Below are 288,358 nucleotides of genomic sequence, written 5' to 3' on the forward strand. Positions count from 1 at the left end.
TTCCCTAATTGACGAAGGGTTTCCCAGATCTCTTGGAGCTCCTTGTAATTTGAGGACTGGCTTCTGAACTGTGGGGCCCAGGTCGCCTAAAGAAACAAGTCCCCAATATGGGCCTCCCAGCCATGGGCACTTGCGTCTGTTGTGATGCATACGGCTGGGTCCTGAGTCCAATAGACTTCTCTTGATGGATTTGGTATTGCCAGCCACCAATGCAGGGATATCCTGACTGAATTCCCTATATACATCCTTCTTTTGAGTGAGCATTGTCTTTTGTCCCGGGGCCCCAGAACTGCACTCTGTAAGACCCTGGTGTGCACTTGAGCCCATGCCCCTCCCCCCATGTGACATGGCTTCCCATATTGAGCATGTTTTGTTTTTCAGAAAAGCGCCGACTTGGTGCTGAATCCCCTGAATCGGGGGGAAATGAGCACTGATTTTTCGAGTCTAGCATGATGCCTAGAAACAGCTTCCCTTGGCTGGGAACTACATCCGACTTTTCCCAGTTTATTATCCACCCTAAGTACTGGAGAAAGTAAATAGTCGTCGCCAGATGTTCTTTTAATAGCTCCTTGGTTTCTGCTATGACTAGGATATCGTCCACGTTTGGCACTATTAGAACAGATTTCTGTCTGAGTTATGCCACTACTTCTGCCATGATCTTGGTGAAGATGCGTGGGGCCGACGATATCCCGAAAGGGAGGCAGGAGAACTCAAAATGCCTTGTTCTTTCTTCCATGTGGAGCACAAATCTGAGGAGTCCTCATGAATCGGTACATGGAAGTATACATCCTTTAAATCTATCAACGCCATAAAGGCCCCTTGCTTTATTAGCCTTATCGCTGAGTTCACTGACTCCATCTTGAACCTTCAATATTTTATGTGTGCGTTCAGCGGTTTTAGATTTAGGATCATTCAGGATTTTCCACATGATATCTTTATTAGAAACAGTCTGGAATAATGGTCCGTAGCTCTTTCTATTTGAGGGACCAGGGCCATTGCCAACTTTAGCAGGTCCTGAATCCCTTGCTGAAAGAGATGTAGTTGGTGGCCTGAGCCTCCTGTTGTTATAAATGTTCTCTGGGGGCGAGGTATAAAATTTACTTGGTACCCCTGGTGTAGAATTTGGGGAATCCAGGGGCTTTCACAGAATGAGGCCCATTTGTCTACGAACACCTTTAGTCTCGGCCTGACCGGGATGGCGTCATGGTCTTGATTTGGGGAAATCCCCCTGGTGAATGTGAAGGAGGAATCCCCTGCCTCTACCCTCTTCCTCCTTTGCTGTCTTTTTTCTGGAAACCCCTTTTTCCTATCCGCTGCCTTTTCAAGAACTTTGTCCAAGTCCGGACTGAATAAAAATTGCCCGTGAAAGGGGAATGAACATAATTTATTTTTGAAGGCTAAATCGCCTGCCCAAGATTTTAGCCACAGCACCCTTCTAGTGGAGTTTAATAGTGCTGTGGTGCGAGCGATAACTTAACCGTTGCGGCTGATACGTTGGCCAAGAAATTTATGGCCATTTTCAAGGCCGGGAGGGAATCCAGAATTTGCTCTCTCGGGGTCTTATTAGATATGTGGATTTCCAACAGTTCTAACCACACGCTTAAGCTTCGGGCCACGCAGGTGTCTGCTACGCCAGGTTTTAATAAACTGGCTGCTGCCTCCCAGGTTTTTCTCAATAGGCCCTCTGCTTTTCTATCCATGGGATCCCTCAGTTCGAAAGGTAAAGTTGTTCGCTTGGCCACTTTAGCCACGAGAACGCCCACCTTGGGTATTTCCTCCCAATCCGCTCTTACCTCCTCCGGAAATGGGTAGCGCCTGTTACTTGTAAAAAATCCCGTATCGGGTTTACTCCATTCTTTTTTGATAATTTTCTGGATATTCCTATGGCCTGGAAAGGTGTGTCTACGCCTTTCCCCCAGCCCCCCAAAATTTCATCCTGGATGATGTGGGGTTGCATGGGTTCTTCCATCTTGGGGGTAGCTCTAACTGCCTTAATAAGTTCAGAGAGGTCTTCTTGATTAAATGGGAATTTCTTATCGTACTCGTCCAAGTATTCCTCTGGAGCTGGCTGCGTCTCTATATCTGAGAGCATGGTACTCTTTTCGGAGTCAGAGTACTCAGCTGAGCTACAGGGCTTCCTTAAGCGCTTTGATGTGGATTGAGATACCAGGGCAGAGCGCACTTCTTCCCTGATTAACTGCCTAATATCTTCCATAAATCCACTTGACTTTTCTTTAAAGGGGTTCTGACATGAATAATTTTTTTATGCTTTAGCAGCCATTGTTCCCTGGTCTGCCTAATGGACCCAGGGAACCCATGGGTTAATGGCTGCTAAAGCATAAAAATCTTATACTTACCTGTTCTCCTGTTGTTGTTGACATCCGGGGGTCATCTCCCGGCAGCATATTAGCACTTTCTGCTTAGGTTAAGCAGCCTGACTAGAGCCACCTGATTGGTGCACGCTGTGCAGTCACGTGGTGCCGAAGAGCCAATCAGGTGGCTCTAATCAGCAGCGCTGCTTAACCTAAGCAGAAAGTGCTAGTATGCCTCCCGGCAGGCAGTCTTCTTCCTCCAGCAGCCGCGCCGCTCCGGGATCGCACGCATGCGCAGTAGAGAGGTGCCCTCTGACAGGAGTCAGGACGGGCTGCGTCTCCACTGCGCATGCGCAGCACTCCGGAGTTCAGCCGGACGGACGGGCCGCCCACAGCAAGCACTGCTTGTGACGTGCTTGCTGTGGCGGTCCGTCCGTTGACCTCGGAAGTGCCTGACGGACGGACCAGAGCAGGAAGCGGTCTTTTTGATCGCTCCTGCTCTGCTTAAAAGGCACAGAAGAAGATGCCGGCTGGAGGGGACATGCCTGGCGATCGGGCCAGGCCAGGCAAGGTGAGTACAATTTTTTTTTTTTCATGTCAGAACCCCTTTAATTACTTCGGCTATACAAAGTTTGCATAGCGGTTTGCTGTATGCGGAGAGCAATCTTTTTGCACACTCCACGCACTTTTTTGGTCTCGCTTTTGGTGGGTCTATTTTCTTGTCCCACTAATAAACAACATGAAAAATGCAAGCAACGTATGAATAATATGCTAGATATAACATACAATTTTTAGGCATCTTTTTTACCCAACGGGCTACATACACTTCCCATGGTAGTAGCAGGTTCGGGAATGTCCAGTGCTGGAGTAGTCATTTTTCTGCAGTACTGCAGCCACCTATGGACGGAAAGTCTGTTTGTCTTCTCTCAGATTCCTTATATCCTCTTTTTTTTTTTTTTTTTTAATGTTGGCACCCTCTGCGCCTAGCCATGCCCCCAGCTCCACCCCCCACCAGTACTGTTACTTAAGGGAGCTTTAGAGCGCCCAGCTGGCCCGCAGCATCCACGTGGACCAGCAGCGCCGGGAGACCGAGAGGAGGACATGGCCCCCACGTAAAACCCCCCAATGGATCGCGGTGGGAGGAATCTGGCCTGGGTTTACCACGCGATGCAGCATCCCATGAGATGATCTTTGGGAAGGGAGGACCAACTTCCTAACCTCCAATCCCAGTAAGTGTCCTGCTGGAAAAATCCCAGCACCTTTCTGCGATCCTGCCTTGTGGCAGGACAGGAAAAACACTGAGGAAGATGGGAGAGGGGGGCAGCTTTTAAACCTCTCTGTGTGTTCCTGTCCTTTCAGGAGGAGGCAATGTCAGCTGGTGCTGTCGTGGAGATTATTACAGATCGTGTGCACAAGATCGTGTCAATATGCCAAGGTGTTGGGTAAATATTCCAGATACCTTCTGTTACATCTGTGGGGAATGAACTTTCAAAGTTGAAAGGTGAATCTTGACACCGCTCATCAAAAAGTGCTATGAACTTTACTTTGTATGTCAAGTGGGTGATACAAGTTGTGCTACTTGTGTTCGGCTTCTTACAGGGTGGATTAAAGGTGAACATTATATGCCTTTTGCAGTTTCAATGGTATGGAGGGAACCAAAAGAGAGAGACAGAGAGATCCTCTGATATGCAGAGCATGGGCAACCTTGAAAAATGCTTGAGTCTCCCATTGACTTCAATGGGGTTCGTTACTCGAACCGAGCTCTCGAGTATTAGAAAAAGTTCAACTTGAGTAACGAGCACCCGAGCATTTTGGTGCTCGCTTATCTCTAGTTCTAAGTCTTCTACGAAGACACAAAAGTATGCTTTATTTCGCAAATGGCAAGATGAATTTAAAGACTTCTTTTCGCAAGAAAATGATTAATTGTACTGCAATGATGTTGTTGGTGTAATGTAAACGCTTGGTCATGAACATATTACAGCAGAGTGGCGCTTATTCATTGATTCCTCAAAAGTTAGTTTGAAAGCAGTTCTCCTTCACAACAGAAATAGGTTCCCATCAGGACTGGGGACAATAACTTACTTAAACTGCTCGCTTACCTAATTACAAAAATAACCATCTACCACTTCTTGCTGTAAAACGTGGGGTAGGCCACAGCTTTATTGAATAACTTGTAAATAACATTAATGTTCATAACTTTTTCTGAAAAACCCTATCCATGCTGCAAAGCTGGTATATTACAGTCCATAAACCGTCTGCCAAGGACGTTCGTAAGCCCCGGTCCTTGGGCTTGCGAACCTTCCTCTCTAACCCTAACCCAGCATGGACTACTTCCGGGCCAACCACTAGCTGTGACGACTTCCTACCTAACTACCTACTCTGCACCCTCCACCTCTCTACCCTACTTACCGGGCGGGCGGGCGGGCGTCTTCTCCGTTCACCGATCACCTCTTCTCCTCGTGTCTTTCTTCTTCTGCTTCCCTTCTTCCGCTCCCTCCTTTCCACATCCTGTCCTAAGCTCCGCCCCCCCCTTGGCTCGCTCACCTACTTTCCCTCCCACTCTCCTATCTCCTGTCCCCAGTCACCTGCTGTTTTCTTAAACAGCTCACAGCATACGAGACTGGGGACAATAACTTACTTAAACTGCTCGCTTACCTAATTACAAAAATAACCATCTACCACTTCTTGCTGTAAAACGTGGGGTAGGCCACAGCTTTATTGAATAACTTGTAAATAACATTAATGTTCATAACTTTTTCTGAAAAACCCTATCCATGCTGCAAAGCTGGTATATTACAGTCCATAAACCGTCTGCCAAGGACGTTCGTAAGCCCCGGTCCTTGGGCTTGCGAACCTTCCTCTCTAACCCTAACCCAGCATGGACTACTTCCGGGCCACACGGGATGTGGCGAATTACTTCGGCTCATTCCGTCCCACCCCACCGACCTTGGCCAGTGCGACTTCCACTCCGTCCTGTATCCCTGATAGAAATGTGTCTAAGCCTAGCTCATTGAGGTGGACGCCGTCCTCCCTCAATGCACCTTTTTCCTGATCCTCCAATTCCCAATGCCGCACGGCCACCCCCCCAAGGGAATGCACAAACTGAGACATTTTCATGTTGATAAATCTCCTGCTTTTTTCTATCGCCTCCATGTTCTTTGCTCCTCTCCAATGCCTGCGGGCTACGATGTCCGACCAAACAATAGTCACCATGTGGAAGCATTCCTGGAAACGCAAAATGTCCTGCTTCATTAAGACCAGAAGGTCCCTGGTCTTCAAACTGCCGAGGTCGTTACCCCCCGCGTGGACGACCAAAACCACTCTCCCGGGGTTACGCCTCCCAATGTCCGCTACGAGTCTTAGCATGTCCGGCCATTTTAGCCCCCGGACGCCGTGCCAGGTTACGGACGTTCCGGTAAGGCCCAAGTCCAATCCCATTGGCCGTACCGCCGCCCTCTTCTGGGCCCAATATATATATGAGTGGCCCACGATGTGCACCTTCCATGGCTCCATAACTGAGAAAACAAAAACACAGTTCCAAGGGCAACGATCTCTTCTTGAGCACAACAAAAAAAAAATTATTTTTAAAAATTGCTAACACGACTAACCATGAACGTTCCCAACCATTAGATCGGGCCTAACGTAGGACTTATACGCCTGAGACTTCCACCTCCCCAGTCTCTTTAACCCTTCTTCGCTCATGCCGCCCGCATCGGCCGATGTGGCTGCGCCAATTCTAAACGAGTGAGTACCGAAATCAAACGCGTCGAAACCTGCTGCCCGTAGGGACCTGCGCAAGACAGCCGAAACCTGAAAACGTGTAAGGGGGGAACCCGACGCGTGGACCAAAAACCGCTCGCCCGAAGGCCTGGACGCCATATAACGTGTTACTGTCGCGACTGGGCACCAACGCGCGCCCAGCGGGCTGATGGATACCCACTCACCTCTGCCGTACACGTCCGTTTTCGACTTTCTTATCCGTACTCGTAGCGCCCCTTCTACTATCATCACGTCGTTGTCGCGTAGCCCTCCCGCCTTGAATCTACTGGCGGGAACGAGCTCGCCTATTCTCAAGGCTGCAAAAAACGCAAGCAAAAATGCAGATCTGAATAGTAACGCTTCCGCCGAGTCCGTGCAAATGCCTTCCAACACCTCCAATAACCTACACAAAACTGGGTAAGTTATTGGACGGCGGGTGTCCACCTGGGCCTTTTCTTTTTTCCACCCCCGAACAATCTGCCGGAAGACGAATTCCTTTGTAACGTCTACCAGGCTGTGGAGTTTTAATAAAAAGGCAACACCAGCAAGATGTTTCTTGACCACGTCGACTGACGCCTTGCTTTTCCGCAACGCCGCTAACATGTCCAGCGTCACCGCGCGCGCCCTTTCACCCTGTACCATGCGGCCCCCCGCACAATTCAACCACTTCTGCCAAACCGCATTGTGCTGCTTCCACGTTCCCGCCGCTACGGATGTCTCAACTAGCTTCAGCAACTCTGCTCGGCCAGCTTCCACAAGAAAGGCGGGCAGCGTATGCCCTCGGTGTCCGCCTGTGGATGCCGCTCCCTGAAACGCTCCATCTGCGAACGAGAGAGTGCGTCAGCTGCCATGTTCTTGTAACCCGGTACATGCTTTGCGCGTAGATATATGTTCCGCTGCAAACATCTCAAAACCACGTGTCTCAACAGTACCAGTACCGGCAGGGAAGCCGCGGACTGCCTGTTAATTATCTCCACCACCGCCGCATTGTCGGACCAAAAACACAACTTATGATCCTGGAGCTCTTCGCCCCATAATTCCAACGCTACCACCAGCGGAAAAAACTCCAAGAGCGTAATGTTTCTGTTCCAACTTTTTTTCAGCCAGGATACTGGCCAGGGTTCCCTGCACCAGTGGTTCCGGAAAATCACCCCAAAACCCACCGATCCTGCTGCATCCGCAAACAAGCAGAGGTCGGGGCCCAACCACTCCTCCTTAGGGCACACCACTTGCCCGTTAAAGGATTCCAGGAAAACTCTCCAAATATGGAGATCCCTTTTGATTCCTTGCGATATCCTTATGAAGTGATGGGGCTCTTTAATGCCTACCGTCGCAAGGGAAAGACGCCTGGAAAAAACGCGGCCCATGGGAATCACTTTGCAAGCAAAGTTTAATAAACCCAATAAGACCTGCACTTGGCGTAACGTGGCTTTCTTACAGCTCGCAATCTCGTTTACCGTCTGCCGAAGCCGCGCGATTTTTTCCAGTGGTAACCTGAAAACCATTTCCTCGGTATCGATCTCGATCCCCAGGAAAATCAATCTGTTGACTGGGCCCATTGTCTTCTCTTCAGACAACGGGACCCCCGCGAGCGACATCAATTTTCGGAACGTGTTTAACAACAAGGAGCACGCGCCGGATGTTTCCGTACCTATGAATAAAAAATCGTCAAGGTAATGCGTCACCGATGAGATGCCCGTTTCATACTTAAGCATCCACTCCAGGAAGGAGCTGAACAGCTCGAAGTAGTAACATGAAATTGAGCAGCCCATCGGCAAACACATGTCAAAGAAAAATTGATTGTCCACTTTGCATCCGAGTAAATGAAAACAATCTGGATGTATCGGGAGGAGGCGGAAGGCGGATTCGATATCCGCTTTTGCTAATTGCGCCCGCCTTCCCGCTTTTCTTACCAGCGCTACTGCTTGGTCAAAAGAAGCGTAAACTACCGACGCTTCCTCCTTCGATATCCCATCATTTACCGACTCCCCTTTTGGGAAGGATAAATGATGTATCAAACGAAATTTTCCGGGCTCCTTCTTGGGGACAAGCCCCAATGGGGAGACCCGCAAATTGGGGAAAGGCGGTTCAGCAAAGGGGCCTGCCATGCGGCCCGCTGCTACTTCTTTCAGTACTTTTTCTTTGACTAGTTCTAAATTATCCGTCGCTGATTTTAGGTTCGGACACCACGTGGACGCGGGCTGAAACGTAAACGGTATACCGAAGCCTTCTGCAAAACCCTGTCTAAGGATTCTTGCTTCCTCCTTCCTGTGATATTTGTCTAGCCACAGGGAGAGGTACTGGCTTTTCACCGGTGTTCGGAGCTCCGCTGGCGCCAGCTCCGGCACCTGCTGCTCTTTGCTTCCTAAAGCATCGCACCGCCGCGTGTTGGCCCCCGCAGACAGAACACTCGTGTCTGAACTTGCAGGTGGCATAGAACCTGCAATGGCCCTCATTGTAGAGCCAACAAGTGCCATTGGGTCTTGAGGAGGCCGCAGGAGGCTGTTGCCCGCCCCCCACGGCTCCTCCCTGAAATGTCATTTTTTGCGGGCGCTGTGCTAGGATGAGTTGTATCCATACATCCGTCGCTTTTGACGCCCAACTTATGTGACTAATGCCCGATATCCTCCGATGAAAATCCTCGTCGTAACGCCACCACGCAGCGCCGCCATGTAGCTTATATGCACTAAAAATTGTGTTTAGGTACACCCACATCTCAGGGCCTTTTTTAGGCTGTTGTTGGCATACTACGTACGCCAACACTGTATAAGCTTGTAACCAGTTGGCGAACGTTTTAGCCACTCTCGGCTTCCTGTCCGCACCACGCTCCGTAACCCTTTCCTTGTCAACCATCACGTGGTCCGCCGACAGCAAGGACCATATATCCACGTATATACCTTTCCGTATTTTTTCCACCACATCCTCGGACAAACCGACCCCCAAAGGGGCGACACCACAAAACAGCGAGTCCGCATATCTCAAACCCTCCATAGGGTCCACATCACCACCGGCTGTTGAGCTACCACCTTCCTGCCCCACCGGCGGGCCCGCGCCCCCTGGGGAACCACAGGACTCTGATACACCATCCTTATTATCCACTCTGCTCAACAGCGATCTCAATACCGTGACTAAATCACATTTCTCCGCCACCCTGGCGGGATCCAACACATTATTCCAAGCATTTAAGCAGTTGGACTCACCGGCATGCCTGTCCTCCGGCGTCGCCAAGGGGGTGGACCTTGCCGGGCTTCCTCCTGGGCTTCTGCCCCCGAGGGCTGCTGATTGCCGCGAATTCACGTGCGGAGCCCTGCGAGCCCTCGTTTCCTGTGTTGTACCAAGGTGGCCCAGCTCCGGCCGCTCCTGCGTAACATCCCGCCTCCTGTGGCGTATGCAATCCCTGGTGTTCTGAGTCTCTGGCAAGATGTCTGCCTGGCGGTAAGTTCCCGTCTGGTGCCGCTGCCCAGGACCGCGGAACCCTTCGCCTACGGTCTCTCTACCTGTTCTTGCCCTGATGCCGCTGGCCTCCGCAGCTAGCCTGGCCTGCTCACTATCGCGCCTGCGCTGATACCTCTCCCTTCTAGCTCTCTCCCTCTGCCTCCGCTTAGCGCCCTGGCCTTGCCTGTTCTTGCTAGCGCGACTAACGTAGCTATATGATGACTCTCCTCCACCTGAAGAGAGAGCCTCCACGAAACGTGGGTTAACGTAGCAGAACCTCTGCGACGTTGAGCGTGCGCCATCGTGCTGCTGCTGTGGGGGAGGGTTACTAAGCGCGCCGTAACTGTCACGACTGCACGCCGCGGCACCGCGTGGGAACGCAGTGGCCGCAACTTGATGCCGCGAGAGTTGTCTGCCGTAGCCTTGTGAGGGTGGGATATATGTGTAGCCCCCAGGCGTAGGGCCCAGTGGTGGGCTGTCCGAAAACAAACTAGCGCTACCATCCGTTTCACCACCCCTGCCCCCGCTACCCTGCCTGCTACCTCTCCTGCTATCCGCGCTGCTAGCTACACTAGAAGACGTGCTATAACTCTCCCTCCCCCTCCCCTCTACTCTGATCCTGCTGTGGCCTGCTACCTCGTTGCCTCCCCCCCCTCGTTCCCTTGCACCTCTCATACCCGTCCCTGTCTGTCCTACCTGCGCCTGCTGAACGCTCGCGCCGCCATCTTGTCTTCTCCTGTGCTCCTGCGGGGCGCCGCCGCGCGCCGCTCTCCTTCCTTGCTGACTCTGTCCCGTGTTATGCTCCACTGCCGTGCGCCCTGCCACGCGCTGGTCCCTCGGGCCGTGGCACCCCGACGATGCCGCCGTTTGTAATCCCGATCCCAGCGGACTGCCACTCGGCAGTGACCGCTGGTCGGCGACGGGCGCTCCTCCCGCCGCGCGATTTGACTTTGGCGCCTTTTTCTGGTTGGCGCGAACTGTCCCCGCTGTCTTCTCGCCGCCTCGGCTGCTCCTCCGGCCGCTCCTCTTTGCCGCGGGGCTCGGACTGAGCCTCGCGGGAGGGTTCTTCCTTCTCTTCGGGCGTCCTCGCCCGGCATCCCCCTCTTGCGCTGCTTTTTCTCCTGCTGCCGGCTCCTGAACTGCTGGCTCCCCCCGTCTTCCGGATTCCGATCCCGACCTGCGGCTGCTTAGGAGTTCCTCCAGCCACCCGTCTCCCTCACGGTCGATGGCCTCCCGGATCATCCTCTGCAAATCTTCCATCTGTCTTGGGATTTCTCGCTCTTTTGCTAGCTCACAGCCCTCCGATCGCCTTTCTTTCTTCTTCCCCGCTGCACGTCCGATGCTGCAACCGCTTGACTTCTGCTGTGCTGCTTGTCTCTCCACCTGGACTCTTCCCCGCTCTCGTTCAGCTGCTCTGCTTTTAAACTTTCTTTATCTTCTTTCACTGCCGTCTTCTCCGTTCACCGATCACCTCTTCTCCTCGTGTCTTTCTTCTTCTGCTTCCCTTCTTCCGCTCCCTCCTTTCCACATCCTGTCCTAAGCTCCGCCCCCCCCTTGGCTCGCTCACCTACTTTCCCTCCCACTCTCCTATCTCCTGTCCCCAGTCACCTGCTGTTTTCTTAAACAGCTCACAGCATACGATGCCAGTAGCACATGCAGCCAACATAAAAGAGACTTACAAAAACATGAAAGTGCTTTTAAAAAAGATAGAGTACGAGAGATACAGTTGGAAAATCTGTGGTGACTTGAAAGTCATTGCTCTCTTGCCTGGTTTACAGCTTAGATATACAAAATGTTGTTGTTTTCTGTGTGGGATAGTAGAGACAGGGAAAGGCATTACATCAAAAAGAAATGGCCAAACCGTGAAACCCTTACTCCAGGACTTAAAAATATTACACATCCTCCACTGGTCAAGTCTGAAAATATTTACTTACCACCATTACACATTAAACTGGGATTAAAGGGGTTGTCCCGCGCCGAAACGTTTTTGTTTTTTTTCAATAGCCTCCCCGTTCGGCGCGAGACAAACCCGATGCAGGGCTTTAAAAAAAAACAAAAAAAAAACGGATAGTACTTACCCGAATCCCCGCGCTCCGGTGACTTCTTACTTACCTTGCGAAGATGGCCGACGGGATCTTCACCCACGGTGGACCGCAGGTCTTCTCCCATGGTGCACCGTGGGCTCTGTGCGTTCCATTGCCAATTCCAGCCTCTTGATTGGCTGGAATCGGCACACGTGACGGGGCGGAGCTACGAGGAGCAGCTCTCCGGCACGAGCGGCCCCATTCAGAAGGGAGAAGACCAGACTGCGCAAGCGCGTCTAATCGGGAAATTAGACGCTGAAATTAGACGGCACCATGGAGACGGGGACGCCAGCAACGGAGCAGGTAAGTGAATAACTTCTGTTTGGCTCATATTTAATGCACGATGTATATTACAAAGTGCATTAATATGGCCATACAGAAGTGTATACCCCCACTTGCTTTCGCGGGACAACCCCTTTAATGAAGAACTTTGTCAAGGCAATGGATGGAAATGCTGCTGGATTTACCTATTTAAAGCAAAACTTTTCCAGCATAAGTGATGCGAAAACTAAAGAAGGCATTTTCGTTGGACCATAGATTTGAGAATTGCTGCAGGATGGAAATTTTAAGATCGCTTAAATGAAGTTGAAGCAGCAGCATGGAATTCTTGTAGAAACGTTTGCAAGAACTTCTTTGGAAATGTCAAGGCCGAAAACTACAGTGACTTAGGTAATGAGCTCTTGCTTTCCTACAAAGCACTGGGATGTAACATGTCTTTCAAGATCCATTTCCTCCATTCACATCTGGATTTCTTTCCGGACAATCTTGGTGCAGTTAGCGATGAGCATGGTGAGAGGTTTCATCGAGATACCCCTAGCATTGAGAGAAGCCGTACCAAGGCAAATGGAGTCCCAGTATGCTTGCTGATTACTGCTGGACACTCAAGAGGGGTGTACCACAAGCAAAATATAGCAGAAAATCCTCTGTCGCTACATTTTAAGAAAAGAAATATATTTTTTTCATGTTGGTTTATGTATCAGGGAGGAGAACACAGGATGACACCGGGCCTACAGTCCTAGTTATCTGTATGACTCCACTTCTTGAAACACACACTGCGGGACACAGGATGACACCGGGCCTACAGTCCTAGTTATCTGTATGACTCTGCTCCTGGACACGCACACTGGAGGAGGACACACCACTCCACTGACACTGTCTGAACACTGCACGACGGGCTCCTTCCCTCACCCTCACCCTCACCCTCTCCCTCGATAGGGGTCGTGGGGTTAAGTCATCTAGGAACCTCTCCTCCTCTTCCATCTTTCACCACGAGTGTTGAAGTTACCCCCATGCGACCAGCACTCTCCCTCGACACACTGCCGTTGAAGATAATGGACCTTTTCACTCTCACCTTATACTCCTATTTATATCTTGCATACCCACATGACATGACAATTTGTTACAATTTCCAGACATATCCCAGACATTAACCTCTTACTGTCAGGTAGAGCAGCTCTGGGGGTCTCTGTGCCCGCACTACCGGTCCCATTACCCGGGCTGTGGCGCAGGGGAGCCCCAGTTCTGGTGACTTGCCCTGGCCGCCGTAGTCCTGGACACCGGCTCCAGGCACGCACTCCCATGCGCCTAATTAGCCGGGTTGCTGGAGATGCGGTGGGTTACTGCCCCGCGCTGCGTCCCCATTACCATGACACCCGGATGCACTTATTCTGCACTCGCTGCTTGAGGTCTGGGTCTCTTCTCTGCACTCGCTGCCTGATGTCTGAGTCTCTGCCTGTCCTTAGCAGACACTGGGGGCTGTTCTCCCAGGGTCCGGTGATTGGGTCCTGCTGCTGTCAGGCTCCCCGCCACAATAAACTGCTGGGGCGGGAGTTCTGACAGCATTTAAACCGCTCAGTTTCTGTCTTATGTTGCCAGTGTATGTTTGGTCTCCAGCTCCACCCGCGTTACTTGTATTGGATTTCCTGTGTTGACTTTCTTGCTCGGACCAGACTTTGCCTTCGCCTGCCCCTTGTACCTCGCCTTCTCCTGTTGCTGACCCGGATCGCCTGACCTGCCTTTGTGTTTGTTTGTCTCCCATATTTGTCTGCGAGTCTGAATCCTGCCTAGCATCCCTAGTAAGTCTAGGGGCTGTTGCCCAGTTGTCGCCCTAGGGCCTAGCCTAGGGGGGCAAGTAGGTAGTGACAGGGGTTGTGGATAGTTCAGGGACTCTCAGTTACCCGGACCCCAGTTCCCTGACACTTACATACTGCATCTGTGCAATACACATAACTAGAGACAAGACAAATTGCACAGAGCATCTACATAAAAGACAGTTATGGAGGGGCCAGATATATAGACTTTGGGTTACTACACACACATTAGTAACACACATACCCTGGTCCACTGCTCACACCTACCAAAACATGCGATTCCCTCTCCCCCTTCTGTCTCCTTCCTTCCCTAACACATAACATATTACTAACCACCCACAAAAACACATAATATACAGTAAGACATAACATATGACTTCCATAACCCACAGCCTAAACACATAGAACAAATCGCAAAAATATAGCCAATACCTTTGACCTCCAGCCCTGGTTTGGGTCCCATAAGCCTTTCACTTAAGTTTTAACCAAAAACAAAAAGCTAGGGTGAAATACCCCATTCCTTTCCCACCAGGAAAAAGTTTTTCAGGCTAGGAAACCCCAAAGATAAAAAACCTCCAAAAGGAAGATCACCTGAGGGTCACCCAACCTCTCAAACTTCAGAGAATGCACCTTCACCAGGTAACCAAGGATGTTCCTACTTACCTCGTCCTCGAGGAGGATTTTATGCTGTGGCAATGCTATGCACCTCTCGTTCCACGCGTAATATCTATACTTAATAAAAATAAAGTGCAGGGGTCCCGACCACCCAGATCTCTGCATGTGCCATAACATCTCTCAGCATAGGTAAGGTTAGCTAGCTGAGGCCAAGTGATAGAAGCCCCTACCCTCTTGTATACATTAAAGGGACAATGAAGCAGGAAGTGATCCATGCTCTCCAGAGTGTTCCCACACACCTTCCAGGGACAACCCCTTTCCTCAATGTTCCTGTGCTTCTAGTTGTCCTCTACATATAGCTTACCATGGAAGAAGTGTCAGGTCAAGTCCCAATATTTCAAGGGGAGTCTTACCAAATTAAAAAGAAACAAACCTACCCTCAAATCTCCACCTGGGCAGTCTCTGGCCAATGGACTATGAAAGCAGGTTGCCAAAACCCACTGGTCAAGCACATGCCTAGCTAGTGCCCTGACTTGCCACATAGTCAAGCCCCATTGGCATAAAACCTTCAGAAGCAGTTCAACATAAGCTAGATGTCCTTGTGGTGTACAAAAATCACTCATACGTCCTCCTGTCTCCCATTCTTGAAAGAAAGGCTGAAACCATCCCTTACAGGAGAGTACCAACAGAGGAGCCCTCTCTGTCCAGAGGTTTGTGGTATTAATTTTCAAATAGGTATTCATGAGGAATACCACTGGGTTGACGATACCCAACCCACCTAGTCTCCTCATATGGTAAGTAACCTCCCTCTTTCCCCATAACAGCTGGAAGAACAGGCTGTAGCCCCACGACTAAAGAGGGTCTGGCAAAATGCATACAATTCTCAAGTGTATTAACAAAGGGAGCAGGTAGGTTTTGATCAATCAAACCCTTTCTCTTACAGTCAAAGACCACCCTTCCATTGATCCACCTTTTAAGCGGCATTCCTCAAACTGCCTTCCCACTTTTTCTCTGTATAATTCCCTTGATACAATTTAATGCATAAAATCTTAGCAGAATCTTGGGGTTTTGGGAGAGTGTCCGTAAGATCAAAAACAGGATTTGCTCTTCCAGCCAAAGACTCTGAATGCTACCTAGAGGTTTCCACTTCCAACACCACCTACCTTTCTTCCTCTCCAGTGGAGAAAAGGATAGTAACATCATCAGCATATGCCACTGCTCCCAAGGCCGAGCCTGCCACTCCACAGCTTCCAGACACTCAGCGCGGCGCTAAACTTGTGCTGAGCCCCAGAAAGGCGTTGTGGTGCAAATTTCACCAACCTACTGAAAACCACTTACACCACAATCTGTCCGCATTGAGGAGGCGCTATGGGACACCAATTTTCAATACAGGACAAATCTGTACCCTTTGAACAATCAGGACTGACCCCCTCACATAGTATCTCGCACATTAGGCTCTCCATGAATAGGAGTTCTGCATTTTGTTGTGTGAAGCATTTGCGCTCTGATCCTGAGCAGGGTCACCATATCTCTCTTGACTGACTGCTTATCTTCGCTCAGGTGACAGCCAGAGGTGTTTGAAGGTGACCGATAAAGGGACAAAGGAATAGAGGAACAGCGTGCAGGTGACGGGGAGTGTGGAGATCAAATTTCCTTCACAAACCAAACATTTGTTCTGCAGCGTATCAGATTGTTCTGGAGAAACAAGACAGGAGGTGGCACCACGCCCGGATCACCTCTCAATGGCTTGAAGCCAAAATGGTCTTCAAGAAAGGTATCAAAAACACCCCCAACCTTACCGTCTGCAGGAGTTCACTATATGCACACAAGGCCACTCAACACGTTCATTTATGTCCAGACATGGTGACAAATTTCTGCTGCAGATTTGGCCATGAAAATTCAGACTTGGCATACAGCAGGTGCAGATTTTGACGCAGCCTTCAGCGGGCTGCACTAGAGATTTTGGTTCCACCCCCACCCCCCCCTTATGGTTGATGGTACCCATATGCCACTATGTAGAAACCATCTCGTAAGAGTGGCATTCCCTACCTAGGGAATGAATACACACAGGAGAGGGGGCGCCATTTACAGTGGGTTCCTATAACATAGGACATCCTTCAGCGCTGAACACCATCTGGGTTATCCCTGGTTGTTTGCATTGCTTATCAGAGTTGTGATGTGCTGCCATTAACAGTGGCAATAAACATTAACCCCTTCTAGGCACCAGGATATTTAAACCAGAAGAATAATTCTACATTCTGCCCGTTTCAGAATTATCCTGTCTTCCTCACATGGTGGAAATGCTGCGTAATTTCTGCTTGCAGAACCATATTTTTAGTGTAAGCCATATGGAGGGGATTTTTAAAACCTTAAAAGGAGAGCTGTCACTAGGTGTAATGCTGACACCGTGGTCTGGCGGTGGTATGTCACCCAGTGTAGAGCTGACAATGGGGTCTGGCCGTGGAATGTCACCAGGTGTAGAGCTGACGACGGGGTCTGGTGATGGGATGTCACCAACCAATCAGTACGGCCATCACAGCTTCTGGACCTTCCAGAGTCCACTGTTGGCCAGGTTTTTTGGAGATGGAGACCATCCAGTGTGTGCAGTGCGGCCACATCCGGGGAGACCTTGTAAACCGACAGAACATGGACAGTGAAGCCTTGTATCAACTGTGAAGACATCACACACATCATCTGCCCTCGCTTAGGAGGTCTTACAGGCTGTGGGGACATCCATTAGCACCAGAACCATCTGTGTGAAGGGTTACCATGGACGAGCAACTGCACACATCACAGCAGTGACTGCACAGCAGCGCCTCCATTGGAGTGCTGAGCGACTGACTGTAGGTGAGTGGAAGCAAGTGTTGTGGATGAATCACAGTACACCATCTTCTGATCGAATGGTGGCACTTGGATGTGGCGGTTGGCTGCAGAGCTGTTTCTACGTGACTGCATCATCCCAACAGTGAAGTTTGAAGGTGGTTCTGGTATGGTGTGGGGGTGTTTTGACTGTAAAAGACAAGGGCCATTGATTATAGTGAAGCCCAACTTGAACACCAATGGGTACAAACACATTCCACACAATGTGGCATCACATACCTGTGGTAATACTCTAGTACAGCTCCGTGTCTCTAACAATATGACAGAGCACCATATACTACGGCACGCAGTGTTGAGGAGCAGAACATCTGCAAGCTTCATTGGCCAACCCAAAGTCTGGATCTCAATCCCATGGAGCATCTTTGGGTCGAACTAGAACACTGTATTTGTATCACTATCTGAAGTTCTCTTCCAGGAATGGAGAAAAATCCCTCGAATTTGGTGGAAAGCAGCCGGGGGAGAGTTACTGCAACCATTGAAGTCAAACAGTGGATGGGAAAAATGGGAATAAAAATCAATTTTCATCCCATTTTATGGGCATCCCAATACTCCTGTCAACACAGTAGATAAGCCAGAGGTGATATCCGTCGTTTATAGGAAGCAGTTATTGCTGGCTGTAGCAGTTATTACTTACAGGTAGGGCTGCGTGGGGACTTTGGCTATGTGACCAAAAAAATAAATAAGAAATTGTGCAAATGGAGTTAGTATTGCATCAAAAATCTCAGGCAAGGCAGTTACGTGGGACTTGTGATCAAAAAGCTAACAGTTTGGCTAGCGCTACACAGTTCAATTAGCCATAAGAGGTCCCACGGCCTTGGATGGCAATCTCAGACAACATAGGCACACTGAAGCTTCCAAGTAGCCACAACTCTGCACCTCAGATTACAAATAAGGGAGATGTAATAATAACTCTGCAGCACCACCTAGTGGAAGGCAGCATTCCTGCAAGCCAATGTTGGACTCTTTATACAAGTCCTATAACAATGACTGGGAATTAAAAACCATTTGCCTCATGCTAGCCAAGCCAGGATCCTACTGAACACTGATGAAGGGCAAAACCCAGAAACAGATGTCTGTGCATGGATTCTGGCTTGGTTTTCAATTCCCAGTCAACCTGTATAAAGGGTCTGATGTTGACTTGCAGGAATGCTGCCTTCCAATAAGTGGTGCTGCAGAGGTATTGTTCCATCTCCCTTATTTACATAGTTTGCACAGAGGTAGTCTCCTTCTAGGTGCTCTCTTTAAGCAGAAACAATACCTTTCCTGACCTTCAGATCACAAGTATTCCAAACACCATGGACGTCTTGTGGCCTGCGGGTTATTGCTACTTGCCATATGAGGCCTTTTTGTTGTGTGGCGAACTGTAGTTTTCATTGGCACCAATTTTTTTTTTTTTGTCCACAGACACGCATTTCACATTTCCCTGTAGGGGGCTTGAACCTGCTAGGATTGCTTTGATAATACACTGCATACTGTAGTATCACTACTGTTAGTGATCATAGGTCATTGTCTGGCGTCCAGTTGCCATGGCAACCCATCAACTCTTCAAGATTACATCGCAGTATATCGATGACGTCACAGATGGCGCACTCTCCCTTTGTGGACACTTCACACCCTGCCAGGAACATTGATCACGACATGTAAGGGGTCAGCAGAAGGATTGGTGTTCTCACCGATTCCCACCATTAGTCACAGAGCGCTCCCGCTGCTCAGCTTCTGCACGCACACTTAAATCCTGTACCGGGAAAGGGTTTATTGCGGCAATACATCGCCTGCATATTAGAAATCCGCAACAACTGCGTTTTAAAGACAACATAAAGTTCCACCGCGGCAGTAAAAAAAAACCCTTTAACATATACGAAATTCAAGCCTCATAGAACAACACTGACACAGAAACGTCTGTGTGAATGCGGCCGACTTGTCAATCCCACCAACAATCATGACACGCAATATCCAAATACAACGCTACGACCTTCATGTTGGACAACCAAGATAGCCATATAGCACAGCACGTGAGTCACCGCCCACCATTTAAAGGGGAAGCGCTCCTTTAAAATAAATCATTAACACACTCGTCCACCATCTTGTTCCAATGTAAAGTTTATTGCAGAATACAAATTACTACAAATTCTCGTTACTTATCGGAGGATTAACGAACCAGACAAATATACAAAGTGACGAAAAAGAAATACGGTGACCGCTTCTCTGCGAGTGGAGTCGGACGCTACAGGTCCTCTTGCTGTCTAAAACACAGCAAATTTCTGCTCCGATCGGCACCAAATCCTTAAAATCTGAAATATTTTACCTAAATTAAACTTCTAAACAACAACAAGAAGCTGTAAGCGAAGGGGGAAAAAAAACAAATAAAAAAAACTGAAGTTTAGCTCTGCCTCCAACCGTCACTGTAGGGGGTGGAAACCTATTAAGTTACACATCTTTCTAAATTTTGTTCCCTGCACTCCAGTCATAACCAAAGCTGCCCCTGCTGTTCTTGCTTCTACATCCTATACTCTAGTCACATCCAGAGCCGACTCGAATCCACCAATGCAACACTGCAGCCCGTCAGCTAAGGAACAGGACAATGCCTTGTAGGAGACCATCAGACACAGTCACCCAGAATACCACACAGGCTGTACAGGCTTGGAACCAGTAGAGGGCAGCATTGAGATCCTAAAGCCTGAGGGGCAGGAATGCAGCTTGGAATGCAGCTCTGGAGGGGATTGGAGTAGAAGACCCGATGGAACTTCATCCAGCAGACAACTACATGTTATGTGGAGGAGTCTAAAAATCAACCAAAGCATTTCATTCGAATGTTACAGAACACTCATCTTGCGTGGAGTTTGGCGCAGTCCAAACCCCCCACCCCCTGACAATATAGTGGTCCCTACAAAGATGTGAGGTTTACATGCAAACACATCTGCGTATCCCTTGATTGAGATCCCATTTTATACTCCAGTCACATCCAGAGCTGCATCCACAGTTCTGCCTCCTAGTACTCAGTCCCAGCTGTGCTGCATTGTGTGGCGTGTGGTCCTATTGCGAACACTGCACCTCCCACAATGCAATGCATCAAAGCACAGACCCTTATCAGACCCAAGAGAAGCTGCATCTGCTAGAAAGTGCAGCTCTGGAGGTGACTGGAGTATAAAACATATTATACAAAATCAGTTAGGTTACTCTATAAACTTCACCTACAAAACAAGTCAGCGGTTAAACATGGCGGAAAACAGAATAAATGGCGACTAAGAACCATAAATGTGGGCGCGGGGGAGAATGCTGGAGAAACATCTACATAAATAGGTCGGCCTTCAAACCTAGCATTTTAACCCTTCATCTCCCTAACTAAGAGCCGTGACTGGTTAGTTCTACATATAAACCTGTTTACCAGAGGAGCGTCTCCTTGTGATTGTCGCACGCAGCAGTCGACAGCGTATATACTATATACACACAGGGCCGATCTCACCGTATACCTGAGGAGCGTTTACCTTTGGTCTATGCAGTCCCATTACAACCCATTATAATCCCCCAATCCAGCGTAAAACTTTAAATATACAGGAAAAGTCCCTTAATCCGGCATCCTGTGGTCCAGACATTCTGGTAATCTGGAACCTCATCAGATTATGACCTGTTAGATGGATTAGGATAGTAGTTTTGACCAGGGACAAACAAATCCCATCTAAAACTTTCCAATAATCCGGCACCTAAAGATAGACTGAAGAAAACCTCCTTTTGTAAATTTCTATATATTTATATGCAGTATAATTCCTTTAATCCGACATCTGATAATCCGGAAAATGCATTGGGAGAACTGAATGTTAGTGTTTTATTTTTTTCTTGGACATTTTCAACTTCATTTAATAGTTAGTTATTCTACAGACGTCTGTTAATCCAGAAGGATAAATAATGCCGTATTAAAGGAATTTTTAGCTTTTCCCTATATGCCTTTTGTTGCATTTACACAGTTCCCCCAATTCTCAGCCCGGTGCCATCTTCTTTGCAGCTGCGTGTACCCCAACAGTTCAGCACAACGACGGCCACGCATGCCAAGTCATCAGGACTAGTTAGAAAAAAAAGTGCGCAAGAGTAAAAATACAGCGTAGACTTTCCCACAATGCACTGCATCCCATTATTTAAAGGCACAATGAAAGTGTACAGGGTTTCCCTTCCTCCCACGCAGGGACACTGCGATGTGGTCCATTTCCTTCACGCCTTTTTAGAGAAGTGTGCGCGGTAATTGTGTCCCTGGTTAGGCTTTAAATATGGCATCTAGGCGGGGTTAAGATCCGTAACGATCCTGCAAGAAAACGAAATAAATATTACTTGAGTACTACAAGTCTCAGCATTACAGTCCAGAGGATACACAATCTGATGTAGAGAAGAAAAAAAAAAATAAAAAAAACACTGCGCAGTCAATCTATATCCACCAGTCAAAGCAAACGGCCGCAAATGGAGTCAAGTCTGATCGAGTCTGTTGCCGGCAGCAGACTTGGCTCTCCAGCTGCTCCACACACCCTTCACGACTGCATGATGCTGTGGGGGTCCGACTATGGGGATACCCCAGCTGATCCCAAGAGCAGGGGTCTTGGAAGTCTCTGCATGAAAGAAGTGGGGGTCGTGCGTGTTTACCGCTATTACATCAAGGAGAGCGCCGGAAACTGCTGATTACAAGCGCTTGACAATTTCCAGCGCTCACACATACACAACCCAAGCTCCACTCACGTGGAGGGAGACCATCAGGACTGACAAGAGATTGGCCCCACAGGATCATAAAGTTATCCCCTATCCCACTGGTCCTAACACCCCCCAACGATCTGGTCAAAAGGGCCCAACTGTGATAAGATCACAAGGTGCTATTCGATTGCCATAGCAGCCTGGGGGCATGGCTTAAAGGGGTTGTCCCGCGGCAGCAAGTGGGTCTATACACTTCTGTATGGCCATATTAATGCACTTTGTAATGTACATTGTGCATTAATTATGAGCCATACAGAAGTTATTCACTTACCTGTTCCGTTGCTGGCGTCCTCGTCTCCATGGTGCCGACTAATTTTCGGCCTCCGATGGCCAAATTAGCCGCGCTTGCGCAGTCCGGGTCTTCTGCTGTCTTCTATGGGGCCGCTCGTGCAGAATGCCGGCTCCGTGTAGCTCCGCCCCGTCACGTGCCGATTCCAGCCAATCAGGAGGCTGGAATCGGCAATGGACCGCACAGAAGAGCTGCCCCCGGCGGCCATCTTCAGCAGGTGAGTATGAAGACGCCGGACCGCCGGGATTCAGGTAAGCGCTGTGCGGTTTGTTTTTTTAAAACCCCGGCATCGGGGTTGTCTTGCGCCGAACCGGGGGGGGGTAAAAAAAAAAACAAAAACCCATTTCGGCGCGGGACAACCCCTTTAATATACTACTGCCTTTCAGAACATGGTATAATGCAGTACTGTGGTATTGCATTATATTCTATGAGTGATCAAACAAGCAACTTTAAGTGCCCAATGCAAATATATTTAAAAAAAAAAAAAAAAAGAAAAACAAAACCCAAAAGACATTCGTCACCGCTGCATCGGCAGCCAAGTCGATAGATACATTTAAAAAAATAAGGCAGGCCATCAGAGGGTGCTCTTTGTTCATAAAGCCACCTCTGTGTAGATAGCAAGGAGACCGGGTGTAGTCAGACACATTCACCATCTCCCAGCTCCAACAAAACTACAACTCCCAGCAGCCATCAGGTTGGGACTGACCTGAATAGTCGTCATGACACCATTGGCCAATACGGAAAGCCTCCCCGCTACGGATTTCACCCCTTGCTTGAAGTTGGCCATGTCTGGGGCTGAAGGCAGGACGTTGGACAGGTTGTAACTTGCTGTAAAAGCAGACAAGAAAGAGTTAATGGTTATTACGGGTCCTGCGTTATCTGATAATATCTATTGTCCATCAAGCACAGTGCCCCCATCTGTTCTCTCCACCCTGCACAGTGTGGGAGTCCTGTGGCTCCTCCATTCTAGGTATTGCCGGGGAGGGGGTGTGGGGGGGATTTTGGATACCTGAAGCCTGCTTCTTCTGGTCATCAAACAGGTCAGCGGAGCTGATGGACGCGTTTCCTGAGAGTCTCTCCAGCCGAGCACGCGCTTCGTACTGTGGGAGGGAAGCACAGACGTAATCGGCGGCATAAAGCTGACTAGTCGTCTGCAGACACGCCAGAGAACTCTCACCTGTCATAAAGCGACAGGTGTCTAGCAAACCATAAACAGCGGATATAAAGATACGGGCGGCATCACTGACTACAGGATGGAAAGAAGTGGCTGAAAAGCCCTCCCGATATACGATAGAGGGGTCATGGAGCCAAACGGCCAAAGCCTCTTTGACACTATGCGCTTTGGAAATGGTCAGATGATCCCTCTGGCCCAGTCAGACGAGCTCTTCCAACCAGTTTGCATTACTTATGGCACAGAGCTCCAAATCCCCTGTATACAGTGTTACCTGATAAACCCGCCTGCATCCACCACTAGAGGGTGCTCACTGCAGACAGGGTATACATAAAGTTTAATAACAGCTCTGTATACAGCCAACTTCCTCTAGTGGCAGCTGCAGGTGGAGCTTTATCATGTTTATCTGAGGCTGGGCAAGGGGGCTTGGAGCTCTGTATCAGAAAGGTAGAGCAATGGCTACTGTAAAAGGCTTATTAACCCTTCACTTCCAAGCAGTTTTCTCCCAGGTTTGTCTAATAAGAGCCAAAAATAACTTATTTTCCCCCATAAACATAGCTGTAGGAGGGTTTGGGTTACATAGAGCTATTTGACAGCAGAACTCTGGCTTTCCACTTTTTTTTTTTTTAAGGTGTTTACTGTGCAGAATAAATAATGCAATGTTAATAGTTCAAGCTTTTGGAGACGGCAATAACCGTTTTTATTCTTTTTTTTTTTAGTGGGAAAGGGATTTTTGAATTTGCGATCGCTTCAATATACTGCAATACTCATGTATTTCACCTATGAAGCTCTACCACAGGCGATAGGCATCAATCCATGGCGGACCCAGGAATCTTCACTAGACCTCGGCTGTTATGGCAATCCACAGGCACTCCGCAAACACTGAATAAAAGGCTGCAGCATCTAAGCAGTTAAGTCACCCGACAGCCGATTCTAGCGGGATAAACTAATCCTACAATAGGAACAACGGAACTTTATATTGTTCACCCGCAACTTCCATCCAAAAGGGATTTTCCGCATGGTATGCAAATTGCTGGCAAACTGTCTGCTGGGCGGTTCCTCTCCAGAACTTATCCGGGCGCCACCGGTCGTTCACTAAACACGCCTATTCTAAGGCTGGCTGATGTCACCAACTCGTAGAGCTGGAGATGCTGCATGTGTAAGTTAGACTCTGCATTGGCTACAACTGAGGAATAGCGCAGTCTGTCTGGAAGCATGGTGTATCCGGCTTCCTGCAACCCTAATGAGGTTGTCCAGGGGTCCCATCCAATCAGCTGATTATACGCCTGCTGGTAGCACCACAATACACAGGGGTCAAAGTGGAGGAGGCTGCTCCAACCTCAGTGTAGTGGCTGGCACTTATCAGTGACAGCTGCGCCTGCAATTAGGTCAGTGAGACCCCAGCCCAAAGTCACAAGTGTTGTCCACTAATGTAATGTTAAAGCAGCAGCCTCCACTCTGACCCCTGTGTATTGTGGTGCTACCAGCGGGCGCCTGATGAGTTCAGATCCCAAGCGGTTGACCCCAACTGATCAACTATTGATGACTGATCCTGAGAGTAGATTATTAATAGTACTGTGTGCCAATCAACAAACTTTTTGCCGACCAATGAAGTCATCGTCCGAAAAGAAGACTGTTGCGTCTGAAATTTTTGCCCAATAGCCGGATAAAAGCTCTATTATGTAAAAAAAGATCGTCCGTCACTAAACAGGCTGCTTGAGCGGCTGCCATGGCCAAGACTACAATGTCTATAGTGTGCTCCCCCTAGTGGTGGCTGCAGGCTGACAGGATGTTAGCATAGAGAGGAATTAATAGCCAATCTGACTTTAAAGGGGTTGTCTCAAAATTTTACATTAGCCCATTCCTCCTGTCACCCTCCTGGCATAAAATAGCATTTTAAAGCGGTTTTTAAACCGCTTGCTACTCACCGATGTGATGAAAGATGAACTTATAAATTTCTTCTCCCAAGATGGCCGCCAGTCCTTTCCCAGGGATGCCCTGCGGTTTTCTCCCACGGTGCACCGCGGGTCTTCTCCCATGGTGCACCATGGGCTCTGTGCGTTCCATTGCCGATTCCAGCCTCCTGATTGGCTGGAATCGGCACACGTGACGGGCGGAGCTACGCGATGACGCGTAGAAGGGGGCAGAGCCAGAACGCCGCTCGTGCCCGGACCGAAGAGAAGGAGAAGACCCTTCTGCGCAAGCGCGTCTAAAAAAGCAAGACGACCCCGAAATTAGACGGAGCCATGGAGACGGGGACGCCAGCACCGGAGGGGGTAAGTGAATAACTTCTGTATGGCTCATATTTAATGCACGATGTATATTACAAAGTGCATTAATATGGCCATACAGAAGTGTATAACCCCACTTGCTTTCGTGAGACAACCCCTTTAAGCAAGGCGGTGTTCATGGGTACCAAATGCTCACCCAAATTGTGGGGTCCTGTTTGGTTGCCATGGTAACCTGGGACCTTTTGAAGTCAATGCCAAAGATGACATGCCTGTGGCACATCGTAATATATTGTCAAAATGCTCTAAGATAATTGATTTAAAAAAAAAAAAAAAGGAAGGTCATATGTGCATGCAGCGCTTTTTTGCAGCATTTTCAGACGGATCTGCAATGGAAATCCCAACGCAGATGTGAAACCGGCCATAGGCTAATTTCACACAGGCAAGTGTGATATCGGGCCATGAAACTCAGTCGAATATCACGCGCGCCAACATGCAATGTCCCCGCAGATGCGAGGCATGTGTGTTAAAACCGCCTTGCATCACTTCAGGAAAGTAGCGATCGCCAATGGGAAAACCTCACAACGCATTTGTGTGCACCTTGCAAGCTGTGTCGGTCCCATTGAGAACAATGGGCGATGCGTTTGAGGGAACGCCCAAGAAAGGACATGCCGTGATTTTTTCCCGCGATATGAAAAAAAAAAAAATTCAGAAGAATTGGGCTCATATTCATATGTCTCGCAACGCACAAATATCGCCCGATTTTCTCGCCTGTGTGAAAACGGCCTTCGTTTTCCCCATTTGCAGGACAAGGAACTGGAACACCCCTTTTATCATATCATACTCACGTCTGCACTGTCTTGTTTTCCAAAGTACATATCTGAAGAAATCGCTTTTGCGTTTCCAAATTTTTTCTGGGCATCATCCGTTACCGGAGTCGGATCCAAGTCAGGCTTACGGCGAGTGGCCGGTCTAAAGGGAAGAAGGACCAAGAAAAAAGGTGTTTTCTTAAACAGTTCTTGGGCTAACTACCAGTTTAGATGTAATGAGAATTCGCTTTTCGTTCATTTTATGCAGCATAAAAACCATCGTTGCCTCATTCACTAATCGCTCGGTTTAAACGGCGGTCGTTTAGTCATTCTTAGTCACTTATACAGCGAATAAGAATGGCTGAACAATTTCTCGTTTGAACACGCCAACAATATATCTGCTGTATAAACAGGCGCCCCGAACAGGCGAGCAAACTACGTTGCCATTTGCTTGTTTAAACAATAATCGTTTGGACCCTGAAGCAGAATATATGATTAAATGTGGGACGTTACATCCTGAATTATACTCCAGAGCTGCACTCACTATTCTGCTGGTGGAGTCACGGTGTACATACATTACTCATCTTGCACTGATCCTGAGTTACATCTAGTATTATACTCCAGAGCTGCACACACTATTCTGCTGGGAGAGTCACTGTGTACATACATTACTGTGGAATGTTATCTGTCCCCCTTGTATCTCCACTCTCCAGATTTTGCTCCTTACATCTGTTCTGCATCATATGCAAATTACCAGGTAACCATCTGATGGGTGGTCATTCCTCTCCCTGCAGCCGAGCTCTCTCCTTGCCCATTACTGCAAAACCACCCATTCCGTGCTTAGCGACGTCTCCAGTGGAGACATCATGTATTCCACCCTCAGATGAATATTCTGCGACTCCTCTTTGGTCCGGACGAACGTCACATGCATGCGCCATTAGAGTGGCCCAAGTGTCGTTACAGTGGAATGCATGACATCTCCAGGGGGCCCAGCTAGAGATATCACTAAGCACGGAATGAGGTGGCTTTTTGCAACAGAGGTAAGGAGAGATGACATAACATTGCGCATTTTCTAGCTCGGGCGAGCGCTGCTGCCTCCTCACAGGACTGCAACATCATCTTAATTGCTCACACAGCCCAACAGCAGCTCCGTCCCATTCAAGTGAATGTACAGCACGGTGCCTAGTGTGGACTGAAGCGACCACGGTGCTCACCCGAGCGCTGCGGTCACTTCAATCAGCGGGGATCACGAGCGGCATCCCCCAAATCAATTTTTCCCGATTGTGTATCTTTAGCTCCGGTCTTAATGTATAGTTGGTGGAAATTTGACCTGTGCAAACGAAAGGGGGTGCTAACAGCAGCATCAAGGTCTCTTCATAAGTCATTCAGGCACAGTGCCATTGATACTAGTACGGGCCTTGTACTGCAGCTGAACCTCGTTTATTTTGAATTATATTACATTTTCTCCAATCGCATTCAAAGCCACGTTCAGAATTCTATTGGCTGCTCTTGGAATTTTCTTCTTTTTTAAGCTACACCCTGCTGTCATATATGTGACCAACCCAACCCGCAAAGCTCAAACAGTCAACATCTGAATTCCTACAATGCACAGGAATCATAAATCCACTTTTATACATGGAGAAGAGACCATGGTGGCCGTGGCTTGAATCAGCCATTTTATTCCCATCCTGCACTGTAGAAGTCCGTACCGGTCATCGTAGCTGCTGATCTTGGAACTTAGTGTTGTGTCAAAGTCATTGTTGGAGGTTTCCTTCTTCCAGAAATCATCAGATCGTTCGTCCCAGCTCAGGAATGAGCTGCTGACCAGCTCCGGGGGGTCGTCACGGTAACTGCGTGGAGGAAGCGAAAGTCAAAAGGGCGGAAAGACCATCTGTCACTCACATAACCATCAAAGTGATGCTGTGAGGCGGCAATGCAGAACAGAGCAGCGACAGTTCTGACAGGCAGCACCCAAGGCAGTCTGGTTGCTAAGGACAAACTCCCTGTGGTTGTTACAATGTATCCCTAGCAACCAGTCAGGCCTCCGGTGGCTAAGACCACCGATTCTTGTCATACCGAACCAGACAAATGAGATCTCACCGAGACCGGGAGCTGCTGCTGCCACCGAAGAAGAAGTCGTCTTGGTCATCTTCATGATAAATCTTCTTGGGTTTGATGGACTTCGGAGCTTCTTGCTCAATAGTTTGCATTTCAGAAAGAACAGAATGCGAGATCCCACTGAGAAAAGAGAGAAGGACGCAGGTCAGTGGTGTAATTATAGCGCCCCCTACATAAAACCCCCTGCAATGAGACAATTCCCCCCCTCTCATAGGCATCACTAAGTACAAGGAATGTGATGCAGAACTCCTCGCTTAAGAGAAGCGACCACCACTAACAACCTCACAGGTCATCACCTTTCAGCCCCCCTGCGTGAGCATATAAAAAGACACAGCTGTAGTAGAGGGGCAATCATGGCCCCCCCCCCCCCCCCCCTGTATTACCCAAAGCAACTTGTAATATGGAAGACTTGATGCTTTACACATTGGCCAAAACCCCTTCCTTAATTTGACTTACCTTCGATTTCCAAAACCCATCCCAAGTCGCTCGGCTTCAGCCTTCTTCTTCGCAGGCAGATTTTTCATCTTCTCATCATCTTTCTGCTTTTGTATTTCCAAATCCTTGTAAGCCAGGCGGAGGGAGGAGACTCTGGATAGGCCAGGGCACAAATAGTGAACGTTACATCTATTATACTCCAGAGCTGCACTCACTAGTCTGCTGGTGGAGTCACTGTCTACATACATTACTTATCCTGTACTGATCCTGAGTTACATTCTATATTATACTCCAGAGCTGCACTCACTATTCTGCTGGTGGAGTCACTGTGTACATGCATTACTTATCCTGTACTGATCCTGAGTTACATCCTGTATTATACCCCAGAGCTGCACTCACAATTCTGCTGGTGGAGTCACTGTGTACATACATTACTTGGCTGCCATACTCACATGGGCTCCTCTGCTTTCCTGCTGAGGTTCGCCATCTCCTGCTCTTTGATCTTGTCTACAGCCTGGGCCTGTTTCTCAATCTCGTTGAAGCTTTTGCCGCTGACTTTCTGGGCCCCCAGACCTGCCTTCTTGGCCCCAAGCTGCAAAACAGAGTGTATTAAGAGGAGCAGTTGATATCGGTCACACATGATGTAAATGTCTCTAGAGATTGCACTGGAGATATGTGGGCAAGAAAGTTTGGGGACTTCCTGTTATTCATCCTCTCTCCAGTCTGAATGGCTGATAACAGGGAACAGTAGATTATATGGAGAGAAAGCCGATTTGGATGTAGAGGGTCCCTTTCAGCAGCATATTTCTTTGGAGCTACTGAATGACCCACCATCTATAGGTTTCCAGAACAGCTGCATTCACAATTTTTCAGTCTTCAGAGCTGAAATCTCCCAGCATACTCTGCTTGTTCATTGTCTACAGGGTGATGGATTTGCATTTTGAGAAGTCTTCTTTACACCAGTAAGAAAAACTGCCCCCTGCATACAGGTAAGTGTCTGACAGACCCACTGTTTTCAATAAGGACCAGTAGAACTATGAATGCATATAATTAGGCAAAGTGTCCCTCCTCCTCCCAGACATCCTCCTTACCCCTTTCTTAGCGGGTCCTGGCTTCTTCTTGATGATTGAGCCGACGTCTGTAAGCGAAAACATTGCAATTACCAATATACACAGACATAGGCAGGAGAGAGTCAACAAGCAGGAATTACACAGGGGGTCAGCAGGATTTCAGAGCAGCACATTGAACAAGCACAGCCAAAGAAACCGGAAATTACAGCTGCATTAACTTACCAATCTGCCTAACCCAAGACCCTGCAGGGTCACTGAGACAGAAGTTACATGAGTCAGAGGAGGGCCGGGGTATCTACATGTGGTATAAAGCTCAACCTAACACTACAATGTTTCCTTACCATCCAGCTTGCTCTAGGGGGCGCCTTTAGCTCATTATTTCAATATACAATATATTGCAGCAATAGCACCACCTTCTGGTGACACAAGGAAATGCATTAAAAGGCAGCCCTAGAGCAAAACTGAAGGCATTGTCAAGAGCAATTTGTTCCGACTGCGGATCCCTGCACCCGGGAATACGTAGAGTTTGCAATGACCGACTACCCCACCTGATGATCTGCAATGAAAGAGTGAAAACGGTGTTTACGGAGATCATGTTTGTCAGTCCCGCACGTGTGGCAACCAAATCTGTCCAAACAAAGCTGAAATATGTTTCAGGAAAAAAAAAAATCTAAACGGCGCAAGCACGGCATAAAATGTTCTGCAATTTTCTAGTATACACGGCATATCCTTTTCAAGAGCCCTGCTTGCTGTCAGTGGACAGGAGTATTTTTCTATTACACTATCAAAAACCAATCCGCCCCGAGAAAAAGTTATGGTTTTGCTGCAGAACCCATCCTGTAGTTCCATCTCAGGTAAATGAGAGTTGTGGTGATTAGATGAATGGTCTTGTCACCAGAGGCCCCAAAAGTGGTTCCCCCCTTGGCCCATAAAAGGCTCTCGGAGGCTCCTTGTGTAGTGACCTCTTCTTCCACTTGTGTAGAGCTTGTTGACCACTAGACGCCTCTACGACGCAGAGAAGAGATTTCGCCCCATTACCAGAGTCTGAGTGGGGGCACATTATTGGGATGTGAGAAGCTGGATGGTCGTAGCGATGAATTGTCCCCTACTGGGCCGTTCTGACCAGACTGTTAGGGGGCGAAACACTTCGAAAATTCTGCAAGCGGATTCTGTGAATTGACGGATCTAAACCTGTGAACAGATCCGTGGCAGAACAGCTGCAGCTTTGCAGCAAGTTACTCACAGGATTTTGCTGCGGTATTTGATGCAACAATGTTACAGACTTTGTATCAGAGAATCTGCAGCATTTCTACTGGTGTAAACGTGTACCCGGGGTTCCTTCACATTTAGCCGATTTGGGGTGGATTTCCACAGGCGGGGGTAAAGTTCACTATGGATCGGCACCAGTGATGTAGATTATCCGCACCATGTCTACATACCCTAAATGAGTTCTTGCACTAGCTGTCCGGTACGTCAGACCTCCAGTTATCAAAGACCAACACATCCAAATGCCCAATGTGCATGCATAACTGATGCTCCATTCACTTCTATGGTACAAACGCAGATTGCCAAGAGCACCGATCTCCGCTGCTCCAGTCACATGGGGCATTCGGGTGTGCGGACCTCGGGATCACTGGGGGTCCCCAACATACACTAATAGGAAAGCATGCTGACCCCCAAACACATTAGTTGGTCAGTGGCTACGGCTGATGTGCCTCGTCCAGAAGGAGACGGGTGCCAGAAAGAACAGCCAAATTTAATCTGCCCATCCCTCGTTCCTATGACTGTATGGAGACCCTGTAACCCGACCACCACTGTTCTAACCCTTACAAGAAAACAGACACCAATCATTCAAAAACTCTTTAATTGCAGGAGTTTTGTGTTCAGCAGCGGCACCCTGCGAACATTTTACTGTAAAATCCTTTAACCCCTTAAGGACATGGCCTATTTTGGCGTTGAGGACCAACCGATTTTTGGTATTTTTCCATCTCCATTTTTCAAAAGCCATAACTTTTATTTTTCCGTCAACGCGGCCGTATAAGGGCTTGTTTCTTGCGTGGCGAACTGTAGTTTTTATCGGTGCCATTTTTGGGTACATAGGCTATATCGTAAAACTTTTATTATTTTTTTTATGATAACAGGGAGAGAAAACGCATCAATTCTGACATACATTATTTTTTTTTTTTTTTTACAGCGTTAATCATGCAGCATAAATGACACTAAATTTTTTCTGTGGGTCGGTACGGTTACAACGATACCAAAATTCTTATATATGTTTTAGGTTTTTATACTTTTTTGCAATAAAAACCCTTTTTTTGGAAATCTTTTTTTTTTTTCTCTATAGTTGCATTCAAAGTCCTGTAACTTTTTTATTTTTCTATGTACGGAGGCGTATTTTTTGCGAGACGAGCTGTAGTTTTTATTAGTACCATTTTGGAGAATGTACGGCTTTTTTGATCACTTATTGCATTTTTTGTGAGGCAAATTTGCCTCTTTTTTAGCGGTTTTTTTTACGCTTTTTGTTCAAAATAAAAAGCGTGTTCAACTTTTTGTACACGTCGTTACGGACGCGTCAATACCAAATATGTGGGGTTTTTAATTTTTTTACCTTTTTTATGCTAATATTAGAAAAAGCATAAAAAAGGGGTTTTTTCCATTTTTATTTTCTTTTTTTTTTACACTATTTGAATCCCTGAGGGACTTGCAGCACTATGCCTATGATCGCTGTCATAAGGCATGGCAAAGCTACTGCTCTGCCATGCCTTATCGCTTATACAGCGATCATAGGCATAGGCAATACAGGATGCCAGTGTCTGGCGTCATGTTGCCATGGTGACAGGCCGGGCTCTCGCGATAACATCGCGAGAGCCGGCTGGAGACACAGAGGGAGCGCGGTCCCTCTGTGAACTCTTTCCCTGCCGCGATCTACTTAGATCGCGGCAGGGAAGGGGTTAACAGCAGGGGGGGGGGGGCGCATCTCCGATGTCCCCCCGCTGTTGCAGCGGGACGACGGCTGTGACTGACAGCTGACTCCCGCTGCGGGATAGCGCGAGGTCAGCCATGATCTCACGCTATCCCGATGACGTACCGGTACGTCATTTTGCGCGAAGTACCAGGCTCCCATGACATACCAGTACGTCATGGAGGGGGAAGGGGTTAATCTGACATAAACGTGCAGCAGGTGTCGGATTACCAGATATCAGCCATAAGAATTACCAGGAGCCCAAAATAATTGTCACGATACAATCATCTCCTCCTCCGCTGTCTGCTTTTAGTCTAAGGTCATATCGCATGACAGTTCTATGGCGGATTATCAGATGCTCTGGATTTATTGGATGCCGGATAAAAGAAATTTCACAATCAAGTTATATCTCCTCTGTGATTGGTGCTCGTATAAAGGGCCAGGGCATCTGAATAATATAGGTCACTGGCCCTTTAAGGGGCTTGAGAGATATATTACATATATGCATCGAATACGTGCGGGGGAGGGGAGGACAGACTACCAGAGGAAGAGGCTGAAGCAGTGACTAACGGGAGATTCACCTTTGGCAGGTGCGGCGCTTCCTGTGGACGCTAAAGTCCCTGAATCGGCTGCAACATGGAAGATAAAAGGAGACAGACAAAAACAGGTTTACACGGGCACCACACAAGCACGCAACACAGCCAACTCCACAAGCAGGCGACACAGGCCCCTTACAGCCAGCGTGTCGCCCCCTTTAAGAGATGGCTTGGTGGGATTTCAAGGGGAAATCTGTTGGAAAGATCTCCCAAGAGGTCACAGCTAACGTCGGGGGATCTAGGACCACCACTGCTCTCTAGGGGTTGGACCCCTTAGGCACGACTCAGTCATCTCTGTAAGGGAGAGACAGTGCAGAGGTCGAGATCACAGAACCCTCCGCATTTGTGACCCATCAGGAGATCACACTGACAGGACTTCCCCTTTAAGTATGACTGTGAGGACGGTGTATCGGGGTTACCTAGTGCCGCCTTGGGGGACATGCTGAGGCAGTCGACGCTTGGCCCCACTTCCGGTTCACCTACAATTGAAGACATGATAGTCAGTTCCATTACTAAAGCTCCTGTACACACCTTTATAGCCATCATTCCTCCGCTTGCTGTCAGTGAATGTTAACCTTTATGCCCATGAAGATTGTGTTAAATGAAGTTGGTCATCAGTATTGACCCCCAAAACCAGTTTTTACCATCCATTGGAATAAAAACAATAAGCTAATCGCGTGTCAAAGGGGAATAAAAGGAAAAAAAACAAATGGCGGTTCAGGAGGCGCAGCGAAACGCTGAACAGAAGAGGAGAAATGTTAATACAGGAGCCATTATAGCTTACCAGAGGTCACCCTGCCCCGGTGTCAGACAGATACGAGCTGATCGCATTCTGAGCTTTCAGTTCCCAGATATTGCAGGACTAGTGTTAAGCCCCAGTTACACACAAAGATGATCGCTCAAAATTAGTATAAAAGATGGGGGAATGACAGTTTAAGCGATCATTTTGCATAAGCTACCAATGGGCACTAATGCCCATTAGCAGCGTATTGCCTTCATTTGCATGTAAATGAGTCTCCCTTTCGCTGTGTGCAGATAACAGCAGGTGGTCTGTTATCTGCATACAGCCCCTTTGTTCTGCCCTGGGACTGCAGCTGAATACAAGGTTACCAGCTCTTCCATGGAGAAGCACAGCATGCGGTCCCTGCTATTAGCTCTCCGACCGAATGATGGCTTTTAAACTCAGAGAATCACCGTTTGGCCGAAAAGCAAACGATGGTAGCATTTACACGCAATGATTATCGCTCAAAACACTGAGAGATAATCATCCCGTGTAAATGGGGTTTTAGAATAGCACCCACTGCTGTTTGTACCCCCCAGAAATCCCAGGACTAGTGTTAGAATAGCGCCCCGGCTGTTTATATCCCATGGTACCTTCTTTACTGTCAGAGACAGACTGTGGTCCACTGAGGGTCATCAATCCGTCCGCCGATGGCTCCTCCCAGTCCAGATTACTGACCTGCTGAAAGAGAAGGATGCCAATTTCTGTAACTACAGAAATCCCGTAGCCCCTTTAAAACAAAAACAGCAATTCTGTACTTTCATTTTTTCAGCCTTGCATTTCAAGAGCTACCACTCTTTTATTCCCATTGACGTAAGCATGGAAGGGCTTGTTTTTGTGGGACGAGTGGCCGGACTATTTAGTGTAATGTTGATTATACTTAAAAAGGTAAGTGGGTTGAAAAAAGGAGAGAAAAAAAAAAGAAAGCCACCACACAATTGTGCCAGGAGATCACAGCTCAGCTACTGGCTGTCACCTCTAGGCCTGTAGCTTATTTAGGTGAATACAGACAGTGTCCTTCCTGCAGGCAGAGATGGTACCGACCATAGTCGATGATCATGTGATGTCATGCTGATGCATCACGGGATTGACAGCACAGAATAGTGAAAGTAGGGATAAGTCTCAGCATCAGCTTGGTACCCGATAAGGAAAATACAGAAGGCTACAGTGATTGGAAGTAATTGCAATATACACAGTAGACATCCAGAGTGCAGGGAAGTAGAAGGGAGAGGGGCGGAGGGATGGAAAAATTTTCTTTTGCTGAAGCGTCCCTTTAATAGAAATCATTAATATAAATGCCAATTGCTTGTCTGAAAATGTTATAACATCTCACCTTATACCCCTTAACGCTCCACGGCGTGCAGTTATGTTATGGAGGTTCGGGTTTATTTAAAGCAGGATCAGGGGATGAGGAGGGGGGGGGATAGAAAAATCAACCTTGCGTTCATAAAAGTCTGCACTTTTTTTTGTTGCCCCATCTCCAAGAAAAAAAAAGCAAAAAAGCAATCAAAAAGTCGCAGGTACTCCAAAAATGGTACCAATAGAAACTATAAGAGGTCCTGCAAAAAGAGCCCCTCTCACACAACCATATTGACAGAAAAATAAAGTTATGGCTGTCATAATATGCCAGCAGAAAAATCGGAAAATGATTTTACTTTATTTTTTTTCCCCAAGTAGTACAGCAGAAAAAAAAAAAAAAAAAGACATGGCATTGTTGCGATCGCAATGACCCATAGAATAAAATTCTGTCATTCTTGCTGCAGTGTGCACACTGTAGAAACAAGACCCCAGATTTCTTTAAGGGGTCTTGATCACTTGATCGCTTCTACAATATACTGCAATACAGTACTTCTGTGTAGTGGTATACTGTGCATTTCCATGTTTGTCCCGCTACAGACTGAGGGCTCAGTCACAAAGGAGGATTTAGTTTCTGTCCAAGAATATACAGTGCATTCCCTGCATAGTTGGGGCCTCCTTTCAGCTTAGTTGTTTAGATGAGTGGTCAACTTTGATAGCGGCATCTAAACAGTTAACCACAATCGGCGCCAGTTCCGATATCACAAACAGCCAGATACGGTGCTGATTTCACTCTCGAACCTGCTCTACACACCACCTACGACCGCCCGCCAGGCTTTGTGACGAATGCCCATTATGGGGTTAATGCTGCACTTTATAGTCCAGAAATCCTGATAATTTGGCGTATGACACAAATGTTCCCACGCTGGATTAGCAGGAAGTTATGCGACAGTGCGGCACTTGAAGCTACACACGGCTGCACTTTACCGTCATCGTGCTGCCTGTATACAAACAGTCTTATAATTTGGTAAAGAATTGCTCCAGATTATCAGAATTTAATCGCTCCTCCTCGTTTCTAGATATAAAACATCCCTGCAACAAATATTCTGTGTTACCTCAACGTGAGACGCAAAGAAGTCTTCTTCCTTCTCCTTGGGTGACAACGGGGGAGCTCCGCAGCCGTCAATCCAGAGCTGGCATTAATAAAGGACAAATATGAGATGTGGAATCTAAGGTCTCACGAATTTTCTAGATCTCTGCTTGTTGTGACATTCTTTATAACTAGAGACTGTGAGCTGAAGTGACCCACCCAACAGCGTGATAGTGTAGTCAGCTAGGGCAGATCAGGAATCTGCACCGCCCTCTGGTGGCAGACAAGGGCATTACATGATATACTTACATCAGTGCCATGCTTCCTAGTCGCCTGCGTTGCAAGGGTCTTAATCTTCTCTCTATACAGACTGGAGGCACGGCTGTTGTACTTGGCATTTGCATCATTTGTGGTACAGCCGTGTTGTCGGAAGAAGATAGTCTGCAGGAAAGAAAACAGTGGCCATGAAACGCAGCACGCTGCTAGCCGATGCTATCACATACCACATCCTGCATGGGCTCAACCCTCTATATGATGCGGGGAAACAGCAGATGATCTGATGCTGCCATCAATCCCGCAAACAGCTGCTCATATCTCAGCTACCAGCATTGAGAGATGCTTTGCAGCAGCATGAGCCACAGACACTATAGATAGGAGTAAACCTATTGACTTCTATGGGACAGCATTGTGAGCATGCTTTATATCCTGTGCAGAGAAGAGGCGAGCTGTAACATTCCCTGTTGATTTATATGCTTTAGAGCAGCTTCAAGACTAACATGTTGTGCGCATGCTGTGTGCAGGTAGGAAGATAAGGTGTGCTGTGCCCATTACCTGTAGACTTCTATGGGATAGTGTTCTAGACAAGGTTTGTGATCAGTGCAGGGAGGAGGTGTGCTGTGTCCATTTCCTATAGACTTCTATTGAAGAGTGTTGTGGGCCTACTCTGTGACCTGTGCTGTGAGGGAGAGGAGATCAGCTGTCTATTACCTATTGATGTCTATGGGAAAGTGTTTTAGATATACAATGTGACCTTTTCAGGCTGAGGAAGGAGGTAAGATGTGACCATCACCTGTCGACTTCTATGGAAAAGCATTGTGGTCATGATCTATAACCTGTGTGGAGAGAGGAGCAGCCACTACCTATAGACTTATATGGGAGAGTGTTGCAAGCATGCTCTTATTCCCTATCTACAGGACCTGATCAGTGGTGGTCCTAATGGTCAGATCTCCACAGATCACAAGAACGGAGTCCTCCAAGGTGTTTGAATGAATGGCCCTGCGGTTGAGCATGCGCGCCATCACTGCATTGAGACTGGCAGACAGCTGAGCGCTTGTACTCGCCCATCTCCAGCAGTCACGCAAATAAAGGCTGCGACCTTCGGGACCACCGTTCCCATGATTGATGAGGTACACAAGGCCCGATGAAGGAACCCCTACCGGGACTTGCAAACACAGTTTTCACCAAAGTGTCGCCACTATAACACGCGTGCCATTCCAGTCACGCAGCCTTGAGGCGCAGCAGGTCTCGCCCTGAGATATGATGGGTGTCTGCCATTTAGAAACAGAGGAAACTGCGAGAGACTCACGGCGTTGGAGTTTCCTCCGACCTGCATGCACCGCAGCTGGAACCACGACCAGTTGGAATCCAGTTCAGTCGATCTGCAGAAGAAAAGAAAGAAGTGTTACATACAACTTGAACGCAATCCAGGAAGTCCGATAATCCGGCACTCGTGTTCAGCCCAGTACTGAAGACCACTTAATGTCTGCTCTACATAAAGATCGGTTTCAGGATTCTCGGCCGTGGCAAGAGACCCATATAGACGTCCGATAATCCAGACATTTATGGCAAGTTTATAGAGAAACGTATATTACTGCTTTTAGACAGACGTACCATTCATTCGCCCCACCAATTCAGCAATAAAATTCCTTTAATCCAGCAATACGCAGACCAGAAAGGTGCTGGATTATCGAGTATTCTGGATCACCAGACAAATACAACACAACTGCCTTATCTGTCACGGGTTGCAAGGTGAGGAAGGGAGGAGCTTGCTTCATACCTGGTTGCCGTCAGCCATTTCTGTCGGACCTAGTTCGGTTGTGGCCAATGGTGACAATGGAGTTTAACCCCTTAAGCCTAAAGGGTCACATAGATCAGGAGCCAACCCTACTCCAAATAGAGTGGGTGCCAGCTGTCTATGACCTTCACAACAGCTGATGGCGCTGTTAACCTTTTAAATACCCCAACTGTTGTTGAGGGGTCCCAACACAGCCCCCTCACGATGAGATTGCAAGGTGCCATTCTGTTATCATAGCAGCAGGGGTCTTCTGAAGGCCCCCAGTACTACCATGTCAGACTGCAGTATATAACGCAATACTACAGTACTGCATTACACTCTGAGCGATCAAACAGCCAGAAATTCAGGTCCCCTTAGGGGTATAAAGAAAAAAAAGTAACTTTCTTTAAAACCCCTTTTTCCATACGTAGAATTAAAAAAAAAAAAAAAAAAAAGACACACACACACACGTCTGATAAAAATAACACAATTTATCCCAAATGGCGAATGTCAGCAGTAAAAAACACACAAAGCCAGAACTGCACTTTTTCTGGTGAAAAAAAGAAGGAAAATAAAAGGGAGGGGAAAGGGGGTCCATCCTTAAGGAGTTAAGCAGCTGACCGGAGGGGCCTCCTATGGCATCCCCATCATGTGATAAGCCTGCAGTCTGGCTATAGCTCGGGGTGAACGCACAATAATGAGGATTCCATAATGTGCAAACAATCACACAAGTTCCAAATCCCCTTTGGGGAAGGAGGGGGGGGGGGGGAGAAAAGAAAAACTCGAGCAAAAACGCATGATAATCTACTTTTTGGTACATTTACACAGCAAAGGTCTCCATAGAAGTCTATAGGGAGCGCGCAAATTCACATTCAATATGCAAAGCAATGAGTAACACGCTGCGCAATTCCATGGAAACACATCTGGACCTCAGGCTAAATAGCCATTTAAATCGGGTTCGTGTGGTTAAGTCCTGCACGTAAAAAACGACAGAAAAATACACTCGCAGAAGGACTCGTTCAGGTCCAAACACGTTACGCCGAGTTGCGTGCCGCTGTGCATACGCTCATGTGAAGGATCCCTTAGGAGGGGGTAAAAAAAAAAAAAAGAGCACAAAACGTGTTTGGTCTTTAAGGAGTTAAAGGGAGCTGCCAGTTCATCAGCCATTTAACCCTTCACTGGTGGCTCGAGAACTTCTCCTCTGACCCGCTCCTCCAGGACATAGAGATGAACCTGAACAGCCGGAGGATGATGATGGCGGCGGCTGCTGTTTTCCACGAGACTACTGCTGCCCGCACAGTGATATTACATGGAGCGGCCTGCATGCGCTCTAATGGGCGACGGGGGAGAATTTGTCACTTTGTTTCCGCTCACCTAAAAATAGTCGTTGGTTGATTAAATAAAGAGGTAATTTTTGCTTTTCAAAGACTAATCAACCAGACGGCGAGGAGGTGGGCGCACCGAACCCGCTCTTTCGATTGGTGTACGTTCCAGCAGTTGGACCCCCACTGATCAGCAAGTTACCCCTGTCCTGTGCAGAACTTCACGGGACAACTCCAAGTATAAACAGACAGAAGGGAACCTGCCAGCACCTACCTGATGAAGCTGACGTGAACGCCAAGAGATCTGTGCGTCCCTGAGCAATCGATGCACAGAAAGACGCCATATGTGATACTGGCCCAGCTCGGGTTCTTCGCCCCACAGTCAAAGCAAGCCTGAAATATACAACAGAGAGCGAGTCAGGAGACACCAAACAAGCCGAATCGTCTACAGATATTGCCTCAAATACTCCAGAGCTGCACTCACTATTCTGCTGATCGAGTCACTGTGTGCATACATTACTTATCCTGAGTTACATCCTATATTATCCTCCAGAGCCGCACTCACTATTCTGCTGGTAGAGTCATTGTGTACATATATTACTTATCCTGTACTGCTCCTGAGTTACATCCTGCATTATACTCCAGAGCTGCACTCACTATTCTGCTGGTGGAGTCACTGTGTACATACATTACTTATCCTGTACTGAACCTGAGTTACATCCTGATTATACTCCAGAGCTGCACTCACAATTGTGCTAGTGGAGTCACTGTGTACATACATTACTTATCCTGTACTGATCCTGAGTTACATCCTGTATTATACTCCAGAGCCGCACTCACTATTCTGCTGGTGGAGTCACTGTGTACATACATTACTTATCCTGTGCTGATCCGCAGTTACATCCTGTATTATACTCCAGAGCTGCACTCACTATTCTGCTGGTGGAGTCACTGTGTACATACATTACTTATCCTGTACTGAACCTGAGTTACATCCTGATTATACTCCAGAGCTGCACTCACTATTCTACTGCTGGAGTCACTGTGTACATACATTACTTATCCTGTACTGATCCTGAGTTACATCCTGTATTATACTCCAGAGCTGCACTCACTATTCTGCTGGTGGAGTCACTGTGTACATACATTACCTATCCTGTACTGCTCCCATCCCCCCATATTACATAGGCTCATGTAGTGGTGGCTGTACACCCGCTGTTGCTCCCCCAGTACCGCAGCCCGCTGGGTGGGCTCCAGCACCGCTGATGACACGTCTTCTCCAGTAGCTATAAATAAAGTTCTGTGCAATTCACAGCGCGCCAGAAAGTGAGGTGGCCCTCCAGACCTAAGTAGACAACAGAAGAGTGACTGCTGGTTATAGGAGGCATCACCAGGGATCCCCCGGATCTGCAGTGATCCTATAATCCGGCATCTATGGGATCTCACAGTCCGGATTACCAGACTGTTCCAGAAGAGACGGATAAAGTTTACTTTAGGTTCAAAGTGCGCACAATTCTCTTCTCTCTCCGTTCGGCGTCATCTCTGGGGGCAAAGTCCCCAGGCCCCGTCACCGGCAGACCTTCACCCCCCCCAGGCCCCGTCACCGGCAGACCTTCACCCCCCCCCCAGGCCCCGTCACCGGCAGGCCTTTACCTCCGGCCCCGTCACCCGCAGGCCTTCGCCCCGCTGCCATCACTTTCTGGACATCTCTGTCGTTCTGTCTCCGCTTGCTGGCAGTGAATAGCGACGGTCTGTATAGAGACAGAAGCATCCCAGCCTCTCACTGACACACTGTAGCAAACCTGCAGCTGGAAACAAGGTGCAGCAGAGGCCCCGCTGATCTCGGAGGTAAACAGCGGTGACTCAGGACAGGAGATAGCTGACAGCGCAGTACCATGTGACCACAGAGGGGCATAACCCAGAACCCCAACCATGACACACCAGCAGGGGGCACCCACATATGACACCGCGGTTATACCCCCTCCGGGCGCTGGGAGGGGGCGACAGCTGTTACCCCTATGGGGCGAGTGACAGCTGTTCCCCCCTACAACTATGTCAGCCGAGCATCCCCCCGGACACAGGTGGCGCGTTGTGCCCGCCGCTCCCCACCACTACTACTGCTGGCACAGGTGACACCGCCGCCCCCCGGGCACAGCTGGCACTCCTCTCCACGCCACCCGCTTGTCGCCCCTTACCTTGTTGGTGGGCAGGGAGCGGAGCCGCTTGAAGATGGCGGCGATATCCTGCTTGTGGAGCTCTGTCATCTTCCGCCGCTTCCGCCGCTCACACCGGCAACCTCCGAACCACCGAGCGGCAGCGCCGGACACTGAAGGCCACGTCAGCAACCGCTAGAGACGTCACCCCGTAGCCCCGCCCCTGACCCCCCACGCGTCATCGCAGAAAGCACCGCCCCTCTACTGGTAACGTGCCCGGGAAGCCCCGCCCAATATCGGGCAGATCACTGCCGGAGCTCCGCCCCCAACTATCCGTGACTTCTTCGCCAGGAAATCAAAAACTCAGTGAGAAATATAGAACAGATGACGTCACGTCCTAACAGCAACACTGCGATGGGCATTTCTGACCCCAAAGATGGTGATAGGTGACTACAAAGATGGAGATTGCGGACCACAATCATGAGGATTACTGACCCCAATGATGGGGGTAACTGACCTCAATGATGGGGATTACTGACCCCCATGATGGGGATTACTGACCCCCATGATGGGGATTACTGATCACAATGATGGGGATTACTGATCACAATGATGGGGATTACTGATCACAATGATGGGGATTACTGATCACAATGATGGGGATTACCGACCACAATGATGGGGATAACTGACCACAATGATGGGGATTACTGACCACAATGATGGGGATTATTGATCACAATGATGGGGATTATTGATCACAATGATGGGGATTATTGATCACAATGATGGGGATTACTGATCACAATGATGGGGATTACTGTCCACAATGATGGGGATTACTGACCTCAATGATGGGGATTACTGACCCCCATGATGGGGATTACTGACCACAATGATGGGGATTACTGACCACAATGATGGGGATCACTGATCACAATGATGGGGATTACCGTCCACAATCATGGGGATTACCGTCCACAATGATGGGGATTACCGACCACAATGATGGGGATAACTGACCACAATGATGGGGATTACTGACCACAATGATGGGGATTACTGACCACAATGATGGGGATTATTAATCACAATGATGGGGATTATTGATCACAAGGATGGGGATTACTGTCAACAATGATGAGGATTATTGATCACAATGATGGGGATTACTGATCACAATGATGGAGATTACTGTTCACAATGATGGAGATTACTGACCTCAATGATGGGGATTACTGACCTCAATGATGGGGATTACTGATCACAATGATGGGGATTACTGATCACAATGATAGGGATTACTGTCAACAATGATGAGGATTATTGATCACAATGATGGGGATTACTGATCACAATGATGAGGATTACTGACCCCAATGATGGGGATTACTGTCCACAATGATGGGGATTACTGTTCACAATGATGGAGATTACTGACCTCAATGATGGGGATTACTGATTACAATGATGGGGATTACTGACCTCAATGATGGGGATTACTGACCCCAATGATGGGGATAACTGACCACAATGATGGGTATTACTAACCACAATGATGGGGATTATTAATCACAATGATGGGGATTATTGATCACAATGATGGGGATTATTGACCACAATGATGGGGATTACTGTCAACAATGATGAGGATTATTGATCACAATGATGGGGATTACTGACCCCAATGATGCGGATTACTGTCCACAATGATGGGGATTACTGTTCACAATGATGAGGATTACTGACCACAATGACGAGGATTACTGTCCACAATGATGGGGATTATTAATCACAATGATGGGGATTATTGATCACAATGATGGGGATTATTGATCACAATGATGGGGATTATTAATCACAATGATGGGGATTATTGATCACAATGATGGGGATTATTGATCACAATGATGGGGATTACTGTCAACAATGATGGGGATTACAGTCCACAATGATGAGGATTATTGATCACAATGATGGGGATTACTGATCACAATGATGAGGATTACTGACCCCAATGATGGGGATTACTGACCACAATGATGGGGATTACTGTCCACAATGATGGGGATTACTGTCCACAATGATGGGGATTATTGATCACAATGATGGGGATTATTGATCACAATGTTGGTGATTACTGCCCCAATGATGGTTCCCTCCCTACATGAGGTACTTACTATCCCGGCTTTTGTCTGGGATAGCAGGCATTTTTTTCTGGTGTGATTTAGTCTGGTGAGTCGCCATTAAGCCACGCGTTTCAGATCCATAGTGGGCTAAGTGGTGCATTGTATCACTGCCGGAGCTCCGCCCCCAACTATCCGTGACTTCTTCGCCAGGAAATCAAAAACTCAGTGAGAAATATAGAACAGATGACGTCACGTCCTAACAGCAACACTGCGATGGGCATTACTGACCCCAAAGATGGTGATAGGTGACTACAAAGATGGAGATTGCGGACCACAATCATGAGGATTACTGACCCCAATGATGGGGGTAACTGACCTCAATGATGGGGATTACTGACCCCCATGATGGGGATTACTGATCACAATGATGGGGATTACTGTCCACAATGATGGGGATTACCGACCACAATGATGGGGATAACTGACCACAATGATGGGGATAACTGACCACAATGATGGGGATTATTAATCACAATGATGGGGATTATTGATCACAATGATGGGGATTATTGATCACAATGATGGGGATTATTGATCACAATGATGGGGATTACTGTCAACAATGATGAGGATTATTGATCACAATGATGGGGATTACTGATCACAATGATGGGGATTACTGTCCACAATGATGGAGATTACTGACCTCAATGATGGGGATTACTGACCTCAATGATGGGGATTACTGACCCCCATGATGGGGATTACTGACCACAATGATGGGGATTACTGACCACAATGATGGGGATTACTGATCACAATGATGGGGATTACTGTCCACAATGATGGGGATTACCGTCCACAATGATGGGGATTACCGACCACAATGATGGGGATAACCGACCACAATGATGGGGATTACTGACCACAATGATGGGGATTACTGACCACAATGATGGGGATTACTGACCACAATGATGGGGATTATTAATCACAATGATGGGGATTATTGATCACAATGATGGGGATTACTGTCAACAATGATGAGGATTATTGATCACAATGATGGGGATTACTGATCACAATGATGGGGATTACTGTTCACAATGATGGAGATTACTGACCTCAATGATGGGGATTACTGACCTCAATGATGGGGATTACTGACCTCAATGATGGGGATTACTGACCCCAATGATGGGGATTACTGATCACAATGATGGGGATTACTGATCACAATGATAGGGATTACTGTCAACAATGATGAGGATTATTGATCACAATGATCGGGATTACTGATCACAATGATGAGGATTACTGACCCCAATGATGGGGATTACTGTCCACAATGATGGGGATTACTGTTCACAATGATGGAGATTACTGTTCACAATGATGGAGATTACTGACCTCAATGATGGGGATTACTGATTACAATGATGGGGATTACTGACCTCAATGATGGGGATTACTGACCCCAATGATGGGGATTATTAATCACAATGATGGGGATTACTGTCCACAATGATGGGGATAACTGATCACAATGATGGGTATTACTAACCACAATGATGGGGATTATTAATCACAATGATGGGGATTATTGATCACAATGATGGGGATTATTGACCACAATGATGGGGATTACTGACCCCAATGATGCGGATTACTGTCCACAATGATGGGGATTACTGTTCACAATGATGAGGATTACTGACCACAATGACGAGGATTACTGTCCACAATGATGGGGATTATTGATCACAATGATGGGGATTATTGATCACAATGATGGGGATTATTGATCACAATGATGGAGATTATTGATCACAATGATGGGGATTACTGTCAACAATGATGGGGATTACAGTCCACAATGATGAGGATTATTGATCACAATGATGGGGATTACTGATCACAATGATGAGGATTACTGACCCCAATGATGGGGATTACTGACCACAATGATGGGGATTACTGTCCACAATGATGGGGATTACTGTCCACAATGATGGGGATTATTGATCACAATGATGGGGATTATTGATCACAATGTTGGTGATTACTGCCCCAATGATGGTTCCCTCCCTACATGAGGTACTTACTATCCCGGCTTTTGTCTGGGATAGCAGGCATTTTTTTCTGGTGTGATTTAGTCTGGTGAGTCGCCATTAAGCCACGCGTTTCAGATCCATAGTGGGCTAAGTGGTGCATTGTATCACTGCCGGAGCTCCGCCCCCAACTATCCGTGACTTCTTCGCCAGGAAATCAAAAACTCAGTGAGAAATATAGAACAGATGACGTCACGTCCTAACAGCAGCACTGCGATGGGCATTACTGACCCCAAAGATGGTGATAGGTGACTACAAAGATGGAGATTGCGGACCACAATCATGAGGATTACTGACCCCAATGATGGGGGTAACTGACCTCAATGATGGGGATTACTGACCCCCATGATGGGGATTACTGATCACAATGATGGGGATTACTGATCACAATGATGGGGATTACTGTCCACAATGATGGGGATTACCGACCACAATGATGGGGATAACTGACCACAATGATGGGGATTACTGACCACAATGATGGGGATTATTAATCACAATGATGGGGATTATTGATCACAATGATGGGGATTATTGATCACAATGATGGGGATTATTGATCACAATGATGGGGATTATTGATCACAATGATGGGGATTATTGATCACAATGATGGGGATTACTGTCAACAATGATGAGGATTATTGATCACAATGATGGGGATTACTGATCACAATGATGGGGATTACTGATCACAATGATGGGGATTACTGTCCACAATGATGGGGATTACTGTTCACAATGATGGAGATTACTGACCTCAATGATGGGGATTACTGACCTCAATGATGGGGATTACTGACCCCCATGATGGGGATTACTGACCACAATGATGGGGATTACTGATCACAATGATGGGGATTACTGTCCACAATGATGGGGATTACCGTCCACAATGATGGGGATTACCGTCCACAATGATGGGGATTACCGACCACAATGATGGGGATAACTGACCACAATGATGGGGATTACTGACCACAATGATGGGGATTACTGACCACAATGATGGGGATTATTAATCACAATGATGGGGATTATTGATCACAATGATGGGGATTACTGTCAACAATGATGAGGATTATTGATCACAATGATGGGGATTACTGATCACAATGATGGGGATTACTGTTCACAATGATGGATATTACTGACCTCAATGATGGGGATTACTGACCTCAATGATGGGGATTACTGACCCCAATGATGGGGATTACTGATCACAATGATGGGGATTACTGATCACAATGATAGGGATTACTGTCAACAATGATGAGGATTATTGATCACAATGATGGGGATTACTGATCACAATGATGAGGATTACTGACCCCAATGATGGGGATTACTGTCCACAATGATGAGGATTACTGTTCACAATGATGGAGATTACTGACCTCAATGATGGGGATTACTGATTACAATGATGGGGATTACTGACCTCAATGATGGGGATTACTGACCCCAATGATGGGGATTATTAATCACAATGATGGGGATTACTGTCCACAATGATGGGGATAACTGACCACAATGATGGGTATTACTAACCACAATGATGGGGATTATTAATCACAATGATGGGGATTATTGATCACAATGATGGGGATTATTGACCACAATGATGGGGATTACTGTCAACAATGATGAGGATTATTGATCACAATGATGGGGATTACTGACCCCAATGATGCGGATTACTGTCCACAATGATGGGGATTACTGTTCACAATGATGAGGATTACTGACCACAATGACGAGGATTACTGTCCACAATGATGGAGATTATTGATCACAATGATGGGGATTACTGTCAACAATGATGGGGATTACAGTCCAAAATGATGAGGATTATTGATCACAATGATGGGGATTACTGATCACAATGATGAGGATTACTGACCCCAATGATGGGGATTACTGACCACAATGATGGGGATTACTGTCCACAATGATGGGGATTATTGATCACAATGATGGGGATTATTGATCACAATGTTGGTGATTACTGCCCCAATGATGGTTCCCTCCCTACATGAGGTACTTACTATCCCGGCTTTTGTCTGGGATAGCAGGCATTTTTTTCTGGTGTGATTTAGTCTGGTGAGTCGCCATTAAGCCACGCGTTTCAGATCCATAGTGGGCTAAGTGGTGCATTGTATAACATCCGCCCTTATTTAACATATCCGGGGGTTCTGGACAGAATCAGTGTCCCTCCCATGTCCGCGCTTAGATTGAAGAAGTGCTTCTTGTCCCTGAGGCCAGTTGTCCCTTCAGATGTTAGATGGGAAGTCAATCGTCCTGCCTTGCTGGATCCTGTTGACCCGTGTCACTCTGTTCTGGAACAATGGCCACTAAATCCAGAGATTATTACCGTACTCAGATCCCATTTACATGGGGAACGCCAGGCACCGATCTTATGGCACTCGACTCGTTCCATTGAGGTTCAGACATATTAACTCCGGTTTTCTTGATACCGTGGGTATTGCTGAAAATCAGGCAAGACCAAGCCACGGTAGTAGCCATCGTAGTCTTCTAGTCAAGGAGGTCATGGTTTTCCCAACTGATTCAGATGAGTTGATAATGTCATTGGAGACCTAACCCTGTGTAGAACTCCATTGTGCCCAGATCAGAAGACATTCAACCTGACAGCCTGAAGATTAACCAGTCCATGAATGGTGATTGAATGCAGGTGGTCACATATCACATGTAGGTCCCAAAAGTCCCTGCAGGAATAAAATGGAGGTCACCATGCATACCACAACTCCATTCATGTCAGTAGGAGTACTGAAAATTGCTTGTACTCAGCAATTTCTGGAATATTAAAAAAATAACTTTATTAGGAATTAGGTTAAAAAAGTCAAGGCCAACAAAAAGAAACACACAATTACGTAAAACATATAGTGACAGGACAGACCTACAGACAAAGGGAAGGATCGAGGAGAGGTGGGGGAAGGAAATTGTATATCTCAATCTTCCTCCCAACCGTATCTAGGATCCCCAGGAGTCTCTTATGTTTCGAGGAGTTATTATAGAGAGGAGATGGTACCCCTCTTGAGGTGAGTATTCGGTATCACCTTAGATGTAACTTGATTCGTATGTCCTTCAAATAGAAGTTTGATTTCAGGGGAGATAATAGTTTACATACGAATCGATCAACACATTCCTCATTAAGGGACTCTTATAGTTTTTAGCATTACACTCTCAATGTAGTATGGTGTTTCCTTTTTCTACTGTTTTCAGATTTTTCATTTTTGTGTTCACTCTTAGAATACAATATGATATAGTGTTTTTATACACGATTTCGTGTTTTTGTGCTCAACGCGTTTCCCTATCGGAGTGACCGATAGTTCTTCAGGAGCAGGGCCTTGATAGAGCCCCCGAGTGATGAAAACAAATTGTAAGGATAAATGGCTGAAATACGCCTGTCACTGTTAGGTATATGAGGGTCACTCAGATTGCCTAATTTGTATATATCGCTGGGACCCTACTAATCGTTAGAGTCCCAAGGTGATACCGAATACTCACCTCAAGAGGGGTACCATCTCCTCTCTATAATAACTCCTCGAAACATAAGAGACTCCTGGGGATCCTAGATACGGTTGGGAGGAAGATTGAGATATACAATTTCCTTCCCCCACCTCTCCTCGATCCTTCCCTTTGTCTGTAGGTCTGTCCTGTCACTATATGTTTTACGTAATTGTGTGTTTCTTTTTGTTGGCCTTGACTTTTTTAACCTAATTCCTAAGAAAGTTATTTTTTTAATATTCTATATCTGTGACGGCCCTAACTTTGAATATATAGATTTCTCATACCACTGTGATTTGTTACTCAGCAATTTCTGGCGCACCCATTTTTCATGGTTTATTGTCCCTGTCCGACCGGGACTAGCATGACGTCAGCCCCGGGCCCATAAGATCCACACTCTGGCGCATGCTCAGTGTCATTTCAGTATTGGACACTGATCTCGGCAGGTGTGTGTACAGATTGGGAGCCAGTTGTCCTAGCCGGTCAGTCAGCACCTTTCATTTTATTTAGCCTCCTCCTCATTGAGGATACTGGTTATACTTCTTGTCTGAAGGTCTTTCTGGTCAAGTCGGTGGCTCCAGTCCTGTTCCACTGTCAGATAAGTCTGTTTGGTTATAAGGATATTTAGGGGTGTTATAACATTTGTCTCCTGATTTATTGCTGTTGCTGCATTGGAATTACATCTGCAATATATAGATAGAGAGTGAGAGTGTTGTATACAATACCCCTATTATCCAACAAGGGAGAGACAGGGTCGCCCCAGGTTCTTGATGTGGGGTCACTCTCATCAGTGCGAGTGCTCTGCTTTTATGTGTCCTCCACGTTAGTATATTTTGTCTATATCCATCCTTCTTGGATATCATATTACATCCAATTCATACTAGGTATTTTGTGTCCAGCTCTGTTGTAACATCTTTGAAATGAATAGAGCAGTGGAGAGCAGGCACAAACTCCAACCTATTCAAGCAAGAAACTTCAGGACTCCAGCTCTTGGGAGAAAAAAATGTTGAAAAAAAGTGGCAAAAACTAATTTTTTTGCCAGCCTCCCCTATTTTTAAAAAACAAAACAAAATGCACATATTTGGTATTGCCACATCTGTAATCACCTGTATGATAAATTGAACACACTACTTATCCTGTACAGCAAAAAACTTAAACTCGAGCCGAAAAACAATGGCAGAATTGGTGTTTTCTCTCCCTGCCCATGTTTAATAAAAGATATATAATACATTATCTGTACCCAGAAAATGGTACCAGTAAAAACTACAGCTCGTCACGCAAAAAACAAGCCCTCATACGGCCATGTCAGTGGAAAAATAATGGCTTTTGAAAACTGAAGATGAAAATGTTGTGAAAATCATCGTATCCTTACACCCAAAATAGGCGATGTCCTTAAGGGGTTAGAAAATTTTTCCCATCATAGTAGGTGATGGCATAACAATAGGATGCATCCCCGCCTACTAAGTTATTCTCATTCTGTCCTTATTATGGGAAAAAAACTGACTGTTAAGTGCCTCCCCCATTATTTATAATGGACCGCCCCGCTCCCTCTATTTATAGCCTATACCAAGTATGATCTGGGGAGACCCTGCGAGGAAATAGAGGACTGTGCATTATGTAAGTAATAACAGTAATAAACTTTCATCTCTTCTGCTATTTTTGCATGTGACCGGGGACAGAAAGGTGTTTTCCTGGTTCCCATTTCTTACTAAAAATCTGAGAGAAGTGAAATCAGAAATGTTCAATATATATATATATAAGGGTCCGATTTTCCCACTGCTCTCCATAAGACAGGCACCTGCGACAAGTTACCTCTACCCACAGCGAATACGATGCAAGACTTTATCAGAACCTTCCTCTGTCTTCTGATCCTGACAGGTAGGAATATGTACAATTGCAAGAAAATGTAAGTGAACCCTTTGGCTAACTCCCTGGATTTCTATATTGATTGTTAATACATTGTGATAATAATTACATTAACAATAACCCTAACATGAAGGCGGACTATTGCATCACAGCTCTATCCGCGCGTATTAATACACAGCAAGGGAAAAAGAATGATTTTAGACTAATTAAAAAGGTTGTCCGAGTTAAGGACATATCTGTTAGCGGGTCCGCCATGTTGTAAAATAACAAATCAGCAGTTACACCCCCCCCCCCCCCCCCCCGCTCGTCCTCCACCGCTGGCTCCGGTTTCCGTTCTAACGTCACTTTAAATGCTAAGCCTGTCTACAAACAAGCTGCAGTAGCCAATAGCAGCGCAAAGCGATCATGGCTGAATGCTGTCATTGGCTACTGCATCAGGTTTACAGGACGCCCCAGCTATCTGTACGCTTCACTTAATGTGACTTTTATATATTGGACTTCTATGGGTGCACTACTACGAAATATGCTTTTATTTATTTTTTTATTATTATTTTTATAGGAGAAGGAATGGGGGAGGGTTCTTGAACTTGTGACCGTTTGATTGCTCATACAGTATAATGTAATAACACAGTATTACATTAGGGCTGAATTCACACGGGCACACACGGAATCTACACAGGGAATCCAGCACTGAATCCGTGGCTGGCGACCAAGCGTACCTGTCAGTGTCTTCTTTTACTGTGCCTATGCATGGACCACATGGCTCGCCGTCGGACATGCGTAGTACAGATTTTTTTCTTTTGAAACTCCCGCTTTTCCCGCGGATTGCGGACGGGTTGCGGATCGGATGGCTTCCATTGACTTTAATGGAAGCCATCCGTTCGGGAATCGCAGGAAAATGGGGCACACTGCGATTTTTCATCCGCGAGTGGAAACCACAATTGGTTTCTGCTTGTGTACAAGCATTGCATGCTGTGGAGGATTATTGCTGTGGAACCCGGAGGCGGACGCCAGCTCCAGATTCCGCAGCAGAAATCTGCCCATGTGCATTGGGCCTCAACCATATTTTGACAGGCACGCCTTCATAGGCATTTAGTCATGGCACCCGTGGGGACCTTCAGAAGGCCCTCCGCTACTGTGGCAACCAAACAGCAATCCACCATTGTATTGCAATGACAGTGGCATTTAAGTAGTTAACAGCTGCCTGGTCGCCACATTTATCACCAATAGAACATGTAAGGGACCATCTGGGACGCCAACTTACACGGCATACAAGTTTGTACAACCTAGAGGCTCAGTTACAGCAAATGTGGAGCGATATGCTGCAGGATACCATACAGAACCTGTATGTCTCCATGCTGGTCTGTATCAAATCTTATATCCAAGCTAGAGGCAGTACAACAGGGTACTAGAGCCTCCATGGCTGTCCGTATCACATCTAGTATCCAAGTTGGAGGTGGTACAACAGGGTACTAGAGCCTCCATGCCTGCCCGTATCACATCTTGTATCCAAGCTAGAGGCGGTACAACAGGATTCTAGAGGCTCCATGCCCACCTGTATCACATCTTGTATCCAAGCTAGAGGTGGTGTAGTGGCACAGAGTTATCGGCGTCCCTCCATAATGTTAAGTGTTTGTCTTGTGCCTTTGCATTATCAGTGTCTTCTATGTGGTATGCATTTGATGTGTATTGCACCTCTGCAGCACTTAGTGGGTTAACCGTAGACTCACCGTGGAGAATCGCGGCATACCGCGATTTTAATCACGCGAGCGGAGAATCGCAATGATTTTCCGCTCGTGGACGTCTGGCTGCGCTTTCCATAGTGTCATGCGAGCTCCGTAGGCGATTTATCGCCGCAGATCTCGCTATGACATCTTTCCCCGTGGACAGGCAGCCTAAGTCGGTAGAGGGAGGGAGTTCAGGGAGCCTATGCAAGTCTGCAAAAGTGCAAGTAGTTGAGTCGTTCTTGGGGAGTGAGGAACTTTTAGGGAATCGGAGAAATCGGAGTGCCTCATGTTAGGAGGACCCCAAGATGGAAGAGGCTGAATGATGGCCTTATGTCTGCCCTGGGCCCATATCACCCAGGCCCCCTGGGTGCTAATATGGAGTACTAAGAGTGAAAGGAGCCACCCTGCAACACGGAGTGCAACTTCAAATGTGAGTGTGTACTGGTAGAGAGCTATCCTGTATTGCACCTGTGTTTTGCTGGCGGATGTAATGTTGATGGACTACTAACGTTTTACTGAGGTAAACGAGCTCTACCGACCGTTCCCCGCTTTGTTCAGAAAGTTACCCCTGTGTGTGTGTATTATTTATTACAACTTCGGGGCAGAACGGTGGCATCACCTATGACAACAGAGAACCGTAAAGTAAATCGCGGATTGGGTTTTCTCTGTGAAACTCCCCCAGCAGTAACTTGGTCGGGTCCCGTGCTACCCCTAAGGGAGGAGATGGTAAAGGCAAGTGACAAGGCCTTATCTACCCTGCTATCTCCTTGGCTGTTGGCCTGCTCCTTGGAAGCTGCAGTGGTACAACAGGGTAATAGAGCCTCCATGCCCGCCCGTATCACATCTTGTATCCAAGCTAGAGGTGGCACAACAAGGTACTAGAGCCTCCATGCCCATCCATATTGCATCTTTTATCCAAGCTGGAGGTGGTACAACAGGGTACTAGAGCCTCTATGCCCACGCATAACACATCTTGTATCCAAGCTAGAGATGGTACAACAGGGTACTAGAGCCTCCATGCCCATCCATATTGCATCTTATATCCCTGCTGGAGGTGGTACAACAGGGTACTAGAGCCTCTATGCCCACCCGTATCACATCTTGTATTCAAGCTGGAGGAGGTACAACAGGGTACTAGAGCCTCCATGCTCATCTATATTGCAGTAATATATAAAGCAGTATCCGAACGTGTCGCCTTTCAACTTGGCAAAACAGTATCACATCTTGTATCCAAGCTACAAGCAGTACAACACAGTACTACAGCCTCCATGCTTCCCCCCCCCCCCCCCCCTATCACATCTTGTATCCAAGCTAGAAGAGGTGGTACAACAGGGTACTAGAGCCTCTAAGGCTGCCCGTATCACATCTTGTATCCAAGTTTGAAGCGGTACAACAGGGTACTAGAGCCCCTAAGCCTGCCCGTATCACATTGTGTATCCAAGTTAGAGGCGGTACAACAGGCTACTATAGCGTCTAAGCCTGCTCATATCACATTATGTATCCAAGCTAGAGGCAGTACAACAGGGTACTAGAGCCTACATGTCCCCATATCACATCTTGTATCTAAGCTAGACATGGTACAACAGGGTACTAGAGCCTCCATGCCCGTCCGTATCACATCTTGTATCTAAGCTAGACGTGGTACAGCAGGGTACTAGAGCCTCCATGCCCGTCCATATCACATTTTGTATTCATGCTAGAGGCAGTACAACAGGGTACTAGAGCCCCTAAGCCTTCCTGTATCACATTGTGTATCCGAGCTAGCGGTGGTACAACAGGGTAGTTGAGCCTTTGTGCCCGTCTGTATCAAATCTTGTATCCAAGCTAGAGGTGGTACAACAGGGTACTAGAGCCTCCATGACCGCCTTATCACATATTGTATCCAAACTAGATGTAGTACAACATGTACTGCATCTAGCTTGGATATAAATACACTATATGGACAAAAGTATTTGGACACTGCATGTTTTTCAGAAAAAGTGCTTTATTTCTCTATTTAGAAACGTGTCGGCCCTACTTTTGCTTGTATTACAGCGGCAACACGTCAAGCCATACTTTCCACAAGTTCTCTAAGTCTGAGCAGGAATAGCTCGCCATTCCTCGTGGAAGGTAGTGAGAAGAGACTGTTGTGAAGATGGGGGTGGGTGGCGGTGTCGTACCCGCCGATCGGATGAATGAATAGTTACCATATATACCGGCGTATAAGGCGACGGGGCGTATAAGACGACCCCCCAACTTTCACCTTATACGCCGGTATACAGTGGAGAAAAAAAAAAAATTCGTTACTCACCTCCCCCGGCGTTCTGTCGCGCTCCGGCAGGATGTCGCTCGCTCCTCGTCCCCGGCGCAGCATTGCTTTCTGAATGCGGGGCTTGAAATCCCCGCTTCCAGAAAGCTAATACACACGCCGGCAGCCATGACATCATTGAATGGCTGTGATTGGCTAAAACACACGTGGCTTCAGCCAATCACACTATTCAATGACATCATTGAATGGGTGTGATTGCTAACACGTGCGCCTTCAGCCAATCACAGCCATTCAATGCTGTCATGGCTGCCGGTGTGTGCATTAGCTTTCTGGAAGCGGGGATTTCAAGCCCCGCATTCAGAAAGCAATGCTGCGCCGGGGACGAGGAGCGAGCGACATCCTGCCGGAACGCGACAGAACACCGGGGGAGGTGAGTAATGAATTTTTTTTTTTTTTACACTTTTTTTTTTTTGTATTACCGGCGCATAAGACGACCCCCGACTTCAGAGCAGATTTTTCGGGGTTCAAAAGTCGTCTTATACGCCGGTATATACGGTATTACAAAATGAGCAGCTTTTTATTTTACCCATGCCCTTACCAGCATACCGTTCAGCAAACTCAGCATTTGCATATTTGCTGACTTTCTGAAGTGTCCAAATACTTTTGTGCATGTAGTGCATATGACACACACACACACACACACACACACACAGCTATAAGTGCTGTAATTCTGTCTTGTAGAAGAATATAGAGATGATGTAAAATAATAATTGTCTCTTCACCTCACAGATCTCTCGGTATCAGGCGGATATATGTCAGCAGCAGTTGGGGACACGGTGACATTGCCCTGCACATACCCAACTGGTTCTGGTACCACCACCATGTGCTGGGGGCGAGGTCCCTGCCCGAATTCTAAATGCAACAATAAGATCATCTGGACTGACGGCAGCAAAGTGAGCTGGAGGAAATCTGATAGATATCAGCTAATGGGGGACATAGAAGAGGGGAACGTGACCCTCACCATTACTGGGGTGACCCCTGATGATGCTGGAACATACTGCTGCCGCGTGGAGATCCCGGGAATCTTCAACGACCAGAAGAAGGAGATTAATGTGAAAATAAGAGAAGGTGAAGTCTCTGAAGCTGCTGAATTCTCACCTGAAATCTTGGCTCTGTAGTGAATGTCTTCTTTATATCGGTGTGTGGGAAAGCTGGGTGATAAGCGGCATGGCTGCAATGATGGCAGCACTGGTTTCTACCCAGCTTGCCCCAGTTGTCTCCATATGATAGATTTTATGATAGACTTGTTCTTCTTTGCAGACGCTTTCGTTCTCGGCCCCTCTACTTCCTCTACACTCAATGTTACATGGACCACAAACGTAAGTAATCCGCCTGAAATTCTGAAAAAACAAATTGAGGTTTTTTTTGGTTATTAAGGTTCTCGGCTAAACTTACACACAAGGACACTCCCTCTGTACCACCACCTTATGACAACTGAAAGGGGATGTAAAAAATGGCCACAGCCATAGCAGATTTAAATGTTATGGTTTCCTGATTATATATAAAACTAATATATACACTGATTCTGAGATACATCCTATATTATACTCCAGAGCTGCACTCACTATTCTGCTGGTGGAGTCACTGTGTACATACATTACTTATCCTGTACTGATCCCTAGTTACATCCTGTATTATACTCCATAGCTGCACTCACTATTCTGTTGGTGAAGTCACTGTGTAGATGCATTAGTTATCCTGTTAGATCCTGTATTATACTGCAGAGCTGCACTCACTATTCTGCTGGTGGAGTCAATGTGTACATACATATGCTGTACTGCTCCTGAGTTACATCCTGTATTATACTCCAGAGCTGCACTCACTATTCTGCTGGTGGAGTCAATGTGTACATACATTACTTATCCTGTACTGCTCCTGAGTTACATCCTGTATTATACTTCAGAGCTGTACTCACTATTCTTCTGGTGAAGTCATTAAGTATATTAATGGCTTGATTGAAGGGCCTGTTGCCTCCATAAATATTCAGCTTACTAGTAATTATTAGGAAATTATAGTAGTGCGCCACACAGCTGTGCTACATGCATTATGATCCACACACACATAGCTCTACTACATCCATCCTGACCCCACACGACACACAAAACACATTACGCACGCAGCTCTACTACATGCCACATACAGTAGTACATCCATCTTGATTCCCACACATTACACACACAGCTCTGCTTCATGGTACATGCATTATGATTCCCACACATCACACACAGCTCTACTACATCGATCTTGATTCCCACACATTACACAAGCAGCTCTATTACGTGCATGCTGACCCAACACATCACACACACAGCACATTACACTCACAGCTCTGCTACATTGTACATCCATTTACATCCATCCTGACCCCACACATCACACACACAGCACATGACACAGGCAGCTTTGCTACATCCTGATTTACACAAATCATACACACACAGATCTGCTTGTCCACACATCATCAGACTCCTGCATACAGTGATCACCCCTGGTCATGAGATTCTTGACTCCACCCACACAGGTGATCACATGACGGTGACATCATCACAGGTCCTGGTAGTAGCTGCTGTCGGTTTATCCAGCACTTTCTACCAAACTGAACAATGGCTCCTCCCACAGCAGTGACTCCACCACAGGTCCTTCAGCCCACTGGATCTCTGTGGTGGCAGTAAGTCGGTGTCTTCTGTGAGCACTGCTGAGTTGTGTCTGAGATAATAACGGCTTAGTTGTATTCTCATTTTGTTATTTTTGTCCTCCCCTTTTCAAGAGCCCTAACTGTGTTGTTCTTCTGTCAGTCAGGCTCTGTGTTTTATATATGTTGTAGGACGTGTGATGACATCACCAGGGGCGGAGCATCAGAAGCACTCACATAGTAACTGACAAGTGGTCGTTAGTAGTTTGATATTGATAACTCTCCCACTGACGTTGGCCACCAACGGAATCAGTGGTTAAAAAAAAGAAATCTACTTACTTACTTTTAATTTCTGTGGTTTAGGTTTATTTGGCTTTAATGGGGGTTTCACTTTATGTCTTTACAGAATGAAAGAAGTTACTGTTCTGTGTTTTACACTGTAGTCACCCTCCTCGTTGTTCTGATTATCCTCTTTGGGATCCTGCTTTATAGAAGTAAGTCCTGCAGATGGTAAACCAGCCTTCCTACACCGACTGTTGCCTGTGGCCACAATACTATTAGTTGACCCCATGTACATGTTGTGATATGAACATCTTTTGGCTTGATCCTCATAACATGCATGGATTTCCAATTGTCTCGCAGCGCATGCTGGCAGCACCAATAGCATTACCAACATCCTTTGTAAGAACTAAATGAAGTGATACCCACAGAAAAAAAAGCTATTCTCAAATCTAATCCCAATCCAATTTCATCGAGCCATTACTTGATGAACTTTGTTTCTGAATGTCATCTATGTAGCGTCCATTGTTATTCATTTCATTTCACCACTAGGGAAGCTGTTTAATTTCTGTCTCTGGTATTGTCTAAGTTTATATTATATGTCAATAGGCACATTATGATCTCATAATTTCGCTTTCCCGCTGGGTACAGTATACATAATGGGGGGGAGAATTAAAAAAAAAACCAATAGATATAAGTAATTTATTAACATGTTCTTTTATGATTTGTTTATAGATCGACTTCATGAAAAGAAGATGGATGATATGTTCCTGTAGGTACAAGTTCTCTGCTCTGACTAATAGGGGAAAAAACTAAAGTAGGGGGTGATTATATAAACTAATAGGGCAAATGAAAATGGAAGCTCAAAGTGGGAAACCCCTTTAATCCCATGGGCCCTGTAATATATGGGAATGTATAATGCCTTTATGTGACACCTCTATTGGTTGCTTATTGTGGTTCAAACTGGAATTGATGGATTGCACATTTATGTTTTACAGCACGGTATCCGCCATCAGCCCAGGGACCCTGAAGGCAGCACAAGCCGTGGAGAATGTGTATATGAAAATATAGTGACCAGTCATGAGACGCTACTCTTATAACTAAGAGAATAGCTGTGCATCTACTAATCTGTTCTTTTATATGCTTTTTAAGTTCAATAAATGATTTACACCTATATATACTTTCAAGTACTTTTGTACATCCAATATACATGTATATATGTGAGCAGTTCATACCCTTTAAAAACAAAAGATCTACAAGTAGAAGGAAACCAATATGCCTCGACAAGACTGTAAGGGGGGCAATAAATGAAAAAAAGAAAGCATTTAAACTACTAAAACAAGAAGGCAGCGAAGAAGCACTAAAATCATACAGGAAAAAAAAATATGTAAAGAAAAGATCAAAATTGCTAAGGAAGGGGCAGATAGACTGATCGCTAAAGAGACCAAAAATAACCCTAAACTATTCTTCAATTATATTGGGATTTGCACTGAGAGCACTGGCCCTTTAACAAATAATGCAGGAGAAATCATAGAAGATGATGGGGGGAAGGCAAATCTATTAAATATTTTCTTTTCAAGTGTATTCACGAATGAAAAAGAAATGTTACACGAGATGCAGGGGAATAAAATGAACCCCCTGCTAAATATTGCCTACCTAACACAAGAGAAAGTGCAAAGCCGGTTAAAGAGGATTAAAAATTGATAAATCGCCGGGCCCAGATGGAATACACCCAAGGGTTCTAAGGTAACTAAGTGATGTAATAGCTGGACCGCTTTTTCTTATATTTATGGACACTATCAAGACCGGGGTTGTACCATTGAATTGGCGCAGTGCCAATGTGGTTCCAATATAAAAAAGGGGTCCAAAAGAGAGCCTGGTAACTACAGGCCGGTAAGTCTCACTTCAATAACTAGAAAAATATTTGAGGGGTTTCTGAGAGACGCCATCGAAGAATACCTCAAGGAGAACAACGGAATAACTCCTCACCAGCTTGGGTTCATGAGGAGTCAGGCCTCATCCTGTTCAATATATTTATCAACGACCTGATAGAGGGGCTGCACAGTAAAATATCAGTATTTGCAAATGATACAAAATTATGCAAGATAATACAACAGAGGACAATGTGCGGCTACAAACGGACCTAGGTAAGCTGGGGGCTTGGGCAGAAAAATGGCAAATGAAGTTCAATGTTGATAGATGTATGGTTATGCACATGGGCAGGAGAAACGGATGTCACCAATATACACTGAATGGGGTACTGCTAGGGAAAAGTGAGATGGAAAAGGACCTGGGGGTACTAGTGGATTGTAGACTTAACTGGAGCAATCAGTGCCAGTCAGCTGCTGCAAAAGCTAATAAAGTTTAGAGGTGCATTAAAAGAGGTATAGGGGCGAAGGACAAGAACATTATCCTCCCAATATATAAGGCACTTGTCAGGACCCACATGTGTACAATTCTGGACACCGGTGCTCAGGAAAGATGTTGAAGTGCTTGAGGGGGTTCAAAGAAGGGCAACTAAATTAATAAATGGAATGAGAGGACTGGAATACCCAGAGAGGCTATCAAAATTGGGATTATTTACCCTGGAAAAAATACAGCTAAGGAGCAACCAAATAAAAATATATAAATACATTAGGGGACAATACAAGGATCTTTCCCATGATCTGTTTATATCCAGGACTGTAATGATAACAAGTGGGCATCCTCTATATCCAGAAGAGAGCAGGTTTCATCGCCAACACAGAAAAGGGTTCTTTACTGTATGAGCAGTGAGACTGTGGAACTCTCTGCCTAAGGAGTTGGTGATGGCAAAATTCATAGAGGAGTTTAAGAGGGGACTAGATGTCTTTCTAGAGCGCTATGATATTACAGGATATAGACATTAGTACACCAGCGGGTTGTTGACCGGGGTCTTACATTCAGGTAGGGACTATCAAATGTTGATCTAGGGATTATTTTGACTGCCATTATGAAGTCGGGAAGAAATTTTTTGCCTTCCTTTGGATCAACAAAGGGGTTGAAACAGGCTCAACTAGATGGACATTGTCTTCATTCAGCCTAACATACTATGTTACCATGATATAACCAGTAGACCTCCACATAACCACACACAACCATATAACCAGTTTACCTCCATATGATTTCATGTATCTGCAGTTAGGTAAAATTTTGTCTGCCTGAATTCTCCACTATGGGGAGCTCACTGCGTACAGATGCATACAGCTCCCAATAATATGTATGTAGGGAGTTTCCCCTAGTGGTGGCTGTGGGCAAACAGACTTTTACCATTCAATGAAATGGAACATGGGAAAGGCATCTGAGTTGTAGGTAACTTGATGACACAGCAGCTTACAGTTGGACAGTAATTTTTTTTTAACCAAAATAAATTTACTAATCATGAAATGTGCCCTTAGGAGCGTACAAATTATGACCCCCTTTCTGCCCCACAGTTTACATTTATGTCCTTTGGATGGGATGGGCTCAGTGACTAACAGCCTCCTGCTGCAACAGCGGGGATTGGTAAGAACACTGAACCTTGCTGTTAACCCCTCATATGCTGCAAACACTGTTGCTCACAGTATGCAAAAAGTGTACACAGGGAGGGCGCTATTTAACCCCTTAACGACCAGCCCATTGCCTTTTTACATCCTCACGAAGTGGGCTTAATTCTCTGAGGATGTAAAAACATGTGTCCTGCAGAGAATAAAGCCCCTCGGGCTGTGGACGTGACAGCTCCATGCTGTCGGTGTCCGCAGGTAGCCGACAGCATGGAGCTGTCATCCCGGGCTGCGGGGACCCCCCCCCTCGGCATTCCTGCGGGGACCCCCCCCCTCGGCACCCCCCCCCCTCGGCAGAAAAGTAAGTAAAAGTGCCCGAAAAGTTAGATATTCAGCTGCCCTGACGGATCGGATCCACCAGGGCAGCTGAAAATTCCTACCTGGCTTGTCGGCAGTGTCCCCCGGAGATCTGGTCCTCCCGGACCCGCTGCCGCTCTTCTGTGAATGCGCGCTAGGCGATGACGTCACGCGCAGAAGCCCGGGAACCCCTGGCAAATTCAAAATCTCCTGGCTCCCGGCTCCTGAAGGTAGCCAGGAACCAGGAGGTGTTACCAGGGACTGCGGTGAGCGGTCCCCGGGCCCACTATTGCCGCTATCCAACGGATCGGATCCATGAGGGGAGGTGAAAATACTCACCTCGGGTCCTTTGCGATGTCCCAGGACCCGAAGTGCCCGTCTGCGCATGCGCGCCGGATGATTGACATCGGGCGCGTGCACAGAGGGGCTCGAGCCCCGGGAAATTCAAAATCCCTTTGCTCCTGGCTGCCATGTGTAGCTAAGAGCAGAGAGATGTCACTGGGGACATGATCACTGTCATCCAATGGATGACAGTGATTATGTAAAGTTAAAAAAAGTGTAAAAAAGTTAAAAAAAAAAGTTTAAAAAAGTTTTAAAAAGTTTAAAAATCGTACGTTTCATCTTCCCTCATGGATCATATCCGTAAGGGAGGATGAAAGTACGTACATAAGGCCCCCAGATTTATCCGCGGACGCATGCGCAAAAGCTGTGGATTGCCAGGATAATTGAAATTCTCCCTGCTCCTGGCTACAAAACTGAGCCAAGAGCCTGGAGATTTCACGGGGGGCCGCGGTGAGCGGTTCCTGATCATGGGTTCGCCGTTATACAATGGATAATGGCGATCACGTAAAAAATTTTTTTTTTAAAAATTGAAGTTTCATCTCCCCTCACTGATGCGATCGGGGAGAGGAGATGAAACTTTCTACCGGAGGCCTCCGTATTTGCACCCCGATGCGATCCTCATCCGTGAACTTACCGAATTCTGCATATGTGACCGTCGGCAAAATACCGGACACATGCGCAGGAGTCGGGGAGCCCAGGAAACTTAAAATCTCCTTGCTCCCAGGCGACCAACGGTCGCCGAGAGCCTGGAGCAGTGACGGGTGGCCTCGTTGAGCGGTCCCTGGTCACGTGATAAAAAGGTAGCGATCTACCCTAGGACGGTCTCACATGACTGGATAGGAATTACGGATTCCGCATGAGTCTGATCCGCTCACATTAGCGGGTTGGAATTGTGTGATCCACTCGCAGAAATGAGAACGCAGCAGGTTCTATTTTACCGTGGCTATCCGCAACATAGAGCCCATTGTGCTCCATGGTCGTGGATATACCCGCTGCCCATACGCAACTACGTTGTATACGGGCTGCGGGTACCCGCGTCATCGCTAAGCAACGGTGCGGGAAATACAAACAAAAAAAAGGTGTACCGCGCATGACCGCCTGTGTGAGTAGGCAGTGATGCGCAGTACATTACGTGGCCGTACGCAGGGTCAAGGCCGGCTCACAGCTGGGATCCGCTGCGGGCCTCTGCAAGCAGATTCCGCCTATGGCTGCGTGAGCCCGGCGCTATTCAGACTGCTACCTGTAATACGTATTTTACAAGAAGCCCCGGGAACGCTCGCCTTCATGCAGTTCCAGGAGCAGCTTGTTGAGCGCCTTCTGTGCGAGACCGCCGCACCTCATCAAGCTTACGGAGACTCACGGAACGCCACTTTTCACACCCCGTCCCTGCCACTAAGGTCACGAAATACCCCCAAAAAGCATGAGAGGAGGGGGGATACACAGTTTTATTGTCCCATGGGCCCATTCCAACCAGCCTCCGTAATTACCCCTGTCTTCGGAAATACCACACAGTTCACATTATTACTTTTATCTAAGATTTGCGAACGCCAAAAAGGGCGCGGAGTCTGTGTGTGTGGGGGGGGGATATTCAGGGAGTCAATTTTTATTCCGTACAAATAAGCAATGGGGCCTGGGATTTATTCAGTTGTGCCCTGAAATCCAACGGGTGTTCCCTCCTTTATAGGCCTTGCCATGGGTCCTGTAAGTAAATTAGGGCCACAATGGGTATGTTTCTCAACTCGGGACAAACGGGGGTATCCATTTTGGGGTGAACGTCTTCATTCCTATGTACACTGTACAAAAAAACTGTTTTTAAATTTAAAAAATTGCCAAAAAAATTGAAAATCGTAACTTTTCCCTTCTGCTTTGCTTAGATTCATTCAAATACTGTGGGGTCAAAATACGCAGTACACCCCTAGATGAATATGTTAAGGGGTCTAGTTTTCAAAATGGGGTCATTTGAGGGGGTTCTTTATAGTTTTGGACGCTCAATGGCTCTATAAGTGGGCAATTGGGCCTGGAATTTATTCAGTTGTACCCTGAAATCCAACAGATATTCCTTTCATTGTAGGCCTAGCCATGTGTCCTGTAAGTCTATTAGGGCCACAATGGGTATGTTTCTGAACACGGGACAAACAGGGGTATCCATTTTGGGGTGAAAGTCTTCATTTATATGTGTGCTGTACAAAAAAAACTGTTTTTAAATTGACGCAATAGCCCAACAAATGAAAATCGTAATTTTTTCTTACTGCTTCGCTTAGATCTATTCAAAAATTGTAGGGTTAAAATACACAGTACACCCCTAGATAAATTCGTTAAGGAGTCTAGTTTTCAAAATGGGGTAATTTGTGGGGGTTCTCTATGGTTTTGGGCGCTCAAGAACTCTACAAGTGGGCAATGGGGCCTAAAAGGACTTCAAGCAACGTCTATGTTCTGAAAGCCACCGAGTATTCTTTTCATTTTGGGCCCCGTTGTGCATGCGGACATAAGATTAGGGCCACAATGGGTATATTTCTGAAAACAGCACAAATAGGGGTATCCATTTTGGGGTGCAAGTCTTCCTTCATATGTGTGCTGTACAAAAAAAGCTGTTTTTAAAATGACAGAATTGCCAAAAAAACGAAAATCACAATTTTTTCCTTCTGATTGGCTTAAATTCATTCAAAAACTGTGGGGTCAAAATATGCAGTACACCCCTACATAAATTCCTTAAGGGGTCTAGTTTTCAAAATGGGGTCATTTGTGGAGGTTTTCTATGGTTTTGGGCGCTCAAGAACTCTACATGTGTGCTATGGGGTCTAAAAGGACTTCAAGCAAAATTTCTGTTTTGAAAGACACTGACTACTCCTTTCATTTTGGGCCCCGTTGTGGACTCAGATATAACATTAAGGCCACAATGGGTATATTTATGAACACGGGAGAAACAGGGGTATCCATTTTGGGGTGTAAATCCTCATTTTCATGTAAACTATAGGAAAAAAATATGTCTTTAAAATGATAGATTTGCAAAAATATAAAATTTTACTTTTTCTCCTCTAAATTGAATTAATTCCTGAAAAAAAACTGTGGGGTCAAAATACTCATGACACCTCCCAGTGAATACATTAAGGGGTGTAGTTTTTAAAATGGGGTCATTTGTGGGGGTATCTATTATTCTGACACTCATGAGCCTTTCCAATCTTGGCTTGGTGCCGGAAAATAAAGTGTTCCTCAAAATGCTAAAAAGTAATGTTAAATTTGTACGTCTCCTAAATGGTTAAAAAATAACAAAAGTTTTTCCAATGTGCGCCCAAAATAAAGTAAACGGGTGGAAATATAAATCTTAGCAAAAAACTTCTATATTATGTTTGCACATATTTAAGATATTGCAGTTGGAAATGTGAAAAATTTTCCCAATTTTGGCGCTTTTAATAAATAAACACAAATTCTATCGGTCTAATTTTTCCGCCTAAATGAAGTACAACATGTGGCGAAAAAACTATGTCAGAATCGCTTGGATATGCAAAACCTTTCTGGTGTTTTTCCATGTTAAAGAGACACATGTCAGATTTGCAAAATTTGGCCTGGTCATTAAGGCGCAAACAGGCTTGGTCACTAAGGGGTTAATAGCGGAGGGCTGTTGGGTTCTTGGGAACCGGACGCCTGACAATAGGCTCTCTCATCGCATATGATCACAATTAGCAGCAATAATACATTGTAGTACAAAGGTACTGCAATGTATTATAATAAGATTGCAGGTTCAGGTCGTCCACAGGGACATAAAAAATATGTTAAAATAATAGAAAAACTTTTTTTCCCCATGTTTGGTATTGTCCCATCCGTAATAACCCGTGTCACCTATACGGGTGTTTTAGGAATCCGATGCTCACCAACCTGTGATGTATGGCACCAAGGGGCAGACCACAGGGTCAACTTAATTCTAGCTTTCCGGATTCTGCATTTGTGCAAGATGATGCCTAACTCACACCCTGCACGGCCTTGCACGTCCCAACACACCTCGCTGCCACCACTGATCGTGTCTGACAGGTAGTTAACACAACGCGGTTTACAACAGCGAACACATGATTAACATACTTTGGGGTTATGGATTGCTTAAAGCAGTCAAGGACAAGTAATAAAGTTTAACCCATTAGTGACGGCGCTATCGTAAAACTACGTCCTGCTGTTGCAGGACGTGTATGGAGGGAGGTAGCGCCGCTATCTCCCTCCATACAGCGCGGGCATTAGCTGTTTATTACAGCTGACACCCGCGGGCAATAGCCGCGCTCGGCCGTTTGGCCGATCGCGGCTATTAACCCTTTAAATGCCGCTGTCAATTCTGACAGCGGCATTTAAATCCCCCGAACGCTGTTCGGGGGTCCCGTACAGCCCCCCCGCGGTGAGATCGGGAGAGCCGTGCAGATGTCATGGCAGCCGGGGGCCTAATGAATGGCCCCAGGGCTGCCTTAACAGACTGCCTATCAAGCCATCCACACAGGGTGGCTTGATAGACTGCCTGTCAAAAAGCAGTATGACGTAATGCTATAGCATTACGTCATACTGCAGGAGCGATCAAAGCATCGCATGTTAAAGTCCCCCAGGGGGACTTCAAAGTAAAGTGAAAAAAAAATCAATAAAGTTTTTTTAATTGTTAAAAAAAAAAAAAGTTATAAAAGTTTAAATCACCCCCCTTTTGCCATATCTATTATTAAAAAATCAAAATCATAAAATAAAAATATGTATTTGATATCGCCGCGTCCGTAAAAGTCCGATCTATCAAAGTAGTGCATTATTTTTTCTGCACAGTGAACGTCGTGCGAAAAAAAAAATAAAGAACGCCAGAAATACACTTTTTTAGTTACCCTGTCTCCCAGAAAAAACGCAATAAAAAGCGAGCAAAAAGTCGTATGTATTCCAAATTGATACTATCGGAAACTACAGGACATCTCGCAAAAAATGAGCCCTTGCTCAACTATGTCGATGGAAAAATAAAAAAGTTATCGTGCGTAGAAAATGACCGCAGAAAATAATTGAAAAAAATTAAATATCTTTAAAAAAAAAATACAAGTACTACAGCAAAAACAATACTATACAAGTTTGGTATCGTAGTAATCGTACTGACCCATAGAATAAAAATATCAGGTCGTTTTTGTTGCAGTTTGTGCGCCGTAGAAACAGGACGCACCGAAAGATGGTGGAATGTCGTTTTTTTCCTATTTCTCTCTGCTTAGAATTTTTTAAACGTTTTTCAGTAAATTATATGGTACAATAAATAGTGCCATTGAAAAATACAACTCATCCCGCAAAAAACAAGCCCTCATACAGCGACATCGATGGATAAATAAAGGAGCTACGATTTTTTAAAAGGGAGTAGGAAAAAACAAAAATTGAAAAAAGCAAAAAAGCTCCGTTACTAAGGGGTTAAAGCTTTATTCTAAAAAGGGTCAACAGGGCTTGGATGAAAAAATATATAAAATGAGATATTTACAGAATCGTGAGAAGCGTAGAAATACACACAAACAGTATGAAACAAAAAGGAGAAAAATAATCGATAATACCAGTCTTTGAAGTCATTTCAAATAGTCTTGGGGAGCACATGAGACAGTGAACAGTCCGGCATTTGGATACAACACCTGGGTCTGACAATTTGGGGGAGGGAACCCTCATTAGTTTTAAAGCCATCTTTCAGTCTTAGCTCCATTGTCCTTCTCATGAAATCACCAAAAGCTAGCTAAGTAGATGCTCAGATATTCAGGATCGAAACCCAATTGAACATTTCAGCCATAAATCCCTAGGATGTACTACACTAGGGAAGCTAGGGCTGCCATGGCTCATATCACGAATTTGCGTACATGTGGATACCAAACATGGAATGCAACAGATAATTAGCTTTGTAGGTATGCGATTCTGTGGGTTCCGGGGGTCTGCATAGTGACAGAAGTGAATGTACTGTGTCCGCGGTACACTCGCAGTTTTGAAAATATAACCGCTGTTAAGCTGGGACATTCGAATGACTCATAATCCCTGTTATTTTTTTCTTTGTCCCATCTTAGTGAAGGGAAATGGTAGTCAGCAAGTCTGAATGTTGTGTATTGGAGGGGCAAGAAGACAATGAGGTCTCCTGCAAATGGCTAATTTTATTACCACTACAACAAAGGTCTTTCTTGCTGAATGGCCAGTATGCCCATATATTGGCTAATTTGCTCCCATGGTTGTTGTCACCCAGCTTTTCTACACTTTTGAATGAGAGATCTGCTTTGAAATGCAAAGCCAAAGAAGTGTGGGAAAGCTGGGTGACAACCCTTGTAACAATGGGTTTATTGGTTGTCAGCCAGCTGAGTTGACAAAAGGTGGTGACTTCAGTTCGGAGGCCTATATATGGGGTCCAATCATCATCTGCTGCGTTACCCCTGTATGTGCACCATGTTGATACCTGTTTTCCCATACGTTAGTCATGCAGCTTTGCTAGGTCATACATCCTGTGTACTGACCCGTGACCACTGAAGCCACATTTCCTGCATGTAAAGAGCGTTTCGTGACAACGTGCCCAACATTCAACTTAATGACACAGATAATGAAGCACCAGGGCTACCTCACGGTTGGACTACTCTTCCTGTTACATCCAGGTAAGAATGTATCATGGAAGTTGTATAATTTAGTTTTCCCCTGATACGATCTGTATATACATTCCCTATTATTGCAGCACTGTAAAAATGAGTGATTTACTATTTGAGGCTCTAGTAATGGCATGCATATAGACTGTCACACAGCTTTCAGAGAAAATATTGAACAACGGGGGCTCTTGGAGTGATTTAACTCATGTGATTCCACAGCTTTCTTAGGATCAGATAAGGTACAGTCATTCCACGGTATTGTGAGGATTCCCTGCCGGTATACCGTACACTCCCAGAAATACAGCATGTGCTGGGGATGAGGTCAGTGTCCAAGTTCTGGCTGTAATAATGAAATCCTCTGGACTGACGGCGGCAGAGTGACAAAGAAGAAATCTTACAAATACGAGCTAATGGGGAATATAGAACAGGGGGATGTGACACTTACCATTATCAGAGTAACGAATGATGATGCAGGAACATACTGTTGTCGAGTGGAGGTCCCAGGACTCTTCAATGACCTGAAGGTGGAGATAGATGTGAATAAAGGTAAGGGAATTCCTAGAGCCTAGAGTAATAATCATTAGAAGTAGGAAATACAAAGGTATAAGGCTCTCCAAATAATAATACTGCCTACTATGTACAAGAATATAACTACTATAATACTGCCCCTATGTTCAAGAATAGAACTACTATAATACTGCCCCTATGTTCAATAGAACTACTATAATACTGCCCCCTATGTACAAGAATAGAACTTTTATAATGCCGCCTACAATGTACAAAAATATAACTTCTTTAATACTGTCCCCTATGTACAAGAATATAACTACTATAATACTGCCTCCTATGTACAAGAATATAACTACTATAAAACTGCCTCCAATGCACAAAAATATAACTACTATAATACTGCCTCCTATGTACAAGAATATAACTACTAGAATACTGCCCCCTATGTACAAGAATATAACTGCTATAATACAGCTGCCTATGTACAAGAATATAACTACTATAAAACTGCCTCCTATGCACAAAAATATAACTACTGTATTACTACTTCTATGTATAAAATAATAACTACTATAATAGTATCCCCTATGTACAAGAATATAACTACTATAATACTGCCCCCTATGTACAATAAAATAACTAAATACTATAATACTGCCCCCTATGTACAAGAATATAACTACTATAATGCTGCCTCCTATGTACAGGAATATATCTACTATAAAACTGCCTCCTATGCACAAGAATATAACTACTATAATACTGCCCCTTATGTACAATAATATAACTACTATAATACTGCCCCCTATGTACAAGAATAGAATTATTTAATACCGCCTAGTATGTACAAAAATATAACTTCTATAATTCTGCCCCTATTGCATACAAGAATATAACTACTATAATACTGCTCCCTATGTACAATAATATAACTACTAGAATACTGCCCCCTATGTACAAGAATATAACTACTAGAATACTGCCCCCTATATACAAGAATATAACTACTAGAATACTGCCCCCTATGTACAAGAATATAACTACTAGAATACTGCTCCTATGTACAAGAATATAACTACTATAATGCTGCCCTCTATGAACAAGAATATAACTTCTATACTTCTGCCCCGTAAGTACAAGAACTACTATAATACTGTCCCCTATGCACAAGAATATAACTACTATAATACTGCCACCTATGTACAAGAATGTAACTGCTATACTATTGATCTCAATGTACAAGAATACAACTAGTATAATTCTGCTGCTGTGTACAATTCAACCAAAACTAACATACAAAAATGTGCGGATGTATTTTTAGAACATGTAGGGGATGGTGATGATTCTATGAATGGTCCAAGGGTTGCTCCAATCTATGTCCCAAAGACATCTGTGCTACCTCTGCCTAAAGTCACTGAAGAGGAAAATGAGGCACCTACCACTCTATATCAATGACTTGAAGAGGACGTGACGGTCAGGCAGGTGTTGGGGGGGGGGGGGGGTCTTGTTTCTTACTGCCCTTATTTCTTCTATTTTCTAGAGACTGTATAAGGATGAGACTTCCAGCCTCACAGAACCTGCGGTCACAGTAGAGGAAATACTGCTAATTACCGTAAGTGATCAGATTCCTGTAACCTGTATAAATGGCATCAGTGTCATTGTACCTACATAGACTATTTCAGAAGAACTGTACAACCGCAGACAGGAAGGACTGGAGCATATTCCTAACTTATTCTCTCATGTTGACAGAATACCACTATATACTGAACATAAGAGTTGTGTGCATTGTTAAACTAGTGCCATATAGTGAGCACTTAACTTTTAGTGTGGAACTAGTACCATGCAGTCGAACAATGATGTCCAGTGTAAAAACAGTGCTATACACTGAACACAATAGTGGCGTCCAAATAATAGTACTATACAGTGAACATACAACAGTGATGTGCAGTGTTTAAACAGTGCTATATAGTGAACACATAATAGATTCATATAGTTCACACTCAACTGTGCCATTCATTGTGTTAAAATTATTGTGAAATGTAGTTCACACTCAACTGTGTCTTTTAATGTGCAAATAGTGCAAGATAATGAACAAACAGCGCCATCCAGTGTAAAACCGGTTATACGGTGAACAGATAACAGTGCCCTACGCTGCTAAAATAATAGTTCTTTATAGTGAAAATACAGCACTGCTGTGTAGGTTTTCAATAGTGCTGTATAGTAAACACATAGCAGTGCCATACAGTGAACACTTAACTGTGCTATTCACTTTGCAAAGCACAAAAGTAAGTGACCCCCGCGCCTATCTTATTTACCTTAATCTAATTGTCTAACTTGCCAATGTCATACAAATTTGAAGTTTGGCACGACCATTCTTAAGGTCCTAAATAAGAAAAAGTAAAGGGGGTCACAATTTTAATATTCAATTCAAAGTGCAAAACTAAGGGACTCCTACCCTATGTAACGAATAACATCTGTACCACACAAATGTGAAATTTGGCATAACCATTCTTTAGATCCTAAATAGGAAAAGTAAAGGGTTGCAACTACAATATTCAATTCTAAGTGCAAAAGTAAGTAACCCCCCCATGTTATGTACCTAATCTAATTCTCTAACTTCTTGGTGTCGTACAAATTTGAAGTTTGGCATAACCATTGTCTAGGTCCTAAATAGGAAAAGTAAAGGGGCCTCAACTTTAATATTCCATTCTAAGTGCAAAAGTAAGTGACCCCCTATGTAACGTAACTAATAACACATCTGTACCACACAAACGTGAACTTTGCCATGACCAATCTTTATGTCCTAAATTGTCAAAAGTAAAAGGGGTCACAGCTTCAATATTAAATTCTAAGCATGAAAAACTGAAAATCTGCGATACATGAGATCATTCTTTTCTCAGAAGCCATAATGCCTAGGGAAATTTGTATACAGGAGGAGAATCTGCCTCATCTTCATGTGTATATACTGAGAATATAACTGACCTCTGTGTGTATATACACCGAGGAGAATCTACCTCACCTGTATGTGTATATACTGAAGAGAATATAACTGACCTCTAAGTGCAATACTGAAAAGCTGTAAAGCACATAAGAAAGCGGCCATAGACTGCAGGGATGGAGCATGCCTTTAAGGCTAAGAAGTGGCTGCAACCTCCAGCCTGGGGGTAAATTTGAATAAAAAGGGGCATTACTTTTAAGGGAAAAAAGTAAGGAGAGTGAGAGGGGTGGCACATTATGCAGAGGGACATCAGTCCGTGCAGTCTGAGGAGAATCTAATGCTCCTCTATGTGTATACAGATTTTATTCCTCGGTTCCTCTGATGTAACCACCACTTCATAAAGTTTTCTCTGAGAACAGATAAACACCTGGACCAAATTAACTTGGTCGAAGCAGAGTATAGCAGCTAGTTAGGTATATAAGGAAAATAAACAAGTGTTACTCTGTGTGCACATAAGTGCTATATAGGGAACACTTAACTGTGCCATCTAGTGTGCAAATAGTACAAGATTCAAGATGGAAATTTAATCAGATATGTAAATCTTCCTTCTTTAGGAACCATCGCCAGGGGTGAAGACCGCAAACCCTACAGAAGCAGATATAGGGACCAGTGGGTCACTACAGATTACGGTAAGTGGTTGTCTGAGAAGAACAGGTGGACACAAGTTTGGTATAAAAGGATGGTTCTCATTTATGAAGATTCTTTTACACGACTTCTGCATTGTTCAGTCGTCATTTTTAGGTCCCAAATTCTATGACGAAAACTTCATTATACTGTTAAAACAATTGGAGCCTTGTTTTTCTGATACAGAGCTCCAAATCTGCTGCACGGACAGTTAAATATCAAATCTGGCTGCCTGCAGTCACCACAAGAGGGAGCTCACTACATCCAGATTTAGACAGCCGCTACTCAAGGGAGCTCACTACACCCAGATTTATAGAACTAGCACTAAGAGGGCTCACTGCATACAAATCTACAGCAACCACTGTAGAGAACTCACTCCATACACATTTACACAGCCAGCACTAGAGGTAGCTCATTATATGCGTATTTTATTTATACATACACAGCCACCACTAGAGAGCTCAATGTATATTATACAAGTTTTGTGCATGAGCTCCCCCTGGTGGTGGCTGCAGCTTATCATTTATCTACAATGGCAATGTGGAGCTGCCATCACTGTACACACATAACTTGATGCTTTTCTTTCCAAATCACAATTGAATTTAAACATTCTATTCACTGACAGCATGAAGATGTCTTGAAAAAGCATTACTGACCATTAGAGAACAGATTTCTTTTATCTGTATATTACAGGCGATAACTGAGAAAACCATATCCCCACCGTGATAAGAGTATCCATCATCTTCTCGCTGACTTTTCTGCCGCTGCTAATCTACGTCTGTAGGTGCACTTTGGAGGGAACCATAGCACTCAAAATCCTCTGCTGAATGGGTCTGGGGGGAGGGAAGGTTGATGTGGTGTGGGGTGTGTGGTGTGTGGTGTGGGGTGTGGGGTGTGGGTGGAACTGACCAGTGTATAGTTTTGATTACTCGAGGAGTGGTGCAGAATACAGCCCCTCCTCACCGATATGCCTGAGACCACATGATCTCAGTCTCTGCAGAGCCTGGACAAATCAGGTTGACCAACAGAAGTAATGATCTTAAGGAGCAAGTTATATCTCTCCCATCTACTGCTCAGGTGCCCCTCTGTTTAATCTCCAACCTCTGAACAATTCTTTTGTCCCCACAGGTATCACAAAAGGGAGCGAAAAAGGAAAAGCCTGATTGCCTACATCGCATTATATGGCTGCCACATAACAAGTACATCAGCTGAGTTTACTAGCGAGACACTTATCCCCAATCTATATATGCCATTAAATGTTCTGTCCAAGTGCAATCATGTTGTGACGTTGTTATAGTGCTCTAAATTTCCTTGGTCAGCCATACTGAAAACACTGCTCCACTGTCTGTACAAGCAGGAAGAGCGTGCACTCATGGCAGCTGTAATGGATGGGAGCTCATGGACAGAAAGGTGTACATAGACTGTCCTATAAAGTCCATGTGTCACCAAGGAAGCTACATGCAGCTTTGTGTGTTTAGTGTTGCAATCCCACCATACCTAGATCTGTGGTAGAACAGCAGTGCTGCCCTTAGCTCCCTACCCTCAAATAAGATGACTGATGATTACCTCCAGGTCTACACAGAAAAGCTGAAGTGATTGGAGCCATTGTCCAAGTATGTGCATTTAGGGTCTAACTGGACTTCTATTGCGACGCTATTCTGAAGGGTAGCTTGGGAATATTATGGATGGGTGGTATTGGAGGTTCTCATCTCCACTACATACCAACCCCCCTATAAACCTCTATTCTATTACTTAATCTTACACTATGCACATTAGTTTGTGTCTAGACTGTTAGGAACACCTAAATTCCTCGTTTTAGGATTTTTCTCAGGAGGGGGAGAAATAAAATAATAATCTTTATTTGTATAGCGCCAACTTATTCCGCAGCGCTTAAATAACACAAACTTGCCCCAGCTCCACTGTCTAATCCATAGCTACAGAGTATGGGAGAAAATGTTGATTTATGCTTTCCCTTGTGTTGAACACAGCAGCATGGTGATGGTGTACAAGGGCAAAATAAACCCCATCAGGGCAGATGAAATTTTTGATTAACCCTGCGCTCTTCATTTACCCTGAACAGCCCTTGTAGCTCCTGTTCCATCAGTACTACTGACATACATTTGTCTTTAAGTCAAAACAATATTTAAAATGACTCCAAATGCAAGGCTTTAGATAACAAAGCTGAAGCCATTGGACGTAGGTTCAGGGAGGAAGGGGGGTGGGGGGGGGGGGGGGGGGGGAAGAGAAGAGATGGCAGAGAACAATCCAATAGTCTTCCTTTCTCAGGGGGAAGACGGAGGGCATTACATGAGCACATTTGCTCCTCCCCCCCCCCCCCCCCCCAAAAAAAAAACCCTTTACACCAGCAGATGATCGCTCAAACGACAGTCGATCCTTTTGCATAAAGTATTAAATAGCTACTCAGCTACTTAAGTACCAATTAGGTGTGTAAATGAAGCCTTCACTGAATGCAGTTAATAGCCCGAGGCCATTATCTGGGCTCAGATCCTTTGTTTGCCAGGGGGGAAACAATGCTATCAGCACTCCCTATGGAGATTTTCGCCAAACGATTGGCTGATGTAAGTGGGCCTTTAGTCAGACTTAATCTGAAATGCTGTGTCCAGTTCTGGGCACCACAGTTTAAAAGACAAACTGGTGCAAGTTCAGAGAAGAGCTACCAGGATGGTGAAGGGTCTGCAAATCATGTGCTAAACTTATGCTTTTAGTCCCCCATAGGAGACTTGAACTTTTCATTTGAGTACTCCTGCAGTATGATGTAATGGGATATTACATTGGGAGTCTTCAGAAGGCCCCTGACTGCCAATGTAACCGAACAGCACTCTGCAAACTCATTACGTGGATGCCATTCAGGATCACTGAGTACAATCAATCCTACTCCATACAAACTCCAAACATCCACGACTTTACTGTACTATATGAAGGGTTAAAAGGTTAATGGATCTGTTAGTCATTATATAACATGCATGAGGTAGGGGGTGTTAAATACTAACTCTGGCAGGAACGTTTTTGTAGTTTTGTCCAAGAGAAAGCAAATTAAATGTTAGATAAAACATTTCCCTTACATACTACACAGCAGCACAACAGGGTTTATCAGGCATAAGGGAGTACATGTGTATCAGCCTACTCTTAATCTGCAAGATGGCAGACAGGGTAATGGTTCCCCCACCATGAACCACCTATGGCATATTGCTTGGTGGGTATTGGCCAAAGTCCCCAAAATCCCAGAGATGGTGGCACCCATAATCCCTGGCAGAGATGGTCACATACAGCCCAGATAAGCAATAAGAACTGCTAATATGATTAATGTTATACCACCAGCCTCACTGGGACCAAGGAAAATGAAGGACATACAACTGAACTGCAATTATATTTATTAAACCACTGACATCCAACACCAATAGAAAGTTGCTACACACCAAAAATCTGCATTTTGTGACAAGGCCATGACATCTAACTTGATTATGAGAACAATGGCCATTTGGCTTCATGCATGGTCAATGATCTCACAAGGGTCAGATATGAAGTCTCTTAACCAATCTTGTCCTTTAACTACATGGAGTTTTCCTAACAACCGCAAGCCATCAACCATTGCACGATTCAGTGCAATGCCATATCTAGTCAGTCCTGATACTGCAAGTACCCAGAGAAGGTGGAGTATTTCCAGCTGCTGCCATAAATGGCTCCTCTGTGCAGTCGTAGCCAGATCTGGTCACCCTGGAAGAGTTGCAGGACAGCGTGGTTACTGGCAGTCTCATGGTCAGGGGCACCATCATTGGCATAGGCAGATACCATCACCTCATCATTCTTCATCAGGTTCACATACAGAGGAACATTCACAGCCAACTTCAGCATGTGGAATATGAACACATAGGTGCCGTTCACTGGGCAGATGAAACGCCCAACTTGGAAGTCAAAGGTATCCCCCAGATTGTTGAGCAAGAGGTCAAACACAATTGGTTGATCTAGTGTGCCAGGAGCAAAGTTAGATGTTCTGGCTGTGGAAAATGCTACCCTCATCTGCTGAGGAAGAGGGTAGACATGGACTGGCAGAATGGTGGCTGCTTGGCTGTTCATGGTCATATCAACTGGTGTCATGCTGCGTGACTCCCCCTGTCCAGAGTCTGTACTGTTGAAGCTTTCCTCCATCTCTGGGCTCCCAAGCTGCGATGAATCATTCCAACCTGCAGAAGAAACGAGTTTATTAGGACTTTTAGCCCCAATGACACGAGGAACGGCTTCCAGACTGCAGTACTCACTTCTTGAAGTGCAGCGGCCAGCTGAAGTGACAGATCCTCTCTTATGGAGAAAGTGGGAATTTGCATCCTAAAGAATTAAAAGATACAGCATTGAGTAACCAAGTCCTTGATGCATCAACAAATTTTGGTGTACACTGGCACTGACTCATAGGTTACTAGAACTCTAGCTAGCACAAACCCAAATGGATGAAGTGTTAGTAACCCTCTTCCCCAAATGTCTATAGGGCTTCTACTGGCCTCACTGTCTTCTGGAGATAGTTGAAGGGGTTGGGGAAAAAAAAAAGACAAAAACAAACAAAGCATTCCTATGTGCAGCTAGTCTTACCCGTGGTAAGTACTGGGCAACAGGGAAATCTCGCCCAGGGCAGGGTGCATGTCCGTAGCCTCCATTGGGTGGACATTGGGGTGCTCTATAGGTCTCAGGTGCTGAAGAGAAGAAAAACAAAAAGTTGCATGTGTTATTATACTTATTTATGTTAGCAGGAGGAGGTCATAATACACACACTAAATGGCCCTATTGTTAGAGCCCCCGCTCATCTCACAATTGATGCTTATGTATGGAAGTCACCGTGACCCCAGAGTGCAGCATAAAGTCACGTGACAAGTGTTTCCGTGGATCAGTTTGTGTGAATCCACATTAGATGAGAAGCTAGTTATCTGAGTGACTTCCAACGAGGCCCAGTCATTGGTGTTACACTGCAGTGAGACCCTGGCTGACTAGTGTGAGGTTTTCATGTACACTGAAAATGACAATCAAGAAAGAAGTCTAGCGAGAGACAATCCTGTGGGTGAAAGTTTATTGCTGCAAAGAGTCAGAGGAGGATGTCAGGAATCTGACCAACAGGCACTGCACAATTAGCTGAACACAACACTGGTGCTCAAGCTAATGTGGGAATACACAACTTGCTGTTCTTTAGAATCAATAGTCCAACAGAAGACAACCAGTTCTAGTGCCATTGTGTTTGAGAGAAACAAGGACTTCAGTGGGCAAAACCCCCCCCCCCCCCACAAAACCTGTACCATCGTGCAGCAGAAAACCATCTCCTGGTCAGACAAATACAGATTTGTTGCACCGTGCTGATGGGAGGTCAGCAAGTGACCCCTTCCCATCAGGACCATCTAATCGGCAGCAACTAAAAGTTGTCCGCAGGGGCCAATATTCTTGTTGAATGATCATCAACTAGTGGAATCTATACTATTAACAGTAGCAGCTCTGCAGGCCAAAAAGTGCAACTAGATGGGGGTCTTTATGGCCTAGTTTGTATTGGCAAGTTAGTAAAAGCATGTCCACTTGACTGGCATGAGCACACTGTTCAAGTGACCAGACCAGCACTGAGTTGGGTAAAGCAGTAGTTGCTAGTGCCCTCACCCTTTCCACCCACCGTGCACTTGACTTGCATTTTCCCTGTGTAGGAAAGTGTACTGAACAGTGTAGGTGATTGGAATAGCAGCAGAACAAAGGGTCAGTTAGGTTTTTTGACCTTGTATTTTACATTAGTCAGTTAACTGGCACTGAGGGAAAGTCAAGTACTGACTCCAGTTATTGGCTCTAGTGAACTGGGCTAGTGTAAACAAGGCCTAACAGTAACCAGTGCGATACAAAAAAGTTCTTACTTGCCTTTAAAGCTTGTCGGGCAGCGATAGCTGTTAGTCATTACCCGGGCTCCACGGCTGGATCCTCTTATGATTCCACCTCGGGCACTCATGCATGGTTGGGGAATACGAGGCATGAGGTTGGGGGTGGAGGTATAACATGGTATGTTTCCACTGCTCACTGGAGGCATCCCAGAAGGAAAGGAACTGCCTAAGATAGAAAAATGTAGCATTTGTCTTACGGCAGTAGTAGGGGGCTGGGTATTGTTCCTCCAGACTCCCTCAGCTACAATAATTTGACTTACCCACAGGAAGCTCCTGTATGAGCGCGTGCGGTTCTGCACCATTTAGTGCCAGTAAGCTGTGAGGAAGGGTCTGGGTACTTGCTGTACTGTAGGTCTGCTGGTATTCTGAGGTATATGGTGGAGCTTTAACTTCTATCTCTTTATGAGTCGGCAGTGGAGAATTCACTTTAAATACCTAAAAAGGGTAAAAAAGGCACATGCAAGACTAGCTTCTCCAGTAGAAGGGGTTAAGTTAGCCTGATCTCACCAGATGGTGGTAAGAAAGTGGGTAAAAAGTTATGGATGCACACTTCTATAGACCTAAGTGGGCAATGTATGGCACCTCCTAGTAGCAGCAAGTACTACTTTGGGAAAAAAAAAAAGTGGAAGGGGTGGGGTGGGGGGTGGAGTTAATCAGTGGTCTGTCCTAAAGATACAACTACTAAAACACTAAAGCAGTATCTGGGACTTAACTATTGCCCTAAGGCTAGGGCATCAATATTGGATCGGGGTTGTTGCTCAGAACCCTTGACGATCGGCTGAAGTCAGGTGGGCACTGCCGTCACTTCGCTGCATACAAGACAGTGCCATACGTTGCATAGTGACTGCTTAGTATTGCATCTCAATCCCATTTACTTATATGGGAATGAGCTACTCTCAGATCATGTGACCTATGAACATGACACAGGCCTAACAAGCGACAACAGTGTTCACATGATTACCATGACCTCTTCAAGACATCACTGACCACTGGCTGTCAGAGGATAGGTTATCAGTCTCAGTTCCAAAAAACCCTTTAATACTTGTAACCAGGATTGGGCAGTAGTGACTGGCAATACCAGACCCTCATGCCACCTCTAAGACTTACCACCTGCATTCCTTGGAAAGGAGACGTGTGGGAGGAGACTGAGGGGCTTCTGCTAGACAGTGGGGTCCCTTCCCGTTTCAGTGGCAAGAGTGGAACTTTGGTTGGAGTCTTAGGAGACTGGAGCTGCTCAGTTTGCAGAGGCACAGGAGTCTGGAATGATGTAGGAAGCTTATACAGTCAACATGTACACAACTTGGACGACTTTAAAGAAACCCTCCGGTCCTGGACAAGTAAAGATGGAACGGGTTCTCCAACTACCTGATGTACACTGCATTAGTATGTGTTAGATTACACCACCACACCGGCTTTGATTGACCAATGCCACCCACATGAGCAGCACTGGCCAGTCAGAACTGCGTGTTGTGACTTGCACACATTGGTAGTAAGCAGACTGCTCTATTACCACTGCAGTGGCCAGGCTTAGTATTGCAGGCTAAATTCCCATTGAAGTGAATGCCTGCAACACCAAGCCTGACCTCTGTAGTGGAAATGTAGCCATCGGATTTCTGGAGAAAATCAGCTCAGTGCATGAGCAGTAGCCAGACAATTGACCAGCTGGGGTCCTGTGGCAGACCACTACTGAGGACCTATCCTAAGAGGACAGGCTATTAATAGTTTGAAGGGGCCAAACCCTTTAAGGTCATACCATGTTCAATTTTGTGACCCAACTAGGACCCCTAACCAAGGACAGCTCATCTGGACCACAAGCTAAGGTACTCTGCTTGACTAGTCTTGCGCCAAGGCCTTTGATTTTAGTTGTAATACATGGGTATCCACTGCTAAAGCAAGCGACTCACCGGACTTCTCTCTGGAAGAGCCTCAGGTAGTTGAGTGTTTGGACTATAGACCTGCTCTGGAGTCTTTGCCTCCACCTTATGGGCTGGTGAGACTGGAACCTGCCATACAAGATATAGGAAACTCAAGCCACACCTCCAGGAACACTTTCCTTCACCGACTAAGTATACATTTAGCTTTTAGCTGACATTCCAGCCTTACGATTACAGGTGAGCTTGCAGGTGTTGGAGAGTCTGGTTCTGATGAAGTGGGAGAGACTGGATCAATTACTGGTTCCACTGGGGTGTAGGCCTAGAGAGGATGGCATTTAGTAAACCACCAATTACACCAAGTTGTTAGAACCCCCAGGTGAGACCTGCCATATAGCTCCACATTGAGCCCAAGAAGAATGGACATGAGTTATGGTTCAGCCATGCTACCATAACAACTATTACCTTTTCAGCTGGCACGGTTGTTTCCTTTGGGCTCTTCATGTCCTCAGGTGGCACTGCTGGGGCTAAAAGGAACAGCGACAGAATAGCAGGTATACATCACATGCTCATTATAACTATTGTCAATGAACTAGAGAAAGTGGCAATACAGGAACTCAAGGCAGCCAATGCTTACGCTAACAGAATACTGGTAGTACTTGCCATTACCCATTTGCTGTAGAATACAGGTTTAAATTCCCGGTTAGCCATTCAGGCTGAACGTAAAGTTTGTCAGTGCACTGAGTGACTACAAAAAGCTCCCTGCACCCATGTGATTGCAAGTACACCTCCAAGTGTTGGTTTTAGCATCACTGACCTATCAGTAGTCTTGGTGAGACTGCTTTTGGAGATGGAAATTCAAAATCCAACATGGAGTCCTAGAGGAATAGTTTTGTTGAAACCCCAACTGCAGGTTACCTTGTCTCTACTACTTCCAAAGGACTAGGCCGTCAGATCTCCCAGCTCGCCTTACCTGCATGAAGTTGTATGTTCCCTTGATCTGATCAATGAGATCTTCCAGCTTTTGTTTCCGCAGTTCTGGATCCTTTGGAAGAACTGGTGTAAAGGAGAACTCGTCTGCCGATTGAGGTGCCACACGCTGTGGCTAGAAGAGAAATATCATGTTGTACTCCTGCAGGCAAGTAGTCCATGGCTTTGTATAATGCAAGGCCTGAGCTCTACACAACACCATATCTTTTGCCTAAAATGTGTCAAACTCAAGGCCTGTGGGCAAAATCTAGCCCCAGTGTCATTTTGTAGCTGGTGATGGATGTCCAAATGCAGAAGGACCATCTTGGATTCTGAGCTCCAGTGCGCACCTTCACACCACTGCTCAACTCACAGGTGGTAGCACAGCTCTGCCGATCCACCCTTAGAGGTAGGAAGCTCCATTTATGTAACCTTATCAAATGGGTTATTACGCAATACGTACCAAAATAGGATGCAGTTTTCACATCGCAAGATATACATGTGAAAAATGGATAGTTGAATACCCCAATGGAAGTCAGTAGAGATTAAGCTGTATTACATGCGTAAAAAGTGCAACTACAGCCATGTGAATGAGCCCTTATAAGCAGCCCTTTGAAGGCAGCCATGAGGACATAGCCCTTGGTGAAAAAGTTGACACCCCCGACCTAAAAAGGTTCCTTTAAGCAGTGGTCCAATAGCATCATTCATGGAAGGATGTAGGCAGACTTTAGGTCTGTCCTTCATACTCCATTCCACCCATTAGTATAATATAACCCCCCTGATGCCACATCACATGACCAACCTGAGGACTGCTCACAGCTGGTGATGGGGGACTGATACAGATGGGTGCAGGAACTTCTCTCTTCTTCAGTGTAACCTGTACACTTGGAGCAGGAGACATCTTAGGATCCTGATGATAGAGGAACATTTTGTAGGTAAAGCAATAAGAAATTAAGCTTTTTTTCTTTTAGGGTGGGTTGCACCAACTATGCTGTTGATCCAGGTTCAGGTAAACTGATCAGCTGTTGAACTAGACTTAAAGGGGTTGTCCCGCGAAAGCAAGTGGGGTTATACACTTCTGTATGGCCATATTAATGCACTTTGTAATGTACATTGTGCATTAATTATGAGCCATACAGAAGTTATTCACTTACCTGTTCCGTTGCTAGCGTCCCCGTCTCCATGGTGACGTCTAATTTCAGCGCCTAATCGCCCGATTAGACGCGCTTGCGCAGTCCGGTCTTCTCCCTTCCGAATGGGGCCGCTCGTGCCGGAGAGCTGCTCCTTGTAGCTCTGCCCCGTCACGTGTGCCGATTCCAGCCAATCAGGAGGCTGGAATCGGCAATGGAGCGCACAGAGCCCACGGTGCACCATGGGATCCCGGCGGCCATCTTACTAAAGTAAGTAAGAAGTCGCCGGAGCGCGGGGATTCGGGTAAGTACTGGACGTTTTTCTTTTTTTTTTATAACATGCATCGGGTTTGTCTCGCGCCGAACGGGGGGGGGGGGGGGGGGGTATACTAATAGATCTTGGGTATACTAATAGATCACAAACGGAACATGAGTCAGTGTGATGCAGCAGCAATGAAGGCAAACAATTCTGGGATGTATTAAGAGAAGCATAGAGCCTAGATCACATGAGGTAATTATCCCCCTCTATTCTTCCTTAGTCAGACCTCATCTGGAATACTGTGTCCAGTTCTGGGCACCCCGATTTAAAAAAAAAAAAAATTGACATACTGGAGCAAGTTCAGAGAAGCGTTACCAAGATGGTGAGCGGTTTGCAAATCATGTCCTATGAAGAACGGTTAAAGGATCTGAAGGGCTGTCAGTGCAGAGGGATCAGCCCTATATTCATCTGCACAAGGAAAGACTAGAAGCAATGGGATGAAACTGAAAGACGAGACAGATTAGATACAAGACAGTGAGGGGGATCAATGAGTGGAACATGTTACCATGGGAAACGGGGAGTTTCTTTCAATGGAATTCTTTAGAAGCTGGACAGACATCTGTCCGGGATGAATTAGTGAATCCTGCATTGAGCAGCAGGTTGGACCAGATGACCCTGGAGGGAGGTCCCTTCCAACTCTACCATTCAATCCAAGTTTATCAGCTGATCGCTGTTCAACAGCACGGTTGGGGCAATCTGCCCTTAGAGCTCTAGCATACTGATGCCTGGGGTTTGTACCTAAGGACTGAAGGCAGAAAAGGCCAACTGACACCAACCTTAAGTGGGGTTACTGCTTTTACTTCTTGAAGTTTTGGGGTCCGCTCACGTCTCTATAACAAGATATAAAACATTAATATACCACAACTAGAAGATCCTGGTCCCCAATGCAAAGTGAATGACTCCTCGCCAATCTTGAACAGCAACACCTACAGCATCCATTGACCAATATCCCAGAGGTCACATTAGGAACAGCACATGCATGAAGGAGCTTGACCCATTGTGGTCAGACTTGAGTGTCTGCCCAAGTGCTGATCCTGGTCTGACAACTGACATTAGCAGATTCACGGGCCTGTGAAAGATGTAGAATTTATTCACAGGTGCTGAGTTGCACTGAAGACTGCAGGCAGCTGGAGTGGTCCGAGTAACCCACTGAGCCAATGATCGTTTTTATACAACGAGTGTTCAGTTAATTTCAAGTTGTACGTCCAGCTAATGGGCAGAACGTACATAATTAGTAAGTTATCCTACTGACATGTGAACCTTCCCTTGTGATTACACCAAGTCTTTTTGGACAACCTTTATATTTTGGTTAGCATTCCCCCTTGAATTATAGTTTATCTACTCAAATGCAGTCATTTATTCAGGTACCGATGTCAAGGCATGTGACCAGGAAGCTGTACCAATTCTAGCATGCCCCACCAGCCAGGACTGGGCAGTTACCTCCTTCGGTGATGCCAGGTCACATTTTGTTGGTAGAGGAGTAGCAGGCTGAGGGACACTTGTAGCCTCCCAGGGCTTGGTCAGTGGTGTCAGGGATGGTGGAGATTGCCACCTTTTTGGTGGCTCTTGTAGCTTCATGTTAGCAGCCACTGGCCAGGGTTTTATTACTTCTGGCTTAAGGTATTTAACTTGCACCAGGCTTGGCACTTCTGTAGCTTTGGGTATCTGCTGCTCGATGTTTGGTACACGAGGTCTAATGGGAAGCTAGAAGACAAGTGACATTAGTTGTGGTAACAGACTGGAGAGGCCATTATTCCAAGACACTAGTGGACCCCATGAAAGTTCAGATTGTGCCCCCCCCCCCTCCAATTACATGAAATGATATAGCAATACAATGCCCAGACCAATATGTACAACCTCTAGCTCCTACCATCTCACCATTACCTCTCTAGAAGGAGGAGGAGTTTCCAGTTTCACATGTTCCACAAAGGACTCTGAAGGGGGAAAAAATAAAAAAAAGTTATGGCAGTTCATATCCATTAGGTCCTAAGGCAGCCAACAGGCTACAACAAAGTTCAATGACTGCAGCTCAGGTGCAGTGCATACTGAAGTCTGAGGTGGTCTGGACTACCTGTGAGGCTCAGACTTCTGCTCGCTCCTCCATGCTCTACGCTATTCTTATTGATATTATAGCAGATCTCCACTTGCCTGTGTCAGCCAATTTGATGGTTTCGTTCTTTGGAGGTTCTTTCAATAAGACTTCCGGTTTCTCAGGTAGTGGAGGATCAGGGACATTTTCAAAATACCCACAATCCAGCATTCTGGCCACCAGATCCTTCAGGTACTTGTCTACATATACACAGATTAGCTCATGAGTATGCAAGGCCAAATGGAAAGCTGCAACAGCTAGTCAAGCTTTACAAGTCATGGATTCACATGGAACCAAGGTCTTAAAGTTGCCCTGTTAACTATTCTTTACTCAGTATGAAATCCAAGTTGCTCATCTGCCATTGTGATAGTATGAGGGTACATTTACACAGTTAAGTGCCATGTTGGGCCGAGAAAAATCTGACCTACATCACGCTGCTTTCTCAGTAATTGTGATACAGAATTGCCCTTGCCTGTGTTATGGCACCCTATGGGGTTGGTCTCCCTTGAGCCAATTCTAGGACTACTCACAGTTGGTTCCAGCCACCGTCTTCTCATTGCCCTCCAGCAAGTTCCAAAGGTAGATTGATAGCTGATCCATCTCATCTTCAAGACTGTAGGATAAGAGAAGGTCATCCAAGATGGAAATTCCAGCAAGACCTTAAGTCAAGAGTTCCTGGGGAAAGCTGGGCTACGACCAATATTGATGTTAAAGTGGACCTAGAAACCTGAAAAGCAGATCTGCTGCTCCTCAAAAGAACTGCACAAGTAGTCACTTCCCAATTGGGAGTCTGTAAAAGCTGTGTGATGTTCCTTTATGGGTGGTCATGGAGAATACGGTCAGCCAGCTTTGCCAAAACTAGATATGCTGAATAGAAGTCAAGTTGACAATATGACACATTTAAAGAGAGTTCCTTTCAACAATTTACATATATTTTGAGTAATGTACATGGTGGTTAAATCTAGGATGTAACTTGTACTCCAGAGCTACACTCACTATTCTGCTGGTGGTATAACTGTACATGCCTTACTTATTCTGAACTAATTTTGTATTATCCTCCAGAGCTACACTCACTATTCTGTTGGTGGATTAACTGTACATGCATTACTTTTCCTGAACTAATTTTGTATTATCCTCCAGAGCTGCACTCACTATTCAGCCACTGTACAGATTTTTTTACCATCTCACCTCATGTGTTTAAACCTCTTGTGACAGACGAGTTTGGAAAACTTTGACAGAGAGTCCAGCTCCTTGGAGGTGATGTACATGGCCCCATTTGCTCCATTCTTGAAGTCTTGCCGCACGTGATTCTCCGAGAAGGACTGTAACAAGTACTGGATCTCCAGCACCATGCACAGCCGCTTCTTCTCCTCCTCGACCCTCTGGATTTGCTCACGCCTGAAGGCCTTCTTCTGAGCCTTTATTAACTGAGGAACAGGCCAAGCCAACAGTCAGCATTCAGCAATGGAGGATTCCTTATAACGGATGAGTCTAAAGAAACCTGAGCCCTGATACATTGCAACAAAACCCCAGCTGTGTCAGGATTGGGTTATGAGTGTTCCTACTTACTCTTACTTGAGGACACTGGGCAGAGTTGAACGAACAAGTCACAGTTAGAGCATTACACAAACCACCTACTTTGCACTAGTTTCACAGGACAATCCCGTGAAGAGTGGTGGTTGTGAGGTACTGCTCAGCAGTCAAGTCTCCACCACCCTTTCTTTAAGTTCTCACATTAAACTTACATCTTGGCTGAGAGCTGTGAACACTTTTTGAAGTTCTTTGGCAAAATCCAGATTATGAAGGACCTCATCGTACTTGTCAACTGCCTCCTGCAAGAGAAGCAAAGGCACAAAAATTTCCTTCAAGATAGTGGATAACAACCTGAACTGACTGTTGTGAGACTACAACTCCCAGCAAGCCGTGACATAAAAAAAACAGATGAAAGTAGGAAGTTGGTTGAACATGCCGTAAAGACATTCGGTAGGACAGACAGTAATGCGACTGCATGATCAGACGAAATCAGGTTTGTTTGTAGTCTGTTACCATGGAAACAGCATAGCAGTCATGTACAGAAAACAGTAAATCTGAAGGCCAGGCTACGCACCAGCTGGTCAGGATTCAGCTCTTCACCATTTTTTATACGTTCTTTGTAATCTTCTAGTTTGACCTGAAAAATAAGCAATATATTCTATATAACCAAACAGTGAGATTTATGATGTTCACCTCCCACAGACAGATTTTCCCTCCCCAGAACAGCCCTCAGACTACCTTAGTTAGACTAACCCTCTAGCTCAGAGCATCTCATTTTTCTAGAGCATTTGAAGGTGTGACAAAATCATACTGGTAGATAGTCACCCATCTTTGTGTGTAAATCTGCCACGGTTTTGGTCTGGGTAATTTGAGTTGATCTGAGCAGATGTTAGGTACATTTCCTGCCTAGCAGAACTCATCCATATTCATTTTACTGACTTTCAAACCTATACTGGAAGGGTCTTTGATCCCATCTAGTGGTTCTAGGACCAAAGAAGCCCTAAAACAAAACAAAAAAACAAACAAAAAAACACACTATTTGCAGGAGATCACATTGTTTCTAGCCCCTCCAATACACATCCTCCAGACTTGCTGACTGCAAGTTCCCTCCACTGAGATGGGACAAATAAAGTGAATAGGGATTATGGGTCATTTGAAGGTCCCAGCTCAACAGCAGTTATAGTTTCAAAACAACGAGTTCCACAGATGCAGTTCATTCACCATAGTCTCTGTGTGACCCCCAAAATCCATGGAATCACAAACCTGCTAAACCAATCTGTTGCAGATAGTGTTTGGTAACCATGGGTAGGCAATACCATAGCTCCCCTATTGGAGGGCATATACTCAGTAAGCCTACGTGATGTCAAGAGAAGGACTGTGGAGGTAGGACCCAGAGGGAGTTTAAGACTAGAGGGCAACCCCTCCATTGTCAGACCCAGGCTGTGCACCTTTCCACATGCGCCACACCCCAGGACTATGTGAAACTTCAGACTTTATGCTTTGCTTTCATACTGTTGTGTATTTGTAGCTCCTGACCCTTCTATAAATACGTTCTTTTGTATATTTTTACCCAAACACTGATAACCCATTTTAGAATAAAGCTTTAAACTTTATTAGTTGTCCTTTGACTCTAAAAAGTAAATCCATAATCCCAAGTTGTGTAAATGGTGTGTTGGCTGTTCCACATGGTCAATGATGGTGGCCGTGAGGTGTGCTAGGCCATGCAGAGTGGGATTTGGGCTTCATCTTGCATGAGTGCCAGATTCAGGGAGCTGGAAATAAGTCACCCCTATGGTCTGCCCCCCCAGGGGCCATACAACACCAGTTTGTGACTGTCAGACCCATTAATGTGACAGAAGGCATGAAAGCTGCTCTGGTTGCTTTCAGACCAGCATCCAGATTGCTTGATCCTGCCATTTTGGATTAACCCATTCATGTCTCACAATACACTCCTTGCAATGAGCCTCCCTCCCATAACTGGAGTGGATCGCAGCATCCGTCAGATTTTCGGCCCCTACCTTCTTTTTCTCGATGTTGCGAATCTTGTGTTTCAGGCTGATGAAGCCGTTCTCTATATACGTCTCATAAACCTGCAGCGGAGTCGCTGTAGACAGCGAGGACTGCAGCGAACTGAGACCCCGATCGGATGAGTGCTTAGGGTCTCCCATGTGGTTGGACAACTGACCAGCACTATCCGGACTCCCAGGACTGGAGGGCGAGAGCTGGACCATCATGGAGGATTAGCCTGCAGGAAGGAGTGAGGGCTCATTCACATCAATATGCAGCAGATTTGCACAAAAATAATAAGATGCACAGAAGGGTCATTGACTTAATACGCAGGTTACCTGTACATTTGCGCTGCCCATTCACTTCTATGACCTACGTATACATTTTCACGTGACCAGAAATTCACAGCCATTGATGAGCTAATCAAAATCAGTGCGTTCCATTCCCTGTGTATTACACCGCACACGTATGCCCTTAATGTCACTAGTCAGTCAGCGCAAGATACAGAAGACTACAACTCCCACTCTGCTGCTGTAAGGGCATGCTGGGAGTTGTAGTTTTGCAACAGACAGAGTCATGAGTTAGAGATCAGTTTTTATCTGCTGCCAGATAGCAGGAGCTTGCAGCCTTTCAAGAGCTCTGCTTGCTGTTAGCGAGTTGGGTTATGCAGAAGCTGAAAACTTATCCAAATTGAATACTTCTCACAGCTGAGGATTTGTTACAGTTGTATCCAGTCTAGACAACCCTCTGCAAGCTAAACACCACTTTACACGTATTATGCAGTGAATAGAACCCATTGATTTCAATAGATTTGATCACGTGAAACAAGGTGTGGCATGCATCATGCACTGCAGTGGGCCATTGGAGTGAGTGATGCAGTGGGCCATTGGAGTGAGTGAGTGGGCCGGCACGAATACACCTTGAATGTGCAGGAAACCTGCGTACGCATCACTTTTTGCAAAGGACCCAGACGGACCTCACTGACTACAATGGCGTCCATTTGGCTTCCGACGGACATTTTGCCAGGATGAGGCAGTGCGGCCTGTAGCGCCATTTCGTCTACTGGATATCTGATCAAGACATTCTGAATGGAACCGGAAATGCTGATGTGAACGAGCCGCTGGCAGCCCAGACCTTCCCTGTACTACTAGCTCACAGACGGAGCACAACAGTAACAAAACCTCAGCTGTAAGAAGTCTCTGGCTCTGATCACATCTGACCTTCCCTGTACTACTAGCTCACAGACGGAGCACAACAGTAACAAAACCTCAGCTGTAAGAAGTCTCTGGCTCTGATCACATCTGTGCCAGTTCTGCCAGCAATAGGGATCTGCCAACGATTGAAAGAAAGTAGCCATGCTTTTCTAACACAGCGCCACCCTTGTCCATGGGTTGCATCTGGTATTGCAGCTCTGCTCCATTGAAGTGAGCTGCAATACCACACACAACCCTATGGACAATGGTGGCGCAGGGTTTAGAAGAAAACGTTTAAGATCACTTCTGGGCAATCCCTATAACATGGACGCGGTACAACTGATCCAGCCACCACCCAGCGGGCTCTATTAAGTCCCGGCCTGTCACCGTGCATCAAGAATAATGCCGCTAAAGCAATAGCTGCTCACAGGAGACGACGTAATGCAGTGCTTTTGGTCACAACAATTCTAAGCAAACCCTACCTGCGCAAAAACTTGGCAACTTCCTGCACAACTTTGTATAGAGTTGGTAGGACTTTATACCAACCGCTCTATTCTCTTTATATGACTTATTGGGGCCGAACCATCGCTATTAGTAGGTCCCCGCAGAACTGTTGTACATCTCCACGCTCACACGGCGAAATAATCAGCAAGCCACTATAACACCAATTTCTTCGCTCGCTGAACCAACAGACGAGCGTTGGCCCCTTACACAGCGCGACTGTCAGGCGAACGGCCAGCGAAACATACAGGGTCCAATCAATCGGTTGACAGGAGGACCTTCCAGGCGTGGTCACAGAGCCACAGCTAAAAGACCATCATAACCCTGCGTCATTTGAGGCGGAATTAACCCCTACATTGAGAGGTGAATGCCACAAATCGTGATAAAATGCTGCAGATTTAAATTCTGCACCTTGTATCAATTTCTGAGTGGATTTTGCGTGGAATGTTACCGTAGCGCGTGGACATTTAGAGATCTCAGCCACTTTGCTGCCATTGTAAACGTCAGATTTTCCTTGTGGAAGGCACGCACAGACGGACGGACAATCTGCAGCACATTCACGCCATATGAGCGCAGCCTGAGACACCAGTCGAAGAGGAGCCATGGGACAGATTGAGGACCCTATCGCAGATCTGGGGAGTCCATATATGTTACACCCCCATCACAGTGCACAACCGGAGGTCACCATAGAGGGCCGCAGGCAGGTCAGTCAGGCACTTCGGCCTACACTCAGTCATAGCAGACTCCTTGAAGTGTCCCACAGCTTCCATACATAGTACAAACCACAATGATACATGCTGCTGCTCACAGTTATCAGCCACTTTACACACCACACTCAGGGCAAAGTTCACTGCTCTACCTGCATCAACCACCATTACTAACCTTCACCGGCCCCCGACGCACTATCCAAATACAGACCACAGCACTACTCACAACCAAAGAGCTGTATACACTCCCTCCAGACCTTCAATATATGCACCTGCACTGGGCGGAGCTACACATTAACCATAGCCACACCCACCAGACACCTGCACAAAGTGTCTTGTAATTAGCGGCAGATTAGGGCGCATTCACACCGATGAGTTTCTCGCATAATTTCTGTCTGACTGCGATATTGGTGGAACTCGTGCGTGAAAATAGCACAGTGATGTCAATGTGTTCTTTTGCGTGAGCAAATTTTCTCTCGTAGCGATGCTGTAAGATTGAAGAGTCGCTGCATGTCCTGTTTTTGGGCGATTCCTCGCAAGGAACCGCCCGTTATTAACTATGGGATTTTGTAAAAATTGCATGCAAGTGCGATACGATTTTGAGTCTGAGTTTCTCGAACCAATACTTATTATTTTCCGTCCTGAATAAAAGAAAGCCCGTGCGTACACAAGCAGTCAAGGAAATGGGCGCTATTTCTCTCCGATTTTCGGTTCGAAAATGGCAGATGAATATTCTGCACCCTGATGATCATCTGATGTCACATTTAACCCAGTGTGACAGCAATCCCAAACTGTTGGATCTTCGCTCACAGATCGTAAGCGACTTTTCTGTCGCACGTGTGAACAGACCCATTGAAATCATTGTGCGAAGAAATACGTGCATGCGAAGCTGGCCTAAGGGCATGTTCACATGGGACGGATTTCCGCTGCGAAAATTGACACACTGTGCTGAATTTAAAGGGGCTTTCCAGGCAGTGCAGGCGGTCAGTGTCGGGATACACCGGGGTCAGAGGGGAAGCCGCAGATCCGACCACTGCGTAGTGACCGATGCTTGTAAGTACAGACGCGGCTCCTATTGATTGCATTGACAGCTGCGCCTGCAATTACGAGTGCTGACCACTACGCAGAAAGTGGAGCGCATACGGCCGTCTGAAACCGCCCTTAGAAAAATTTTCAAGTGGACTTTTCTGCACGGCGGTATAATCTGTCCCATGTAAAAGCATCCTTAGAGCTCAAATACGTGGGTGATTCGCTAATATGCTCGCCGCTACGGGTTAGCGCATCACCCGTTCTTTTTTTTATTTGACTATTCAAACTCCATACTATTGCGCATGAGTTTGAAAAAAAAAGCGGGAAGTCTTGCCCATCTTTCTCGCACAAAGTATTAACATGCAAGAATTCCGCTAGTGAAAACGGAACCATTGAAATCACTGGTTTTGTTTTGACCCGAAATGCAGACGCGATTTTCACGGGCACATAACGGCACTAGAACACATCCGTCTGTTTAAGGCCTTAAGGCCAGATTCACGAAGGCATCAGCGTATTTTCACTCGCAGGAGTGCAGCATTTTTGTGGAGCGAACTACACTTTTTGTGCACGGATTGCGTATTTTACTGTATCTTTTCACGTGTGAGGCACCTGCATTGTGTAACAAAAATACGCACCAATTAAAATGCCTAGTCTAATATGTTCCTGTTTCTTTTCCCCACAGTTATGCAGCGTTTTGCGCATCTCCTAGTGTATTTTGCGCACAATTGCACCTCCCCATTGACATCTATGGGGACTTTTGGTGCGCATGAAATGAAACATGCAATTTTTTTTTTGCGTGACCGCAGTAAATATACGCTTGTGAATGACTCCACTGAAATCAGTAAGTTCTTTCCACTGCGTATTGCGTGCGCAAATATGCCCTTGTAAATCCGATCTAACCACCGAATCGGTCGCACAACAGCAAGTTGTTTTGGTAGCGTGACCAAAGTCGTCATCTTCTAGCCTTCTTCCTCATCAGCCAAGGGAGGATAAAGCGGATATTACGCCTGCGAGTCGTGGTAAAAATGGTGGTCCATGTCCTCCTAAGGCATAAAAAGCCACAAACAACCTTGTAAACTTTTCTTTTTATTTTACATTCGATACTTTTAAAGTTGTTTTATGCCGTATAAGTTTAAACATTTTACGAATGAGGTAAAGCAGTGCGCTCATCTCTGGCCGTGTTTTCTCTCTCCATATGAGTCTCTGAAAATTGACATGAAAGTCCGATAAGAAAAGTTGTCGGAAACGGCACAGGTACAGAATCCAGACGGTTTATAATCACACAACCACCAATTCCGAACAAAAATGACCCAAAAGCCGATCCGTACATTGCGCGTCATTCCGTACAAACTGTCCCACGCGACTATCCATACTGTAACTTTATTGCGCCGCACTCTTTGCGTTCCGTACAGTCTCAGTGCCTGTCATTTTGCGACAGCCGTAAATGAAGGCAGTGAGATGATGCGCTCTTGCTTTACGGCTGTTTGAAGAGCGTTTACATTGTCTGTTGTTGTCTATTCGGGTCCATCATGGATCCGAACCGGATTATCCAGGCCCTGCGGGGGACTATCGACCCCAATATGCGCTTGGCGGCCGAGGCTGAGCTCAACCAGGTGAGGAAGAGTGCACCCACCCCGGGTAATAATGGCCTGCCCCAAAACAATGCAAATAATGGTTTGCCAAGACAGAATGAACCATGTGTACCTTAATTTGGGGGGAGTCGGGGGGCAATAAATCAGGGGTGTATGACTGTGTATCCTGGTCTAAGGGGTCTATATAATTCAGGTCTCATTGTGTGACATTTGTGCCATCAGAATGGCAGGATGCAAATATCTGAGCCCCCTGAGATGCTGTGAGCCCTCCACCCCCAGGGCGCCTCATGTGTAGGTACATTATCACATGTTCCGCTAATGCATGATGGCTCCTGGTGGCCGTCCGTATGTGCTGATAGGCGAAGTCTTCCACCCTGGGACTAGTGTCGCCAGTTAGGCGGTTATGTCACAACGTCACTGAAACTGGGGGTGAATATCAGGAGGCTTCTCAATCTCATCCTCTCACTTCTAGTCTTACAAGATCATCAGCTTCGCCCCGACGTTGCTGCAGATTATAGTGTCCGACGAGGTGGAGTTCCCTGTACGACAGGCAGGTGAGTGATCGCATCTTTTTATCTTGTGCATCCATGTGCAGACTGACAAGAAGCGCTATAATGTGTGACGGTGTAGATAAGCGATGTTGGGTTTATATACCACAGGTCATCGTTACAATTTATAGAGAGATCTTGTCCAACATAAAAAGTTCACATACTTTAGATTCTGGGCTGTACTTCAGAGCTGCACTCACTATTCTACTGGAGTCACTGTGTACATACATTATTTATCCTGTACTGATCCTGAGTTACATCCTGTATTATACTCCAGAGCTGCACTCGCTATTCTGCTGGAGTCACTGTGTACATACATTATTTATCCTGTACTGATTCTGAGTTACATCCTGTATTATACTCCAGAGCTGCAATCACTATTCTGCTGGAGTCACTGTGTACATACATTATTTATCCTGTACTGATCCTGGGTTACATCCTGTATTATACTCCAGAGCTGCACTCGCTATTCTGCTGGTGGAGTCACTGTGTGCATACAATACTTATCCTGTACTGATACTGAGTAAAAGCCCATTTACACGCAATGATTATTGCTCAAAATTTGTTCAAACGATGGCATATGAGCGATCGTTGTGTGTAAACGCTGCCATCATTCACATCCTGTATTATACTCCAGAGCTGGTAAAACTAAAAAGGTTTGGTCCGGTGTTGCCAGTAGAGCAAAATGTGATTGTTCTCAGTAAGAGAAACCACAATATCCTGTACTGATCTTGAGTTACTTCACCAGCAGAATAGTGAGTGCAGCTCTGGAGTATAATACAGGATGTAACTCAGGATCAGTACAGGATAAGTAATGTATGTACACAGTCTACCAGCAGAATAGTGAGTGCAGCTCTGGAGTATAATACAGGATGTAACTCAGGATCAGTACAGGATAAGTAATGTATGTACACAGTCTACCAGCAGAATAGTGAGTGCAGCTCTGAAGTATAATACAGGATGTATCTATGTAACGGTTGGTCTGTGCTGCTGATGTCTGTTTCTTGTCCATGTGACAGCGGCAATCTACCTGAAGAACATGGTGACTCGGTACTGGCCGGATCGGGAGCCGATGGTCGGTGAAGTCGTATTTCCATTTAACATCCACGAAAATGATCGCCAGCAGATCCGTGAGAACATAGTGGAGGGCATCATCCGCTCACCGGACCTTGTGAGGTATTGAGTCCGGCACTATGGTGGATGCTGGTGGTCCTTGAACTTCAGGGAGTAACTGTCTTATGTCTGCAGGGTTCAGCTGACGCTCTGCTTACGTGTCATCATTAAACACGACTTCCCAGGGCGCTGGACCGGCGTGGTGGATAAGATCGGCTTCTATCTGCAGTCTGCTAACACTGGGAGCTGGCTGGGCAGCCTACTGTGCCTCTACCAGCTGGTGAAGACATATGAGTGAGGAACTACAGGGGCATGTGGCAGTGTAAAGCATGGAGAACAGGGAGCAAAATAGGGAAGAGCAGGGAGGGTGGAGTAATTTGATAGTAAAGAGAGCACTGACTGGTGTAATTGAGGGGATTGTAGGCAGCGCTGAGCAATGTAGTAGAGGACAATAGGGAGCGTGTAATAGGAGAGAAGGGAGCACTGACTGGTGTAATACAGGGGATTGTAGGCAGCGCTGAGCAATGTAATAGAGGACAATAGGGAGCAGTGAGTAATAGAGTGGACAGTAGGGAATGCTCAGTGGTGTAGTAGGGAGCAGTGCAATAGAGGGGGTAGAAGGGAGCGCTAGAGGTGCAATAGATTGGGAAGAAGGGAGCACTGAGAAGTGGAATAAAGGAGAGTTCTGAGAGTTGCAATAGAGGGGACAGAAGGGAGTGCTGAGTGGTGCACCCCGACATGTATAGTCTATTACATATAGCTGAGTGGTTGTGGCTCATCTTACTTATTTGATGCACTCCCATTAACTTTTTGACTCTTTTAGATATAAGAAGGCGGATGAGCGAGCACCCCTCATCGCCGCCATGCAGATCTTCTTACCTCGCCTCCAGCAGCAGACCCTCCAGCTGCTCCCGGACCCCACACACTACTCTGTCCTGATGCAGAAGCAGATCCTGAAGATTTTCTACGCTCTCATCCAGGTAGGAGAACATGAGGAGATGGCGCCTCGCCCCGGTGGCCGGCCTCAGTGACTGCAGCGATGCCAGAGCTCTAGGATTGATTGGTCACGCCTACTGAATACGCTGTATATATGACCGTGTCTTCTCTGAGGAGCTGCAGCTATAGTGGTTGTCACCCGGATTTCTAAGCCGTAGATTGACTGAAAAGCGCAGACTTAGTGGGAATGTCATGGTTTATACTGCGATATTGGGGTCACCCCGTCCTGCATGACCAGCGCACTCACTTATATGTATCTCTCCGCAGTACACGCTGCCGCTCCAGCTGGTGACCAATCAGACGATGACGCAGTGGATGGGAATATTTAGCAGCATTGTCGACCGGGACATCCCTCCTGTAAGTTCCCCTCACGACGAGCTGTTATCAGCCACAGCAGGAAATCAGTGGTCTGTCTGTGTAGCCCCAAGATGAGCTGGTCTTCCAGAAGGAGCACCGATTCATACAGTCCCTCTGACCAAGTTGGGAACGCACCTCTAAGACCCAGACAAGCACTTGAACCACTTCACTTTAACCGACGGGCTAGCATGGCAGCCCAGAGCCTACTGAAGACTCCCAGGGCTGCCACGCATAGCTGCCTATCAAGCTCCTGCCTGTGGCAACATCACAAATGTATTATATACTGCAGTACTTCAGTATTGCAGTATATAGCTAAGTGCTAAAATTATTGCAAGTTCAAGTCCCTTGTGGGGACTAAATTAAACTGGAAAAAAAAAGATTTTATAAAGTTTCTTTTTTTAAAACGGTAAAAAAAAATTTAAGATGTAAAGTTATAAAGAAACAACTTTCCCATAAAAAAAGCTAAACAATTAAAAAAACCGCATATTTCGGTATTGCTGTGTACGTAAAAGTTTGAACTGTCAAAATATTGCAATGTTTATGTGACACAATGAAACCTGGAAAAAAAAGGCTGAATGTCAGATAAGCACATTTTTTTTTTTTTTAATCCCACTTCCCAAAAAATTTGAATAAACGATCAAAAAGATGTTGGTACCCCCAAACAAGCCATTTTGTGTGTGTGTGTGACCTGTGAATTACATGCAGAGCCCGACAGCACATGTGATGTCAGTTATACTGGCTTAGCCCTGCCCCCTGATCACAGGATGGTGATGTCATCACAGGTCCTTTATCCTCCTTGTGCACTGAATGAGGAATTATGGGCAGATGACATTCCCCACAAACCTCAGTTGCTATGGATACAGCACTACTCAGTCTGGTAGTTTGTACCTGGTTGTCAGACTGCTGCACGCCTCTTATAAATGACACTTCACAAATTTACACACATTGGCTCTTTGCTCTGCCCCCTGATCACATGACGGTGATATCATCACAGGTCTTTTACACATACATAGCTGGCAGTGCATACTGACCAACAACATTGAAGCATAGTCCTTCTCCACTATCTTCACATCTCTTGAATGCGATCTCATGTCATCTCAAGTGCTAATGCCGCCAACACCAGTCCAGCCTTCATCTAATCATCAATTGTTGTCCAGTGTTGAAACAAACCGTTGCTGTCGTGCAAACATGTCACCACAGAGGGTTCAACGCCGCCGTGAAGCTAATGCAGCTTATATGATACAGGGACAAGTCATGATGTCACCTCAGCCACCAGCCGAAGTGCAGCAGATATGCAAAAGCAATGTAGCAGAGTTGTGTGTGTGTGTGTGTGTGTGTGTGACGTGCGTGTAGCAGAGCTGTGTGTGTGTGACGTGCGTGTGTGACGTGCATGTAGCAGAGCCGTGTGTGTGTGTGTGTGTGTGTGTGTGTGTGACACGTGCATGCACCACCAGAAACGCTGGTACTATAATTTCCTAATAATTACCAGTAATAAAAGCTACAGCTCGCACCAAAAATAATGACACCAGTCCAGGCAGCAGGGATGTAGGTGGAGTTATGCAGGGCCCATGTGCCAAAGAGACTGATCTAACATTTTAAGTGGCCCCAACCTGACAGAACGTTATTTTTTTACTTGGCCTTTATTGTTTATGAAGTGGGCGGAGCTCTTCACTTTTCTCTCTTTCTTGTCTTCTTTCAGGAAACTTTGCAGGTGGATGAAGATGACCGTCCAGAGCTGGTGTGGTGGAAGTGTAAGAAGTGGGCGCTCCACATCATCACACGCCTCTTTGAGCGGTAACGTTAGTGGTTTTCTAGTAACAGCTGCGCTCTCTAATAAGAAGCTTGTTGTAATCTCCTCCCTCTTGGAAGCTGAGATGTGGCGTGCTGTATGCTGGCTCATCACACTTCCAAGCTGCTTTAACTCATAAAGGATGCAGCCTTTTCAGTTTTTCCTCCTCCCTTTCCTATTTTTGTGCTGCTGACGAAAGGCTTGTTGTTTTTTGCGGGATGAGTTGTATTTTTCAGGGGTTCTATGTAATGTACTGTGTAAAGTACAGAAAAACTTTTAAAGTGAAGTGAAATTGCAAACAAAATGCAATTCCGCCATCTTTGTGGGGTTCTCGTTTTCATGACGTACACATTGCAGCAAAAATGACATGATCACTCTATTCTGCGGTCAGCACGATTATGATGCTACAAAATTTATGTACTGACTGACAAACTCTCTCTCTAACTTCCCCTTGTCGTGAAAACTTGAAATTTGGCACAAGTATTCTTTAGGTCCTAAATAGGAACAGTACAGGGGTCACAAATCAATTATTCAATTCCAAGTGCAAAAGTAAGTGAACCCCTAAGTAATGTAAATAACGCACATCTGTACCATAAAATCGTGAAATTTTGCCACGACCATTCTTTACATCCTAAATAGGAAAAGTAAAGAGGTCACAATATCAAGGAGAGGAGAATCTACCTCCCGTCTTTGTGTGCATACTGAGGAGACTCTACCTCACCTCTATCTGTATATACGGAGGAGAATCTAGCACTCCTCTGTGTATATGCCGAGGAGAATCTAGCGCTCCTCTGTGTATATGCTGAGGAGAATCTAGCGCTCCTCTGTGTATATGCCGAGGAGAATCTAGCGCTCCTCTGTGTATATGCCGAGGAGAATCTAGCGCTCCTCTGTGTATATGCCGAGGAGAATCTAGCGCTCCTCTGTGTATATGCCGAGGAGAATCTAGCGCTCCTCTGTGTATATGCCGAGGAGAATCTAGCGCTCCTCTGTGTATATGCCGAGGAGAATCTAGCGCTCCTCTGTGTATATGCCGAGGAGAATCTAGCGCTCCTCTGTGTATATGCCGAGGAGAATCTAGCGCTCCTCTGTGTATATGCCGAGGAGAATCTAGCGCTCCTCTGTGTATATGCCGAGGAGAATCTAGCGCTCCTCTGTGTATATGCCGAGGAGAATCTAGCGCTCCTCTGTGTATATGCCGAGGAGAATCTAGCTGACCTTTAGGTGTCTAGACTGAGGGGAATCTACCTCACCTCTAGGTGTATGTGTATATACTAAAAGGCAGTAAAGTACATGAGGAAGTGGGCATGGACTGCAGGGATGAGGGGGATGTAACCTCCAGTCTGTGGGTACACTTTAATAAAAAGGGGCATTACCTTTAACCCCTCCCCACTATAGGGCGTACAGTTACATCCTGCAGAGTCGTGTTACGTCTTTTAGAGTTCCAACTGTTTATTACCCGCGGGCAATAGCTGCAATCGGCCGCGCGGCTGTTCGGCACCATTAACCCGTTAAATGCTGCTGTCAATTTTGACAGCGACATTTAAGTCCTGTACGGACTCCTCCCACCACCCTTCCCCCTGTCGCAATGAGATCGCAGGGAGCCATGTGGGTGAAAGGCCCCAGGGCTGACTAAGCAGACTGCTTATCAAGCTTTGCAGGAGCGATCACAGCATTGCTAGTTGTGGTACCCTAGGACTAAAAATAAAAGTTACAAACAAGATCAATAATTATTTTTTTTTTACAATTAGTAAAAAGTAGTAAAAGTTTAAATCACCTTTGTTTTGCCATATTTATAATCAAAGAATCTATATCATAAAACAAAAATACATATTTGGTATCGTTGTGTCCATAAAAGCCCGATCTATCAAAGTAAGGCATTATTTACCCTGCACGGTGAATGTTATCTGAAAAATAAAAATAACGCCAGAAATGCTCTTTTTTGTCACCCTTTTTCCCAGAAAAAATGCAATAAAAAGCGATCAAAAAGCCATATGTATTCCAAAATGGTAGCGACGTAAACTACCGGACGTCTCGCAAAAAATAAGCCCTCTTACAACTATTTCGATGAAAAAATAAAAAGTTATTGTGCACAGAAGATGGCGGCAGAAAATAATAAAAAAAATAAATGTCTCTGAAAAAAAATAAAATAAAAAATGTATATATGTATGTATGTATGTATGTGTATGTGTGTGTATATATATATATATATATAATGTATATATGTGTGTGTGTGTGTTTGGTATCGTAATCGTACTGACCCGTAGAATAAAGTTCTAATTTTTCTTGCAGTTTGTGCGCCGTAGAAACAAGACACAACGAAAGATGGCGGAATGTCGTGTGTTTGTGTTGTTTTTTTTTTAACTCCACTTAGAATTTTTAAAATGCTTTTCAGTACATTAAATGGTACCATTGAAAAATACAACTCGTCCCACAAAAACAAGCCCTCATACAGCAACATCGATGGATAAATAAAGGCGTTAAGATTTTTTTTTAAAAGGGGGGAGGAAAAAACGAAAATGAAGAGGGGGGGGAGAAAGGGCCCGCGTCCTTAAAGGGTTAAGGGTAAAAAGTGAGATTCTGCAGAGGGACATCAGTACATGCAGTCTGAGGAGAATCTAAGGCCTCCCTCACACAGGCATTTGCAGTTGTTGCGTTTACTGCAGATTCTGCCCGGTTTCAGCAGCACTGGCATGCGTTATGCCAGCGTTTTCAGCACAGATAAAAAAAAAAGTCAACGCTCACCTAGCTGAACGCTGCTGTCAAGACTGCGTGAAGCCGGCCGATTGCTCTGATTGGCTAAGCACCATTGAGTGACAGCCAGCTGAGCCAATCAGAGCAAGCACTGGATGTGTCCAATCACAGCCATTGAATGAATGGCTGTGATTGGACACATCCAGCACTGGCTGTGATTGGCTGAGTGGGCTGTCACTCAGCAGTGCTTAGCCAATCAGAGGAATCTCTCGTTGGATGCGGGGATTTCAAATCCCTATCACGAGAGAAAAAGCTCCCCTGCCATCTGACAAGTCCCGAGAGCGTCCCCAGGGACAGCAACATCACCTGTAAGGTGAGTATTAATTTTTTTTTTCCTTTGACTCGGGCAGTGTAGCTAGGGCGTTTAGTGCTGGCAAAATGGAACATGCAACCCTGTCAAAGCGCAGCATTGAAGACGCTGCGTTTTCAGCCTTGTGTGAGCACGCCTATTGGAGCCGTCACAGAGACGGGACACCAGAGCCGGTAAGCGGAAGTGACGTCAGACGCCAGGAGCAGCGGCACGAGACGGAGGCACGAGCGAGCGGGGAGCTGAAGGGGACAGCGGAGCAGCTCAGCAGCCGAAGCAGGTGCGGGGGCAGCGGCGGCCGAAGCAGGTGCGGGGGCAGCGGCAGCCGAAGCAGGTGCGGGGGCAGGAGTGACCAGTGTGACCGGAGCGCAGCAGCCGGCGCCAAGAGGCCACCAGGAGTTCAGCGGAGCAGCTGAGACAGGAGGGCAGAGTGAGCGGCCGCCGGGACAGCGGGTGACGTCACCAGGAGGAGCGGAGGAGCTGAGTATCTACCTCTGTGTGTGTTTGTGAGCTGTGTGTCTTCTGTGTATCTGGTTAGTTGTGTCTTCTGTGTGTGTGTGTGTGTGTGTGTGTCTGGGGGTCTAAGTGTTTGTGAGGGGGGGGGGTGGGGAAATAATTTTTTTGACTGCTTGCGCATAAGTGTCAGCGGGTAAGAGGTTGCGCGAGAGAGGCAGCGGGTGAGGGGTTGCAGCAGCGGGTGAGGGGTTGCAGCAGCGGGTGAGGGGTTGCGGCAGCGGGTGAGGGGTTGCGACAGCGGCACAGCGGTTGCGACAGCGGGTCAGCGGTTGCGACAGCGGGTCAGCGGTTGCGGCAGCGGGTCAGCGGTTGCGGCAGCGGGTCAGCGGTTGCGGCAGCGGGTCAGCGGTTGCGGCAGCGGGTCAGCGGTTGCGGCAGCGTGTGAGCGGAGTGTGAGCAAGTCTATCTTCACTACTTCCACAAGTAAATTGTAGATCCCCATTAGGATGAGCTCCATGCCTGGCAATGTCATCCAGTGTGCTACTTGTGCAATGTATGCGGTCCTTGATCAGCCGATCGAGGGTGCATACTGTTGCGCAAGATGCATGCACGTTGCAAATTTAGAAGCCCAAATTCTGGATCTAAATGGGCAACTGGCAACACTGAGAGCCATTGACATCATGGAAAGGAGTTTGGTGCTCACTGAGCAGGCACTCGCTGGGGTAGAGGCGGGGGCGGATGGTAGTACGGAAGAGCAGGGGGAGCAGGCAGTCAGCTGGGTGACAGAAAGAAGGAGGGATAGAGGGAAGAGAACCAGGGAGGCTAGTCCTGAACTGGCACAACCCAACAAATTTACAAGATTGGCAGATGAGGGGGATGCCATTACAGAGCCAGCACCGCTGCAGCACGACACGCCCTCTGAACGCCAGGGGGATGACTGCTCCAGTGAGACGGGGACGGGGAGCGCACGGCAGGCTAGACAGGTTCTAGTGGTGGGGGACTCAATTATTAGGGGGACAGAGAGGGCAATCTGCCATAAAGACCGGGATCGTCGAACGGTGTGTTGTCTTCCTGGCGCTCGAGTTCGACACATCGCGGATCGGATTGACAGATTACTGGGAGGGGCTGGTGAGGATCCAGCAGTCATGGTGCACGTTGGCACCAATGAACAAGTTAGAGGTCAATGGAGGGCCCTCAAAAATGATTTCAGGGACTTAGGGTCCAAGCTCAGGGCGCGGACCTCCAGGGTAGTTTTCTCTGAAATACTACCTGTACCTAAGGCCACACTAGAAAGGCAGCAGGACCTTAGGGAGGTAAACAAGTGGCTCCGGAGTTGGTGCAAGAAGGAGGGATTTGGGTTCCTGGAGAACTGGGCTGACTTTGCGGTCGGCTACAGGCTCTACCGTAGGGACGGGCTGCATCTAAATGGGGAGGGTGCAGCTGTGCTGGGGGAAAAGATGGCTAGAAGGCTGGAGGAGTGTTTAAACTAGGGACTGGGGGGGAGGGTAAAATGAGAAATAGTGGGGTAGCCAGTGTAATTAGCGATCTGGGTCCAAGCAAAGGGAATGGGGGACGAGCAGGGGGTGGGGTTAGTACAGTTAGAACTGATAGATCAGCCATAAGTACGAATAGCAACAAAACAAATTTGAAAAACAAAAAAAATGAAATAAATTGTATGATCACGAATGCACGAAGTCTGATCGGTAAAGTGGGCGAGCTTGAAGCAAGAATGACTGATGAAAGTTATGATATAGTCGGAATTACTGAAACATGGCTTGATGATAAGTGCGATTGGGCGGTGAATTTGCAGGGGTACAATCTCTTCAGAAGAGACCGAAGGAACCAGAAAGGGGGAGGGGTATGTCTGTACGTCAAATCGAACTTGAAGCCGAGGCTACGGGAGGATATAGGGGTAGGAGACGAACAGGTGGAATCTCTGTGGGTAGAAATACAGGGAGGAAAAAATAACAAAATCCTGATAGGGGTCTTCTATCGACCACCAAAAGCAACAGAAGAAACTGAAGACTTACTACTAAGGCAGATAGAAGAGGTGTCAAAACGAAACGAAGTAATTATCATGGGGGACTTTAATTACCCAGATATAACATGGGAGAACGAAACCTGCAAATCTCACAGGGGTGATAAGTTCTTGAGAGTAATTAAAGACAATTACCTGAACCAACTTGTGCAGGAACCAACAAGAGGGAGAGCCATTCTGGATCTAGTGCTAACTAACAAACCGGAACGTATAAAGGGGGTGCAGGTTGAGGGGCACTTGGGGAACAGCGACCACAATATAATCAACTTCCAGCTGTCAATCAATAGGAAGCCTTATCAGGGAGTGACAAAGAAACTAAACTTTAGTAAAGCAAAATTTGATCAGCTTAGAACTACTATCGGTAACATTAATTGGGACAACATCCTCAAAAATATCAGTACGGAGGAAAAATGGGAAAAGTTCAAAAGGATCCTAATCGCCTCATGTGAGCAGTTCATTCCCTTTAAAAATAAAAGAAACTCAGCTAAAAGGAAACCAATGTGGCTCGACAGGACGGTACGAGGGGCAATAAACGAAAAGAAGAAAGCGTTCAAACTACTAAAGCAACAAGGCAGCGAAGAAGCGCTAAAATCATACAGGGAAAAAAACAAAATATGCAAAGATACGATTAAAACTGCCAAGGAGGAAGCAGAAAGACGGATCGCAAAAGAGAGCAGAAACAACCCGAAGCTATTTTTCAACTACATAAACAGCAAAAGGATTTGCAGGGAGAGCGCTGGCCCTTTAAAAAACAATGCAGGAGAAATCATTGATGATGACGAAGGGAAAGCAAATCTACTAAACAGTTTCTTCTCAAGTGTGTTCACCAAAGAAAAGGAAATGCCACACGAGATGCAGGGGAATAAAACGAACCCCTCACAAAATATCTCATACCTAACGCAGGAGGAGGTGCGGAAGCGTCTAAAGAAAACTAAAATTGATAAATCACCGGGCCCAGATGGATTACACCCAAGGATACTAAAGGAACTAAGTGACGAGATAGCTAGGCCGCTATACCTAATATTTCTAGACACTATCAAGACCGGTGTAGTACCATTGGACTGGCGCATTGCCAACGTGGTTCCAATTTACAAAAAAGGGAGCAAAAGTGGGCCTGGTAACTACAGGCCAGTAAGTCTCACTTCAGTAACGGGAAAAATTTTCGAGGGGATTCTGAGAGACGCCATCGATGAGTACCTCAAGGAGATTAAGGGAATAACTCCTCACCAGCATGGATTCATGAAGGGTCGCTCATGTCAGACAAATCTGATCAGTTTCTATGATGAAGTAAGCTCTAAGCTGGACCAGGGAGAATCTATTGATCTTGTATATCTGGACTTCTCTAAAGCCTTTGACACCGTGCCACATAATAGGCTAATATACAAAATGAGGCAGCTCGGACTGGACGAAAACGTGTGTAAGTGGGTAAAAAATTGGCTCAACGATAGAAAGCAGAGGGTGGTAATAAATGGTTCGTACTCTGATTGGACCACAGTCGCTAGCGGGGTGCCACAGGGTTCAGTATTAGGCCCCACTCTGTTCAACATATTTATTAATGACCTGATAGAGGGGCTGCACAGCAAAATATCAATATTTGCAGATGACACAAAATTATACAATATAATTAATGCAACGGAAGACAATGTGCGGCTACAAACGGACCTGGATAAGCTGGGGGCTTGAGCAGAAAAATGGCAAATGAAGTTCAATGTTGAAAAATGTAAGACTATGCACATGGGCAGGAGGAACGGATGTCACAAATACTCACTTAATGGGGTACCACTAGGGAAAAGTGATATGGAAAAGGATCTGGGGGTATTAGTGGATAATAGACTAAACTGGAGTAACCAATGCCAGTCAGCCGCTGCAAAGGCAAATAAAGTCTTGGGGTGCATCAAAAGAGGTATAGGGGCGAAGGACGAGAACATTATCCTTCCATTATATAAGGCACTTGTCAGACCTCACATGGAATACTGCGTACAATTCTGGACATCGGTGCTCAGGAAAGATGTCACAGTGCTTGAGGGGGTTCAAAGAAGAGCGAGTAAACTAATACATGGAATGACGGGACTGGAATACCCAGAGAGGCTGTCCAAATTGGGACTATTTACTCTAGAAAAAAGAAGGTTAAGAGGCGACCAAATAACCATGTATAAGTACATGAGGGGACAACACATGGATCTCTCCCGCAATCTTTTTACACCCAGGACCACGACGGTAACAAGAGGACATCCGCTACGATTAGAGGAAAGTAGGTTTCATCACCAACACAGAAAGGGGTTCTTTACTGTAAGAGCAGTTAGACTGTGGAACTCTCTACCGGAGGAAGTGGTGATGGCAAAATCCATAGAGGAGTTTAAAAGGGGACTTGATGTCTTTCTGGAGAAGGATATTACAGGATATAAATATTAGGTTAAGTGTCAATCCTGGTATATAGGCAGGTAGGAACTATTAGGGGTTGATCCAGGGAACAGTCTGATTGCCATTAGGGAGTCGGGAAGGAATTTTTCCCCCAAAAGGGCTAATTGACTTCTGGCCTTGGGGTTTTTTGCCTTCCTCTGGATCAACACAGTAGGATAGACAGGCTGGACTAGATGGACAATGTCTTCATTCGGCCTTACATACTATGTTACTATGTTATGTTATTGAAATGAATGGGAGCCATGTACAGCGTTTAGCACAGCACTGAAAAGCAGTGCTAAACCCTGTACAAAAACGCCTGTGCGAGGGAGGTCTAACGTCCTCTGTGTGTATACAGATTTTATTCCTCGGTTCCTCTGAAGTAACCACCACTTCCTAAAAAGACAGGATTGATGTTTCCCTCCCTGCCCTCCAAAATTATTTTTATAAAAGTTGCAAAATACATTATATGTACCCCAAAAATGGTATTATTAAAAACTACATTCCGCCACGCCAAAAAAAGCCCTCATACAGCATGAAAAAAAAAGTTGTGGGTTTTGAAATGTGGAGGACAAAAAATCATTGTCCTTATGGCCAAATTAGGCCGTGTCCTTAAGGGGTTAATGATTTCCACGGTTTAGATGGCTCTTTTAAACAGGCTGCTAATTGGGCACGACCATTCATATTAACATTGTTTTCACAAATATTGACCTGTCTGAATGTGCCCGCGCTCATTCATTGGCCAATTGGAGCTTTTACACGGGGGTAAAAATGCAGCATAACCACCCCTGTGTACACAGGGTAACGAGTGCTCTCTGCATAGTGATCGCAGTAACAATCATTCGTCGCCATACTAGTGATCCTTTATATATGTGAAAACGGCTTAGCAAGTGCCGATCAACATGCTATTGTGTTGGTTAGCGCTCGTCAACGGGCAGAAGATGTGTGCATCTATATATATATATTCTTTAACTTTTTGATCTCACTCATTTTCACCTCCGTAGTCTTCCCCACTTATGGCAGTTCTTTCTCAACAGCTATGGGAGTCCGGGGAGCGTAACGAAGGAATATATAGAATTCTCCGAATTCTTCTTGAAGACTTATGCTGTGGGGGTCTTGCAGGTAAGAGGTGGGTATATTCTGGTTTTGGGATGTTTTTTCCAAGTTTTCACCTATCCACTGGTATGGGCCTGACTGCGGGAACCCTATCAATCGCGAGAACGAAGGCCCTATTTCCCCCAATCCTCATTTCTGTGTGGCTTCTCCCTCCCGCTGTGACATTGAATGGCGCAACCACCAATCCATTAATTTAAATAGGGCTGACAGAAATAGCCGAGCGATGTGTAGCGGGCTATTTCTGTCAGTCCTATTGTAAGTGAACGGGGTGGCACCGCACATGCATGACATCACTCCATTCAATCTCCTTGCTACAAGGGCTGCAATGAGGAGGAAAGGGGAAACAGGACCCCTGTTCTTGGGATCAGTGGGGATCTCGGCGTTCGGAGCCCCACGATCTATCGGTTTTCATCAATGGATGAAAACTAGAAAAAAATGTCCTGTAACCGAAATACCAATTTAAAGGGGATTTCACTAGTCTAACCACTGGGACAAACAGCGATCCTTGTACATCGCCACACCATTCACAGTGTTCCATTCTCCGGATTGCCAGCGGTACCCCAATAATCAGACATGTAGTCCGTATCCTGTGAATAGGGAATAAATGTGTTTAATGGTAAAACCCATTTAATTAGAGATTAAAGGGGATGTCCAGTTGTAAACTATTGATGACCTATCATTGGGGTAGATCTGCAGTAGTACACCGCCCAGGACCCCAAACGATCAGCTGTAAGCTAGGCTTGGTATTACAGCAATTAAAGTGAATGTGAAGTTGGCTGGCAGTACCAACCCTGGCCACTGCAGGGTGGGGGTCCCAGTTGGCAGACTCTCTCTCATCTACTTGTTTATGAACTATCCTAATGATGGGTCCTCAGTAATTTACAGCTGAACAACCAGTTCTTTAATACCAAAGAGCATCTAACTTTACTGTGCCATGTCAATCTATCGCTTCGTCTTATCAACCATTTTTTGGACAGATTACACAGTCCATGTGACCTCTCCGTATTTCAGCTGTTTTTCTATAAGCTCCTGTGAATATGTTAGGACTTATTGGTTATGTGGTGGTGGGAAGTTACAGACTGATCAGAGATCATTGACTACAGATGTGTTACTGCTGCAGGTTCTTCTGAAAGTCTTAGAACTTCAAAGGCAGAAGCAGTACGTGGCCCCCCGAGTGCTGCAGCAAACCCTAAACTACCTGAATCTGGGGGTGTCTCATGCCGTCACCTGGAAGATGCTGAAGCCAAACATGCAGGTGAGTCTTGTCCTCAACATAGAGTCCTGTCACCCCTGAAAAGTCAGCAAAATAGTGAGTGCAGCTCTGGAGTATAATACAGGATGTAACTCTTCCGGGTCAGTACAGGATAAGTAATAATATGTACGCAGTAACTCCACCAGCAGAATAGTGAGTGCAGCTCTGGAGTATAATACAGGATATAACTCAGTATCAGTACAGGATAAGTAATGTATGTACACAGTGACTCCACCAGCAGAATAGTCGGTGCAGCTCAGGGGTATAATACAAGATGTAACTCAGGATCAGCACAGGAGAAGTAATGTTATGTATACAGTGACTCCACCAGCAGAATAGTGAGTGCAGCTCTGGAGTATAATACAGGATATAACTCAGTATCAGTACAGGATAAGTAATGTATGTACACAGTGACTCCACCAGCAGAATAGTGAGTGCAGCTCTGGAGTATAATACAGGATGTAACTCAGGATCAGTACAGGAACAGTAATGTATGTACACAGAGACTCCACCAGCAGAATAGTGAGTGCAGCTCTAGAGTATAATATAGGATGTAACTCAGGAACAGTAATGTATGTACGCAGTAACTCCACCAGTGGAATAGTGAGTGCTGCTCTAGAGTATAATGCAGGATAAGTAATGGATGTACACAATGAATCTGCTTTATATTTGGGGGTCACATATATCTGTTAGGCTAATTGGCTTACGTCCATAGGTTAGTACTTTGGTTGTCACCTCCTTTCTCCTAGAGCATTTCAGAGGAAGTCATATTCCCTCTTATGTGCTACAAGGATGAAGACGAGGACTTATGGCAGGATGACCCCTATGAGTACATCCGCATGAAGTTCGGTAAGACCTGTGTCCCTTCCCCACTCGGTCACATCAGAACATCCCTTGTACCATGTCAGCTATTGCTTGCTGCTGTGACACGAGCCGCTCTTCTCTCATCCTCTGTAGATGTGTTTGAAGATTACATATCTCCTGCTACAGCGGCTCAGAACTTCCTCTATACGGCCTCCAAGAAGAGGAAGGAGGTGAGATACGACTGTGGCGAACATCTCCATCCATCGTAATAGTGAAGAAATGCTAACTGTGTCTCTGTGCTTCAGGTCCTCCCAAAAATGATGAACTTCTGTTACCAGATCCTCACTGCGTCCTCTGTAGACCCTCGTAAAATAGATGGGGCTCTGCATGTTTTAGGATCCCTGGCAGACATTTTATTGATGGTAATGGTTGCCTAATATCAGGGGGGGGGGACGACTTGGTATTTGTATAGCTCCAACTTATTCTGCAGCGCTTTCATGTAATTTGTTTACTACCCACCAGCAAGCTGAGTACTCATCAGATCCCTTTTGATTAAGATGCCCTCGTTAAGTTTGTTATCATTGAGCTTTGAGCATTGACTGGTAGACGAAGCATGCCAATAGCACGCCTTGCCCCTGTGAGTGTGCCCGCTCGATTAGTCGGAAGTTCAGAGTTACTCCAAGAGACAAGTAGTATCACATTCACACCTGTTATGGGCCTTCCAGGTCGCCCACTAACTTGGCTATAATGGGGCGGCATATTGCATAACTGCTTTATTCTATACATAACAAGATGTATATAATTACAGAAATCTGTGTACAAGGATCAGATGGAGGTGTTCATTCAGAATCATGTGTTCCCCCTGTTCATGTCGGAGCTGGGCTACGTCCGAGCACGGGTGAGTCTGTCCAAATATAAGAGTACGGCCATTAACAACCCGCCCTCTTTCCATTTTGTCCTCCAGTATCATTACCCCTCCTTTAGATATAGATTATACGGTGTTGTCTTTTATAGCACCCGCCTTCCCGTCATCTCGCGTCTTTTATCCAGTCATGTATTCTTTCACTTTACATATTATCCCTCAGTGTTGTCCTGCATGTCACCTTCTTACCCTTTCATGTATACATTGCACAATTTGGTCTTATGTCGCCCTCCTTCCACTTTGTTCGGTGTCTTTTAGTCAACGATAATACATTCTGTTGTTTGTTGTCTTACATGTCAGCCATTGTTGTCTGTCACTTCCCATGTTGTATATTACACAGTTTTGTACTATAGGTCACCCTCCTTCCACTTTGTATTCCAGTATGTTTTATATAGATGCCATAGACATAATCTATTTTTCCTTCCAGCATAATTTTCTTCTGCTTTTGCTCTATGTCACCCTCCTTCCGCTTTATCGCCTGATATGTCTTCTTTCACTTTCAGTGTTATTCTCCCTCAGTGTACTCCTGCATGTCACCCTCTTACCTCTTTATGCACACATTATGTGTTTTGTACTATGTCACCATCCTTCTAGTTTTGTATTCCAGTATCTTAGATCGATGTCCTAAATATCATCTTCTGTTTATTTTCCTAATTGTACTTTGTCTCCCAGTGTTGTCCTATATGTCACCCTCCTACCTCTTTATTATCTATTATCCAGCCATTATATAAAGTGTCTTGTATGTCGCCACTCTCTTCTCTCACTTCCAGCATTCTTATCCCTCAGTGCTGTCCTGAATGTTACCCTGCATATATATACACTGCAGTGTCACCCTCCTTCCAGTTTGTACTTCATTATCTTAAATAGACATCCTACACTCATCCTCTGTGATTCCTTTCTCTTTCAGTGTTGGCCTTCATATTCCCTACTTTCTGTTTCATGTGTACATTACACACTTTCTCAGCTGTGTCATTAGGGAACACAGGTAAGACCTTGTTTTTAGAGGTCTTCAAGATCCTGGAGTTCCTTGGACTTCAGGTTTTACAGGGTGGGAGGAGGGACATTGGGGTTGCACTAAATCCCCTGAGGATTCACTACCTCCCGAAGGCAAGGTGGCACAGAGAAGCCCTAACTTTTCTTTGACCCACCTGCGAAGATCCTCTTGCTCAAATTTCCTGGGCCTCCCTTCCCCACCAAAAGGAGGTGAGACATAACAAGAAAACGTGCTGGACATCAAGGCCACAGCAGGTGGCTCCGCCCCTCCAGGGAAGGTAAGTATGCATGGCTAGCCAATTCCTCCTCCATAGTTGCGCTTCCTCCTCCACCTTCGTGCCCCTTCCTTTGCTTACTGACACAGTTTGCACTGCCCCACAGTCCTATCCAAACCTCCCGCAATCAGAGCGGGGTAATGGGAGTGCCTGTTGGGGGAGCGGGGGTTTTCTCCTTTGCATGGGCAGCTTTATCTGGCCCATATTGCGTTCCTGGGGAATTTCAACCACTTGCTCCCTGTAGCCTTTTGCAGTCTTTTTGGTGGGCTGGCCACGTGACAATGTCCCTCGTCAGTAGGGGAATTGGGTCAACCTCTGAACCCATATAAAGTCCAAGGAACTCCAGGATCTTCAAGACCTCTAAAACAAGGTCTTAGCTGTGTCCCTCAATGAACATCCGAGAAGAGGATTTTACAGTGAGTAACAAAACCTGTTGTTCTATGTCACCTTAATTCCACCTTGTTTTCTGTATCTTTAATGAATGTCTTAAACCTCATCTTCTGTTCTTCCTTTTCTTTTCCATTAGTATTAACCCCAAGTGTTGTCCTATAAGTTGCCTTCCTTTCACTTTGTTACCAGTATCTTAAAAAGACGTCCTAAAGAGCAGCCTTTCTTCTTTCCTTCCTTTTCCTGTATTCTTTTCCTCCACTGTTGTCCCATATTTTACCCTCTACCATCTTTCATCTTTATTCATGTCATCATATATAAAGTTGTGCAGTATTACTATCCCTCAGCATTATCCTTCATGTTACCTTATTTCCATTTCATGTACACTATGTTGACAGAAGTATTGGAACGCACATAGAAGATGATGAAATTAGATTTTATTTCCATTTTTCAGTCCAGTGTTGGGCCGTATTTGGCCTCAATGACTGCAGTAACCCTCCTCGGCTGCTTTCCACCAAATTTCCATAGATGTGTGGAGGGATTTGCCTCCATTCCTCAAAGAGAACTTCAGATAATGAAGAAGGGTGTGTTGGGCAGGCACAGATATGGCGTTCTAGTTTGTTGCAAAACTTTAGGCTGGCCAATGAAGTTTGCAGACGCTGTGCTCCTCAAACCTTAAAGGGGTTGTCCCGCGGCAGCAAGTGGGTCTATACACTTCTGTATGGCCATAATAATGCACTTTGTAATGTACATTGTGCATTAATTATGAGCCATACAGAAGTTATAAAACGTTTTTTACTTACCTGCTCCGTTGCTAGCGTCCTCGTTCCCATGGAGCCGACTAATTTTCGCCCTCCGATGGCCAAATTAGCCGCGCTTGCGCAGTCCGGGTCTTCTGCTCTCTTCAATGGAGCCGCTCGTGCAGAATGCCGGCTCTGTGTAGCTCCGCCCCGTCACGTGCCGATTCCAGCCAATCAGGAGGCTGGAATCGGCAATGGACCGCACAGAAGAGCTGCGGTCCACGGAGGGAGCAGACCCCGGCGGCCATCTTCAGCAGGTAAGTATGAAGACGCCGGACCGCCGGGATTCAGGTAAGCGCTGAGCGGTTTGTTTTTTTAACCCCTGCATCGGGGTTGTCTCGCGCCGAACGGGGGGGGGGGGGGGGGTTAAAAAAAAACAAAAACCCGTTTCGGCGCGGGACAACCCCTTTAACACTGCGTGTCATATGACATGGTACTCAATTATGTTTGTAGAGACACGGAGCTATACCCAAGTATTGACACAGGGCAGGTGATGCCACATTGTCCGGAATGTCTCTGTACCTATTGGTGTTGAGGATGGACTTCACATAACCAATGTTTCTAGTCCTTCCGAATAGATTTTCCTCTGCCCCACACACACCCTCACCATAACAGAATCCTTCCAAACTACACTGTTGGTACGATGCAGTCACATAGAAACCTCTCTCTGGGTAACCGCCACACCCAAGTGCCACCATCCGATCGGAAGATGGTGTACTGTGATTCATCTGTCCACAACACCTGCTTCCACTCACTTGCAGTCCGTCGCTCCGAGCCTCATCACATGCCGTTTCCTACGGATGGTTCTGGTACTAATGGATGTTCAAATGTCCCGTGAGACCTCCTGAGCGAGGGCAGACGGTGTGTGTGTGTGTGTGTGATGTCTGTGATGTCTTCACAGCTCCTACAAGGCTTTGTTGTCCATGTTTTGTCAGTTTACGAGGTCTTCCCGGACGTGGCCGCACCGCACACACTGGATGGTCTCCATCTCCCAATAACACGGCCAACAGTGGACTCTGGAAGGTCCAGAAGCTGGGATGTCCTGTACTGATTGGTTGGTGACATTCCCACCAACACCAGTCCCCGTTGTCAGCTCTACACCTGGGGGCATTCCATTGCCAGACCCCATTGACCATTAAGGTGTCTGTTTAGTCTCTGTTCAGCTGTCCGGCATTTTGCCAGCCCAAAAAGTCCTTCATGCATGACTTTTTTTCTTCCAGCATTTTGTACCGGATCTGCGATGAAACCTCCGAACTGAGGTTCTTAACGCAGGTGTGAAGTTATCCTTACGTGGATGTCCTAAACATCATCCACTGTTCTTCGCTTCTTCTTCCAGTATTTATTTTTCCCCTAGAATTGTCCTTCATGTCACCTTCCTTCCACTTTTTCTAACAGAACCTTTTATCCACCCCATCAGATGTATAGTTTTTTTTCTATGCATCACCTTCTGTTCACTTTTTCTTCCAGTGCTGTTGGGTGCTTCACTCATTCAGTACACTAAAATTCCACAATGAGCTGAACCTCAGGAATGCCATAGAGCTGGCCAAGAAGAGTCTGCTGGAGGATAAAGAGCTGCCGGTGAAAGTGGAGGCCGCCATCGCCATGCAGACATTAATAAGCAACCAAGGTGCAGGTAAGTGCAGTAGTTATCGAATCACCATAGGAACGTCAGATTCACACATAAAAGTTTGACTGTTGCATTTGATGTCCCCGCATCTCCCAGCTAAGGAGTACATGAGGCCGTACATCCGAGCTGTCATGCAGGAACTTCTACACATAGTACGAGAGACTGAAAATGACGACCTCACCAATGTCATTCAGAAGATGATCTGCGAATACAGCCAGGAGGTGGCGCCCATTGCGGTCGACATGACCAGTCACCTGGTAACTTGGGAGTGGGGATTTTTAGTTGGAATTTTGGAAATCTTGGCCTACTAAGCAGTGGCAGATTAAAGCTACTGGGTCGTATGACAGCAAGCAGAGATTTTTTAAATGTTGAGGAATTGAAACGCAGACCGTTAGAAAGTGGCGGATCAGTTCATTATAAAGTGATCCAACTTTATTTACATAGAAGTGGATAATCCCTTTAACCCCTTAGTACTGAAGCCTCTTTGTGCCCTAATGACCAACTCATTTTTCATGTGTGTTGTGTTTTTTTATTTTTTATGTTTTTTTTACTGTCACATCCTTAGAGCCACAACTTTTTTTTTTTTCATTTTTTGGTCGTATTGGGGCTCGTTTTTTTAATGAGCAATTGGGGGAAAAAAATAAGACCATTGTTTTGTTTTTTGAATTTTATTTTGTCAGTGCTGAGCCTGCAGAATAAGTAATGTGATAATTTTCTGGGTCAGCACGAGTCCAGCGATACAAAGTTTATAGATCTTTTTCTATTTATTTGTACACAATTAAAACCCTTTTTAATTTTTTTTGTGTGCGTTGTCACATTATAAGGGTCAGAAAATGTTTGTTTTTCCCCTCAACAGATCTCTATGAGGGCTTGTTTATTGTGGGATGAGCTCCAGTCTTGATTGATCCTACTTTTTGGAACATAAAGCATTTTGATCACTTAATCTTGTCTCTAGAAAAAAACGGAATATTAAAACAATCTGCTGTTCTTGCATTTTTGGGAATTTTTTTTTTCTATGCAGCATCAATATGTTAATTCTGCAGGTCGCTATGATTACATTGATACCGAATTTATATAATTGAATTTATTTATTTTTTTTATACCTCCGCATTGAAAGACCCCTAACATTTTTTTTCTGTATATGGTGCTGTCTGGGTTTTTTTTTGTTTGTTTGTTTTTTTTTGTGGGATGACTTGTACTTTTCAATAGTACCATTTAATGATCGATATTACTTTTTGGTTACTTTTTATTTAGTTTTTTTATTTTCCGGTGAGGTATGTAAATTTAGCTATTTTCACAATTATATGTGTGTGTGTATATATAATATAAGACAGCTTTCACACGGCTGAGAAAATCTCGCAAGGTGCATAACTATGGACCCCAGAAAATTGCAGTACGTCCTATCTTTGGTCGTGCCCTTGAACGACTTGCACATTGTTTTCAATGGGGCCGGAATACAATGGGAAATAGTTGCAATGCCTGAAAGCAGTGTCGGAGGATTGCAACTTCCTAACAGTGATGGGAAGCAGTTTTGACATAAATGCCTCGCATCCTTGGGGACATAGCATGAGTGCGATTAGTGGGCTTAGTTTCACGGCCCAAAATCTCACTAGGCTGTGTGAAACTAGTCTAAGGACGAAAGGTGGGATTTTGACTTTTTTTTTTTTTTTTGTCCCACTAGAACGACAGAGAAAGTGGGTGTTCACTTGGCCCAGCGTCATGCATCATCAGGACGTCATCACGCTCGCGGTCACATGATGGGGCCGCCCCTCATCTGCCGCGGCGTCACGACTGACGTCATCACATCGGTAGTCACGTGATCGGGGTGTGTCGCATCTGCTGTTACATCCCTGCATGGAATGGCAGAAGGGGGCGTTCCTGCTCCTCACTTTGTAGTGTTTAGATGCATCAATTGCATAGAGAAGTACAATATATGTAAAACTTAACCATAGATGTTAAAAATGACATCGGATACAAGCAACTGTATAATCAATATATACAAAAGGATGAAGATCACACAAACCTGTTATCTAAACCGTTTGTTATATATTCCTGATCTATATAAGTATATATCCACTATATCCGTCAGTGTTTACTGATCAGTCAATTTTTACTCCTCAAAAGATGACCCCATTATTATGGAAATGTATATACACCACTATAGATCAAGTAGTAACTAAATGACAACCAGTAGATCAATTATATATAAACCAAATCAACATATTATAATAGCTCTGGTATATCAATAAATGGAAAAGACCACAGAAAAAAATATACCGATACAGGTACCATGTATATTGTCTCGCATGCCATGATGACTTGACGACCATTCTGTGAATACAAAAAAACATGTACGTGAGTTAAAAAAACACTAAAAATGGTATACCCAATGTGTACAAGGAAATTTCACAGAAACATAGAGACATTATATTCGTGGTTAAGACCTTTAGGTACCATAGTGTCTAACGTAAATATCCATCGTAGTCCTTTTTTTAACAATAATCCTAATCTATCTCCCCCCCTCAGCATCTCAGGGACAGAATCAATAATGCGAAACTTTAACTGACTAGTTGTATGTCCCCTCTCAGGAAAATGGCGCGGTACCGGAAGGTCAAGTTTCCTGGTTCGAATAGAGCTCTTGTGGCTAGAAATTCTATTTCTGACTTCTTGAATGGTTTGCCCAACATACTGTAGGCCGCAAGGGCACGTAAGCAGATATATAACGTATGTTGAAGAACCAGGAAACTTGACCTTCCGGTACCGCGCCATTTTCATGAGAGGGGACATACATCTAGTCAGTTAAAGTTTCGCATTATTGATTCTGTCCCTGAGATGCTGAGGGGGGAGATAGATTAGGATTATTGTTAAAAAAAGAACTACGATGGATATTTACGTTAGACACTATGGTACCTAAAGGTCTTAACCACGAATATAATGTCTCTATGTTTCTGTGAAATTTCCTTGTACACATTGGGTATACCATTTTTAGTGTTTTTAACTCACGTACATGTTTTTTTGTATTCACAGAATGGTCGTCAAGTCATCATGGCATGCGAGACAATATACATGGTACCTGTATCGGTATATTTTTTTCTGTGGTCTTTTCCATTTATTGATATACCAGAGCTATTATAATATGTTGATTTGGTTTATATATAATTGATCTACTGGTTGTCATTTAGTTACTACTTGATCTATAGTGGTGTATATACATTTCCATAATAATGGGGTCATCTTTTGAGGAGTAAAAATTGACTGATCAGTAAACACTGACGGATATAGTGGATATATACTTATATAGATCAGGAATATATAACAAACGGTTTAGATAACAGGTTTGTGTGATCTTCATCCTTTTGTATATATTGATTATACAGTTGCTTGTATCCGATGTCATTTTTAACATCTATGGTTAAGTTTTACATATATTGTACTTCTCTATGCAATTGATGCATCTAAACACTACAAAGTGAGGAGCAGGAACGCCCCCTTCTGCCATTCCATGCAGGGATGTAACAGCGGATGCGACACGCCCTGATCACGTGACTACCGACGTGATGACGTCAGTCGTGACGCCGCAGCAGATGAGGGGCGGCCCCATCATGTGGCCGCTAGCGTGATGACGTCCTGATGATGCATGACTGTGGAGCTCTATGTAGCATGCCATGATGACTAATGCGATTACAGGTGATTTTAATTCTGTTGATTTGTTGTATTCTGTGATTGGTCCATTCTGGAGGTGGACCACTATATGTATGTCTGTTGTTCACACATTTTGTATATTTGACAAACACTCATTGAGTCGAAACGTCACACTTTGGACGAATAAAGACCATTTATACTTGCACCGCAACTGCTGCCTACGTCAACTTCTTTTGTGCGATGACTTCTGGTGGTGTAACCTGGATCTAGACCACAGTGGGCGCTGCAGACAACCTGTTCAACCCGACGTGGATGCTTTTTTTGCTGCTGACTCCTTTGTTGTTTCTCTATGGGCAGTCATTAAGGGAATAAGCTTGTTTTTCTCATGGGATTCACACCAGTTATGATGGCATCTTGCTACCAGTAGGATTTCACCAACAGACCCCTGAAATTTTTAGAGGAAGTAAAAAAAAAAACCTGATAAGTGGCATTTTTTTCCCAGCAATTTTTGCCCCACAGAGATGAGCAGTGGCGATTTGTTTTTGGTCGCTGCTTAACCCTTGTACCTTTTTTAGAATAACCTGTAGGAGAGTCGCTGCTGAGGACCGTCATCCTCTTCTATGACATGTCTGTGTCCAGCTGAGTCTCTGTACCCGCTGCGTTGTCTTTTAAAGGCGGAGATCTTCGTGAAAGTGCTGAAGAGCGAGGAATATGAAGAAGTGGAAGACAAAACTGTAATGGCGATGGGAATCCTGCACACGATTGACATAGTCTTGACGGTTGTAGAAGATCACAAAGAAGTAAGTTTCCACGTGACACAAAGTCTTTATGATCTGCAGCAAGTTTGGTTATTTTGTTATATACTTCTACTATTCTTTCTTTTACCAGGTGAAACAGCAGTTGGAGGGAATCTGTCTGCAAATAGTGGGGCTTGTGCTCCAGAAACACATAATAGGTATTACCACCACATAGACATGACCCTGTCACACACTATGTAATATGTATACATTCTATATTATACTCCAGAGCTGCACTCACTATTCTGCTGGTGGAGTCACTGTGTACATACATTACTTATCCTGTACTGATCCTGAGTTACATCCTGTATTATACTCCAGAGCTGCTCTCACTGTTCTGCTTTCCCACGCTCTCTTCTTCTACTTTGCAGAGTTCTATGAGGAGATCCTGTCCTTGGCTTATAGTCTCACCAACCAGACCATTTCCCCGCAGATGTGGCAGCTCCTCGGAATCCTGTTTGAAGTCTTTCAGAGGGATTGCTACGAGTTTTTTACAGGTTCGACATCTTATCCGCTGTCTTACAGGCGTTTTGCCAATTCAGATTGTAGTTGTGACATCTGCGGCTGTCTGTGCCACTGCTGTAAACTCCTCACCTTCTGTTGCAGTCACTTTGTCATTGTACTGATTGTAATTTTGTCTCTGCTGCAGATATGATGCCGCTGCTGCACAACTACATTACTGTAGACACAGAGACCCTGCTGTCAAACCCCAAGCACCTGGAGATTATTTACACTATGTGTAAGAAGGTGAGGCGGTCATACGTGGGTACCTGTCACACTAACCTGAATACCAGGGAGGTTGCTGTCCTTCCCGGATTCTGTGTGTGAAGTAGATCGCAAATCCCACTCCTAGAATCACAAAAGTTTTCCTTCCTAAAAGGAGTTATCCATAAGTAGAAAAAAAAAAGGTAGCTTTCTGTCAAAAACAGCGCCACACTTGTCTGTATGTTTCTTGTGGTATTGCAACCAAACCTTTTGATGGAGCTCAGGTGCAGTACCACACAACTCATGAAACAGGTAAGGCGCTGTTTCTGAAAGAGAACCTATGTATTTTTCTACTTTTGGACAACCCCTGAGTGATTCGTCCCATTTTGGATGTAAGAACGTGACGTTTGTTGGAGGGATTTTAATCTCCATTTTTCAAAAGCCATAACTTTTTTTAATAATTATTTTTCGGTTGACACGGCCGTATGAGGGATGTCTTTTGCGCGGCGAAGTGTAGATTTTATTGGTTACATTTTGAGTGCACGTAATGTATCATATAACTTTTTTATTTCATTTTTTTGTAGGGCAGGGAGAGGAAACGCCACAATTTTTTTTTTTTACAGCGTAAATCATGCAGCCTTAAATGATGCAATAAAAATCTTCTGTGGGTCGGTACGATTACGACCATAACAAAATTATATATATAAATAGAAGCTATTTTGTCCATTTCGCCTCCAAAAAAGGACAATTAAAAGTGATGAAAAAAGCTGTATGTAGCCCAAAATGGTACTAAGTAAAATTGGAGCTCGTTAGAGAACTCTGTCCATGGAAAAATAATAGTAGTAATAATAATACTAATAATAATTATAGGAATTCAGCAATACTATATATATATATATATATATATATATATATACTGTATGTATATATATCTCTAATGTACCCGGCTTCGCCCGAGTTAGTTTGGTACAGGTACTTTTCCTGTTCGCACAGAAAATTTTATGGAATCGTGGTTACTTCAGAGGAGCCGAGAAATAGAATATGTATGCACTTAGAGGAGCGTTAGATTCTCCTCAGGCTGCCTGTACCCATGTCCCTCTAGGGAATATGCCACTCCTCCCACTCTCCTCACTTTTTACCCTTAAAGGTAACGCCCCCTTTTATTTAAATTTATCCCAAGATTGAACATTGCAGCCCCTTCTTAGCCTTAAAGGCATGCTCGTTCCCTGCAGTGCATGACCGGTTCCTTATGTACTTTATTAGCCCTTCAGTATATTCTTAGTATATACACACACAGACGTGAGGTAGTTTCTCCTCAGTATATACATAGAGGGGAGGTAGATTCTCCTCGGTATATATACACAGAGTGCAGGTAGATTCTCCTCAGTATATACACACAGATTGCAGGTAGATTCTTTTCGGTATATACACACAGACGGGAGGTAGATTCACCTCGGTATATACACACAGACGGGAGGTAGATTCACCTCGGTATATACACACAGACGGGAGGTAGATTCACCTCGGTATATACACACAGACGGGAGGTAGATTCACCTCGGTATATACACACAGACGGGAGGTAGATTCACCTCGGTATATACACACAGACGGGAGGTAGATTCACCTCGGTATATACACACAGACGGGAGGTAGATTCACCTCGGTATATACACACAGACGGGAGGTAGATTCACCTCGGTATATACACACAGACGGGAGGTAGATTCACCTCGGTATATACACACAGACGGGAGGTAGAGTCACCTCGGTATATACACACAGACGGGAGGTAGATTCACCTCGGTATATACACACAGACGGGAGGTAGATTCACCTCGGTATATACACACAGACGGGAGGTAGATTCACCTCGGTATATACACACAGACGGGAGGTAGATTCACCTCGGTATATACACACAGACGGGAGGTAGATTCACCTCGGTATATACACACAGACGGGAGGTAGATTCACCTCGGTATATACACACAGACGGGAGGTAGATTCACCTCGGTATATAAACAGAGTTAAACATAGTAACATAGTATGTAAGGCCGAATGAAGACAGTGTCCATCTAGTCCATCCTGTTTATCCTCCTGTGTTGTTGATCCAGAGGAAGGCAAAAAAAAACCAAGAGGCAGGAGCCAATTAGCCCTTTTGGGGGAAAATTCCTTCCCGACTCCCTAATGGCAATCAGACTAATCCCTGGATCAACCTCTAATAGTTCCTACCTGCCTGTATACCCGGATTAGTAATTAACCTAAGATTTATATCCTGTAATATCCTTCTCCTCCAGAAAGACATCAAGTCCCCTTTTAAACTCCTCTATGGATTTTGCCATCACCACATCCGCAGGCAGAGAGTTCCACAGTCTAACTGCTCTTACAGTAAAGAACCCTTTTCTGTGTTGGTGATGAAACCTGCTTTCTTCTAGACGTAGCGGATGCCCTCTTGTTACCGTCGTAGTTGTGGGTATGAACAGATCATGGGAGAGATCCTTGTATTGTCCCCTCATGTATTTATACATAGTTATTTGATCGCCCCTTAGCCGTATTTTTTCCGGGGTAAATAATCCCAATTATTTATTCCATGTATTAGTTTAGTTGCCCTTCTTTGAACCCTCTCAAGCACTGTAACATCTTTCCTGAGCATCGGGGACCAGAACTGTGCGCAGTATTCCATGTGGGGCCTGACAAGTGCCTTATATAGTGGGAGGATAATGTTCTCGTCCCTCACCCGTATAACTCTTTTAATGCACCCCAAGACTCTATTCGCTTTTGCAGCAGCTGACTGGCATTGGTTACTCTAGTTTAGTCTACAATCCACTAGTAACCCCAGGTTCTTTTCCATATCACTTTTCCCTAGTAGTATCCCATTTAGTGTGTATTGGTGACATCTGTTTCTCCTGCCCATGTGCATAACCGTACATTTTTCAACATTGAACTTCATTTGCCATTTTTCTGCTCAAGCCCCCAGCTTATCTAGGTCCGTTTGTAGCCGCACATTGTCCTCAGTTGCATTGATTATATTGTATAATTTTGTGTCATCTGCAAATCTTGATATTTTACTGTGCAGCCCCTCTATCAGGTCATTGATAAATATATTGAACAGAATAGGGCCTAATACTGAACCCTGTGGCACCCCACTAGCGACGGTGACCCAATCTGAGTATGAATCATTTATTACCACCCTCTGCTTTCTATCTCTGAGCCAATTCTTTACCCAGATACACATGTTTTCACCCAATCCGAGCTGTCTGATTTTATATATCAGCCTCTTATGCGGCACAGTGTCAAATGCTTTAGAGAAGTCCAGATATACGAGATCAATAGACTCTCCCAGGTCCAGCCTAGAGCTTACTTCATCGTAGAAGCTGATCAGATTGGTTATTCCGAGTTATACCGTTGTTCTCCTTGAGGTATTCTTTGATGGCGTCTCTCAGAAACGCCTCGAATATTTTTCCAGTTACTGAAGTGAGACTTACCGGCCTGTAGTTACCAATCTCACTTTTGGACCCCTTTTTGTAAATTGGAACCACGTTGGCAATGCGCCAATCAAATGGTACAACCCTGGTCTTGATAGTATCCACAAATACTAGATATAGCGGCCTAGCTATCACATTACTTAGTTCCCTTAGTACCCTTGGGTGTATTCCATCTGGGTCTGGCGATCAATGGTTTTTTTTTTTTTGTTTTTGTTTTTTTGTTTTTTTTTTAAACCCATTCCGCACTTCCTCCTGCGTTAGGTATGAGATATTTTGTGAGGGGTTCATTTTATTCCCCTGCATCTCATATGGCATTTCCTTTTCGTTTGTGAATACGCTTGAAAAGAAACAATTTAATGGGTTTGCCTTCCCTCCGTCATCTTCAATGATTTCTCCTGCATTATTTGTTAAAGGGCCAGTGCTCTCGGTGCAAATCATTTTGCTGTTAATATAGTTGAAAAATAGTTTCGGGTTGTTTTTGCTCTCTTTGGCGATCAGTCTTTCTGCCTCCTCCTCAGCAATTTTGATCTTATCTTTGCATATTTTGTTTTTTTTCCCTGTACGATTGTAGCGCGTTTTCGCTGCCTTCTTTAGTAGTTTGAACGCTTTCTTTTTTTCGTTTATTGCCCCCCTTACCGTCTTGTCGAGCCACATTGGTTTCCTTTTACTTGAAGTTCTTTTATTTTTAAAGGGAATGAACTGCTCACATGAGGTGATTAGGATGTTTTTAAACGTATCCCATTTGTTGTCTGTACTGATATTTTTGAGGATGTTGTCCCAATTAATGTTGCCGATAGTAGTTCTAAGCTGATCAAATTTTGCTTTACTAAAGTTTTAGTTTATTTGTCTCTCCCTGATAAGGCTTCTTATTGAATGATAGCTGGAAGTTGATTATATTGTGGTGACTGTACCCCCTTTATTCAGTCCTGTTTGTTAGTTAGTACTAATTCCCTGGCCCTCCCTCTCGTTGGTTCCCTCAAAAGGTGAGGTAGATTCACCTCGGTATAGGCACACAGAGGTGACGTAGATTCTCCTCGGTATAGGCACACAGAGGTGAGGTAGATTCTCCTCGGTATAGGCACACAGAGGTGAGGTAGATTCTCCTCGGTATAGGCACACAGAGGTGAGGTAGATTCTCCTCGGTATAGGCACACAGAGGTGAGGTAGATTCTCCTCGGTATAGGCACACAGAGGTGAGGTAGATTCTCCTCGGTATAGGCACACAGGGGTGAGGTAGATTCTCCTCGGTATAGGCACACAGAGGTGAGGTAGATTCTCCTCGGTATAGGCACACAGAGGTGAGGTAGATTCTCCTCGGTATAGGCACACAGAGGTGAGGTAGATTCTCCTCGGTATAGGCACACAGAGGTGAGGTAGATTCTCCTCGGTAGAGGCACATAGAGGTGAGGTAGATTCTCCTCGGTAGAGGCACATAGAGGTGAGGTAGATTCTCCTCGGTAGAGGCACACAGAGGTGAGGTAGATTCTCCTTGGTATATAAATCATTCCCCTGGGCTTTATGGTTTCTGAGAAAAGATCTATATCATGTATCGTGGATTTTTAGTTTTTCACTCTTAGAATTGAATATTGAAGTAGTGACCCCTTTACTTTTCCTATGAAGATGTAAAGAATGCTCCTGCCAAAGTTAGAGAATTAGATTTGGTACATTACATAGGTTGACTTACTTTGGCAATTAGCATTCTATAATCAAGTTGTGACCCCTTTACTTTCCCTATTTAGGACCTATAGAATGGTTGTGCCAAATGTCACATTTGTACGACATCAGGAAGTTAGACAATTAGTGGCAAGACAGTTAGTGCGGGCTTTCGCCTAAGACGGTCGCAAAAGATCAATGTTCAAATTTTTACCCTCTCAAAAGTTGCCATTTGGTAAGAAAATGCGTTTCTGAAAGTTTCTGGTCACATGGATGATAACGTTAACCCGTGCTTCATCAAAATCAGTTCACCCATAAAACGAAAACTATTTGTCCTAGAAACCTGATCACGGTCTTATTTTATTGATAATGTTCTTATTCACTTTAATATTACTTTAACCCCTTTTTAGATATGATTCATATATTTGAAGATATTAGTAAATTTTCAGTGCTGGTTGTGTTCTGGACTCCCAAAATCGATATTTCCTGAAAACAAAGTTCATGGCTACATGCCATTGTCTCTGATTTTAATGTCAATGAATTTCTTTTATCGCGTTTATAAACATAAAACAGTTAATGTAAAGTATGGAATGTATTTTCATAGAAATTTTTGTCAAACCCAAGATGAAAAAGGGTATTGTATGAGCAGAAGAAAATCTGAATAAATTACTAGAAATGTAATATATAATATAAAATTTAAAAAAAATTATAAAGCTTCTGCCATTTAGGATAAAAAGTGTTTACAGGTTAATAAAAGAGTTTTTAAAAAAAAGTGTTTGCAGGTCGTTATGGTTGCAAAACTAAGAGGGGACATGCATAAATTTTCTTATTTACATGTAGGGGACTTGAGCCTGTAGTGCTTTGATCACACTGATAATACGCTGCAGTACTTCTGTACTGCAATGCATTATCGCTAGTCATAGCGATCACAGATTATGGCATCCAGTTGCCATGGCAACACATCGGCCCTCTGCGATTAAATGACGGCGGGCTGATGACTTCACAAAGGGAGCGTTCTTCCTCTGTGAACTCTTTACATTACCGCGATCAACATAGATCATGGTATGTAAGAGATTAACAGCAGGGATCTGTGCTGTCGCTGATTCCCGCTGTTGCAGCAGGAGGCTATCAGTCACAGCTGGCTCCCTCTGCGGATGACACAGGTTCACCTTCTGAGCCATTGCCATACATAGGATGTAAATATATGTCCATTCATGGGAGTTGCTTCCCACCCAGGATATATATTTTCAACCAGGGGAAAAGGGGTGCTCCCACGAAAGACTTTTATCCACTGCACAGCGGGAATTTGGGAGTGCCAGTACCCTGTGGGACCTGCAGTGATCTGACATTTATCTCCCATCCTGTGCATAGGGAATAAATGTTTTCAATTGGATACCCCTTTAAGGAAACATGGAGATCATGTGATCTAAAAATTTACAACCTGGAACATCTTTCTCAGTGGACTGTATGTCCCTTTTAACAACTGGCATCCCAACAATTGTTTCTCCTCCAGGTGCTGACGAGAGAAGCCGGGGAAGATGCTGAGTGCCACGCAGCCAAGCTTCTGGAGGTCATCGTCCTGCAGTGTAAAGGAAGAGGGATCGATCAGGTATCTTGGAGTGGGATTGACCTACGGCTACGGTTTATGTTGTGCAGTTTTTTCATGATATTACATTAAAGGGGTTGTACCAGAATTACAAGTTATACCCTGTCTACAGGATAGTAATAACTTACTGATCATGGGGGATCTCACTGCTAAGACCCTTACTAACCCTGAGAACGGAGGTCTCATGCCTTGCCTTGCCTGTCACTGAGAGGTCACTTTTCCTACCACAGTGCCATCACAGTGAATGGAGCGTTGGCTGAGGATGTGCGACTGATGTTTCATTCATTCCATCCACTGCCTCCAGAGTCCCTTTTGAAAATGGCTGTAGTGCCCTTGTGCGACCGTTGCTCTATTCATCTTCCTCCTCACTGTGGTGGTCTAATGACCCGCAGTGAGACGAATGGGGGACATGGGACCTTCGTTCTTGGGATCTTTGGTGGTCTCAGTGGTGAGACCCCACCGATCAGTAAGTTATTCCCTATCCTGTGAACAGAGGATAACTGATAATTCTGGTACAACCCCTTTAAAGAGAATCTATCACCTACTATTATCCCTATAAGCTAAGGTTATGGACTGAAGGTAGGTGACTAACTGAGTCCGGGGATGTGAGTGTTATACATATCTTCCCCGGTGTCCGTGCTGGAAGCTGCCACTTAATGATGCTAAGTAGTCCACCCGTTCTAATTTTGTAATCGGCAGACTACTGAGCAGCAGCTTCCAGCTCTGACACCAGGAGAAGGTAAGTATAATGCTCACATTTCCAGACTCGGCGGATCACCTACTTTTAGCCTACAAGCTTAGCTTATAAGCTAAAAGTAGGTGACAGCCTCTCTTTAACCCCTTCCCGCTCCAGGGCGTAAGTTTACGTCCTGGGAGCAGGGTACTTCCCACAACAGGATGTAACCTTACGTCCTGGGGATAGCGCGGGATCACAGCCGGCGTCCCGCTGCAACAGCGAGGGGGCATCGGCAGGGAAAGAGTTCACAGAGGGAGCGCGCTCCCTCTGTGTCTTCGGCCGGCTCTCGCGATGTTATCGCGAGAGCCCGGCCTGTCGCCATGGCAACAGGATGCCAGACACTGGCGCCCTGTGTTGCCAGTGCCTCAGATCGCTGTATAAGAGATAAGGTATGGCAGGGCAGTAAACGATTAAAAAAAGAATTAAAAAAAAAAAAGTTAAAAAAACCCTTTTTTAAATGCTTTTTCTTAGATTAGCATAAAAAAAATGTATAAAAATTAAAACCCCCACATATTTGGTATTGTCGCGTCCGTAACGACGCATACAATAAGTTGCACATGCTTTTGACTGTGCACAGAAAAAAGCGTAAATAAAAACTACAGCTCGTCTTGCAAAAAATAAGCCCTCATAGAGCTCCGTACATCAAAAAATAAAAAAGTTACAGGACTTTGAATGCTCCGATCTAGAAAAAAAAATTCCAAAAAAAGTTTTTATTGCAGAAAAGTGGAAAAACCTAAAAAAATGTAAGAATTTTGGTATCGCTGTACCGACCCGCAGAAAAAAATGGATGGTCTTATTTATGCTGTATGAATAATGCTGTAAAAATAAAAAATCTATGGCAGAATTCATGCGTTTTCTCTCCCTGCTATCATTAAAAAAAAAAAAAAAAGTTTTACAATATAGACAATGTACCCAAAAATGACGCAGATAAAAACTACAGTTCACCGCGCAAAAACCAAGCCCTTATTTGGCCGCGTCGACGGAAAAATAAAACAATTATGACTTTTGATAAATGGAGAAAAAAATCCATCAAAAATCCTTGCGTCCTTAAGGCCAAAATAGGCCATGTCATTAAGGGGTTAAGGGGTATTCTACTTGTAAACTATTGATGAGCTATCCTCAAGCTTGAAAAAGGCCAATGCTAGCGGAAAGGTAGCCTGCTTATTTTAAAAGAACATAAAGTACTAGAGATGAGCGAGTATACTCGCTAAGGCACATTACTCGAGCGAGTAGTGCCTTAGCCGAGTATTTCCCCGCTCGTCTCTAAAGATTCAGGGGCCGGTGACAGGTGAGTTGCGGCAGGGAGCGGGGGGGGGGAGAGAGGGATCTCCCCGCCGGCCCCCGAATCTTTAGAGACGAGCGGGGAGATACTCAGCTAAGGCACTACTCGCTCGAGTAATGTGCCTTAGCGAGTATACTCGCTCATCTCTAGTAATAAAGATTTTTGTTTTATTTGAAATCTACCATCTATGCTGCCACTTCCTCTACTACTTTTGGATGGTCTATCCTCAGGATAGGTCATAAATAGAAAATCCGAGGGGGGCCGTCACGTGCAATCCCAGGCTTTCAGCTGTTTGCAGGGCCAGTGCACAGAGTTGATTTCTACAGTAAGTGGACATCTGCGTTCTCACTGCAGTGGCCAGGCTTGGTATTGCAGCAAAATCCCCATTCATTTCAATGCCATACAAAGCGTGGCCACTACATTGAGAACAAAGCTGTTTGCTTTTTGCAGAAATCTGCTTGCTGCATATTTTCTGCAAACAGCTAATTGGCAGGGTCCCTGGTGACTGACAACCCCTTCCCCCACTGAACTACTATTGATGACCTATCCTGAGGAAAGGCGATCAATAGTTTACAACTGGACAACCCCTTTTAAAGGTGGTTTTTGAAGGGTTTAAAGAAAGCAGCCATGTTTTTCTAATGCAGCGCCACCCTTGTCAATAGGGTTGTGTGTGGTATTGTAGATCAGCTTCAATGAAGTGAATAGGAGCTGAGCTGCAATACTAGACACAACCCACGAACAAGGGTGGCGTTATGTTTGGAAGAAAGCATCCATGTAATTCTAAGCCTGGACAACCCTTTTAATATCTACATTACCACCAGTACATAATAATATATATATTTTTTATCCTATTAGTGTACGGTATTACAGCTCATCTTTAGTCAAGTAAATTGAGCTGAGCTGCCATTCCAGACACAGCCACCTATAGAAGAGTGGCGCTGTTTGTGGATGATCCTGGAAACTCTTTGACACTATTAGGGTCTTTTAGAATGTGTGCCCTAGTATCTGTGTAATGATTGTGAAGGGCTAATCTGAGGTCAGGGAGGGGCTTAGATTGACCATACAGTAGTGACCCCACCCTCAAGGCTCTAGTTGTGCTTTGAATGACTCTATTGGGTGTGACTTGAAACCTGACCTAGAAGGCTCTGTGTAAAGTGGGAGTCTGTGATTCCTATTTCCACTGCTCCTCTTTTAGGGGGCCCATTCTAGTGCCGGATGCTCAGAGGACTGCAGTCACATAAGAGATGTTGTTGTTTTCCTTCAGTGTATCCCGCTCTTCGTAGAAGCTGTGTTGGAACGCTTAACGCGAGGAGTTAAATCCAGCGAGCTGCGCACCATGTGTCTTCAAGTGGTCATCGCCGCCCTCTACTATAATCCGGCGCTGCTCATGAACACCCTGGAACAGATCCGATTCCCACACAGCTCGGAGCCCATCACTGCGCAATTCATCAATCAGTGGGTGAACGACACTGACTGCTTTCTCGGGTAAGTAACGCCCATCAGTCATAGCTTAGACCTGGTGCTCCTTGCTCAGGGGATGGGTATGGTATGGTGTCTTAGATGGTCATCTCATATGGGCTACCCACTTGTATGCCCTTAGTAGGTCTTTGTCGGGATCCCCTTTGAGGTCGGTGGTACCCCAATGCCACCTCTGGGCCTCGGATCCTTACCAGCTGTGTTTTCTCTGTAGGCTACATGACCGGAAGATGTGTATAATCGGCCTCAGCATCCTCATGGAGCTTCCCAGCAGACCCCCGGCGGTGCACGCTGTGGCCTCCGTTATTGTGCCTTCCATTCTCCTCCTGTTTCTCGGACTGAGGCAAGTGTGCGCTCACCGCGACCATCCAGACAAGCGGACGTCGTCCCGCGCCACCAAAACCGAAGCGGAGGAAAACGGTAAATGCATCGAAATCTGTCGCACAAGGCGAGTTTTTCGCCATGTGGCTGTCATTCTGAATCTTGAGCAGGTTATATGCAAATAAGTGAACCCCATAACGCTCATTATCAATGCGACCAGATACAGTTTTGTGTATCTTTTCTCTTTATTTTTAACCGCTTCAGGACCAGAAAATTTCATTTTTGTTATTTTCATTTTTTCAGCCCTGGCTTCCAAGAGCCATAACCCTTTTTAATTTTTCCATTGACCAAGCTGTATGAGGGCTCCTTTTTTTTTTTATGGTACCATGTAATATACAGAAAACGTATTTAAAAACTTTTGAGTGGGGAGAAATGGGGAAAAAATGCACTTGCGCCATTGTTGGTGGGTTTCATTTTTGCAGCGTTCACCGTACAGTAAAAATGATACATGAACTTTGTTCTCTGGTACAGTGATTCCAAATTTATATAGTGTTTTTAAACATAGAAAAACATTAAAAAAAAAGGTAAAAAAATTACTTTACTTTGCATTGCCATAATATTATTTTTTTAGTGGTCTGTGTGGGGGCTCTTTTTTTTTAAATTTTTTTTATTTGCGCAGTGAGCTTGAGTTTTTTATTACCACCATTTTGGGGTGCATACATCTTTTTAATCTGATGTAACAGATTGGCTAATCTGTATCATAAAGCAGCTTCTGCCCCAGTATGGAGAGATCAGTAGTAATCCTGCAGGAAAATTGGGCACCTCCCTGTTGTCCTGCAGGGGGCACCAGAGTGCACTGCTTATGGCTTCCTGTATTCTGCCAGTGCCTTGCTACGGTAGGAGAGGGTGTCATTTTGTGTTGTCATTGTCAAAGTGTAAACCCACTTGCATTACACAGAGGACCTCTGGAGTCAGAGTGTAATTCGGACTATGAGAATAGGGGTTTATAGCCGTAGTAGTAATTCCCTGATGACCTTCCATTTAGAGGAGATCCCAAGTGACGAGGAGGAATCCGGCAGCCAAGCCATGCAGGAGAATGCTGGGGAGGACGATGAAGAGGATGAAGATGAGGACTGGGATGATGAAGCCTTGGAGGAGACGGCACTGGAAGCGTTCAGCACCCCCCTAGACAGTCAGGAGGCCATGGATGAGTATCAGCTCTTTACAGACGTATTGTTGGGTGAGTCCCTGCACTACACTATGCTGACAGAAGTGTTGGGAAGCATTGAAGGTGATGAAATTGGATTTTTATTCACATTTTTCTATCTAGTGTTGGGCCACCTTTGGCCTTAATGACTGCAGTAACCCTCCAAGGAAGCTTTAACTAAATTCCCTTAGATGTGTGGAGGGACTTGCCTCATAAGATTCTCAAAGATTCTCAATGGGATTAAGATTCTGACTTTGGGTTGGCCAATGAAGTTTGCAGAGGTTTTGCTCCTCTAACCAAATCTCAACACTGCGTGTCGTAGGACATGGTGCTTGGTCATGTTGGTAGAGACACGGATCTGTCTGGAATGTCTCTGTGGCCATTGGTGTTAAGGGTGAACTTCACTATAACCAACGGCCCTACTCCTTCCCAGCACAAACCCCCGATTTATGTGTGTGATGTCTTCACAGCTCGTACAAGGCTTCATTGTCCACGTTCTGTCAGTTTACGAGGTTTTCCCGGACGTAGCTGCACCGCACACACCGGATGGTCTCCATCTCCCAATAACATGACCAACAGTGGACTCTGGAAGGTCCAAAAACATTGCGCTGTCCCGTGCTGATTGGTTGGTGACCTTGCACCACCAGACCCCGTTTTCGGCTCTACGCCTAGTGACATCCCACCGCCAAACCCCGTTGTCGGCTCTACACCTGGTGACATCCCACCACCAGACCCGGTTGTCAGCTCTACACCTGGGGGCATCTGATGGTTTCTGTACTGGGATTTCCTGTGGGATCCCCTACTTTTATACTTGATGCTCACACATCACAGCACAAAATTGTTGAGGGGCCAATACTTTTGTCAATATAGTGTATATTTGTGTGATGCTTGCAGACCCTCGGTGGAGAGACCCTGACCCTCTCTCATTTACAGGTATACAGAGCAGAGACCCCGCCTGGTATCACTCTCTGACTGCAACGTTGAGCAACGACCAGAAGAAGCAGCTGCAGGAGATCTACACGTTGTCGGAGCAGAGGAAGAACGCAGCCAGTGAGTAACCAAATGAGCCACAGCGTCACTCATAGCAACTAATTAAAGTTCTACTTTGACATATTAGACAGCTGTATAATCGATCTTTGCTTTTCTCCTCCTCAGCATCACGGAAGCTGGAACAGCAGCTATCCACGCAAACTGTCTGCGCTTCCCATCTTGCAGGCCAATGAATGAGGTTGTTGGAAGGAACTTTGAAATGTCTTCATTGATATATTTTGTAAAGCTTCTGGACGTTGTGCAGGGGTCGGACACGGCAGTGGACCTATGATATGAGGATATTATCTGCCAAGTTCTGGACTATGCATTTGTAGTTAAAAAGAATGTTCAGGGTGGGATTTTTTTCCTAAGTTTGGGTAACACTGTCCCAGACTGAGGGCTGGCTGCGGAATAGAGCAGGAATCACAATGTATGTGGTTTCTGCACTTTTACTCATTCCTTGTATTTGCCACTGATCTGTGAGGAACTAAAACATGACACCTCTGCCTCTCAATAAACTTGATGTGCTGCTGACCCCGCCCCCGAGGAGCAGAAAGATGAACTATAATACATGTCATTCAAGCCTAATGAGTAGTGTAACGCTGAAGGACAAACATTTCCATCTTTGTCTTTAAATAAAGAAATGTCTTCATTTGCAGCACAAAGCGAAGCTGTACCAAATCTGTCATTGTGCCCTGAACAAAACTCCAGTGAGAAAACCAGATGGGTCACAATGATATACACTAAGTAGTATTGTAATTGTATTTATACTAATGTTCTTGTACACAGGGGGGCAGTACTGTAGATGATAACTATACTCCTTATCAAAACCAATCCCTCCCCTAAAAGGCGTTGTTTATTGGCCCATTTACACGTAAGAATTATCGTTCAAAATTTGTTCAAACAAACAAATTTGAGCTATAATCATTCAGTGTACACGGGAAACAAATTGTTATTGGTTTGTTGTAGTTTTTTTACTGATTAAAAGTCAGCTGTAAATGCTGGATCACTGGCTTCTCGTTGCATGTAAACACTCAGCGCTTCAAATAGAAGGTGAAGTAGGAGGCTCTAGTACCCAGCTGGGCCGCCTCTAGCTTGGATATAAGATGTGATTACGGGCAGGCATGGAGGCTCTAGTACCCTGTTGTACTGCCTCTAGCTTGGATACAAGATGTGATATGGGTGGACATGGAGGCTCTGGTACCCTGTTGTACCACCTCTAGCTTGGATATAAGATGTGATCTAGGCAGGCATGGAGGCTCTAGTACCTTGTTATACCACATCTAGCTTGGATACAAGATGTGATATGGGTGGACATGGAGGCTCTGGTACCCTGTTGTACCACCTCTAGCTTGCATATAAGATGTGATATAGGCAGGCATTGAAGCTCTAGTACCCTGTTGTATCGCCTCTAGCTTGGATATAAGATATGATATATTCGGGCATGGAGGCTCTAGTACCCTGTTGTACCACCTCTAGCTTGGATGCAAGATGTGATACAGGCAGGCATGGAGGCTCTAGTACCCTGTTGTACCGCCTCTAGCTTGGATACAAGATGTGATATGGGTGGACATAGAGGCTCTGGTACCCTGTTGTACCACCTCTAGCTTGGATACAATATCTGATACGGGGGGCATAGAGGCTCCAGTACCGAGTTGGGACGCTTCTAGCTTTGATACAAGATGTGATACGGGGGGCATAGAGGCTCTAGTATTCAGTTGGGCCGCTTCTAGCTTGGCTACAAGATGTGATATGGGTGGACATGGAGTCTCTAGTACCCTGTTGTACCACCTCTAGCTTTGATACAAGATCTGATACAGGCGGGCATAGAGGCATACAGGTTATGTATGGTATCCTGACGCATATTGCTCCACGTTTTGCTGTAACTGATCCTCTGGATCGTGCAACCCGTCGGCTGTGGAAGCTGGCATCCCAGATGGTCGCATACATGTACATGTTCTATTGGCTATAAATATGGTGACCAGGCAGCCACGGAAGTGTGACAGTGTTGTAGGGGCTTCCTGTGACCCCCTTGTGTGTGCGGCCGAGCATTATCCTGCTGGAACCCGCCATAAGAGGAATACATGTGGCTGCAGGATGTCCTGAACATATCACTGAGCTGTCATTGTCCCCCGTACCACTACTAGGGGGGAACGACTTTTGTATGCGATGGGCCCCCCCCCCCCCAGACCATTACACCAGCAGGGGGCAGTGTGCTGCTCCGCAGCAGAGGCAGGATTGAGGAGCTCACACTGAGGTCTCCAGACACGAACATCGCTGTCGTCGGTGCCCAAACTAAACATGGATTCATCGCTGAAGGCAACCCGCTTCCCCTCCGTAGCGTCCAGTTTCATCATTCACAACATCACTGCAAATAGAGGCGACGGTGGGTGTTGGAGGCCGTACATGTAATGGGGGCCGTGAGACCAGATGTTCTTCAGCCAAGCGCCTGGAAATGGTACAGACAAGGGTGTAACGATGGCGCCCCCTTGTCTCTGGATGGTAGACAATGGAACAGTTGGAGCTGCTCGTGCTTGTTGGTCGATCAGACGCTCCTCTCTTCTGGTGGTCTGTAGGGGGTGTCCTGAGTCCAGTCACCTTGTGTGCCCTCACATATCCACTGGTCCCAATGCCTCCTAACAGTCTGGTCAATTGCTCCTCTCTACTGGTGGTCTTAAGGGGGCGTCCTGAGCCCGGTCACCTTGTGTGCCCCCATTCACTGGTCCCAAAACCCCCTAACAATCTGATCATAACGGCCCGGTGGGGGACAATTCATCGTTATGACCATCGAGCTTCTCACACCTAATAATGCGCCCCCTCTCAGACTCTGGTAACGTGGTGAAATCTCTTCTCTGCATAGTAGAGGCGTCTAGTCGTCAACAAGCTCTACACAAGTGAAAGAAGAGGTCATCACACACAAGGAGCCTCCGAGAGCCTTTTATAGGACATGGGGGGAATCCCTTATAGGGTCTTAGTTTACAAGACCGTTCCTCTAATCGAAGAGAAAGAGATAGTCCAGCAGCACTCAGAAAAACGTTTAGCCAATAAGGGGAGGGGAAAAATACAAAAGCCACTATAAGAGCTGTGAACCAAAGTTGAAAAGAAATCCTCAAAGTCCATAAAAGAAGTGGCAGCATACATGGTGGACTGAAAAATCACCCAATCTTTATTTGCTCCATGTAAGAAAGAGACAACGTTTCAACCCTTCCGGCTTGACAACGACTCGGAAGGGTTGAAACGTTGTCTCTCTTTTACATAGAGTAAATAAAGATTGGGAGGTGATTTTTTTTTTCTTTCTTTACTCCACCATGTATGCTGTCACTTCTTTTATAGACTTTGAAGACCATTCATCTAATCATACCACAACTCTCATCATTTGCATATCCGCTTCTAGGGGCAGGATTTTTTAATGTTTGTATATAGAGAGCGTCAGCATGGTGGAAATTGATGTTTGTTAACCTATTCTCTTTCAACTTATTTGCTAGAGTTCTGTACATTTGAGGCCTTTATCTAATTGACAGATAATGAAGTTTATTGGTGATTAATCATTACTCAACCAGTATAGCTGCTTTACTCTCGCTTTTCACATGGTCTGATCAACACCTGTTCAGAGAGATTACAAGAGTTTAAAACCGAGGTGTCAACGTGAGAAACTGCCAGTTGACTCTTCCAACAGACTTGCTGTTCCTAGCAAAAATGGAGCAGTATATATTCCTATCGGCCTTAATTGGCTTCTGCAGTGGACAGTCACGACTGGGTGAGCACATGGCGCCTCTCTTTATGGCGTGTTGCAATGTGTTATTCTTTGCTTTGTGTTATGTACTGTGAGCTTATTGTGAATATCAATCGTATAACTCCTTTATCCCAGACCAGTGACCGCTCTGGTCAGCGGCTACAGGCAAGCTTCACACAACATGGGCCCCCTCACACATTCCTGAGTGTGGGATGTAAGATATTCTCTGGTAAAACATTAAATAAGAAACCACAACAATAACCACTTGGTGTGTATTTCCTAGGTTTGCCAAAAGAATCCTCCCATACTTAGCACAGACCCCAGGCTCTCCTTAATAACAGTGCCCCCTTAATAGTACCCCAAAGAGCCTCCTTAGTAATAAGTGCCCACATCATAATGATGTTTCCCTATAGTTATCATACTGCGCCCTTGTGCCTCCTTTGTAATAATAATGCCCCCTAGTGCCTCATTAGTATTACTAGTACCTGCATAGTCATAATTGTGCCCCCTAGAGACTTTTTAGTAACATAGTATGCAAGGCTGAAAAAAGACATATGTCCATCCAGTTCAGCCTATTACTCCTCCCCCTCCCCCCCACATGTTGATCCAGATGAAAGCAAAAACCAATGAGGTAGAAGCCACCATTTAAGGGAAAAGAATTCCTTCCGACTCCAATGTGGCAATCGGAATAATCTCCGGATGACTGACTGTTCTGAAGTTATTAATGATTATAACATACAATATTGTATTGTTCAAGAAAGACAGCCAGGCCCCTCTTGTCGAATTTGTCATCACTACATCCTCAGGCAGAGTTCCATAGTCTCACTGCTCTTACATTAAAGAACCTCCTATGTCAGTGTAGAAACCTTTCCTCTAGACGTAGAGGGCGCTCCCTTGTTACAGTCCTGGGTATAAATAGATGGTGGGAGAGATCTTTGTATTGCCCCCTGATATATCTATACAGTTAGTCCCCGACTTGCGAACAGGTTCCGTTCCGGGAGCCTGTTCGTAAGTCCGTTTTGTTCGCAAGTCGAACAAATGGTTGTATGGAGGGGATCGCGGGTGGATCCCGCTCCATACAACGTCGGGTGCCGGCTGTTCTTACAGCGGGCACCCGGCGGCAGCAGTTCCGACGAGCCGTGGCGCTTGTCGGAACTGTTAACACTTTAAATACCGCTCTGACAGTGGTATTTAAAGTGTTAACAGTTCTGACGAGCGGCGCGGCTCGTCGGAACTGCTGCCACCGGGTGCCTGCTGTAAGAAACAGCCTGCACCCGACGTTCAGGGGGCCCGTGCAGCGTCCCACGATGAGATCGCGGGACGCTGTGTGGTTGCTAGGCAGCCGGGGAGCTCCTGAAAGGCCCCAGGGCTGCCTATGCAGAGTGCCCATCAAGCGCACGGCTTGCTAGGCGCTCTGCATAGACAGCCCTAGGGCCTTTCAGAAGGCCCCCAGCTGCCTAGCAACCGCGATGTGACCGGACAGGCTTCTATCAGGCTTGATAGAAGCCTGTCCGGTCCCTGCACAGTATGATGTAATGCCATAGCATTACATCATACTGTGCAGGACAGATAGTTCGTATCTAGCGAAATTCGTAAGTCGAATGTTTGCAAGTCGGGGACTATCTGTACATTGTTTTTTTGGTAACCCCAACATGGGTATTGTAGTCCGCCCATTTCATTTATTACTTTAGTTTTCCACCTTTGTACCCTCTCAAGCTCTGATATGTCCTTCTTGAGTACCAATGCCCAAAACTGTCCACACTATTCCATGTGTGGTCTGACCAGTGACTTGTAAAGAGGAAGAACAATGTTCTCATCATGTGCCCCTAGACCTCTTTTAATGCACTCCATGATCCTATTTGCCTTGGCAGGAGCTGCCTGACACTACTTGCTCCAGTTAAGCTTACAGTTAACCAAAATCCCCAAGTCCTTTTCCATGTCGGTTTTGCCCAGTAATTTCCCATTTAGTGTGTAATGGTGGTTTGTATTTCCCTGCCCATGTGCAGAACCTTACATTTGTCCATGTTAAACCTCATTTGCCACTTTTTTGCCCTCAACTTATTCAGATCCTCTTGCAATCTCCTTGCATCCTCTCTAGTGATAATTACTTTTGCATAGTTTTGTATCATCTGCAAATATTGATATTTTACTGCACAATCATTCTACCAGGTCATTATTAGATATATTAAAATTGATAGTGCCCAAAACCGACTCCTGTGGTACCCCAATTGTAATGGTGGCTCAATCAGAGTATGTACCATTTATAACCACCCTCTGCTTTTTATCACTGAGCCAGTTACCTACCTACTTTCACAGATTCTCACTCAGACTAAGCAACCCCCCCCCTTCCCGCCCGCGCGCGCGCACCCGACGGTATCCTGGGTGCGTCATATAATCACCGCCCTCAGCTATCAGAATGGGTGCCCGTTCATTCGAATTACACAGCCGGCCGAGAATCTTCACGCTCGTGTGAACGAACCCTTATACTGCTATTTTCCTTGAGGTACTCCAGGATGGCATCTCTTAGAAACCCTTTAAAACATTTTACCCACAATAGAAGTAAGACTTACCGGCCTGTAGTTTCCAGTTTCACTTTTTGAATATCAGCACCACATTGGCTATGCTATGCAGCAATCCAGTGGATTACTTAATTCACTTTAAACTATTTAATAATTTGCTTTCTCCATATTAGCGTTTACAAATTTTCCTACATTATTTATTAAAGGGCCAAGACTTTCAGAATTATTTCTTTTAATATTTATATAGGTAATGAACAGTTTAGGGTTAGTTTTACTCTTTGGCAATAAAACTCTCGGTCTCTATCTTTGCTATTTTTATCTGTTTTTTACATAATTTATTTTTTTCCTTCATAGGTTTTTAGTGCTTCTTCGCAGCCTTCTTGTTTTAGTAATTGAAACGCTTTCTTTTTGCTGTTTATTGCCCTCTTTATATATTTTTTGAGCCACATTGCTTTTCTCCCAACCCTTGTATTCCTGGAAGTTATAAACCGCTCACAGTAAGTAATTAGGATGCTTTTAAACATTTCCATTTATTGTTTGTACTCTTATTTTTGTGGACATTGTCCCAGTCAATAAGGTCAAGGGCGTCACTAAGCTGATCAAACTTTGCCTCCTAACTTTCAAAAAAGACAAGTTGAAATTTTATTAGATAATGGTCAATATTTCCCAGGTGCCCCCCAACCTGTACCCCTGTTAACAGATCTTACAGAATAAGTCAAAAATGGCTGTCCCTCTAGTCCGGTCCTGTACAAGTTGGGTAAGGTAGTAAGTGACAGAAATTTGTTATCTTTTATGAGATTGTTACGGCTTCCCAATTTATATCCGGATAGTTAAAGTCCCCCATAATAATTACCTCATTGTGATTTGCTGCTTCATCTATTTGCTTCAGTGATAGATTTTCAGTGGCTTCTGTTATATTTGGTGTCTATAGAAAACCCCTCTGAGGATTTTGTCTTTTCCTCCATGTATTTCTACTCATAGAGACTCCACATGTTCATCTCCCTCCCATATATCTTCCTGTAATGTGGTTTTTAAACAGGATTTTACATAGACAAGCCCCTCCCCCTTTCCAGTTTTTATGATCTTTTCTGAACAGAGTGTAAGCCTATAAGCTCACCGCCCAGTCACAGCTTTCATCCAACCAGGTCTCCGTTATTCCCACTATGTCGTAGTTTTCATCAGACATCATTACTTGCAGTTTGTCAACTTTATTGGTCAGACTTCTGGCATTAGTCACTACAGTTTAAAAGCATTTTTTTTACTCTTCTTATTACGCGTATCCGTATTATATCACGTGTATCCCTACTAACTGTTTCTACAGTACTAACTGTACTAACCCTTCCCACCACTCCACACTCATTCCCATTTACTTAGTTCCAGGTCACTGTCTACACTGTCTATACCCCTATCTCTCTGGATGCCCTCCCCCCAGTCCATAGTTTAAACACTCCTCCAACCTTCTAGCCATCTTCTTCCCCAGCACAGCTGCCCCCTCCCCATTGGGATGCAGCTCCTCCCTACGGTAGAGCCTGTAGCCGACAGCAAAGTCATTCCAGTTCTCCAGGAACCCAAGCGCTTCCTTCCTACACCAACTCTGGAGCAACTTGTTTACCTCCCTAATCTCCCAATACCTTTCTGGTGTGGCACGTAGTACATGTAGTATTTCAGAAAATGCTACTTTGGAGGCCCTCTCCCTAAATTTACTTCCTAGTTCCCTGAAATAATTTTAAGGACCTTCCACCTACCTCTAATTTTGTCATTAGTGCCAATGTGTAACACGACTGCTCGATCCTCGCCAGCTCCTCCCAGGAATCTGTCAACCCGATCCACAATGTGTCGAACTCGAGCGCCACGAAAACAACACACCATTCGATGATCCTGGTCTTGGTGGCAGATTGCCCTGTCTGTCCCCCTCATAATTGAGTCTACCACTACCAGGACTTGTCTGCCTGCTGTGTACTCCCAACCCCCTTTTTCACAGGAGCAGACATCCCCCTGGCGGAAGGAGGGCATGTTGTGCAGTAGTAGTGCTAATCCTGTAATGGCATCCACCTCATCTGCCAACTTTGCAAACTTATTGGGGTGTGCCAGTTCAGGACTAGCCTCCCTAGTTCTCTTCCCTCTGCCTCTCCTCCTGTCACTCAGCTAGCTGCCCGTCCATCCTTCTCTCCCAAACTACCATCCACCCTCACATCTGCCCCAGCGCCAACTCAGTGAGCAGCAAAGTCCTTTCCGTGGTGCCAATGGATCTCAGTGTTGCATGTTTGGAAGCCCAGATCCTGGATCTAACTGAGCAGCTTGCAACACGCTCACATCTCGTACAGCAGTATGCACCCTCAGATGGCTGTCTTTTAGTCCGCTTAAAATCCATCGCTTGGTAGTTCGCTTATCGTTTGGTTTACATGAAAATCATTCAGTCGATTTTTACTTCATTTTTTTAACTTTCACTGATGCACATGCCATTCAAACAAACTATTGTTCAATTATCGGTTATCGTCCATTTTCCAACAATAATCGTTAAGTTTAAACGGTCGTCTTTTAAAGCAAAACCATCCCTCACTTTTGATCGCTTAAACGAATTTTGAGAAATAATCGTTGCGTCTAAATGGACCTCAACTCTTTCAAAGTCCTCAAATCCAAAGTCCCTAATCCCAAGTCACACTTGGGCCACAGTACACTTAGAACACAGTACAGTTATGTAAGACATGCACAGTCACTTAGGTTTGGATTGAAATAGCACTTAGCTTTAGCGCTTCTGTTCCTCTTCTGTTTGGAATCCTGTTTGGGGTTATTTAGCTTAGAAAAAAAAGACTGCTGAGGGGCGACCCTAATAACTATGTATGAATATATCGGGAGAGATCTCTGTATTGTCCCCTATCATCTATTTATACCAAGGACTGTAACAAGAGGGCACCCTCTACGTCTAGAGGAAAGATTGTTTCTGCACTGACATAGAAGGGGGTTCTTTACTGTAAAAGTAGTGAAACTATGGAACTCTCTGCCTTAAGAGGTGGTGATGGAAAATATGATAAGTGTTTAATAGGGGCCTGGATGTCTGTCTTGAGCAATACAATATTACATGTTACAATCATTACTTCAGAAGGGTCGGTGAACCTGGATCAACATTGGGGAGTAATAGGCTGAACTGGACTGACTTATAACAGTATCATTTTTCAGCCTTACATACTATATTACTATGTTAAATAACCCCAATTTTGATTCCAAGTTATAAAATGCTAAAAAGGGCACCATAATGGGACCAAACCACAAGCCTATTCCGCTGTAGCTAATGCATGACGGCCAAATAACAAATCGCGCTACAGTATGTGTACAATGTATCCTTATAACAAGTCTGTATTGGCTGATTATGAATAAGATCTGATTGCTGGAATGCTTTTTTTTATTGTTCTTGTTTAAATAATTTTTAAGCATCTGCAATTTAATACAGCAGGAGTAGCGTATAAACCTTTTTGGGGAAGTTACATAGACTAATTCAACTTCATATATTTTGTGTCATTGAAGAACTAAAATGTTCTCGTTGCTCAACTCAGACTTGATTTCTTAACCTCTTGACAGAGCAGATTAATGCACTTTTAGTGTGGATTATTTGTTCACTTTGTTTGGTCATATTCAAATGATCAGAATGAAACTATATTTATAGCTAAAGCTGTTGGTTCAGCTGTTTCTCAAGGCCTTCATATCAGGCACTTATCGAGCCCACAGTGAGACTTGTTTATACTGTTATATAAAACGTTATACCTCTTGTCATAGTCAGGACCTTCTCCTCTATTGACCACTCTTGGAAATGCGCTTTTTACCGCGATTATGACAGCATTTTGAATGCTGCGGTTATCGCGGGAAAACGCTTCCATTGTTTTCAATGGGGCCTCACAGACTTGCGCATGAACGCTGCGTTTTCTAACGCCAAGATTTTCAAGCACGGTCTGCTTTTTTTTACTGCGTTTTTGCTCTTTTTAACGCACCTCCTCATCCAGCATAATGTTGGGGTGTGTTAAAAACCATGTAAAGACGCAGTAACCTGCCTCGGAAAACTGCAGTAAAAGCATGTCAGAAAGCCGTGATCGAAATCAAAGCATCTTGCTGACACTGTGTGAGAGTAGCCTAAGGCTGGGTTCACACAGGGCGGATTTGCCGCGGAAATTCCGCGCGGAATTTCGCTGTGGCAAATCCGCCTGCGGCCGCTAATCTCGGGATTAGCCAGCCATGTGGACGAGATTTCTCAGAAATCTCGTCCACACGGGACGGCCGATCTGCTGCGGTAAGTCAGGCTGGAACCGCGGCTGCGGCGACCGCAGCCACGGTTTCAGAATGTGCAGCATGTCTATTTATCTTTTCTTTCCGCTGCGGCCGCGCTCTCCTCTATGGGAGGGCCGGCCGCAGCGGAAGAGCGAGCGGCCGGGCCGCTTCAAAGCCGCCACGGGTTTTTCCGCGGCGCTTCTCCCGTCGGAAATCTCGCGGTTTTTGCTGCGGCCAAACCGCGGGATTTCCGGCGGGAATACGCCCAGTGTGAACCCAGCCTAAAGCTTTCAAAAGAAACATGAAGGCTTCAATTATGTTACTTGCCTCGTTTGACTCCTGCTATGGACATTCCCAGTTTGGTGGGATTATCCAAGTCATGTTTCAAAACAAGAAATAATCCATTGTGGATTTCAGTACCATGAGTGTATGGATCTAATGCTGAATAATTCTACATTCATTATTTCTTCCTTACAGACCAGTACAATCTCGAAAGCCATGTGTCAGTCTCCGGACATTCCTCAGGGTCCTTCATGGCTAACCAGTTCCATGTTGCCCAGTGTAAGAGGGTCATCGGAGCCGGCCTCTTTGCTGGAGGTAAATAAAATGTCTCTCACTTCTGTAATGGACATAAAGTTGATTAATTTCATAATATATCTACACAGAGCTCCAATGCCCTTGCCTAGACATAGTTACATACTAAAATTCTGCATGTCTGCAGCCACCACTAGGGGGTGCTCAGGAGATTACTGCATACATTGAATTCACTTCAGGTTTTAGGTGCATCATGTATGGACATAATGTATTTAACCCCTTCCCAAAATCTTCCATACATGCCAATACATTGAGTGGCCTCAGAAGCTAAGCGCATTCCAGAAGCAGTAACTGCTTGATGTAAAGGCCATTTACACATAACAGTTATCGCTCAAAATTTGTTCAAACGACCGAATCGAAAATGAGCGATAATAGTTTCATGTAAACGTTGCCATCATGCACTTTTTGTCTGAACAATGATTTTAAGGTGAATTTAAAATCCTTTGTTCAGACCCAGAGAGAAAAAGTATCTCTCAATAGACCCCATGCTGTGTTCTCCGCGGGAGCCAGGAGATTACATTGTATTCTGTCAGCAGCCCCTATGAGAACAATGCAGCTGTATGCACAGCAGAGTGTGTGATTAGTCGCACACTGGGGTCTGCAACACAGCACCTGGAGGCCCATTTACATGCAATTGAAGATGATAAAAACGAAAAAATGAAAGGGCTCTGGTCTTCAAACAGTTAGGCCACTCTCACACAGGCGCTTTCTTCAGTGTTTACTGCAGCGTTTTGAACGCTGCAGTAAATTTAGTGTAACGCTCCCATTGATTTCAATAGGAGCCTCGCAGGCATGCGCTTACTCGAGGTGCTTTCCAGCAGCGATATTTTCAAGTGCAGTCTGTTCTATTTTTGCATTTAGCGCACCTCATCAGTGATGAGCTGTGCTAAGCCTCGCTGCCCGCCGCAGAGAGCTGCAGCCGAAAACTAAAGTGAAATTGCGGCTGCGCTGCTGTGCGAATGCCTTAATGCTGAACAAAAATGACTAACTGTTGTTTTAAAATACAAATTTATAAACCTATAATAAAGAAATAAGAACCTTAAACAATGAAGGCTCTGGGGGCAAAACATTGAATTCTTCTAACCAAAATGTAAACGTCCAATATTATTATCTCCTAAAGGGATTTCCTGGAACTTAAAGGGAACCTGTCATCAAGTGTTTACAATGCAATCTACGTTAAACCTGTAACAATGCTACCAATGAAATTTCCTTATGGCTCTATTTGTTTTTTTTTTATTTGTGCCCCGGTAGTCTAGGCCCCCCACCAATCAGCATTTAAAGAAGGCTGTTTTTTTGGGAACTGTCACATCAGACACATGGCATTTCTACAGCATAGTCCAATTCAAGTAAATAGGATTCAGCTGCAATACCAGACACAATCACTACAAAATGTATGGCGGTATGCCTCGTATAAAATGATAGAGATCACAAGCACCCTTCAAACTGCTGATCAGTGGGGCTGCGAGGAGTCCAATGATCTGATATTGATGACCTTTATAATAAAAGTGTTCTCTTTAATAATCTGCAGTAATTAGGGAAGGTTATTTCCTGATGATATAGTTTTTTCCGATGTCCCACAGGACCCTACTACTGTGCACAAGGAAACCTCATTGCAATGAATACTTGTTTGACACTCCCATCAAGCATCAAAGTTGCTACATTGATCACCAAGACTCAGAATTATGCCAGCAGTGGACTTATCGATCCCTTGTCCAACCTTGCCAACAGCAGAGTGTACATCTTTTCTGGATCTCGTGACTCTGTTGTAGTTCCAGGTGAGACCAATGAGCTAGATGCAGTTTTTACTGGTTTGTTGGAGCCTACCATGTATGGCCAACTTTAGCAGGAAAGAAGCAAGAGATATACTAGGGTAGTACAAGAGATTGTTAATCTACGGTCCCAACAGCAACCGGACTCAAGAGCTGCCCTGGTAGCCGACCTAGTTAATCTACATCCAATAATGAAGAGAGGACTCCAGATCGTAAGAAGTATCCATGGGGCCATATAGCATATCTTGTCCCATTCCACCATCATCCGTGAGTTTTCTTGCTCTACAGTCATCACTAAAGGCCCATTTACACAAAGTGATGATCGCTAAAAAATGATCGTTTGAGCGATAATTTTTGCGTCTAAACGCGCGTCCATTGTGCACTTTTCGTGCACTGCTAGCTGATCGTTAAATTCGGGTCAACCTAAAAATCGTTGTGCTGTCTTATCGGGAGTTCTCCGCTGGTAGTGCTGATGGCATTGTTACGTGTCAGAGAACAAAGGAGCTGAAAGCAGATAAGAGCCCTCTGGCTATTAACTGCTTTCAGCTAACGGCTTCATTTGCATGCTAATAAGCTGTCACTCAAACTGTCGGTTGAGCGATCTTTGAGCGATTATCGCTCAGTGTAAACGGGGCCTTAACGTCCTCAATTTTGAGCGTTTTACAGATTGGGCCGATGAACTACAGCGCACCACAGCTACTACTACGCCAGTACAAACTCCCATGTGAGGACTTTCTTGGGGTGGCCTATAATACACCGTCTTATAGAGAAAATGCAGCACCAATAGGTTTTTGCCGCAGCATTATGCAATTTTCAGGGTGTATTAAGATAAACAAGTTATGCAAAATGATGCAATTGTGGGGCAATCACATGACTGGGGAGCATGATAAAAGGCAAAAAACAGTCCATTAAGGTAACAATAACTGCTTTGTTGTTTTTTTGTGTTTGGATTGAGGTTAAAGAGTGAAGAGGCCTCAAAAACACGGCTGAGAGCCATTCCCTCAAACGGACGAGTTTGCTAAAGGCTTCATCATAAGGCTATGTACATCCAGTTGGTCTTTGAGCCATAATGTGTCAGAAACTCAGCAGGATGTCACAATCCTGGGTCGAATTTGGAGATGGCAAAGCTGCCTCTAAGATGCTGTTCAGAGCCATTTTATCAAAAAGATGACTTTAATAAAGGCTTCATTGCAGGGATATGTACAGCTGGTTGGTCTTTGCGTCGTAAAGCATCAGAAAGTCAATGGGATGCCACAAATATGGGTCAAATTTGCATATGTACCAATACATGGTCACATGGTATGTTAGGCTGAATGAAAACAATGTCCATCTAGTTCAGCCTGTTTCCACCCCCCTTTGTTGATCCAGAGGAAGGCAAAAAAAACCCCAATGAGGCAGAAGCCAATTTATCCTATTTGGGGGGAAAAAATTCTTCCTGACTCCATAATGGCAGTCAGAATGATGCCTGGATCAACGTTTGAAATAATAATAATAGAATAATCTTTATTTGTACAGCACCAACTTATTCCGCAGCGCTTAAAAGTTCCTACCTGACTCCAAGACCCAGATCAACAACCCCACTGGTCACATAATGTCTATATCCTGTAATATCATAGCGCTCTAAAAAGATATCTAATCTCCTCTATCGATTTTGCCATCACCATGTCCTCAGGCAGAGAGTTCCACAGTCTCACTACTCTTACAGTAAAGAACCCCCTTCTATGTTGGTGATGAAACCTTCTTTCCTCTAGATGTAGAGAATGCCCTCTTGTTACTGTTGCAGTCCTGGGTATAAACAGATCATGGGAGAGATCCTTGTATTGTCTCATAATGTATTTATACATAGTTATTTAGTTGCCTTTAAACTGTCTTTTTTCCAAGGTGAATAATCCCAATTTTGATAGCCTCTCTGGGTATTCCAGTCCTCTCATTCAATTGATTAACTTAGTTGCCCTTCTTTTAACCCCCTCAAGCACTGCAACATCCTTCCTGAGCACCGCTGTCCAGAACTTCCATGTGGGGCCTGACAAGTGCCTTATATAGTGGAAGAATAATGTTCTCATCCTTCGCCCCTATACCTCTTTTAATGCACCCCAAGACTTTATTTGCTTTGCAGCAGCTGACTGGCATTGATTGTTCCAGTTAAATCTACAGTCCACTAGTACCCCCAGGTCTTTTTCCATATCACTTCTCCCTAGCAGTACCCCATTTAGTGTATATTGGTGACATCTGTTTCTCCTGCCCATGTGCATAACCTTACATTTATCAACATTGAACTTCATTTGACATTTTTCTACCCAAGCCCTCAACTTATCTAGGTCCATTTGTAGCCGTATATTGTCCTTCATTGTATTAATTAATTTGTATAATTTCATATTGTCTGCAAATACTGATATTTTACTGTGCAGCCCCTCTATCAGGTCGTTGATAAATACATTGAACAGAGTGGGGCCTAGTACCGAGCCCTGTGGCACCCCACTAGCAACTGTAGACCAATCAGAGTACGAACCATTTATTACCACCCTCTGCTTTCTATCTCTGGGCCAATTCTTTACCCATATACACGCGTTTTCACCCAATCCGAGCTGTCTCATTTTATATATCAACCTATTATGCGGCACGGTGTCAAATGCCTTTAGAAAAATTTGGAATTACCGGAAATCAATAGACTCTCCCAGGTCCAGCCTGCTTCATTGTAGAAGCTGATCAAATTGGTCTGGCATGATCGACCCCTCATGAACCCATGCTGATGAGGAGTTATACCCTTGTTTTCCTTGAGCTATTCCAGGATGGCATCTCTCAAACCCCTCGAATATTTTTCCAATTATTGAAGCGAGACTTACCGGCCTGTAGTTACCAGGCTCTCTTCTTGACCCCTTTTAGTATATTGAAACCGCATCCTCAATACTCCAATCCATTGGTACAACCCTGGTCTCAATAGAGTCCCTAAGTAGAAAAAATGGTGGTCTGTCTATCACTTCACTTAGTTCCCTTAGAACCCTTGTGTGTATTCCATCTGGGCCCCGAGATTTGTTGATTTTAAATCTTTTTTTTAACCGACTCTGCACTTCCTCCTGCATTAGGCAGGTAATATTTAGTGGGGGGTTCATTTTATTCCCCTGCATCTTGTGTGACATTTCTTTTTCCTTCGTGAATACATTTCAGAAAAAACTATTTAATAGATTTGCTTCCCCCCATCATCTTCTATGATTTCTCCTGCATTATTTGTTGAAGGGACAGTACTTTCAATGCAAATTCTTTTACCATTTATAAAATTGAAAAATTGTTTAGCGTTATTTTTGCTCTCTTTGGCAATCAGTATCTCTGCCTCCTCCTTGGCAGTTTTGATCTTTTCCTCTCCATTCACCTAACAGCAACCGTTCAGTACTGAATGGCTGCTATTTACACTGAACGATCATCATTCAGAATTTTAAGCTGCATAAAAATTACACTGATCGCTGATCATTCAGTGTAAATAGCAGCCGTTCAGTACTGAACGCCCGCTATGTTAAGTGAATGGAGAGGGGCGGCGGAGCGGGAGGAGAGAAATCTCCTGCAGACACCCCATTGTGAAGCAACGATAGCCGATCCTGCGCAAAAGCACATGAGTGGATACTTGCGGGAACGAATGTCAGGCATCGTTTGCCAGACATTCGTCCCGTCTAAATGGGTCTTAATCGCCCTTGTGAGATTCACAGATTTCATCTTCCCATACTACATCCGGATAATTAAAGTCCCCCATAATAATTACTTCAGTGCGGTTTGACACTTTCTGTTTGTCTTAATAATAAGTTTTCAGTTTTTATTTTTATTTTTGGTGGCCTATAGAAAACCAGAATTTTGTTATTTTTCCCTCCCTATATTTCTACCCACAGAGATTCTACATTATCATCTCCTGCACCTATATCTTCTCGTAGCCCCAGCATTAAGTAGGATTTAACATATAGACATACCCCTTCCTGGTTCCCACGGTTTCTTCTAAAGAGATTGTAACCCTGTAAATTCACGGCCCAATCACACTTCCCATCAGGCCATGTTTCCGTTATTCCTACTATATTGTAATTTTCTTCAGACATTCTCGCTTCAAGCTCACCCACTTTACTGATCAAACTTCTTGCATTTGTTGCCAACCAATTTATAAGGTTTTTATTCTTTATATTCATTATGCTACTTTTGGTCCTATTAGGTGTTCTGTTGTAACTATACTAACACCATCACCCGCTCGACCCACATTCCCATTACTTTGTCCCAGGTCACTGTCTACACGGTCTTCCCCCATATTGCTCTTGTTGCCCTTTCTCACCCCCCCACTCCAGTCCCTAGTTTAAACACTCCTCCAACATATGTAGGGGGCTCCTTCTATCTTCTGAATGGTTTCCCTACAATGAGATTTCTGGATGCTGTTTGGTTAACTAGTTATCTATAATTATAATTATCTAGTAAGGGTTCTCGGGCCTACCTATGTCAGGGTTTACTATGAAGACGTTAAATGTACCATATATTGTACAATATACTGCAAAATTTGAGCATTACATCTGTGATCAGACAGTCACAGTTCCCCTATGGAGACTAAAAAAATGAAAATAAATTTATTAAAGATTTATTAATTATTACAAAAAATAAAAACATTTTTAAACACTTTTCACTGTCTTCTAAAAAAAAAAGTATATATTTGGCATCCCCACATCCATAAAAGTCCAATTTATCAAAATATCACAGGATGTATCCTACACAGAGAAAACAAAACAATGCAAGAATTGCAGTTTTTTGGGTCACCTCATCCCCCAATAAAGATTGAACAAAAAAAAAAACTGAATCAAAACGTTTTATGTACCTAAAAATAGTACCGATAGAAACTGCAACTTGCCCAACAAGAAACGAGTGCTCACACTGCTCCATGGATGGAATACATTTTAAAAAATTAAGGGGGTCAAAAAACTGACAAAAAGGGATTAACCTTTCTTTTAAATAGTACAACATAAGAAAACTATATAAAGCATAAATGTAGTATAAACAACCTCCCCAAAAATGTGTTTTTGTTTTTTCTATTTCAACTCCCTTTTTTTAAACGTTTCCAATACAGTATATGCTACATTGAAGTACAACTCATCCTGCACAAAACAAGCCCTTCATACGGCTCTGTTGATGGACAAAAAAAAATGTATGGCTCTTGGAAGGCAGGGCCGAAAAAATGGAAAACTAAGAAATGAAAAATCTTTAAAGAGTTAATTAAGGCTGAACTAAAATAATTAAAACTGTTATTTAAAATACAAGTCTTATCAATACAAGCTGCAAGGGACTTCTGAGCTGCAGGATAAAGGCCCATTTTCACGGAACGATGATAGCTCAAAGATCGATCAAACGACAGTTTGCATGACCGCTTTGAGCGATCATTTTGCATAAACTATTAAAGTGGTTCTGTCAGTAAAATAAAAAAAATGTGTACTCGCCTGCATCCTGCCCAGCATCCCTGTGGAGTTAAACCTGTAAAAAGAAAAGTGTGAAAAAAAAACAAACAAAAAAACTCACCTAATCACATTGTTGTTCTCCCTCCGCTGTTTACCTGCCGTGTGCAGGGTCAGCTACAGCGGCTCCTGCACGCTCTCGACGTCCTGGGTGTGTCTAACCTCTTCGGTCCACGGACAGTTGGCGGCGAGTGCGCATGCGCGCCGGGAAGGGGGACGCATGCGCACTCGCCATTGACTCTCCAAGAAAGGCAGAAGTTAGATGCGGCCAGGCCAATCAGTGGGCGACGCGTCACTGGTGACGCGCTGACCACTGACCTGGGCGGCAGTACTTGCCGCCCAGCATGGTAGACCAGCAGCAGAAGCTGGTACTTTGCCAGCTTCTGCCCTGCGATTGGACAACTGCCGGAGAGAAAGAAGAGAAGCAGCAGCCTCCTGGTGACCGGCCCTGACGGCACAGGTGAGTATGGTTTTTTTTTTGGTTTTTTTCTGACAGAACCCCTTTAAGTAGCTACTCAGCTACTTAATAGCAATTTAGTGTGCAAATGAAGCCTTTAGCTGAAAGCAGTTAATAGCCCAAGAGCTCTTGTCTGCTTTCAGTTCCTTTGTTCTGCGATGGGAAACAATGCTATCAGCACTACCCATGGAGAACTGCTAATAAGGCTGAACGACGATTTTTAGGTTGGTGCACGAAAAGTGCACGATGGCCGCGCGTTTAGACGCAGCGATGATCGCTCAAACGATCACTTTATAGCAATTTTTGAGCGATCATCGATTCGTGTAAATGGGCCTTAATACGCGGCCTCACACCATGAACATCAGCAGGCAGCTCTACAATGCGTCCGAGTGATTCCTCTGTGAGACACGATTGAACATGGAGTGATTGCTTCCCGCGGCCTTGTAATAAAGCTGAAATATGAACTGCGGTGAATTTGCAATCGATTGTTGAGAACTTAAATCTCTGTGTGTTGGGTTTGGTCTCCTTTCCAGCATTTCTTCATGGTGCGGCATTTTCTCTCTGAGACAAGGTAGAACTACCCAATAAATCATCAGTGCAGATTCTCTTTTTTTTTTCCAATGGTGGGGGTTCAGTACATAGACTTTGAGTCATAGAATGGTAAGGGACCTCCAGGGTCATCGGGTCAAACCCCCTGCTCAGTGCAGGATCACTAAATCATCCTATACAGATGTCTGTCCAGCCTCTGTTTGAACACTTCCACTGAAGGAGAACTCACCACTTTCTGTGGTAACCTGTTCCACTCATTGATCACACTCACTGTCAGAAAGTTTTTTCTAATGTCTAATCTCCTCCCTTTCAGTTTCATCCCATTTCATCCCATTGCTTTTAGTCTTTCCTTGTGCAAATTAGAAGAGGGCTGATTCCTCTGGACTGTAACAGCCTTTCAGATATTTGTTGACAGCTTTTAAGTCATCTTTTTTGCAAGATAAATATTCTTTAACTGTTCCTCATAGGACATGGTTTGCAGCCCACTCACCATCCTGGTAACTCTTCTCTGTACTTGCTCCAGTTTGTCAATTGTTAATTACTAGAGATGAGTGAGCACCAAAATGCTCAGGTGCTCGTTGCTCGAGTCGAGCTTTCCGCGATGCTCGAGGGTTCGTTTCAAGTAACGAACCCCACTGAAGTCAATGGGCGACTCGAGCATTTTTGTATATCGCCGATGCTCTCTAAGGTTTTCATTTGTGCAAATCTTCAAAACCTACGAAAGTGATGGAAACGACACAGATACGGATAGGACAGGCGAGGGGCAACATGCAGGGCTGCATCTCAGGTTCCCAGGTCCCACTATTAAGCCACAATAGTGGCAAGAGTGCCCCCCCCCTAACAATTTTTACTTCGGACAAACCCTCATTAGCAAGGCACACCTTAGCTAAGCACCACACTACCTCTAACTAAGCACAAGCACTGCCTGCGGGACACACCGCTGCCTCTTCTCCTGGGTTACATGCTGCCCAACCCCCCCCCCCCCCCCCGCACGACCCTGCATCCGCAGCCCACACAAAAGTGTCCCTGCGCAGCCTTCAGCTGCCCTCATGCCACACGCTGGCCTCATAGCCACACCACCCTCATGTCTATTTATAAGTGCGTCTGCCATGAGGAGGAACCGGAGGCACAGACTGCAGAGGGTTGGCAGGGCCAGGTAGCGACCCTCTTTAAAAGGGGCGGGGCAATAGCCCACAATGCTGTAGAGAATCGATGAGAAATAGACGTTCGATCTTCATTCCAACCCTGTGCCACCTCCGTCAGGAGCTGCAAACGTGGGCATGAGTTACATAGCAATGGGGAATCCTTGTGCCCACACAGTATTCATTCTGTCTAGGTGTCGAATAGCTCAATCGACACCGCAAGGGGAAAGCCATCTGCACTCTGCCCCCTACCCAAGTCAGTCAGTGTCTTTGTGCCAGACAGGTCAAACACCGCGATGGGAACTAAGTGTGCACCAACAGCATAGGTAGGTCCTAGGCAACCCAAGACATGAACAATAAATAAATCAGAGCGGCCAAACATGGCAGACTTGCACCGCGCCGACGACATAGGCCTTGGCCCACAGCTTCAGCAATCGTAGGCAGGAAGCGGACTTTCACTGCACCCAGGACATAGGCCTCTGCACAAACCCTCAGCAATCGCGGGCCTACAGCGCTCTCCAATGCTAGCGTAGCTGTGCACGTCTCATTAGCGCTGTATTGCTCCTCTAGTTTGTCTCAATGCAGTGCCCCGGATAGCTGAGCTAACGTGAGTTAAAGTACAGGTGGGCTTCGGCCCACACTGCATGCCCCAGTCAATCTGGCCTTTTTTCATAGTTGTTCATTAGCCATCTAAAGGTGGGTCAGCTGGTTGACTAGTGAAATGTAACAAGCCACTCCCAGCTGAAGTCCTGTAGCCAGAACTTTAAAGTCAGTTCTATCCTCCTTGCCTCACCTGATGTCTCCAGCACTAAGTGTCCAGCAACAAGTGTTTTATGCTGTCGAATGATGCAGTTATACAGCGCAGTTCGACAGTGCAGGAGACAGGTAACATGCACAACTGTCCAAAGCCTGGAGGAAAATACTCTCCTCTTCGCACTAACCTCCTTCACTATCCTCTTTTCAAGCCTTAACACTTTCTTCCAGCGCCCAGCCCCAACAGACTCCATCCACATTAGCCCCTACCGCATCTCCTCACCTATGTACGGCTCCCATGCACTGTTCAACTTCCTAAGACGCCTTCAACCCCCCAATACTGCAAAGAAACACCTCAGACACCCACACAAATCCCCTAGCCATGTGCTCACCCTTGCTACCCTGCTACTCCTAGCTGCAGGAGACATCTCCCCCAACCCAGGCCCACCCTGTACTGTTCTCTACCAAAATGCCCCCCCCCCCCCCCGCCCCATTCAAATGCGCCCTATGGAACTCCCAATCTGCGTGTAACAAACTCCCAACTATCCATGACCTTTTCACCAGTAAACACTTGAACTTGCTCGACCTCACGGAAACCTGGATACAGCAGTCCGATTCTACCTCCCCCGCTGCGTTGTCCTATGATGGCCTGCAGTTCTCCCACACCCCTAGATTGGATGACAGACGCGGCGGAGGAGTAGGTATCATCCTCTCCCCAAACGGTACCTTCCAGGTCATTCCCTCAGCCCCCTCGCTTACCTTTCACTCCTTCGAAGTCCACACCCTGCGACTCTTCCACCCACTGCCTCTGTGTGTTGCAGTTATTTACTGCCCCCCAGGTCCTACCCGCCTGTTCCTAGACCACTTTGCTGCCTGGCTCCCCCACTTCCTATCCTGTGGAATCCCAACCCTCATCCTTGGTGATTTCAACATCCCTACTAACAACTCTAGCTCCTCATATGCCTCCCGGCTTTTAACACTTACCTCCTCCCTTGGCTTATCGCTAATCTCTGACTCCCCCACTCATGGAGATGGTAACACTCTCGATTTAGTTTTCCTCCGTCTCTGCTCTGCTTCTCACTTTACTAACTCCCCACTTCCACTCTCAGATCACAACCTTCTCTCTCTCTCAATCAGACACCCTAGCATCTCTCCTGACCCTCCTATCTATCGCACCTCTAGGAACCTCCAGTCTGTCCGCACTAAACAGTTTGCTGAAACTATTCAGTCCTCCCTATCTCCTATCTCTCGCCTCCCCTGCCCTAACCTGGTAGCCGAATACTACCACACCACCCTCAGCCGTGCCCTGGATGAAGTGGCACCGCCCGTGACGCGAGACGTCAAACTCAGACCACGGCAACCCTGTCTCACGTCCCAAACGCGCTTCATCCGGCGGTGCTCTAGGTGCGCAGAGCGGCTGTGGAGAAAGTCAAAGCTTCCGGCAGACTTCCTCCACTTCAAATTCATGCTTAAAATGTATAACCTAGCCCTTCACCATGCCAAACAAGTTTATTTCACCTCCCTTGTCTCCTCACTATCCCACAACCCCAAACAACTCTTTCCCAGACAAGACAACTCTTATCCACCTTTCCCAGACAAGTCAGATCCTCTGTGCATACAGACTGCATAATGTGCTGTCTAAGCCTACCAGCTGACAGCTCCTGCATTCCTCCAGCTCTGACGTAGTCACACACTGAAGCCCTGCCGTTACTACGTCCGGACACAGTTTACTTGATATGTGTCTACAGGACCTGCGGAGCACATGACTAGTCATGTGCCCCTGCTGTGTCACTCTCCAGCCCAACACCCGCCCCCCCCAGCAGTCATGTGATACCCAACGTTCTCTTGCAGTGACTCCCCTGCTCCTCCTAGAGCCCTTCTCATACAGCGTTCCTCTGTCATTTCTCCAGGGGATCTATTTAGCCATCAGTCATTTCCTTTTTTTCACCTTTTTTTCACCATCCTATATCATCCTCCACCCCCCGAGCCACGTGACCACACACGTGACCCAAAAGGGGCGGTAACTAGCAGACGCTGCCTCCACTCATTCAGTCATGTTCACTATAAATGTAACCATGTTTTACCACCCTGTATGCTTGATAAAGGCTGATGTTTCAGCCGAAACGCGTTGCACCCTGTGAATAAAGAACCTTTATAAACGTCATAACCTGGACAAGCCTTATTTCTACGAGCTGACCTGGATTTTCAGGGGTGTCATTTGCACTGACACCCCTGCTAAGTAAGTTCCTTCTGCCTTCTCATTTCGCCTATCCGATCACTGGAGCACGGGGTTTTTTTCTAATTTGTTGTCTACTGCCTTTGCTGCCTCTGGTATATATTCTACCTAGAGTCACCCTGCGATGCTCTCCCCCATTGGGATGTCATTTAGACCAGCGATCAGGACCCATTGATGACATCATAGCTCTGACCGTGGATATTACTGCCTGCCAGGATCATTAGACGCACCGTGACCTTACACAGGGTCCGGTACGTCTGGGGTGAGTCCAATTGGATTTCCGTTTATTTTTCTTTACCCTGCCATTTTCTCCACCTCACATTGGAGCGCTAATCTCCTTCTTCTACTTATCCAAACAACTCTTTGAGACCTTTCACTCCCTCCTCAGCCCCAAGGAACAGGCCCATGCGACAGACCTGACTCCGGGAGAACTAGCTGCCTATTTCAAAGAAAAAATCGACCACATCCGAAAAGAAATCTCTGAAAGCTGCATGGTTAGCCCTGATCCCAGTTTCATCAGCACTGCACCCAGCACCTACTCGCTATCTACGCAAGAACCAACGACAGAGGAAGAAGTCTCCAGGCTCCTTTCCGCTGCCCGCCCCACCACCTGCGCTAGCGACCCTCTCCCCTCACCCCTCCTCCGCTCCCTTTCCCCAGCTCTCATTACTCACCTCACCACAATCTGCAACCTCTCCCTAACCTCTGGCACTTTTCCCTCCTCATTCAAACACTCCATTATATCCCCTCTGCTTAAAAAACCAACCCTGGACCCGACTAATGCTGCCAACTACCGACCCGTCTCAAACCTCCCCTTTATCTCCAAATTACTGGAACGCCTGGTCTACTCCCGCCTTACTCGCTTTCTCTCTGACAACTCGCTCCTCGACCCCCCTCTAGTCTGGTTTCCGCTCTCTACACTTGACCGAAACTGCCCTTACAAAAGTAACAAATGACCTTATGACTGCAAAGTCGAGAGGTGATTACTCCCTACTAATCCTCCTTGACCTGTCTGCTGCATTTGACACTGTCGACCATAATCTCCTTTTCACTATGCTCCACTCTATTGGTCTAAAGGATACTGCTCTCTCCTGGTTCTCTTCCTACCTCTCTGACCGCTCTTTCAGTGTTTCCTTTGCTGGTTCTATCTCTGCTCCACTTTCTCTCGCTGTCGGGGTACCCCAGGGCTCGGTCCTTGGTCCCCTTCTTTTCTCTATCTATACTGCCCCAATTGGACAAACCATCCACAAATTTGGCCTCCAATACCATCTCTACGCTGATGACACCCAACTATACACCTCCTCTCGTGAGATCTCTGGACCATTTCTCCAAAATATCACCGACTGTCTGTCTGCTGTCTCTAACACTATGTCCTCCCTTTTTCTCAAACTAAACCTCTCTAAAACTGACCTCCTTGTCTTTCCACCTTCTAACCGACCTCCCCTCAACATCTCCATTCCAGTGTCTGGCACCATCATAACCCCCAGACGGCATGCCCGATGCCTTAGGGTCACACTGGACTCTGACCTCTCCTTTGCCCCCCATATCCAATCTCTGGCCCAAACATGCCACATGCACCTCAGAAATATTGCTAAAATACTTTCGTTCCTAACCACGGACACGCTAAAGACGCTCGTGGTTGCCCTCATCCACTCCCGGCTTGACTACTGCAACTCGCTACTCATTGGCCTCCCCCACACTAGACTTGCTCCACTCCAATCCATACTGAATGCAGCAGCTAGACTCATTTTTCTATCCAGTCGTTATTCAGACGCCTCTGCATTATGCCAGTCGCTGCATTGGCTGCCCATCCACTGCAGAACTAAATTTAAACTCCTCTACCTCACTCACAAAGCTCTGCATGGCGCTGCGCCACCATACATCGCCTCCCTACTGTCAGTACACCAGCCAGCCCACTCACTCCGATCGGCTAACACACTCAGACTAAACACCCCTGTAATACGAACCTCACAGGACTTCACTAGAGCAGCACCCATCCTCTGGAACGCTCTACCCCAAGGCATCCGCACAATTCCCGATGCACGAAATTTCAGACATGTCTTAAAAACGCACCTCTTCAGGGAAGCATACCAAATCTTCTGACCTAGTCCCTCGCCCCTCCCTATGGTGCCCCACCCTGTTTGCCTTCTAATAAATGATCTGTACATAAAATTTCCTATTGCCTGTGTTCCCCAACCCCTGCACCTCCTGTACCACCCCCAACCCATTTGTGTCTAAGCCAATGTATCTCACATTGTAATTGTTGCAATTGTTGTATTGTTTTGCATTTATCCATGCCTGAAAGCGCTGCGGAATAAGTTGGCGCTATACAAATAAAGATTATTATATTATAGTCACAGGCAGGTACAACTCCGCTCTGGGAAGTCTGTGTGGACCCACAGCATGTACCCACCAACGGTACATAAATAAATCCCATTGCATTGCCCAGCACAGCTGAGCTAACGTCAGATAAAATACAGGTGGGCTTCGGCCCACACTGCATGCCCCAGTCAGACTGGGTTTTTTTAATGAATAGTCACAGGCAGGTACAACTCCCCTCTGAGAAGTCTGTATGGAGTGGACCCACAGCATGGGTGGGTCCCAGGAAGCCACCGACGGTACATTAATAAATCCCATTGCAGTCCCCCGGATAGCTGAGGTAACGTCAAATAAAGTACAGGTGGGCTTCGGCCCACACTGCTTGCCCCAGTCAGACTGGGTTTTTTTAATTAATAGTCACAGGCAGGTACAACTCCGCTATGGGAAGTCTGTGTGGACCCACAGCATTGGTGGGTCCCAGGAAGCCACCAACGGTACATTAATAAATCCCATTGCAGTGCCCCGCACAGCTGAGCTAACGTCAGATAAAATACAGGTGGGCTTCGGCCCACACTGCATGCCCCAGTCAAACTGGGTTTTTTTAAATTAATAGTCACAGGCAGGTACAACTCCGCTATGGGAATTCTGTGTGCACCCACAGCACGGGTGGCTTCCTGGAACCCACCGACGGTACATTGAAAAATCCCATTGCAGTGCCTTCCTTAAAGCTGAGGTAACGTGAGATGAAACGCAGGTTGGCTTCGGCCAACACTGCTTGCCCCAGTCAGTCTGGGTTATTTTTATAGTCACAGGTAGGTAGAACTCCGCTATGGGAAGTCTGTGTGCACCCACAGCAGGGGTGGGTCCCAGGAAGCCACCGACGGTACATAAAGATATCCCATTGCAGTGCCTCCCTTAAAGCTGAGGTAACGTGAGATGAAATGCAGGTTGGCTTCGGCCAACACTGCATGCCCCAGTCAGTCTGGGTAATTTAGATTGTCACAGGTAGGTAGTACTCCGCTATGGGAAGTCTGTGTGCACCCACAGCATGGGTGGCTCCCTGGAACCCACCGGCGGTACATAAATTAATTCCATTGCAGTGCCCCGGACAGCTGAGGTAATGTGAGATAAAATGCAAGTTCGCTTCGGCCCACACTGCATGCCCCAGTCAGTCTGGGTTATTTTCATAGTCACAGGTAGGTAGAACTCCGCTATGGGAAGTCTGTGTGCACCCACAGCAGGGGTGGGTCCCAGGAAGCCACCGACGGTACATAAAAATATCCCATTGCAGTGCTTCCCTTAAAGCTGAGGTAACGTGAGATAAAATGCAGGTTGGCTTCTGCCCACACTGCATGCCCCAGTCAGTCTGGGGTTTTTTTTGGGGGCCAGGTACGTTGAACACCGCGATGGGAAAACTTAGTGCACCCATAGTATGCACAGACCCCTGTAATACTCCTGTAGCAAAGGTATAAGCTGACCCCACTAACAGCTGTGTTGCAGAAGTCTAGGGAGACCCTAGTAACACTTCTGTAGTAACAGAATAGACAGACCCCAGTAACATTTCAGTAGCTGCAGTGTAGGCATAGCCCAGTATCCGTTACATTTCAGTATAAACAGCATCGACAGACCCCAGTAACATTTCCGTAGCAGCAGTATAGGCAGAGCCCAGTATTAGTAACATTTCAGTAGTAGTTACAGTACAGACAGATAGACAACAGCTTTGTGGAAAAGCTAGTATTTTCTGAGACAAGAGGGGCATTTGATTGCAATGAAAAGGATATTCAAGGTGCTGAAAGTCTGAACTCCTCATCTCAAGCTGAAATATGGAAAGGCTTCATTCATATGTTTTCTGTTGACAATTTCAAAGTGTTAGCAAATAGTAATCCAAGTTTCTGGCTATACCACGCATCTTAATTAGGAATTACCAAAGATGATCACAAGTAAAGGCCTCATCATCAGTCAGTCCAAAATCATTCCGGGAGTATGTGGTTCTCAGCTGGCCTGCTTCCACCAAGGATCGGTGCCTGCTGCTACTCTGTCCCTAGCCCTGCAGGGATGCTGTGTTCTATAGTCAGCTCTATTCCTACCTCAGCTGTACGCTTATCTTTGTAATTAGCAGTACCAACAAGTTGGAAGCCACCATTGCTCTACCAATCGGCTGAAAGCTTCAGCTAGGGATAAATGACTAGTACCCAAGTTTTATTTACTTGGTTTTGGAATGTGGCCAGGATTAAGAGGGGTGGGGGGGGGGGGGCATTCCTATTGTGGCGTTTTAGGTGAAATTCTTGGACTGCCGCAAGACGGACCACTGCGAAAGCATTTGCCAAGAATGTTTTCATTGTTGAAGGAGGAGGAGGGGGATGTTTTTGAGGCAGTACGTGTCCACGTGTCCGTGGTTATATGCACCTTCCCAGTAACCGCGTTGGTGAAAAATAGTCGCGACTGTTGACCTAGTAGCTCGGCCACGCCACCATCATGTCTTTGGAAAGCCTCCGTTTCCACAAGCCTGTAACATTGCAGTAGCTGCAGTATAAGCAGAGCCCTGTATTAGTAACATTTCAGTTGTAACAGTATAGACAGACCCCAGTAACATTTCCGTAGCAGCAGTATAGGCAGAGCCCATTAACATTGCAGTTGCAGCAGTATAGGCGGAGCCCAGTATTAGTAACATTTCTGTGGTAACAGTATAGACAGACCCCAGTAGCATTTCAGTAGCTGCAGTATAGGCAGAGCCCAGTAACATTGCAGTGGTAACAGTATAGCCAGACCCCTATAACATTTCCGTAGCAGCAGTATAGGCAGAGCCCAGTATTTGTAACATTTCAGTAGTAACAGTATAGCCAGACCACAGTAACATTTCAGTAGCAGCAGTAGAGGCAGAGCCCAGTATTAGTAACAATTCTGTGGTAACAGTATAGACAGACCCCAGTAACATTTCCGTAGCAGCAGTATAGGCAGAGCCCAGTATTAGTAACATTACAGTAGTAACAGTATACACAGACCACGGTAACATTTCAGGAGCAGAAGTATCGGCAGACCAAAGTTACATTTCTGTCGCAGAAGTATAGGCAGACCCCTGTAGCATTACTGTGGCAGAAGTATAGGCAGGCAGAACCGAGTTACATTTCTGTAGCAAAAGTGTAGGCCAACCCCTGACACATTGGTGTACCATGAGTGCAGGCGGAGCCCATAAAAATTACTTGGATTACATTGTAGGCGAGGGCCCGAAAAATTTGTGTACCAACAGTACAAATGTACCCCAGAAAAATTGCCCATGCCCAACCCAGAGGGCAGGTGAAACCCATTATTCGCTGAGCTTACTGTGGCTTAATTTGTAACCAGGCCTGGAGGCAGCCCAGTTAAAAAAATTGGTTCAGGTGGAAGTTTCAATGCTTTAATTAGAATAGAAACGTATAAATATTGTTTACAAAAGTTATATGAGCCTTTTGGCGAAAAATTGGCCATTCGGGGTGATTACGTGAGGTAGCAGGAGGAGGAGGACGAATATCATACACAGATTGACAAGGGTAAATGTCCCCGTTTTTTACGGTGATAGAGAACAATGCTTGCGTCCGCGGTTTCAGCGAAAATAATCTTTAGGTACCGCTGCCTCCGCTGGTGGAGAAGAGAAGTCTGGGGAAATCCAGGCTTTGTTCATCTTTATGAGTGCCTGTTGGCACTGTCAGTTGACAGGCGGGTACGCTTATCCGTGATGATTCCCCCAGCTGCACTAAACACCCTCTCTGACAAGACGCTAGCCGCAGGGCAAGCAAGCACCTCCAGGGCATACAGCACGAGTTCGTGCCACGTGTCCAGCTTTGACACCCAGTAGTTGTACGGAGCAGAGGAGTTACGGAGGACGGTCGTACGATCAGCTATGTACTCCCTCACCATCCTTTTACAGTGCTCCCTCCGACTCAGCCTTGACTGGGGAGTGGTGACATTCTTGCTGGGGAGCCATAAAGCTGGCAAAGGCCTTGGAGAGTGTTCCCCTGCCTGCGCTGAACATGCTGCCTGATCTCCGCACCTTTAATAATAATAATAATCTTTATTTGTATAGCGCCAACTTATTCCGCAGTGCTTATTTCCTGCTACTTGGCCCTCGGAACAGCGCCTTCTGCCACTAGCGCTGTCTGATGGGAAGTTTACCATCAGTTTGTCCACCAGGGCCCTGTGGTATTGCATCACTCTCGAACCCCTTTCCTCTTTGGGAATGAGAGTGGAAAGGTTCTCCTTATACCGTGGGTCAAGCAGTGTGTACACCCAGTAATCGGTAGTGGCCAGAATGCGTCTAACGCGAGGGTCACGAAAAAGGCATCCTAACATGAAGTCAGCCATGTGTGCCAGGGTACCTGTACGCAACACATCGCTGTCCTCACTAGGAAGATCACTTTCAGGATCCTCCTCCTCCACAGGCCATACACGCTGAACGGATGAGAGGCAAGCAGCATGGGTACCCTCTGCAGTGGGCCCAGTTGTCTCTTCCCCCTCCTCCTCCTCAGGCTCCTCCCCCTCCTCCTCAACGCCCTGAGATATAGACATGAGGGTGCTCTGACTATCCAGCGACATACTGTCTTCCCCCGCCTCCGTTTCCTACAGCAAAGCGTCAGCCTTTATGCTTTGCAGGGAACTTCTCAACAGGCATAGCAGAGGGATGGTGATGCTAATGATTGTAGCATCGCCGCTCACCATCTGGCTAGACTCCTCAAAGTTTCCAAGGGCCTGGCAGATATCTGCCATCCAGGCCCACTCCTCTGTAAAGAATTGAGGAGGCTGACTCCCACTACGCCGCCCATGTTGGAGTTGGTATTCCACTATAGCTCTATGCTGCTCATACAGCCTGGCCAACATGTGCAGCGTAGAGTTCCACTGTGTGGGCACGTCGCAAAGCAGTCGATGCACTGGCAGATTAAACCGATGTTGCAGGGTCCGCAGGGTGGCAGCGTCCGTGTTGGACTTGCGGAAATGTACGCTAACCCGGCGCACCTTGCCGAGGAGGTCTGACAAGTTGCTTTTCAGAAAGCGCTGAACCACAAAATTAAAGACATGGGCCAGGTATGGCACGTGCGTGAGGCTGCCGAGCTGCAGAGCCGCCACCAGGTTCCGGCCGTTGTCACACATGACCATGCCTGGTTGGAGGCTCAGCGTGGAAAGCCAGCGGTCTGTCTGCTCTGTCAGACCATGAAACAGTTCGTGGGCCGTGTGCCGCCGTGTGCCTCTTCTCTTCTAAGCTGATTAGTTTCAGCACGGCCTGCTGATGCTTGCCCACCGCGGTGCTGCCGCACCGCGCAACACCGACTGCTGGCGACGCGCTGCTGCTGATACATCTTGCGAGGTAGAGGTTGCGTAGGAGGAGGAGGAGGAAGAAGGTTTAGTGGTGGTGGCATACACCGCCGCAGATACCAGCACCGTGCTCGGGCCCGCAATTCTGGGGGTGGGTAGTACATGAGCGGTCCCAGGCTCTGACTCGGTCCCAGCCTCCACTAAATTCACCCAATGTGCGTCAGGGAGATATAGTGGCCCTGCCCGCCTGTGCTTGTCCATGTGTCCGTTGTTAAGTGGACCTTGCCAGTAACCGCGTTGGTGAGGGCGCGTACAATGTTGCGGGAGACGTGGTCGTGCAGGGCTGGGACAGCACACTGTGAAAAGTAGTGGAGACTGGGGACCGAGTAGCGCGGGGCCGCCGCCGCCATCATGTTTTTGAAAGCCTCCGTTTCCACAAGCCTGTACGGGAGCATCTCCAGGCTGATCAGTTTGGCAATTTGGACATTTAAAGCTAGAGCGTGCGGGTGCGTGGCGGCGTATTTGCGCTTTCGCTCCAACGCTTGTGCTACCGACAGCTGGACGCAGCGCTGAGAAACATTACTGGATGGGGCCGAGGACAGCGGAGGTGAGGGTGTGGGTCCAGGCCGGGAGACGCTTGTGCCTGTGTCCTGAGAGGTGAGTTGGATCTCAGTGGCAGGTTGGGGCACAGGGGGAGAGGCAGTGGTGCAACCCGGAGGCGGTGAACGGCCTTCGTCCCACCTTGTGGGGTGCTTGGCCATCATATGCCTGCGCATGCTGGTGGTGGTGAGGCTGGTAGTGGTGGCTCCCCGGCTGATCTTGGCGCAACAAAGGTTGCACACCACTGTTCGTCGGTCGTCCGCGCTCTCAGTGGAAAAACTGCCACACCTTTGAGCACCTTGGCCTCTGCACGGTGGCTTGGCGCGAGGGGGTGCTTTGGGAAACAGCTGGGGGATTATTCGGTCTGGCCCTGCCTCTACCCCTGGCCACCCCACTGCCTCTTCCAACCTGTCCTGCTGCTGCACTTGCCTCCCCCTCTGAAGACCTGTCCTCAGTTGGCTTATCAAACCAGGTGGGGTCAGTCACCTCATCGTCCAGCGGCTCTTCCTCTGAATCCTCTGTGCGCTCCTCCCTCGAACTTACTGCCCTTACTACTGCCTCACTGATAGACAACTGTGTCTCATCGCCATCGTCCTCCTCACCCACTGAAAGGTCTTGAGACAGTTGCCGGAAGTCCCCAGCCTCATCACCCGGACCCCAGGAACTTTCCAAAGGTTGGGCATCAGTCACGACAAACTCCTCAGGTGGGAGAGGAGCCATTTTTTCCCAATCAGGGCAGGGGCCCGAGAACAGTTCCTGGGAGTCTGCCTGCTCATCAGAATGTGTCATTTTCATGGAGTGAGGAGGCTGGGAGGAAGGAGGAGCAGCAGCAATTCAGAGTTGCAACAGTGGACGGCGTAGAAGACTGGATGGTCGATACATTGCTGGATGCACTCTCTGCCATCCACGACAGGACCTGCTCACACTGCTCGTTTTTTAATAAAGGTCTATGACGTGGACCCAAAAATTGTGATATGAAGCTGGGGACCCCAGAAACTTTCCTCTCTCCTAATCCCGCAGCAGCCAGCTGCTATTCACCTGGACCAGGAACTCGGCCTATACCCACACCCTCACGTGGAACTCCGCGTCCTCGACCGCGTCCACGTCCTCTACCCCTATCCCTAGCATGGTGGATTAAGAATCAAGCAGACACTGAGCTGTGTAAAAAATTTTGTGAATTATTGCCGCGCAGTTGGTGGCTGCGAGTCGTTATATAACACAAAATAAAGCCAGATATAAATTATAAGGAAGGCTTGACGCAGGCCTTGCTGTGCAGTATTCAGTTGTGATGCACCTCAAGTCCCACAGGCCACAAAGTGAAATGCACTGGGTCACAGGTAGGCGTAAGAAGGATTTATCTTTTAAAATATATTTTTTTCAATGCAATGCAGGCTATAGAGCGTGTATCGGACTTTCCCTCTATGGGTGTCTGTCACCGTACACTGTGCGGGTAGCTGACGGCAAACACAGAGCGGTGTGAAAAATTGGTGGTTTCTTGGCGTGCAGTTGGAGGCAGACAGCACTTACGTTACACAAACTGCACCCAGAAAAAAATGTAACAGAAGGCTGCAAGCACGCCAAGCTGTGCAATACTGAGGTACTACAACTCCCAGCAGCCACAGAGTTAAATGCACTGGGTCACAGGTAGCCCTAAGAAGGACCATTGGGGTTCTTCTAGACAGGATTCCACACTACCACTGTCCCTGCCTCACCAATACTTCCCCTATACTACGTAGTACAGACTGCAGCCTGGGAACGCTATAGCCTGCACGCCCGATATAAATTTTTTTTTAAAAAGTGCAAAACTGCTCCCAGCAGCCACAACAGTAGTGCACTAGGTGAGCTGTGGCCCTAAGAAGGACCGTTGGGGTTCTTCTAGATGCTAACACTCTCCCTATAGCACCAGCAGCACTCTCCCTAACCTCTGCCAGCGTGTGTCTGTGGCGAGCCGCGAGCGGGCCCACTTTATATGCTCGGCGGTCACTTGATCTCGCCAGCCACTCAGTGCAGAGGGGTGGGATAGGGCTGGAACGTCACAGGAGGAAGTTGTAATGCCTTCCCTGCATGTCTATTGGCCAGAAAATGGCGCTAAACATGCAGGGAAGGAAATGGAATTGACTCGAGTACCGCGTGGTGCTCGTCTCGAATAACGAGTATCTCGAATACCCTAATATTCGAACGAGCGTCAAGCTCGGACGAGTGTGCTCGCTCATCTCTATTAATTACCTCACGTGTTCTAGACGCTATGCTACTCTTAATACATCCCAGAATTGTGTTTGCCTTTTTTGCTGTTGCATTGCATTGTTGACTCATGTTCAGTTTATGATCTATTAGTATATCCAAGCCTTTTCCACGTTTGCTGTTGCTTAGCCCAATTCTGTATGTGTTTTGTTTAATTTATCTTGCTTACATGTAGGACTTTGCATTTCTCCCGGTTGTTAGTCACCGCCCACTGTTCAAGCTCGTCTAGATCTTTTTGAATCCTCCCTCTCTTCTCTAGTCTTAGCTATCCCTTCTAGATTTGTGTTTTTGGCAATTTGATAAATTTCCTCTCAGTTCCTTTTATCTATATCATTTATAACAATGTTAAACACTGGGCTCAGGGAGAGCCTTGTGGTACCCCACTTACCACATTCTTCTAATTGATGTGCAGCCATTCATGACCACTCTTTGAATACAAGCATGAGACCTTCCCAGTACTACAAAGGGTTGGTCTACACTAAATCACTAAGGCCTTAGTCAGACGGGCGTTTTTAGCCGCAATTTGCGCATGCGTCCGGCGATTTTTTAAAACCATTGCTTTGCAATGGTATCGGACACATGAGCGCTTTTTATGCGCTCGTCCGATAAATTATAGAACAAAAAATCGCAGATCGCACCTATCTGCGATCTGCGATTCCTGTTCTTTTCTGTATATGCGCTCAATGGGGCCGGCGGCAGCAGCGCCGACCCCATTGAGAACATATAGAAGACAAATCATTCTTCTCTGCCACAGCTGTAACAGAGAAGAACGATGTTTGCCCATTGAATTCAATGGAGCGGCAATACAGCCGCTCCATTGAAAGCAAAGGGCTGCCGGCGTGCGCGGGGTGAATTGTCGGGAAGGGGTTAAATATATAAGCCCTTCCCTGCAATTCATCCTAAAATGTGTTAAAATAAAAAAAAATTGTATACTCACCTTTCTGCTGCAGCCGGAGTCCAGCCGCGGCCGCTGTCAGTTCTCCTGAACTGCTTCTTGGCACTATTCAGCCGGCGGGGCTTTAAAATCCCCGCCTGCTGAATGATCTGCCTCTGATTGGTCACAGCCCTGACCAATCAGAGGCTGAAAACACTCACACACCCATTCATGAATTCATGAATGGGTGAGTGACTGCTGCCTCTCAGCGCTGAGCCAATCAGGGGCAGGTCTGACTCACATCCATTCATGAATTCATGAATGGGTGTGAGTGAGTCATGCCTCTGATTGGCTCAGCGCTGAGCCAATCAGGGGGCAGGTCTGACTTACACCCCCTTCACACCCACTGCAGGACGGCCGCACGGAGCTCCGGCTGTCGGCAGAAGGTGAGTATACAATTTTTTTTTATTTTTACACATTTTAGGATGAATTGCAGGTAAGGGCTTATATATTTAAGCCCTTACCGACAATTCATCCCGGGCTCGCCCGCAGCGCATTGCTTTCAATGGAGACGGCTCTATTGCCGTCTCCATTGAATGCAATGCGCTGGACAGCTCCGGCCCGTTTCTAATGAAACGCGGCTAGGAGCAGATTTGCGGGCGACTTGCGCGCATCGGTCACGCGATTTGCGGATGCGCATCCGTCATGCGATCCGCAAATCGCGCGAAAAAACGCCCGTCTGACTAAGGCCTAAATGGGAATGTGAAGATATTTTCAAAGCCCATAGGAGGGGTAATCTGGTTTAGTCTACCTCTTCTTAAAGTGTACTACAGTTGCTCTTGGGAGATGGGTTTGAACTGGAGGAACCTCATTTGAAGAGTGAAATGAAGGACTCTTCACCAGTTCCAGTGGGCTCATGTCGTTCTCCAAACAGTTTGTTCTCTACTTCAGGTGTGGTGAAGAAGCAGGAAGAATATTACACATCCATCATCACAAGTCCTGGCACTATTAAGACTGTGTATGACATCCCAGCTCAGCATGGAATGGTAAGAGCTGTAGTCGCCTGTATCCACGTGGCAGTGGGGTTACTGAATATTTGATATAAGGGGGAATTCTATGGAAGAACACTGCAGGTAGCATTCTTCATCTTCTCTTTTTACCATGGAAGGAGCTTTCACCTGTGCTCCTTGTCTTGTTGAGTAAATTAGTTTTATGACTTATGTATTTGTGGTCCCTTACAGCCTACAGACAGCTATGGAGGAACCTGTGGGTCAACCAACCTTGAATACATCAATAACTGTAACTATAATGGGGCTTATGAGGCCCTCAATCACATCTACGGGGGGCTGCAGGTAAGCGGGGGCTTCAATGTCACTAAAAGAGGAATCAATATGGTAAGACAAGGCTGTAATACATATATTGCTGCACTTTCTCCTCACAGAGGCCAAGCAGTGGTGCTGCACTCACTGGACAGGTAAGAAGATGTAACTAATGGGTTGTACTGTATCTAACTTTGTTTTTTGATGGAACTCCACCCAAAATATCTGTTCCCTTTCAATTCTGCAGGTAATTCCTGGTTTACCTGTGCAGTCATGAGCATGAGATTACTCATCTACCAGCAGAGGCCACTGCCTTCTCTCTCAATTTTTTTGGTTGTAAATTTAGGGAGATCTCCATTAGGGCATCTAAACAGACTTGAACTAGTTGGCAGAATTATATTTACCAAATGTCCCCATAGGAATCTAAATTGAGGGCATAAAACAAGTCTTCCCCACCCCAACTCCAAAGAAAAGAGACTATTCCAGGTTCTTCAGTGCAGGCTGCAGAGTAGTGAGTCACATGATCACTTTTGGCACTGCTGACAAGCTGATTGGTCTTAAAGATGGGAGGGGACTCTACAGGAGCCAATTACCATAGCTGCTCTTCTTTAAAAAAAAAAATAGCATCACACCTGCTCACGGGCCATGGTCAACATTAGCTAGATGTCATCCATACAATTGCACAGGGTGCTGGCCATGCGCTTGTAAAGATGGCACCAGGCAGATGTAGGCTTGGTGCGATTGTCTCCCGAGGTCTGGCCTCCTCCTCTCTGATGTTCCGAGGTAGCACTGTCAGTCCATTGGTGCCCATGCAACACAATTGCCTAGTTCTTCTACTGTATTTATGTTATGAGCTTGGTTCTGCTATGGTATCTAAGTACTTATGTTGGTTCATGTTAGTTTTTTATATTATGTGCTTGTTTCTGGTGCTGCATCTATGTTATGAACTTAGTTCTAGTGCTGTGTTTTTATTATGAGCTTGATTCTAGTACTGTGTGTATGAACTGAGGTTGGTTCTGGTTCTATATTTATATATATTTAGCTTGGTTCTGGGGCTGTATTCGTGTCCTGAGGTTGGTTCTGGTGATGTGTTTATGTACTGAGATTGGTTCTATGTTATGAGGTTGGTTGGTGATGTATTTATGTACTGAATTTGGTTCTAGTGATGTATTTATATTCTAAGCATGGTTATGACTCTGTATTTATGTACTGAGCTTGGTTCTGATGCTGTGTTTATGTATGATGCTTGATTGTGGTGCTGTATATACGTACTGAGCTTTGTTCCAGTACAGTATTTATTCACTGAGCTATTCCGGTGTGGGTATCCTGCTATCTTGGTGCTTTCTGTACAAGCAGAATAAAGGCAGACTGCCTATCAATTCAATAGATGGCACGGGCTGTCATCTAACCTAAGGCAGCATAGAATGGAGCTGACCGTGTGACTCTGTTCCTGGAAGAAAGCAGACATGTTTTTATAATCGTGCACAACCCCTTTAAAGCCAACTCCTGACGCCAAGTATTTCCTCTGCAAGATGAGGCAATGGAAAATGCAATTTTTCTATCTCCAGATAATACGCAGTCCCCAAGTGACATCCCAAGATGTAAATTTATAGCACATGTCTCCAAGCCGACGCCAACTGGAAAAGCTTATTATTAGCTTCAAATGTGCTTAATCATTAACCATAAATCTACAAAAAAATTAATCAAATAAAATATCATCAGTTAAAACGTCATATGATATAAATACTGACAAAATCTGGTCTGGAGTCTGGCTGCTAGGGATACACTGCCTAGTAACCAACTTTTTGTTTGTGGTTGTTAGACAGAAAGTCCTTAGCAACCAGTCTGTCCCTCAAATGTCTCAGACAAAATTGTTACTGTACTGAGGATACGGAGGGGCAAGAAGTCTTAGTTGGACTTAAAGACTTCTATCAAGGACCTTGGTAGATCTGTCTTGTGTATTTTCTTTTATCTTTCAGCTGATCTTATTTAACCAGGCTGAATTCTTTAAACTGGCAGCTCCTTCAGTATATGGGATGGACACTGCTGGATACATCTATGTTCCTTCATCATGTCAGCACGGAGCAAGTAAGTGTTTGGCCACGGTTTGCTGGTGTTTTCAGTGGTGGCCATGGCTGTGTCTTGTTTTGGCCCTTGTTTTGGAATTATTTGATGTTCCTTCTAGGGTCTGTAGGTCCTGGTAGTATCTCATGGTTCTGTTCTTATCTGATGATTTTAGTATCATCTCAAGTTCCTTGGAGATATCTGATAGTCTTGGTATTATCTGAAGTCATTGGTGGTATATGATGGTCTTGGCAGTTTCTCTCGCACTCGTGCTTCAGGCCCTATAGAATTTCAGTGGTCTGTCTATACATTAGCCTTATCTAAACCTTAACCAGTTTATATTCTGCTAAACTGTCGCTATTGTTTTCAGAGTGCAGACTTCATATTGTCTTCCACGGCTGCCAGCAATCAAGGTGAGAACCAGACCCAACATTATGATTGCACCTGCTCAAGATCTCTTGGTCATCTAGAAGGTCAGAAGATCAATTGATCCAAGGAAAATCATACTCAGATGGGCAAAGCATACCGGTGGTATTGATAGTGTGGGGTGGGGTGGCCATAACGTTGCAATAGAATTTGTATTGGCTGTTCTCCGGGGTGGGGCCAAAACAGGCTTTTAATAAAAGGGGCAGGAGAGAGCTAAAGCAGAGGTGGGAACCTCCAATTGGATGCACAATAATCTCTACAGAATGGATTATTCCTCTTGGATCCTCATATTTTGGGGCATCTGGGGGTTAATTACTGTTGGCCGATTGATCATGTAGTTGGTAGTTATCTAGGTCTAGATTACAGAAGGTGCTGAGTGGAGTTGCCCTTTAAGTATTATGTTTGTGTGGTTTTCTCAGCCTTTGACAATTTTTGTGTATGCTGGGAGTTGTAATTTCCTTGTCACTCAAAATTTCTGAGACCTGGACAATTATTTTCATTTTTTTTCCTTTGCAGGGAAAAACTTGGTGATAAATATGCAAGAAATACTGGATACAACCAGGTTGCTGATGTGAATAACCTCATCATCCTGTATCCTCAAGCCAAATCCAACCTGTCTAACCCCAACGGATGCTGGGACTGGTCAGTAGCTTCTGAACTGCTGCATCGCAGCCTGTCCTATGTGATACTGTCTACTAAGCCATGTATCTAAGCCTTTCATGTCTGATACAGTTTGTCAGCTGCTGTATTTAAGCCTATCATGTGATAGTGTCTGTCAGCTGCTGTAGCGAAGTTATCGTGTGTAATATGGTCTACTGAGCAGTGTATCTAAGACTATCCTGTGTAAAACTGTTGGCTGAACTGCTGAATCTAGGCCTATTTTTTCTGATACTGTCTACTGAGCCATGTATCTAAGCTTATCATGTCTGATACTGTCTGTTGGCGGCTGTTTCTAAGTCTATCATATGTTATATGGTCTACTGAGCTGCATATGTAAGGGTGGCTTCACAACTGGTCAGGGGATCGCACGATTTCCCAGCACTGTGAGGCTGCGAGAGATTGCAAAAATATGAAGCCAATGGCTCCATGCACATTTGCGATGTTTTAACGCTTGCAATGCAGCGTTAAAACAAGATCGTGGCATGTCCATTCTTTTGCGATCTCGCCCATTGTTTCCAAAGAGGCCGGCGGAAGCAGCACCAGCCCCTTTGAAATCAATGGGTGAAGATTGCAATCCTCTGCCACTGCTGTGCCAGCGGTGGCAGGGGACTCTCCGCTGCTAGGATTTTCGGGGGGGCTTGAAATATAAGCCCCAGCCGAAAATAATAACTGTAGAAAATGAAAAAAAGAAGAATACATCACCTGAGCAGCGTTGTCATGCTCTTCTGGCCGAGGATTGAAAATCCCTGCCTCCTGAAGCGCTGCCTCTGATTGGCTGAGCGCTGTGACCAATCAGAGGCAGTGCCCAGCTGTCATTGAATGACAGCTGAGACCTGGTAAAACTTTACTTGAATAAACGTGAAATAACAGGCAGTTACAGGTATCATTTTAGATAGAAGCTCAGAGGTTGGGAGGAAACACAGGAACAATATGGCCCTATAGTCCACGTTATCCGTATGTTACCGGTCCTGGAAATTGAGTATACTCCGGAGGAGGTAAAAAGTAGGGGTCTCTCCACATACACTCTGGCAGACAAATAATTGAAGGAAGGGTTAGCATAGATGCACCCCGCACAACATCTGAGTGGGTGTCACAATTAAGTACCTCTGTGTGGTGATCCTAATAGCGGATGGCCGTACAGGAAAAATGATGCCTGTAGTGTGAACAGGTACCTGGTACGGTGGGTTGCTCTGTACAGAATTATTTTGGGGTTGCTCTCACTCTGGGGGATTTAGTAACTCACTCGTTCTGCCATGCTTTCACATGCGGTAGGGAATTACTCTCCTTCTTCTCCATATTAGACACAAGGAAACCAGACACGTATCCCTGTGCCCCTGCGGTTTCTCGGTTTCTCCAGCGTATCGGGGAAGAGGGAAGATCCTCATCTCCAACATGGGGAGCCTCTCCTTCTTCTCCATTTTCAATGCAAGGAAGCTAAAGGTGCTTCCCTGCATCACTGTGGGTCCTCCAACAGCATGGGTAGATGGAAGATCATCAATAGAGATAAGCGAGCGTACTTGCTAAGGCAAACTAATCGAGCGAGTAGTGCCTTATGCAAGTCCCTTCCGCTTGCCTCAAAAGATACGGGTGCCGACGGGGGAGAGCGGTGAGCTGCGGGAGTGAGCAGGTGGGAGCGGGGGGGGGGGGGGGGAGAGAGTGAGAGAGAGATCCCAACCCCCCCCCCCCCCTTGTTCCTCCCCGCTCTCCCCCCGCTGCTCCCCGCCTCCCGCCGGCACTCGAATCTTTTGAGATGAGCGGGCAGGTACTCGCTTAAGGCACTACTCGCTCCAGTAGTTTGCCTTAACGAGTACGCTCGCTCATCTCTAATCATCAACAACCACCTTTCCCGCACTCAGACGCTCACTTTTATAACCTTACTTGTACCACATGACACAGTAGGAAAGATACATTCTGCAGCAGAGCTGACAGGCAATGATTTTAGGGGAAGGAGGGGTTACCCTTCAGACGCCGCAGCTGTGCAACATACAGAAAATTGGCATGACATTTTTGCACAGTGCATCCACATGAGACAACACATGTATGACATTTATGGAGGGGAACCAGGATGTTATTCTGGGACACTACAATATCATGTCTGATACTGCCTGTCAGCTGCTGTTTCTGAAGTCTATCATGTGTGATACGGTCAACTGAGCTGTGTATCTAAGCCTATCATGTCTGGTACTGTCTGGCAGCTGCTGTATCTGAGCTGTGTGATACAGTCTCAGGATATCACTCTTCGTAACCCCATATTCTTCTCTCCATCTATAGGTGAGATACTAAATAGAAAAAACTTTTCTTATAGCTTAGTATCTCATTTTGTTTTCCTCATTTGTTCATTGGAACTTTTGGGGCACTTTTTGAAGCTGCTGCTCTCCAGATTAGCTGAGTGGAACTATCAGATTCCTGTGTATCAGTTTTTTTGGATGAAACTTTAGACCCTCCGGTAAAGAAACCATTTAAAGGTGAACTTGGATTCCCGGTGCAGGTGGGACACATTTATTTTTGTCGCCCCGCCTGACACCCGGTAAGTAGAATCCTTTATAGTTATTTATCGTATTCCTTATCCTTTTTGGTGATGGCGCTCTCCCTAATTTTTGTTTCCATCTATAGGTGGGGATTCAGCAGCTCTGCATACGGTAAGCAGTTCATCTTAAAGGGCATGTCCATCTCTTAAGGATTGCTGACCCATGCTCAGGGCAGAGCATGAATGGGGTTCAGTGGGGGTCTGCTACTCGAGATCCTAGCCAATCAGTGGCATTGTTTTGTTATTCGCCGCAGGAAACAGACAGCTTCGTCCACTTTATAGTGGCCCGATGCGGTATCGCAGTCCCACTGATGGGAATGTAAGCTGTGCTTGCAATACTACACCAAGCCACTGCATAATGTACGGTGCTGTCTGCTTCCTTCTCTGTACACCCAAACATTGGCCTGGCAATTCGCTCTGCCTTCCTATGACATCATACCCCTTCCTAAGTCATCTTTGCTTTAGACTATTGTTGACATGAATGGTAATCTCCTTAGGAACTGCCAGATTGGTTCACACCCAGATTTCACATTCTCAGGATTATGACAGAAGGTGTTTTCTATTTCCAGCTAACAAGAACGGATATCAGATGACTGGAGTGGAGAGGATGATGCTCAGGACCCTGGGACTCTACTGATGTGGGGGAGGAGGGTGTGACGTGTTGTACACATTGTTGCCGCCTTCTTGCTCTTCCATCGCATTCCAAATCTGTCACGTTCACAATAAAGTTTGCTTCCTGTCGTGGGATATAACTATTTAACCCATAGCTCCTCCGTTGTTGTGTCTGATTTTACTTACATCACACTGACTTCTGCAGCTTGTAAGAGATGAGCTTTTTTTAATAAACATAAGCTCCACCTCTAAATAGCCTGGCCACACCTCCAGACCCGCCCCTGAGCAGGTACTTATTCCGATTGTTTCATTTTCAGTGCGCTCAGGTGTGATTCCTACATACTGGGTGTCAATAGTAGCGCACACACAATATTGGTGGGGTAAGGGCATGAGAGCGGTATTGCTTGCAGTAGATGAAGGGTACATGTTGGGAGTGGTAGTTCCTAGCAGTAGGTGAGGGATACATGCTGGGGGAGTGGTAGTTGCTTGTAGTGTGTGAGGGGTATATACTGGGAGTGGTAATTGCTGGCAGTGGGTGATGAGGTACATCCTGCGAGTGGTAGTTGCTGGCAGTGGGTGATGAGGTACATCCTGCGAGTGGTAGTTGCCGGCAGTGGGGGATGGGGTATATGCCAGGAGTGGTAGTTGCTGGCAGTGGGTGAGGGCTACATACGGCCGGGGGTGATAGTTGCTGGCAGTAGGTGAGGGGTACATGCTGCGGATGGTAGTTGCTGGCCGTGGGTGATGGTGTACATGCTGGAAGTGGTAGTTGCTGGCAGTGGGTGAGGGGTACATGCTGGGAGTGGTAGTTGCTGGCAGTGGGTGAGGGGTACATGCTGGGAGTGGTAGTTGCTGGCAGTGGGTGAGGGGTACATGCTGGGAGTGGTAGTTGCTGGCAGTAGGTGAGGGGTACATGCGGGGGGTGGTAGTTGCTGGCAGGAGATGAGGGGTACATGCTGGAAGTGGTAGTTGCTGGCAGGAGGTGAGGGGTACATGCTGGGAGTGGTAGTTGCTGGCATTGGATTAGGGATGCATGATGGAAGTGGTAGTTGCTGGCAGTAGGTGAGGGGTACATGCTGGGAGTGGTAGTTGCTGGCAGTAGGTGAGGGGTACATGCGGGGGGTGGTAGTTGCTGGCAGGAGATGAGGGGTACATGCTGGAAGTGGTAGTTGCTGGCAGTAGGTGAGGGGTACATGCTGGGAGTGGTAGTTGCTTACATTGCATTAGAGATGCATTCTGGGAGTGGTAGTTGCTGGCAGTAGGTGAGGGGTACATTCTGGGAGTGGTAGTTGCTGGCAGTAGGTGGGTACATGCTGGGGGTGGTAGTTGCGGACATTGCATTAGAGATGCATTCTAGGAGTGGTAGTTGCTGGCAGGAGGTAAGGTACATGCTGGAAGTGGTAGTTGCTGGTGTGGGGGGTCAATCAAGTCTTGACCGTAGAGCGGATGCTGTCTGCCTCCAGATTAGCCTCTTAGATATGGGTACCCATAGACGACACAAATGGACAACCACATGCTGGATGAGTTGTCAGAGTGAAGTGCGTTTATTCAGGGTATTACAGAAGTTATAGGAAAAAGTTTGCTGACGTATGATTTGATTACTGCGCATGCCCCAGGCATGCTCAAGGCTACATAACATCTGCAGATTTTTAATTGAACAATATATCTTTCAAAGACATTTCTTACATCAATGTCCGGAGACAACTGTATCAAAACATAACGTCCTTGGACACACTTCTCGGAACATGAACAAGAAAACAGGATAACATATATGGGAGGATGGTTAGTAAAAGTTCAGGGTCGTATAGCAGGAACAGAACAGATAAGGAGTGAGCTTGTAAGAAGAAGAAATTAAATGTACTTTCTTATTTTTATTAAAAGGGGAAGAAAGTCTAGAATTAACCCCTTACACATGTATTTAGCAAAGGCAAAGAATACAAAATGGAGTCGCTGTAGTCAATAAGGCATAAACGTGAATTAACCCCTCACATTCCCCCGTTTTGGACATGGGGTCAAGACAAGTATGACTCCTAGTCCATAAACACGTGATTCATATCGGCGAAGAGAAAGCTTTTTTCAGTACATTTAGAAATACATGAAATTATAACCTTAATTGCTCTATAAATGCATAATAAAATCATCACAACTTGTAATATACTTTGTAGGATCCCCATAAACCAACCTCCTAAACCAGAAAACCAATTGGCAGGGTTCAAAGCACTAAATGTGTTACCCCACCAGCTATCTCTGGTTTCTGAGTTTTCATTTGTCCATGCAAACAGTTCTTTTGACGGAACAGGAACAGCCAAGAAAGGAAAACCAGTGGCACTAGGTGTGTGTACAAGTCCAACAGTACTTGGTGGTGCCTAACAAGGTGGTTTTGGGCATTGTCCCCTTGCACCCTCTCACAAGGGCGAAGCATGGAGTGAAGAGTCCAAAAGTCCATCAATAAACAAAATGTCCTTCATTTTCCTTCTCATGGGGGGAACAAAGGTAGGGCGTGAAAAGTCCATTAGTCCTAAAACAAACAACAGTTCTTTCAACTTTACTAAAGTAGGTGTGGTCAGCAGGACTTGACAGGGCCCTTTGACTCTGGGCCCTAGGGATTTCCGGACACGTCTCTTTACGACCACCCAATCTCCAGGTAGTAGGGAATGAGATCCCTCTAGGTTGTCTGGGCCTGGAATGGGAGAAAAAGACTAGATTCTGGGTTACCATTAGTTGGTCACACAGGCGCTTTACATATCCGGCTACTATGTCATAGCCCTGCTGCAGGGCTTGTGGATGATACAACCCCAATCTTGGCATAAAGCCAAACAACACTTTCTTTAACTTAAGCGTTTAGTCTGTTAACTTTGTCTAAACTCTGCAGGTGTGAAGTGTGTACCTTTGTTTGAGTCAATCACTTCCGGTACCTCGTATCTGCGGATTACCTCATTCATCAGCTCCTGTACGATTACCTGCTTATTTACCTTGATAACAGGGTAGGTCTCCAACCTGGAAAGACATCAACAACAACAAGCACGTGGTCATACTTCCCAATAAGTGGGAGCTGAGTGTAGTCAAATTGCAATCCCTGAAATGGGTAGAGTGGTCTAGGCAAGTGTTATGTGGCAAATTTACTTCTGCCCTGTTGCTTACGGCAAAGGTCATGCAAAATTGGACAAGTAATGATGCAGCAACTACAGGAAACCCAGGAGCCACCCGTCCGTGTTCAAGCGTCGATCTCATTGCTGCTTGGAACGGAGTGCTGGATGAGGCAAGCATCGCCACCATGCTGAAGGAGGTGCTAGAAGGCCTGGAGTACCTGCATAAGAACGGCCAGATCCTCAGGGATGTTAAGGCTGGAAACATCCTTCTGGGTGAAGACGGCTCCGTGCAGATCGCAGATTTCGGCGTCAGTGCGTTTCTAGCCACAGGAGGCAACATTGTCAGGAATAAAGTCAGAAAGACCCTTGTGGGCACGTCATGCCGGACGGCACCGGAGGCGACGGAGCAGGCCAGAGGACACGACCTCAAGGCGGACTTCTGGACCCCCGGTAGGTGTGTCTTTCTGTGCATTTGCTGGGCCATCATGGGGCACAGGGACCTTGGTGGGCAAGTTCTGTTGACTGTTCGCCATCCACCGTCCCATTTCTGCTGCTTGTAACTGTAAAGTCTTTTAGCATATCAAAGTCCAATGTTTGTATCAAAGTAATTCAAAGTCCAAGTTCATATTGAAAGTCCAAAATTATTGTTAAATTCTTCTTTTCTTCTTTTCTTCCACGGCTTAAGGGCCGCTGCCTTTGCTGTGTGGCCTGTGATGGCGTTGCCTCTTGTTTCTCTGCTGTAGGAATTGGTGTGAGCTTTCCACTTTGTCACCGCTGCACCATTCTTAACAAGCTGTCTGGCCTTCCATGTTAGGCCGTAGTCATGAGCTATGCCAAATGCATACTGGGAGTCAGTGTAAATGTTTGCCGTCTTACCTTTTACCACTCCACATGCCTCAGCGAGGGCCTGTAACTCCGCTTCCTGTCCTGGGACATGCGGAGGCATTCTGCTTTTAGGACATCTTGTTGCGTGATCACTGCATATCCAGCGTGGAGTCATCAATTACCCTGGTACCATCTACAAAAACAACTCAGAATATACATTATTAACAAAAACTTTCAGTTGACATAAAGAAGAGACAGTGTCTACAATTGCATCTTCCTGGACATGTGCCAGGGGGTACTGACGGACCAAGGGGGCTAAGAGCTTGTTCCTCTGCGTACGTAAAAGTGAGGACGGGTAGAGGTGTCGCTTGGTCTGCTGCCATCCGACAGAAGGTCGGGTGACTTTCAGACCCGGGGTGTATACAAGCCTCACCGGACAGGTGAAGTTTGATACAACCTCCCAAGGGTCCCATCACGCAATTCTCAATATGCTTTCAGGACCTTCCAGCATAAGGAAGCGAGTGAGGTATCGTGACCCTTTAAACATTACCTCAAGCGGTTCAGTTTCTGCCAGCTGAATTGGCACTTCTGAAGCCCCTTGCACCGATTATCGCTAGACAATCAGGCTGGTATTCTATTTCAAATAGATCATAACCTTGTTGTAAAAAGGAAAAAGAAAAAAATTAAAAATTAAAAAAATAGCTTTAAAAATAGCTGACCTGCAATACCTAGATCACCTATATCTTCTCTCCCCCCCTTTTGAACTAGGGTACTTAATTGGAAGGATAACCGAGTTCAAAGTAGTAGAAGAATGATAAGAGCACATTGTAGCTGGATTTGATGGGCCAGAAATAAGTGCTTGGGTTGCACTTGCGTGTATATGCTCCGGGTGTCATGGGGGGGTGAGGACCACTAGGGGGAGTTGGTTCAAGACCAACTCCGAAGATTTGTTAACCATTGCCTGTACTGCTGCCACCGCACAAACACATGAGGGAGCTCCTCGAGCCACTGGATTCTGAGTAGCATCCAGGTGGCCGTGGTCGTCCCCTGTGCTTTTGTGTCGATACTGTCACCTGGTCAGAAAATTCAGTACAGAAAAGAACGGATGAAGTATAAAAGGGTGAGAGAAAAGAATAAGTAGTTGTATAAGAGCGAAAACAAAGTGGACCAATGGGGGCAGTATGAAAACAAGGCCCAGAAAGGTGCGGAATTTGGCAGCAGGTGTAAGTACAGGTTTGGCCGTCCGTACGTTTCTTCTATAGAGCATTCTCAGAAACAGTATAATTATGACTTGTTGGCAGGCTGCCAAATTATCAGCACACAGCGCCTACATCACACACATTATGCATACATTACAGTCTGAACACGGGTCATTAATTCTCATCCGTTCATGCGGTCAAGTCTCATTCAAATATTAGTAAGAGTTCACACAGGACGTAACGGTATGATTCAACTGTAACACACATTTAGCAATTATGCACACGTCCGACCAGTTACAAAACTGACATTTACACAAAGAACAGCAAAAACAGCAAGATTCACTGGATTCATTACGGGTTTCATTCTATTCAAGCAAGCAGGGTTACTCGGTCAGTGTTCTCCACTCTAATCTTTTTGGCCTTTAGAGGCACGCATTCCTCTATCTCTCTGGAACAGAACTAAGATTTTTGGAAAACAGCCAGAATATCCAGGCTCCAAACCACACCAATCAAACCTGGACGGCAGAGGAATAGTTAAACGCTCACACAAAAAAAGGACAAAAGACTAAACGTATGACAAAAAAATTAGATTACATAACATGAAGACACACAATATTGGTTATTTGACACATAATTATTCACAGATTCTGCATGAACTTGCTTTATGTCCCTAGGGACACAAACTATAAAAGAATTCTCTTTCTCTGATAACTACCGTATCTACACGTATCTTACTCCTTCTATTAACATACGTTTATCCAACTTTTTTTTTTTTTTTGTTTTTTTTGTTTTGCTTATCTCTGAATCTTTGAGACTTTGTGGTTCTCAAGATTCCCAAACTTCTAACTTGCTTTGTCTGTCCTTTGTTATTTCTCTAACTTGCTTTTCCATATAGGCATACTCTTTGCCTTAAACATTTCTACTATTTCACATGAATTTTTGAGACAGGATTTGTAGCCCCAGTATCTATAAGGAAGGGCACTTCCTCACTTCATATGGAAACAGGCTCGAGAGTCTGAGTGCCTCTATCCTCTGTTTCCACGGTAGGGATACTGGGGCTGGATCGCCGGGACTTCATTGGGACGGATTCGGGCGACGCGGCGTTGTTGCTGGGAGTGGCGCCCTGATCTGTCTCCTGGTTACAAGGTTTCTTGGGACAGTGGCAATGCTTGGCCAGGTGGCCTACCTTGCCGCAGTTGTAACACTTGCGTGTTTTGTTTTTGGATTTGTCTTGGGGCTGCACCTCCCCCCCCTGGTTGCTATAGTATTTGACCGCCACTGCAGGGCGCTTCTCATCCATAGCAAACCCTACTGCCTTTTTATACAAGTCTCTGGGCTTGGCTTGTCGCCAATCAGGGGTGCATGCTTTTATTTTATTTGCCAAAATAGCATTCAACGGTTTCATTCTTTTCCTGTTTACACATAGTTAAAGCTGTTTGTTCGTAAAGGGTGTCGTTGTCCGCATCTGGGACAATGCCAATAAGGTTTTTTTTCTCTTTGGGGCTCTTGTGGTGGAGTTGCAGCGGTACAACTCTGATACTCAGAAAGAATCTCAGAGCTGCTTGCGGTTTGTGAAATCGGGTGCATTCTGGTCGGATCACGCACCGGGGGTGCATACACAAGTTATGCCCTCAAACCACGGCTCACAATCCCACCGTTCTACATTTGCCTTTCTACTATATTTGATTATGGCCTCTACTCCTTTATCTAGACCGGCGTCTTTGATAGCTTTCTTGTGTTTTATTCCGTACTGCCGCCAGAACTCATAGTTGAAAGTTCCTGCCTTTTTAAGCCCTATCAGCTGGTAAACTTTACGGGCTTGTTTATAACTGTCCTCCCCCTCTCTCTCCCTAATTATCTCAATAGGGGTCAAGAACTGAGACCCCATACTAATAATTGGACTTGCCATTTTTGATTTACCCAATCACGGAGTAGTGAGGATGTACAAAACGTCCTCTGGGTAAATCTGGCGGTCGCGATGACCTTTTAAGTCCCTTCTGCCAGGTCGCGGCTGGCAGGACACAAATGTGTACTATGTGCAGGACACAAATGTGTGTTATGGACTTTGATGTCCGCTGTCTCTACCTCAGTCCTTCGGGTAGATCAGGACAGTCCCTTCTGCCAAGCCTACGGCTGGCAGGGTATGAATATTTAATATTCACTTATTAGTATTATGGACTTGGTGTCCGCTGTCTCTACCTCAGTCCTTCGGGTAGATCAGGACACAGTCCCTTCTGCCAAGCCTACGGCTGGCAGGGTACGGATGTTTACTAGTAGACTTTTTATGGAGAGAGAGGAAACCACCTCTCACCTTTATACGCGGCCTCTGTGATCTTATAACAAATGACAGCTAGGAAAATGAGTGCGGCAGTCAGAGTACAACAGAAAGTTATCAATTCAATGGTTCCAGCAGACAGCATGGCAATATACACATGTGGGTTCTTTTCCGTCTAACACGGTTACTAAGAACACCGTAAGTTACACAGGCAGAAGTATCCTATAAACATGCAGCAACAAACCTTTCTGTCGACACGTGGCTTTTGGAGACAGGGGGGCTCAGATCTTTGAGTGATAAGTCAATGGCTTACCTTACACCGGTGTTTTGTAGATCTGAGGTCCCGTGTCCCCTAGTCCGGATGGTCGGCAGGCAGGGTTGTCAGATATTGGCTGCAGGTAAGGAGTTAAATTCTGGCCCTCGTTGGTTGCGCCAAGTAATGTGGGGGGTCAATCAAGTCTTGACCGTAGAGCGGATGCTGTCTGCCTCCAGATTAGCCTCTTAGATATGGGTACCCATAGACGACACAAATGGACAACCACATGCTGGATGAGTTGTCAGAGTGAAGTGCGTTTATTCAGGGTATTACAGAAGTTATAGGAAAAAGTTTGCTGACGTATGATTTGATTACTGCGCATGCCCCAGGCATGCTCAAGGCTACATAACATCTGCAGATTTTTAATTGAACAATATATCTTTCAAAGACATTTCTTACATCAATGTCCGGAGACAACTGTATCAAAACATAACGTCCTTGGACACACTTCTCGGAACATGAACAAGAAAACAGGATAACATATATGGGAGGATGGTTAGTAAAAGTTCAGGGTCGTATAGCAGGAACAGAACAGATAAGGAGTGAGCTTGTAAGAAGAAGAAATTAAATGTACTTTCTTATTTTTATTAAAAGGGGAAGAAAGTCTAGAATTAACCCCTTACACATGTATTTAGCAAAGGCAAAGAATACAAAATGGAGTCGCTGTAGTCAATAAGGCATAAACGTGAATTAACCCCTCACACTGGCAGTAGGTGAGTGGTACAAGCTGGGAGTGGTAGTTGCTGACAGTAAGTGAGGGGTACATGCTGGGAGTGGTAGTTGCTGGCATTGGATTAGGGATGCATGCTGAAAGTGGTAGTTGCTGGCAGTAGGTCAGGGGTACATTCTGGGAGTGGTAGTTGCTGGCAGTAGGTGAGGGGTACATGCTGGGAGTGGTAGTTGCTGGCAGTAGGTGAGGGGTACATGCTGGGAGTGGTAGTTGCTGGCATTGCATTAGAGATGCATTCTGGGAGTGGTAGTTTCTGGCAGGAGGTACGGGGTGCATGCTGGGAGTGGTAGTTGCTGGCAGTAAGTGAGGGGTACATGCTGGGAGTGGTAGTTGCTGGCATTGGATTAGGGATGCATGCTGAAATTGGTAGTTGCTGGCAGTAAGTGAGGGGTACATGCTGGGAGTGGTAGTTGCTGGCATTGGATTAGGGATGCATGCTGAAATTGGTAGTTGCTGGCAGTAAGTGAGGGGTACATGCTGGGGGTGGTAGTTGCTGGCATTGCATTAGAGATGCATTCTAGGAGTGGTAGTTGCTGGCAGGAGGTAAGGGGTGCATGCTGGGAGTGGTAGTTGCTGGCAGTAGGTGAGGGGTACATGCTGGGAGTGGTAGTTGCTGGCAGGAGGTAAGGGGTACATGCTGGGAGTGGTAGTTGCTGGCAGTGGGTGAGGGGTACATGCTGGGAGTGGTAGTTGCTGGCATTGGATTAGAGATGCATTCTGGGAGTGGTAGTTGCTGGCAGGAGGTAAGGGGTACATGCTGGGAGTGGTAGTTTCTGGCAGTAGGTGAGGGGTACATGCTGGGAGTGGTAGTTGCTGGCATTGGATTAGAGATGCATTCTGGGAGTGGTAGTTGCTGGCAGGAGGTAAGGGGTACATGCTGGGAGTGGTAGTTGCTGGCAGTAGGTGAGGGGTACATGCTGGGAGTGGTAGTTGCTGGCATTGGATTAGAGATGCATTCTGGGAGTGGTAGTTGCTGGCAGGAGGTAAGGGGTACATGCTGGGAGTGGTAGTTGCTGGCATTGGATTAGAGATGCATTCTGGGAGTGGTAGTTGCTGGCAGTAGGTGAGGGGTAAATGCTGGGAGTGGTAGATGCTGGCAGTAGGTGAGGGGTACATGCTGGGGGTGGTATTCGCTGGCAGTAGGCACTACATGCTGGGAGTTGTAGTCCCCGCACTCCCCAGCTCTCTGGCTGCACTGAGGATGCGCGGGGAGGAGGTGGCTGATGTGTCCGCAGCTGCGGGGAGGAGAAGAGAGACGGCGGAGAGACTGCAGAGAGACCGCGAGTAGACCCGCTCCACTGCTGAGCGCAGACGGCACCCATGTACGTAGACTGCGCGTATAGACAGCTATAGCGACGGCACCGATGTACATAGAGAGAGAGATTGACTGCACCTATGGATAGATACTAAGCACGAATACATGTATATACTGCACCTATAGATACTAATATAGAGAGATGGCACCTACCGACAGATATTAATGCAAAGAGGTTATATGTAGAGCCCCTTAGAGATATACTGTACACATCATATAGAGATAGAATACTGACTGGGTGGGAGAGTGTTATACAGAGAGATGTACAGCACACAGACTGCAAGAGACAGCTGATTGATACATTGTATATATAGACTGCTGAAAAGACAGCTGACTAATATATTGTATATACAGAGTGCTGAAGAGACAGCTGACTGACACACTGAATATACAGACTGCTGAGGAGACAAATGAACAATGCACTGTATATACAGATCGCTGAAGAGACAGCTGACCAGTTCACAGTATATAGAGATCGCTGAAGAGACAGCTGACTGATACATTGTATATATAGAGTGCTGAAGAGACAGCTGACTGATACATTGTATATATAGAGTGCTGAAGAGACAGCTGACTGATACATTGTATATATAGAGTGCTGAAGAGACAGCTGACTGATACACTGTATATACACAGTGCTGAAGAGACAGCTGATTGATACCCTGTCTATACTAACTGCTGAAGAGACAGCCGACTGATCCACTGTATATACAGACTGCTGAAGAGACAGCCAACTGATACACTGTATATACAGAGTGCTGAACGGACAGCTGACCGATTCACTTTATATACACAGTGCAGAAGAGACAGCTGACTGATTCACTATATATACAGAGTGCAGAAGAGACAGCTGACTGATACACTGTATATACAGAGTGCTGAAGAGACAGTCAACTGATGCACTGTATATACAGAGTGCTGAAGAGACAGCCAACTGATACATTGTATATACAGAGTGCTGAAGAGACAGCTGACTGATTCATTGTATTAACAGAGTGCTGAAGAGACAGCTGACTGATGCATTGTATAAATTGTCACTCTGATCTGTTATGGATGTTTGACAGATGACAGCTGATCTTCAGACCTGGTATTGAGTGACAGCCTAGTATTAGATGGGTTTATTGTATATGCAGAGTGCTGAAGAGACAGCTGACTGATTTATTGTACATTCTCTGAAGAGACAGCTGTTAGGGAATATTGACATCTGATTTTAAGGCACAGTCATAGCAAAGTCCGACCTAGCGTAGTACTAGAGAGTGACTGCTCAGGATTAGCGTGATTCGCTTACATGGAAGCTCTGCTTTAACTGCATTGACAGCTGGTAGAGAGTCGCCTCTGTAATGACTGCAGCTTCTCCCAAGAAATGTCTGATCGCTATATGCTATCTTACCATAGACAGCTGCCCCAAGAGACTGCTGATGCCAAATAATGGGAATCTCCAACTAGACCTAAAGAGTTCACAAAGTTTTTTAACAGCTTTAAATCTAGGACTCAATGTGGTGGGGGTTAGTCCCAGTTCATGAGACATCACAGTATTATTTCTATCACATCAGAGATAACTAAATGTGGAGGTGTCTTTCAAGAGCTTCTATAATATGAGATCTCGTGATATTTTTCAGGCACAGATCCTGGAATGCCGGTAACGGGTAATTTCCGAATTGTTGGGCTCCAGGCTTACCCGGATGGTTATGAGGATGAGACTGCTGGGTTTATGCCTCAGAAAAGAGCAGTAGACCCCCAAACGAGAAAAGTCTAAGATGGATGAAGGACATTCCTCCCTCAAGATGTGAGGAGTTACTATACTGGGGATTATGAGAAGTTTTGGCCGAGTCCTGCTCAAACATGTCACTTGTGATCAAGGACAAGATAGTGGCAAGGAGATACCAGACAACATGGTCAGTGGTGGAAAAGCCAACAGCCAAAGACTAGTGTCAAGCAATGGCACCAACCACAGAAGTCATAAGAACCTCCGAACGTTGCCCAAGGACCAGGGCAATGGGAACGGGCACAACATCACCAACACCAACCATTCACCTGATATTATGACACCAAGAACCACCACCAATGGATTAGCCAAAATCCAGTCTACGAGTGGACCTCAAAATGGCAACTTCAAAGGGACGTCCAGGAGGCTCAGAGACCCTTCCATGGTGGACAATCCTGTCGTCTGGATTCTTGCTGTGCCAGCTGTTGTTGCGGGTTTATGCTTTGCCCGGTCTTTGCTGGGGGAGTTTGTCCATGATGATGTATGGGCGATACTCAATAATCCTGACAGCAGGGGAGAGACCAACCTGAGCACCATCTTTAAGAATGACTTTTGGGGCAAGGCCATGGCTGACAACACGAGCCATAAGTCCTACCGACCGCTGTGTGTCCTCAGCTTCAGGTAATTGTGGGCATCATGGTGGGCATAAGGTACAATTATGGACCGATACTGTTGTGGAACCTAGAGGATATCTAGTCCTGTGCCAAACAGGCTTTTAGAGGTTGTCCTACCAAATCAAGTTCCCCCCTACCCACAGGGTAGGAGATAAGTAGCTGATCGGTAGCGGTCAACTGCTGGGATCCCTAGTGATGCTGAAACCAGGAGTCTGGAAGGACCTCAGATGAATGTAGCGGTGGGGGCGCATGTGTACTGCCGCTCCATTCCCGGAGCTAGCCACGTGCAAGCATTCAGCCGTCTCCCGCAATCCCATGGCCATGAATAAAACAAATACGCACATGCTCGAGCGCCTTTCCTCTCTTTTGGGGGCCTCCTGGAACCCCATTCTCGGGAATGGTGGGAGTCTCAGTAGTCAAACCCCACCCGTCAGCTAGTTATACCCTATACACAGGAGATGGGATAGCTTTATTAGGCCAGGCAATCCTTTTTAAGATAGGCAAGCAAGTGGAGATCTAGAAAAGAAGTAAGATGCCGATAAAGTATAGGATGCTGACGCTTTTTTGCACCTACAGGTCGGGGGTCTCCTTTAAGTATCTTATCTCAGTGCAAAATCGTCAACCGTAAAAGCGCTGGCGTTGGTGGCGCAGTCATGAAGGCGGTGCATGGGGGCCAGAAGCAGGGGCTGCTCTGAGGGGGAAGAGATTGTTTCTATGAGAAGACAAAACATCTGCAACCAATTAAAGGGGCGGCAACAGTTCGCTTAGGACTAGTAAAAATGTGGGTTTGTTTGTAGAAGTGGCGCAGCGTCTCGCTCAGAACACAGAGTCTTCTGTGCTGACATTTCTGAAATATCTGTCCAGTTAACCCCTGCAAGAACTTCAGCTTTGTCAGTGCCTAGACATTGTAGCGGGAGCAAAGGTAGCAGTCATAACCAGGTCCTATCTACCACTTAAAAAGACCCCACATGGTAGGAGGGTGCCCTGGTACGGATTCTGCTTTGGAGTCCAGGAACTTCAAGCTCCACCTCTATGGACTGAACTGGGGCTTATACAAGAGCTGATAAAATAACGGACGGGAGCGCTGATCTTACCAAATATTTAGGGATCCCTTAAAGGGGTTTTCCAGGCAGCGTCGGCCGTCAGTACTGGGATACACCGTGGTCGGAGCGGAAGCTGCTGCTCTGACCCTAGTGTAGTGGCCGGCGTTCATGGTTGCAGGTGCAGCTCCCATTGGTTTCAGCCTGCGGTTACGAGTGCTGGCCACTACACAGGGGTCAGAGCAGCAGTTCCCACCATGGGGTATTCCAGCACTGACTGCCATCGCTGCCTGGAAAACCCCTTTAAGCACTAATTCCCTAACACAGTTGACTATAGCCTCTACAGCGCCCAGCATGCTATAATGATCAGCAGCTTATACACTGACATGCCAAAAGTCACGGGACAGAAGTTAATATCGGGTAGGACCCCTCTAGCAACTGGCATCGATTTCACAAGTGGACAGAAGACGTCTGCAGGACTGTTGGGCCATCTCGATAGCCCCCCACAGCCCTGTGGTATCTGTAGGTTCAGGATCTCGGGGATTAATGGACTTCTCCACCGTATCCCATAAATGCTGGATTAGGCTTATGTCAGTGAACGTGCGTGCACTATTCGTAAGAACTCTCCAGAATGCTCCTCTAACCAATTCTGGACAATTTGCCCTGATGACCTGAAGCATTATCCTGCTGGAATACCCATCATAGTGGGGGACATGAAGTCCATCAATTACTGCATATGGTCACCAAGCAGTGAAACGTAGCAGGCCATGACGTGCTTAGGCTAAGCAATGGACCCAACCAATGCCATGAGAACAAACCGCACAAGTATGGAGACACCAACAGCCTGCACAGGCCTTGTTGACAGCTGGTGTCCGTGGCTTCATGGGGTCTGAGCCACACACAAACCCCACCACCAGCCTGGGAGAATTGGTACTGTGACTCATTGGACCACATTACATGCCAGTCCTCCAGGGTCCAGGTGAGGCGCTGTGCCCGTGTCATGGTGGTAAGAGGCGCTCTGATGCTCTTCTGCTCTCATATCTCATGGAAGCTAAACAATGGTACATGGACCTGCAGGATGTACGTGCGCGGCCTCCTGCAGCGAATGGGGCTGTGATTTCTACTGGAGTTGCTTGTCTGTTTGTATGGATAATTCTAGCCAGGCGCCGTCTGTTGTCATCATTAAGCACCCGCTGGCGGCCGCTGTGGGTGGTAATGTCCTCCTCAACGTATTCCCACTACACACCTATCACTGTGGATCAAAGAATGTTAAATCCCTGCAAACTTTGGAAATGGAACGTCCCATCCACCTGGCACCGGCTATCACACCTCGTCCGATAATAGACATTGCCTCGCCATGAGCACGCTGGGCGGTTTTCAACCTCACAAGATAATACTCTCAGCTTGCACAGGAGCGGGTGTCTCTGGAGGTAACGCCACCTTATCATCAATCTGCGTACCGCTATCCCAGTACTTCTGGCGTGTCAGTATATAGCACGCTGGGACTTATCATTTCTAACAGTTCTGTAGAGCGTTGCATTATGGAATTGTTATTAATGCACTTTCTTACAGGCGCCATAGATTACAGGCTTCTATAAACCGCCAATGTCTTTTCGCGTCAACGTTGCTCCGGTTTTAATACCCTTCCTCATAATCCTGAGTGATCCCTTTAACAGAACCCTGCTATGTATGCCTTTTTTCCCAGCATGACATATTAAGGTATTGGACCGTACACAGTGGTAGATAATGTGGCGCAGCTCTGACGCCGTCTAGCCATAATCATGTGTCAATGCCCTGAACGCATTGTTTTCAGTCAACTGCGTATGACGAGACTATCCAGCCTTATAGAAACAGAGGTGGGCGGTTCCTGACTTGTGACTCCGCCTCCAGCTAGCGTGGTGTTTATCCTTTACACTCTGCGTACTTTGCAACAAGATCCCCTTGCTGAGAAATCTGATACTTGCTTTGTTCCTTCCTCGTATGAGGGATCCTCACCGGGCTGCAACTTATAATTAAAAGTCCTGAAACTTTTTAACAGACTTCTACTCCAACTTCTCACCCTTTTCAAAATCTCTGCTTGCTGTCATTGGGTAAGACTATATTTGTTTACACCGAGAGACCAGCATAGATCGCAAACTACTCATAGCGGAGCGTTTGCTGTGGGGTATAACCAGTCTTCACAATCCTCTCTAGACTCCAGAGTAAAGATGTTTTTACACGACTCGATATGAGCTGGAAGATTGGCACTAGAGATGAGCGAGTAGTGCCTTATTCAAGTACCTGAGTGAGTTGCGGCGGTGAGCAGGGGTGAGCGGGGGGGGGGGGGGGGGAGAGGGAGAGATCTCCCCCCCCGCCCGTTCCTCCCCGCTCTACCCCGCTGCACCCGAATCTTTAGAGACGAGCGGGCAGGTACTCGAATAAGGCTCTACTCACTCGAGTAGTTTGCCTTATCGAGGGTGCTCGCTCATCTCTAATCGTCACCAATAAGAGAGATCGGCGCTCGTTTAACCGACCTTTAACCCCTGAAGAAAGCGGACCTTTTTTTCCATTTTCAGTTTCCCTTCTCAATTTCAAAACAATTGTATTTCTCAGTGGTTCTATTTAATGTACCATATAATGTACTAAAAAACTTTAAAAAACTTTTAAGTGGAGTGAAATGGAAAAAAAATTGAATCCTGCCACTTTTGGGAGGGTTTTGCTTCTACCATGTAAGCACTGCAGCAAAAACAACATGATAACTTTATTTTTAAATAGTTTTTTTTAAAACTAGTTTTAGAAACTAAAACATCCTTGAAAAAAAGGAAAAATTATTTTCTGCCGCTATAACTTTTTAGTTTTTCCATCGATATAGTTCAGCGTTCACCGTGCGGGGTAAATAATATGTGACTTTGATAAAGTGGACACAGTGACACCAGCGAGTTCTCTTTTTTCAATCATTATTTATTTTTATTATTAATTTGGGAAAAGTTTTTTTTTTTATGTTAACTTAGTTTAAAATTTTTGTTTAGTTCCTGTAGGGAACTTGAACTTCCGTTAGTTTGATTGCTCATATCTAGAGATGAGCGAACGTACTCGGTAAGGCCGATTTCGCAATCGAGCACCGCGATTTTCGAGTACTTCACTACTCATGTGAAAAGTACTCGGGTGCGCTGTGGGTGAGCGGGGGTTGCAGAGGGGAGTGGGGGGGAGAGGGAGAGAGAGAGGGCTCCCCCCTGTTCCGCGCTGCTACCCCCCGCTCCACCATGCCACGCCCCGCCCCACAGCGCCCCCGAGTACTTTTCACCCGAGTAGTGAAGTACTCGAAAATCGCGGTGCTTGATTGCGAAATCGTCCTTACCGAGTACGTTCGCTCATCTCTACGAGTCATATCGTATAATGTAATACCACAGTATTTTGTCAGGCAGTTTATGAAGGAGTACCATAGGCACGCCTTCATAGGCATTTATTCATAGCAGCCATGTGGGCCGTCAAAATTGTGGCATTGTGGGGGGCCATTTGGGACCTCGAAACAACAATTGGGGCATTTAATGGATTAACAGCCACAATCAGCGTTAGCGCTGAATGTAGCTGTTTCAGGTGTATGCCTGCTATCACAGATATCCGGCATCATATAAACCCCACACACCCAAAACATAAGTGTATATCCTGTGGTGTTAAGGGGTTAAATAGACCAATTCGGACTGTATGGAGGATGAGCAATCATTTATATGGTAGTTTAATGTAAAACCACTTTAATTGCTGATTAGTTGATATCTGGCCAATCACATCGCAGACATGCTGCAACGCAAATTAATTCTCCAATAGCTGATGACTTTTCTTTGTGCCTTTTCTGTAGAGTCAATGCGTACTGGAGCGGCCTGGAGCCCTTCTACTACCATGCAGTGAATGTGGTGTTACACTGCATGGTGACTGCAGTGCTGGGCTATACTTGCAGCACCACCGTATTTGAGGACAGGAAGCAGGCGGTGGCGTCTGCCCTGCTCTTCGCTGTACACCCTGTACACACGGAGGCCGTAAGTACAGTCACATCTGTAAGGGCAGTTCAGACTCTCCCACTTTTTTACATGTTATGCTGTGGCTTTGTGTTCCCGAACATTCTGTACTCAATACCCCATAATGACAAAGTGACAACAGAACAGGAGAAATGTTTGTACATTTTTTAAACTAAAAAACTATAATAATAATAATCTTTATTTGTATAGCCCCAACCTATTCTGCAGCGCTTATAAACTACCACTTTCAATTGCATAAGTATTCACACCCTTTGGTATGACACTTGACATTTAGCTCTGGGGTCTCCCATTTCTCTTGATCATCTCTGAGATGTTTCTACACCTTAATTGGAGTCACCTGTAGGAAATTCAGTTGATGGGACATAATAGACCCCCTTGTCTATATACGATCTCACAGATCACAATGCATATCAGAAAAGCTGGAAAAGCTACAAATACATTTCTGCTGCCCTGAAAGTTCCCAAGAGCCCAGCGGCCCCTATAATACTTACGTGGAGGAAGAGCTACCAGGACTCTTCCTAGAGCGGCCGACGCCAAACTGAGGGGGAGAAGGGTCTTGGTAAGAGAGGTGACCAAGAACCCAATAGTCACTCTGGCTGAGCTCTAGAGATCCTGTGTGCAGATGGGAACAACTTCCAGAAGGTCAACCATCACAGCAGCCTCCACCAATCTGGGCTTTGTGGCAGAACAGCCAGAAAGAAGCCTCCTCAGTAAGAGAGGAAACCCAACTGGAGTTACCAAAAAGCCCCTAAAGGCTCTCAGACTGCGAGATACAAGATTCTCTGCTCTGATTACACCAAGATGGAACTTTATGGCCTCCAAGCGTTCTGTATGGAGAAAACCAGGTGCCGCTCATGACCTGCCCAATACCATCTCTACTGTGAAGCTTGATGGTGGAGCATCATGCTGGGGTAGGGGAGACGAGTCCACGGGGGTTGAAAAGCTAAATGGAGTAAAGTACAGAGATAGAGAAAACCTGATCCAGAGCGCAAGGGACCTCAGACTGGGCAGAGGGGGTCACCTTCCAACAAGACAATGACCCTAAGACCACAGACAAGACTACACAGGAGGGGCTAGGGGACAACTCTGTGAATGTTCTTGTGTGGCCCCGCCAAAGCCCTGAACCCAAGAGAACCTCTCTGGAGAGAGACCTGAAAATAGCTGTCCATAGATGGCCCCCCATCCAACCCAACAGAGGGCAGAAAATCTCCAAATCCAGGTGAGCAAACCTTGAGGCATCATACCCAAGAAGACTGGAGGCTGGAAACACTACGAAAGGAGCTTCAACTAAGTACTACCTACGTATGGGGTGTGAACAGTTATGTTACTACTTTTTCACTGAGATTTCTAATATTGTGTTCTTACTTTATCATTATGGGGTACTGAGTGCAGAATAATGCAGAACGCAAGGCCACAAAATAACAAAGTGTAAAAAAGTGTAAAAGAGAGGGCCTGAAGACTTTCCAGTGCATATTACATGTAAATGTCAATAATACAAAAGTGATAGAAATGTTACTTCAAGATATGAAAATAGTAACAAAACATCTCTTTTGGTGCAGGTAGCAGGCATTGTTGGAAGAGCGGACATCATTTCTTGTTTACTTTTCTTATTGGCATTCCTCTCTTATATAAGGTATAAATTCTCCACTAAGCATTTCTCTGTGCTCAGTGTTGCCCCCTACAGGGTAGTATAACTACTATAATATTGGCACCTATGTACAAGAATAAAACTATTATAACCCTGCCTCCTATGTACAAGAATATTACTACTGTAATACTGCCTTCCATGGTTAAAAATATAACTACTGTAATACTGCCCCTATGAACAAGAATATAACTACTAGAATACGCCTCCTATATACAAGAATATAACTACTATAATATTGTCCCCTATGTAGAAGAATGTAACTACTATAATACTGCGTCCTATGTACAAGGATATAACTACTATAATACTGCTTCCTGTGTACGAGAATATACCTACTGTAATACTGCCCCCTATGTACAAGAATATACCTACTGTAATACTGCCTCCCATGGACAAAAATATAACTACTATAACACTGCCCCCTATGTACAAGGATATAACTACTATAATACTACCCCCTATGTACAAGAATATAACTACTATAACACTGCCCCCTATGTACAAGAATATAACTACTATAATACTGCCCCCCTATGTACAAGAATATAATTACTATAATACTGACCCCTATGTACAAGAATATAACTAATATAATACTGCTCCCTATGTACAAGAATATAACTACTATAATACTGCCTCTATGTACAAGAATATAACTACTAGAATACTGCTCCTATGTACAAGAATATAACTACTATAATACTGCCTTTTATGCACAAGAATATAACTACTATAACACTGCCCCTTATGTACAAAAATATAAGTACTATAATACTGTCCCCTATGTACAAGAATATAACTACTATAATACTGCCTCCTATGTACAAGAATATAACTACTATAATACTGTCCCCTTATGTACAAGAATATAACTACTATAATACTGTCCCCTATGTACAAGAATATAACTACTATAATACTGCTCCTATGTACAAGAATATAACTACTATAATACTGCCCCCTATGTACAAGACTATAACTACTATAATACTGCCTCCTACGTACAAGAATAGAACTACTATAATGCTGTCCCCTATGTACGAGAATATAACTGCTATAATACTGCTCCCTATGTACAAGAATATAACTACTATAATACTGCCCCTATGTACAAGAATAGAACTACTATAATACTGCCCCCTATGTACAAGAATAGAACTACTATAATACTGCCCCCTATGTACAAGAATATAACTACTATACTACTGCCCCATATGTACAAAAATATAACTACTATAATACTGCCCCCTATGTACAAGAATATAACTACTATAATACTGCTCCCTATGTACAAGAATATAACTACTATAATACTGCCCCATATGTAGAAGATTATAGCTAGTATAATGGTGCTTGTGTTTTCTTCCAGGAGTGTGGAGGTGAATCCTCCACCGGATTGTTTCCCAGGTACTACTTCTCCCCTTCTTCTGCTGCTCAGTTTGTTCTTAGGGACCTGCGCCATGTTGGTAAAAGAAACGGGTCTCACGGTCTTTGGGGTCTGTCTGGTCTACGATCTTCAGATCTTATGTTGGTGGAAGTCACTGAGGTTTGTCAAAGAAGTCGTTTGGCTTTGATGGGGTCTCTGTTTCTGAATGTATAGAGGTTGTCCCCTTCTCTCCGAGAACCTTTAGGGTCAATCTTTGCGATATTGACCGATTAGCGTGTTTTACTGTAAATATGAATGAGGACTAAAATAACCGCCCTTATGGATGCTATATGGGGGGGTCACTTGGAGGCCTGAACTGCAGAGCTGCCTAGTTATGCTCCCTCTCTACGCTCTCTAGGAACACAGGCTTCCATGGGAGCTGGGGTGGTAGCCATATTGGTTGCCCCCTAGATACAGATCGAGGTCAGAAAGTGACAGTCGATGACTCGAGGGCATCTGTTTACGGGGTTGTCGTCACTGTAGGAGGATTTCTCGTTTCCTGTGTTGTGAGGGTTTATATGAGTTACTTTTATAGATATCTCCCTGTGTTTCTGACCTTTAGGGCCTCATCCTCCACTCACCCCAGGAGTATGTGGGATGTAACGGCTCCTTTCCTGAAGAGGGCGCTGCTGATCTCCTGCCATGTAAGTGGAATATACTTTGTTCTAGTTATAATACTGGCCTGGAGTTGCTCATTATAGATAGCATTCTTGCAGTTGCTCCTCGTAGTTGCCTGCCCTCCATGGTTAGGAGTAGTAGTCACACACAGTGATGATGAGAACTCCTCTCATTTTCTGCTTCTGATCAGGTGTTTGTATCTTGCAGGTGATTGTGGTCTTGGGTTTCCGTGTCTATATCATGGGAGGCTCCATGCCATTGTTCTCGGAGCAGGACAACCCAGCCTCCTTCTCTCCTTACATCCTCAGCAGGTACGTGGCCGGCGTCCAGCGTTTTCTCCCTGTGGGGTGAGAGACATCCTGTCCCTGCAGGTTCTGGTAAGGGAATATGGCGAAGTGTAATTCAGTAATGTCAGTGTGGGAGAACAAACAGCAGAGGACAATGGAGCGCAGAATATTCTAAAGACTCTGATACATTCCACTGACAGGCTGAAAGTACCAGTCACAAAAGAGAAGAACCTGATCCTCCCAATATCTTCTGTCTGTCTGTCTATCTCATGTCTATCTACATCATATCTATCTGTCTGTCTATCTCATATCTATCTATCTATCTATCTATCTATCTATCTATCTATCTATCTATCTATCTATCTATCTATCTATCTATCTATCTATCTATCTATCTATCTATCTGTCTGTCTGTCTATTTATCTCATGTGTTTGTCTGTCTACCTAGCTGTCTGTCTGTCTCATATTCAGCTGTCTGCCTGTCTATTTCATCTCTGCCTGTCTGTCTATCTTTTGTCATTCTTTCCCTCCTTGCTGATTTGTATTTCTCCTGTCTTGCAGATTCCTGACCTTCTCCTACCTCCTCGCTTTCAATGCTTGGTTGCTGCTCGGCCCTATCACTCTGTGTTACGACTGGCAGGTGGGCAGCATTCCCCTCGTCCATTCCATCTGGGACATCCGCAATGCATTTACTCTCCTGTTGGTGGTTGTACTCCTTTCTCTCTCCCGCCACTGCTTGACTGGTAGCAAGGTAATTAAACATTTGTAAAGCACATCAGAGTCCGGTAGTACCACCCCTGCCCACAGGGTGTGCTGTTCTTGATAATATGTTGCCACCTATTGGTAGAAATAAATATTATAGGTGATTTTATTTTCTCTGCAAAACACAAACAGCCTTTTCCTCAATTCCCTTATTCATTTTTAGGGTTACTGTCCCTTTAACGCTAGTTTAGATGCTCTTACTCTGTATAGTTCATAACCGCCACACCCTGACCACTGGGGCTGCTGCCAGTGAATAACTCGTAGGTCCCCAAGAAAGCGTCTTCCTCCTTGAATTTTCTTCTCAAACGTGATTGTTATCATCCCGGCAGGAAACAGATTTCATGCTGTTAAATAACTGCCTGGAAACTCCATTTTTTCCAACACCCTCCGTGGAATTTATCTGATTGGCGTTCACACCACCGCTAGTGTTTGTGTTAATAACCGTGACCTCAAGTCGCCACATCATAATAATCGTGTTATTTTTGGCTTAAAACCATAGCTGTAAAAGTTTTCATACCCTCCTCATCCCGGCTGCGTTGTAAGAATTTCTATAGCAATTACTTTTTTTTTTCTAATTCTATCGCAACCAATATGGCAGCCACCCCAGTGGTTGTTACCCAGCTTTCCTAGTTTCCAGAACCACAAATTTGAGTCATGCCAAAGTGACCGCCACCCAGCTGTCCCACAATTGGGTGCAACCTGAAAAACTATGAAATTGCCTGACCCACATGTATAACTTGATATGACATCTCGGTAGCTGAGCCCCAAAGTGTGGGACAGCTTAAGCCCCCAGATTCCTAGATCCAGCCCTTTTTATACAAGTCTGCATAATCCCCACCTCTGTATTAGCCCCGTGGGTGGCCATGGTTTGGCCATGAGCAGCCAGCCCACCATGTCATTCCACTCAAAGGCCTGTTTATGTATTTGACATGAAGACTAACCTCAGTACATAAATGCAGCACTAGAACCAAGCTCATAACATAAATGCAGCACCAGAACCAAGCTTATTACATAAATACAGCAGCAAACCAACTTCTGTACATAAATACTGTACCAGAGCCAAGCACAGTACATAAATGCAGCACTAGAACCAAGGTCATAAGAGAAATACAGCACTAGAACCAAGGTCATAAGAGAAATACAGCAGTAGAACCAAGGTCATAAGACAAATGCAGCACTAGAACCAAGCTCATAACATAAATACAGCACTAGAACCAAGCTCATAACATAAATACAGCACCAGAACTAAGCTCATAACATAAATACAGCACTAGAACCAAGCTCATAACATAAATGCAGCACCACTACCAAGCTCATAAGTTGAATACAGAACCACAACCCTCCAAAAGATTATATACATTCTATAAGACAGCTTTTATTATGTGGTTGGCTTAGATACAGCAGCTCAGCTCTAGTATACCTCTATATAATACTGTTACCAAATAATGTTCTCAAATACTGATTCTACACAGTGAAAGTGATTGCAGTGCAGTTACCTGCAGTTATCACAGGTGATGTTGTCTCTTTTTGGAGTCATCCACATTTAGTTTTCATTTCTCTGGACCCAAACCACCATTGAAACCTCTAACAACCACAACCTGCCTCTGCACACTCTCCCCATCCTTCTGCTGCAATCCATAATCAACTTTTCAGTGCCCCTCCTCCCGTAGTAATAATGTCCCTGCTGTGGTCCCACGTAACAATAGTCACACCCTCTGTGGGTCCACTTAGTAATAAGACCCCATATATGGCCGCACTTACTCCGCTTAGTGCTATGATCGCCTGTGTGACCCCACTTACTACTAAGGCATTCTAGGTGCCCCGATTTATTAACAGGACCACCTCTGTAGCCCTAGATGTGGCCCCTCTGTAGTCCTAAATACTAACCCTTTTTGTGCCCTAAATAGTATGTAGAGCCTACTTAGGGCCACCTGGCCTGCACCTAATACTCTGGCCCCTGGAAAGGGTTCAGTTCATGAAAGCACATTCTTTACTTCCCCCCACACTCAGCTCCAGTGCTTGGAATATAAGGCGTGTGAGAGCTGGGTGGGCCGAGGAGTGAAGATGATCAGCTATAGAAGATTGAATGGAGAAACCGCTTCAGACTGCAGCCAGCGCAAGTGTTTGTGCAATCATGAATTTACCCCTCCCAGCGGCCAGATTCTTAGGTGCCAGGCCAGGCGGCCCTGAACATGCTCTGGAGACCCAGGACAGGCGTCTCATGTCCCCACCTCTGCTTAAACCCCACCTCTGCATAAGCCACACCACTTTTTGTAGTCCCTTTGGGCCTCTATATGGAGGTGTTACATAAAGGCTATATTATCCCCAGATTTGCCCCCTGCTCTGTATATCGTACATGACCGATGTGTCCTATAACGTAATCATATGTCTAGACTCCATGTTCTGTGTGTTCTGCAGAGGGCAGGGCATCGAGAAGTCACGGTCGGTCTTCTCTTCTTGATCTTCCCCTTCATACCGGCCAGTAATCTGTTCTTCAGGGTTGGCTTTGTGGTGGCCGAACGCGTCCTCTACATGCCCAGGTACGATAGACTCTACTATTAAAGGTGTCTATAATTAAAGCTGTGCTTGCTGTCAGTGAATGGACAGGGTCTCAACCAGGTAAACAAGAATGTTCACTGACAGCAAGCAGACAACTGTGAACTTTTTTTGAAAACAGATTTCCTGACATTTTTACAAAATAATGCGGTAACATTGATGAACTTCAGTCACTGGAGTTTCTATAAAAATTTTGGCTTGAATTTGCTCCATGTTTTTGTTGAGTAAGGGGCACCAATACTTTTCTATGTTTTCTCTCCATACGTTATATAGGTTGTAAATACTTTTGTTCAGGTGATTCTATTCTGTGCTTCTCCCCTCTGTCCAGCATGGGTTTCTGTATTCTGTGTGTCCATGGACTGAAGAGACTGTCCTCTAGGGTTGGCCCTCGAGGGTCATCTGCGGTTCCCCTCTGCTTCCTCCTCCTCCTCGTCCTCTTCTCCTGTAAGTCCGTGTCGCAGACTGAGTGCTGGCGCTCCCGGGAGTCGCTGTTCAGGTATAGACTGGAGCAGTAAACTTCAGTGCTGTATTCTCCATATTCGTTGCTCATTGGTCCCTTGTATCATCCACAGATCTGGAGTTCTGACGCTGCCGCACAACGCCAAAGTGCATTACAACTACGCCAATTTTCTGAAAGACCAAAATCGAAAGGAAGAGGCGATAAGCCACTACAAAACCGTCCTAAGGTATAAACCCGCCCGCTGATCATCACTGCGGTAGAGATTCATCCATACAGCTTACAATCTAATTTCTCTACGTAGGATACACAGGGTTCCCCAAGATAAACATTGAAGGCACCTTGAATGTCTGCACAATAGTGACCCAACCCAATCTGCATAAAATGTTGGGTTATTTTGTGTTAGCCACTTGTCTTATCCTCTAGTTACATCCAAAAGATTGGCGTGTGTCAGTACTGTGTTGACAGACACACTCAGGGGCACGCCTACCATGAGGCGACCTCAGTTGGCTGTCTGCAGGACCTCAGGGAGTTGGCAGGTTGCTGCCTGGCTGGTATTTTCTTTTTTACTATCCAAATTAATGGTCTATAAAAATAATTGCCACCTGTTAGCCGGCCACGCAGCAAGTTAAGTGAGTTAAATGCTTATCAGATTGCTGTCTGGCTGGGGTCACTGTTATTACTGGACACTATTACTAGTGGAGCCACTATGGGGTTCACCATTACTACTGGGGCCACTATGGGGGATACTACTACTACTGGGGCATCTATAGGGGCCACTAACGGGGGTCACTATTGCTACTGAGGTGCTAACGGGGCCACTATTACTACTGGGGCCATTATATGGCACATTATTACTACAGAGGCCACTATGGGGTACACTATTACTACTGAGGCTACTATGGGGGACACTATTTCTACTGCGACCACCATGGAGGACACTATTATTGCTTCAGCCACTATAGAGGACTTATTACTACTGCGGCTTCTATGTGGGACATTATTACTACAGGGGGCCACTAATAGGGGGTCACTGTTTCTACTGAGGACGTTAACAGGGTCACTATTACTACTGGGACCACTAATGGGGTCACTATTACTACTGGGACCACTAATGGGGTCCCTATTACTACTAGGACCAATAAAAGGTCCTCACTATTACTATGGGGACCACTGTGGGGTCACTATTACTATGGGGATCACTGTGGGGTCACTATTACTACTGGGACCGCTATTGGGGGGGGGTCACTATTACTACTGGAGCCACTAAGGGGGTCACAATTACTACTGGAGCAACTATGGGGAACACTATTACACTATTGCTATTTGGGCCACTATTGGGAATACTACAAAATCTTTTGAAGCAAAAATTGATATAAGACACTATCTTATTTTCCGGGAAACAGGGTATTATTAATAGAGTCAGTATGGGGGACACCTTTACTACTGGGTTGCTATGGGGGACTATATTTTTACTGGAGACACTATGGAGGACACTATTACTATAGGGGACACCATTACTTCAGAGCCACTATGATGGACACATTCTACTGGGACCACTGTGGAGGGTCACTATTACTACTGGAGCCACTAAGGGATGGGGGGGGGCACAATTACTACCGGGGCCACTTTGGGGAACACTGTTCTGCAGCATCCCAGCGGCCATCTAGACACGAGGGGAACACTATTACTACTGGGCTACTATTGGGGGCAATATTATTACTGGGGACACTAGGTGGGACACTATTAATATTGGGCCCACTATGGGGAGCACCATTACTTTTGGGGCCGCTATGAGGGCCACTATGGGGGGAGGACTTTTACAACTGGGGCACTATGGGGGACATTATTACTACTGAGACCACTATGGGGAACATTATCTCCCCCTCTCCCCCTCTCCCTCTCCCCCTCTCCCCCTCTCCCCCTCTCCCCCTCTCCCCCTCTCCCCCTCTCCCCCTCTCTCCCTCTCTCCCTCTCTCCCTCTCTCCCTCTCTCCCTCTCTCCCTCTCCCCCTCTCCGCCTCTCTCCCCCTCCCTCTCCCTACCCCTCCCCTCCCCCTCCCTCTCCCTACCCCTCCCCCTCCCTCTCCCTACCCCTCCCCCTCCCTCTCCCTACCCCTCCCCCTCCCTCTCCTTCTCCCTCTCCCTCTCTTCTAGCTTTGTGTCATCGGCAAATTTGATCAGTTTCCCATCAATTTCCTCCTCCAGATCATTTACAAAAATGTTGAACAACACTGGGCCTAGGACAGAGCCTTGTGGTACCCCACTTGATACATTCTTCCACTTGGATGTGCAGCCATTTATGACCACTATTTGAGTACGATCATTCAGCCAGTTGTGAATCTACCTAACAGTTGCCTTGTCAATCCCATATTTGGTCATTTTTTCAATAAGTATAGTATGAGATACTTTGTCAAATGCTTTACTAAATTCAAGATATACTATATCCATTGCATTCCCCTGATCAACCCAGTCGGTAATTCTGTCATAGAAGGAAATTAGATTTGTCTGAAATGACTTGTTTGTCACAAACCCATGCTGGCTCTGGTTAATTACTCCATTTGTATCCAAGTACTTGCATACATGCTGTTTAATAATTTGTTCATAGATCTTTCCCGGTATAGAAGTCAGGCTCACAGGCCTGTAGTTTCCTGGATCCACCTTCTTCGCTTTCTTAAAGATAGGGACAGCATTTGCCATTTTCCATTCTTCTGGGACCTCTCCTGTTCTCCAGGAATTTTCAAAGATTATGGCAAGTGGTTCAGCAATTACCTCTGCTGCTTTCTTTAGTATCCTAGGATGTAATTCATCTCGACCTTGAGACTTGAATTCATTTAAGTTAGCTAAGTGTTCCCTCACCATCTCTCTGCTTATAGATAGTGTTCTTTTATTCCCCCAAAAGCACAGGGAAGATCAGTTGATGTTCCATCTACTTTCTGAGAGATAATAGATACAAAATAGGAATTTAAAAGTTTGGCTTTCCCAGCATCATTCTTAACCAATTCACCATTTTCATCTTGTAAGCATCCAATAGCATCTTTGACTTTTCTTTTGCTTTTGACATACCCCCAAATCTTTTCATATTGCTTTCAGCCTTTCTGAGTTCATTAAAATCTGCCTTTCTGAAATCCAACCTTGAGGTCTGAGTTTTTCTAGGTCTTCCTCCCCTTTTATCCAGAATTCAAGGATAGCATAATCACTCCCTTCTAAGGTCCCAGCCACCCTTACTTCCTCAAGCATTTCCTCCCTGTATGTAAGAATTAGGTCAAGATAGCAGATCCTCTTGTTTTCTCTTCAACCTTTTGGAAGATAAAGTTGTCAGCAAGAGCGAATAAGAATTTGTTGTATCCATTACTTTTACCGGAGAGAGATTCCCAACAAATGTCTGGATAGTTACAATCTCCTATGATCACTATGTCATGCTTTTTTGAGAGCTTGGCCATCTGATGTAGAAAGAGTTCATCAATATCTCCTGCTTGTCCAGGTGGCCTATAGTGAATGCCTACTATGATGCTCTGAAGCTTGAATCTCGATAGAGATGAATGTTCTCCTAATAATAATAATCTTTATTTGTATAGTGACAACATATTCCGCAGCGCTTACAAAGACAGGGGGAATACAGAAAGACAAAAATTTCAGAACCACGGTTACATATAGTAATCAGTTGATGGAAACAATAGGGGTGAGGCTAACATACAACACAATACCTCCTCCTCTTTTTGTAGGTCTATTTCTTATAAATAAGTTATATCCTTCGAGCCATGTATTCCAATCATGTGTATCATTCCACCAAGTTTCCGTGATGCCTATGACGTCATATTTCTCTTCCTGTGTTAGGAGCTCCAATTCTCCTTGTTTGTTTCCCATTTGTGTAAAAACATGTTAGTTTGTGATTAGAGATGAGCGAACGTACTCGTCCGAGCTTGATGCTCGGGCGAATATTAGGGTGTTCGGGATGCTCGTTACTCGTAACGAGTACCACGCGATGTTCGGGTTACTTTCACTTTCATCTCTGAGACGTTAGCGCGCTTTTCTGGCCAATTGAAAGACAGGGAAGGCATTACAACTTCCCCCTGCAACGTTCAAGCCCTATACCACCCCCCTGCAGTGAGTGGCTGGCGAGATTAGGTGTCACCCGAGTATTGAAATCTGCCCCTCCCGCGGCTCGCCTCAGATGCATTCTGACATTAGTTCAGGGAAAGTGCTATCGTGTTGGAGCTGCTATAGGGAGAGTGTTAGGAGTATTTTAGGTTTCAAGAACCCCAACGGTCCTTCTTAAGGCCATAAATCTTCTCAATATGCGCTCAATGGGGCCGGCGGCAGCAGCGCCGACCCCATTGAGAACATATAGAAGACAAATCCTTCTTCTCTGCCACAGCTGTAACAGCTGTGGCAGAGAAGAACGATGTTTGCCCATTGAATTCAATGGAACCAGCAATACAGCAGGTTCCACTGAAAGCAATGGGCTGCCGGCGATTGCAGGATGAATTGTCGGGAAGGGGTTAAATATATAACCCCTTCCCTGCAATTCATCCAGAAATGTGTTACAATAAAAATATATACCGGCGTAAAAGGCGACGGGGCGTATAAGACGACCCCCCCAACTGTCACCTTATACGCCGGCAATACAGTGGAGCAAAGAATAAAAATCATTACTTACTTCTTCTGACGTTCTGCGGCGCTCCTGCAGGCTGTCACTCCCTCCTGGTGTTATGCGGTGCTCCTGCAGGCTGTTGCTCCCTCCTGGTTCCCGGCAGAGCATTGATTTCTCTACGGAGGGCTTTAAATCCCCGCCTCCAGAAACACACGTGCCTTCAGCCAATCACAGCCAATGACAATGATGTCATTGAATGGCTGTGATTGGCTGTGTTTCTGGAGGCGGGGATTTCAAGCGCTGCGTCCAGAAAGCAATGGTCTGCCGGGAACCAGGAGGGAGCGACAGCCTGCAGGAGCGCTGCAGAACGTCAGAAGAAGTAAGTAATGATTTTTATTCTTTGCTCCACTGTATTGCCGGCGTATAAGGTGACAGGTAGGGGGTCGTCTTATACGCCCCGTCGCCTTATACGCCGGTATATATTTTTATTGTAACATTTCTGGATGAATTGCAGGGAAGGGGTTATATATTTAACCCCTTCCCGACAATTCATCCTGCGATCGCCGGCAGCCCATTGCTTTCAGTGGAACCTGCTGTATTGCTGGCTCCATTGAATTCAATGGGCTAACATCGTTCTTCTCTGCCACAGCTGTTACAGCTATGGCAGAGGAGAACGATCTTTACGCTGACAGTGCGGGGGGGGCACTCTTGCCGCTATTGTGGCTTAATAGTGGGACCTGGGAATTTGAGATGCAGCCCACCATGTAGCCCCTCGCCTGCCCTATCCGTTGCTGTGTCGTTCCCATCACTTTGTAGAATTGCCCAGATTTTCACACATGAAAACCTTAGCGAGCATCGGCGAAATACAAAAATGCTCGGGTCGCCCATTGACTTCAATGGGGTTCGTTACTCGAAACGAACCCTCGAGCATTGCGAAAATTTCGTCCTGAGTAACGAGCACCCGAGCATTTTGGTGCTCGCTCATCTCTATTTGTGATCGGTGTCTCTTGCTCCTCTACTTTCCTTCAGAATTTTTTGTCTGTGTTCTTTCTTTCCATTTCTAATAGCGAGGTTCTCAAATGTATATTGTTACCTGGCCTTTTACTTCCCTTCCCATATTGTTCTAAATTAAAGCTCTCCTAATGAGTGAAGCAAGGCGCCCACCAAATATATGCTTACCTGTTTTTGTAAGGTGAAACCCATCTCTAGCAAGCAGTCCACCATACGGGTAATTCACTCCATGGTCTAGAAATCCAAATCTTTGCTGACTGCACCATCGATGTAGCCAGTTGTTCACCTCTAGAATCCTGTTCCATCTTCTTATTCCATGGCCATCCACTGGGAGGATGGATGAGAAGACCACCTGTGCTCTTAGTTCCTTCACCTTCTTTCCGAGGTCTTCAAAGTCTCTGCAGATAGTTGCAAGGTCCTTTTTTGCAGTATCATTTGTCCTTACATGTATTAGTAGGAATTGGTGGTGTTCTGTATGACTGAAGAGCCTTGACAGCCTATCAGACACATCTTTGATTTGTGCACGTGGAAGACAGCACACCTCTCGTGAGGTGTCAGGTCTGCAGACAGCGGCCTCTGTACCTCTCAATATGGAGTCCCCACAACCACCACTTTCCTTTTCTTTTTCACAACTGCACTTCTTTTTGTAGGTAGAATAATTTCTTATTGTACCTCTTTTTCCTTCTGCTCAGAAACCAGTACCCGCCCCCCCTGCATGAGAACCTGGTACTGGTTCCCAAGCTGTATGGGTGCTGGCTGACTCCTGATCCTCCTGCTTCTGCAGGTACACTGGACATTTCTTTTCCTTCAACATTTTGAAGACTTGCTTCTACTCTGTCAAGGAAATCATCACCTTCCTTAATAAGTTACAATGCAGCTATTCTCTCCTGAAGACTTTGCACCTTTTCCTCCAATAGAGACACAAGCTTACATTTCTGGCTGGTGAAGTTTGGCTTTTCCTCTGGTCGGTCTGTAAACGTAGCATACGTTGCAGTTTACCAAATGGCTCCTCTCCTTTTCCATGATGTAGTTGATGTCACTTCTAAAAGTCAAGAATTGTAGTGAAATATATAACCTGTAAGATACTACTAAGTGTAGAAGTAATGGCGCACGGTCTGGCGATGTCCTCTGAGCAGCTAGACCTGGCTAATCCCTGCAATCTTCCCATTTACAGTGAGTCTTTGCTCTTCCCAGAATGCACAGGGAATATGCAAATGATCTTCCTGCAGCTCTAATCTCTGGTCTGACGATGTCCTCCGAGCAGCTAGACTCAGCTAATCCCCGCAATCTTCTCGCTTACAGTGATTCTTTGCTCTTCCCAGAATGCACAGGGAATATGCAAATGATCTTCCTGCAGCTCCAATCTCAGGTCTCCATTGGGGCCACTACTGGGGTCAGTAGTACTCAGTTACTTCAGATAACTCCCAATGGTTCAGATATGTGTTGGGTATCTTGTGTATTGACTCTTTAAATGTTTGTGAAATGGGTGGGTGTTTTTTTGCGTTGGGTGGAGAGGGGTGTTGCCATTTCATACTTCGCCACATGGATTAGGTTCTACACTGCTCTGTACTCTAGTGCTGTGAATTATAGGGAACTTTTTTTTTCTGTATAACAAATGACTGTATAATACATTGTATAAACACTACATCTCCCATAATGCACCACTTCTGAGCATACCCAGTGCAGGTATTCAGCCAGCAGTGTCCACACCCTAAAAAGAGGAGGGAGCAGAGACAGTAACCCATGCTGCATGGTTAGTGAACTACTTCCTTGTGCTAAGAGAGCTGGCAGAAAGCCAGTAGGATTTTGAATGCAGCTCCGGATGTGACTGGAGTATTAATAGATATAATTTTGAGCGTTTGCGTCTGTTCTGTTCTCCTCTATAGGTTGTATCCACAGCACTCCAGCGCTCTGAACAACCTTGGCACCTTGACCTTCAACCTTACAGCGGCTGAGGAATATTACAGAAAGGCGCTGGATATCAGCCCGCAGCACAGCCGGGCACTGTTCAATCTGGGCAACCTGCTGAGGTAAGTGGGCACTTCATAGCCTTCTCTACGCTGGGGTAGGCATGCCCAATACAAATGCTCTATTGGGGGAAAGGCAAGAAGGAGCCTGTTGTTATCAGAATAGGTAACGAAAAGATCCCAGGCCCCGATGTAAAGTCTGAAACAAGAGGCCTCAACTAGTACTGGGGTCATCATGTGAGGCAGAGAAATCTGTTGATCCCCCTCATGCTTGAAGATGCAGGTGTTCCTGCAACCCCCACACCTTCTTTGTTTGTGTTGCCTAGTAGTATAGCCGCAGACTTTGGGCTTATAAGGATTTATTCAAATTAACAATTTTTATGTCAAATTTATAGACTAAATAAATTGGTCTGAAATCATATGGAAATAAAGCATATTATTTGTTGGAGTATGCCTTTAAATTTAGAATCAACAATAAGGCTAACAGGATCCGAGTTCTCATGTGTCCAAATAAATTAATGATGATCATCGGAGAAAGAGCAAGAGACATCAACTGTGTGAAGTCACCACTGTGCTCTTTCTGAGGAGCCCAGCCCAGTGTTAGCTTTAGTTATAGTACAAAAGCCTTAAAGGTAGCAAATTATTCTGAAAGTATAGTGCTGATGAAGGAATACATGATGTGACATGTGCATACATTATCTACATTTGATAAGAGCAAGAAAAGGGGATACAACGACTAAATATGGTCTCCAGGAAACGCTTGAGGACGCGCTGCTTCTGTGTGCTTCGGACTAAGCTGTATTAACCCCTGAATAACAAATGTAACACAGGTCATCTTATAAGGCGCAAATTTTAAATAGCTTATGTGAATACATTTTAAAGAATATGTTGTCATCAAAATCTCTCAATAGTGCAGCCTCAGGCTTTAAAGGGGCTGTACCAAGATTAACTTCTATCACTTATATACACTCCTAAGACTCCAACTGATCCCAAGAAGGGAGCTCCATATCACCCTTTTCTGTCACTGCATCCACCTGCAGTAAGCAGGAGATTGAATGGAGTGGCGGTTGCACATGTGATGCCCTGCTTCATTTATTTCAATAGGGCGGATGAGTACAAGCTCTCAGACCCTCCTCTTCACTGCGGCGGGGTGCATTGAGAAGAACAAGAAGGGGATCACAACACCCCTGTTCTCAGGATTGGTGAGGGACTCAGTGGTGAGACCCCCACCGATCCTGTGGATAGATGATTAAAAGTTAATTTTGGTACAACTTTAAGCTGGTAATGGAATTTATTGTCATTAGATTCCTTCAGTAGTGCAGCCAGAGGTCTTGAGCCTGTAAATGGTATGTGGTCATCAGAAGCTCATAGTAGTACAGCTCCAGGCTTTGGGTTCTAAAGGAATGTGTTGTTATCAGAATCTCTCAGTAATACAGCCTCAGGCTTCGAGTGTGTAAGAGGATACATTGTCATCAGTAGTGCAGCCTCAGGCTTCTGGCCTGTAATATTCATATGTTGTCATCACAGTCTCAGTAGTGCTACTTATACATGTCTTCTGCAGGACTCAGGGTAGGAATAAAGAAGCTGAGGTTGTTCTAAGGGAGTCTCTTCTTCATGGCCCATACTTTGCTGATGCATATTCCAGTCTGGGGTCATTGCTGGCCGATCAGGTGAGACTGTAACTTCTTCATCTCTAACTTCAGGTTTGTTGATAAAACATTGTGCTGACTCCTCCTCCTCCTGACTGATGTCATTGTGTTACTGGCCTTCCTTTGTGGAGCAGAGGAACAGAACCATCTGGGAAACACTTGTTTTTACGAGGTCATTAACCTCTATGAAAATTGGTTGTGGATCAAGTCTTTCAAGTCTCCTGCTTTTGTAGCAAGGAATTTACCAGACTCCATAATCTACACTGCATTATTTTTTTTAAACTTTGTCTTTATTAAACAGGTTAAAGCATACATTCAGTGTTATCATAATTTTGCAGGGTTTTTCTTTGCTACACTGCATTATTACCAGGGAGGCAGCATTTCCTGCTTTCTGTGTACCCGCCCCTGCAGAGCAGAGGAGCAGCCCTTACTATGTATTTACTACCAGATGTGTCTGTAGCCTAGAATGCGTAAATCTGCTAGAAAAGTACAACCTATTAATTTACAATATTGACTCAGACGACGGAACCCCGTCCCCCCACATGGGGCAATTGCTACGTTCCTCATATAAGAGTCGTAACCCCATCTCAGTAACCCCTTCCAGCCTGCAGTAACATCTATTGTCTGTTTTTCTGTTGCCCCTCTCATTCATTCATTGTTGAAAGTCTTCAAACTCCAATCACATTGCAGTACTTTGTGACATCTGGGGAATGAGATCTCCCTGGATGTTGACCACAGGCAAACTCCACCCCCGAGTAAATGTAAAGGTGGTTCTGCTGTTTTCTTCAAACCACTCATTTGTCCTTTTATCTCCTTCCCACCCCAGGGCAGATATATACATCTTAGGTAGGATAGGATTAATCAGGAATGACATATATTTACATTATATGGGTGGCGCAGGCTCAGAGTTCAGCCCATGCCATCCAAAGTGGGAGCCAGCTGTGACTGACAGCCAGCCTCCCACTATAACAATGGGAATAGGTGAGAACACAGATCCCCACTGTTAACCCCTTGATTATAGCATGTATGATGTTTAACAGACATCATCGGCCCTTCGCAATGAAATCATGGAGGGACGATGGCAACTGGACGCCAGTCAGTGTTATCCGAGTCTGCCATGGCTTGCCATAAGCAGGAATAGTTGATAATACAATGCAGTACAAATGTACTGTGGTGTGTTATCTGAGCGATCTTGAGATTATACATTCAAGTCCCTTATAGAAACGCACCAAAAAAAAAAAAGATCTGTCAAAAAGAACATGTAAAAAAAATGCAAAAAAAAAACTTTTTTCACGCACTTTAACTTTATATTAAAAAAAATCTGTAGTGACTTGCACAAAAAAATTGAACTCTTTTTATCCCGCATGGCAAACTCTACAAGAAAAAAGCAAAGAAACTGAACCAAAGTGCTTTTATTGTTCATTTCGTCTACCAAAGAACATGATAAAAGTAATCCCTAAAATTCATATGTAACCCATGATAGCAATAGTACAGCTCGCCACGCAAAAAATAAGCCCTCACAGAACTCCATACATGTACAAATAAAAAAGTTATGGCTCTTGAAAAATGGAGGTGAAAATCCCTAAAAATTGTCACGTCCGGAGGTCCAAAATAGGTGGCATCACTTAGGGGTTTAAGGAACTCTCCACCCAAGACTGGTACACTGGTGCATAGTCTGAGGGGGCGGGACATGATTCAAGGAACAGCAAAGATAGAGTCTATGTCATGCTTCGCCCCTCAGAACACAGAATGATGGGAAATCAGAAAATACCCAGGTTATATTCATTTCTTATTCTCTCCCCAGAAGAGACATCAAGAAGCTGAGGAAGTTTACCTGACTGGCGTGAAGAACTGCCCCGAGAGCTCTGACCTGCAGAACAATTATGGGGTGTTTCTGGTAGATGTGGGTGAGAGTTTTATTAATTTATTATATATGTATTGCTGTTTCATCTATGACCTAGTGGATTCCAGCTAGCTGCATGAAGAACTTTGAATGCAGTTCTTAATGTGATTGGAGTATAAGGTATGATGTGACTCAGGATCATGGCGAAGACATTGCATATCTTGGTGCACTGAATTATGGGAGCTGCTCAGCTGAGCATTTAAAGGGGTTGTCCCGCCGTGACAAATGCATCTATATACTTCTGTATGGTTATTACAAAGCACTTTGTAATATAATGTGTGCTTTGTAAATACGCCATACAGAAGATATATACTTACCTGATCCGGTGCCCCCCCCTATATTTACCTGTCCGTTGCCTTGGCTTCGACCATTCCTTGGCTCTTCTCCCATTAGTCGGTCTTCTCCTATCAGTCGCGCAGGCGCTGTAGATCTTCTGGCTGCTCAGGTCCCTGTGAACGCGCCTGATGCAGGCGCATGCGCAGTCTTCTCCTGGCTTCCCCTGGCTCCGGCAGACAGAAGAGGAGTAGCTTCCCCTGGCGGACCTTCCTTCTGTGCTGGGTAAGTCAATGAGAAGGGGGTGTGGTTGGTCTGTGGGAGGGGGCGGCCTCTCACTTGTGGCTGGGGGGGGTTGGTCAGGAGTCAGCTCGGGCTGTCACTTTGCGCGGCGGGGGGCTAATCGGACGCGGGCTGTCACCTTGCGGAGGGGGGGTTGCGGGAGTCGGGTTCGGGCTGTCAGTTAGCGGGGGGAAGGGTTGTGCGGTAATCGGGCGTGGGCTGTCACTTTGCGGGGTGGGGGGGTGCAGGAGTCGGGCGCGGGCTGTCACTTTGCGGGGGGGGGGGATAGACTTCTTGTGGGGTGGGTTTGCGGTCACATAGACTTCTTGTGGGGTGGGTGTGCGGTCACATAGACTTCTTGTGGGGTGGGTGTGCGGTCACATAGACTTCTTGTGGGGTGGGTGTGCGGTCACATAGACTTCTTGTGGGGTGGGTGTGCGGTCACATAGACTTCTTGTGGGTGGGTGTGCGGTCACATAGACTTCTTGTGGGGTGGGTGTGCGGTCACATAGACTTCTGGCGGGGGTGGGTGTGCGGTCACATAGACTTCTGGCGAGGGCGGGTGTGCGGTCACATAGACTTCTGGCGGGGGCGGGTGTGCGGTCACATAGACTTCTGGCGGGGTGGGTGTGCGGTCACATAGACTTCTGGCGGGGGCGGGTGTGCGGTCACATAGACTTCTGGCGGGGGCGAGTGTGCGGTCACATAGACTTCTGGCGGGGGCGAGTGTGCGGTCACATAGACTTCTGGCGGGGGCGGGTGTGCGGTCACATAGACTTCTGGTGGGGGCGGGTGTGCGGTCACATAGACTTCAGGTGGGGGCGGGTGTGCGGTCACATAGACTTCTGGCAGAGCTGGATGCAAGAGTGCACTTTGGGGTGGGGAACTGTGGGGGGGAGGGCATTGTGGTCGGTGACACTGGAGGGGGGAACTGTGGTGGGGGCATTGTGGGGGGGTGCACTGTGGAGTGGCATGTGGGTGGTGGGGGCACCGAGGGGGTGTACTGTGGAGGGCACTGTGGTGCTACTTTCACTTTCAATAAGCAGAGAATCGCGATCCTCTGCTTATTGAAAGTGCTGCTACAGATCAGGATCTCCTGCTACTGCTGTGACAGCTGTTAGCAGGAGATTCCTTCATCCCCCCGGCATGTCCCATCATCACTGGACACTGTTGTCACAGTGTCCAGTGATGAGGGGACATGTCGGGGGGATGAAGGAATCTCCTGCTAACAGCTGTCACAGCAGTAAGCAGGAGATCGCACTGCTCTGCTATTGCTTTGAATAGAGCCGCCGGCTGCCGGCTCCATTCAAAGCAGTGAAGCGTGCATGACGCCGGTCCTCCAGTCATGTGACCGGCATCATCGGGAGCACGCACGCTGAGGAGAGAGGCAGCAGTGCATGATGGGAACTACCCAGCGGCGCCATCTTTAAAAAGTTCTTCAGGCAAGCTTTATAAGGGGAAGAAAAGGAATAAAAAGGTGAAGAAAATATCTTTTTTTTATGGGAAAGGCTGTTGTGTGTGATGCTTCTCCTCTACAGGGCATTTATGGGATAAAAAAAATTAGTTTGGGCAGCGGGACAACCCCTTTAAGGGTGTGTCTTTCAGCATAGTCCTGTCCAGTTTACGGTCAGCAGAATTGTAGATGCAGCTTTGGTTGTGACTAGAGTATAAGACCATCTAATTATTTCTGATTTACAGAGCTTACATTCTTGGATTCATTATCTTCTAGGATCTCCGCAGAAAGCCGTCTCTCATTACCTTCTTGCACTGCAGTTACGTCCCAATCATCACGTAGCTATGCTCAACCTTGGTCGCCTCTATCGTTCCCTTAACCAAAATTCAGAGGCAGAGACATGGTACAAAAAGTAAGAGCAAGGCAGAGGGTGATGTTTATGGACATGGGAGTGGGGGTTCTGTTATAAAGAAGATGTCTCTCCAATCATAGGGGGCAAAGCTTCATTATCCTGATACAAAGCTCTAATTCCCCTGAATAGACAGTGTTATAAGAGAAAGTGCTGCCTGAAGCCACCACTAGGGGGACCTCACAACATACAATATTTATATAGCCACTATTACCGTAGAGAGAGTTCACTACATACAGATTTATACAGCAACCATAAGTGGAAGCTAACTACATACTTATTTATACAGCCACCACTAGAGAGTGCTCAATACATACAGTGTTTTACAGGCACCATTAGAGTGAGTTCACTACATACAGCTTTATAAAGCCACTGCTACAGGCAGCTCACTAAATACAATATTTATATAGCCACCACTAGAGGGAGCTCATAACATACAGATTTATACAGCCACCATTAAAGGGGTTGTCTCGCGAAATCAAGTGGGGTTATACACTTCTGTATGGCCATATTAATGCACTTTGTAATGTACATCGTGCATTAAATATGAGCCATACAGAAGTTATTCCACTTACCTGCTCCGTTGCTAGCGTCCTCGTCTCCATGGTTCAGTCTAAATTCGCTGGCAGCTTGCTTTTTTAGACGCGCTTGCGCAGTCCGGTCTTCTCCTCTCAGCACGAGCCGCTTCAGTGTGCTCGCCGCTACAGCTCTTCTGCGCATGCGCAGACGAGCTGTCACTGCTCGGGAGCGCGCTGGAGTGGCCATTCTGTACCATCCTCTGTTAGAGGAAGGTGCAGAGCCGCCCAGCTGTCCCGAGAAGCCGCCCAGCTGTCCCGAGAAGCCGCCCAGCTGTCCCGCCGTCCTGCCGTCCTGCCGCCCAGGTAAGTGATGGGCCGGGGGGCTGCCGCTGTGCCGGGGGGGGGGAAGCTGCCGCTGTGCCAGGGGAGGGGCTGTCGCTGTGCCGGGAAGGGGGGGGGGCTGTTGCTGTGCCGGGGGGGGGCTGCCGCTGTGCCGGGGGGGGCTGTCGCTGTGTCGGGGGGGGGCTGTCGCTGGGCCGGGGGGGCTGCCGCTGGGCCGGGGGGGCCTTCGTCTGTTGTCAGGGGTCTAGCGCCGGTTACCTGCTGCCTGGCGGTGGGTGACTGTGTGCCGTGGTCGGCCGCGTTCAATCCAGGGGTCCGGTCGGCGGCTGCGGGGCGTCTGGTTGTCAGGGAGACACAGCTGGTAGCGTCTCGGGAGTGCGCACGTCGGGCTACAGCAAGCGATGGGAAAAGAGCCGGCGGCCATCTTGGGGAAACTTTTATAAGTTGCTGAAACGCTGGAACTGTAAGTACAAACCAGCTAGAAAAGTCATATACAGGGGGGCTTAGTAATGTATGCTTAATTAGGGGGACTGGGCAAAAAAAAAAATTCACTGCTTCCTCGAGACAACCCCTTTAAGGAGAGCTCACCACTTACATATGTATACAGTCACTGCTAGAGGGAATTCGCTACGTATAGATTTGTAAATGCTGTGTGTAGCCACGGGAAGGTGGCTACACACAGTTGCACATAGCCACCACTAGTGGAAGCTTACTACAGTACATAAATATTTATACAGCCATTACTAGAGGAAGCCACCATTAGAGCAAGCTAATTACATACATATCTTTACAACCACCACTAGAGGGAGCTCACTACATACAGATTTATACAGTCACTATTAGAGGGAGTGCCCCATATAAATATTTATACAGCCGCCACTAGTAGGATCTTGGTGCATACAGATTAATATAGGTTATACATTGACCTCAGTAGTAGCACAGTATGCATTGAGCATGCCCTAGTGGTGGCTGCCAGCAGGCAGGACTTCATTTAACTGATTTTTTTCCTGCAGCTTTCCTTTAACCCCTTAAGTACTAGGGTGTTTTTTCCTAAAGCACCAGACACGTTTTAGGGATTTTACCCATGTGATGGTATTACTGCCCTATTTTGTTTTCTTTCTACTATCAAAATGATTTTTGCAGCATTTTTTTTCATGACATATAGGGTTATTTTTTAATACATATTTACATTGAATTAACTTTTTTTTCCGTTTTATTAGGGGGAAAGCTATCAATAATATTTTTTTTATTTATAGTTGTTTATTTTTTAAATTAGTTTATTTACTCTAAAATAAAGTACAGGAATGGATTCCTCAGTTGTCTTGACATATAATTTGTATAGTTTCAGATCACAGGGTGCATGTGGCAACTGTTTAGGTTGGTGTCAGTGATATGGGTCATTTTCATATATATATATATATAACTTATTCTGTAATTTTTTTGTAACGATCTTTTTAACACCTCTGTCCCCCATGATGTCATATAAGACCTCTGGGGATCATTCACATTGTTATTTCTTTTTTAAAATTTCACACTTTTCCACTGTAATTTGGGCATCCATAGGAGCCCCAGTTAGAAGAGAAAACATCCCCCTGTAGTGACAGTAGTCACTGGCAGAGCTGATCTTGGTCTGCTAGGACCCTGCAGCTCTGCTGTGGCAGTGGGCACACGGCGGTCACGTGATTGCCGGGTTGCATAACGGAAGTTACACATCCGCTTTCTTGCTTTACTACATAGCACTCATTGAGTGCTTCTGCTTTCTCCTCTGGGTCCTCAGCTGTCACTGATATCCGAGGACCCCACCTCCTCCTGCTACATTGCAGGAACTTTTATCCTGTGTCGTATTTTTACCATCGACCGGGATTAAAGTACAGGAATAAGGGCCATGAATTTATGCTGCTTAGTCCTTTAGGGGTTAAGAATGCTGTGCGATATGTTTCTGTCCTGAAGAGCTGACACTTCACCCCATGATTTTCTCTGTCATTTCTGACTACCAGGGCTCTGCAGATATCCCGAGATATTGATGTGATCTCCCCCCTTGGAGCGTTGTATTATAACACAGGACAATACGATGAAGCCTTGCATCTGTACAAGGAGGCGGCGGTGCTGCACCCGCACAGCGTCCAGATGCGCCTGTCACTGGTGAGCAGAGGCTCCTGTAGTCATTCTCTTCTGTAGAATTGGCGGAAGCTTGAATGGCAGAACCAACTGGGGATTGCAAAACTTTTGTAACCAGAAAGAATACCCCAAAATAAGTGTCCACGACAGGACTGCAGAGATTATTATTTATAAAAAAATATTTATTGAGAATTACATATATGATCAAAACAGTTAAAAAGCAGAACATGAAGGAAATGTAGCATCAACACATGGGAAATACATCTCCAAGGTCACACATATAAGAAGCTCCCAAAGAAAATCATGCTCATATTAACCTACAATAGGTGCAACCAAGCTCAATGTCATGCATATAATAAAGTGTTACTAACCGAGGGTCTGGAAATCACTGCGCCCCAATGCGCACGTTTCGCCCTCAGCTTCCCACAGTAACTATCCTTTTTTGTTTGGTCCCCACAGTAATAAGCCCCTTTTCATGGCCCTCAACAGTAATAAGCCCCGTTTCCTTGCTTTCACAGTAATAAGCCCCTTTTTGTGGCCACCACAGTAATAAGTCCCTCTTTGTGGCCCCCATAGTAATAAGCCCCTCTTTGTGGCCCCCACAATAATAAGCCCCTCTTTGTGGCCCCCAGAGTAATAAGCCCCTCTTTGTGGCCCTCAAAGTAATAAGCCCCTCTTTGTGGCCCTCAAAGTAATAAGCCCCTCTTTGTGGCCCCCAAAGTAATAAGCCCCTCTCTATGGCCCCCACAATAATTAGACCCTTTTTGCAGCCTCCACAGTAGTTAGCTGCTGCTGTAGCCCCACAGTAATTGGCCCCTTTGCTGGGCAGGTTCTAAAGTGCCTGAATGCAGTAAAATAAAAAAAATACCATACTCCCCTTTTTTTACTTCCCAATCTCAACTCCCCTCCCAGCAGTCGGTCACATGTGTCTGAGCATGTGACATCAGCAGCTAATAGTAGTAGCGGTCACATGGTCAGATGGCATATGATCACACTTCCTGAAAGTGAGTAGAAAGTGACCCAGTCGCGGGAGGAGAGGAAAAAGTCTCACTCCAGATGTTCTGCACAGTCGTCGGGTATGGGGGTGACTCTGTTTTCTCCTGATTCCTGCAGGCACAAGTCCAGGCTGTGATGGGACTGACACAAGAGGCCGAGGCTCTTACTCGCCTCATAGCAGATGAAGTTCCTAACTGCATTGAATGTTTCCGGTTGCTCTCCGCAATCTACAGCAAACAAGAAGACCACGCTAAGGTGACGAATCCTCTACTTAATGACACCCCAGCTTTTTCAACTGGGACCCAAGTTTAGAACCCATATCTATTAGACAGAACAAATTGTGGCTGCAGGGAGCATCTATTGCTCTGGAGGCCCCGGCACATCCATGCATTTTACATGCAGCCTGTTGATTTCTATAGGCACTAGGTGTAAACTTTATTTCTCTTGTGGTGGCACTGCAGTGAAATTGAACATTTGCTTCCCTCACCCATTGAGAGCTGATCATTGGGCAACCTGTAATCAGCTACATAAAGGACCCTTCTACCAAAAATGAAATTTTAAAAGCAGACAGCCCCTTTAAGTCCTCTTTAACGTTGCTGTTTAAACGCGTTTCACAATTAGCTGCTGCGTCTCCCTTTCTGCACTTACAGTGGAAAGATCTGTCTGTCACTCCAATATCCATTAAATCATCTCTATATTCCTAAAACTGGAACAGCGTTTCGAACTGTTACCCAACTAATGCCAGCTTTGGCATTATGTCTCTCTGATGGGACCTGCGTCTTCCTCCACAGGCTCTGGACATGATTGATGTCGCTCTGCAAATGAAACCTCAAGACCCTAAAATAACCTCGGAGCTTTACTTCACCAAAGGGAATCAGCTACGTGAGCTTAACCGGCTGGAAGAGGCCTTCCAGGTACCCCAACATTGTGTAGAATTACTGTACAATCTATTTTTATTAGAGACTGGGGCAGGTTTTTGATGTTTTTGTCTCTTAGAGTTATAGCCGTGTGGTAGATCTGAGCCCGAAACAAGCCCAGGCCTGTATGAACATGGGAGGCATCAAGCACATTCAGGTAACTGGGAGACTATAGTGTGTGTCCTAAACACGAATCAGAGACCAGCTTGTTGATTGTTTCCCCTCCAATAGAACAATATCTCATTGGGGGAATATCTACTACACCAGTAGACTCAACGTCAAAACGCATTGGTCCACATTAAAAAAGTAACTAGTTTCCATGTGTTCATGTCACTATGCAACTTTAAATATTCACTGACATGCGAAAAGTCAAAAGACAGGAAATAATGTCATATATGATCCCCTCTAGCCTGACGAGGTGCAGCAACTCAACGTGCCATCGATTCCACAAATAGGATCTTGGGGGTCAATTGATATCTGCACCACGTCTCATAATTGCTGTCCGCACCATTCATAGAAACTCTCCAGAATGCTCCTCCAACCAATTCTGGACAACTTGGGCCTGATGACCTGGAGCATTATCCTGCTGAAATATCCATCATAGTGGGGGTACGTGAAGTCCATGAAGGGCTGCAAATGATCACCAAGCAGTGAAACGTAGCAGGCACCAGTCGATGAGAACACACCCCACACTGGTATGGAGCCACCACCAGCCTGCACAGTGTCTTGTTGATAACTGGGGTCCATAGCTTCATGGGGTCTGTGCCACACACGAACTCTACCATCAGCCTGAGACAATTGGTACCATGACTCATTAGACCTCAACACATGTTGCTAGTCCTCTAGGGTCAGATGCGGCGCTGTGTCTGATATCATGGTGTTGACAGTGCCTGTTGAAGATACCAAATTACAGGGTATCTCAAAAGTTCTGAAACTCCCATGTAGAATGAAAATGGTTTGGCAGACGATGATCAAATTTTATTATACAAGCTGCGGGTAAAGGGGGAAACCTGTTCGTCAATGTCACCAAAATGACGGCCATTTTGAATATCGCTATTATGGATTTAACTCTAATGTTTCTAATTGGAAGGTAGGATTTCACCAGAAAAATAGTAGCGTGCTTCGTTTTAACATCATGTTAACACAGTGGTTTTTCTTCATTAATGGCAATGTGAAAGATGCCATTATCTCAAAGCTAAACGTGTTGAGATCGTCTTCCATCAGGTGTTGCAGCATCTACAACCTGAGGATGACATTTATGCATGGACAAAATTTGCTATTTGGAGGCACAGCTAACCCCACATTCTTGAGACAGACGACGAGTGCTACATTGTTGGCTCTTCGTGAATGAGGCCAGAATTGTAGTTGCCTGGTGCTGCATCAGTAACGGTTTTTGGTCATCCAGATTTTGGCTTTTTTGCCTGTTTCTCACAATTTGGAAAAGTTTGGCCTCTGCACTGGGGGTAATGAGAGGCCCAGTTGGGTGGCCTTGATTTAAATCTGCAGCGATGACGTGAGCTTCGTTCTCATGGCTAGTTCTGTTTGAGATAACGCCATCATACACATTATCTGTAATGAGGAGAAATCACTGTGGTAACATGCAAACTAAATAAAGTTATGATAAAATGAAACACACCATTGTTTTTAGGGTGAAATTCTCCACCAGTTTGATATATCACACACCCGGAAGTAACGCCATTTCCTCATCAGTGTACCTATCGCTATCCCAGGACTTTTGAGGTGTCAGTGTAGATTGCTTTATATGAATACTAGCGTACCCGTCGCGCGTTGCTGCGAAGACAGACATACATACATACTTCGTTTTTATATATCTAGATGACGGCAGCAGCGACCTCTGAGGTTTTGTAGGCCGCTGCTTCCCCCTTGCGGGCTGAATAAAATAGCCGTTGTGTGAGAATCGCTGGGGGGGGGGGGGAGACATTCTTACTGCTGGGAGAATTGCTGGGGGGGGGGGGGGGAGACATTCTTACTGCTGGGAGAATTGATGGGGGGGGGGGGAGACATTCTTACTGCTGGGAGAATTGCTGGGGGGGGGGATGGGAGACATTCTGACTGCTGGGAGAATCGCTGGGGGGGGATGGGCGACATTCTGACTGCTGGGAGAATCGCTGGGGGGGGATGGGCGACATTCTGACTGCTGGGAGAATCGCTGGCGGGGGAGTGGAGGCATGACTGCTGGGAGAATCGTTGGGGGGAGGGGGGCATGGTGACTGCCAAGAAAATCTCTGTGGGGGAAGGGGGGCATGATGACTGCCAGGAGAACCGCTGGGGGGGAGCCATTATGACTGCTGGGGGAACCACTTGGGGGGAGGGGGGCATTATTATTGCTGGCGGACAGCTGGGGGTGGCATTGTGACTGCTGGTGGACCACTGGGGGGGGGGGGGTATTATGACTGCTGGGGGAACCGCTGGGGGGGGGGAGCGGGCATTATTACTGCTGGGGGACCGCTGGGGTATGTCACTCTTATTACTAATGGGGGGAGTGTCACTATTATTACTGCTGTGGGATGTCACTATTACCGCTGGGGTATGTGTACATGTGGCAGAAATGGGCAGGGCTCTTTCAGAATAGACCGGGTGCAGATTTTGACTGCTTTTTAGATGCGGAAATGCTGCAGAATTTTCCACAGAAATCTCCGCTGAGGACATTCTGCAGTATTTCCGCGTCCAAAAAGCAGTCAGAATCTGCACCCGGTCTATTCTGAAACAGCCTTGTCCTTTTTAGAACGACGGGGGTAAAATCATACGTTGTGATAAGCCCCGCCCCCTGACGTGTTGGCACTTTGCGATACATAAGTGGGTTTTGGGTTGTAGTTTGGGCACTCGGTCCCTAAAAGGTTCGCCATCACTGGCCGAGTACATGTTTGCCCACTTCCAACTCCAATGGAGACTGACTGTAAATGGCTGGCGTGCTATAATATATATGGTTCCAAGCTGTACGTGTCATTGCATACAGTCTATCTATCTATCTATCTATCTGGGTTATTGCTTACAGTCTATCTATCTATCTATCTATCTATCTATCTATCTATCTATCTATCTATCTATCAGGGTTATTGCATACAGTCTATCTATCTATCTATCTATCTATCTATCTATCTATCTATCTATCTATGACATCAGGAAATGAGAGAATTAGATTTTGTAGGCCGCTGCTTCCCCCTTGCGGGCTGAATAAAATAGCCGTTGGGTGGAACATACAATTTATCCGGCTGCTGTGGCTTCTTAGGAAGATATCCTAGTACTTGTTTACCCACTTCCAACTCCAATGGTAATTGGCTGGCGTGCTCTAGTGGTTCCAAGCTGTACGTGTCATAATAGAGCCTTAATGACATCACAATGCAGCTTTATAGAACATGTTGGGGCATGTTCAAGGGCGTCCGATGTTGATGACATCAGTGATGACATCACAATAGCAGGTGGCTTACTTATTCGATCTACGTGGGGGGGGGGCGTAACTTTCGACGACGCTCGCGCGCCATTTATCGTAGGATATTTGTACTATGCCTATAATCTTCCCAGGAGTGTACTTAACAACTTCCCAAAGTTTCATGGCGATCGGATGAATGGTGTAGTAGCGCATAAAGGACAAACAGACACGCACGCAGACACGCACGCACGCAGACAGACATACATTCAATTTTATATATATAGATGGGGTTACTAATGGGGGGAGTGTCACTATTATTACTGCTGTGGGATGTCACTATTATCGCTGGGGTGAAGGTGTCACTATTACCGCTGGGGTATGTGTACATGTGGCAGAAATGGGCAGGGCTCTTTCAGAATAGACCGGGTGCAGATTTTGACTGCTTTTTAGATGCGGAAATGCTGCAGAATTTTCCACAGAAATCTCCGCTGAGGACATTCTGCAGTATTTCCGCGTCCAAAAAGCAGTCAGAATCTGCACCCGGTCTATTCTGAAACAGCCTTGTCCTTTTTAGAACGACGGGGGTAAAATCATACGTTGTGATAAGCCCCGCCCCCTGACGTGTTGGCACTTTGCGATACATAAGTGGGTTTTGGGTTGTAGTTTGGGCACTCGGTCCCTAAAAGGTTCGCCATCACTGGCCGAGTACATGTTTGCCCACTTCCAACTCCAATGGAGACTGACTGTAAATGGCTGGCGTGCTATAATATATATGGTTCCAAGCTGTACGTGTCATTGCATACAGTCTATCTATCTATCTATCTATCTATCTATCTATCTATCTATCTATCTATCTATCTATCTATCTATCTATCTATCTATCTGGGTTATTGCTTACAGTCTATCTATCTATCTATCAGGGTTATTGCATACAGTCTATCTATCTATCTATCTATCTATCTATGACATCAGGAAATGAGAGAATTAGATTTTGTAGGCCGCTGCTTCCCCCTTGCGGGCTGAATAAAATAGCCGTTGGGTGGAACATACAATTTATCCGGCTGCTGTGGCTTCTTAGGAAGATATCCTAGTACTTGTTTACCCATTTCCAACTCCAATGGTAATTGGCTGGCGTGCTCTAGTGGTTCCAAGCTGTACGTGTCATAATAGAGCCTTAATGACATCACAATGCAGCTTTATAGAACATGTTGGGGCATGTTCAAGGGCGTCCGATGTTGATGACATCAGTGATGACATCACAATAGCAGGTGGCTTACTTATTCGATCTACGTGGGGGGGGGGCGTAACTTTCGACGACGCTCGCGCGCCATTTATCGTAGGATATTTGTACTATGCCTATAATCTTCCCAGGAGTGTACTTAACAACTTCCCAAAGTTTCATGGCGATCGGATGAATGGTGTAGTAGCGCATAAAGGACAAACAGACACGCACGCAGACACGCACGCACGCAGACAGACATACATTCAATTTTATATATATAGATTCAGTAAAGTCCTGGCCAGTGTCACATCTAAAGCAACATTAACAATACGGCTATCTGCAAGCGTGTGGGTGAAGGACACATCCTAGACAGCTTAGTCTGTGTTCATCTTAGCGACAGAGTTTCCATTTGGAACCTCCCTTGCCGATTTCCGCGAAAATTCTGGAGGAAATAGCACAGCATGTTGTACTATTACAGCACTGTTTTAGTTCCGTCATAAGACTGATCCGTTCGGCATGTATGGGTGCTCATTTTTTGCAGGACAGCCTGTAGTTTTTATTGGTATCATTTTGGGGCTACATACAATGTTTTGATCGCTTTTTATTCCATTTTTTCCTGGAGACAGGGTGACCAAAACAGGAGTTCTTGCATTGCATTTTTTTGTAACTACATTCACCATTTGGGATTAATATTGTGATATTTCATTAAATTGGACCTTTATGCATTCGGCAATACCAATTTTTACATTTATTTGTTTGTTTAATGTGAGAATTAGGAAATGAGGGGGTTTAATAAAACTTTTAATGCTATTTATTTTTTGTAATAACTTTATTTTTACTTTTTTTTAGTCCTTGCAGGGAACTTGGGTTTGCAATTTGATCACCTGTACAGTATAATGCAATACTGTGGTACTGCAAGGTCACAACCCTTTTTTAAATTTTCGTTTTTGCCTCCTCACTTTAAAAAAATCTTACCTTTTTTTCCCCCATTTACATAGCTACATGAGGCCTTGTTTTTTTGCAGAATGAGATGCATTTCTCAGTGATACTATTTAATGCACCATATAATATACTGAAAACTGAAAAAAAATTTCAAGTGGAGTGAAAAGAAAAAAAATGTAATTCCGTCATCTTTGTGGTGGGTTTCTTGTTTCTACAATGTACATTTTGCAATATAAAGGGTTAACAACCACGATCTGTGTTATCTCTGATTGTGGCTCCTGGGGGCTGGTATCCGCTATTAAAGACAGTTTATACTCACCAAGTCACATCATTTGTTGTGGAAGCCTATATATGTCTTAAGTGTACAGGGCATATGCAGGTAGGATGTATATAGCCAATTGGCTGCCAGGAAGGAGTTAAAGTTGTCTTCACTTTATTCTGCCATTAATTTTCTCGCTGTATATCTTCTCTAGGGTGATTACATTGCTGCCAGAACCTATTATAAGAAGGCGGCCATGCTGGATCCCGACAGCAAGTTACTGAAAGAAAATCTTGCTAAACTTCAGCGCCTAGAAAGTAAGTTACAAGGAAATAAAGGGAGAGATGCAGGATCTCCATCGATGGACCACCAGAGCAGGAGCAGTGGACAATCCGAAAAAGCTGCTAGTGGACCCTATGGAGGAGAGGACAAAAGAAATGCTGAGAAACCCATCAGAGAAACAGAAAATTCTGCAGCTGAATTACCAAAGATATAAGATTCAGAAGACAAGTGTGAAAGAAGAGACCGATGAGATGCTGGAAAGAGAAGAAGCATGCCAAGGTCTGGAGGAGATGCCAAGGTCTAGAGGAGATGCAAGCTCTGCAGAAGTTGCAAGATCTGGAGACTTGGTGCAGAAAACCTCAGAGAGCTCTACTTGACCTTAAATCATCCTTAAGTCAGACCACAAAGTTGTAACATGGATGGCAACACCCAGTTGTTGGGCAGCTTGGCATCTCCATGCCCACCTCAGGATCTCCAAGTTTAAAGGTTCTCCACATGGGCACAATCTGTGTAAGGCGCAGCCTTCTATCGTGTCCTGACTCTGCCTCACCAACCACGGGGTTCAGTGGAAGTGAAGAAGAGTAGGTGGTGGTGGACATGTACCACTTTCTTCTCTTCCTCACTTTCCTTGGCAGTTGTCAGTCATCCTATAAAAGATGCAGTCATCCTTTGGAAGGTGTATATCACACTGCTACAGCTGTCGGTCATCCTTTGATAGCTGTAAATGATCAGAAAGCTCGTCCATCCAATCCACTGGCTTTATATAAATGGCCAGAATGGCAGCAACGTATACTATGGCGCAGAGGTCATTTTTCTTTTCTACGTGTTTTGCTTTCCATGGCGCTGTTTTAATTCTTAGTATATAAAGCTGGCACCACCTCCTATTATATCCTGTACACAATATTATACACCGAAAACAACAGTTAATCTGAACAAGCAGAGTTGTAGTGTAACTTATGGGGGAAAAACAAGGTGGCAGCTTAAATCACTGACATCAGAAATGAGAAATCAGAAATACAGGACAGCTCAGCGTCGTCCGATATAATCTACCTAAGAGTACAGATAACGTCTATTGGCCCATCTACGAATTAGTGCAATATGCATGCTGCAGTAAAGGAATGCAAGAATATGAAACGCGTAGAAATCTTTGCGTGGCAATCTTTGCATGTCGTGGTCTTGTGATACGTGTGATTTCTGTTGTATGTGCACAGAAATGTGATGGATTTTACTGCATGCTGGCCGGAAAGATGTTGTTGACAATGAAGAAATGCGTTTCGCTTTTTATATATATTTACAATGTCTATTGGTTTTCAAAGCACAGACCGAGCCTACAAGCCTAACCGTAATAATAGTCCAATCATAAATTATTGAATGTAATATATATATATTGTACCGCGGTATAAAGTTTTATAGCAGAGAGCGATGCAGAAGTGTCCTATTTTTTTACACCAAAATATATATATATTTAACAAAAGATCTATAAATCATCCCGATATTTTTAAGCATTTCCTTCATAACCGAGATGAATGTTGCATTATCTGAAGATACTGAACCTCGTGTGTAAAGACTGCAGGATGCCCTCAACAAACAATCAAATTCTGGAATTAAAGGAGAGATCTGACTGTTATGTTTTACGCCTGGTTCTTCTGCATCAGGCTCAGTATTAATATGGCTTGTAATGTATCCTTTATTTATTGAGAACGGCTAGCGGCTGCTGATATATATGGGAATTGTCAATGTGCTCTACTGAATTTGTAAGGATGGAATTTATGTTCTATATTGTGGCTGTGAATATAAAGTTATATATGTCATAGTGTGATGTTACAGAAATAAAGTGAGACGTTTATTCTTTGTAGACAGTGTGTCAGTGTGTAATGTAACTACAAAAATGTTCTATAATGCCGCTCTCTAAGTACAAGAATGTAACCACTATAATACTGTCTCCTATGTACATTAATATAACTACTATAATACTGCCCCCTATGTACAAGAATATAACTACTATAGTACTGCTCCCTATGTACAAGAATATAACTACTATAATACTGCCTTCCTATGTACAAGATTATAACTACTATAATACTGCTCCCTATGTACAAGAATAGAATTACTATAATACTTCCTCCTAGGTACAAGAATATAACTACTATAATACTGCCCCCTGTGCACAAGAATATAACTACTATAATATTGCCCTCTATGTACAAGAATATAACTACTATAATACTGCCCCCTATGTACAAGAATATAACTACTATAATACTGCCCCCTCTGTACCAGAATATAAGTACTATAAAACTGCCTCCTATGTACAAGAATATAAATACTATAATACTGTCTCCTATGTACATTAATATAACTACTATAATACTGCCCCCTATGTACAAGAATATAACTACTATAGTACTGCTCCCTATGTACAAGAATATAACTACTATAATACTGCCTTCCTATGTACAAGATTATAACTACTATAATACTGCTCCCTATGTACAAGAATAGAATTACTATAATACTTCCTCCTAGGTACAAGAATATAACTACTATAATACTGCCCCCTGTGCACAAGAATATAACTACTATAATATTGCCCTCTATGTACAAGAATATAACTACTATAATACTGCCCCCTATGTACAAGAATATAACTACTATAATACTGCCCCCTTTGTACCAGAATATAAGTACTATAATACTGCCTCCTATGTACAAGAATATAAATACTATAATACTGTCTCCTATGTACAAGAATATAACTACTATAATACTGCCTCCTATGTACAAGAATATAATTACAATCATTATACTGCCCCCCTATGTACAAGAATATAACTACTATAATACTGCCTCCTATGTACAAGAATATAACTACTATAATATTGCCCTCTATGTGCAAGAATATAACTACTATAATACTGCCTCCTATATACAAGAATATAACTACTATAATGCTGCCCCCTGTGCACCAGAATATAACTACTATAATATTGCCCCCTATGTACTAGAATATAACTACTATAATACTGTCCCCTATGTACCAGAATATAAATACTATAATACTGCCCCCTTATGTACAAGAATATAACTACTAGAATACTGCCTCCTATGTACAAGAATAGAACTACTTTAATACTGCTTCCTATATACAAGAATAGAACTACTATAATATTTCCTCCTAGATACAAGAATGGAACTACTATAATACTGCCTCCTATGTCCAAGAATATAACTACTAGAATACTGCCTCCTATGTACAATAATATAACTACTATAATACTGCCCCCTATGAACAAGAATATAACTAAAATAATAGTGCTGCTTATGTACAAGAATATAACTACTATAATATTGACCCTATGTACAAGAATAGTCAAAGATCGAACCTGGGACCTCCCACACTCTAATCAGTAGCCCTTCCTGCTGAGCTATCCAGCTCTTGGATAGTTCCCCTGCTGGACTTTTTGCCTTGTTCCTAGATCGTGCAAACGCAACCCCTGTCCTGACCCTGCCGCTCTTCCTAATTAGGCTTATCATAAAAGCCTGACCCTGCCACTACACCAGCGCGTGATGATTGAGCTCCAGAGCCTTGATCAAGCTTCACTCTTGCCTACTTCCTGCTATTTTAACAAGACCTCCTGATACCGACCACTGGCTTCCTTACTGACAATGCTACCTGCCTCCTCCATTTGTACCGTGACACGGAACCCCCAGATACTGACCTCTGGCTTCCTTCCTGACAATGCTACCCACTTCCTCCATTTATACCACAACATGAAACCCCCTTATACCGACCTCTGGCTTCCCTGACAATGCTACCCCCTCCTCCATTTGTACTGTGACACAAGACCTCCTAATACTGACCTCCCCCTTTCCTTGACCATTCGCCAGACTTTCTGCTACAACTCCAGCACCAGAAATGCTACAGAATAATCACGCCTTAAAATGGAGTCCGTAGTAGCCACTCTGAAGAAACAAGTCTCAGAGCTCTAAGAGTTTCGTTCCTCCTATCAGGAGAGGGTTGCTGGACTGCAAAGAGAGATCAATGGGTTACAGAGGCAACTTCTGGAGATGCGCAATTCAGTGCCAGATGCCTGCATGCCACTGCTAGCAATATTTGGGGGAAATCATTGCCAATACCGAGGGTTCCTGAATTATTGCCGAATCTATTTCCAGATGCAACCCCCTTTGTTTACTAGTGACGGGAAAAGGTATTCTTTATCATCAACCTTCTCACCGATGAGGCGCTTGCATGGGCTTCACCGTTCGTCAAGGCCAACAGTAATCTCGATAGCCTCGCTGCCTTCACGACCCCTATGAATCAAATCTTTGAGGATCCTAATTGCTGTGCCACAGCCAAAGGTAGGTTACACAACCTGCGACAAGGGCAACATTTTTTTGCAGAATATACAGCAGAATTTTGTCAGGTGACTGATATCACATGGAATCAAGCTGCACAACTAAGCCAATTTTGCTGGGGATTATCCAGGTGCGTTAAGGATGAACTTGCCAGAGTGGAGAACCCTAGTGACCTGGAAGATTTTATCCAGCTCTGTGTCTGAATTGATCAGAGTGTAGAGTTTCTGGCACTAGGTTTGGAGCTGCGAGCATAGCAACCATGCAGGTCCAGAGAGTAGTCAAGGAAAAGCCAGAGGTCGGTATCAGGTCACCTCAGGTTGTGGTACAAAGGAGGAGGAGGGGAATTGTGCTCAGGAGGAAAGCCAGAGGTTGGTATCAGGTGGTCTCAGGTTGTGGTACAAAGAAGGAGGCAGGTATAGTGGTCAGGAGGAATGCCAGAGGTCTGTATCAAGTGGTCTCAGTTAGTTTGTAGAGGAGGTTGACTAAGGTTGTGAAGCACAATAATCATGCACTTGAGGAGTGTCAGGGTTAGGCTTTTATAGTGAGCCTGATTAGAAGCAGGACAGGAAGGCAGGAACTAGATACACAGGATCATGGAACACGGCTAGGTTCAGAAGGGGAGCTTGCCCAGCAAACTAGACCGCTCACTAGGGAGAGACACTGTCCCAAACACAGGAGGTGCCAGGTTCAAGTCTAGACACAGAGACTTTTCGAGTGGCAAAAAGAGAGACTGTGGGGTTTGTGCACCAACACCCCCTACTCCTTTAGTCAATCCATGTTGAGTTGCCTGAAGCCATGCCAGAACTGATGTAGGTTGATTTCTGTGCCTTTATTGTGGAAGCTCAGGACATTATGCCTTAAACTGTCCAAATAAGTACCAGAGGATTCTTGCCCTAACCAAGGTCAAGGCCATGACCTATCCAGCCGTCACGAAGCAAGAGGATTCCACCAAGCAAACCTTTGCATCTGTAGTTCAAGACAGTGGGAAAACCCTTCCTGCATTCCACTATTTTGTCGTCCCAACAGAGATCTTAACGAGAAGTAAAAGGATGCAATGCTCAACAATGTTGGATTCAGAAGCAGGAGGAAATTTTATGGACTTAAGATTCGCTCTTGGCAAAACATTGCAAGCAGACCTAAGCCCATACCTATTGATGTGGAAACGGTGGATGGGTCACCCTTGTCCTCAGGACCAGTTACACAGGAGACAATCGAGCTGAAGCTCCACATGAAACCTGACCACCAAGAAATGATCAGCTTCCAGCTCATCTCGTTCCCTAAATTTCCGGTGATTCTCGGGATCCCCTGGTTCTCTACCTATAATCCCTCTATCAACTGGGAATCAAGGACCATTGTCTTCCCTTCAGAGTACTGTAAAAAGAACTGCAAGTTGGCACCATTTGTTCCTAAACCAGTGCAAGACCCCGTAGATTGTCAACAGGTTTATGAGAAGTTATCGATTCAGTACCAAATGTTCATCGATGTCTGCAGCAAGAAGAAAGCTGACCAACTACCATCTAATTGGCCCTCTGATTGCCCAGTGCGCTTGCTTCCTAGAGCTTCTATTCCGTTTGCGCGTATGTACAACCTTCTGGAACTGGAGTTGAAGGTATTCTGAGAAAACCCGGACGAAAATTTGAAAAAGGCCTAGAATAAAGAAAGTGGAATACTGGAAGCCTGATGTGCACTCCATTATAGTCAACAGGGTCCATTTGGGTCAAGCATGTGCCAGATGCGGTACTTTTATTGTTTGGCTCAGAGGATGTTAGTGGGGCAATACATGGTTAGCCACTACAAAGTAAATGTGGGCATATTGGCAGCTTTTCCAGGGATTACTATGTTTTAAGTTATAATCGTCATTTCAGTTAAAATATAATTTGCAATTAAAGATAAGTAATTTCCATACATAAAGGGCTAAACTTTCAATATTACGGTCTGCTGCTTATTGCCCATTTAAAGTGTTCCCCTAATGTAGTACCGAGGAACAGGTGGACACAACTGTCCAATAACCTCTAATAATGGGGGCTCAAAGAATGGCATACAAAAAAATACAAGCAACACAAAGACTTGTTGTGGGACCGGCACAGCAAAATGTTACGTGCAATAAAAAGCTGATTAGTATAAAAGTTTGCAAAACACAATTTAAAACGTTTAAAAGTCCCAAAAATGGGAGCCATGATACATGTTAGTCAAATACACAATACAAATTGGTCATAAACAGTAAACTTCATATCCATGCAAGTCTGTAAAAGTAACCAAATGACAGTAGAACTCGGCAACATGCTGATGGAATACAGCAATCTATATATATATATATATATATATATATAAAGACGAAAGCCCTTATCACTCACTTACTGACTCGCCAGTAATTCTCTCACTTCCCGATGTCGTAGAAACATGAAATTTGGCACAAGCATAGATTTATGTCCAAAATAGGAAAAGTAAAGAGGTCCCAACTCGATTAATCAATTCTAGCGCAAAAGAACTAGCGTCCACATTTTACGTACGTAATCTAATTCTCTCACTTCCCAATGTCATAGAAATTTGAAATTTGGCACGGGCATTGATTATGCCATAAATGGGAAAAGTTAATAGGTCCCAACTCGATTATTCGATTCTAAGCGCAAAAGAATTAGCGTCCATATTTTACGTACGAAATCTAATTCTCTCACTTCCTGATGTCATGTTATATAAAGGAAATGTCGCATGGTTACCTCTACATGGTGTTTCCTGGGTAACGCAAAGAACCATGCAAAATGGTGAACATATTTTTTTCCTCGGTATCTCTAAAGTAACCACGACTTCATAAAATTTTCCGTATAAACACCAGATAAACACCAGTACCAAATTGACTCGGGCAAAGCCGGGTATATCAGCTAGTTAGAATATAAGGTTTAAATTGGTGCCAACCGTTTCTTATGCGCTCAGCAGATGCTGGTAACTTTTGTAAACCATATAGAATGATCCACAGTATAATACGCAAAATAATAGGGAAGGGCCAAACAGGAATAAGTAACGAATAGTATATAAAAAGTATGTCATCAATGCATGAAGGTATTCCATCAGTGTTACAGAGGTCTCCTGTAATCTGGTTATATTCATAGGCTTCTATTGGTCTGGAGGTTTCTGGCTAGGGCTCTTGTGTATTTGGCTCTAACATGTATCATCACTCTTGTTTATGGCATTTTTAAATGTTTTTAGTTGTGTTTTTTGCAAGTTTTTGTACTACTAGACTTCATTTTATTGAACATAACATTTGGGTGTGCCATGTGATGCTCACACAACAATTCTTTATGTTGCCTGAATTCTAATATCTGCCCAATCAGACATCGAAAGGCGCTAGTGCTTGCTGGAAGACATTGGGTAATTAATGGGACCCATGTTGTGCATAAGTCCCATTAATTAGAGTAAGACCTGTACATGATACTTTCCAGGATACTCACCATAAGGTCCCCTTGGAAACCGTATCGCTCTGCATACACTAGCGTCACTCCATGACTGATCTGACATCAAAGTAAGGGCTCCTGCGCACTTGTGTTTTTCTTGCGTGTTTTTTTCATGCGCTATCGCTGTATTTTCTTCATGGGACTTTCTAATGTTAAAAACGTATCCCAAGTTTGTGCTTTGCAATTTTTGTGCGATGCATTTTTAGCATTAGAAAGTCCTATTGACAATCGTATGAAAAAAACTCAGCGATATCGCATGAAAAAACGCAAGTGTGCAAGAGAGACACTTTAACTAGAACTAGTGGATCCATTGAAAGGGAACCTGTCACATTGAACGGGCAGTCTGATATGAAGGCACATGCTATAGAACAGGAGGAGCAGATAACTAGATAGCTTTGTGGGTGAAAACCTGAATATAAGTCGTATCTTCCTAATTTAAATCCATGATCTTTCTGACTTGGTCCAGTGGGCAGTCCTACTTGGTGACTGACCGCTGTCTCTGTATGCACAATGATAGGGGAAAGACTGCCAATCGTAAGTAAGACCAGTTTAGTAGATCCACCCTCTGACCCATTATAGGCACAAGCAGCAGCTCTGCATTACATTGCAGCTATGTATGTTAAGCCTGGCTGTGGTGTATAAAGACAAGATCACCCTCGCCTTCACCCATTGTGTGGGTGACTGCCACCCTGCTCCACTCAAGTAAGCAGAGTGTTGTAGTTCCTTGCACAGCGGGTAGCTCTAGCGTCCTCAGGTGGGGACAACCTGGAAGTTCATGTAGCACGTAACTAGTGCCACAGCCTTTTGTCCTGCTGTGGATATGCCATCACTTTTTATAGTACTGGCAGTTTAATTTTTAGACTAGGGTTTTTTTACTATCCTATTTAGAAACCTACAAAATGACACTTTTTATGCTCCAATGAATAGAGTATGGCTGCAGGTATTTATAGAATGAGGTTGGGGTTTCCCTTTACATGCTCATGTGATGGTATATGTTTCACAAGTGGCTTACTTTTTGGATCCAAGTGACTGTATGCTCATTTATCCATTTTTGGTATGTCCTTGTTTTAATATCTACACTTTATGAACGCTGACTCTGGGTTATCGTTCTGTAACACATGGGCCTTTGCTTACATGTGTCTTGTAAACCACAAGCTGGGGCTATTGTGGGGCATTAAGATGTTTTTGCCTAAATGTATTTGCTTACTTTACAGAGTTAAACTCCAAACCCTCTTTGTAGCGAGACCTGAGGTAGCGGACCCTCATCTGTATTGTGGCATTAGTCACAGTCAGAGCTGGCTGTTATGGCGGAGCTGTTGTAATCAGACATCCCATGATCCTAAGGGGGTTTACAGGGTACAGAAATCGTGCACCATAACCGCTACTCCTGCAGCGCAGTTCTGCGGGGTCTCCAGAGGGTCTCCATTCTGGTACTTCTGCCGCTTGAGGGAAGTTAGATGTGAACAGCATCAACCTCTCAATGTGTCGCTTGGCCTGGAATTGGTTAAAAAAGGTAAACCTTATATGTTTTGCAAGTTATGTTTTTCTGTTGTACTTTTTGAACTTGTTTTGAATTTAAGTTCATAGGTTTATGACATTTACGTAGACTCGTGATGAATGGACAGATTTAGGAGCGGTCTAATGACTAACCTTTAATATGTAGATGGCAGCTGCATTGTCTGGGGGTCAGAAGACCACTGTGTACCAGACTTCTGGGTGCCGTTGGCATTCATCTTCTGCCTCTTTGGTGACATGACAATGCTTTACGTCTTTAGAAGAAGACTGTTGCAGGTGGCTATGGGGCTGATCCTGCTTCATCCTTGCTGCAGTTTGTTCTGACTGTGAATGAAGGATATCATGAGCATAAGTGAGTAACTTCCTACATTACCAAACTCGTTGTAGAGGGTCCTGTTCCAAGGACCCTAAAGTCATTCAGATTCTAGTGATGCCACAAATTAAATATGTGCTTTTTTTATTTGGTGACTCTAAAAACCCAATGTAAGTGGAGGGATTTTTATTTAAACCAGTGCATGAGGAAAGTGGAGTACTTGGCCATAGCAGATTTTCTGGGGCTATTTGAAAAAGTAATGACTTAGTTGATTTTCATGGACAACAGCCCCACATTTCCCGTGTGATCGTCTTGATTAGGGCACATTCACACGGGGCGGTTTGGATGTTCAATAAACTGCAAATACAGCAAAAATGCATGCAGCTTTAGTGATGCAGTTTTCATTACATCCAAACCGCCCCATGTGAATGTACCCTTAATCTAGCTCATTGTCCTTGAGTGTCACATCTTGTATAAATTCATAATCCTGTCAATCGGCCAATGGCAAGTACATGTAATGTCAGATTTCTCAAGGACCTGCCTTGCCAGTCTTCATTATGGCTTCTTTGGTTTCCATGGCTCATGGGACTAATTTTTTTCTCAAGAATTCCTAATATGTTTGGACAGATTCCATTGACTTATGGGTTACTTGGCCTTCCTTCAGGTTACTAATGTTTAAAAGCGTTTCTTTGGGAATTGGTGCCTGATTGTTGGGGGGTCATTGCTGGTCTGTAAAGTTCCCAGAGATCAGAATTAAAGGGGTTGGCCACTTTATGTAAACTATTTTCAAATCTTTGTGTGGCATGAACATAGACTACTTACTGATATACACTGATTAATTAATCTTTTTTTTTTGTCCGGAAAACTATACCACTGGTTGCTAAAATGGCAGGACATGGAGGGTCATGTGACTGTGCCCGTCTGGGGGTAATCTGGGCATGTGCAGAAGTAATCACTTATTGTTCAGAGAAATGAATCTAGCCATGTGCTGCTGTCTTTCTACACCTGGTCATTACATGTAAATGGGATAGGAGGGGGCTTTACTAGATGGTAGCAGCCAAATCTAGTCTTCAGAAGTAGGGCGGGCACAGAGAGCAAACTCACAGCAATGAGATTGGTGTGTTAGTTTTCTGGTTCAGCAGTCTGTATGTCTGCCTTGTCAGAGTACTGTAGAAGAATTAGTCTTCAGTGCATCTTCTGAACCGGTGGAAACCTGTGGAATCATAAAACTAAATGAACCCCTTGCAGTAAGCTTGCTGCACCGAGAGTTCTGTCCTCCCTCTGTGACCGGTCTGCCTGACCTCCAGGGTTTGGAAGTGTCAGGAGTATAGCATAAATCTCTGTTATCAGCAGCAGGTCGGTCTGGTAGATCTCTGAAGCAGCATATTAAAGCTGGCCATACACATCAGATAGATGTAGGTTGATGGTTGAACCGTTGACAAAACTGGTCATCTCGTGAACACTCATTTCAGACATGGCCGTGTACATTTTAATCCATATTGGCCATTTAAGTTTTTCAAAATGGTAACGTGTTCAGTGACATCGGGCGATGGGTGAAAGGTCTTTCTGGAAGCATTGTTTCAAATGGGGAAAATTGGTTTCTACCTCCATTGGGTGTTTTTTTTCCTTCCTCTGGATCAACATGGGGGGGAGGGGAGGGATAGGGGCGAACTGGATCGGCATGCGTCTTTTTTGGCCTTACATATTATGTTGTGTTAAGATCATTTGTCAACAAAGGATCATTGTTAAAAATTAAAGTGCACATGGGCGGAAATTCTGTGGTGGGATTTCCCGCAGAATTTCCGCCTGTGCCTGATGCCATAGAATTGCATTAGGTAATGCAATCCTATGCAGACAGCAGCGATTTGACCCCGTGAAAACTCGTGCGGTAAACCAATTGTGGCATGTCCTATTTCTGTGTGAGCCTCGCACAGAAACGTCACTGGTGACGCGCCGCCTCTAGTCAGCTTTTTTTTTTGGAGATGAATGAAAGAAAAATGGTAGTGCTGGCATTATTTTTTTAAATTCTATATCAGCATTCACCACGAGCAATAAAGACTAAAATCTTTTCATTGTTTGAGTTGTTATGAATATGGTAGTACCTTTTTTTTACTTATTAAATTTTATTGAACTTTTTTGACACTATTTTCTAGTCCCTCAAGGGGAACTTGAAGATGCATTCACTTGATCGCCAAGATAGGACAGTGCTTCACCTATGTACTACATTGTACTAAGCCTGTGGCAACAATCTATTAGATCCTCCTGTTAGGCCAAGCTATGTGGCACACATGGAGGCCTTTATCAGGTCCTTCTCTGACGTGGAGACACATTGGTACCTTGTGATCGCGTTACGGAGTGCCAGTGGGTGACAAAAGCAACGTCCTTCCCCTAAAATCTGCTTACATGCTGCAGTTACTATTCATTGTGGCATGTAAGGGGTTAAGCTGCCAGGATTTGAAGTTTCTCCCCTCCTACCTGTTAGAGCTGGGGCCTGGGTGTCAGTCGGCCAAACCACCGCCTTAGCGAGATGTATTTGCAGGCTTAAAGCCCCTTAGTGAGGTCAGTAAAAAGACGTATTGGCCGTCACTAAAGGGTTATAGAAAAAAAATCCTTTGTGGCTAACTTTAAAAAAATGATGTTATCTGTAAATTCCCTACTAACACCAAAGTTGTTAATACAGATAACAGGCTGCAGATCACAGTTGTGGTTTAAAGTCGCAGATTATGGCGCACTCCACAGTTGCATAATAATTTGCGACTTATCACTTCTCGCCACTTTTTCTAAAGTGGTGGTGAAAAGCTGACATGGCTTAGTGGTGGTGGTGTGCCCTTCTGCAGCCTGGCACACTTACTATATGCCACATGACATAAATTATGGTGTAAATCTATGCCAGCTCATAGCTGATAAAGCTTTGATTTTTTGGCGCACAAACTGTATCCACAAAAAATATCCAGGCAATCACTGACACCCTAAACTTCAGGGAGGCATACCATATCTCCTAAACATAACCCCTCAGTACTCTGCCTGATAACACGCTCCCTATCCTACTGACTGCACGACCTGCTAGCCGCCATCAACCGCCCCCCTGCGGTCACACGGCTGAAGTCTGACCATTGTCTATGTGTATAGCATCCCACACTCTCCATACTGTGCACATCTCCAGCCCTTTACCTTCTGTATCACCCCATTATCCGTAGTATGTAAGCTCGTTGGAGCAGGACCCTCACCCCTATTGTTTCCATCAATTGATTACTATTAGGGATGAGCGAGTATACTCACTAAGGCACTACTCGCTCGAGTAATGTGCCTTAGCCGAGTATCTCCCTGCTCGTCCCTGAAGATTTGGGAGCCGCTGCAGCTGACAGGTGAGTCGCGGCGGGGAGCAGGGGAGAGCGGGTGGGAGAGAGGGAGAGAGAGATCTCCCCTCCGTTCCTCCCCGCTCTCCCCCGCAGCTCCCCGCCCCACGCCGGCCCCCGAATCTTCAGGGACGAGCAGGGAGATACTCGGCTAAAGCACATTACTCGAGCGAGTAGTGCTTTAGCGAGTATACTTGCTCATCCCTAATTACTATGTAACTGTTGTCTTGTTTTATTTCCCCTGTAATGTAAGCGCTGCGGAATATGTTAGCGCTATATAAATAAAGATTATTATTATTAATAAATGTACTCCAACCATTTAAGAGGTGCGCCCCACTAAATACATCTGGCGTATCTTTTCTTGGCTCACTACTGCTTACAGCGGTGTAAGATCACCAGTTTTCAGGGAAAGGTCCCTCTATTATGTCAATATATCTCCTGACCATTTCAGAAGCAGTCCACTTTGTACATACAGACAGGGCATCCTCTACTAATGGATCCCATCATAGAAGTGCAGCAGGCAGGGAGAGGGGGACATGTAGTAGAGGGAAGGTTTTTATGAATATATGAGAGTCGTGTGTGCTACGATTCCACTCACTGTGAGTATGGCCGGAGGCCTAGTCCTTGTCACGGTGTAGCCGAGTGGTAACACGAGGGGGAATGCTGGTGGAAGTATATATGTATATCACGTCATGACACCACCGTTCCCACACTGTTATTCTATATAGCGAAGTAATAAACACAGAGACTTGTGTATTGTACCTTGGGACCTCAGGAACAGTTGAGACACAGTCAACTTTACTTAGATAAACTTGAATAATCAGGCAATTACAGGTAACATTTACGGCAGCAGTTACAGGCAAAAGCTCAGAGGTTGGGAGGAAAATTACACAGGATCAATACGGCCGTATAGTCCACATTATCTATATGTCACTGGTCCTGGAGATTAATTATACTCTGGAGGAGGTAAAGGGTAGGGGTCTCTCCACATACACTCTGGCAAGTAATTACTGAAGAAAGGCTTAGCCTAAATATACACCGCACATCATCCGCGCCGGTGTCCTAATGGCGGACGGACGCACAGGAAAAATAATGCCTGCGATGTGAATGGGTACCTGGTATGGTGGGTCGCTTTATACAAAATTGTCTGGGGGATGCTCTCACTCTGGAGGGAATTTAGTGACTCACTCATACTCTCATGCGTCTCACATGCTGTAGGGATGTCTCTCCTTCTTTTCCATATTAGACACGGGGAAACCAGAGGTGTTTCACTGTGCTCCTGCAGTTTCTTCAGTGGATTGGGAAAGAGGGAAGATCCTCAGCTCTAACATGGGGACCCTCTCCTTCTTCTCCATTTTCATTGCAGGGAAGCTAAAGGTGCTTCCCTGCATCACTGTCGGTCCTCCGACAGCATGGGTAGAGGGATGATCATCAACAACATTTCCCGCTCTTAGACACTCCCTTTTAGCATAGTAGCATAGATACACTCAGCAGCAGAGCTGACAGGCAATGATTTTATGGGAGTTAACCCTTCAGACACTGCAGCTGTGCAACATACATACACAAAATTGATATGACAGTTTTGCACAGTGCATCCACATAAGACAGGACATGTATGACAATTATGGAGGTGACCAGGATGTTATTCTGGGACACTACAGAAGAGTTAATCATAAGACATTGTAATCTTATAATGTTGTTGTCGATATTATTGTATCTTGATGCCACCAGGAAGCTAGGGGTATGACAGGGCTTGGATGCAGGAATGCCCCTGTCACACCCCTAGCTCCCGATTGGCTGACTTCGCAAAGGTCCTAGCAGCACAGTGTGTAGTGATTATTGCCTGCTGTGGGCGGTTAGGGTTAAGGATGATTTTCGTTTTAGCCTTACATTATTAGTTGTATTTAAACGTGTTTTTATTAATTTTCAATACTCAGTTGTACAATCAATTTCAACAACATTTCAACAGCATCTATTACTTTCTTGCTCATTAAACTTCTTGCTTGTATTTAATAAAAGTTTTCATCCCGCACACCCCTGCTAGTTATGCTTATAGTTGCTTCTAGTAAACTTTTATGATCATCTTATTCTAAAACTTTGTAACAGTATAAAAGGGAAAAGGGGTAGGAGGGGTCTAAGGTGGGTTAGTAATAGGGGGGGGAGAATATTTGAGACATGGGGTAGGGGTTGGTCCCCAGCCTTGCCTCGGCATCCCCTGGACCCCTAATAGGGGGGGTGGCGGGGGTGCGGAGGATGGCAGTTGTGGACCGCGCCTAATTGAATGCGCATGTTGCGCAAGGGTCTATGAAGCATTAACCCCTTGAGTGGCAGGTTTCCTACCACCCTGTCGTGCCCACCAGGGCAGGTTTTTTTAAATGGTCTAATCATTGAATTTCAACTAGTTTTGCAGTTGCGTCTCAAGAGCCATAACTTTTTCATTTTTCCATTGACATGGCCATATAAGAGCTTGTTTTTTGCGGGACAAGTTGTGATTTTTTAAACAGGGGGAGGAAAAAAAAGAAATGGGGAAAAAAGAAAAAAGGGGCCATGTCATTAAGGGGTTAAATAATGTATTAACTTCCTTCTCTGGGTCATTACGACGCACATGGATACCACATGTGTGATTGTATTTTTGATTTTTTACAAAGTAAAGGGAGAAAATTGTTTTTTTAATTTTTTTAATAATTTTTTTACTTTTTTTTTTTTTAAATTTAAAAAAAATTTTTTTTTTTTTTTGTCCCTTTAGGGGACTTCCACAGGGACCCATCAGGACCCCTGATCACATTCCAGGGGTCCGATGGTGACAGCCCTTTACATGCTGCAGTGACAGCCCTTTACATGCTGCAGTCACATAGACTGCAGCATGTAAAGAGTTAACACAGCAGAGATCGGAGGTTTTGTCTGATCTCTGCTGTAAGAGCTAGTACCTATCTGTCCTCTGACAGCTAACAACCAGCTCTCCCTGCCACAGAGACCGTCGGCTTGCTTCTGACAAGCCGATGGTCTCTATGGCAACCTGTAAACAAAGCAGGACATTGCCGACATGTCGGCAATATCTTCTGCTGGTTTTTCAAAGCCCTTGCTTTGTTCTCTGTGGGTCTGTGCAGGCAGAGCACACTGTCACAGCTTGAGGCATTGTGCTCTGCAGCTCCCATAGTGATACATAGCCCGGAAATCTTCCGGGCTATGTTGCTATGAGCAGTGGAGCTCGTCACGGAACTTTTCCGGGCGTGCCACTCAAGGGGTTAAGAGAGATGGGTGTAGGACAGGGGAGGGGGGGGGGGGGGGTTATTGGCTCCGGGGCTGTTTTGCACCCTTTCAGGTTTGGTTCTAACTAGGCAGTATTCCACTTACCAACCATTGGTCAAATCTTGGGGAGCTACGAAATGTTAGCCAGGGTTCCCATGTGGCGTGGTATACTGAATATTTCGTGTCGTTTCGTGCTTTCAGTTCTTCCATGCGGCCTATTTCATCTAGGAAGGTCACCCACTGCACTTTGGTAGGGGGGTCCTGGGATCTTCACAGTCTGGGTATCACCGTGCGCATCGCTAGAAGGTAGAACCTAATAGAGCTTTTCCTATTGCTTTTTAGTGACCCTGGGAGGATCGATAAGAGGGCCATCTCAGGGGTCCACACATGGGATCCCTTGTTCAGCGCATTGTACAGTGCTTCTATTTCCCTCCAGAGTGTCCTAACCTGGGGGCATGACCACCATATGTGTGAGAGTGTGCCAGCTTCTCGTAGGCATCGCCAACACAGGTCAGACACCCCCCCTCCATACTTAGCCAGCCGCACTGGGGTTCAGTACCACCTCGTTAATAACTTATAATTAAGTTCCTGGTGGCAGCTTGAGATCGTCATTTTGTGAGTCAAGCATATGGCTTTGTCCCAGTCCTCCTCCGATATTTCCATCCCTAGTTCTCTCTCCCAGGCTCTCCTGTCCCTCCCCGGCAACCAAGAAGCCATACTGTAGTTCGCGGAGATCTCTCCTTTGGACCTCTGAGGTTGATCACATAGCATTTCAAATCGTGTGTTTGGTGCTGTCAGGCCTGATATTGGTCCTAAGGATCGTATATAATGGCCTATCTGGTAGTACTGGAACCACGCACCTGTCTTCTGGTTCCCCACCCCCAGGAGGTCTCCTAGCGGTTTTAGACCCTCTCTATCTATCACGTCTCTGACCCTAGGGAACTCCACATCCAGATCATCCAGAAGGGTTAATCCCGAGTCTCCTTGAGGGAAGTCTGGGTTCCCTCTCAGCGGTGTCCACGGCCCTGGCACTTTTACCAGCTCGTGTCGTGTCCCGAAACCATCCCATATTTTCAGCAAGGAATTTATGAAGGGAGAGACTCTGATGCCTCTCCTTCCTAACCCGCTTCGCAACCACGCAAGGCCCCTAATGCGTCCTGCCGTTGTCTCCCTTTCCAGCTCAACCCAGCGTTTAGTGGTCCCCTTGTGTACTAGGTCCAAGACTGTCTTGCATATGGCCGCTCTATAATAGAGGAGTAGGTTTGGCAGTCCAGTCCCTCCTCTCTCCTTCCGCTGGGTTAGTAGTTTGTAATTCAGGCGCGGTTTGTTTCCCCCCCACACAAATCATGTCACTGCTTTTTGTAGCTTGATGAAAAAGTTCCACGGAACTCGTATGGGCAAGGTTTGATATAGGTATAATAATTTGGGCAGGGAGTTCATTTTAACAGAGTTTATCCTGCCAAACCACGAGAGGGTTGTCGGTTTCCATCTCTCAAAGTCTATTGTTATGGTGGAGAGCATGCGTTCGTAGTTTAAGCTGTACGTTTTTCCGATGTCTGCAGGGAGAACCACCCCTAAGTATTTGATGTTATCTTCCTTCCAGCTCATGGGGGTCAGATGTTTAAGTTGTGCAATTTCTGATGCCGGGAGTGTAATGCTTAAAAGGTCTGATTTACTCAGGTTGATCTTAAAGTTACCAACATAACTGTATCTTTTAAATTCTTGTAAGATTGCAGGTAAGGCCTGTCTGGGGTTGGTGATATATATTAGTAGATCGTCTGCGAACAGGGCAGTCTTGTGCTCCTGTCTGGCTTTTGTATATCCTTTTATCTCCTTATTTTCCCTCAACGCGTTAGCCAGCGACTCCATTACCAGGATGTATAGTGTCGGTGACAGCGGGCAGCCCTGTCGCGTTCCATTTTTTATGGTTATTGGTGCGGAGAGCTTCCCATTGACCCGTATCTGAGCTGTGGGGTTATTATAGAGTGCCATTATCCAGCCGATCGTCCTATTGCCTAATCCTATTTTTTTTAATGTAGCCTCTAGGAACCTCCAGTTTACGCGATCAAAGGCTTTTTCGGCATCAGCCGACAGCAGACATAGTAGGCTTTTTTCTTCTCGTGCTCTTTCTATCAGGGAAATGGTCCGTATTGTATTATCCCTGGCTTCGCGTCCTGCCACAAACCCCACTTGATCTCTGTGGATGAGCCCAGGGACAAGGGGACGGAGGCGGGAGGCTAATGTTTTAGTAAATATTTTAGTGTCGACGTTTAGCAGGGATATTGGCCTGTAGTCGCTACATGACATGGGGTCTCTGCCCGGTTTTGGGACTACTGTGATTATTGCTTGCAGGGCTTGGGATGGGAATAGGCAGTTTCCAGATATCGCGTTAAAGGCTCTACTGAGCATTGGGGTCAATAGGTCTCCACATATCTTATAGAAGCGGGGCGTGAAGCCATCTGGTCCCGGGCTTTTACCGATCTTTAAGCTTTTAATTTCATCCATTATCTCCTGGTCTAATATGTCATCCTCCAGCTGTTGCGCGTTTTCCGTCGGGATCTCTGTCGGGGCGTATTTTTGTAGGTATTGATCTATTGCCGTTATTTCCTCTACCCCCTCTATGTTATATACTGTAGCTCCCCATAGAATTCCCTAAAGCATTCCAGGATGTCTTTTGTGGCATGTACTTTGCTTTTGTCTGCTTTGTTCAGTGCAAAAATGTATGACTGGTTCTCCCGGGGGTTTAACGCTTTCGCATACCAGGAGCTGCATTTGTTTCCGAATTCGTAGTACCCCTTTTTTATTCTGTCTCTTATGTGTAGGTATTTTTGGTCCATGATCCCAAGTATTTGTTGGCGCAGAGCCGAAATCTCCGCCTTTAGGGTCGGGGAAGCGCTAGCCTTGTTGGCCAACTCCATTTTTTCTAGTCTAGTTATCAGGTCAGCTAACTTCGCTACTCTGTCCCTTTTTAATCTTGATCCATGGGAGATGAAGACTCCTCTTAATACACATTTTAGGGCCTCCCACTGGATAGTCGGTGAAGTAGTGTCTGTCCTGTGGGTCTCCACAAATGTTCCTATTGTCCGCCTTATCTCCTGTAAGCAGCAAGCGTCGCCCAGATTGTCGTTAAGTCTCCAACTGTTTAGGCCTCTTGTTGTCTCCCCCCCCCCGCATAGGGCCCCATAGACAGGTGCGTGGTCCAACCATATGAAGTTACCTATTGAGCATCTGGAGCATCTGAAACAAATATGTAGTCCAATCGCCCATAATTATTATGGGCCATGGAGTGGTGGCTATAGTCCTTGATCTCTGGATGAAGTGTTCTCCAGAGATCAACGAGCTTCAGTTCAGATAACTTTCTCCACAATCTATGTAGGGCCGTGTGGGATAGACTGGACTTACCCGTTGAGGCGTCGAGAGTAGGGTCCAGGGCCACGTTGAGGTCCCCGTGTAGTATGATGTGTGAGCCTTCCGCGAACCGTGTCAGTTCTCGCAGCATCCGACAGGCGTAGGTGACCTGACCTGTGTTGGGAAGATAAACGTTAGCGATTGTAATTATGCGATTTCCCAGGTCCATTTTAAGAAAAAGGTATCTGCCCTCCGTGTCCACCATGGAGGCCAGGACTCTATGGGGGAGGTTCTTGTGTATTGCAATGGAAGTGCCACAGACTTTCTTGTCCGGGTGTGTGCTATGGTATCACTGTCTAGTATCTGTTGTTGCCTTTAAGGATGTGGTCTTTCTTATAGTGTGTCTCCTGAAACATAGCTATTGCAATCCTTTTTTTGTGTAGATGTGCAAGTATTTGGCCCCTTTTGGCCGGTATGTTCAGACCTCTGGTGTTGTAAGTGCAGAATGATATGTTAATCATGATCGTTTACTGGCCTGCCTGGCAGCATCTTAGGGTACCACAGCTCCCGGAGCCAAGATTGGGATGGAAGAAATAGATTTAAAGACACTTGAGAGGGAGGAGGGTGGGGGGCAGAGGGATAGGGTGACAGAGAGTAAACCATCTGTCGACTAGGAGGTATATTCCCAGTTCAACTAGTGGGTAACCAACCTAAGGTCAGTTGTAGACGACACTATTGTGTCGTCCCCCCGAGTAGGAGGAGATGTCGCAGATACCCGAGCATCTCAGGGCCCCCTCCGCCCCAACCGGCATAACATTCGTTCAGGAAGCTAGTTATATTACCAGGCACATTAATAACATTTGTAACATTTATAACATTAGGATCGTAAGTGTTTGGCGATCAGTCAGCTCTGGAAAACTTCAGCCACCTGGTCAAGTGCCAGGTGAATTTAGAGCTTTAGCCGCTACTGTTCAAGAACTTTAAAGAACTTTAAGCAGGACCATGTAAGGTCTAACCACTCGTAATAAAACATCTTATCTATGAAGGACTCCTTCGGACGCTTCGGCCTGCACAGGTGGTCTTGGTCAGGCCGTCTGGGTGGGGTACAATCAGCGAGGCGGTCTGTTGGCGCGGCCGCGAGCTTTCGGCCCCGGTGAGCCTGCCTCGTGCCAGGTTTCTCTGGGACCGGGGGTGGGTAGGGATGGCAAGTGTGGCCAGTCTGGCAGTGCCACCTTTGGTAGTTCCAGAATGTCCAGAAATCTAGAGAGATCGGCAGGGGATCTAAAAGTCCCTGTCCTGCCGTTTTTCGTGGCCGTAAGCTGAAAAGGGTACCCCCAGCAATACAAGATTTTGTTGGATTTCAGGACTTCCAGTAGTGGCCTTACTGCTCTGCGCAGTTGCAAGGTGCGCCTCGCCAGGTCTGAGAATATTGCAATGGGGGTGCCGTTATGGGTTAAAGTGTCCCGTTCTCTGGCGCTTTTCAAAATTGCTTCTTTCTCTTTGAAATAGTGTATGCGACAAACAACGTCTCATGGCCTTTTAGGATCTTCTGGTCTGGGCCCCAGGGTTCTATGTATGCGGTCTATTAAGACCGGTTGGTCCGCGGTGCGATTCAGTAGTGAGCTAAAGAAATTACGAGCCCACTCCTCCAATTGTGAGGGCTCCACTTCCTCTGATAGTCCCCTTAGCCGTAAGTTATTGCGCCTGTGGCGGTTTTTGAGGTCGTCGATGTGTGCTAGGATGTCTGTTATTTGTTGGGCTTGTGCGTTTATTACTTGGCTATGATCGTCGAGCGTAGTGAGGACTTTTTCTTGGGTCTCTTCCACCGTGTCTAGTCGATGACCTACGTGCTTAAGCTCTTGTTGTAGAAGGGACAATGCTTCTTTATGTGAGGCTTCCAACCTCTGAAAGTCCCTTTTTGTTGGGAGAGACCTTAAGTGCTCCTTCCAATCCCACTCATCATCTGTAGAATAGCTGTCTGGGGAGGCTGCATTGGGTCGTGGGTTTCTGCCTGACACGGGGGTGGCTCTGCGCGTTCTTTGTGGTAGGCCACTGCTTCTGTCCGAGCTGGTCGGTGCATCTCCTGCGTGTTGCATTTGGTGTGGTGTCTGGTTTCCACCAGGGACCCCCCCCTCAGGCCATGAATGGGGAGAGCCCCTGGTGTACTCGGGACTCCCACTACCTGCGGAGCATGTGGCATGACCCTCTGTATTTTGTGGGGACGCGGGCTCCTTTCTGATGTGGTCTGCTGCCCTATGCTGGACATCTTTTGGCTGTGGGGGTGGCATAGCTGCTCCCTCTGTCACCTCTATCTGGGGGTTGGGGCCTCCACCGATCCCACCACTGTTGGATCCCCTTTTGGGGTTTATGCTGTACTTATCTGTCCCTGGTGGTGCTAGCGGTGTCGGCATCCCCGGCTCCTCCGCGCTGCTCGCCCCTCCGCTGGATCTGCTCCTCCTCTTCTGCCGCAGGCGCACATAATCCGGCACCGGGCTCTCTCCTGGGGGATTCGTTGCGCCCCGTCGTCTCTGGCGGCGCCGGCGCTCTTGTCTCTTCAGTGCCGCTCGTTTCTCCGCTGGCCCCACTTGTCTTTCCCCGCCGCGGGCACATGTGGTTCGGCGCCATCTTGGAGGTGGCCGGCGCGGGCCCATAACCGCCGCTCCCGGCGCCTCTGGAGTCTCCCCTGGGGAGGTTGTTGTGTTCCGCTGCCCCTGGTGATGTTGGTAGGGTCGGCGCTCCCGCCTCCTCCGTGCCGCTCGTCTCTTCCACTGTCCCACTCGTCTTCTTCTGCCGCGGGCATTTGTGGTCCGGCGCCATCTTGAAGGCGGCCGCCGAGGGACTGCGGCCGCCAAAAAACTTTTCTATCGATTGCGGCTCGTCCTCCGCCGCCTCCTGCGCCCTTGCCGTGGTCCTTCTCTTCACCATGGTCCTGCTGCTTTATGTTCCCTGGTGCTGTTGGCCCGGTAAGTGCTTTTAGCCGGTCAGCGTGTCGGGAGCCCCGCTGGAGTACGTCTTACTCCGGCATTGGCTAGGCTCCGACCCCTACATTATTAGTTGTAAATACTTCTGTAGAGGCTAAAAGGAAAATCATCCCTAACCGTAACCGTCCACGGCAGACAACAATCAATACACAGGATGCAGCAATACATATTGCACTGCCGTGGATATCCTGCTGCTGAGAAGAGAACGTAGAGCCGGTGAGAGGAGCCGGGATGGGACATGTCACGTCGCCTGTGAGCGGGGAGAATGAACAGCAGTGCCGAACGGCCAGTGAGAGAAACTACTGCAGCGGAGAGCACAAAGTGCAGGCGCAGGGAGCAGTTTTAACAGCCAGGGAGGCGGGAGGGGAGATGCTGGTGCAGGGAGCACTATTAACAGCCGGGGAGCAGTATTAAGAGCCAGGGAGCCACGAGGGAAGACCAGGCGCGGAGATTAGAGGGCCGGGGACAATCCTCTGTACAACCAGCACAGATACAAAGATTTTCAGAAAACATTATTTAGAAACAATACTTAGAAAGCGTCCTATAGAGGTTTATCCATATTCATCAATTCTATGAGCATGCATAAGTTATAAGCATGCACCCCAACTTCTTATTAGGGCCCATTTCCACTTGCACTCCCGGATTCCTTTGCTGAATCCCGCAGCGGAATCTGTGCGTGCCCGCGGACATGGACATAAAAAGACAGTTTCTTACCTCTCCGGATCCAGCGTGAGTCTCCTCCATACCGGCTGGATCTTCTTTCTTCAGCACAGTGGATGTGTCCTGGAGAACTGGCTGACGTGCCCGGCGCATGTGCAGTGCTTTCTTCTTTGCTTTTAAATCTCCTGCTTTCCCGCAGACCCGCAGCACATCTACAGTGACAGCTCCAGGTGTGCCATGGTTCGCATGGCTTCCATTTACTTCAATGGAAGCCGTCCCTGCAGGATCAACAGTAAAATGGAGCATGCTGCGATTTCTTCCTGTGCGTGCGATCTGCAAATCATACTTTTTACTGTGCTGCTCCTGCCTCCTCCTCCTGCTACCTCATCCTGCTGCTCCTGCCTCCTCCTCCTGCCGTTTCCTTCTGCGGATCCTACCTTCTCCTTCTGCTGCTCCTGCCTCCTCCTCCTGCTGCTCCTGCTCCTTCCTCCTCCTGCTGCTCCTACCTGCTCCTTTCTCCTCCTACTGTTCCTGCCTCCTCCTCCTGCTGCTCCTCCCTCCTCCTTCTCCTCCTGCCGCCTCCTTCCTCCTGTTGCTCCTGCCTCCTTCTCCTGAGATGTCTACCACACACCAGGAGGGGAGAGGGGGATCATCTATAAATTTTCAGACAAACTCCCACTCTTAACCTCTATGAAACTCTAAGATAAATTCATACTCTCAGTTTCTCTTTGACACAAGCTATATCAGCTGCCATGTTTCCCTGAAAATAAGACACGGTCTTATATTAATTTTTGCCTCAAAAGAGGCACAGTGTCTTATTTTAGGGGGTGTCTTATACTTACCCAGCCGCCAGTATCTGTGTCTGTTGCGCTGGTCCCCGTGCTGCTGCAGCGCTGACAGGATTCTCTTTTCCTGGTAACGGGGCTTTGAATACCCCACTTCCGGTAAGTGCTGTGATTGGTTCATCAAGCTCTGGCTCTGATTGGCTGGCGCTCGATCCAATCACAGAGCTTACCGGAGGCAAGGTATTCAAATCCATGTCACCAGAAGAGAATCCTGTCTGCGCTGAGGACTGCAGCCTACCACTGCGCCGGAGACCAGCGCGAGGACACACATGTCGGTGGCTAGGTAAGTATTGCTTTTTTTTTCAACCTAGTGTAGCTAGGGCTTATTTTGGGGGGAGGACTTAAATTTCAAGCCCTCTTGAAAATAGGAGTAGGGCTTATTTTCGAGGAAGCACAGTACTAATTTCCTTCATTCATACTGATTTCTACTATCATTTCATTTCTTTCACTACAATTGCAAGGATTCTTAGGAGATTCTGTCCTGTCCTTTCTACCTAGTTTTTAGGTATCCTTACTGTCTTTTCATCTTTTTGCTCTCTGTTTAAGCTCTTTCATTTTTAATCTTAAGCTTTCATTTTAGGACAGTGAAGCAAAAACTGGCAGTTGAAACTATAAGCCGTACAGATAGGACTAAAAGTAGATAGATGAAAAAAAAACAGTCATATATCCTCCTGCACTTCTTATGATCCAGGTACTACCCTGTTTCTCCAAAAATAAGACGCGTCTTATATTAATTTTTGCTCCCAAATATGCGCTATGTCTTATTTTCAGGGGGTGTCTTATTTCGCCACGGCAAATCCGTCTGTGGCCGCTAATCCCTCAATTGGCCAGCTTTGTGGACGAAATTTCTCAGAAATTTCGTCCACATGGGACAGCAAATCTGTCATGGCAAAGCTGGGAGAAGCCGGTGTTGTGGTGCGGATTTACTGGCCACAGAAACGGAAAAGCGTGCAGCCAGGTCGCTTCAAAACAAGCGGCTGAGTGCCGTGGGTTTTGAAGTAGCGCTTTCCCGGTGGAAATCTCGCTGTTTATCGCTGTGGCCAAACTGCGAGATTTCCGCTGGAAATACGCTCTGTGAGAACCCAGCATTAAGAATCACACACAGGTTGCTTGACTCACACACAGAGCCATTAAAAAAAAGGGCTGTAAAGTAACGTACCTGTCTGCAGACAGAAGTTCCTGTACCACTTGTAAGCAGGGATGGTATTGCAGCTTCCGGCCACCAGGGGGAGCTCTGCAGATCTACCTATACATCTGGAGGTAGGAGACAACGGGGATGGCAGCAGGGGACAGGCCTCTTGACTTGCCTGCACACTTTACTATGCCTTACTATCGGGGGGTGCCTTATATTTGGGACTTCTGAACATTTTGGGGGGTGTCTTATTTTCGGGGGGTGTCTTATTTTCGGGGAAACACGGTAGATATAGAGGTCATGCAATAAACATATAGCTAATAACTAGAGCTAAATTAGAACAGTATTTTAGTCACCCCCTTAAAGCGGCTCCATATCTGGGACGTTCATCACAAAAGATGAAGCTGAGAAACAATTTCCTCTCTAAGGAAAAAATAATGTTCAATTTCCGATCACATTATGTTTTTATTCTATAGAAATTATTGTTGTAAATAAAAATGTGTTTCTCTCATAGAAGTTGTGTGCGTTAAGAAAACTTTATGTTTTTTTTTACATTTTTCACGTTATTTCAGGAACCTTTTAGAAATACCTTTTGAGAAATTTGATTCACTATGTTTTTAAACAATTGCTGGAGTTGGCTGGATGTGGGCACATCAATTTCTCTCAGAAGAAAAAAGAAAAGGTTTGAGCTAGGGAGAGTATACCGCATTTGAATGGAATTAATCATTGTGTAATGCGTATCCTATGTTCCAACTTCAAGGCGTTTGAGGGTCGCCTAGCAGTTGTCTGATTGAGCTAAAGTTTCGCACAAGCCATTTTTTGGCGATTAGAACAGGATTAGGGGGTGGGAGCTGTAAAAGCTTAACTTTCAGAAAATTACCTATAACTAAGGGCAACCCTAGTGTGTACTTGCTGCATGATCACGTGCGAGATACGTGCATGGTCCGCAGGTAGACATGGTCGTGTGAGTCGTGACTCCAAGCAGAACATGATAGATGGTCTGTGACTAGAGCAACATGCATTTTTATTCAAGTGCGAGAACATCGTTTGTACAACGATATATTATTCTTGCAAAATGCATCAATATCACAGAAAAAAATTGCAAGGCAATAAGTGCGGCACTAGTTTGATTTTCTCCAATCAATATTGCACGGTTGTGTGAATACACCGCCGTAGGCATTTTTACGCGCACCCGCTGGCACCATAAAACCGTGTGAACAGGCGCACAAATCTAACGTTTGTATGCCCGTTCAGATGGCCTAAGCCGTTCCCGCCCCTGTCCGCAGCCAGCAATGAGAGGGGATGGGGCAGAGCTTAGCTCCCTCCCCCCCTCCTATTGAAAACAGCTAGAGGGCAGCTAGATACATTGGAATCCAATGCATCAGATGGTAGCGTAGATCAACCAACTGTGAAAACGCTGGCCGATATACGCTCGTGTGAATAAGCCCTCAGGCTGACAGCTACAGACATCTGTAAAAAAGATGTAGGTAGGCTTCTACATCTAAAATCTTCTTTATTTTCAGGGAAAAGACATCATAAAAGACAAGTTGTCAATGAGCTGGACACGTTTCGGCTAGTCCTGTAGCCTTTTTCAACAGCTATGTACACACTGACATAAGACTGATCGTTTTATATAACAGTGGTCCCCAACCTTTTTGACACCAGGGACCAGCTTTATGCAAGACCATTATTACAAGGTTCGGCAGGGTTGGGCGGGATGTGGGCGGGGCTTTGGTTATATGGGGCGGGGCTATGAAGGGGGTTGGAGTTTAGTGAATTCTTATTTAATTATGACATTTAGAATGTCCTGGCAGTACACACATAGGGCAGTATAATATATCCCCCCCCCCCCCGCCTGGCAGCACACACATAGGGCAGTATATAATCTATCCCCCCCTCCCCAACACACACATAGGGCAGCATATAATTTATCCCCCCCCCAGTAATAGACAGCCTCCACCCCTCAGTAATTAGCAGCCCCTCCCCCTGTAATAAGTAGCCCCCACTCCCAGTAATAAGCAGGTCTCCCCCCCGTAATAGGCAGCCCCCCCAGTAATAAGCAGCCCCCCCCAGTAATAGGCACCCCCTTCCCCTGTAATAAGTAGCACCCACCCCCCCAGTAATAAGCAGCCCCCCCAGTAAGCAGTCCCCTCCAGTAATAAGCCGGTCCCCCCAGTAATAGGCAGCTCCACAGTAATAGGCACCCCCTTCCCCTGTAATAAGTAGCCCCCACCCCCCCAGTAATAAGCAGCCCCCCCCCCAGTAAGCAATCCCCCCAGTAATAAGCAGGTCCCCTCCAGTAATAAGCAGCCTCCCCCCAGTAATAGGCACCCCCCCAGTAATAAGCAGCCCCCCAGTAATAAGTAGCCCTCCCAGTAATAGGCAGCCCCTTCCCCTGTAATAAGTAGCCCCCACCCCCCCAGTAAGCATCCCCCCAGTAATAAGCAGGTCCTGCCCCAGTAATAGGCAGCCCATTCCCCTGTAATAAGTAGCCCCCCCAGTAATAAGCAGCCCCTTCCCCTGTAATAAGTAGCCCCCACCGCACCCCCACCCCCAGTAATAAGCAGGCCCCCCCAGTAATAACCAGCCCCCCCCCGCGTAATAGGCAGCCCCCCCCCAGTAATAGGCAGCCCCTTCCCCTGTAATAAGTAGCCCCCCCCAGTAGTAAGCAGCCCCCCAACCCATATACTTACCTCCTCCCTGCTGTCAGCGTCGCTCTCTGTCTGCTTGCCCTGACGTCAGTGTGCAGCCCGGAACGCTTCCTCCCCTAGTCCTCTCCTGCGGAACTAATGAGCAGGGAGCAGGGGACTCAGGGAGGAAGCGTTCCGGGCTGCACACGTCAGTGTGCGCCCAGCCGGATCTGCGCGATTACCAGCGGGGAGCTGCGGCGCCCCCGCTGGTAATCGCTTCGGTGGTTAGTGGTGTCGGCACGCCGCGAGCCACATAACACAAGGCAGCGGGCCGGATTCGGCCCGCGGGCCTTGTGTTTAGAGAAAAAGTTCACGGCGGTGCAGCGGACCGGCGCTAACCACCCAACGGCCCGGCCCCGGTCCGCGGACCGGTGGTTGGGGACCCCTGTTATATAACACACAAATCTTAAAACAAACAGATGCATGACTTGATTGCTTGTGCTGAATTTAGACTGATTGGTTGTTGGCTAGATCCACATCCCATTCATTCACGCCCAGGTTTGCTGCAGATTTTCAATGGGTGTATTAAACATGTAAATATATCTAGAGATCTGTTAAAACCTAACTTCCGAATTACACCAGAGATTCTCTTCCTCTGGAGACCCTCAACTAACTTCCACCCCTTTAGAGACAAACTATTGGCATTCCTACTAGATGCTGCCAAAGCATTGATACCCTCTCTTTGGCTTCAGAAAGCACCACCTACTCTAGCACTTTGGAAAACCAAAGTCGAGGCAATCTATAACATGGAGGAGTTACATAGCTGGCACACGGACTCACATGAGGGATTCATTAAAACATGGCACCCCTGGAGACAAATAAATTAAAGCAATAACTACAGGCGCTTTGGTACACAGCAAGGGGAGACTTAGAGAGGAAAATTCGGTGGAGACATGTAACGCAGGAACGACAACCCCTGACGTCCTAAAGAGCCTGAATCCCCAACATATACCGGCCCCGGTTTGGAGTGTGGTCTCCTTGGAGTTGAGGACTTGGTATAGACGCCTTTACGGAGAGATGGCGGGCGGCTTCGCGGCACCCTACACCAATAGGAGAGGCGGACCGGGCCCTGAGAATGAGTGCCTCGCTAGGGAAGTATTAATACAAATATTTCGCGACAAGGGGTAACCCCCCAGACCAGATCAAGACATAACTGGACCATGTCATCCCCTACCCCCCCTTACTTACCCATTCCTTCCCATCCCCCCCCCCACCCAACCCCCCAACCCACAAGAATTGGTTAGAAGTTAAATCTGTTTATTTTCTCTCTCACGGATAAGACGCACCGGAAGATGCTCCTATAACATACGGCAAAGTGACGCTAACCCTATTTGGGACTGCGACACCCCGTTTGCCGAGTCGAGAGAAATGTTTTATTATTTCACAGTATAATAACTATAAGTTAATGTTAATGTTATATTTTATACATATGCCATAGACCGTGATGCGACAGACACAGCCCCTTCTCAAGACAACCTGGTAACTCTGCCGCTACCCTAGGCTGATAATTTCCTTTGTAATAGGTCTATGAAAAACTGAATGTAATAATTATTGTAAAACTTTAATAAAATTTGTTTAAAAAAAAAAAAAAATATCTAGAGAGAGACACATTATTAAATCTCATATTACACATTATACATCTGCTTATTGATTGTTACAGCAATATTTTTTTCTTCCGAGTGGAAAATAAATGAAAAACACTTGGGAATCTTAAGTTAGATTACTGTTCTTTATTTTCCCTTGTGTATTCCTACTCACTATTATAACGGCCCCAAAGAACGTGCTGTAGCACGTATGGCTGGAGGCCTAGTTTTTGTCACGGTGACGCCAACACTCCGACTGGACCCTTGGGATGGTATGCCAAAGAAATAACAGAGTCGAGTCCTGTAATAGTTTAGAAATCTGGGAGTGTACAGATTTACTAACTTTGATATTTTTGAAATACAAGAATGGATTTACAATTCTCCGGCGAGGTGCTTGGAACAGATACAAGTAGATGCAGTACTAAGCAGGCAATTGAAAACGAAGAGAAAATACAAAGATATTGATTTGATTAATACCTGACTTTAACGCTCCCTCCTTTTCCTTATTCCTGAACTGGTTTGATTAGACAATTTCCCGACTAGCTGCTTTAGGTGAAGGGTTAAGTTTAGTGAAGTGTATATGAAGCAGAGGGACAAGTGGCTTAAGGCTAATAGCAGCTTTGACTTCACTGGGTAGCTATGACTCACTGTTTGTAGAAGGCCAACCTCAGAAAGGTTCTCCTAGCGAGCTTGCGAACCTCTCGGGTTCTTCGCCAGGCTAAAAGGGAATAGATCTGAAGCAACATACATACTTATGACAAGACATGGATGTGATTGGTTTGCACTTGAAAGGAATACTGCAATAAAAAACAAACTTTTTTGATTAGGCACTGATGAGGGAGTGAAACTTTTATGGTCCCTGAATTACTGTTGGGGAGGGGGGGGGGGGTTGTCAGGCCAGGAATGCTGCAAGAGGTACACAAACATTTTTAACTAAACACTGATAAGGGAGTGAAAGTTTATGGTCCCTGAATTACTGTTGATAAGGGTTTTCACCAGGCCAGCAGACGTATTTGTGCTATAAATGTCTCACACCTCCCATTCACCCATAAATCCTTGTGAATAATTTAACCCACTATTCAGCGTGTCAAAAGTTGTTATCAATTTATATTCCCAACTTCTTCTATGGCTTTGTGACTTGAAACAGCCCTTCAATATCAAAACTCTCATATCTCCTGTGTTATGTCCATGGTTAGAAAAGTGCTCGGCCACAGGTAATCCTCTCTTTCTGTAATTAATTGTATGGTGATGACATCTCATCCTCGCTTTCGGTTTTTGCCCTGTTTATCCGACATAAAGGCCCCCAACAGGACATTTACTGCACAGGATCAGGTACACAACATCAGATGGGGAACATGCGAATGTCCCTGGGGTCTTACAGTCCTGCTGTGTTGGGGATCTGTATTCTGTCCGCAGTCAGTATATGTGAACAGGTCTTGCAGCTCCTTACATTATGGGGATAAGTTCCTTTTTGTGTGTCAGAAGGCAATTCACTCCTGATTATAAAGTTCTTCAAATTTGGAGGTTGCCTGTAACACAGGAGCGGAGGGTCCGGGACTATGGTTTTCAGACGGTCATCCTTGTGTAGGGTATGGTGGAGTTTCTTTGCGGTTTTCCTTAGTATCTCTAGTTGCGGATTGTAGGTCACTACTAGAGGTACACGATGGTATAGATGTTCCACTCTGTCTGTTGGGTTGGAGCAGATCCGGTTGTATATGATGGCCTGGCCAGTTTGCAGCGTGGTTTTTGGTGCAGACTTCAGGGCCGGCGCATTCCGCAGCACTCTTCTGGATTATTCTGTCCCGTGTGAAAGGTTCCTTAAACTCCTGACCGCACAGAGAACGGCACATATGTGTCATCTGACTTGTATTAGGATTGTCAGTAAGTCACAATTTTTGCACAAATGCCAATATTGAGACTTTCTGAAGTTCTACATTTGCCCATCTAAGTGTGCGTAACGGTGCAAGAAGCGCGTCAGCAGGAGCTGCCATGTTCTGGTTGTGAATGGATATTTGTAATGTGGATTAATAAGGTTAGGATTCTACCTTCCAGCTGGCAGCGGCCGGCTTCTTCTACAGCAGATAGGATGGTCCCTGCATCTTTTTAAAAAGTGGGTGGGGCTTACGGTTTGAGGGTGTGGCTTAAGGTTAGAGGGTGTGACTGTCCACTTCCTGTATTACTTACTATAGATTACGCCAGAAACTGGTATAAATTGTAGCTGAATTGTATGCCGGCTCACAAATGTATTACGAGGCTTGTGTGTCTTAACTCCTTGATGCTGAATGGCGTACATGTACAGGTTTTGTATGGAGTCATATTGGGAGATGAGCCCACCCCATACACGGCTCTCTGACAGCTGATGCTCCCACACATTCACGGTGATCATGGCTGTTAATCCTTTAACCCCTTAGTGACGGCCCCATAGTGTTTTTTTACGTCCTAGTTAAGTAGGCTTTAATCCTCAGGGACGTAAAAACATGCATCGCCTGAGGATTAAAGCCCCGTGGGCAGTGGATGTGACAACTCCATGCTGTCTGTTCCCAGAGCTAGCTGACATCCTGGAGCTGTCAATGGGGGGGGGGGGGGGGCCGGGCCACGGGAAGCACCCCCACGGTTAGCACTAATAAGATTAAAGTAAATAAAAAGTGAAAAAAGTTAGTTTCAGCTCCCCTCACAGATTGGGTCCATGAGGGGGGCTGAAACTACTCACCCCGGTCCTCCGCGATGATCTGGTCCGAAAGGGACCTTCGGCCGTCTTCTACACATGCGCGCCAAAGCAAAAGTGCCAACGCATGTGTAGAAGACCAGATTGTCACAGGGCATTTGAAATCTCCTGCAGGAGATGTCAGCAGGGACCAGTCCCCGGGCTCGTGATCTCTGCTATCCAATGGATAACGACAATCACGGAAAAGTTAAATAAAGTTAAAGTTTCACCTCCCCTCATGGATTGGATCCATAGGGGAGGTGAAAATACTCACCCCCATCCTCTGCGATGTCCCGCAGCAATATGGTCATTCCAGAACCTTACGCTGCCTTCTGCGCATGTGCGCACAGGAGGGGATTTCATCTTTAGCACAAAGTTCCTCTATATATTTTAAGTAGTCTAGCACCTCCAGCCACATCAGCCTGGAGGGAGGTGTGGTAGATCTCCAGTTTCTCGGGATTGTTTGGTGCATGGCCAGTATGAAGAATCCGAGTAGGGAGCCCTTGATGCAGGTTATTGAACATGGGAACATGGATAGCAATGCTATTTCAGGAGTAAATGCAATTTTGTTCCTGCATACTGAGGAATACAGGGTGTTGATTTCCTGCCAGAGGGGGCGGATCAGAGGGCAGGACCCCCATAGATGAACTAACGAACCAGTCCCTGAGAGGCACCTCCAGCACTTATCCGGATACTGGGGGAATATCCGAGCCAACGTCACCGGAGTCCGGTACCATCTTGTCAAGATTTTATAATTTAATTATTGGATTTTCCTGGATACGTTCATTTTATGGGTCAGAATGTATGATTTCCTCCATGACTCCTCTGGGGGCGAGATACAGAGGTCCCTCTCCCACTCCCGTTCCAGATCCCTGTTGCTGTTGTGCGTGTCCTCCTCCACAAACGTCCGATACAGCAATGAAATGTTCTGCGGAACTGTGGAGGCCGAGACACACAACCTCTCAAAAGGGGTGATAGGATGTCTCATCTGCTGCGCATCCCCCAAAGCCCCAACATAGCGACTCAACTGTAAGTACTGGAACAACGCTCCGGGTGGGGGTCTCTGATCTCCCAGAATCTTGTGCAGTGTTTTAAATCCATCGCCTGAAGTTATGTCATGAACCCTGGGGATCGTGTCAGAGATAATACTCATCAACGAAGTACCCCTTACAAAATTAGGGATATCCAGGTTTCCCACCAGGGGAGTGAGCGGACCTGGTCTTGTGATCAGTCCCATCTTAGTCACTGGGCCCAACCAGGCCCACCATGTCCTCTATAAATGGGGACAGACCCAAGCCCCTATGTCTTCCTCCACCTGGTAGCCAAATAAGGCCCAGTCCATTGAAGAGAGCCGAGTCCTGTTCCATTTCTATCCCTAATTTCTGTGATATGCCATGGTACAGGTCCAGGATCAGCTTAGTCAGTGATGCTCTGTAGTAGAGGGAGACATTTGGTATACTCATTTCTCCTAAGTCCCTAGGGCCAGCGAGGGCCTTCCAGTTATGCCTGGGCCTGCCAATTCCCTAAACGAAGTTCCTTATAACTTTCCTGATCCGCGAGAGGAAAACCCCGGGCAAACAGATAGGGACTGTTTGGAGAATATACAGGAATTTTGGTAAGGCGTTCATTTTTACTGCACTAATTCTGCCAAACCAGGACATGGGGACAGATTTCCATCTATTAAAGTCTGCCTCCAGCCTGGATAAGAGCAGTTTATAGTTTTTTGAGAAAGGTTTGTCCGGATCTTTCTTGATCATCGCACCCAAGTATGTGATCTCATTGGGATTCCATTTGAATGGGAGAGTGGGCTTTAAAGCATCAATTTTTGAGTCCGGTAGAGTAATATTAAGGATTACCGATTTACTGAGATTCACTTTAAAATTAGAGAGCAACGCAAACTGTTTGAATTCTAACAAAATGTTAGGGAGGACAATTCTGGGATTTGTGATGTACAATAGTAAGTCGTCTGCGTATAAGGCCACCTTGTATTCTTTGTTGCCTAACTTAGCACCCCCGATGTTGGGGTTTGCGCGAAGAGTGTTCGCCAGAGTCTCCATGAGTCCAGTTGTCCCCTGTCTCCTCTATATACAGGAAGGGAGACAGGGGACAACCTTGCCATGTGCCATTACGAATTTGTATGGGTGGTGAGAGCTGACCATTGATCCGGACACGTACGGTAGGATCCTGGTGCAGAGCCATTATCCAATTCCTAAATCTGGGGCCTAGGCCCACGCGTCCCAAAACCACCTCCAGGAACCCCCAGCTCACCCTATCAAACGCTTTCTCTGCATCCACTGAGAGAAGACACAGGGGATCCCCGGAATTACGTGCCCAAGACACAAGGGTGAGTGTTTTTATTGTATTGTCCCCTGCCTCCCTACCCGGTACAATGCCCACCTGGTCCCTATGGACCACCAACGGGATGTAAGGCTGGAGGTGTGTAGCTAGAATTTTTGAGAAGATCTTAGTATCTATGTTTAGAAGAGAAATTGGTCTATAGCTACTGCAAGCCGAGGGATCCTTCCCTACCTTGGAAATTATTGTTATTACTACCTGCGACGCTTGAGCTTGGAAAGGGCAGGAATTAGAGATGGAGTTGAACGCCTTAAGCATCAGGGGGGCCAGCTGTTCTCCAATTTTATAGAAGTGGGGCGTATAACCATCTGGCCCTGGGCTTTTCCCAACATTGAGAGATTGAATTGCTTCCCTCACCTCTTACAGAGAAAAGTGCCCCTCGAGCGCCCTCTGATCTAGATCCGTAATCTGTTTGGGAGCAAATTCGTGTAAGTAGTTGTCCCTTTCCCATACTAGTTCCTCTTTCCGTTCCCCATGTCTATCTGGCAGGTTGTACAGGTTATGATAGTAATTACGGAAGACATTTATTATTTTTGAATTAGTATTGACCATTCCCTCTTCTGGAGTATTCATGGCGAAAATATATGTCTGTGGTGACTGTGAGTTTAAAGCTCTGGCTAGTCCCCTGCCGCATTTGTTCCCGTATTCGTAGAAACTTCCCCTAGCTCTGTCCCTTTGACAAAGCGAGGCCTGGTCTAACTGGTGGAGGATTGGATTTCGGATTGTAGAGATTTCTGTTGCTCTAACATTTGAGGGGGTGACCTTGTTTGTGTTCTCGAGCTGGTTTAATTGGGAGATGAGACCCTTTATTGAGCTAGCTCTTTCCTTCTTCAAGCGAGCTCCATGAGAAATAAAAATCCCGCGAAGCACACATTTAAGGGCCTCCCACTTTATGGGGTCCGAGGTGTTGTCAGAGGTATGATCCGTGTTAAAATTTTCAACAGTCTGTTGAATTGCCGGTAGGCAGGTTGTATCGTTCAGCAGTTTGTCGTTTAGGCGCCAGCTAATGTTTGTTCTATCTTGTGAGGCTCCTCTAATCGACCCCCAGACCGGACCGTGGTCGGACCATATGAAGGAGCCTATTGAACTTAGGAGGTCCCGGTCTAGAAATTTGTGTGAGACAAACAGGTAATCGAAACGTTGGTAGCAATTGTGAGATGGGGAGAAAAAAACTATAGTCCCTGACCCCAGGATGTAGGGTCCTCCAGAGATCAATCAATCTAAGGCTAGCAAGCTCTTTGCGTAATCTGTGGAGTGATGTGCGTGTAATTCTGGACTTACACCCAGAAGAGTCAAGTGTGGGTTCCAGGCTGAGGTTGAGATCACCGCCTAATAAAATGTCAGAGCCATCAGCGAAGGTTCTCAGGGCCCCCAGTATCTGGATCCCGAAGCGCACCTGTGCTTGATTCAGAAAATACACATTAGCAATAGTTATAATTTCATTGCAAACTTGAATTTTCAGGAAGAGCTATCGCCCTTCTTCATCCATTGAAAAAGAGATAAATTTATGTGGGAATTGTTTGTATATGGCTATTGACATACCTCTCGCTTTTTTAGTGGGGTTCGGGCTATTGTACCACGTAGTGTAGTTACGGTTTTTACAGCTGGGGATTTAATTTGCTTGGAAATGTTTTTCCTGTAGTAGTGCTATCATGATTTTATACTTATGTAAGTGATCCAATATCTGCCCCCTCTTGGCGGGTTTGTTCAACCCCCTCACGTTTTAGGTGCCAAACATGATGTTAGCCATTATCTGGTCTCAGTTGATGAAGCCGCTTCGAGGCCGGGTTAGAATGGGATAGGATAGTGAGCGAGGGATGGGGAAGAAAGGAAAAGAGAAAGAAGAAAAAGAAAAGTTAGAGCAACCCTATACGGCATTTAGCAGCCATAGGTGCTATCATGGTGATATTATAGCAGATCACTATAGTCGCAATGTAGGGCGACAGTTCACCTCAGGTGGAGAGTGGTAGGGTGCCAAACAAAAACGGAACTGGCCCCCGCCACCCCCCTCCCCAGAAGCGAATGATGATAAAATGAGGTTCCATATAGGGACCTTGAGTATAACCTACATCTGATTAACATTATGCGAGCCTTCCAGTTATCTTTGTCACTGTTAGGTAGTGCCCTTTTATCTGTATTGTAGTCAGGGCTGCTGGGTATGCTTTGTTCTGGAGACAAAGACCACCCCAGGGGGTCACTGTTTATCCTGGCTATAGGCAGGGTGTGTAAAGCAGCGGGTGTTGTCTCTGCAGAAATGTTCCCCTGCTCTGTGAGTGTTTTTGTGTGAGTGCTACTCACCGTTCTGCTGCTAGGTCCGCCGCCATTTGCCAGCTCCTTGTGGGTCCCAGGTTCTGTGTCCTCCGCTCCTGTGGGCCCCATGGGTGAGGGATTTGCCTCTTTTCCCTTCTGTGTGACTGCGATCGGCTGGGATGGAAGCGGCTGCAGTGTCGGGCTGCACAGTGCTACGCCAGTCGGGGAAGGAAGGGACCCGCGTGGTTTCACTGGAGCCGCCGCCATCTTAAGTCTTCTCCCACCGCCTGAACTTGGAGCGCCGAGAAATCGCTCCATGGCTCCTTTTCTGCCGCTCGGTGTAGCCGTTCTTGTGTCTGCTGCGGTCTTCTTTCCCATCCTGTCCTGGATAGGTGAAATTTGCCGCTCGGTGGAGGCTAATGACCCAGGGAAAGGTAGGTGAAGCGGAAGCCCGTCTCTGATGCATACTATCCGGACATCCGCAGGCCATGCCCCCTACATGACACTTTATCACCCACTTGGAAGGTCAGAGCTACTTGGAGATGTCTGTCTGGTACTCTCTTGTAGGCATCCGGGGCTTAATTAAAGGTCTCCTTCAATTTCCTCTGGGTTTCAGCTAACGCAGTCAGTCTGTGATCGACCGTCGGGACAGGATCACTTATCAGAAGGCCCGGAATAAAGACAGGATGTATCCTGCATTCCTTTTGAGGGGGCAGGTTCACTATAAAGTCCATAAATATAAATCCCCTTGGCCTGGATGGAACTAGAAGTGGTTGTCAGAAACCCAGAGAGCGAGTTTGTGGTGTCTTGTTCCGAGGACATAGTTCACAAGAGGTGACATACCTCTTCACATCCCTCCTGCAGTTGGGCCACCAGGGACAGAAGGAATAAAGCAAGAGTTTTAAAGTCTTTGTGACCCCAAGGTGACTGACAAGCTGGAATCATAGACTATTTTAAGGACTTTAAATCGACCAGCCTCGGGAACATACAGTTGGTGTTCTCACCTTCAAAGTCTATCTGTGAAAGAGAACTTCTCATCCTTTGTAGGACAAGTCAGGAATAGGTCTCTTTCGTATCATCCCTTAAACTTTGTTAGAAGGTCTTTAGAGTGCAGGATACCTAAAGAAAAATTTTTGGAGACAGAATTCTGTAGTCTGTTTGACCCCTCCTTAGGCTCTGAAAATATCCTAAACAAAGCTTTTATCTGGCCGTTTCCAGAACAGGGGTGGTAGGACACTATAAAATTGAACCAGGAGAAAAACTGTCCCAATAACCTTTTGGCAGTACGGAGAAATTCTAAGTTCTTATGGTCAGTGAGAACTATTACTGAATGGTGGACTCCTTTCAAGAGGTTCCTCTGTTCGGTGAAAGCCACCTTGATAGCCAGAAGCTCCTTGCTCCCGACGTCATAGTTTTTTTCTGCGGGTGTTAAAGTGTAGGACAGAAATGCACAAGGATGTAGTTGCATCTTATCTCTGACTCGTTGTGACAGAATAGCTCCCAGTGCGGAGTCAGAGGCATTCATCTCAACAACAAAAGGCAATTCTGGTCTTTGGTGGATCAGTACTAGATCAAACTAGTCTGCAATGCTCCTCTAAATTATCAGAGAAGAAAAGGATGTCATTGACATACGCCCCTACTATAGATGAGCGAGCATACTCGCTAAGGCACACTACTCGAGCGAGTAGTGCCTCATTCGAGTACCTGCCCGCTCGTCTCTAAAGATTCTCCCCCACCGCTCCCTGCCCCCTGCTGGCAGCGGAATCTTTAGAGACGAGCAGGCAGGTACTGGAATAAGGCACTACTCACTCGAGTAGTTTGCCTTAGCGAGTATGCTCGCTCATCTCTAGCCCCTACGAAATGATCTAACAGGTCTTGAAATACTCCCTGTAATCGATGTATGGTTGCAGGGTTGAGTCACTCTTTTACACAAAAAATATGAGCGCCGTCGCCTGGGGAGAAGAAGGTTGAACAAACCCCCTTTTTTTGTCTAGGTATTCTTGGAGTACCTTCAACTCTGGTTCTAAGGTTGTAGATCCGCCCCAAATGGAATAGAAGCACTGGGGAGAAACTCCACTGGGCAATTATAGGGCCAATGAGGTGGCAGCTGGTCAGCTTTCTTCTTGCTGTTGACATCACTGAACATCTGGTATTGAATCAGTAACTTCTCAAGATCCTGTTGACCATCCTTGAGGTCTTGCACTGGTTTAGGGGTGGATAGTGCCATCTTGCAGTTCTCTTTACAGTACTCTGAAGGTAAGCCAATGGTCCTTGATTCCCAGTTGATAGAGGTAATATGAGTAGAGAAGCAGGGAATTCCGAAAATCACCGGAAATTTAGGGGACGAGATGAGCTGAAAGCTGATCGTTTCTTGGTGGTCAGGTTTCATGCAGAGCTCCAGTTCAATTGTCTCCTGTGTAACTGGTGCCAAGGACAAGGATGACCTACCCATGGTTTCCATATCAATTGGTATGGGCTTAAGGGCTCCCATACACTGGCGTTTTTTTAACGCTGCAATATCGGAGCGTTTTTTTTACGCGATTGTCAATGACAAAGCACAAACTTGCGATGCATTTTTAACATTAGATAGTCTCTTTGACAAAACGCAGCGATATTCCAGTGTTAAAAAAACACAAGTGGGTAAGAGCCGATCTGGTTGCAATGTTTTTATCAAGAGCGAATCTTAAATCCATGAAGTTTCCTCCTGCTCCTGAATCCAACATAGCTGAGCACTGTATCTTATGGTTTCCCATTAAAATCTCTATTGGGAGGACAAAATGGTGGATCGGGGGAAGGGTTTTTACACCGTCTCGAACTACCGGTGCAAAGATCTGTTTGGTAGCATCCCCTTATTTTGTGACTGCTGGATTGGTCATGGTCTTGACATTGGCTAGGACGAGAGTTCTTTGAAATTTATTTGGACAGTTTAAGGCATAATGTCCCCAGTTTCCACAATAAAGGCAAAGATTTTCAGCATGGTGCCTTTCTTTTTCAGTGGTGGAAAGGGGTTTGCAGATGAGATCGATCTGCATTGTTTCTGGGGCAGCTTCAGTGCTCTGCTTTAGACTCGACGTGGATTGACTAAAGCAGTAAGGGGTGTTGGTACCCAAATCCCGCAGTCTCTTTTTCCTGCTTATTGGAAAGTCTCTGGTCAACTCGGATGCACAGCTGAATGAAATCTTCCATGTTATCAGAAGTCTCAACTCTAGCAAGTTCATCCTTTACCCACTCAGATAATCCCTGACGGAATTGTACTGTTGTGCAGCTGGATTCCACGTGGTATAATTCACCCAGAGACGAAATTCCACCGTATACTCTGCAATGGAACGTCGCCCTTGTCATAGATTATGCTACCTCCCTTTGGCCATGGCACAGTGGTTCGCATCATCAAAGATTTGACCCATAGCGGTCGTGAAGTCATAGAGGCTATCAAGATTACTGTTAATCTCTACATATGGTGAGGCCCAAGTGAGCGCCTCATCAGTGAGGAGGTTGACAATTAAAAATACCTTTTTCCGGTCACTGGTAAAAAAGGTGGGCTGCATCTAAAAAAAAATTTGGTATTGATTTAGGAAGCTTTGCTATTGACAATGATCTTCCGCAAATTTTGCTGGCAGTGGCTTGCAGACATCCAAGCCTGAATGATGCAAATCCAACAGTTGTTTCTGTAAAGTAATTATCTCCTTATGTTGATCTAGCACCAGTCTTTGTAATCCAAGAAACCTTTCCTGGTAGGAGGCACAGAGTTTTTAGAGCTCTGTCACTTGTTTCCACAGGGTGGTCACTACGGGATTCATTTTGGGCGTGATTATTTTGTAGCGGTTTCAGGCACTAGGGTAGAGTCTCAGGTGTAGTAGCCATAGGTCTGGAGAGTAGTCAGGGAAGAGCCAGGAGTCAGCAACAGAAGGTCTTAGTTCGCCATACAGATAGAGGAGGCGGGTAGCATAGTCAGAAGGGAAGCCAGGGGTCAGCAACGGGAGGTCTCAGTTGAATAGCAGAGCAGCAGGCAGAAGTAGAGCTTGATTAATACTTGGAGCACAATAATCACACGCTGGATCTGGGGCAGTGTCAGGCTTTTACAGAAAGTCCCAATTAGTGGCAGAACAGGGAGACAGGAAGTGGATTTAAGAGGAGCAGGGACAATACTAGGATCAGCAGAAGAGCTTGTCCAGCAAGCTGGATAGCTCAGTGGGGAGAGAAACCACCTGAAGCACAGTAGGTCCCAGGTTCGAGTCCTGATAAATAGTTTTAATTCCCAAACCAGGAAAGAATCCAGGGAACTGTGGCTTATGCTGGTTATCTCCCTTCTCAACAACTCCAAAATCCTTGCTAAATTATTGCCAATATATATTATCCCTCAATCACACCTCATTGGTGTGCTGCTGTGGAACACTAGGCAAAGAAGTCACCCTCATTTTTTACATGTAGTGACTGTTGCATAGTTTGGCGTGGCTCTGGAGTGAAGCACCCTTGTCTATCGACCAGACTGAATCTTGATTCACCCATCTCACCGGATCAAAATCCGCACTAGAATGTTCATTGTGGAAAATGTGGATTTTGACATGGAAGTGTTGGCAGAATTAAACCAATTTCAAATTCATGTTAAAATCAGCATGTTAGCAAAATGTTCTAGTAGGTCTGAAAGTACTCTAACAGCTGATATCTCGGTTAGAAGCTCGGCATCAGCCTTTCTGATACACATGAATCCCACCCTTTAGGCCGCCTGCAGACGGGCGGAAGTTCCACCCCTGGAAGCTGCCATTGGATTGCGTTAACCACGGCATGCTTCTTTCTGTGCGGAGCTCGCAGAGCCCCACACAGAAACGTCACTCACCGGCTGCCGACTCCGCTCTGCGCATGCGCCGGCTGCCCGGCAGCCGACACATGAAAGGGCCGGGGCCGTGGAAGCAGGTGAGTGTCACGCTGTTCTCTGCAGACGCTCGGGTCGACTCCCGCTGTGAGAATTCTCGCAGCCAGATCCGACCCGGCCGTCTGCAGGCCGCCTTAGGCCTCATGTCCAAGGGGAAAATTAGGCCCGCTACGGATTCTCCATGGAGAATCCGTAGCGGGTCCCTCCTGCCCCGCGGACATGAGGGCTGAAAATAAGAATTACTCACCGCACCAGATCTTCCCTTCTTCGTGGCCTGATCTTCTCTCCGTCGCAGCCGGATCTTCTTTCTTCGGCCCGGCGGATGTGCTCGGCACGCCGGCTGCGTGCATGCCCTGGGCACATCCACTGGGCCGAAGAAAGAAGATCTGGCCGCGAAGAAGGGAAGACCCGTACCGTCCGGAGCAGGTGAGTTTAATTCAGCTGCGGGTCTCCCGCGGATCCGGACGGCTTCCATAGTCTTCAATAGAAGTCTGCGGGAGCCGTCCCTGCGGGAGACCCGCACTAAAATGGAGCATGTCCGGTTTTTTTCTGCACGCGGGACCCGCGCCTGCAGGGAAAAATGACACCCGCAGGTATTTAACTACCTGCGGGTATCTAATGCATCCCTATGGGGCACGGATCCGCGTGCAGGAAAAATGCTCCGGATTTTAATTCTTATTTTCCCCGTGGACATGAAGCCTTAGTGTGCTTTTACACATACCTGAATATTCCACAAGTCTACTAGGCATGTTAGACAGTGAAATGTTCCAGTATCTGTGAAAGAAATCTTACAGCTGGTATATCTCAAGTTACAAGCCCGGCCTCGCCCTTTCTGATAAGTATGAATCCCACCCACTGCTCTCTGAGCCTTACACACTTTTACTTTCATTTCTTCCTTCTGCTGTCAGCAATGGCGTCTGCTAATCTCAGAACGGAGCTGGAATGTTCCATCTGTCTGCACATTTATACAGATCCTGTAACCCTGAGATGTGGACACAACTTCTGCCGGGTCTGTATTGATCAGTTCCTGAATACACAGAACGGCTCTGGAGTTTATTCCTGTCCTGAATGTAGAGAAGAGTTCCAGAAGCGGCCTGAGCTAAGGAGAAACATAACGCTGTGTAATGTAGTAGAGAACTTCCTATCTACTCAGCCACATCAGAAGGAGATCACCGAGATCCGCTGCACTTACTGTGTGGACTCTCCTGTACCTGCTGTTAAATCCTGTCTGTTGTGTGAAGCTTCACTGTGTAATAAACACCTGAAAGTTCACAGCAAGTCAGCAGAACACGTCCTCACTGAGCCCAGAACTTCAGTGGAGAGCAGAAAATGTTCTGTCCATCAGAAGATCCTTGAATATTACTGCACTGAGGACGCTGCTTGTATCTGTGTGTCCTGCTGTCTGATTGGACAACACCAGGGACATAAGATGGAGTCTCTAGATGAGGCCTCTGAGAAGAAAAAGGAGAAACTGAGAAATTTTCTGCAGAAACTGACCAGAAGGAGAGAGAAAACTGAGGAAAGAGTCCAAAGTCTAGAGAAACGGAGGACAAAAGCTCAAGAAAAATCATCTGTAGAAGTAGAGCGAGTCACTGCCCTTTTTATAGACATCAGGAGACGGCTGGATGACCTGGAGAAGAGGGAACTGAATGAGATATCCAGGCAGGAAGAACGGGTGTCACTGTCACTGACTGATGTGATCCAGAAACTGGAAGTAAAGAAGGACGAGCTGTCCAGGAAGATGAGACACATTGAGGAGCTGTGTAACATGACTGATCCACTGACTGTCTTACAAGAGCCAGACACAGGTGACTTGTGTGATCCTGACGAGGACATAGGAGGACATGATGTAGGTAGTAAGGACATGAGGGGACATGATGGAGGTGACGAGGACACAGTGGGACATAATGAAGGTGATGATGTCACAGAGGGACATAATGGAGGTGATGAGGTCATAAGGGGACATGATGGACGTGATGAGGACACAGGAGGACATAATGGATGTGATGAGGACACAGAAGGACTTTATAGACCTGAGGAGGACACAGGAAGATATGATGGAGGTGATGAGGACACAGGGGGACATGATAAGACACATGATGTAGATGTAATTACACGGATGTTACATGCAGGTTTTTCTGATTTAATGGCATATCTACAGACCATCTCATCTGTGAAACCAAAGGCAATGTGGCCACAACCCCATAGCGTCCGATCTCCACCAAGTCATACACAGGATTTACCTCTATCGGGTACAAAATATGGGGGTGATGATGTAATAGTCAGGAATAGGGATGTTCGGGGGGAGGTAACGGCTACAGCATGGGGTGGGATCTATGGGAAGGATCCTGCAGACATATTATTGGATGTAAACACAGCTGGTAATAAGACTCTTATATCAGACAATCGAAAAACTGTAACCTGGACAGAAATATCACAAAATCGTCTAGAAACATCAGAGAGATTCCAGTATCATCAGGTGATGAGCAGGAGGGGATTTACTTCAGGAAAACATTCCTGGGATTTGGAGATCGGCAGATCAGGGGTGTGGAGGGTGGGGATGTGTTACCCCAGTATAGACAGGAGGGGGCATCAGTCAGTCATTGGTGGTAATAACAAGTCCTGGGGTTTATGTGGAGGTCGGGGGTATAATGATAATCAGTATGCAGTGATACATGACAATGAATTGCTTCGGTTGCCTCACCAGATCTCCAGTGATAGAGTGAGGATCTGTCTGGATTATGAGGCTGGGCGGCTGTCCTTTTACAAGCTGTGTGTCCCCATCAGACACTTACACACCTTCACGGCCTCCTTCACCGAGCCCCTTCATGCTGTGTTAAGAGTGTGGAGAGGTTACATAAACATATCAGGGAATAGCAGCTGTGAGGAGCCATCATCATAGAAGAAATCTACCCAGAGACTAGTGACATCACAGGGAGCAGAATCTGATTGGTGAAGGATTCAGCCAATTGAATGCAGCAGTGGAAGGAGCTATAGCGGAGCGCCTTGTTTTGCTTTTCATTTGTGTTCCTCCTGTAGAGAGCTGTGATTGATTATCTATCCTATAGGTCAGAAAACACTTGTTCCTATTGGCTGTGATGTACTTGGGGTGGACAAGATGCCGACTGTACAGCAGGGGTGTCAAACTCATTTTCACCAAGGGCTACATCAGCCATATGGCTGCCTTAAAAGTGTCAATTGTAATTGTATAATAAGGGCTCTTTTACATGGGCATATTTGCTCAGTACATTACGCATGAAATTATTGCGCGCCTAATACGCAGTGAATAGAATCCATTGATGGGTTTGTTCACATGAGCGTATATTTTACGCAGTGTGCAAACGTGTGAAAAAATATGTGACATGACCTATTTTGGTTCATATTACGCATCGCAATATGCCCTTGAATAATAATAAAAATGATAAATTTTATTTGTATAGCGCCAACTTATTCCGCAGCCACTTGAAGTGAATGGGCGGGCACAAATACGCATTGACTATGCAGGAAACCTCTGCATTCACTGCATATTTGCGCACCTTTTCAATGAGCCTGTCTGCATGCTTTTTTGCGTGTATTTGTGCACATAAAAACATTCTGAAGCTGCCAAAAATGTGGGTGTGATTTTTGGCTGCACAAAAACGCAGCATATTTTTACGACCTAAATGCACTTACGCCCGTGTGAACAAGCCCCAATTCTGACCTCCATAGTGGTCCAAGTAGCAATAATTACCCACATAGTGGCTGCAGTAGTAATAGTGACCCCCATTATTGTCCCACTAGGAATGGGAACCCCCATAATGGTCCCATTAGTAATTAAAGGGGTTGTCTCGCGGCAGCAAGTGGGGTTATACACTTCTGTATGGCCATATTAATGCACTTTGTAATATACATCGTGCATTAAATATGAGCCATACAGAAGTTATTCACTTACCTGCTCCGTTGCTGGCGTCCCCATCTCCATGGCTCCGTCTAATTCTGATGTCTTCTGGCGTTTTTAGACGTGCTTGCGCAGTCCGTGCTTCTGCCTGGTGAATGGGGCCGCTCGTGCTGGAGAGCTGGTCACTGCGTCGTCATCGTAGCTCCGCCCCGCCACGTGTGCCGATTCCAGCCAATCAGGAGGCTGGAATCGGCAATGGACCGCACAGAGCCCATGGTGCACCATGGGAGAAGACCCGCGGTGCACCATAGGAGAAAACCGCAGTGCATCCCTGGGAAAGGACCGGTGGCCATCTTAGGGAGAAGATTTTTATAACTTCATATTTCGTCAGATCGGTGAGTAGCAAGCGGTTTAAAAACCGCTTTAAATTGCTATTTTATGCCAGGGGGGTGACAGGGGGAATGGGCTAATGTAAAATTTTGATGTTTGCCGCGAGACAACCCCTTTAAGACTCCCATAATGGTCCCAGTAGTAAAAGTGACCCCCATATTGCCCCAAGTAGTAGCAATTAACCAAATTTATAATAATGACTCCCATAGTGGCCCCAATAGTGGCAATGATCTCCATAATGGTCACAGTAGTTGTAGTGGCCCTAGTATTGATAGTGTCCCACACAATGTACTTGTAGAAATAGTGACCCCTATAGTGGTCCCAGTAAAAATAGTGACTCCTATATTGGTTTTGTAGTGACCTGGAGAATAGTCACACTTATTTGTTCTGTCACACCTGTCTATGTGCTTCCAGGAGGCATAGAAGGTGCTGTACGTCGGAGAAACCTAGTTTCCCCCTTCTTCCTAAGCTAGAAGCTTAGATCTGGCAGTTGCTGGTTGCCTATTGGCTATTTGTCATGCCTCCACTGGTTGGTGGGAGAGCCCAGGGCGGGAAACACTCCATGGAGCCAGTATGTAAAGGGTGAGGAGAGCAGAAAGTGCAAGAAGAGAGAGGAAGTGGAGGAAGAGTTAGCAGTCATCGTGAGGAGAGTCTGCAGTGAATTGTTGCTGTCGGAGGTTGTGTGTCGAGTGCAGCAGAGCGGACAGTGATTATCAAGCCGTCAGGGAAGCGAGGTCCTTTCCGCACCCAGAGCTTTACCAGCAGTGAGAAGAAAGGACTTTGGAGGTCATCTGTCCACTAAACAGTAAGTTAAAACTAACCCGGTGAACTCAAAGCCAGGAGTAGTTCAGAGGCCTTCTAAATTTACAACCCAACACCTGCATTCTACACTTCCAGTAAGCCCATTAGGTCACCAGGACAGTGGGGAATCATTACTGAGTAACCTCTAGGAACATAAAGAGAGAACATTGAAGAAAGTGTATGTTATTTCATGTTTATCGTGGTCATCAAAAGCATCATTGTCAACCCTGCTATATCTTCTATATTGCTGCAGTACTGTGGAAATGTAAACTTTGTTGTTTGGAAAGCTTTAGTAAAACTACGTGCTCCAGATTTACTACAAAAAGCTAACTGGACTCGTCTCAAATTATTTTACCATCGTCTACCAGAGTTCAGATTGGAGTACTGGCGTCACCCTTGACAAAACCACTATTCAGTTTAAACATTTTTATACGTCCTTTGTGCCACTGTGCAACAGCTAGGTAGAGCACTGTTGCCGCCACAGACAGGAGAGATTGCAGAGCCACCCGTGACAACCATCTTGCAATCCCGGTGGTCTCTCCCAGTTTGGCACGCTCCGATCGGCAATTCCAGTAGTAATAGTGAGCCCAGTAGTAATAGTGTCCCCCATAGTAGTCCCAGCAGTGGTAGTGACCCCCCTTAGTAGCCCCAGAGATGCCTCCCGCCCAGAGGCCAATAGCAACTCCGGTATTGGCCTCTGGTCAGGCAGAATCCCTATAAGCTTTACACTCACACCACCTGCAGCTCTAGTCCGGCAGCGGAGTGCAGACTCTGTGACCACTGACATCTCACCTTGGCTCAGAGGTCAAGGGTCAGAGACTTTGCACTGCTCCGCCAGACTGGATCTGCAGGCGGGATGAGTAGAGCCAATGCCCGTCGGGATACACTGGGGTCAGAGCAAAAAAGACTACTCCAACTTCTGCGTAGCGGCCGGCACTAGTAATTGCAAGCACAGCTCCTATTGAAATCCGTGAGAGCTGCGCTTGTAATTGTAGACACAGCTGCCATTGATTTAAAAGAGTTGCGCCTGCTATTATAAGTGCACCCACTCCAATCCCAGTGCATCCTGGCTGGAACTGCCTGGATAACCTCTTTATTAAGCACGGGCCACATAATAACATAAGCCATCGAGCTAGATTCAGCCCGCAGGCCTTGTGTTTGTCATCTGTGCTGTAAAGTGTAAATATGCTGGAACTTGTAGTTCATGGCATCACTGATAACACTATAGAGTGTTTCCGAAGGAAAGTTCACTGCTTAGGCCGAGCTTACATGGGTGTATTGTCATTGTACGTTGCACGAGCAACACGCGATGCCAATATCATGTGGGTTTTTTCCACACATGTATTACTTGCACGGAAAAAAAAAGGTGACATGTCATATCATGGTGCATATTATGTGTACGCCAAGATATGTATGGAGATTGGCGTTATGCAGGAAGTATGTATGTCAGTGTGTACTTGCTGCATGATCACGTGCGAGATACGTGCATGGTCCGCAGGTAGACATGATCGTGTGAGTCTGTGACTCCAAGCAGAACATGACAGATGGTCTATGACCAGAGCAACATTCGGTTTTATTCATGCGCGAGAACATTGTATGTAAATTTTTCCCACAAAACGCATCAATATCACAGAAAATAATCGCAGGGCAACAAGTGCGGCACTAGTCCGATTTTCTTCAATCGATATTGCACTTGCCCATGTAAATAAACCGTAAGACTGTTATCCACATCAGGCCTGAACTGCACTTCATTCGAGTGCAATGTGCCGCAGGTAATAAAAGGCGCGCAACTCCTAATAAATGTGGCACATCTGAGCCGAGCAAAAAAAACCTGAAAATTACATTTCTGCTTCTATGACTAGGTAGAGGTTACTACTAAAATTTGCACCATTTTCTGAATTTACTGATGTTAAACCTGTCAGAGATTTGTTGGCAATGCCCCCTTCCACACCGCCCAGTTCTCAATATTGTTAAAGGGGTATTCCCATTTTGGCTTTTCAAAGCTGAGATAGGACATTGCTGCTATACTTACCGGCCACCTGACAGGAGCCTATGGAGACAGCCGAGCATTGCAGCCCAGCGCTGTATCCGCAGCTCCCATTAAAGGAGATGTCTCACGCCGAAACGTGTTTTTTTTTTTTTTAATAGCCCCCCCCGTTCGGCGCGAGACAAACCCGATGCAGACGTTTAAAAAAAAAACATATAGTACTTACCCGAATCCCCACGGTCCGGCGTCTTCATACTTACCTTCTGAAGATGGCCGCCGGGATCTTCACCCTCGGTGGACCGCAGGGCTTCTGTGCGGTCCATTGCCGATTCAAGCCTCCTGATTGGCTGGAATCGGCACGTGACGGGGCGGAGCTACACGGAAGCGCTCTCCTGCACGAGCTGCCCCATTGAGAAAAGAAGAAGACCGGACTGCGCAAGCGCGTCTAAAATCGCCAGAAGAGGCGATTTTAGACGGATCCATGGAGACCAGGACGCTAGCAACGGAACAGGTAAGTGAAATAACTTCTGTATGGCTCATATTTAATGCACGATGTATATTACAAAGTGCATTAATATGGCCATACAGAAGTATATAACCCCACTTGCTTTCATGAGACATCTCCTTTAAAGTGAATAGGAGCTACGGAAACCGTGTTACATTGTAGCTTCCGGAGCTCTGAGTCACTTCAGTGAGAGCTACAGAAGCAGCGCTGGGCTGAAGCGCTCAGCGTTTTCCAATACGTGGTTGAAAACAAAGGGACAAGTTTTCTCATCTTAGCTATGAGAAGCCGAGGTGGGAGTATCTCTTTAAGTGCCAACAAAAGTTGCAAATTTTTATGTGACATTGGCGTGCACCCAAATGGGGTTAATCACTCCATGACTAGAATAAAGTCAGAAATTGTTGTCAGCAACAAGTAAAGATCTTGAACATTGTGAGGAGCTGAAGCACAAAGGTGTTAAATTACTTAGACCAGCATCTTACATCACGTCTTTAATGTACGTTCAGCATATACATTAAACATACTTGAAAAAACATATATTAATGGACCCATTTTAAACACACGTCCACGTGCAGCAGCAGTATCTCTTCTCCGCCCGCTCAGTGTGCGGGTTCTGCCATCCATGTACTATAAATACTGGGTTATTACAAATAATCTCTCCTATGTGAGACCCCCAGTACTCTGTTTAATGACACTCAGATACAGAAATTTGCGCAACATCAAAAATGTTTTTCTCCTCAGAGGTGATCAATGTTACTGGACACACATGAAGCTTGTAGTCACGTTCCTGCCATACACATTGTTGCCGATTATACAATGGCTTCTGGGATGCTACAGCTCATGGTGGGTGGTAGACTCTAATCACAAGGCGTAAGGTCCAGGGAACGTTGCCGCTCACTTCTGACCTCATTGTGACATTAGGGAGGGATTTCCTGTTCCAGCTGCAGCATTAGCCATATCTGTAGTGTCCAGGTACAAAATGCCCAGCATTGTTTCCTCATGGAAGAAGAAGGCGCCGTACACTTTCCTGCAGGTTGTAGCACAAAACACATTCACCGTGGGGAGTCGGGTATATCCTCCACGTAGGCAGGTGGGTTTCCCATCCCCAACATTCTGACGTTACGTTTTTTTGCTTGAAAGGTGGAAGACGGCTTCATCACTAAAGACTCCATGAAACCATTGTTTTCCATTTGAGTTCTTATACTCTTGCAGAAATCCATGCTTTGTCGGGATTTATTGTTAATATGTATGATTTTGGTGAAATAAAACCCGATGATAAAAAAAAGACTTCATGGCATCTATATAGTATTCTTTCTTGTAAATGGGGACGGCCCGCTATCTGTCGGCTCAGGTCTACGCGTTCTAGTGAGGCAGGAAGCTGCACCACAGTCAGCACATCTACTAGCTGCAAAACTGCGTAGTAACTTCAGGCTGTGACTAGAACTGATTTTTAGTAGGTTCTAGAAAATGCAGTTTTTACCCCCATCCAGGTTAATGTAGAACAACACACCCCAGGGCCCCATAGCAGAACTTTGATGACTCCTTAAAATACAAAAACTTTATTGAAGACTTAGTAAAATACAGATGTGCACATGATTAAAAATTGTCTACACATCTCAGCTCAAGGAAGTGCAACAACCAGAAGGTGGACTGAACACTCTGAGTGGCTTCTAAGATGCAGCCTAAAAGTTGCGTCATAGTGACAATGAGTATAGCTATCTCTATAAACTCTTGTGTGCAAGTTGAGAGAGAAAATAGAATTTGGCTATACAATTAAAAAATTGTGACGCCAGTGCCTGAGGATGGATGAATTTCATCTGTTAAAGTAATCTCTGGAAAGATAACTTGTGATACTGATGAATTATATAGAGAGAGAGACTGACTGGACTGGATACCTCTAACCTAACTAACAGTCTATGTACTAACCCGACACACGAGCAGAAACTCCAGTACTTCCTCAGCAGGAGGATAGGCTGATTTTCTGGATTCGGAATAGACCTGTTCTGCGTCTTTCCAGCTGTAGGGTAGAAGCAATGGTGAAAAGTACAGTTGTGCAGGATTACAGAATCTCTTCATCCCCATAAAAAAGATTCCCACCATCAAGCACACTGCGGAGTTGATGATCCAGGAAGTTTTCTGACTACATGGAATACCATTGAGCTCAAGAAATACCCCCCAAGAAGTGCTGGGTTTGCAGCAAGCATGGGAGGAGAAGGGATACCCGGTTTTTATTGCCCCATGTACCCATCCCTACTAAGCCTCCATAATTACCTCTGTAAATACCCCGCTGTGCATACAAACATAAAATTAGGGCCGCAATGGGTATGTTTCTGAACACAGGACAAACAGGGGCATCAATTTTGGGGTGCAAATCCTCATTTTCATGAGCACTATAGAAAAGAAACGCTATCTTTATAATGACATATTTGCAAAAATGCTGCCATGCTACCGCTGTAACAGGCCAGCATTTACATGTCATAATGTAAGCCTATGAAGAATACTAACTCTCAGCCTAACCCTGCAGCGCTGGCACAAATCAATCCAGACGCTGCAGCGTGTGTGCTCCGTCCCGGCAGCCATTTCAGCCATGCATCCCAGACGGCTGCATCTGTGGTCAGTGATGCTCCCGGGAAGCAGAGTAACTTTGCTTTGGCCGCACTGCTCGCGAGGGAGCGCTGTACTTGAACAGTGAGGGTGGTTCCGCCTTCTTGGGCGCCACCGGGGAAGGCACTTGCAGCTGGGGGTGCGCGGCTGCAGTGGCGGTGGCCACTATATGGCTTTTCTATAAATCTTTTGACCCATTCCAGGACCTGCAACTGAACAAGCTGTGCAGCCAATCAGGTAGAGGGGGCGTCACCCCCCTGTAAATCTTGGAATTCCTGGTGGTGTCAAGATACAATAATACAGGGGGAGAGACAGTGACCAAGCTGTGAAGCGGCTTTACCGCTCACATAGGCACCATCTTCAGGGACTCCAGAGCGGAAGGGGGAGACACAGTGAGACAGCTGTCAAGCAGCTTTACCGCTCCCATCGCCGCTGGTTTAGGCGACTGCAAAGGGCCGGGTGGAGAGACACTGACAGGCAGCAGAGCAGGGACACTGAAGCAGGAAGCCGACACCGCTGGGACTATGACAGGGAGCCAATTGAGTGGCGTGCAGCTGCCTAACACACTGTGGGTCACTGACATGGCAGGGCACCTCAACCTCTCATACACTGCATTGTAGGACCTTAAACTTGGCTGCCAATCGGGAGCTAGGGGTGTGAGAGGGGCGTTTCTCCTGTCAAACCCCTAGCTTCCGGTGGTGTCAAGATACAATAATACCGGAGAAGAGTTCCCTGCTGTCCCCATCTCAGCACCCACCACCACGAAGTCACTTGTTCCAACTCCAAAGTGATGTGGAGGAATCCCAGGCACAGATCCACCTGCTACTGATGGGGAAGAAAACTCCAAAAGACGGCTGATGGTGAGTTTATGCTACACCCGCACACCTCACAAGCCACTATGCCTGCAACAAACAAAAGAGAGCTTAGCCTGACTGTTCAGCGGTACTTGCATCGACCATCACAACATCCTCACAGAGTGGAGAGTCCTCACCATCTCCTTCCACTAGCCCAGTAAAGCTGAAAGCTCGTACATTCTCCACTTCACCCACACGTAAAGGGGACATTTCACTATAAGATATTTTAGCTAACAATCAGGCTAATAAAAACTACCCATATATTTACTACTCTAAGGCCTCATGTCCACGGGGTTAAAATCCACAGCGTTTTCCCCGCACACGGATCCGCGGCCCATAGGGATGCATTGGACACCCGCAGGTAGTTAAATACCTGTGGATGTCATTCTTCCCTTCAGGCGGGGATCCGCATGCGGGAAAAAATCCGGACATGCTCCATTTTAGTGCGGGTTTCCCGCGGGGACGGCTCCCGCAGGCTTCTATTGAAGCCTATGGAAGCCGTCCAGGTCCGCGGAACACCTGTACTATAATTAAAACTCACCTGCTCCGGGCGATGCAGATCTTCCTTCCTTCCCGGCCGGATCTTCTTTCTTCGGCCCGGCGGATGTGCCCGACGCATGCGCGCGGCACACTGCCGGCGTGCCGAACACATCCGCCGGGCAGAAGAAAGAAGATCCGTCCGGGAAGGAAGGAAGAACCGCAGCGTCCGGAGAGGTGAGTTTATTCAAACACTCCATAGATTTTCACTTAATCCAGAAAAAAGAGCCGACGATAAAGGGAGATAGATTTGTAGCCCCAGTCTTTAAGATCAGCAATACCATACACTGGCGTATGGTGAGGGGAAGCAGGGGTCGCAATGGCGACCCGGCCCTTGAGCTGAGGGGGCCCAGGGGACCGGCACTATCGGCCGCATGATGGCTGAGAAGGGAGAGGGGAGTAGGGAGAGGAGAGAGACGGGAGGCAGCGCCGCAGGTTGGCACTCGCAGAGGGGAGGGCTGTTACAACTGGAGTCGGCAGCCAATTACGGGCTGCAGACTCCCATGGCGCGCGGCCCTCCCACTAATAGGCTGCAGCTGTGAGTGGTCACAGCTGCAGTCTATCAGTCTCTGCCGGCCAGCGATTACCAGGGGGAGGGGCTAGTGCGGCTCTACTCACCCCGGAGGCATATTTGGAATTTCAGCAGCACTTAAGCAGCGCTACTGAATAGAGCCACCTGATTGGCTCTTCGGCATCACGTGACTACACTGCGTGCACGCGGATTGCCTTAAGCAGCCGTGCACTACACACTACACTTAAGCAGCCGTGCACAGACCCCCCTTTGCAGATGTGCACGAGTGCTACTTCACGAGACCCGCGGGGGGTTAGGTTTAGGGTTGGCATGGCTCATCGTGCACGGCTGCTTAAGTGTAGTGTGTAGTGCACGGCTGCTTAAAGGGGTTGTCCCGCGCCGAAACGTTTTTTTTTTTTTTCAATAGCCCCCCCGTTCGGCGCGAGACAAACCCGATGCAGGGGTTTAAAAAAAAAAAACGGATAGTGCTTACCTGAATCCCCGCGCTCCGGTGACTTCTTACTTACCTTGTGAAGATGGCCGCCGGGATCTTCACCCTCGGTGGACCGCAGGTCTTCTGTGCGGTCCATTGCCGATTCCAGCCTCCTGATTGGCTGGAATCGGCACACGTGACGGGGCGGAGCTACGAGGAGCCGCTCTCCGGCACGAGCGGCCCCATTCAGAAGAAAGAAGACCGGACTGCGCAAGCGCGTCTAATCGGGCGATTAGACGCTGAAAATTAGACGGCACCATGGAGACGGGGACGCCAGCAACGGAACAGGTAAGTGAATAACTTCTGTATGGCTCATAATTAATCCACAATGTACATTACAAAGTGCATTAATATGGCCATACAGAAGTGTATACCCCAACTTTGTTTCGCGGGACAACCCCTTTAAGGCAATCCGCATGCACGCAGTGTAGTCACGTGGTGCCGAAGAGCCAATCAGTTGGCTCTATTCAGCAGCGCTGCTTAAGTGCCGCTGAAATTCCAAATATGCCCTCCGGAGGCATATTACCACTTTCAGCCGCAGTTCTCCGGCGCGGCCGATTCAGCCAATCAGCTGGCTGGAATCGGCACCACGTGACTTAGCATTGTGCCCGCGCATTGCCGTGCACGATGAGCTGTGCCCGCGCGTCACGTGAGCTGTGACGTCACAGAGCCTTGCATTTGCCCGCGGATTCTGACCACTATTCATCTACAGAGGAAGCAAGCTGATGGTTGGACGCCTTTTTCCCAATTTACAAGATGGGAGAGTAAGATTTGTGCGCTACGTGTGGTGAGTACGCACCTGAGATTTGCGCGCTGTGCGCTACGTGTGGAGACGCGGTCACCTGAGATTTGCGCGCAACGTGTGGAGACGCGGTCACCTGAGATTTGCGCGCTGTGCGCTACGTGTGGAGACGCCGTCACCTGAGATTTGTGCGCTACGTGTAGAGACGCCGTCACCTGAGATTTGCGCGCTGTGCGCTACGTGTGGAGACGCGGTCACCTGAGATTTGTGCGCTACGTGTGGAGACTCGTTCACCTGAGATTTGTGCGCTACGTGTGGAGACGCGGTCACCTGAGATTTGCGCGCTGTGCGCTACGTGTGGAGACGCGGTCATCTGAGATTTGTGCGCTACGTGTGGAGATGCGGTCACCTGAGATTTGTGCGCTGTGCGCTACGTGTGGAGACGCGGTCACCTGAGATTTGTGCGCTGTGCGCTACGTGTGGAGACGCTGTCACCTGAGATTTGTGCGCTGTGCGCTACGTGTGGAGACGCGGTCACCTGAGATTTTACGTGTGGAGACGCGGTCACCTGAGATTTGTGCGCCGTGCGCTACGTGTGTAGACGCGGTCACCCGAGATTTGTTCGCCTTATTGCAAAATTACGTGTGTAGAGGATCCTGACGTTTGGACGCGTTTCGAGAAGAATTTCGCTTCGCTTGGACACCATCTGACATCACTCAGCGAGGTAAGCTGCTGCATCTGCCAAAATTTTCATCGCGTGCATCTGCTGATGTGTGCATATTTGGCGCATATTTGCAGGTTTTCGCTTGCATCTGCTGATATGCGCATATTTGCAGGTTTTCTCCTGCATCACCTGATATGTGCATATCTGCAGGTTTTTGCTTGCATGTGGTGATGTGCTCTCCGTTTTCCATAGGACGACTCTTGTGGAGAGGAACCTGACATTTGGCTGTGTTTTGTACAACGTACGGAACCGGAGATTGGCGTTTTAGGTGCTGATCTCGCATTTGCCCCCCGCCTTTTGGAGAGGACGACTGTTCTGGAGAGGAATTTTACTTCGCTAGGACACCATCTGACGTCACTCGGCGAGGTAAGCTGCTGCATCTGCCAAATTTTTCATTGCTTGCATCTACTCATATGTGCCTACATGTATGCATGTATGTATGCGTGCATATATGTATGCATGTATGTATGCGTGCGTGCGTGTATGTGTGCGTGCATGTATGTATGCGTGCATGTATGTGTGCGTGCGTGTATGTGTGCGTGTATGCGTGCGTGTATGTATGTATGCGTGCGTGCGTGTATGCGTGCATACGTGCGTGCGTGTATGCGTGCATACGTGCGTGCGTGCATACGTGCGTGCATACGTGCGTGCATGTGTGCGTGCATACGTGCGTGCATGTGTGCGTGCATACGTGCGTGCATACGTGCGTGCGTACGTGCATGCGTGCGTGCGTGCATGCGTGCGTGCATGCGTGCGTGCGTGCGTGCATGTATGCGTGCATGTATGTAAAATTCTTCTGACCTGGTTGGGGGAGTAGTGGTCATTGTAAGTGGGTTGAGCGGATCTAGGAATCAGTAATACTGGTGGGATGTGACTGTTAACCTGCTGATTTCTCGTCATTTCCTGCAGATCTGACGTCCTTGAGAACGGGAAGGCTGGCAGACAGTGAAGAGACCCTCGACGTTCAGCAATCTTGAAACCCTTCGTTTTATGAACTGTTTTTTTCCCAGTGACTCCCTTTTTTTGATACGCTTTTTCTTTAAAAGAATTATGACGGAGGATCCTGAAAAACTGCGCAATATTTTACTGCGATGCAGTAAACAGAAAAGACCCACAAACACAGCGGCCTTTTGTCTATATCACGGAATGAACCTTGGTGTAACATCCACACTAGCAATAAATGATAAAATCTGAATTGGGTGGAGTCTGTCTGGTTTTCACTATATGTTGCAGTTGGCGGTGTGCCCTGTCCTGCCCCTGATGCAGTTGGCGGTGTGCCCTGTCCTGCTCCTGATGCAGTTGGCGGTGTCTGTTATGTGGCATGTGTATGACTCCTGTTCTGTGGTGTGGCTCCTCGGATCTACTAGGGCCCAGTTCTTAAGATCGCTGGGCCGTCCTCTTACTGGGCTGATGTCCCCGCTTAGGTAGGGCCACTGTCATCCTCCCTGTAGCACAGGCTTGGTTGCCTGGATTCTGTGTGACTCTCCTGTGTGCGTGTATACTACTAGACTACCACTCCTTTGGTCACGATCGTGTGGGCCCTCTGCTTTATCTGCTCACACGATTGTAACAGTCTGTTCAGAAAGCCACTGACTACTCCTTTCTTTTAGGGCCCAGTGGTGCATACAGACATAACATTAGGGCCACAATGTGTATACTTGTGAACACAAGACAAAACAGGGGTATCCATTTCAGAGGTTCAATCCTCCTTTTGATGCGCAATATAGAAAAAAAAAAAGGTCTTGAAAAGGACATGTTTTCTAAAAATTAAATATTATTTGGTCCCCTAAATTGCATTAATTCCTAAAAATAAATGTGGGGTCAAAATACTCCTGACCCTCTCAGCGAATACATTAAGGGGTGCAGTTTTTAAAATGTGGTAATTTGTAAGGGTATCTATCATTATGACTAAGGATGAGCGAGTATACTCGCTAAGGCACTACTCGTTCAAGTAATGTGTCTTAGACGAGTATCTCCCTGCTCGTCCTTAAAGATTCGGGGGCCGCCACGGGGGAGAGCGGGGAGGAACGGAGGGGAGATCTCTCTCTCCCCTGCGACTCACCTGTCAGCCGCAGCGGTCCCCGAATCTTTATGGACGAGCAGGGAGATACTCGTCTAAGGCACATTACTTGAACGAGTAGTGCCTTAGCGAGTATACTCGCTCATCCTTAATTATGACACCTAGCAGCCTTTGCAAACTTGGATTGGTGTAGGAAAACTAAGTGTTCCTCAAAATTCAGAAAAGTAATGTTAAATTTGTACGTCTCCTAAATGGAAAAAATAAATTTACAAAAGTTTTAAACCGTGCATCCAGAATAAAGTGAACAGATGGAAATCTATATGTTCGCAGAGATTTGTACAGTATGTTTGCACTTATTTTATATATGACATTTGACAATGTGAAAAAATGAAAATTCAAAATTGTGCAAAGTAGCAATTTTAATAAATATACACAACTTTTAACAGTCCTTTTTTACTACCTAACAGAAGTACAACAAGGGGAAGAAAAAAATGTCACAGTCACTTGGATATGCAAAACCTTTATGGACTTATGATATGTCAAGTGACACATGTAAAGTTCCAAATTTTCGGTCTGTCACTAAGGCGCAAACAGGCTTGTTCTCTAAGGGGATAAATAGCTTAGTGTATAAACTTTGAACCGACTAACGAGGGACAGTGAGCAGCATCACATGCAACCTGACAATCTTCATCGTACTGCTCCATCAGATCCTGATCATGTATTTCCATAGCAGCTGATGGGCCATTTCCAGCTTTTAAGCGTCCCCCGGAGCCAACATCTGGGAACTTCTGGCTCTCTGGTGATTCAACTCTGTGGTCGCGAGCACCGGAAACGGTTACCACAGTGCAGTATTCTGACCAAAACGTATCAGCTGACCTATAACGAGGAAGAAAAAAAAAATTAACCCTGCCTGCAATTGGCTTAATTCCGTGGGTTTTCATAGTTATTGCACTGTCCCTGCTTTTCTTCACTCCTACTTTAATAGATAAAGACATCGTATTTGGACAATTGGTATGTTTCTCCGAAGGTTTGTTCAGTTAGTGGAAATTTGCTGCAGTATTGTGATGGAACCTGTACGTTTGCTAAAAAAAGGAATTAAATACTCAAATCTAATATAATGTCTTTTTCGGCCAATAAGACGAATTTAACACAGCAAGTGTGTGTGTGAGAGAGAGGGGGTGGCTGAGTAAGTGGGTGAGCATACATGCACGCACGCATACATACACGCACGCATACATACACGCACGCATACATACATGCATGCACACATACATGCATGCATGTACATATGAGCAGATGCAAGCAATGAAAAATTTGGCAGATGCAGCAGCTTACCTCGCCGAGTGACGTCAGGTGGTGTCCTAGCGAAGCGAAATTCCTCTCCAGAAGAGTCGTCCTCTCCAAAAGGCGGGGGGCAAATGTGAGATCAGCACCTAAAACGCCAATCTCCGGTTCCGTACGTTGTACAAAACGCAGCCAAATGTCAGGTTCCTCTCCACAAGAGTCGTCCTGTGGAAAACGGAGAGCATATCACCACATGCAAGCAAAAACCTGCAAATATGCACATATCAGGTGATGCAGGAGAAAACCTGCAAATATGCGCATATCAGCAGATGCAAGCGAAAACCTGCAAATATGCGCCAAATATGCACACATCAGCAGATGCACGCGATGAAAATTTTGGCAGATGCAGTAGCTTACCTCGCTGAGTGATGTCAGATGGTGTCCAAGCGAAGCGAAATTCTTCTCGAAACGCGTCCAAACGTCAGGATCCTCTCCACACGTAATTTTGCAATAAGGCGCACAAATCTCGGGTGACCGCGTCTACACACGTGACGCACAAATCTCAGGTGGCCGTGTCTTCACACGTACCGCACGGCGCACAAATCTTAGGTGACCACGTCTCCACACGTAAAATCTCAGGTGACCGCGTCTTCACACGTAGCGCACAAATCTCAGGTGACGGCGTCTCCACACGTAGCGCACAAATCTCAGGTGGCCGCGTCTCCACACATAGCGCACGAATCTCAGGTGACCGCGTCTCCACACGTAGCGCACAGCGCGCAAATCTCAGGTGGGTACTCACCACACGTAGCGCACAAATCTTACTCTCCCATCTTGTAAATTGGGAAAAAGGCATCTAACCATCAGCTTGCTTCCTCTGTAGATGAATAGTGGTCAGAATCCGCGGGCAAATGCAAGGCTCGGGGACGTCACAGCTCACGTGACGCGCGGGCACAGCTCATCGTGCACGGCAATGAGCGGGCACAATGCTAAGTCACGTGGTGCCGATTCCAGCCAGCTGATTGGCTGAATCGGCCGCGCCGGAGAACTGCGGCTGAAAGTGGTAATATGCCCTCCGGAGCGCTGAATGCACAGGACCTGAGGTAGGACCTGTGGCTGCAGATCACATGACCAGGCTCTGGTCATGTGACCAGCCTGGTCATGTGATCAAAGGACGGGGGACTTTCCATTACAGGCTGCCCAGAGACTGCTGCAGAGGTGAGTGTAGAGAAGGAATTGTAATTATATATGTATGGCTGGTATAAGTTATACCAGCTGTATATATATATATATATAATTATATACAGGAGATACACAGGTTACACCAGCATGGGACATACCACTATATACAGGGATACAGGGGGATATACATCCTGTATATAGTGATATGGAGCATGCTGGTGTAACCTGTGTATCTCCTGTATATAATTATATATGTGCAGCTGGTATTAGTTATACCTCTCCTGTATATAATTATATATGTACAGCTGGTATAACCTGGGTATCTCCTGTATATAATTATACATGTACAGCTGGTATAAGTTATACCTCTCCTGTATATAATTATATATGTACAGCTGCTATAACCTGGGTGTATACTGTATATAATTATATATGTACAGCTGCTATAACCTGGGTATATACTGTATATAATTATATATGTACAGCTAGCATGTTATACCTCTCATGTATATAGTTATATATGTACAGCTGGTATAACCTGGGTATATACTGTATATAATTATATATGTACAGCTAGTATAAGTTATACCTCTCCTGTTATATAATTATATATGTACAGCTGATATAGCCTGGGTATATACTGTGTATATATAATTATATATGTACAGCTGGTAAAGCCTGGGTATATACTGTATATATAATTATATATGTACAGCTAGTATAAGTTATACCTCTCCTGTTATATAATTATATATGTACAGCTAGTATAAGTTATACCTTTCCTGTTATATAATTATATATGTACAGCTAGTATAAGTTATACCTCTCCTGTTATACTAGCTGTACATATATAATTATATAACAGGAGAGGTATAACTTATACTAGCTGTACATATATAGTTATATAAGTTATACCTCTCCTGTTATATAATTATATATGTACAGCTGGTAAAGCCTGGGTATATACTGTATATATAATTATCAATGTACAGCTGGTATATACTGTATATATAATTATGTATGTACAGCTGGTATAGCCTGGATATATACTGTATATAATTATATATGTACAGCTGGTAAAGCCTGGGTATATACTGTATATATAATTATATATGTACAGCTGGTATAGCCTGGGTATATACTGTATATATAATTATCTATGTACAGCTGGTATATACTGTATATATAATTATGTATGTACAGCTGGTATAGCCTGGATATATACTGTATATAATTATATATGTACAGCTGGTAAAGCCTGGGTATATACTGTATAAAATTATATATGTACACCTAGTATAAGTTATACCTCTCCTGTTATATAATTATATATGTACAGCTGGTATAACCTGGGTATATACTGTATATTTGAACACTTTACACACAACTGAAAAACGCATCAGAAACCTGCATGTAGTTTAAAAACCGCCTGTATTGCTGGAATCCACGTGCGGTCTTTAATAGTGCATGCACTTATGGATGTGATTTTAATTGTGGTTCAAAAATGCACCAAAATCCATGAACACAGTGTTAGGCCGGCCGCACACAACTGGGTCGGATTCCGCATGTGTGAGCCCGCGGCGGAGTCCAACCCTGTGCCCCACTGGCATCCGCGCGTACCTGTAATTTCTTTCTTTTCAGTAGCTCTGCCATGCCTTATGACAGCGATCATCAGGGCAGTTGTCAAAGTCCCTCAGAGGGACACAAATGTTGTAAAAAAAACAAAGATTAAAAAAATGAATTAAAAAAATGTAAAAAAAAGTTAAAAAAAATATTTTTTATGCTTTTTCTCAGATTAGCATAAAAAAAAGGTAAAAAAAAAACAAAACCCCCACATACTTGGTATTGTCGCGTCCGTAACGACGCGTACAATAAGTTGCACATGCTTTTGACTGTGCACGGAAACAAACGCAAAAAAAAAACGCTAAAAAACTGAGGCAAAATGCTAATTTTTTATATTTTGCCTCACTAAAAACGCAATAAAAGTGATCAAAAAAGCCGTATGTACCCCAAAATGGTACCAGTAAAAACTACAGCTCGTCTCGCAAACAATAAGCCCTCACAGAGCTCCGTACATCAAAAAATAAAAAAGTTGCAGGACTTTGAATGCAGCGATTTAGAAAAACAAAAAGATTTTTTATTTTTTATTGCAGAAAAGTGGAAAAAACTAAAAAAAAAAGTAAAAATTTTGGTATCGTTGTAACCGTACCGGTCCGCAGAAAAAATGGAATGTCTCATTTATGCAGCATGATTAACGCTGTAAAAAAAATTTAAAAAATCTCTGGCACAATTGATGCGTTTTCTCTCCCTGCTATCATAAACAAAAAAATAAAAGTTTTACAATATAGTTAATGTACCCAAAAATGACGCCGATAAAAACTACAGTTCGCCACGCAAAAAACAAGCCCTTATACGGCCGCGTCGACGGAAAAATAAAAAAGTTATGGCTTTTGATAAACGGAGAAGAAAATCCGCCAAAAATTGTTGCGTCCTTAAGTCCAAAATGCCATGTCATGAAGGGGTTAATTACTGACTTTCCAGCGCCGTGGCTAGGCGATGACGCGGGTGCCTGTGACTTTTCCGCAATGTCAGGGCAGCAGGTCGCACGGCTTGCATTGAGTTCAACGGAGTCCGTCCGTGCAGAATCTGCACTAAAATACAGCATGCCGTGATTTTTCCTCCGTGAGCGGAAAACCGCAATTGCTTTCCGCTTGTCTAGAGGAAAAAACACTTTTCCATAGCATGCTATGGGCGGTACATGCTGCGGAATCCGTAGGCGGATGCCCACTCCATATTCCGCAATGCAAATCCAGCCGTGT

At 45.8% G+C, this 288,358-nt stretch overlaps 7 protein-coding genes and 1 long non-coding RNA gene across 10 annotated transcripts; 5 read left to right on the plus strand and 3 right to left on the minus strand.

Annotated features, from left to right (window-relative positions):
* Positions 1-19,257: 19,257 nt before the first annotated feature.
* ARFGAP3 (ADP ribosylation factor GTPase activating protein 3) lies at positions 19,258-42,478 on the minus strand. Of its 3 annotated transcripts, none has more exons than XM_066590864.1 (17): positions 42,322-42,478; positions 40,401-40,519; positions 38,337-38,409; positions 37,061-37,192; positions 36,777-36,854; positions 34,959-35,043; positions 34,004-34,063; positions 33,570-33,617; positions 30,048-30,094; positions 29,409-29,548; positions 28,978-29,109; positions 28,504-28,641; positions 28,113-28,253; positions 26,443-26,566; positions 23,205-23,295; positions 22,902-23,023; positions 19,258-21,469 (listed from the first exon to the last, which is right to left on the minus strand). In XM_066590864.1, exons 1-17 carry the CDS (start codon positions 42,388-42,390, stop codon positions 21,452-21,454), a joined length of 1,617 nt encoding a protein of 538 aa, XP_066446961.1. In that variant the 5' UTR covers positions 42,391-42,478; the 3' UTR covers positions 19,258-21,451. The 3 variants fall into 3 exon arrangements, with proteins under 3 accessions (XP_066446961.1, XP_066446960.1, XP_066446962.1); XM_066590863.1 differs by having other exon boundaries at positions 34,959-35,046; XM_066590865.1 differs by lacking the exon at positions 33,570-33,617 and having other exon boundaries at positions 34,959-35,046.
* A 3,743-nt stretch (positions 42,479-46,221) lies between these two features.
* LOC136609977 (hepatitis A virus cellular receptor 2 homolog) lies at positions 46,222-71,630 on the plus strand. The gene is made up of 10 exons (XM_066589251.1): positions 46,222-46,829; positions 51,838-51,925; positions 56,678-57,016; positions 57,209-57,267; positions 58,987-59,074; positions 59,595-59,631; positions 59,858-59,929; positions 62,312-62,381; positions 69,978-70,197; positions 71,483-71,630. Exons 1-10 carry the CDS (start codon positions 46,821-46,823, stop codon positions 71,614-71,616), a joined length of 1,116 nt encoding a protein of 371 aa, XP_066445348.1. The 5' UTR covers positions 46,222-46,820; the 3' UTR covers positions 71,617-71,630.
* Positions 71,631-77,168: 5,538 nt separating this feature from the next.
* Positions 77,169-89,840, minus strand: CAPRIN2 (caprin family member 2). The gene is made up of 20 exons (XM_066589252.1): positions 89,628-89,840; positions 88,184-88,246; positions 87,822-87,908; positions 87,265-87,503; positions 86,607-86,689; positions 86,136-86,276; positions 85,866-85,921; positions 85,428-85,691; positions 84,764-84,817; positions 83,341-83,448; positions 82,543-82,674; positions 82,387-82,447; positions 82,035-82,096; positions 81,603-81,701; positions 80,806-80,955; positions 79,959-80,133; positions 79,679-79,864; positions 78,386-78,486; positions 78,061-78,127; positions 77,169-77,985 (listed from the first exon to the last, which is right to left on the minus strand). The coding sequence occupies exons 1-20, from the start codon at positions 89,838-89,840 to the stop codon at positions 77,423-77,425; spliced, it is 2,904 nt and encodes a 967-aa protein (XP_066445349.1). The 3' UTR covers positions 77,169-77,422.
* Positions 89,841-94,472: 4,632 nt separating this feature from the next.
* On the plus strand, positions 94,473-134,179 carry IPO8 (importin 8). Its single transcript, XM_066590866.1, has 25 exons — positions 94,473-94,659; positions 95,111-95,192; positions 96,206-96,362; positions 96,435-96,593; positions 97,123-97,279; positions 97,563-97,652; positions 99,352-99,446; positions 108,434-108,518; positions 109,633-109,767; positions 110,514-110,613; positions 110,722-110,798; positions 110,874-110,990; positions 111,377-111,466; positions 115,413-115,578; positions 115,669-115,829; positions 119,889-120,014; positions 120,103-120,169; positions 120,383-120,508; positions 120,661-120,758; positions 127,371-127,466; positions 130,746-130,966; positions 131,172-131,377; positions 132,324-132,518; positions 133,419-133,535; positions 133,641-134,179. Exons 1-25 carry the CDS (start codon positions 94,576-94,578, stop codon positions 133,706-133,708), a joined length of 3,075 nt encoding a protein of 1,024 aa, XP_066446963.1. The 5' UTR covers positions 94,473-94,575; the 3' UTR covers positions 133,709-134,179.
* Positions 134,180-136,952: 2,773 nt separating this feature from the next.
* Positions 136,953-176,061, plus strand: LOC136611341 (poly(3-hydroxybutyrate) depolymerase-like). Its single transcript, XM_066590867.1, has 11 exons — positions 136,953-137,271; positions 144,501-144,620; positions 146,198-146,392; positions 169,257-169,351; positions 169,547-169,657; positions 169,747-169,779; positions 171,604-171,712; positions 172,059-172,101; positions 172,631-172,756; positions 175,388-175,413; positions 175,871-176,061. The coding sequence occupies exons 1-11, from the start codon at positions 137,211-137,213 to the stop codon at positions 175,936-175,938; spliced, it is 987 nt and encodes a 328-aa protein (XP_066446964.1). The 5' UTR covers positions 136,953-137,210; the 3' UTR covers positions 175,939-176,061.
* Positions 176,062-185,562: 9,501 nt separating this feature from the next.
* On the plus strand, positions 185,563-227,230 carry TMTC1 (transmembrane O-mannosyltransferase targeting cadherins 1). Its single transcript, XM_066590868.1, has 20 exons — positions 185,563-185,669; positions 187,282-188,048; positions 192,917-193,094; positions 194,654-194,727; positions 196,112-196,288; positions 196,731-196,812; positions 196,994-197,097; positions 197,635-197,824; positions 200,254-200,375; positions 200,720-200,887; positions 200,964-201,077; positions 208,339-208,482; positions 209,981-210,089; positions 211,873-211,975; positions 214,256-214,391; positions 217,246-217,390; positions 218,480-218,617; positions 219,154-219,276; positions 219,359-219,436; positions 225,308-227,230. The coding sequence occupies exons 2-20, from the start codon at positions 187,474-187,476 to the stop codon at positions 225,587-225,589; spliced, it is 3,042 nt and encodes a 1,013-aa protein (XP_066446965.1). The 5' UTR covers positions 185,563-185,669; positions 187,282-187,473; the 3' UTR covers positions 225,590-227,230.
* Positions 227,231-267,917: 40,687 nt separating this feature from the next.
* On the plus strand, positions 267,918-272,445 carry LOC136611345 (E3 ubiquitin/ISG15 ligase TRIM25-like). Its single transcript, XM_066590870.1, has one exon. It carries the CDS (start codon positions 267,942-267,944, stop codon positions 269,931-269,933), a length of 1,992 nt encoding a protein of 663 aa, XP_066446967.1. The 5' UTR covers positions 267,918-267,941; the 3' UTR covers positions 269,934-272,445.
* Positions 272,446-283,474: 11,029 nt separating this feature from the next.
* Positions 283,475-285,211, minus strand: LOC136611346 (uncharacterized). The gene is made up of 4 exons (XR_010790253.1): positions 285,160-285,211; positions 284,775-284,882; positions 284,409-284,582; positions 283,475-283,949 (listed from the first exon to the last, which is right to left on the minus strand). It is a non-coding gene; the product is annotated as an uncharacterized lncRNA (long non-coding RNA).
* Between the last annotated feature and the right edge of the window lie 3,147 nt (positions 285,212-288,358).

Source organism: Eleutherodactylus coqui, chromosome 2, assembly GCF_035609145.1.
Source record: "Eleutherodactylus coqui strain aEleCoq1 chromosome 2, aEleCoq1.hap1, whole genome shotgun sequence".
NCBI classification, from domain to species: Eukaryota; Metazoa; Chordata; class Amphibia; order Anura; family Eleutherodactylidae; genus Eleutherodactylus; species Eleutherodactylus coqui.

Coding starts and splice junctions, on each gene's coding strand:
- ARFGAP3 (XM_066590863.1), bottom strand. CDS start 42,390: ATGACAGAGCTCCACAAGCAGGATATCGCCGCCATCTTCAAGCGGCTC. Junction 35,047..36,776: donor TCTTTGCGTCTCACGTTGAG/GTAACACAGAAT, acceptor CTTCTCTTTCAG/CAGGTCAGTAATCTGGACTG. Junction 28,254..28,503: donor AGCAGCAGCTCCCGGTCTCG/GTGAGATCTCAT, acceptor TCCTCCACGCAG/TTACCGTGACGACCCCCCGG.
- LOC136609977 (XM_066589251.1), top strand. Junction 57,268..58,986: donor ATGTTACATGGACCACAAAC/GTAAGTAATCCG, acceptor ATGTCTTTACAG/AATGAAAGAAGTTACTGTTC. Junction 59,632..59,857: donor AAGATGGATGATATGTTCCT/GTAGGTACAAGT, acceptor TATGTTTTACAG/CACGGTATCCGCCATCAGCC.
- CAPRIN2 (XM_066589252.1), bottom strand. CDS start 89,840: ATGGTCCAGCTCTCGCCCTCCAGTCCTGGGAGTCCGGATAGTGCTGGT. Junction 87,504..87,821: donor TCACAGCTCTCAGCCAAGAT/GTAAGTTTAATG, acceptor CCTGTTCCTCAG/TTAATAAAGGCTCAGAAGAA. Junction 79,865..79,958: donor CATACAGGAGCTTCCTGTGG/GTAAGTCAAATT, acceptor TTTCTATCTTAG/GCAGTTCCTTTCCTTCTGGG.
- IPO8 (XM_066590866.1), top strand. CDS start 94,576: ATGGATCCGAACCGGATTATCCAGGCCCTGCGGGGGACTATCGACCCC. Junction 96,594..97,122: donor CAGCTGGTGAAGACATATGA/GTGAGGAACTAC, acceptor TGACTCTTTTAG/ATATAAGAAGGCGGATGAGC. Junction 109,768..110,513: donor TGCTGAAGCCAAACATGCAG/GTGAGTCTTGTC, acceptor CCTTTCTCCTAG/AGCATTTCAGAGGAAGTCAT.
- LOC136611341 (XM_066590867.1), top strand. CDS start 137,211: ATGGAGCAGTATATATTCCTATCGGCCTTAATTGGCTTCTGCAGTGGA. Junction 146,393..169,256: donor TGACTCTGTTGTAGTTCCAG/GTGAGACCAATG, acceptor TCTCTACTTCAG/GTGTGGTGAAGAAGCAGGAA. Junction 171,713..172,058: donor ATCATGTCAGCACGGAGCAA/GTAAGTGTTTGG, acceptor TATTGTTTTCAG/AGTGCAGACTTCATATTGTC.
- TMTC1 (XM_066590868.1), top strand. CDS start 187,474: ATGAGAAGTTTTGGCCGAGTCCTGCTCAAACATGTCACTTGTGATCAA. Junction 193,095..194,653: donor ACCCTGTACACACGGAGGCC/GTAAGTACAGTC, acceptor CTTTTGGTGCAG/GTAGCAGGCATTGTTGGAAG. Junction 210,090..211,872: donor GGTCATTGCTGGCCGATCAG/GTGAGACTGTAA, acceptor TTCTCTCCCCAG/AAGAGACATCAAGAAGCTGA.
- LOC136611345 (XM_066590870.1), top strand. CDS start 267,942: ATGGCGTCTGCTAATCTCAGAACGGAGCTGGAATGTTCCATCTGTCTG.